The sequence below is a fragment of the Ursus arctos genome, unplaced genomic scaffold (assembly GCF_023065955.2).
Source record: "Ursus arctos isolate Adak ecotype North America unplaced genomic scaffold, UrsArc2.0 scaffold_5, whole genome shotgun sequence".
Lineage (NCBI taxonomy): Eukaryota > Metazoa > Chordata > Mammalia > Carnivora > Ursidae > Ursus > Ursus arctos.
Genome location: NW_026623067.1, coordinates 37,470,016 through 37,677,248, shown reverse-complemented (window position 1 = coordinate 37,677,248; position 207,233 = coordinate 37,470,016). Strand labels below are relative to the sequence as shown.

The 207,233-nt window shown below is 44.9% G+C and overlaps 3 protein-coding genes across 11 annotated transcripts; 1 reads left to right on the top strand and 2 right to left on the bottom strand.

The window, feature by feature from the left end:
* Nucleotides 1-17,837: 17,837 nt before the first annotated feature.
* On the top strand, nt 17,838-83,678 carry PFDN1 (prefoldin subunit 1). Of its 2 annotated transcripts, none has more exons than XM_026508129.4 (4): nt 17,838-17,977; nt 20,364-20,530; nt 50,346-50,430; nt 80,780-83,678. In XM_026508129.4, exons 1-4 carry the CDS (start codon nt 17,945-17,947, stop codon nt 80,861-80,863), a joined length of 369 nt encoding a protein of 122 aa, XP_026363914.1. In that variant the 5' UTR covers nt 17,838-17,944; the 3' UTR covers nt 80,864-83,678. The 2 variants fall into 2 exon arrangements, with proteins under 2 accessions (XP_026363914.1, XP_057163154.1); XM_057307171.1 differs by lacking the exon at nt 17,838-17,977 and adding an exon at nt 18,841-18,921.
* On the bottom strand, nt 78,580-205,079 carry PURA (purine rich element binding protein A). 8 transcript variants are annotated; one of them, XR_008957512.1, is made up of 6 exons: nt 204,631-205,073; nt 157,386-157,589; nt 142,338-145,317; nt 130,450-130,487; nt 125,241-125,462; nt 78,580-82,823 (listed from the first exon to the last, which is right to left on the bottom strand). XR_008957512.1 is itself a non-coding variant. In XM_026508124.4 (2 exons), exon 2 carries the CDS (start codon nt 198,788-198,790, stop codon nt 197,822-197,824), a length of 969 nt encoding a protein of 322 aa, XP_026363909.1. In that variant the 5' UTR covers nt 198,791-198,934; nt 204,631-205,071; the 3' UTR covers nt 193,531-197,821. The 8 variants fall into 8 exon arrangements, 3 of the variants coding, with proteins under 3 accessions (XP_026363909.1, XP_026363910.1, XP_044243389.1); XR_003318547.4 differs by lacking the exon at nt 78,580-82,823 and adding an exon at nt 100,634-101,652 and having other exon boundaries at nt 204,631-205,079; XR_008957515.1 differs by lacking the exons at nt 142,338-145,317; nt 157,386-157,589; nt 204,631-205,073 and adding an exon at nt 142,283-142,303.
* On the bottom strand, nt 184,123-184,554 carry IGIP (IgA inducing protein). Its single transcript, XM_048220738.2, has one exon. The coding sequence runs from the start codon at nt 184,453-184,455 to the stop codon at nt 184,294-184,296; it is 162 nt and encodes a 53-aa protein (XP_048076695.1). The 5' UTR covers nt 184,456-184,554; the 3' UTR covers nt 184,123-184,293.
* Nucleotides 205,080-207,233: the final 2,154 nt, after the last annotated feature.

The following is a 207,233-nucleotide window of genomic DNA, read 5'->3' as shown; positions in this document are numbered from 1 at the left end:
TATATGATTTATGTTTTCATTTAATATGTAGTTATTGTATGAGTCACTTTTTAAAAAAAGATTTATTTATTTTCAAGAGAGAGAAACAGAAACAGAGAGCATGAGAGGGAGTGGCAGAGGGAGAGGGAGAGAGAATCTCAAGAAGAGTCCTGGCAGAGCACGGAGCCTGGTGTGGGGCTCGATCTCATGACCCTGACACCGTGACCTGAGCTGAAACCAAGAGTCGATGGTTGACTGACTGTGCCACCCGGATGCCCCTGAATTACTTTTTACTTAAGTGAAGTTTAAAAATAATCATGTGAGGGGCGCCTGGGTGGCGCAGTCGTTAAGCGTCTGCCTTCAGCTCAGGGCGTGATCCCGGCGTTCTGGGATCGAGCCCCACATCAGGCTCCTCCGCTATGAGCCTGCTTCTTCCTCTCCCACTCCCCCTGCTTGTGTTCCCTCTCTCGCTGGCTGTCTCTGTCACATAAATGAATGGAATATTTAAAAAAAAAAACAAAAACTCTCCATTAAAAAAAAAAATCATGTGAATAAAACACTACTAAAAACTGCAATAACTGCCATGAAGGCAAAATGTAAGCTGCTCCGAGAGAGGATAACAGGGGGAACGACTTTAAATGGAGGAGTGGAGGGTGTGTTCGTGAAAAGGTGTTGAGGCTGACCCCCACGGGTCTCATTGAAGACTGGGCATAGTGCAGGTAAGAATGTTCTGGAGAACAGGCACATAGAAGACCTAGAAGGAAAAAAATGCATGGTGTGTTCTAGAAATAGAAGAGAAACTAGTGTGATGAAGCTGCTAAAAAAAAAAAAAAAGAAAGAAAGAAAAGAAAAAAGAGAAAAAGAAAAGAGAAAGGGAAAGATCTCTTTATGACCCCAGTGCTCAGTCTATGAAATGAATCCCACACCCATGTCAGACTGAAGATCCTAAGGCCTGGGAGGGTGTCTGGTTTGTTCACCCCTAGAACAGAACCTATCATCCTGTAGGCATTTAAATATTAGTTTCATGCATAAATGAACAAAATATGCATAGTATTTTGTTCGGAAACGATAAAAATGCCAAGAAATCGTGGATCTGCACTAATGCTCGACTGCCCTGAGCCCTGGGGAGTCACAGTATCTGACAGTCCCTGGAGGGTAGTCAGGGAGACAAACTATGAGCTAAGAGCTGGTTTCCCTGGGTGTGAGCTCTGGTCACAACGTGCTATCACAGAACCTTGGCCTTTTTTCTGAATTCCATTATCTCTACGGCTTCTTGAGTTCCAATTCTCCCTTCTTTCCAGGAATTCTAATTTTCCTCTGTCATAAACACCCGAGGCATTTACATCAGAACGGCTTTGAAGTGCTAAGTCCTGAGGTAATTTTTTCTTCTTAATTCCAGGAAAGCATTTCCATTAGTATTTTCTTCTATTTCTACAGCTGCTAAGCCTGTGAGCTTCCAAAAAGATGGAGATTCTTTGCGCCCCAGCACAGATCCACGAAGAGTCTGCCACTCCGGGAGGAGGGGGCCCAGGTATCAGTGCTTTTAAAGCTTCCTTGGGAATTCTGATGACAAACCACATTTGGAAAAATCACTTTAGTGTGGTGGTTCTTAACCTTTTCAGGGTGATTGGCCCCTTTGAGATGCTGAGGAGATTATGCTCATCCTGATCCAGAAAAAATACCTCACAGGCAACAACACAGGATGTGCGGTCAAGGATAGCCTAGACATCTTAGTGTATTTAGGGAGTATCCAAAATTCCCAGTGCATAGTCGGCATCCCAAAGAACACCAGGTTCATCCTGCTTCTTCAGAGCAGAGCCCTGGTGCTTTTCCTGTCTCATCTCTTTGTGCTCTGGGATTGGAGCCCTTTTCGAGATCTGAATGTTCAAGAGCATTTGAGGGTAAGGGGCTACAAAAAAGAGTTCCATATTCCCAAGACAAATGGAGCCTTCTATTTGAAACTCAGTTGTCTTGCTGGAATCCACCCAAGAAAGGCCACAGGGTAGAATGGAAGGAACTCTGGAAAGGACTCCAAGACTCCTGGGCTCTAGTCTGAGCTTGGACACCAATTTGTTATGTCCTTGCCAAGTCAATTCTCCTTGGTGAGACTCATTTTCCTCAACTGCAAAGTGAGGTGGTAGACTGGAAGAACTCAAGGATCCCTCCCAGCTCTCTGAGCCTAGGATTGTTTTCAGGAAATTTTATGCAGGATCTACTTCAGATGGCAGAGCACCATGGAGATATGTGAAAGTGGATGGATTAATAGGGTCCCTTGGAGAGTTTGCTTCCGAATTCTGTATGGCCTTCTGCCTTCAGATTCCAGTATTCCAGGGTAAATTCTTCTGCTAGTGACCTCTTAGGTATCCTACTAATCACTGTGGTTAGAAAGACAAAGAGCTATGAGGTCACAGAGGCTACTCACCCACAGCCAACCACACTTTCCCATCTTCTCAAACCCAGGCTGAGGCATTTGACCTTAGCTGAGGGGACAAAGGAAGTGGTAACTTCCACATCCCTATCCATGGCTACAGTTTGCTTTTAATGAAACAGAGAGATAATCTTATTGTCTCTGAGCAACACTTTTTTTTTTTTTTTGGTGGGCAGCAAAGTTTATTGAGCGATAGTATAAAGCTTTCGAAGAGGCAAGGGGACCTGAGAGGGTTGCCTATCTCCGAGTGAATTAAATCTTAGATTCAGTCCCCTAGGATGGTTCTCTCCACGTCGAGTGGATCCAAGACCTCCAGTGCAAAGCAGGACTGTCTCCTTGAGGTCCCTGACCATCACCATCCGGGGAAGAACAGGGATTCACGATCATGAAGCTTATGTATCCACTGAAGTGGAATTGACCCATTCATTAGGAGAGAGGATTAAAGTAGGACATCGGGTTTGGTTGTTTTTTTTCTCTTTGTGACATTCCACTACTTTTTCCTGTGATAGCTATACTTTACTCTTTTGTAAAGAAGATATTTTCCACTCACCTTCAGTCCCTGTGCTTTCTGGATGAGGGTATACCCCTAACCTTCCAGGAATGGCTATATGGCCTGTGCCTGGTCAAGCAGAGCATTCCATATCTTGGGCTTTTTGTGATTGTTTTAAAGACGGACAATTACCCAAGCTGGTCAGGGGAATCCAATCCTGGGACTCTTTCTGGAGCCGTGAAGGAAAAAGGCATTGACTCTACTGTGGAGGCTAACCTAAAAGTAAGCCTGGGGTTGCTTGTGGGTGCTTTGGGCTCCATGCTGGGTGTGGAGCCTACTTACAAACGTTCAGAGCCTCTAAGTATGGGTGCTCTGGGGTAAAGTGTTAGTCACCTCATCTTAGGTACAGCTCTGAGGGTGGAAAAACATTCCTCTGTCCTGGTACTTTTTGGTGCCTATTTATAAAAGGCATGAGGAGTTTTGTCCAGATTGCGACCCGACCCCATTGTATTCCTCTTCCTGTTCTAAAGGACCATGATCTTTTTCCGCTTGGGGTGAGCCAGGGTGTTGGAGCATGGATTCTCCATGAAATTTGATTTCCCTGATTTTATTCCTTTTCTATTCCTGGGCAGAGTCTCTTGACCTTGGCTTTCACCTCTGGCAGGCCCCACACCCTCACTTTCTCTGGTGAGCTGTGGGATAAACACCCCAGATTTTGTTATGCTCTGTTACCCAGCCTTGTCTCTTACACAGGTTTTAATCATCCAGTTGATTGAAAACATTCACTTTCTTTGGACTTTTCATAAAAACAGATTGAATCAGATGTGGCAAGGTGCCTGGGAAAAGCCACCACCGGTTCCTGCTTACGACGACAACGAGTCACTTCCTCTCCTTGCAGGTTCCAATGACTATTTCATTTGGTAGGCACAGCTAAGGCTCCCCTTCCTCTCCCAGAAAGGTCCCTGTTCCAAACCTTCCTTTGTCAGCGAGAAGAGCAACCTCAGAGTTTCTTGGCAAATGTGTCCCTTGGGAGGGATCACTCCCCGTCCTCGTCCTGAGGCCCTCACAGAACTACCATACAAGCCTTAAAAATGCCCCACCCAGTCCCACCCTACTCCTAGGCAGACCTGCGGAGCAGAATTCCTTTTTAAAGGGAACAGGCGAGACTTACCCATTCTTGAGGATGTCAGGAGGTAGCTCACTTGGGAGAGAGTCTTAAAAACCTTCAATTCTTTTTAATTCAATTTAATATTCTCAGAGGTTACCCACAGGTCAAAGAGTCTCCAGGGTCACAGAACTACTTTTCTAACCACCCTTAGGTTGGATGACTGAGACGTTGAAGTGAAGTGTTTGGAGACATCCAAGAAAGGAGAGGACACTGCCTCGCCATAAATCTCTCAAGGTTGGGCTACCAACTATCCTGGCCTGCCCAGGATTGAGGGGTTTCCTAGAACACAGGACTTTTGTGCAAAGACTGGTACAACCATCTTGGTTGGCCACCCTTATATAGAAATGTTATCAAAGAAGATGTTTCTCTAGTAATTTGATACAAAAACAGCGGCGATAAGGCAGAGTTGAGACAGAACTTGCTCAAGACAGGACAGAAATTTTGAAGAGCAGATGAACTTTGGGGCTCTCCTCTTCTTCCACTACCTTAGTTGTGGCCCCTTGACAGATGTGGATGGCTCCTTCAGTTCTGATCTAGTTTCTCATCTTCTGCCTTCTGGAAATCACTCCACATGAAGTAGTCATGGTAATCTTCTGGAGCGTAAATGTGGCCAGTCACTCCATTGAACTCAATGACCAGAGTTTAGATCCTAAGCTCTTGAGCTTGACTTGGAAGGCCCTCCGCCATTGGCCCTCATTGATCTCTCTGGCCCTTTCTTCATGGTTTTTTCTTCTTTTTTTTCTTTTTTTTAAGATTTTATTTATTTATTTGACAGAGAGAGAGGCAGCAAGAGAGGGAACACAAGCAGGGGGAGTGGGAGAGGGAGAAGCAGGCTTCCCACTGAGCAGGGAGCCCAATGAGGGGCCCGATCCCAGAACACTGGGATTATGACCTGAGCCAAAGGCAGACGCTTAATGACTGAGCCACTCAGGCGTCCCCTCCTTTCTTCATGGTTGACGGGCTACCGTAGTCCAGCTACACCAAACAACTCATATTTCCCTGATGACACCATCCTCTCACCTTGGCTTCTTTTTCTAAACTTCTAGAAATATTAGCAATATCCTTTCTCCCTTCTTTGCCAGGAACTCCTGTTTACGTATATGTCTATCTATATCTATATTTGACATTGTACCTTTCATCTCTGTGAATTATTTCTTTTATAACTGGAAGTTTGCACCTCTTCATCCCCTTCACCTAGTTGGCTCATCCCCCATTCTCCTCCTCAGCTTGGTAACCAACCAAGGCTCCAAACTGCAAGACTCCTGGGTTAGGAGGCCCTCCTCTGTGTTTTCCACTTCCTGGGGTCACTTCCTCTACATCAGAATTTTCATATTCCTTTGTAACTCTCTGTTCATCTGTGAACCCCACTGTACTATGAACTGCCCTTTATTTATCTGTGGTTTCGCAATACTCGACACATAATAATAGCCACTGTTAATTAGGTGCAACTACATACCAGAAGCCTTGCGTGCATTATCTCATTTAATTCACATGATAACTCATAAGTACCATTATCTCTATTTTATAGTTAAAGAGAAGGAAGCCCTGAGAAGTGAAGTAATTTTCCTTAGATCTTACAGCTAGTAAATGTTTTGCAATTGCTGAAAGTTCTGCTCCAACTGAATGAACCCTTGGCGTTCTATCTGTCTTACAAAGTTGCTAAGATCAAATGAAGTGATGAATAGGATATGGCTTTGTAAGCTGAAAAACTCTGATGTCAGAAACTGCTAACTCCCGCCCCCCATATTTGTCTTCTATTTTCCTTTCATAATAATAGATTCCCTGGTGTCTAACTAGACACATAGCTGCCCACAATAATAGCTATATTTCCTAGACCCTCCTACAGCCAGGAATGGCCATATGATTCTGTTCGGGCCAATGTGATACGAACAGAACCATACCTACCACTTCTAGGACATGGCTTTAAAGGGAATGCCCGAGGCTCCTCCTTCCTTTCCCCCTTCCTTCTGGCTAGGCCATGGACATGGTGGTGATGAGTCATCTTGGATCACATGGATAAGATAGAAGAAGCCTGGGAAGTCTGGCCTCGTGGAGTTCACGTACTTCCCCTACACTGCGTCTGTCTGGGCGATGGTGACAGACATGGATACGCTTCCATCTTGTTTCAGGCATTTTGGCCCTCTGTTATAAGACCTAAACCTATACTCGAACTAATATAGTCTATTCATAAGGGGGACGGATTATTCTTATTATTCCTACACAGATGCTTTGAAACTGCATGTAGGCTATATCATAAGAATTAATTTTCTCTTCTCAGTAAAAGACATTACCATTCAACTAGTTGCTCAGGGCGAAAACCTAGAAGGCTTTATTTTCCTTTTAAAAGCACTTTCTTGGGGTGCCTGGGTGGCTCAGTTGGTTAAGCGTCTGACTTGTAATTTCAGCTTAGGTCATAATCTCAGGGTCATGAGATCAAGCTTGGCATCGGGGCTCCTCACCCAGCATGGAGCCTGCTTGGGATTCTCTGTCTCCCTCTGTCCTGCCCGCAGTAAGGCTCTCTCTCTCTCTCTCTCAAATAAACAAATAAATCTTTAAAACAAAAGAAAACTTCTTTCTTGAGGTATGATTGATATGCAATAAACTGAATACGTTAAAGTGTAAAATTCGGTAAGTTTCCAGCCAGGAAACTATCTGCACAATCAAGATAATAATCATATCCATCACCACAGACGTTACCTAATGCTCCTTTGTAATTCCTTTCTTCTTCTTCCTCTTCCTCCTCCTCCTTCTTCTTTTTGTAATCTCTTTCTTCTAACTCCTCTCCAGTCCCCCTCTTCTTTCTGCCACTTCAGATCGGTTAACATTTTCTAGAATTCCATATACATGGAATTATATAGTATGTTATTCTTTTTTTGTCTGGCTTCTTCCACTCAGCATACTTATTTGGAGATTAGGAGTGATCTTTGGTTCCTCTTTTTCTTTCATGGCACCTTCCTGATCCCAATCCATTCCTTCATCAAGTTCAGTAACCTCTACCTGAGTCCATCTATTTCTACCCTCGTTTCTATCATCCTCATTCACACCACCATCATCGCTCTCATACCACTTTTATTGTCTACTAACTGGTCTCTTTGTTTCCACTCATTTCTTCCAATCCATTCTCCACCTAGCACCTACAACGATCTCTTTAAAATGGGATCATATCCATCTCTTCAGATCAGATCGATACCCTGTTTGAATTCATTCAGTGCCTTCCAATCACACTCAGAATAATATTCTAGGGGGCGCCTGGGTGGCTCAGTAGTTAAGCGTCTGCCTTTGGCTCAGGGCATGATCCCAGGGTCCTGGGATCCAGCCCCGCATCAGGCTCCCTGCTCTGCTGGGGGTCTGCTTCTTCCTCTCCCACTCCCCCTGCTTGTGTTCCCTCTCTTGCTGGCTGGCTGTCAAATAAATAAAATCTTTAAAAAAAAAAGAATAATATTCTAACCCTAACGGTAGCTTGCGAAGGCCTTTCATAGTCTGTGCAACACCCCCCACCCCTGCACGCTACCGCCAACAATTTGACGAGGGAGTTGGTCTCTTGTTATTGGCATATCCCAAAGGCCTAGGTCACGGTCTAAGAGATGTTCAATAAATATTTGTTGAATGAATAAATAAGTGTATTGAGTATGCGTAAGTAGAGTTGAGGGATAATCAATCAACTTTTTAAGTTCCACAAATGTGGACTGATTCAGTCTTGGAAGGAGTATATCTCTGTACTAGTGAAGACTTCAGCATGAAGTCTATTTGTTCTGTGAAAATAATAGAAGTGACCACATCATGGTTAGACACTGTGCCAAGTGTCTAAGGACGGTAAACCCTTCAGGACTTTCATAGTCTCTTCCCGCCATTTTAGAAGTTCCAGAGAGAGGGGCACCCGTGTGGCTCAGTGGGTTAAGCCAGTGTCTTCGGAATTGAGCCCCATCTCCAGTCCACCTCTAACCCCAACTGGAGCTCCCCGCTCAGCGTGGAGTCTGCTGCTCCCTCTCTCTCTGCCCCCCTCCCCCGCTCGTGCTCTATCGCTTTCTCTCAAATAAATAAAATCTTAAAAAAAAAAAAAGAAGTTGCAGAGAAAGAAAAAATATTTATTTTGAAGACCCAAATGAAAGGGAGAAACATACTATTGTGGCTTCCAATCCATAAACGTATATCACATTCTGTTAATTTTATGCCCAGGGCAAGTTTTATTTTTCTCCAGATTTGCTTTCCTCCTGTGGTATCAAGAATTAACATAAAAACTGGTCTGGAACCCATGAATCTCATAGGGCTTTGGTAGAAGCGAATGTGAGGCCAGGCTTAGGGCTGTTTCTACAGCCCACAACACGTTACACACTGAAGACAGGTTCTTCGTCAAAAACTAATGAGTCACAAGAGAAATCAACTATGACAAAAAATATCAGCAGATGCCCCCAATGAAAGAACTCACAAGCCACAAACCTCAGGTAATAATACATTGTAGAGAGATTTTTAAATAATTATATTCATTATGTTCTATTAGTCAAGAATACATCATTACTTATCATTATGAAAAAGAAAAGACTATGTGGATTTGAAAAAGGACCAAATTAAAAAAAAAAGATAAAGGAACGAATAATTTTTTTCCATTTTTTTTAATGTGGTGAAATACACATAGCATAAAATTCATCATCTTAACCATTTGTAAGTGTTACAGTTCAGCGGTATTAAATACATTTATAATGTTCTGCTACCATCACCAACATCCATCTGCGGAAGTCCTTTCATCTTGTAAAACTTAAATCTGTAGAATACCTCTTTTTTTTTTTTTTAAGATTTTTATTATTTATTTGACAGAGAGAGAGAGAGCCAGCAAGAGAGGGAACACGAGCAGGGGGAGCGGGAGAGGAAGAAGCAGGCTCATAGCGGAGGAGCCTAATGTGGGGCTCGATCCCATAACGCTGGGATCACGCCCTGAGCCGAAAGCAGACACTTAACGACTGAGCCACCCAGGCGCCCCCTGTAGAATACCTCTTAAACAATAACTTCCCTTCCTCCCCTTCTCCTCATCTCCTGGCAACCACTGTCTTACTCTGTATCTTTATGATTTTGACTGCTCTAGGCCCCCCATATAAGTGAAATCAGATCATATTTCTCTTCTTGTGACTGGCTTATTTCACTTAGCATTATGCCCTCAGAATTCATCCATGATGTAGCGTGTGATAGCATTTCATTCCTTTTAAAGGCTGAATACTATTCTATTGTACATATGTGCCACCTATTGTTCATCCGTTTATCTTTTGACAGACACTTGGGTTGCTTCCACATTTTGACTTTCGTGCATTTGCTGCTATAAACATAGGTGTACACGTATCTGCTTGAGCACTACCTTGGATTCTTCTGGGTATACACCTACAAGCAGGATTGCGAGGTCATATGGTAATTCTAGTTTTAATTTTTTGAGGAACTACTGTGCTGTTTTCCAGAGCAGCTGCACTGCTTTACATTCCCACCAGCAATGCACAGGGTTCCAATTTCTCCACATCCGGCCAATACTTGTTATTTTCTGTGTTGTTTTTGTTTTTGTTAATAGCCATCCTAATGGGTGTGAAATGGCATCTCACTGTTTTGATTTGCATTACCCTAATGATCAGTGATGCTGAGGATCCTTCCATGCATTCATCTTCCTTGGAGAAATGTCTTTTCAAATCTTTGCCCCTTTTTAATTGGGTTGTTTGCTTTTTCATTGTTTAATTGTAGGAGTTCTTTATATATTTTGGATACTAATTCCCTACTCTCTCTCTCTCTATATATATATATAATTTGCACATATTTTCTCCCATTCCATGGGTTGTCTTTTCTCTCTTGATAGTGTCTTTTCATGCTTAAAAGTTTTTAATTTTGATGAAGTCCAATTTATCTACCTTTTTCTTTGTTGTTGGTGCTTTTGGTGTCATTTCTATGAACTCATTATTAAATCCGATGTCAGGAAGGTTTTGCCAATGTTTTCTTCTAAGAATTTTATAGTTTAGCTCCTACATTAAGATCTTTTTTTTTTTAAAGATTTTATTTATTTATCAGAGAGAGAGAGTGAGCAAGAGAGAGAGCATGAGTGGGGGGAGGGGCAGAGGGAGAGGGAGAAGCAGCCTCCCCACTGAGCAGGGATCCTGATGCGGGGCTGAAACCCAGGACCCTGGGATCATGACCTGAGCCAAAGGCAGATGCTTAATGGACTGAGCCACCCAGGTGCCCCTCCAAATTTAGGTCTTTGATCCATTTTGAGTTAATTTTTGAACATGGTGCTTAGTAAGGGTTCAACTTCATCCTTCTGCATGTGGATATCAATTTTCCCCAGTATCTTTTATAGAAAGTTATGATTAAAAAAAGATATAAAATATAACAGCATATACATAAAAACATGGAGGAAGGAGAGGAAAAAAAGAGAATGAATGTATTTGGAGGCTTTCTTTCCTCTTCTAATTTTGGGAATAGTTTGAAGAGAATAGGTATTAACTTCTTTAACCTGTGAATTCATCTGGTCCTGGACTTTAATTTTTTGGTAGTTTTTTTCTTTTCTTTTTTTTTTTTTTTTAAGATTTTATTTATTTATTTATTTGACAGAGAGAGACAGCCAGTGAGAGAGGGAACACAAGCAGGGGGAGTGGGAGAGGAAGAAGCAGGCTCCTAGCAGAGGAGCCTGATGTGGGGCTCGATCCCAGAACAGTGGGATCACATCCTGAGCCGAAGGCAGACGCTTAATGACTGCGCCACCCAGGTGCCCCTGGTAGTTTTTTTCTTAGTGATTCAATTTTATTCCTAGTTATTTGTCTGTTCAGATTTTATATTTCTTTCTGATTCAGTTTTGGAAGACTCTATGTTTTTAGGAATTTATCCATTTCTTACAGATTTGTCCAATTTATTGGCATAAAAATTTTCATTGTACTTTCTTTTTTTGTTGTTTTTGTTTTTTAAATTCAAATTCAATTAATTAACATATAATGTATTATTAGTTTCAGAGGTAGAGTTTAGTGATTCATCAGTTTTATATAATATCCAGTGCTCATTACATAATGTGCCCTCTTTAATGTCCATCACCTAGTCACCCCATTTCCCATCCCCCCTCCCCTCCAGCAACCCTCAGTCTGCTGCCCATGATGAAGAGTCTCTTATGGTTTGCTTCCTCTCTGATTTTGTTTTGTTTTATTTTTCCCTCCCTTCCCCTATGCTCCTTTGTTTTGTTTCTTAAATTCCACATATGAGTGAAATCAGATGATAATTTTCATTCTCTAATTGACTTATTTTGCTTAGCATAACATCCCCTAGTTGCACCCACATAGTTGCAAATGGCAAGATTTCATCTATTTTTAATGGATGAGTAGTATTCCATTGGATATATATACCACATCTTATTTATCCATTCATCAGTCAATGGACATCTGGGCTCTTTCCATAGTTTGGCTATTGTGGACACTACTGCTATAAACATTGGGGTGTAGGTGCCCCTTTTGATCATTACATTTGTATCTTGGGGTAAATACCCAGTAGTGCAATTGCTGGGTTGTAGGGTAGTTCTATTTTCAACTTTTTTGGGGAACCTCCATACTGTTTTCCAGAGTGGCTGCACCAGCTTTCATTCCCACCATTGGTGTAAGAGGTTTCCCCTTTCTCTGCATCCTCGCCAACACCTGTTGTTTCCTGGCTTGTTTATTTTAGCCATTCTGACTGGTATGAGGTGAGATCTCATTGTGGCTTTGATTTGTATTTCCCTGATGCCAAGTGATGTGGAGCATTTTTTCATGTGTCTGTTGGCCGTTTGTATGTCTTCTTTGGAGAAATGTCTGTTCATGTCTTCTGCCCATTTCTTGATCGGATTATTCATTCTTTGGGTGTTGAGTTGGTAAGTTCTTTATAGATTCTGGATACCAGCCCTTTATCTGATAAGACATTTGCAAATATTTTCTCCCATTCTGTCAGTTGTCTTTTGGTTTTGTCGACTGTTTCCTTTGCTGTGCAAAAGCTTTTATCTTGATGAAGTCCCAAGAGTTCATTTTTGCCTTTGTTTCCCTTGCCTTTGGAGACATGCCTAGCAAGAAGTTGCTGTGGTCAAGGTCACAGAGGTTGCTGCCTGTATTCTCCTCTAGGATTTTGATGGATTCCTATCTAACATTTAGGTCTTTCATCCATTTTGAGACTATTTTTGTGTATGGTGTAAGGAAATGGTACAGTTTCACTCTTCTGTATGTGGCTGTTTTTCACTGTACTTTGTTATCCTTTGTATTTCTGTGGTGTCAGTTGTTACTTCTCTTTTGTTTCTACTTCTGTTTAAGTATTTGGGTCCTTTCCCTTTTTTTCCTTGATAAGTCTGGTAAGGGTTTACCAATTTTGTTTATCTTTCCAAAGAACCAGATCTTGATTTCATTAATTAGTTCTTGTTTTGTCTGTCATTTTTAAAAAAATTATTATTATTAGTAGTAGTAGTAGTAGTATTTTAAAGTAAACTCTAGCCTACTATGGGGCTTGAACTCATGACCCCAAGATCAAGGGCTGCATGCTGTTCCAACTGAGCCAGCCAGGTGCCCCTCTGTCATTTATTTCTGCTCTGACCTAATTATTTCCTTCTTCTGTTATTTCCTTCCATCTTGCGCTCTCTTTGTTTTTTTCTAGTTCCTTTAGGTATAAGGTTAGATTGTTTATTTGTTTTTTTCTTATTTCTTTAGGTAGGCTTGTATCATTATATATTTTCCCCAGTATCATTTGTTGAAAAGACTGACCTTTCCCCCATTGAATGGTCTTGGCACAAAACCTTTGGGACAAAAAAATCATTTGACTATATATTGAGGGTTTATTTCTGGGCTCTCTATTTTTTTCTAAGATTGATTGACTTATAAGAGAGAAAGAGAGAGAGAGAGAGTGAGCAAGAGCACAGGGCGAGAGGCTTTGGGAGAGGGGAGAGGGAATCCTAAGCAGACTCCGAGCTGTGTGTGGAGCCAGACTTGGGGCTCAATGGGGGGCTCAACCCCACAATCCTGAGATTACAACCATGAGATCCAGACCTGAGCTGAAACTGAGAGACCCCAAATTGACTGCACCACCGAGGCACCCTGCTGGGCTCTCTATCGTATTCTGTTTGTACATGTGTCTCTGTCTTTATGCCAGCATTACACTGTTTTGATTACTGCAGTTTTTTTTTTTAAGATTTTATTTATTTATTTGACAGAGACAGCCAGCGAGAGAGGGAACAAAGCAGGGGGAGTGGGAGACGAAGAAGCAAACTCCTAGCAGAGGAGCCTGATGTGGGGCTCGATCCCAGAACGCTGGGATCACGCCCTGAGCCAAAGGCAGACGCTTAACGACTGCGCCACCCAGGCACCCCTGATTACTGTAGTTTTGTAATAAGGTTTGAACTCAGGAAGTGTGAATCCTCAGTTTTGCTCTTCTTTTTCAAGATTGTTTTGGCTATTCGGGGTTCCTTGAGATTTCGTATGGACTTCAGGATAGATTTATCTATTTTTGCAAAAAAAAGTCATTGGGACTTTGATAGGGATGGCATTAAATCTGTAAATTACTTTGGGTAGGATTGACATTTTAACAATACTATGAAATCTTCTAGTCCGTGAACACAATGTCTTTCCATTTATTTGTGTCTTCTTTAATTTCCATCTGCAATATTTTGTAGTTTTCATTGTACAAATCTTACACTTCCTTTGTTATGTTATTTCTGAGTATTTTATTCTTTCTGATGCCATCATGAATGCAATTATTATTATTATTATTTTTTAATAAATTTGTATGCATAGAGATGATGTTTTTGACAGAGATAGAGACAGCCAGCGAGAGAGGGAACACAAGCAGGGGAGTGGGAGAGCAAGAAGCAGGCTCATAGCGGAGGAGCCTGATGTGGGGCTCGATCCCATAATGCCAGGATCATGCCCTGAGCCGAAGGCAGACGCTTTAACCGCTGTGCCACCCAGGCGCCCTATTTTCTTAATTTCCTTTTCAGATTGTTTATTGTTAGTGTATAGAAATGCAACTGATTTTTGCATGCCAACTTTGTATTCTTATACTTTGCTGCATACATTTATTAGCTCTAATAATTTTTGTGTGGAATCTTTAGGATTTTCTTATTATAAGGTTGTATTATTTGTGAACAGGGATAATTTTGCTACTTCCTTTCCAATTTGGATGCCTTTTATTTCTTTTCTTGCTTAACTGCATTGGCTAGGACATCCACTACTATGTTGAGTAGAAGTGGTGAAAGTGGGCACCGTTGCCTTTTTCCTTGTCTTACTGGAAGAGCTTTCAGTCTTTTACCAATGAGTATGATGCTCACTATGGGTTTTTTATATGTGGCTTTCATTATGTTAAAGTTGTTTAATTCTATTCCTAGTTAAGTGTTTTTATCATGAAAAGGTCAAATAGAATTTTAAGAATTAAGGGTTATAAGTATTCAAACAAAAATCCAAGGAATGGCTTAAATAGTAAGCTAGACATAGTTGAAAAGAGAGGTAGTAATTTAGTGGAGAAAATTGAATAAATCATTCAGGATTCAGAATGGGGAAATAGTAAGTATAAAGTAAGGCTAGGGAATATGGATGATTTAACATATTTCTAATAGGGGTTCTAGTTAAGAATAATGACAAAAAATAGTGGAAAGCCAATATTTCATGAGTTACTGGTTGAACATTTTTCAGTATTAGCATAAATCCTCAGATTAAAGAAGTGCACTATGTCCCAAACAGGAAAAATAAAGAAAACACACACCACACACACACACACACACACACACACGGGTAAAAGGGCAGAACCTAGAACAATGTGAATGTCTTAAAAGACACCAGAGAAAGGACGGGTTTCTAACAAAATCATGAAAAGCATCCTGACAGGACTTTTTATCAGTATATGAAAGCCAGAAGACTATGGAAAAATGTCAAACAATTGTCAATCTGTAATTCTACACACAGCTAATCTGTCATTTCAAATTAAGGGTGAAATTAAGACAATTTTACATATACAAAGTGTCTTACTTCCATAAAGCTGCCATAACAAAGTACTACAAACTGGGCAGCTTAGAACAACAGAAATTTATTTTCTCACAGGTTTAGAGACTAGAAGACCAAAATCAAGATGTTGACAATGTCATTGTCCCTCTAAAAGCTATAGAGGGTTTCTGGCCTTTTTCAGCTTCTGATAGCCAGAAGTATAACCACAATCTTCATATGGCGTTCTGCTGTCTCTTCATACAGTCCTTTTTCTGTGAATGTCTGTATCTGTGTCTAAATTTCCCCTTTTTATAAGGACACCAACCATATTGTGCTATGGTATAGATGTTTGTGTACCCCCAAAATTCATAAGCTGAAATCTTAACCCACAAAGGTGATGGCATTAGCAGGTGAGGCCTTTGGGAAGTGCTCAAGTCTTGAGATTGGAACTCTTACAAATGGGATTGATGTTCTTATAAAAGAGACCCCACAGAGATCTTTCACTCTTTCTGGTGAGAGCACAGCGAGAGGTCAGAAGTCTGCAACCCAGACTAAGGACACCCTGATCTTGAACTTCCAGTCTCCAGAACTATGAGAAATAAATGTTATTTATAAGCCGTCCAGTCTGTGGTATTCTGTTACAGCAGCCTGAAGGACTAAGACATAGGGCCACCCCAACAACCTTATTTTATTTTTGATTACCACTGTAAAGACTTGATTTCCAAATAGATGACATCTGGATGTACTTCAACTCATCTTCTTTTTTTTTGAGACACAATCAAACCCATCACACAAGACTAAGAGTTTACTCTCTAAGACTCTTCCTGAAAGAATCTACTAAACGATTTACTTCATCAAGAAGGAAATTAAACTCAGAAGGAAGGAGTGGTATGCAAAAAGGAACAAGGACCAGAAAAATTGAGAGAAGGTTCTTTTTTAAGGTCCCACTGCTCTTAAGTAGTGCAGGCAGTATTGGAACCCAGGTTGTCTGACACCCTAGCCTATGCTTCTAACTTTGATAGTACATATGCCTCTGTGAGGAGTGTTTTAAAATCTCATTAGGTAATATACAGAAAAGTGTCTGAAACGTTCTTTGAAATTTAATATTCAGTCATTATTTATTAATTATCTATAACAAAGTTCTAAGGAGGTCCCAGAGTAGAATTAGGCCTTTCTTTTCTTTACCAAATTAGAGAGAAATGACTAGTTTTCTTTGGAATAATTCATTTTTACTGAGTGTTTATTTTGTATTTCTTCCCTGTGAGGCACTGTGATCGGTGTTCTGGGTGTAAGTGGGAGAACCATTATTCCATAGTTCTTGATTTCAAGGAGCTTAGAGTTTACTAAGAATTTTTTTTGGGGGGGGAGGTAACGCCTGCGTGGCTCAGTTGGTTAAGCGTCTGCCTTCGGCTCAAGTCATGATCCCAGGGTCCTGGGACAGAGTCCCACATCAGACTCCTTTACTCAGCAAGGAGCCTGCTTCTCCCTCTGCTTGCCAATCCTCCTGCTTGTGGTCTCTCTCTCTGACAAATAAATAAAATCTTTAAAAAAAAAAGTTAAAAAAAGTTGTGTTTTTTTGGTTTGTTTTTGTTTTTGTTTTTTTTTAAGGTAGGAACTATCACGTACCTGAGAAAGGAACAGATGTAGTCTTGAAGAGAGTTCAGAGGAAATATTATTTTTGGTCTCTGTGATGAATGATACAAAAAAACAAAAAAGATAATGGGAGAGGTGGCCTGCTTCCTAGACCTTGAAAAACAAACATAATAATGCTAACTACAACAACTCAACTATAACTATTGAGTACCTACTGTGAGCGTTGTGCTACGCTTGGAGCTTTTCCTGGTCGTATTTATTCCCTAAAATAACCCTGTGAGGTCAATTTTGTTACTCTCAAATTAAATGAGGATGTAAACTCTATTATCACACAGCTACTGAAATGGAACCAGGCAGAGCCGGGCTCCAGGTAGAGCAAACTTTGAATCCAGATCTAGCTGGCTCCAAATTCCCTTTCCTTTCCCCACCCTTCCAAGTTTTTGGAGTGCGTAAAAGGTCCAGTTCTTCCGTTTCTAAAAGTCTAATTACTATTTATCTTCTGGTTGAAATGCCAGGTCTTTTACATAAAGCAGTTTCTGAAAATGTGGTCTGCAGGCGGATTTGCATCAGGTCATAAGGAGAGTTTGGGAAAACACAGACTTTCAGGCCCCAATTTTAGAGATTTTAAGTAATTAAGTTTGGGATGAAGACCAGAAACTCTGTATCATAATTATTTTTTTAGATATGTATTTGAGAGAGAAAGCATGAGCGCAGAGGGAGGGGTAGAGGGAGAGCCCAAAGCAGACTGCCTGCTGAGCGCGGAGCCCAACGCAGGGCTCAATCTCAAGACCCCCCCCCCCCCCCCCCCCCCCCCGAGATCACCACCCAAGCAGAAACCGAGAGTCGGGACCTTAAGCAACTGCGCCGCCCGGGCACCCCAGAGAATCTATATTCTTTTTGCAAATTTATTTGGCCTCTCTTGAGAACCACTGTGTCTAGAAGGTCTTCCAGGAGATTTCAGTAGAAATAAATTCTTTGGAAGAATACTTCTACTAAAACTGCGGAACTTCTCCTTACTGGCAGGCTAATTCTTCTACTTCCCCGACAGCACAGGGACTAGCTGAAGTAATGAACGCCTGAAGAGGTTTTAGCCTGATCGACACACAACTCCATTCACCAAGCACTAAGCTATTTGTCAAAGCGCTTAAAACCACACGGAGAATCTGCGTGCCAAGCCTAATAGATCACGTGGGGAAGACGTAATTTGTAGCCTTAGTATTTCTGGAAGCCCAGCTAGCCCGAGTCGTGCGCAGGCGCAGAAGAAAAGGGGCCGGTCGAACCGCCGAGGAGCGCCCCTCGTCCACCCTTTTTCTGGCTTTATCGTACTGCGCAGGCGCACCGAGTGAACCAAGATGGCGGCTCCCGTGGATCTGGAGTTGAAGAAGGTAAAAGAGGGTCCTGACCTGCCACAGGCTTCTCTTTGGGAAGCTGAGGGGACTGTGGATAAGAATATCGAATGAGGCTCGAGTCCTGAGGAAGGGAAGAGGCCCCAGGGAACTGGGGAGTGATTTCCCAGAGTCCTGAGGCGGGACCAGATCTCCTTAGGTTGGCGTGGGGGGCAAGCACCTCTTTCTGGGTAAGAGACGGTTGGGCTGGTCTGGTTAAGTCTGGCGGTCCGATAGCTGGCCTGTCCTCTCGTTCCGAGCTCCAGAGCCGTTTCTTGTGTGGAGGCTTCAGTGCGATAGTAAGGCCTGAAGTAAGCGTTCCAAATGGGAGAGCCTTCGGACCGCTTGCCTGAGCCGAGGCACCTGTAATTCTAAATCTTCATTTGCTTTAAAAATTCCCAAGTCCGCTCTGTGTTTTTAGGCCACTTACTCGATCCCGTACTTTGAAAGGTAGCAGTATCTACATACAGTTCAGAGTTAGTCTCATAGCAATGTTAATGTCAGGGCTTTAACTCCCAGCCCTACCCCCCCTTCCCCTTTTCTTGAAGGACTTGTCAAAAAAAGAAAAAGGTCCGTAAAATTTTCCAAATAAAATCGTATCAGAAAGAATTGAGCTTCTGTCTTCAAACAGTTGCTTATAAATGTGTTAGTCAAAAAATTTTCCGCATCTAACGGTTGTCAGGGAGAAGATCCTGGACTTCATCTACTTTAAACCTGTACTTTTTCCTAGGAAAGGAAACTGAGTTCCAGAAAAGATATAGTCAAAAGTTGGGACTAGAATCCACTATTCTCTACTCCACACCTTTTGATGATTAGTTTAGGTTCTTCAGAAGAGCAAATTTTACATCTTAATACTTCTTCAGGTCAACCTTTGCATATGAACTAGGACAGCTGAGATGCTCCTAATAAATGAAGCTGTTTGTTATTGCCCTGAGGATATATGTGTATGTAACTTGCTTTTTGTCTTTCTTCTTTTGAAACTTGTAAATTTGGTCTTTAACGTGTTGGTGTTCTCTAATGCTGTAATATCTCAGTTTGAACAATATACCAGCTTCCTTAGCAAAGTGTGTACAGAACAGTCAGGCAATTTTACATGCAAACCAAAATTCATTTTAAGAATTCTTAACGAATTCTAAAAATTTGCCTTTTTTTTTTTTCTGTTAAAAGTTCAAATGTAAGTCAGGGTTTAGTGAAAGAGCTAACAATAGAGTACAGCTGTGAATGAGCTCAGCTCTCAGTATTTGAATTAGTTACTAAGAAACCCCTGGACACAATGAATGCAAACTAAGAAAGTGGTGACTTAAATTGGGTAGTTTTGACAGCTAATTAAATTAACTAAAAAACTTGTTTAAATGTTTTATCTTCTAATATCTTTATAAGGTCTTTTTTGTTGTTGTTTTTGGAGACTAATAGGAAATTTCAGGCACCTTCCTTCCCAAATCAGTCTTTGAAAACCTACTAGTAGGGGGAACAAAGTTAGAAAAAATTTTAGTAGCCTTTGCTGTGTATTGCAGTCACAAATGTTACTATTCAGGCTAGATTTGACAGCATCTGAAAGTCATTCCAGGCACTTAAACAAGAGGATCCAAGAACTGTGTTTATCTTTGAGCTAAGTGTATATGAGGGTCAAATTTGGCGTGGTATGTAGATATGAAGATCATGATGCAACTCTTCTACCAATGCTTTGAATTTTTTTTGTTTTTTAATCTTTATCTCAAAAATATTTGTGTTCTGAATATTACTGTAGACGGTAGAATAGAAACATTCCTGAACTAGAGGTCGGAAGAAATGGATTTGAGTACCTGCCTTTCCACCTAATAGTTGTTCAACCCTGTGCAAACCAGTTATATCTCTTTGATAAATTTAGTTACTTTAACTTGTAAAGAGTGATGATGAAATTGCCATCCCTAACTCATAGGATTATTGAGAAGAGTAAATGAGATTATGTTCCTCAATGTTCTCATATTAATATTCCCTTGTTAGTATTTCAAACAAATGTGGGAAAGTGTTTTGAAACCTAGTCACGTAACACAAATGAAGTGAGTCCTTGTATTTGTGGTTCTTGTTTTGGATCTCTGGGTTTCATCCTCTGACTCTCGCATTTATTGTTTTTTATTACTCCTTGGATACCTGCTTTTTCATATGGTTATTTAATGTGCATTTGTTCTGCTTCAAGTAGACTGCATCTTCTGGGGACAGGATAAGTTCATTATTTAGTATGGTGGCTTAATTGTTTACAATTATATTGACTTTTACTGATGTTCGTGTTGGTAAATTTAACAGCTTTGTCTCTGGTTAGCATGCTTTATTTTAATGTGTTTGGATTTGACTTAAGTGTTTCCTGTAAAATGTTTCACCCACTGAATCAAGGACTTGTTTTTATTAGGCCTTCACAGAGCTTCAAGCCAAAGTTATTGACACTCAACAGAAGGTGAAGCTTGCAGACATACAGATTGAACAGCTAAACAGAACGAAAAAGCATGCACATCTTACAGATACAGAGATTATGACTTTGGTAGATGAGACTAACATGTATGAAGGTGTAGGAAGAATGTAAGTAAAATGTATCCTTAATGGGGTTATTGTGGGAGAGTTTTTTCTAGAATTTGTTCATTTTAAAACTTGGGTTAAAGTATCTTAGTAGTTTTGAGGATCATCTAGTTAAATACCTCCTTTTAAAAAATGCTAACTGAATCCCAGATAGATGTGTTTAATTTTAGACTTTGAAGTACATTTCTTATTTTCCTGTTCTTCTCTCTATGATCAGGTAGGTACTTAAGTGTATAACTTCAATGACAAAAATATGATTTGTCATGAAAAGATGTGTTTTTTTTTTTTTTAAAGATTTTTAAATTATTTGTCAGAGAGAGCGCACAAGCAGGGGGAGCAGCAGTCAGAGGGGCAGCCTCCCTGCTAAGCAAGGAGCCCAAAGTGGGACTCGATCCCAGGACCCTGGAATCACGACCTGAGCCAAAGGCAGACTCTTAACCGACTGAGCCACCCAGGTGTCTCTGAAAAGATGTTTATAGTAATTTTGCATGTGAAGATTTATTTAAGTAGTTGTAGTTTTAACTTCCGCTATCCTACCTGATTTATTAGGAGTCATTCAAATCCTAGATCTTTCAGATGTTTGACTAGTGTTGTAAAATAAAAATAGATTCATTTATCATTTAAATGATTTAAAAATAGATTCATTTATCATAAATCATTTAAATTTCTCATACATGAGAAATCAAGTAAACCAGTTTACCTTTTGTTTGTTCTAATTGTTAAACATTATTAACCACCTACACTGCACTTTTTTTCTTTTAAGAAATCTATTACCCTTGTGAAGGAGAATAGACCTGCTTCGCTTTCTCTAAGCAGCAAATAAGGAATGGAAAAGCCCTTAACTACAGGTCACATTCCATTACAATGAGCTAAAAGGAGAAAACCTTTTTTTTTTTTTTTTTTTTTTAAATTTCAGTGGAGGAGGTACAAGAGGAGGGTTTTTCTGGAATTTGGTCTTTGAATATTATTTAGTAAGTGGACTGTTACTTCAAGTTTGGAGGTCTTTTAGTTGAATGGAATTTGACCTCAGTCTTAGGATGACTTGTTTTGTGATTGATTTGAAGGAAGCATAACATGTGTAACATTTGGTAATGGCTTTGGAATGACATCATGAGAAGTGGGCCCTGCTCATGACTAGCTACTCCATTTCTTTCTGGAGAAGAGAGAGATTATGATAAACTTCATGTGATTTGCTTTCTCAGAATAAACAATATATCACAAATAAATTTTATCTCTGTAGTTCATGTTTTTCATTTTAGCTAGTTTTTAGAGGAAGAGAATCCCACTTTGAGGGTTTGCTTACTGGGACATGAAAGAATGGGAATGAGAACAAAGTAGAGCCCTTGCATATCTATCTATGTAGTGTGAGGTGCATTGTTGGCATTCACTCCAGGGTAATTTTATCCTTAATGTGAATATCCTGAGGTGTTAAAACAGTAATGCTAGCTTTCCTAGCGTGTTTGTTAACGTGTTGCACCTGGATTTCATGTCACAACATGAGCCTTTGCAACAGTTAAAGAATCTCTTTTTCCGAAAATAGAGAAACTCTTTTGACTATCTTTGACCTTTTGAGCTATAATGAAGTTTTTAGTTTTAATCAGAATAATTTAATTTAATTTAAACATTGTGCAGACATGCTAGGGTAGCTGCTTTTTTTTTTTGCATACTGCCCTAAGAGCTACAAGTAGGTTGTATTCCATGCAAAGAAGTCTAGAATTAAAAGGCTAGGATATGATTTAGTTAACGGTACAACAGTAGTAGTATTTCTGGAAGATTTATTTCATGTAAAAGAAATACATAGTCCTAAATGTTTGGATAAAGTGAAACCTACATAGTTTCAAACTTTGGTTTTCAATTTGACTTTTATGATTTCTGCATCCCACTGGGAGTACAAATTTGACCCTGCATTGTAGGGGCATGTAAGGTGAATAGTGTTTGTTGTTTGGCTAGAGTATTAGTGCCCTCAGGAAGAAAAGACTTGCTGAGTATTAGTCTGGTCATGAGGATGTTCTCCTTGATGCTAAACCTGAAATAACTATTTCTGAATTTATAGTCTTGAGTAATCTTGAGTATCATTGTGATTCACTTCTTTAATTGTAGTCTTTACCTTCATTTGTCTTTTCCTTTTTGGGTATTATTTGGGATTTCTAATTAGAATACTAATTTTTCTCAAGCTGTTGTTTTAAAACCATGAATTATGAAATCCAAAACACTCCGTTTTTGTTTTAGAATCTGCAGTAGATTTTTGCCGTCGCTGAAATTCAGGCCTCATCGTATTTTGCCTAGATTATCACAGTAGCATAATTGTTCTTTCTGCCTTTGTTCTGTCTGTCCAAATGTAGTCTTCATACTTCTGTTGGAATTGATCACGTCCATATTTTTCATAAAATTCTTTGATCTGTTGCCCACAGGATAAAATCTAAACTTATTAGCCTAGCATTCATGTTTGTTCATAATCGGTCTTTAATGTATCCCCCTAGCCTCAAGTCCTGCCATTTTCTATTCCCAGGCTCCGGATGGCACATAAATTTCACGTCATGGACTTCTTACATTGATTTTGGGTTATCTGTTGAGAAGGAGTTTGAGTTTCATGTTGGCTTTCATGATTAGTAGTGTCTGTCATGGGTGAAGGTAGAAGAGTAGTAAGTAGCACGTGTTCAAGAAATGGTTGTCCCCATTTTTGTCACAGGGCTTTGTCACTCACGTTTTTGTGCTTTCTTGCTTTTGTTTCTTCTGGCCTTGGCCTGAAGTATCCCCTTTCCCTTGTGAAATTCTTTTTTTTTTTTTTTTTTTTTTTTTTTTAAAGATTTTTTATTTATTTATGTGACAGAGAGACAGCCAGCGAGAGAGGGAACACAGCAGGCGAGTGAGAGAGGAAGAAGCAGGCTTCCAGCGGAGGAGCCTGATGTGGGACTCGATCCCGAAACGCCGGGATCACGCCCTGAGCTGAAGGCAGACGCTTTAACGACTGCGCTACCCAGGCGCCCCCCCTTGTGAAATTCTTATCCTTCAAGACATAGCTCATCTTCTCTGAAGATTTTTCTGTCCTCCCTGGCAGACTTACTCACACTTCCCTGGGTGATACCAGAGCTTTTGTTCCTGTAGCTAGTACAGCAGAGAGAGAGAGAGATGATTGATATCTAAGTGGGTAATTTTTCTCAACTAGATCGTCAGCTCTGTGAGACCATATACGTATTTATCTTTGTTTCCTCAGTTCTCAACATAATGTCTGGCACAAAATAGGTGTTAAATGTGTCTTGATTTGAAATGAGTATGATTCTTTCTCTTGCTTAAAATAACTGCATTTTCTTTTGTTTCTTTAGAAAAAATATGTTTATAAAGTTGGACAATTAAAAATTAGGCTTTCTTATTCTGTTTTAAAATATGATTCAACAAAGGTGAAATTGTAAAAGTAATAAATTTTAACTAAGGTCAGAGGAGTTATTTCTGACCAAAATTATGTCCTTTGATTGGACAGGATTAATTCTTTATTAAATCTACTGAGAAAGTTGACTAATTCTAAATGCCAACCAGTTGCAGAGATATTCATTGAGAACTGACAGTATAGAGGAACCTAAGCCTTTAGAATTTTGCTGAGGGCAGTATACTCCTTAAAGAATAAAGGCTATTCTATGCAGAATAATATAAAAGTATCTCTTTTACCTTCCTCATTTTCATATAGGATGAAAATCAGATTTTCCTTTATAGGGTATATATTTAGTTTAACCAAATCTTGCAAGCCTAGATGTCTTTCAGGTCACAAGTATGGAGAAATTTGGTAGTGTTAAATACCTCTTATGTGGCTAATTTTGGTTTTAAACAAGGAAGATCAGGCTACAGGGTGGGAGATGATGAATTGCTATATACTGTAAGCTCTGCATACTCATTGCTCAAAGCTATATTCCATCCAGTCTCTTGGCGTGTTGCCAGCACATTTTAGTTCTCTTACTTCATATTCTTTGGAGAGGCTGTTATGTAGCCTGATACTACTACCACCAATTTCTAGTTTGGCTACTTAAGCTGTTTGTGAGCTGACCTCACCATACTGCTTTGAGAACTATGATGAAAGTTACAACTGTGGAATGATCTGTCTGAATAGTTGCAAGTGTTTGTCTTTGCATCTTTCTAGCATGCAAGGAGGGAATAGACATAGTTCTCAAATACTACATGAATGTTTCTTGTATCTTTTTTTTCTTGAATAAGAACCAGTTTATAATGGTTTATGGGGGTTTTCTTCCCTTTGCACACTAGAAAATAAGAGTATTTCTTAGAAATAAGAATTACATTTGAAAGTGCATGTAAAGGACATTTAACCACGCTGGTATTTGAAAGGACCATCATCAGAATAAATGTCAGACTTAGTTTTATTAACAGTAGGTATGATCCTGACCCTGATGTGATGTCATGTTTATTATTCTATAATTTTAATGTCCCTTTAGTTGAGCATTGCATACACTTCTTTTCAAAAGACACAAATTAAGCTTTTAATTCTTTTAATATGGGAGGAACTTGAGTAGATTAGCCTTTGAGAAGAATGATTAGTGCCTTTTTAAAACTTGAACCTAACTAAAAATAACTTTGTACCATATTTAAACCAATTTAGAGGTATGCCACCATTCTGTGGGTATTTTTTACATTTAAGGAACTAAGAATGAACAATGGTATAAATCTACCAACTAGATAAGTGTCTAGCAATGTAGAAATTGCTGTTTGGGAGCGGTGTTGCTATTTCTACTTGTTGAAGTAATTTGATGGTTGATCTCTAATGGTTGAGAGATCCAGAAGTGTAAAACCTAAGATAAATGTGGCACAGGTAGAAAGTAAAAACAGTAGATGTATTCCTGATAGGTAACAAATTAACATCAACAAAAATGTAAACAGTTGAGCAACTTTACAACTATTTGGGATGTAGTAAACTAAATTCTTCCTGACAGCTTGTTTGAAGTGCCCTTTGTTTAAAATACGATGTTGGTTTTGTTGTGATTTTAATTGTTAGTTTGGATGTTGACCTGTAATCTGAATGGGACAGTAATAAAGCCAAGTTGAAATATTTGCTCTTTCTCTGTTTCGTTGTATTAAATATTAATAGAAAAGGGATATAGTCATGGTGCCTCAAGTTTTGCAACCATTTTACAATTTCATGTAGCTGTAGAGTTGGTATTCCATTCAATTTGAGATAATTTTAAAGCCGACAGAATAGTTGTACTAGCTTAGGAAATAAACCACAAGTCTTGGTGCAGTAAATACTGTTGATGTTATAGTAAAAACAGTTATGTATCGTTTTTACTGGAATCAAGTTTGGATATTTTATTTAGTGCTTGCTATAGGAGAAAAGAAGCGCACTTTTACTTTTGTTGTGAGAGCACACTGCAGATATAAATTTCTCCGCTCCTTGTATACTTTCTTTAAAGGTAGTAATCTGTATTTTAGAAGAAATGAAGCAAAGATAACTGAAGAGTTCTTCTTAGCTTTGAAAATTATTTTGTTTTTTAGATTTCATTTTAAAGGAAGAGGGGTTCTTGATGTTGAGCTGCTTTTACTAATAGAATGTGACCCACCCTTTTTGTGTTTTTATACAGAGCCATTTAAAGTCCTGGTTTTCATTGCTCAGAGTTCTAAGGGGAAAAAAAAACAACTTTTCTGTTGTGCAGGGAAAAATGACTTCAGTCTTGTTGATGCTGAGTATGTATATGACCCCAGATGGGCACACTCTCCTCTTTCACAGATGTGGTACTCTAGGGAGAGGAGATTTTTGAGTAATATTCTTAATTTCCTTAAGTTGTCAGTGATTTAAAAACTCAAGTGTTGATTATAACTGCTGTACGGCTGTGTAGAATGACATCACTGTTTTTGTGCCAGGGGAAGTTAACAAACATTTGCGTAGGAATTACATAGCTATGTTTCTTCTTCAGAAGAGTATTTTTAATAATTCTTTCCCTTCTTCCCCTCCCATGTCCTCCAGAATCCAGACTGTCTCACTGAAACACAGGAAGTTAGTTTCGAAAATTGTTGTGCTAATTAGGAGTTTATTGTAAAAAGGGAAAAGAAATCCGTTATACTTACCTTGGGATGTACAAACATGCTAAAGTAAAATATTTAATGTGTCCTTGTAGGGTTACTTATTTTAGGCTCAACTTGATTTAAAAATGTAGATGTAATTGATTCATTTGGTTACTTGGAGGACTTGGCTTTTGCATTTCCTGACATCAAAAGACCTGACATTTTTTTTTGTTTTTTTTTTTAACTGGCAAAGGATTAAACAAAACCTGCTTTTGTTGCATGAAAGTTGCAATTACTCAGCAACACAGGAGGATACTACAATGTATTCCATTTGGTGATAAGGATTGATCTAGTAAACTGAGGGAAGGGTGAAAAGTACTATTACCTTGTTGTTCCTATGTAAATAAAAATTAAGGTAGTAGTAACCTTGAACTATGTTACTTTGTTATTGGGGAATTGTTTGCTGCAACTGACTTCAGCTGAATTTCTCTGAAATGAAAAACAATCACTTTTAAGCTGTACCAAGAATTTTCTGATTTTAGCTGCCACTTATCTCATAATGGCAAATTTAGGAACAACTTGCTATCTAATCTGTTTGAGAGAGGACTGAAATGGTCATATCAAGGAACATAATCTGCTTAATGAAACATCCAAAAGGAGCTCAGAAAAAGTATTGACCTAGAAGGTGAAAGTCAGTCTATGTTACGTGAACACACACTTGATGGTGACTTCTTAGTATTCTTTCTTATTCCTTGTATCAGGAATTGCTGTGAGCTACAAATACCCTTTGCCCAGAAGGAATGATTAAGATTGCAGTTTGTTGCATGCACCATTAGTGCCTGTGGTTTTGTGAAGAATGTATGCTCAATTTATTTTTAGCATTTAAGTTTGAATAGACATGTCTGAGGGAATGTTCTCTTATTGTCCTGGCCAGGAACTCTCATTACCATCTCTTGTTTTGCGGAAGGTCAGCTACCTTGAAATGGGCCAGATTACTTGGAAGACACTGTTCCCTTGGCTTTGAAGAGTACTTGAAATGTTCTCATATCAAAATTTGCACAGCAGCAAGAGCCCGGTATTAAAAATGTATCTTTAAATAGATAAGAGCATGACTGCCCTAAACTGAGCCTTTTACATTGTTTGGCTCAGGGTAAAAAGATTTGAATCACAATATGCATCCTGTATGTGTGTGTGACTGAGTCTTTTGCATTTGTGCCAAAATATATTTATATTCCTCTGACTTTCTGCTTTTGTATCAGGAGTCTTCTGTTCTACTTGTGTCCTTCAGTACTCACTGGATAGTAATTTTTACTATCCAATGGTTATATTTCATTAGGTGTTAACGTTTTAACCTAGTAAAATAAAGATCACAACTTGGAAAAAGTTGTAGCAAATCTTGATGATTATATGTGGGTATGTTTGGGATTTGATGAAGCTAGAGTGAAAGTGGTAAACATCAGAGGTGATTATTTACCAGAATAGTTAGAATACCAAATAGTGACCAAAAATAAACACCATGTTTAAAATAGATTAACATACTACTGCTTCCATTTTAGGAGTAATAGTTTGATTTAAAAATACACAGTGATTTCTAATTAGTACAAATTGAACCTAGCAGTGTGTGAGTTACTCATGTAGAAGAAGGGATATTTACGGGGCCTGGGTTCCTGAAGGGACATTGGTCCTCTCATAATTCCAGTGAATTCTCAGTCCTCATCTAATTTGACGTATTGGTAGCGTTTATTCCAGCTGGTCTTGCTTCCCTTGTTGAAGCATTTTCTTCCTTTGTCTTCTAGGATATCACCTCTTGGTTTTCCTTTTATTTTACTGGCTGTTCCTTCTCATTCTCCTTTACTGTTTCTTTTTCTTGCATTTCCAAATTTTAGATTGTACTTGGGCTCAGCCTTTGGAATTTTTTTTCTTGTCTATACTCAGTCTCTTAGTGATCTCATCCAGGCTTATCTCTTTAAGTGCCTTTTTTATATATTGGCAACTCCCAGATTTTTATCTTTAGCTTAGACCCCTTCCTGAACTCCAAACTTGTATATCCACCTGCCCACTTGATATCTCTATTTGATGGTCTAATAGGCATCTCAAAATTAACTTGACCAAAATAAAATTCTCACTGTTGACAAGTAAACCAGTTCCTTCCTATGGTCTTCTTCATTTGAGTAGATGACTTTGTGGTCCTTCCACATCTTGTAGTCATCCTTGACTCCTCTCTTTCAATCTTATTCAGTCCATTAGCAAAGACTATCTTTAAATTTGGTCCAGAAGCTGAACATTTCTACTTACCACCACCCTGATCTCAGCTATCATTGTACTGTTGCAGCTGCTTCCTATCTGGCTCCCTGCTTCCATCCTTACCACTTGATAGTTTTTCTCAACTGAGTGCCCAGACTGATCCTTTCAAAACATGTCTGATCACTCTCGTCAAAACCTTCGGATGGTTATTACTGAAAAAAGACAAGGGCATTGCAGTTGCTGATCTCTTTGTCTGGAGCTGCCTTCTTCAAGATGTCTCCTGTACACCTTTCTTTTGCTTGAGGGCCTTTATTAAAAAGGCCTTAAGGCCTTTTATAACCATCCTATTTAAAATTGTGCACGTCAACTGCCACTTTCTTGCCTCTTGTACTGTCTTTTTTTGTCTTTATTTTTCTCCGTAGCGTTTATAACCATCTGGCATACTATAATACTAATTATCCATTTTTCTTAAGTAAACTTTATTGAGATATAACATATATAGTAACATACACTCATTTTTAAGAATACAGTGAGATGAATTTTGACAACTGTAACCATCACACCAGTCATGATAGAGAACATTTTCATCAAAAGTTCCTTCTTCTCCCAAGTCATTTCTTACCTCCCCCAAATTCTGCTCTAGGGAATTGATAATCTGACTTGTATCCCTGTAGATTAATTTTGCCTATTTTAGAACTTCATGTGGAGTGTGTGTGTGTGTGTGTGTGTGTGTCATTATATATATTGTATATATTTATAGGTATGTATGTATTATATATTGTATAATCATTATAGAATGTACTCCTTTGCGTGGTTTCTTTCATTAAGCACAATGCTTCTGCGATTTATCAGTGTTGTATATATCAGGCTTCCAATGCTGGGCTGCACCCCACTTCTTTACTCTTGCCTCTGCCCTCTTTGTGCTTCCCAGCTTTATCTTCCACATTGGCTGTAGGAGTTCCAAATATTTCATTCAGATATGACAACATCTAGAGTTAGAAAGTACCATGTTTTCTATGTCACATTTGTAGGAGCAAAGAAATTTCCCAGAAATCTTCAAGAGGGCCACCTCTCACATTTCATGACAAGAACTTTACCATGTGCTTGGGCTTAAATCTTGGGGGATGGGACTGCCATGATTGGGTAAGACCAATCAAGTTTCACCCCAGGTTTCACTTCCCTGAGTCACTTGGGGAAGTGGAGGATCCCAAACAAAATTTGGGCTCTGTCAACAAAGAAGAGGAATGGATATTGGGTAGCCAACCAGTAATGTTTACTAAAATCATCAGCAACAGTCTTTACAGTGACCAACAGTTGAGGGCTAGCTACATGAAAACTGTTGGTAATATATTTAGGATGAATTAGGGAGAGTTTCATCAGGGAATACAGAAGGAAGCTATTGAAGTAATTCAGGAGTGTAATAATAAGGGCGTAAGTTAAGGTGGCAGAAGTGGAATGGAGAGAAAAGGGTCAATATGAAAAAAAATGATGAGTCAGTGATAAATTGGGAATATAGAGGGTACAAGGAAAATATTGCAGGTTTGGGATTTAGGTGAGTGGGCAAGTGGTGGTATCATTGGTAGTTGAGATTGAAATGGGGAAACTTCTTGTAGGGAATGTTGGTATGGGTAGATAAAAGGACATGTTGAGCTTGAGATACGGAACATACAAATAGAAATGACAGATAATGACAGATAGTGCAGGTGATGGGGGTGATATTATTTTGTGGGCCATTAGCCAAGTTGATGCCTTGAAAATAAATGAGTTCTTGGAGGGACTTTGGGTAGAGATAGCTTAGTGGATAGCTTTCCATAATGCTTGAAATACTGGCCCTGGAAGAGAAAAGGAAGGGGGTGTGTGTGTTTAGAACTATAGTAGTGGATGAGGGGAACACAGTATAGCACTAAGTAGCAGCAGCATCCCTCAGAGTTAGATTTCAGCGCACTGTGTGCCTAACGTATGGCAGGTCTAGGTGCTGTATTTCTGGAATATAATCTGAAACTATGTTATTTTGTGCTCAAATAGTTCCACTTTGGCCATCTGTTCTTTCAGGTTGTCTCCAACTTGTTCCCAACCTTTTTTCGTTTTTTTTTTTTTTTTTTTTTTTTGAGGAAGAGAGAGAATGTACACACACACACACACACACACACACACACACACACACACACACACGCTTGGTGGGGGGAGGGGCAGAGGGAGAGGGAGAGAGAGAATCTTAAGCAGCCTCCACACCTGATGGGATCTCACGAGCCATGAGTTCATGACCTGAGCTGAAATCAAGGGTTAGAACGCTTAACCGACTGAGACACCCCAGGATTTAAGGATGAATCATACTCCGTTGTGTATATATACCACATTTTCTTTATCCACCCATTAATGGACACAGGTTGCTTCCATGTCCTGACTATTGTAAATAGTGCTACAGTGAGCATGGAGTTCACATCTTTTTCAAATTGATGTTTTCGTTGTCTTTGGACAAATACTGAGAAGTAGAATTGTTGGATCATATGGTAGTTCTATTTTTTATTTTTTGAGGAACCTCCATACTATTTCTTATAGTGTTTGCAACAATTTAGATTTCCACCTACAGTGCCCAAGGCTTCCCTTTTCTCCTTGTTCTTGCCAACAGTTGTTATTTCTTGTGTTTTGATAATAGCCATTCTCATAGATTTGTGGTGACATCTCATTGTGGTTTGATTTACATTTCCCTAATGATTAGTGAGGTTGAGTACCTTTTCATTGTACATGTTGGCCATCTCTCTGTCGTCTTTGGAAAAATGTATATTTAGATCCTCTGCCCATTGTTAAATGAGGGTTGTTTTCTTTTTTGTTATTATGTTGCGAAAGTTCTTTTTTATGTATTTTGGATATTAGCACCTTATCATATATATGATTTGCAAATATTTTCTCCCAATTCACAAGTTACCCTTTCATTTTATTTTCTTGGCTGTGTAGAAGCTTTTTGGTTTGATGTAGTTTCCCTTACTTATTTTTGCTTTTGTTGTCTAAGTTTTCTTCTGGGAGTTTTATGGTTTAGGTCTTATGTTCAAGCCTTTAATCCATTTTGAATTGATTTTTGTGCATACTGTAAGATAGTCTTACAGTTTCATTCTTTTCATATGGCTATCCAGTTTTCCCAACACCACTTATTGAAGAGACTGTCATTTCCTCATTATATATTCTTCCCCTTGTTGTAAATTAATTGATCATATATATGTAGGTTTATTTCTGAGCTTTCTCTTTTGTTTCATTGATCTATGTCTGCTTTTAGGCTAGTACTGTATTTGATTAATATAGCTTTGTAATATAGTTTAAAATCAGGAAGCATGACACCTCTAGCTTTGCTCTTTCACAAGATTGCTTTGGATATTTGGGGTCTTTGATGGTTCTGTACAACTTTTAGGATTGTTTGTTGCAGTTCTGTGAAAAGTGCTATCCTAATTTTGTTGGGGAATGCATTGTATCTGTAGATTGCTTTGAGTAGTATGGGCATTTTCACAATATTTGTTCTTCCAGTCCATGAGCATGGGATATATTTCCATTTGTGTTGTCTTCAGTTTCTTTGATCAGTGTTTTATAGTTTTCAGAGTACAGGTTTTTCATCTCCTTGGTTAAGTTTATTCAGTGGTATTTTATTATTTTCAGTGCAATTATTGGGATTGTGTTCTTAATTTTTCTTTCTGCTACTTCATTATTAGTGTATAGATATGCAACAGATTTTTCTATGTTGATTTTGTTTTTTTTGTGTTTTTTTGTGTTTTTTTTTTTTTTGTATGTTGATTTTGTGACCTGCGGCCTTACCGAAGTCATTTGTCAGTTCTAATAGTTTTTTGGAAGTCTTTAGGGTTTTCTGTATCTACTATTATGTCATCTGCAGTTAGTGAAAGTTTTACTACTTCCTTACCTATTTGGATACCTTTTATTTCTCTTTCTTGTCTGGTTGCTGTGGCTAGAACTTCTAGTACTCTGTTAAATAAAAGTGGTGAGAGTGGACATCCTTGTCTCGTTCCTGATCTTAGGGGAAAGCTCTCCATTTTTCACCATTGAGTATGATGTTAGCTGTGGGTGTTTCATATATGGCCTTTATTTTGTTGAGGTATGTTCCCTCTAAACCTACTTTGTTTCAAGGTTTGCATCATGAATGTTTTTTATACTTTGTCAGGTGCTTTTTCTACATCTATTGAATGATCGTGTGGTTCTTATCCTTTCTTTTATTGTTAATGTGATGTATCTCGATGATTGATTTGTGAATATTGAACCACCCTCGCATCCTGGGAATAAATCCCACTTGATTGTGGTGAATGGTTTTTTAAATGAATTGTTGGATTCGATTTGCTAATATTTTGTTGAGGATTTTTGCATTGATGTTCATGAGAGATAGTGGCCTGTAGTTCTGTTTTGTAGTTCCTTTATCTAGTTTTCATATCAGGGTAATGCTGGCCTCATAGAATGAATTTGGACGTTTTCCTTCCTTTTCTATTTTTTGGAATACAGAAAGATATTAATTCTTTAAATGTTTGGAAGAATTCACCTATGAAGTTGGTCATGGACTTTTATTTGTTGGGATTTTTTAATTTTTGATTCAGTTTCATTGCTGGTAATTGGTCTGTTCAAATTTTCTGTTTTTTCCTGATTCAGTTTTGGAAGGTTTTATGTTTCTGGGAATTTATCCTTTTCTTCTAGGTTGTCCAGTTTGTTGGCATATAATTTTTCATAATATTTTCTTATAATCCTTTGTTTTTTGGTAGAGTTGGTTGTTATTTCTTCTCTTTCATTTCTGACTTTGAGTCCTTCTCTCTCTCTTTCTCTTATTTATTTACTTTTTAAAATTGCGTCTCGCTAAAGGTTTATCGATTTTTTTTTTTTTTTTTTTTTTTTTTTGATCTTTTCAAAGAACCAGCTTCCGGGGCACCTGGCTGTCTCGGTCAGTAGAGCATGTGACTCTTGATCTTGGGGTTGTGAGTTTGCGAACCCCATGTTGGGTGTAGAAATTACTTAAAAATAATTTAAAAAATTTGGGCACTGGGTGGCTCAGTTGGGAACTAAGGCTTAAGTTTGAACCCATTCTTTGCTACCCCCCCCCATGTTTTAGGTATATGGTGTCATACTTCATGTCCTTTTATTTTGTGTTGTGAATCACTTGACTGATTTTTATAGTAAACCTAATTTTACTGCTTTTGTAATTCCTATTTTTCTTCTACTTACAGTCTTTCCTTTCTGTCGAAAGTTCCATTTAACATTTCCTGTCAGGCTCGTTTAGTGGTGATATTCCTTTCACTTTTGTGTGTCCAGGAAATTCTGGGAAATTCTTTATCTCTCTTTCCTGGATAGAGAAAAACCTGGTTATAGGTTTTTTTTTTTTTTTTTTTTTTCTAAGCATTTTGAATATATCATTCTACTTCCTTCTGGCCTGCCAAGTTTCTGCTGAAAAATCAGCTGATAGCCTTACGGGTTTTTCCTTGTTTGTAACTGATTTCTCTTGATGATTTCAAAATTTTGTCTTTATCACTACTTTTTTCCATTTTAATTACCTTTTGTCTTGGTGTGGACCTCCTTGGGTTGCTTTTGTTGGGGGCTCTCTGTGCCTTCTGGATCTGAATTTCTGTTTCCTTACAATTGATGGTGTCGCTGAGTTCCCAGAGTCTTTTCATTTATTATTTTTTTTCTTTCCTGTTCAGCTTGATTGCTTTCCATTACTCTGTCTTCCAGATCACTTACATTCCTCCTTCTGCTTCCTGTAGTCTACTGTTTATTCTGTCTGGTGTGTTTTTAATTTCAGTTATTGAGTTCTTCATCTCTGATTGGTTCATTTTACATTTTCTTTCTCTTTGTTGAGGGTCTCACCAAGGTTTTTCACTCTTTTCTCCAATCCAATGAGTGTCTTTCTAACCAGTACATTAAATTCTCTATCAGGCATATTACTTATCTCCATTTCATTTATCTCTCTTGCTGTGATAGTATCCTGTTCTTTCATTGGGGCATACTCCCTTGTTTCCTCACTTTGTCTAACTCTCTATGTCTGTTTCTGTGTGTTGTGAAGGTCAGCTATTTCTCCTGCTCTTGAAAGTAGTGGCCTGATGAAGAATAGGTCCTATAGTGCCCTGCAGTGCAGTGTTCCCTGTTCACCAGTCCTGGCCCTTCAAGGATGTCTCCTATGTATGTTGCTTGTGCCTTACTGCTGTGGCTGATCTCTGTTTGCCTGCAGTCTAGTTATCTTTAATGGTTCTCTTTGCCTGTTGTGGGCAAGGTTTGGTCCCTGTGTTGTTAATGGGCCAGTCTGAATCCACCTTGTGCTTGAGTTGAGTCAGACCAGATTTTTGCCATAGATGCAATAGCACTGAACTTCAGGGTGCTCTCCCTATGTTGTTCCTGAGAAACTTTTGTTGGAAAGGGCCTGCAGTCAGACCCAGTGTCTGCCCACAGTTGGGGCTGTAGTTGGAGTGGTGTGTGGGGTTATATTCTCTTCTCCCTGGGACAGGATTCACTTTGGAGTGGTGCTGGCCCCTCTTGGGACTGCTTGCAAACTACCAGGCTTATGACACCACTTTAGATGGGCTCCAAACAAGGGCATATGGGAGGGAGCACATTAGCAGCAGAACATGAGAATGGGGTGCATGGTGCCAGCATGGTCTGTGCTGCTCTGCTGCAGGAGGGGACTGCAGCCTCCTGAGAAAACTCTTGCTGAGGCCTGCCAGGTTGGAGGGGCAGAACTGCAGAGGTCTTTGTGGATGGGGATGCTGTTAGCAAGCAGGATGGAGAGTGTAGGTGCTGTGCTGGTTCCCACAGGTGTATCTAGGCTGTAGGGTGGGGAAGAGAAGTGGTACCTGCCAGCTCTTTAGTTCTTAGAGAAGTCTCCCAAAGATCCCAGCCCTTCCCGTACAGACTCTGCGATTAGTCAATAAATCTCCTTCTCATATACCCCAGGCATTTTTCAAACTGCTGCTTTTGTGCTGTATCTCAGCAGGAATGTTTCTTGTGCTCTCTCTCTCTTTTTAAGATTCATTTATTTATTTGAGAGAGAGAGAGAGTGCACACATGTGTGGGGGGAGAAACAGAGGGAGAGAATCTTCAAGCAGACTCCCCACTGACTGTGGAGCCTGATACAGGGTTTGATCCTGTGACCCAGGAGCTCATGACCCGAGCCAAAATCAAGAGTCTGTCGCTCAACTGACTGAGCCATCCAGGCGCCCCTGTTGTGCTGTCTCTCTAAGGGCAGGGACTCCACCCTTCCCACTCTCCTAAAGCAGAGCCTCCTGATTATTAAAATTCCAGGTGTTAAGCCCTACTGATCATTAGGCTCCTCTCGTTTTCCAAGCCAAATGTTATGGGGGATATGTCTTCCCCATGTGGGCCTCTCATGCCTGGGTTGGGGATCTGGTCATATCCCCTCTCTGCATCTGCCAGTCCCTCCCTTCCATGGACAGTTCTTGGGGTCCATTTGACTTTCCACCCTTCCTGTCGTCTTTGATGTGGCCCCTTCTCTACATTTGGATGTGGAGAGTCTGTTCTGCCAGTCTTCAGGTTATATTTTGGGTTATTTATGCTGATATGGGTGTTATCTAGTTGTTTGGTGGGATGAGGTGAGCTCCTATTCCACCATCTTCCCTGAAAGTCTCCCCAGTCCCCACTTTTAATATATGTTGAATTTGGTTTGCTAAGATTTTGTTGGGGATTTTTGCATCTGTGTTCATTAGGGATATTGGCCTGTAATTTTCTTTTCTTTGGGTGTCTTTATCTGGTTTTGGTATTAGGGTAATGCTGGCCCTCTAAAATGAATGTGAGAGTGTTCCCTCTTTTTTTTTTTTTTTTTTTTTTTTTAAGAGTTGAGTTGAGAAGCGTTGATATTCTTTGAATGTTTGGTAGAATTCATCAGTGAAGTCGTCTGGTTCTGGACTTGTTGGGAGATTTTTGATGAGTGTTTCAGTTTTCTTCTGTAGTAATTGGTCTGTTCAGATTTGTGTATATTTACGATTCAGTCTTGGTAGATTGTATGTTTCTAGGAATTTATCCATTTTCTCTAGGTTATCCAGTTTGCTGCCGTATAATTCTTGTCTTTTAGGATCTTCTGTATTTCTGTGGTATCATTTAAAAAATTTTTTATATATTTATTTTAGAGCGAGTGCATGGGGGGGGGTGGGGAGAGGCAGAGGGAGAGAGAGAAGCAGACTCTCCCCTGAGCAGAGAGCCCAGTGCAGTACTGGATCCCAGGACCCCGGGAGCCTCTGTGGTATCATTTGTAACATCTCTTCTTTCATTTCTGATGTTGAGTCATCTCTCTCTCTCTCTCTCTCTCTTTTTTTTGTCTTGGTGACTGTAGCTAAAGGATTGTCTATTTTGTTTATCTTTTCAAAGAACCAGCTCTTAATTTTATTGATCTTTTCTGTTGTCTTTTTACTCTCATGCTCTCTCCTCTAATCTTTGTTATTTCCTCCCTTCTACTAACTTTGGGCTTTGTTTTGTCTTTTTTTTTTTTTTTTAACCCTAGTTCCTTGAGGTGTAAAGTTAGGTTATTTGAGATTTTTCTTGTTTCTTCCTGTAAATTTTGGTATTTTGCTTTTCCAATTTCATTTATCTCAAAGTATTTTTTATTTCCCTTTTGATTTCTTCTTTGGTTGCTTAGTGACGTGTTGTTTAGTCTCTACATATTTGAGTTTTCCAGTTTTTTTACATGTAATTAATTTCTAGTTTCATGAAAAGATGCTTATATGATTTCAGTCCTCAAATTTAATAATATTTGTTTGTAGCCCAACATATGATCTGACTTGGACAATGTTTCCTGTGCACTTGAGAATAATGTGTATTCTGTTGATTTTGGATGGAATGTTCTGTAAATATCTGTTAAGTCTATTTGGTGTTATGTGTCATAAAGGCTGTTTCCTTAGTGATTTTCTATCCCTTGATGGAAGTGAGGGCATTAAAGTGCCCTACTATTATTGCATTGCTGTCTGTTTTTCCCTTTGGATTTGTTAAATTTGCTTTTTAATTATTTATTTTTTAAAGTTTTTTTTATTTTTTAAGTAATATCTATACCCAGTTTGGGGCTTGAACTCAAAACGCCAAGATCTAGAGTGGCATGCTCTTCTGACTGAGCCAGCCAGATGCCCTACCTTGCTTTTATTTAGGTGCTCCTACGATTGGCATGTAAATATTAACAAATGTTATATCGTCTTATTGGATTGACTTCTTTATCAGTATGTAGTGCCGTATTTTGTCCGTTATTATAGTCTTTGTTTTAAAGACTATTTTGTTTGATAAAGGTATAGCTGCTTCAGCTTTCTTGTTGTTTCTATTTGCATTGAATATCTTTCACTTTGTTTGCATATGTCTTCACATCTAAAGGGAGTATCTTGTAGGCAGCAGGTAGATGTGTCGTGTGTTATTTAATTCACTCTGTCTTTTAACTTGGGAATTTAGTCCACTAACATTTAAAGTAATTGTTGATAGATTCGTGCTTATTACCATTTTCTTAATTGTTTTCTGGATGTTTTTGTGGTTATTCTCAGTTCCTTGCTTCTTTTGCTCTTTTCCTTTGTGGTTTGATGAGTTTTTTAGTGGTGTGCTTATATTCCTTTCTCTTTAATTTTTTTGTATTTACTGTAGGTGTTTGATTTGAGGTTACTATGAGGCTTATATACAATGACATGTCTAAAATGATGTCTTTCAAGTTGATAACAGCTTAAGTTTGACCCCATTGTAAAGCTTAACATTATTACACCTGCCCCACCACATTTTATGTTTTTGACTTCACATTTTTACATCCTTTTTAAAAATAGGAATGGTTTTATTTGTGTTTGTTTATTTATTTTTAAATTGTAATTCTAGTATAGTTAACATACAGTGTTATATTAGTTTCATGTGTACAATATAGTGATTTAACAATTCCTTACATTATCACCCAGTGCTCATCATGACAAGTGTACTCCTTAATCCCCATCGTCTGTTTGACCCATCCTCCCTCCACACCTGCTCCACCCCGCCCCCTCTGCCCCCTCCCCCCGCCCCCAGCCATCACCTTGTTCTCTGTAGTTAATAGTCTGTTTCTTGGTTTGTCTCTCTTTTTTTCTTTGCTCATTTATTCTGTTTCTTAAATTTTGTGTATGAGTGAAATCATATGGTAACATTTTACATCTTTAAAAACATTATTTTATTTAAATTCAACTAATTAACATATAGTGTATTATTAGTTTCATAGGTAGAGTTCAGTGATTCATCATTTGTATATAATACCCTGTGTTCATTACATCACGTGTCTTCCTTAATGCCCATCACCCAGTTACCCAGTCCCCACCCCCCTCTCCTCCTCTCCAGCATCCCTCAATTTATTTCCTTAGTTAAGGGTCTCTTATGCTTTGTCTCCCTTTCTGATTTCGTCTTGTTTTATTTTTCCCTCCCTTTTCCTATGATCCTCTGTTTTGTTTCATAAATTCCACATGAGTGAAATCATATCATTGTCTTTCTCTGATTGACTTATTTTGCTTAGCATAATACCCTCTAGTTCCATCCACATCCATTTTACATCTTTTTTGTCTTGTGTATCCCTTAACTCATTATTTTGTTGTAATTATTTTCATTAGTTTTTTTAAAAGATTTTATTTATTTGAGAGATGATGAGAGAGCACAGTGGGGGTTGGGGCAGAGGGAGAGGGAGAAGCAGATTCCCTGTTGAGCATGGAGCCCAACACGGGGCTTGATCCCAGGACCCTGAAATCATGACCTGAGCTGAAGGCAGCCACTTAACCACCTGAGCCACCCAGGCACCCCTGTTTTTATTAGTTTTAACTTCCACAATTTGGTTCTTTTTGTTCAGTTATACTTGATATGTATCTGATTTTATTTCATAATTTTAAAAAATGGATGTTCTTTAGTCACTTTGAAACTCTTAAGTGTACTTATGTTAATGTCATTCTAAGATTAATCTATTTCCATTTTGTTGGAAATAAAATCATTTCCTGATTGTTTTTCTTTTTTCTTTTTTTTTAAAGATTTATTTATTTTGGGGGGGCACCATGAAGGGGCAGAGGGAGAGAGAAACTCAAGTAGACTCTGTGCTGAGTGCAGAGCCTGGTGCAGGGCTGGATCCCACAACTCTTGAGGTTATGATCTGAGCTGAAACCAAGAGTTGGATGCTTAATTGACTGAGCCATCCAGGTGCCCCAAATTTAACCTTTTTAGTTATAAAGTTCTTATCTTTTGACAAACATATATGGTTGTGTAATTAACACCACAGTCTGGTTTTGAAATATTTACATCTCCTCAGAACATTCCTTAGTCATTCTTCTCTCTTTACCCTTACTCCCTATTAACTATTGGTTTATTTTTTCCCCTTATTTTCCCTTTTTAGAATGTTATGTAAATGGAAGCATACTGTATATAACTCTTTGCGTCTGTTGCCTTTGACTTGGTGTAACTTTTGAGATTTCTTGATGTCGTTAGGTGTATCAGTAGTTCTTTTTATTGCTTAATAGCATTTCATTGTATAGCTGCACCACATTTCCTCCATTCACCAGTCGATGGACATTGAGTTTCTAGTTTTTGGCAATTATGAATACAGTAGACATAAATATTTTGTACTGTTTTGTTTTGTTTTTGCAGACATATGTTTTTATTTTTCTGGGTTATAAATTTAGGAATGGGATTGCGGGGTTCAGTGGTGGGTGATTGCTTAAGTTTATAAGAAACTGGCCAACTATTTTGCCAACCATCTACGTATGAGAGTTCCAGTTGGTTTGCATCTTCATTAATGCTTGGTATTGCCTTTTTTGTTGTTGTTGATTCTAGGCATTCCCGTAGATATGTAATGGTGTGTCCTTGTGGTTTAATTTTGCATTTCTTTAATAACTCGTGATGTTGAGTATTAGTTCTCATCTTCATGTCTTCTTTGATGAAGTGTGTAAGTCTTTTGGCTATTTTTTTTAAGATAAAATTCACATAACATAAAATTCACTTTTTTAAACATTTTAAAGTATACAAATCAGTGGTTTTTAGAATATTGATGAAATTGTGCAGTTACTGCCACTAATTCCAGAACGTATTTTTCACTATGAAAAGAACCCATGAACCCATAGTTGTTATTCCATCTTTCTCCCTTCTTTCTGTTGTAGGCAATCACTGATCATTCTGTCTGTATGAGTGTGCCTATTCTGGACATTTCACGTAAATGGAATCATACAATAATATAATATTGCGTTTGCCTTCTCAGCATTATGTTTTATTTATCTTCTTTTATTTTATTTTAAGTATTATTTATTTAAACTTGAACACCCAGTGTGGGGCTTGAACTCACATCCCTGAAATCAAGAGTCACATGCTCTTCTGACTGAGCCAGCCAGGTACCCCTCAGCATTATGTATTAAAGGTTAATCCATGTTGTAGCATGTATCAGTCAGTACTTTATTCCTTTGTATTGCTGAGTAATATTCTATTGTAGGAATATACCACATTGTATTTATCCATTCGTCAGTGGATGGACAGTTCAGTTGTTTCCAGTTTATGACTATCATGAATAATCTGCTTTGAATATTTGTGTGTGTGTGTGTGTGTGTGTGTGTTTATGTGTTCATTCTCTTGGCTATACTCCTAGAAGTTGAATAGCTGGGTCATAAGTAACTATGTTTAACATTTTGAGGAACTGCCAGAATGTTTTTCATAGCAGCTATGCTATTTTAGTATCCACTAGCAACATATGAGGGTTCCAGTTTCTCCATATTCCCTCCAGCATTTGTTATTACCTATCTTTTTCATTATTTACATCCTAGTGAGTGTGATCATGCTTTTACTTTTAAACTGTTTATGTCTTTTTATTTAAGGTATATTTGTTGGTGATTGCATAGTTGGGTCATGATATTTAATCCAGTCTGACAATTTGTACCTTCTAATTAGGGTGTTCGGATCATTTATTTTTCAAGTAATTGTTGTTGTGGTTGGATTGAAATCTACCACTCTGCTACTTGTTTTTTGTTTCGTTTGTTCTTTATTCCTTTTCCTTTTTTTTCTGCCTTCTTTTAGGTTTTATATATATATATATATGTATTTTTTCTTTTTCTAAGATTTATTTATCTCAGGGACAGAGGGAGCCTGTGTGGTGGGGAGGGGCAGAGGGAGAGGGAAAGAGAGAAACTTAGGCAAATTCTGCACTGAGCGCAAAGCCCAACACAGGGCTCAGTCTCACAACCCTGAGATCACAACCTCAGCTGAAACCAAGAGTTGGATGCTTAACTGCGCCAGGCACCCCTCTTTTAGATTATTTTTTTTATGGTCCTATTTTATCTTCACTTTTGGCTTATTAGTCTTCAGTTAAAATTAGTGATTTTCCTGTTTTTACAATATATGTTTTTGTTACATTCTACCTTTAAGTACTATTATTTGCTTCATCTTTAATATTATATTTCAAATTCCTTCACCCATTCCTTTTTTTCTTTTTACTGTTAAACCATTTACGTGTTATAGTTTGCTTAAGTAATTAATTAATTTAAAAAATATTTTATTTGGGGCGCCTGGGTGGCACAGCGGTTAAGCGTCTGCCTTCGGCTCAGGGCGTGATCCCGGCGTTACGGGATCGAGCCCCACATCAGGCTCCTCCGCTATGAGCCTGCTTCTTCCTCTCCCACTCCCCCTGCTTGTGTTCCCTCTCTCGCTGGCTATCTCTATCCTGTCGAATAAATAAATAAAATCTTAAAAAAAAAATTTTTATTTATTTATTGAAGAGAGAGAGAGCAAGAGTGTGCACAAGCAGGGGGAACAGCAGGCAGAGGGAGAAGCAGATTCCCCCCTGAGCAGGGAGCCCCATGTGGGACTCAATCCCAGACCCTGGGATGATGACCTGAGCCGAAGGCAGACTCTTAACTGACTGAGCCACCCAGGTGCCCCCATAGTTTGCTTTAGATCAGGAGTTGGCAAGCTTGTTTTGTAATGGGGCAGATAGTAAATATTTTTGACTTTGCTGGCCATGTGATCTCTATCATAATAGTCTCTCTTAACTCTGTCTTTGTTGTGAGAATAGCCGTAGACATTATATAAACAAATGAACGTGCCTGGATTGGACTGCTTGCCATAGTTTGCCAGTCTCTGCATTAGGCAGTCACCTGTCTTTTAAAATGACTAAAAATAGGGGTGCCTGGGTGGCTCAGTCGTTTGAGCGTCTAACTCTTGATTTGGGCTCAGGTCATGATTTCAGGGTCATGGAATCAAAGCCCACGTTGGGCTCATGCTCAGCGTGGAATCTGCTTGTCCCTCTCCCTCTGCTCCTCTCCCTGCTATTCTCTGTGTGTGTGTGTCTGTCTGTCTCTCTCTGTCTCTCCCCTCCTTTCTCTCTCTGAAGTAAATAAATAAATACAGTGTTTTTTTGAAAGTGACTACCAGTTAAAAAAAAGTCGCTTATATTCATCTTAATTTATACTGTCTCGAGTGTTTTTCATTTCTTTGTAAGTTGCCTTACAACATACTCCTGCTGAAGTTATACTCCTTTTGCTGAAGAACTAATTTTAACATTTTTATGGTCTATATTTGCCAAAATAGTCTCAGCTTTTGTTTGTTTGAATTTTTTTCTTCATTTTTAAAAGTATTTTTTAAAAATTTATTTATTTCAGAGAGAGAGAGTGTGCATGAGCAGGGGAAGGGGTAGAGGGTGATAAAGAGTCCTCAAGCAGACTTCCCACTGAATATGGAGACTGACTTAGGGTTTGATCCCAGGATCCTGGGATTATGACGCGAGCCAAAATCTAGAGTTGACGCTTAACCGACAGAGCCACCCAGGTGCCCCTTCTCCTTCATTTTGAAAGATATTTTCACTTTGTATGTACTCCTGGGCTAATAACTTTTTTCTTTCAGTATTTTGAAAATGTCATTCCATTGTCTTCTGCCATATATAGTTTGAGACAAGAAGTTTGCTGTGCCTCTTGCCTTTGTTTTTCTGAACGTAATCTGTCATTTCTCTGGGCCTGTAAGATTTTCTGTTTATCTTTGAGTTTCAGTAGTTTAATTATGTTACCTGTTACATCTTGTTTTTGTTTTTGTTTTGCTTGGCTTTCTCTGGGTATCTTGGAACTGTGATTTGGTGGGGTTTGTTTTTTTAATTTGTTTTAGGAAATTCTTGTTCATTATTTCTTCAAGTGTTTCTTCTGCTTCATTCTTTCCTTCTGGATCTCTAATTACACATATGTTAGACTGCTCAGTATTGTTTCTTAGGTCTTGAATGCTGTATCCTATTTTGTTATTGTTGTTTATTTTTTAATAGCTTTTTCTTTCTCTTAGTTTGATTAATTTTTATTAACCCATCATCAAGTTTACTTGAACTTTGCCACCCACCTAATTAGGAACACTGTAAATTAAAGTCTGTGCTGGAGATTTTCTAAACCATACAGTAGGTCGAATTTGGACCAGAACCCATGAGACGGTCAGTTATGGTTATACATTCTTTGATTCTTTTTTTAGTTAAAATACCTTTTTTTCTCGAATGTTTAGGAAATGTAGAATTACCTTTAGTGAGACTTTAACAACTCTTAGCACTGCTCACATAAGTTTTATAAGTTGTTAATTGTTTAATGTTCTGTCTCCTTCCTTTTAGAAATAGTTCATGATCTGCTTGATTTTGTCATTTGCTTTTTGATAGCTACTTAAAAAAACAAAAATAGGAGAGTTCTTATATTCCAGTAAGAACTGAGACCTGAAACTAATATAATGTTACATGTTGGTTATATATCAAAAAAAGACACCCAAGTGTTTTTTTTTTTTTTTCTGAGTAAAAATGAAATGTGTTTTTATATATATCATACTTAACTATTTTAAAAAATTTGAATTCATAGCTTACATTTTGAAAAGTTATTTACATCCTGAGAATAAAAATATGAAAATTACACTCTTCCTACATAACTGATGTATCTTTAGTCAAATAAAAAAAAAAAATCTGGGGCGCCTGGGTGGCACAGCAGTTAAGCGTCTGCCTTTGGCTCAGGGCGTGATCCCGGCGTTATGGGATCGAGCCCCACATCAGGCTCCTCTGCTATGAGCCTGCTTCTTCCTCTCCCACTCCCCCTGCTTGTGCTCCCTCTCTCGCTGGCTGTCTCTATCTCTGTCAAATAAATAAATAAAATCTTTAAAAAAAAATCCTTTTCACTGTATTTCATTTTTTTATTGTGTTGAATTTTTAAAATATTTTTTATTTTTTAATTGAAGTATAGTTGACAGTACAGTGTTAATTAGTTTCAGGTGTAAAAGTGATTCGAGAAGTCTATATGTTCTGCTCTGCTCATCAAGAGTGTAGCTAATGTCTGTCATCATACAATGCCTTTTCAGTACCACAGACTGTATTCCTTATGCTGTACCTTTTTCCCTGGTGACTTACTCATTCTATAACTGGAAGCAAGTATGTCCCACTCCTCTGCACCCATTTTGCCATCCCCCCACCCTCCTTCCTTTGGTTATACATGCTTAGGGGACATTTTTGTTTGTTCATTTTATTTACTTCCGTGGTGTAGACAGATTTCTTCTATTTTACCCTACTGAGAGACAAGTTTCTTTTTTCTTTTTTTTTTTTTTTTTTTTTCACTCTTCTTCACTCTTACTGAAGGTGGAACCCTTTGGGGACCTGGCTTTAACTGAGAATTTTCCTAATAGTATCTTCATTTTGGATGGTTTGTAGGTTTTATCTCCTGTTTCTTTATCAGTATGGATCCTCAAGGTCTCTGGGATTCAGCAGGAACTCTCAAGTTGAAAGCAGTTTTACTGTTTTCATACCTTTCAGAATTCCTGATCTCACTTCTTTTGGGCCTCTGGAATGTTTCATGTGTGTTTGCTCAGCAAAATGTTAGAAAAACAATTTTTTTTTTTTTTTTTGCTTTTTTAGTAGGAAGAATGTTCAGGGTATCTGTTCTCCATTATGCTGGTAACAAATGTCTCTGCTTGCTCAATATTCTACAATATGGATGTGCCATAATTTTATTTTTATTTATTTTTTAGAGATTTTATTTTTAACTAACCTCTACAACCAATGTGGGGCTCAAACTTAAAAGCCTGAGATCAAGAGTCACATGTTCCACCAACTGAGCCAGCCAGGCTCCCTGGATGTACCATAATTTTAAAATTCCTTCTTTACTAGGGGATTTTAGTTCTTCCTTGCTTGCTAAAATTATGACATAAATTTTTTTTTGCACATAGATCTTTGTGTGCATATGCTAGTAGTTTTCATCACCAGTGGGGTGAGGCAAAGAAGCAAGATAGACTCTTTCTTTTTGTTCTGTTTTAAGCAAGCTCCATGCTCAGCATGGAGCACAACATGGGGCTTGAACTCACGACCTGAGATCAAGACCTCAGTTTGAGATCAACAGTCATACGCTTAACCTAATGAGCCACCCAGGTGCCCCAAGATAGATTCATTCTTATTCATCCTTTTCTCTGCCACTTAATTTGTGAATGTTCTAAATCCCATATGTTTTCAGATGTCCTCTAAAAGTTTCCCACCCATACAGAATACATCATCATAAGCATATTGTTGTGTCTGAATAGTGTATGTCCAGGTGAGCATACCCAAAAGACAACATTGTCGCTCATCTTGGATTTTATTTTGGGCAGGTAAACAACACTCTTGATTCATGCTGAGTCATAAGAAAGTGGAAGTCATGTACCAACCTGCAGGACAGTTCAGAACATACCCTCTGATGTTTCTCAAGAAACAAACACAAAAGTCATCATAAAAATTACGTATTTCAAAAATAATGTATATTTCAGGTGGCATAATTATAAATTAATGAGGAAATTAAGTAGGCTACTTGAGCATGAAGGTTGGCCGTGCTGGGCCACCTAGCATTGGTTTCCAGTGTTGAGGCTCTTTACAAAGCAGTGACTCTAGTGTAGCATATATAATCCCGAATATTGTAAGCACATTCTTTGCATGTCATGTGTCATATAAAAATAACTTTCCTCTTCACGGTTTATGTTTCCTTTGTGGCACATTTTGACCTGCAGAACCCTTTATCTACCATTTGGCTTTCCATGAGCTATCAGGCAGGATCTCTGTGAGAGTCTCTACTTTGAGAAACTATGTGCCTAATATTTATTTATGATAAATGACTCATAATTACATTATTATGTGTTTTCAAAATAGCGTTTGATAATTCAGCACCTTTTAACAATAGATAAAATGTTCCTAAAGACTTTTTCCAGAAACTCAGATGTTTCTTGGGGCCCTTCCCAGTCTTCATTGGATTTGTGGTTGGCATTTTTTAAAAATAAAGGACTAAACCAAATTTTCCATAAGTTTTTTTGTTTGAATTTTACAATGTAACTACTCATTGAGGTAAACAGTTGTGTTTACTCAATGCTCATCCTTGTTTAAGACTTTTATGGCTGAGATATCCTTAGGCTTATAGTAAATTGGCTAGCTTCAGCGACATCTTTCTGGCCTTTGAAGTTGGCACAGTCCAGTATAGCTACCTAAGGGTGTGTGGCCATGGAAAAACATGTTTTTGTTGTTGAGTGTTCTTGCTTTCTAGTAATTTTATTTTCTGCTCAAGGGATTTAGTATCTGTTCAGATACTTTATTTTTAAAGGCCACATAAGTAATGACTTGATCTCTAATCTTAGCTTTGAAAATTTCCCAGACACTAATAAAGGTAATGTCTGATGACCTATTATTTGAGAATACTACTCACTGGCCAGCAATCAGTGCTATTTAAAAATGTATATTTTATTCTGAAAATTATTTTTATGGCTAAAAGGCTTTGTTAGTAAAATTGTGCATCTAATGACACAATTTGGTGACTTTTGGGCCTAGATTTATAATAACTTTTTACATGGTATCACTGAGACTTAGTACAGTTTAAAACACTTTACTCTTCAAATACTATACTAAATAGTTCTTTTTTTTTTTTTTTAAAGATTTTATTTATTTGAGAAAGAGAGAGAGAAAGCACAAGCAGGGGGAGAGGCAGAGGGAGAAGGAGAAGCAGACTCCCTACTTAGTGAGGAGCCCGACGTGGGGCTTGATCCCAGGCACTGGAGATCATGACCTGAGCCGAAGGCAGCTGCTTAACCAGCTGAGCCACCCATGCGCCCCTGTATTAAAGAGTTCTGAGAAAAATATTCAGTGTATCCTAGTCTTATCAGAAATAGCACCTGTCTCTTGGACTAATAAGAATATTTTAGTCACAAAAGGTTATATAGTAATCCTTATTTTGCATGAATGTGCACTATCTTGGCAGTGACTCTATGAGTAAAATTTTAACTAAGGATCAACTTACTGCTGAAGACCAGGATCATCAGTTAAATGATGTGGACTGTCCACATCAGGACATTAACAAGGTTAATTATTAGTGGAGTGAAAGAGAACTTTACCAGGTTGTATTATATATGGCAGGGTGGTGTATTCATAAAGAAGAGGAGCAGTTTTCTCACAGTTGACTGGACAAAGCTGGAGTTGCCATTTTTGGTCTGTTTTTACTTGTTTTATATTTATAATAACAGATCCTCTTGGTTAAAACCCAGCCTAGACACAGTGGTGGGTTTTTTTTGTTTGTTTGTTTTGTTTTGTGGTTAGTAGAGAAAACTGCATATTGCTACCTTAATATGTTTTCTTATTTGGCTTCTTGTTTAAAGGAGATACACAGGTCAGTAAAACACAGTAGAGAGCCCAGAAGTAAACCCATGCATATATAGTCAATTAATGTATGACAAAGAAGGCAAGAATATGCATGGGGAAACGGTATTCTCTTCAGTAAATGGTGTTCGGAAAACTGGACCACAATCTTACATCATATACAAAAATTAAAGTGCATTAAAAACTTCAGTGTAAGACTTAAAGCCAGTAAAACTAGAAGAAAATATAGGTAGTAAGCTCCTCATATTAGTGAGGTTTTTGTTTTGTTTTTATTGTTGTTGTTTGCATCTAACTTACAAAGTAGGGGTAATAAATACAAAAATAAATGGGACTACATCAAACTAAAAAGTTTCTGTACAGCAAAGGAAAGCATCAACATAATGAAAAGGTAAACTGAATAGGAGAAGATATTTGCAAATCATATGTCTGATAAAGGCTTACTATCTAAAATATACAAAGAACACCTACAACTCGATAACAACAACAACAACAAAAATCCAATTAAACAGTGGGCATAGGATATGAATAGACGTCTTCCCAAAGAATACATACAGATGGCCAACAGACATATGAGAAAACACACACACACACACACACACACACACACATACTGGAATAGTAATCAGCCATAAAAAAGAATGTTAATATTGGCATTTATGACAGCATGACTGTACCTAGAGAGTATTATGCTAAGCGAAATAAGTCAGGCAGAGAAGGACAAATACCAAGTGATTTCAATACCAGTGGGTTCTTAAAAAACAGAACAAAGAAAACAAAACCCAGACTCATAGATACAGAGTTTAGGGGTGGGGAGATGTTGGGGGACAAAATTGGTGAAGGTGATTAAGAGGTACAAATTTCCGGTTATAAAATAACGTAAGTCTTGGGGATATAATGTACAGCATGGGGAATACAGTCAGTAATATTATATTAACTTTATATGATTAGAGATGATAACTAGACTTACTGTGGTAATCAGTTTGTAGTATATACAAATATTGAATCACTGTTGTACATATGAAACTAATAAAATATTTTTTGTCAGTTATACTTCAATAAAAACAACAAAAAGAAATGAAGTTTAGTTCTTTGTTGCTAAACTTAAAGTTTTATGCAAAGAGAAGAAACCATCTGCCTAATTAATTGCAATTTTTAATGGAAATCTGTTACAGCTTAGTTGGACGCTTGATTCCATTAGAAGGGAAAGAATTCATTTCACTTTTTTAAGGCTACTAAATAGTTTATTCTTCCTTTCCCTACAGCAAGAATTATGAACATATGTTCACAAAATGGATTCAGTGCTAATTTTTAAAGCTTCCGCATATTTCCACTCTCATCAGTTGTAAATAATGTATCTGACTGTAAAATGGAAAAAGTTGAAAATTTCCCCTTGTGCATTTTGAGCTTTTCAGAGGTATTATAAACTCTGGAAATAATAATAAAAGATACTAGGCTTTATACAGTGCTTTTTGTGTGAGGAACTCCTATAAACACTAATGCATTGATCCTAACACAGTACTTGATTGTGACTTTAAAAGGTCATGAGTTAGTGCTGTTGCAAAAAAAAAGTTTAAAAAGATTGGAGGGGGAGCTCTAACTTATAAATATTGTTTAAAAAATATCTAGATAAAAGTTGATCTAGACAATTGAAAAATAAAAATTATGGGGGATTTTTATTATTTAACTTTTAGCCTGTGATAGATTTTTATCCCTTTTTTTCGTTTATTTATGAATCTTAAAGCCTGATTCCCTTCTTAGAGTTGTAAGCAGAATTTTCTTTTAAACTTTTAATCCTTCTCAGCCAAGGCTTAAACCTGTGGTGATTTCCTGAGTTTGTCGCATTAACATAGCAGTGCATTTTATTGGTCCTGAATTAGGAGATCATTGTCTTAATTTTCTTAGTTTAATATTTGTGGTATGTAGCTGTTGATTTTGATTATTATAGTGGTCATGTGGCTTAATCTTCAACTTTTTTGTGTTTTGTAGGTTTATTCTTCAGTCCAAGGAGGTAATTCACAATCAGCTGTTAGAGAAACAGAAAATAGCAGAAGAAAAAATTAAAGAATTGGAAGTAAGTTTCGATTGAATATTGACAGTAGTAAATTTTAAGAAAAAGGTAATTATCTCTGTGTGTCATGTTAAATGAAAACGTATGTCTGCCAAAGTCATGTCATGTTTTCATTTTATCGAATTGTGTTAGAGCAATAAATCAGTCATACTCATGGCAGTGTGTAAGACACTCCTCCCCCCCCCCAAAGGAAAGAAAAAAAGAAAGGAAGGAAGGAAGAAAAAAGAATAGTTTCTTGGAAATGTAGAGATTTTTGAAGACGATGGAGAGTATTTTCTCCATTGCCTTCAAATGAACATGTCTGTTTTTAAAAACAAAGCAGGGGCACCTGGGGCACCTGGGCAGCGCAGTAAGTTGGGTGTCCAACTCTTGGTTTTGGCTTGGGTCGTGGTCTCAGGGTTGTGAGATTGAGCCCTGCGTTGGGCTCCCTCCTCAGCATGGAGTCTGCTTCCGTTTCTGTCTCCTTCTGCCCCTCCCATTTGTTCTCTCTCTCTCTCTCAGTAAAATAGATAAATATTAAAAAAAAAAAAAAAAAAAAAAAAGCACAGTGTATATTTAAACACCACATATTGTGGTGGATTGGCATGAGAGTGGGTAATGATAATAGTATTTAAAGGATCTTGATATATGTCTCATATATTATAATTTGTTTGACGTAGATTAGGTATAGCCGAAGGATGGTGCTGCAGTGAGAAAACAATTTTTTCCTTTTTTTTTTTTTTTTTTTTTTTGCTAGGGAAAAAGGTGATGGGTAAGAGAAACATAGTAAATTTTTGGATAATTGGACTGTATTACATTTTCCATATACATTAAGACTTTTGATGAGATACTCTTCTTGGGCTTGAGTAGAACGTCCATCCTATGTATAGTAAAAACTGGCCTGGGCAAAAGACTGGTTGTTATTTCTTTGGGGCCAAGATTTCCTGAAATGGGGGTGGTTGCAATGACTTCATAGGTCACTTTATCTAATTTGTGTGAGTACTGTTTGAGGCAGTAGTTCAGAATCTGACTCAGCTCTCTACGGAATTGGTGAGACACCCCCTCAGTCCTCCCGGGGATTTCTTAGGGGCACCAACTTGGCATGGCCTGGGTATGTAGTGTCTTAGGTTACTTAGGTTTATTTTTGTTTGACTACTGACCATAATTCAGACAAACTTAATAATAGATTTGTACTTTACAAAGGTATATTGTAAAAACAAAGCAATTAAGCATGCAAACAAAAGAACAAAAAAGAAAAACTTACCTTTTAGTAACCAGGTTGTTATTATGTCCTATTTTATCATTTTTGTTAGCCCGACTATTCTGGATTGAATTTTATATCTTCTACTGTTCTCAAAGTAACTTAAAAAACTCCAAATAAAACTATTTCATGTGGATAACTAAAAACCTGTTTTTGCAGCTGTAGGTAAATACATCTAAAAATTACCCTGATGAATAAGTAACCAGATGTAAACCATTGTGTGTATGATTCTTTTTATGAAAACTCAAAAAATAAGAGCTCCCTATAAACATTCAAAATGATATGTCAGGGGCACCTGGGTGGCTCAGTCAGTTAAGCGTCTGCCTTTGGCTCAGGTCGTGATCCCGGGATGTTGGGATTGAGCCCTGCGTTGGGCTTCTTGCTCAGCAGGGAGCCTCCCTCTCCCTCTTCTGCTCCCCCTGCTTGGGCTTTCTCTCTCTCTGTGTCAAATAAATAAATAAAATCTTTAAAAACAAACGATATGTCAGTATATATAGTACATTAACACTGGTTACTCTAAGGAAATTAGGTGGGATATGGACATGAAATTATTTTTTTCTTATCTTTGCATTGGATAAATTATAGCAAGCTTGTGTTAATTTTTACAATTAAAAAGAATGTTACGGTAAAATCACCACAGATGGTGATTTTAGCATACTGTTCAATTTTGATGAGCATTTATTTATTTATTTTTTAAAGTAAGCTCCTGGGAGCCCAGCAGGGGGCTTGAACTCATGACCCTGAGATTAAGACCTGAGCTGAGATCAAGAGTTGGAGGCTTAACCAACTGAGCCACCCAGGCACCCCAGGAAATTTTTTTTCCCCAAGTTACCTTTTTTTTTTTTTTTTTTTTTTTTTTTTTGGAGTTTCTCAAATACTGGTAGAGTATCCTGGTATCTGCCAGATAATGGAAGTAGATTAGCTGGCTCGTTGATACCTGTTTGAAATGCTAATTACAGCTACAAAAAACTATCAGAGTTAAACTCCACCTTCTTTCCTAGAATATTTTATTGTGTCTTTTTTCTTCTTAATCTTTATTTTACATGTTTCTTTATATCACAAAAGCATTATTAAATGTACTGTAAAAGAAGAAAAACAGCCAATAAATACAGCATGATTAAATGAAGGTAATATTTTCCCCTCTTCCCTGCACATCTCCAGATATCACCTCTGCAGTTTGGTGTGGATCATTCCAAACTTTATTTTATAAACAGTCATACGCACATATACACTCTTTTTTTTAAGCAACTTTATTATTTATTTATTTATTTATTTATTTATTTATTTATTTATTTATTTGTCAGAGGGAGAGAGAGGCAGGCACATGGAGAAGAAGACTCCTTACTGAGCAAGGAGCCTGATGCGGGACTCCATCCCAGGACCCTGGGATCATGACCTGAGCTTAAGGCAGACCCTTAAGCAACTGAACCACCCGGCGTCCCTACACTTTTTTATTTATTTATTTATTTTAAAGATTTTATTTATTTATTCGACAGAGATAGAGACAGCCAGCGAGAGAGGGAACACAAGCAGGGGGAGTGGGAGAGGAAGAAGCAGGCTCATAGCGGAGGAGCCTGATGTGGGGCTCGATCCCATAACGCCAGGATCACGCCCTGAGCCGAAGGCAGATGCTTAACCGCTGTGCCACCCAGGCGCCCCTTTTTTTTTTTTTTTAAATAAAGAGGAATTATGCTGTATATACTGGTTTTCATCATTTGACAGTTAATCTTTCCACTTCTAGTTTATATTTTCCACTTTGTTTTTTTCCACCTCTCTTATCCTTGTAGGTTCCTTGTTATCCAGTATTTAATTATTGCATGATCCCTACCTCTGCATTTAGTACACTTTCCAATACTGCTCTAATTTGTATTTTTAATAGTACTTTCCACTATACACTCTCTTCTCTCCCCTCAAGCAGTCCTATACTTTCCACTGCCATACTTTCATAGTTTCATTGCTTCAGCCTGAAATGTATGCATGTACACACACCCACATGTACACTAATGCACACATACATTGTTAATTGTAGTGTTCAGATTCCTTGTGTTTCTTACTCATTTTTTTCCTGAGTATTCAATTAGTTATTGAGAGAGATATGCCAAATCTCCATGATGATACTTATCAGTTTCTCCTTCATCTTTCAGCTTAGTGGGCATTGGTGTTTAGAGATTATTCTCTCTGTATTTAAGTGCTCATTATTACTGTATACATAGTTCAGAGGATAGGTTTTCATTTTGCTTTATATGTTTGGGAATTTCTCAGGTCTTTCAAGATAGTATTCTGATTTCTGGCTTCTTTTGTTGCTGTTGAAGTCATTTGTCAGCTTAATTGTTCCTTTGTCTTTTTTCTCGGTTACTTTTATTTATTCATTGTTTTTAAAAAGATTTATTTATTTATTTGAGAGAGAGAGTGCACACAAGTGGGGGGGTGGGGTAGAGGAAGAGGACGAGAGAGAATCCTCAAGCAGACGCCGTGCCAAATGTGGAGCCTAACATGGGTCTGGATCCCAGGATCCTGGGACCATGACCTGAGCTGAAGGCAGACACTTAACTGACTGAGCCACGCAAGCACCCCCCCCCCCCCCCGGTTACTTTTAATATTCTCTTCATCTTTCATGGTTTGTGGTTTCTTTGGAATATGTTTTAGGTGTGGAGTTAGTCTTTTTATTTTTTTCTTAATCCTACTTGGTTTAAATTGAATTTCCTGAATCTGAGGATTAAGATCTTCCATCAGTTCTGGGAAGTTTTTGTTTTTGTTTTTTAAGATTTTATTTTATTTCTTAGAGTGAACAGGAGTTGGGGGAAGGAGCAGAGGGAGTGAGAGAAGCAGACTCCCTGCTGAGCAGGGAGCCCATTGTGGGGCTCTATCCCAGGATGTTGGGATCACGACCTGAGCTGAAGGCAGATGCTTAACCGATTGAGCCACCCAGGCGCCCCTGCATCTTAACTGGCTGTTTTTGTTTTTTTTCTTTTCTTTTCTTTTCTTTTCTTTTTTCTTTTCTTTTCTTTTCTTTTCTTTTCTTTTCTTTTCTTTCCTTTCCTTTCCTTTCCTTTCCTTTTTTTTTTTTTTTTTTTTTTAACATTTCTGGTTTTCCCCCATCAATCCTTTAAATGTATTTAAGCTAGAATGTCCTTTGTAGCATATTAGAAAATCTGGTCGTTTTACTCCTCGGTGTAAAATCCATCATTGTTCTTGGGTAAAGTTCAGACTTGTTAACATACATTCAAGGCTTTTTGTGAAAAGACTCCTGTCTGTTTCTCCATCTCTCTCATTTCCTTTGCCTTCTTTTACGCTGTATACTCCAGCCATTTAGAAATACTCTGTGTTTAGAACTTGCTGTGCTTTCTTTGTTTCTATTAGGTCTTTGGAAAAAATAGTTTCCTCCACTGGGGAACTTTCTCCTCCTGCAGTTATTACTGGCTGCATATATTAATACCCAAGATCTTAGTTTAGGGCTACTTCTAAGAAGCATTTTCTGATTCTTCAGTCTTAAATCAGGTCCTTTTTCCTTGTTCTCCCTAATGATTTTATTAGTTTCATTCCATAGTGTGGCAATTTGAACATATAAACTATCACCATTTGAGGTAATTACAGATTGGATTTCCTGGGGCACCTGGGTGGCTCATTTGGTTAAGCAGCTGCCTTGGGCTTAGGTTATGATCTCAAGGTTCCGGGGTGGAGCCCTGCATCAGGCACTCTGCTCAGCGGGGAGTCTGCTTCTCCCTCTGCCCCTCCCCACCGCTTGCACAGGCTTGCGTGCTTGCTCTTGCTCTCTCAAATAAATAAATGAAATCTTAAAAAAAAAAAAATGTTTCCTATTACTTGGGAAGCTTGATACAGATTCAGAGCTCTAAATAGTTCTTCCCAAGGAGGAGTTGTTGCTTCTCCTTTCAAATCTGCAGTGTTTTCTTCCGGGCCCTAGCATTTCCTGTTTTGTCTTAATCCTATTTACTTATCATTATCATTTAATTTTTACCCTAAGATACCTTAAGATATAGTTGGGGAGTCACCAGTTTATACGTAAGTCAGCAAAGGCCAGGCTCTTTCCGTTAAGCATGTTTTCATCTCTGAAGGAGTAAGATTATTTTGTGTCTGGGTCTGTAGTTTCAGTTTTTGATCAAAGCTGTTAACTTGGCCCACTTTGTATGCCTCCTCACTTCCTGCCAGCAGTCTATACAAATGACACTATGGATACACTTTTTTTTTTTTTTTTAAGATTTTATTTATTTATTTGACAGCGAGAGTGGCAGTGAGAGAGGGAATGCAAACAGGGAGAGTGGGATAGGAAGAAGCAGGCTTCCTGCTGAGCAGGGAGCCTGATGCGGGGCTCGATCCCAGGACCCTGGGATCATGACCTGAGCCGAAGGCAGATGCTTAACGGCTGAGCCACCCAGGCACCCCATGGATACACCTTTTTAATGACATGGGTACTTATTTGATTCAGGTTCTCTGAAATGAAAACCCATTTTCATTAGTATTTCCTAGACTCCCTTTTATCTATGTCTTTTCTTACTGTTTCTTTATGTTTGCCTTCTGCATATTCCCCTCCCCTTTGTTTATGAATGCAAAGCTTACCTGGAATTTGTTTAGCTCTTAATAAACTCTCTTATGCTGTCCCTATATTGTCATCCAATCTAGTGGCCTGACTTGCTGGACCTTTGCTTTTATGGAGCAGAGGTGGGGGTACTATAACCCTGCCTACATGTTCCCTTGATAGGGAGTTATATTACTTACTAGAAGGGTAAAGGCAAGTACTAGCTTATTGGAAAGATAGTCTTACTGTCTTTTTCTTTTTAGTCAGAATGGCTAAAATTAACAAGTCGGGAAATTACAGATGTTGGCAAGGATGTGGAGAAAGGGGAACCCTCCTACACACTGTTGGTGGGAATGCAAGCTGGTGCAGCCACTCCGGATAACAGTATGGAGGTTCCTCGAAAAGTTGAAAATAGAGCTACCCTACGACCCAGCAATTGCACTACTGGGTATTTACCCCAAAGATACAAACGTAGTGATACAAAGGGGCATGTACACCCCAATGTTTATAGCAGCAGTGTCCACAATACCCAAACTGTGGAAAGAGCCTAGATGTCCATCGACAGATGAATGGATAAAGAAGTACACACACACACACACACACACACACACACAGGAATATTATGCAGCCATCAAAAAATGAAATTTTGCCATTTGCAATAACGTGGATGAAACTAGAGGGTATTATGCTAAGCAAGATAAGTCAATCAGAGAAAGACAATTATCATATGATCTCACTGATATATGGAATTTGAGAAACAAGGCCAGAGGATCATAGGGAAGAGAGGAAAGAATGAAACAAGACGAAACCAGAGAGGGAGACAAACCATAAGAGACTCAGGAAACAAACTGTTTCTCAGGAAACAAACTGAAGGTTGCTGGAGTGGAGGGGGGTGGGAGGGGATGGGGTGGCTGGGTGATGGATAATGGGGAGGGTATGTGCCATGGTGAGCGCTGTGAATTGTGTAAGACTGATGAATCACAGACCTGTATCCCTGAAACAAATACTACATTATATGTTAATAAAAAATTAACAACAACAACAAAACTCTGTATTTACAAAACATTACCCAAATGTTGGGTTATTCTTTGGGCTGTCGTCATTTTACTGGGATTGATGAGAAAATATTTTCATAATAGACTCACAATATGATAGTGTTATTTAGATTTTTATCTTTCCTCTATAAAGATGATAGATCAGGAGGAACAATCACCATTTCATCCTCATGGTGATTAGTATAGACCAATGATGCTGATCCTGTTAAAGAAAAAAATATAAAATGGTGGCTTTAGTATGAAAGAGTAACCATGTTATTTATGTCTGTTTTTTAAAAATTCGGATAATTTTTTAAAGAAGATGGCTGAGTGTATATAATACATAATACAGTATATGTTGTTAGAAAAGTACAAAAGCTTAATTTCTTAAATGACATGAATATAACTGGGATTTGGAATGATGACTATGAGTCTTTTCTGTTGGTTTTTTTTAAGATTTAAAAATTATTTTTAAGTGTTTTTACACCCAGTGTGGGGCTCGAACTTACAACCCTAAGATCGAGAGTTGTACATTCCATCGACTGAGTCACCCAGGCACCTCTCATCTGTCTTTGTAAAAGTAATTTTCTTTTTGAAATGTATAGCATTGCTACAATGGGAAAATAGAAGTCTTTTTTTTTTTTTTGTGAAAATTCAGTTTTAGTTAAAGTTGGGTTGAAACATTGAGGCAATATATTCTAAAGAGTGACAAATACTTCTTATATTTTTGCTCACTTTTTTGAAGTAAGAAGAATATAATTTTATGGACTTTTTTTGCATTTAGAAAAACTTGATTCAGCTTCCAGCTGAGCTAGAGCTCCGTTTCTGACCTCTTGCCTTATGAATCTCAACTTTTTGGAATCCTTGAGATATCTGTAAGCTTTCAGTGATAGATTTGAGCACATTTTGACCACGATTCTCTTAAGTTCGCTCCTTCATTCCAGGTGAGGGGCAGTTATTGCTTGAGGCTCATCTGCATTTAGTCCAAAGTCCCCACTGTATTTTAGACACAAGCGTATACTGGTTGACTACTTCCTTTCCTTTATCTTTGACGTGGTCACCACGCCTTCCACTACCCTGCTAGCTTAGCAGTGACATGATAAAAATAAGAGTAAGGAAACCCAGGACATTCTGGCCTGCATAATGCCGCTTTTGACGCAAAATATTACAATCTCAGGGTTGTGAAATCGCTCTGCAGCCCAGTAAAAATCTAAGAAACTGTAAAAGTCCTGACTCTTGCACAAAAATGACAATTTTGGTCAGATAGTGGTTCCTGAAACAAGAAGGAAGAATAGTGGCAAGGGAACTGGTAGGAGGTGCCTGTGACATTCAGCAGTTGGCTGAGTTTTGAGACTCTGATGAGAAAATGTTTTGGAGGAGTTCCCATGATTGAGGAGGTTTTACTCTGCCTATTGAAGATCATTTTTTCCATAGCATGGGTGGTAACTCGGTAGGCACTTGGCTGGATGTCCACGTTTTGCTCTGAGTACTTAATTTTTGAGTTGGTACCATTGTGGACATGGTGGGAGCCCCTCTTTGGAGGTGATGTCAGGTGGACACTATTATATGATAGATAGTGATTCTGTTCTGTTTTAGTGGAGAGAGAAGGGCAGGTGAGAGCAGAGCCAGTGATGGGATTTTTTTTTTTAATATATTAAACAAGAATTATACTCAGTGCTGGCACAGCTCAAAATTTAGAATCCATCAAGAAATTAGTCATTTATTTTGTAGTGAAATGTAGCATTTACAAAAATAAACCTTAAAATACATATAGCTTAATAAAAATTGACATGCAGCAGAGGGGCTCCCACTCTTTTCCCCCCTAATGACAATGCCGTTCCTGCCCCGTCCCATAGCTACAACCCTAACTTTTGTGATAGGTATTCCTTTTTAAGTTTTCATTTAAATTCTAGTTAACATACAGTTTACTGGGGCACCTGGGTGGCTCAGTTGGTTAAGCGTCTGCCGTCAGCTCAGGTCATGATCGCAGGTCTGTGGGATCAAGCCCCATGGTGAGGCCCATGTTGGGCTACCTGCTCAGTGGGGAGTCTGCCTCTCCCTCTGCCCCTCCCCCTGCTCGGGCTTTCTCTCTCTCTCTCAAATGAATAAATGAAATCTTCAAAAAACCCCCACAAAACCAACCATACAGCGTACTGTTAGTTTCAGGTGTACCATATAGTGGTTCAGCCCTTCCGTACATCACGGGTGCTCATCACGAGTGCTCTCCTTAATCCCTATCACCCGTTTAACCCATCCCCTCACCCACCTCCCTTCTGGTAGCCATCAGGTTGTTCTTTATAGGTCAGAGTCTGTTTCTTGGTTTGCCTCTTTTTCTTTTTTTTCCTTTTGCCAATTTGTTTTTTTCTTAAATTCTACTTGTGAGTGAAATCATATGGTATTTGTCTTTTTTTGACTTATTTTGCTAGCATAATACATGGCAATATTTCATTCTTTTTTTATGGCTGAGTAATATATACCACATCTTTATCCATTTTTCAGTTGGTGAACATTTGGGTTGTTTCCATAATTTGGCTATTGTAGATAATGCTGCTATAAGCATTGGGGTGCATGTATCCCTTTGAATTAGTATTTTTTTTATTCTTTGGGTAAATACCTAGTTGAGCGATTGCTGAATTGTAGAGTAGTTCTGTTTTTAACTTTTTGAGGAACTTCCATACTGTTTTCCAGAGTAACTGTACCAGTTTGCATTCCCACTAACATTGCATGAGGGTTCGTTCTTCTTTCATCCTTGCCGAACCCTCTTTTTTCTTGTGTTGATTTTAGTCATTCTGACAGGTGTGAGGTGATCTCATTGTAGTTTTGATTTGCATTTCCCTGATGATAAGTGATATTGAGCCTTTTTTAATATGTCCTGTAGGTCTTCTTTGGAAATATGTCTGTTTATGTCTTGTGCCTATTTTTTAATTGGATTATTCATTTTTGGGGTGTTGAGTTTTACAGGTTTTTCATATATTTTATTTTAGAGAGGGAGAGTACATTCAGCGCAGGGGGTGGGGCAGAAGGAGAGAGAAGGAGAATCCCAAGCAGACCCCCTGCTGAGCACAAAGCCCAGTGCTGGACTCAGTCTCACGACCCCGAGATCATGACCTGAGCTGAAATCAAGAGTCAGATGCTTAACCGGCTGAGCCACCCAGGTGCCCTGGCTGCCTTTTACTTTTGTTGATGGTTTCCTTCTCTGTGCAGACGCTTTTTATTTTGATGTAGTCCCAACAGTTTATTTTTGCTTTTGTTTCCCTTGCCTCAGGAGACATACTCTAGAAAGAAGTTGCTATGGCTGATGTCAAACAAGTTACTGCCTTTGTTCTGTTGTAGGATTTTTATGGTTTCGGGTCTCACCTTTTGGTGTTTAATCCATTTTGAATTTATTTTTGCGTATGTGTAAGAAAGTGGTCTAGTTTCATTCCTTTGCTTGTAGTTGTTCAGTTTTCCCAATGCCATTTGTTGAAGAGATGGTCTTTTCCCATTACATATTCTTTCCTGCTTTGTTGAAGATTAATTGACCATATAATTGTGGGTTCATTTCTGGGTTTTCTCTTCTGTTGCATTGATCTGTGTGTCTATTTTTTGTGCCAGTGCCATCCTGTCTCGAGGACTACGGCTTTGTAATATAACTTGAAGTCTGGAATTGTGATGCAGCCAGCTTTGCTTTTCTTTTTCAAGATTGCTTTGGCTATTTGGGGTCTTTTGTGGTTCCATACAAATTTTAGGATTGTTTGTTCGAGCTCTGTGAAAAATGTTGTTAGTATTTTGATAGGGATTGCATAAATGTGTAGATTGCTTTGGGTAGTATGGACATTTTAACAATATTTGTTCTTGCAATCCATGAGCATGGAATGTCTTTCTGTTTCTTTGCGTCATCTTTAATTTCTTTCATTAGTGTTAGGTTTTCAGAGTCCAGGTCTTGTACCTCTTTGATTAGGTTTATTCCTAGGTATCTTACTGGTTTTGGTGCAACTGTTCTTTCTTCCTTTTTTAAAAAAATTTTACCACCTATAAATACCTCCCCAAACAGTGTAATTTACTCTTGTTTGTTTTTGCACTTTATATGAACAAAGTCACTGTGTGTGTATATATATATATTTGGTCTTCTTTTGCTCAACATGGTGTTTGTGAGGTATACCTGTGTTACTCGAGATTATGATTTGTTCATTTTCATTGCTATATGGTATTCCATTATGCAGAGTTAACCACAGTTTATCTTTGTAGACAGACCATTTTTATTCTTAACAAGTCAAGATGTTGTAATAGAGAGTATAGTTTATCTTTTAGTCTTTTGCTGAAGGGAGCTATTTTTCAGACCTCTGCTGCTCTGCCCCAAAAGAGTTGAGTACTAAAGTATAAAATGTCTATACTCTAAAAATTAGGTTGATGGTGTCCCACCTTCAGCTAGGTCACTAGACCCTCTGAGTGGCTTTTTTTTAATTTAAAAAAAAAATAACTGCAAATTAGTAAATTCATCTCTTTTCTGTGTTTTGACTTGGAGAGTCGTGAGTCATCTTTCCCTTGCTGTCCCATACTTTGGGATTTCAGATATGAATACTTATCTCTTTATAGAGTTCATTTGCATTCTCAACATTTGTAAAAATGGATGTTTGTTTTAAAATAGTTTTTAGTTATTTAAGACTTAAATCTAAAAGAGCCTGATGGTTGGAAGCCCTAGAGTTTCTAGTGAACTATATATATTCCCTATGTCCTGGTGTCTCCTAAGGCTTAATGTAGCTGCATAATCTTCCTCTTCGGCTTTTAGAGAAGAATAGGCATGAGTCTGAAAAAGCCCAATATGCTCTTTTTCTGGTTGAGTATTCTTTATTGGTTATTATCAATATTTTCAATGCCTTGGTCAGTGTATATGTGTTACGATCCAAGTGCTAATATTTACCCAAATATAAACTGTGATATATTTCACTTCCTTATTGGAAATACTTCAGCTCAGGGATGCCTGGCTGGCTTGGTCAGTATAACACGTGACTCTTTATTTAGGGGTTGTCAGTTTGAGCCCCGCATTGGGGGTAGAGTTTATTTAAAAAATAATATTTCAGCTATGGTGAGAACTTAAATCTGACCTTTTCAAATAGATTTGCCCTGTTAACTAGACAGTCTCCCTTTTTGTAAAATATATATTACAAATATTTTACACATACACCCCTCTGATTTCATCTATATACTGATGTATGTGTCTTCATTTGATGATTAAGGTAAAAGGAGGATTTGCATTCCAGTTAGACTTGAGTTTAGCTTTCTGCAACTTTAGTCTATTAATCCTTTCTTCTAGAATGCATTCATAGAGTGCCTTGATTTCTTCCTTGGAATATTTGCCCATACCGACACCAGACTATCACATTCAGAGCTTCAGAGGGTTGTTGACTGACCTCAAGTTTTCACTGCTTTGTGTTTTATATGATCTAACTTTTCTCTGTGCCTAACCGTGAATATTTGTCTTTAGCCTCCTCCCTCCCATGCCTGAGAATTCCTGCAGTCACTTTCAGCCTGTCTAGGGAATGATTTCTTTCAACGACGTAGACTTTGAAGTTTCTTTCATGTTATTGCCTGCCTCCCTGCTCTTGTATCTAGATAGTAAGGGGAAGTTAATCATTATATCTTCTTTACCTTAGATTCTGACTCTGGTCACTCCTTACAGCACAGGTCTTCCCTAACCTGAAGTAATAGATACTGGCCAGAGGAAGTGAGTTGTTCGATACTCAGTGTGGACAGGCCACACCTGTATTAATGAGCACACTCTGCATGTTTGCTCAAGAGAACAAGATCCATACTGATATTTGAACCATAAATAGAAATCTCCAAGTCTCCTGGATTTACAACAGAGCATTCATTCCTAATTTAAATACCTTCTGCTGAGTTAGGAGTTCTGAATTCTAGCTCTTGCTGTACTCTGAGCTTCAGTGTCTTCATCTGTAAGATGAGAGGTTGGAGTAGAAGGCATCTACGGGCACTTCTGTTAAATTTATCATTATAGCCTTGGTATTCTGAATTGACCCTTGAGGAGCAAAAATGCCCCCTTACAAAAAAAGATGGAAGGAGGCAAAACAAAACAAAAACCAGTTTCCTTTCATGTCCAGATTTAATTTAAAAAGCTAATTGGAATGCTTTTCTTTGAAGGTAAAATGAAAGTAGTTGTCTGCCCGCAGCTTTGCCATTTAAAATGTAATAAAAGGTAGCAACACCTTTTTTGATATCTTTGTAGTAGTTGCTTAAATTACTGAAATCACAGATGTGCGTGCGATGGCTTAAGGTAGTATATTAGGCGTCAGCTGTTTTACAGATACTGTTGGATGGAGCTGTATTATTAATCCCACATAAATGAAAATAACATACCAAGGAAGATGTCATTTTACTCATTTGTAGTGCGTTATCCTATACTGTCTTATAAAATCCTTCATGTTGATCAGGAAGGAATGATTTAAATGTGCCTTTCCTGCCCCTTGCTATATATTTACCAGTGGTGGAGTGTAGGAAAACTAGGCCGTATTTTCAGTTGTATTCTGGTATTCTGCAGTTTGTGATGATCCACCAAGGGATTACTGATCATACTTAGAGTAGGGGCAAGAAATGTTGTTCAGAAAGTGTTCCTGGGGGCGCCTGGGTGGCGCAGTCGTTAAGCGTCTGTCTTCGGCTCAGGGCGTGATCCGGGCGTTCCGGGATCGAGTCCCACATCAGGCTCCTCCGCTGGGAGCCTGCTTCTTCCTCTCCCACTCCCCCTGCTGTGTTCCCTCTCTCGCTGGCTGTCTCTCTCTGTTAAATAAATAAATAAAATCTTAAAAAAAAAAAAAAGAAAGAAAGTGTTCATAAAGTATAAACTCCTGAATGTACATGGACATTTTATCTTACTAAACAATAATGAATATATTTTTATGAATTTTAATCTGCTGGTGCAGATAGTTCTACTTTACCATTTTTATTTTTTCATTTTTCAGAGAGTTTTTAGTATATTATTTTGTTTATAAATAAAGTGTCTGTGGGTGGTGCTGTCTTCCTAATTTTAATTAATTAGAGGAGTTTCTCCTACCTCACTTGCAAATCTTTCACCTGTCACCAGCATAATAAAAATATTTGAATTCCATCACTATTCATGAAGCCATTCTTTTGGGTACATAATTAGCTTGTGAGGGAATTCTTCCAAAATGGACACGGTTGCATTTTACTCCTAACTGTTGTGTAAAACAACTTAGTTCATTTTATTCTGCTTTTGTTTTTAAGAAAACACATGTGAGGGTGGAACAGTCCTCCAGATCAGGAAGCATTATCGGTTTCCACTGATGTTTTATACGTACTCTGTTTTTATGTGAGACTCTAAAAGCTCAAACTCTGCATGATGCTATAAAGACATGGAAAATGACTCTTTCTTAGGGTTGGAGGAAGTGACGACTAGTGTTTTTTTGCTGGTAGTATCTGATAATCCCCCCTCCCTTTAGCTATTCTAGGCATGTTTAGTTGTCAGGCGTTGTCAGACTAAATTGCTAAAAATAATAAATAAGGGGGAGGCTGTTCTAAGGCCAGCCCTTGCCACTGTCTGTAATCTGTTTAATTTAGTTCCTAGGGAGAAAGGGCAAAAGGAACATGGTGCCATTCTCATTGAATGGTTTTTTTGTTTAAAGTGCTGACAAGAACATTGTTTGAGCTCTCCTTTTTCCCAAGCCCCAATGGGCTCACGCACCCACGTCCACTTGCAGCGTAGAGCCAGCGCTGGGGGACTCCGAGAGCAGGCTCCAATCAGTAGTTATGCTAGAGGTTAACCAGGTGATTGTGGTCTTTTGCTAGTCTTTTAATGTGGCTTTTGACAGTGGAAATATGCAGTTAGTGTGTGAGAGAGGGTGGGAGGGAGAGAATGATTATTACAGATGGGGGAGTCAGTGTGAGAAAAAAGAAATCTGTTCAGTCCTTTTCCCTAACTCATTGTTCAGAGAGTCATGTTGCTTGATGAAATTTACCACACGTTTGACGCCGGTATACCTGTGCGATTGTAACCCCCAGTGCCAGCGTGAAACTCTGCTTGGATTTGGTTCTTGACCTCTCTTTGCCTTCGGTTTTTGCTAATAATAGAACTATGTAACTTTATATAAAGTAGACCTAGCAATCTAGTACTTGTTTGTAAAGCTGTCGATCAGGAAGGAATGATTTAAATGCCTTTCCTGCCCCTTGCTGTATATTTTCCAGTGGTGGAGTGTAGGAAAACTAGGCCGTGTTTTCAGTTGTATTCTGCAGTTTGTGTTGATCCACCGAAGGGATGATTGATTTTTATATTCTTAGGTTGCTTACTGATTTTTGTATCTGAAGTTGTATCCGAAATCCCTTCCTTTTGTACAGTTTTTTATTTTTTGGGGGGGTGGGGAGGAGGTGGTCTGAATCTGACCACTGTAAGCACCAAAGAAAGAAATGGATTGGTTTTATTAGAAATTCTCCGGGGAGAAATGTCTTGGGGAAGCCTATATTAACGTAGAGCCTGGTGTTTACCTAAAGCTTTGGGATCTCAGCACTTGGACACTGCAAGCTTTGGGAATGCTTACTTTTGGACATTTCTTAAGTCACCAACCTGTCCTACTCTCTAATTTAATGAAATCATGATTTTCACTGAACTAAAGGTTCTCAAATACATAATTTAGAACACAGTCTTCAGGATTGTCCGTGCTCTCTGTATATGATAAAGTCTTGTGATTCATGTGGAATGACATATCTGGCAGTGATTTAAATCTTCAAAAGTAGCTCAGAACAGATGTAATTTGTGGTTGAGTTTAATCAGCTCCAGAAATTTGTAAAGAAAAACTTCACTTTTTGTTCAGAACCTGGGCTTTCTTTGGAGTTCAAATTCAAAGCCTTCATTAATGCGTACTCTCTGCTTTCTTCAGATAAGTGGTGAAGAAAAATAAAAGAAAAAGAAGGAGCTTCTGATTGTATAGTTGAAGCCTTAAATTGGATCAGGTTTCAAACTAAACTATAAAATATTGATTGCCATAAACTTTTAAACTTAGATGCTTTTAATAGTAGAGGCTGAAGTTTTTCACTTAAAACTGATTCCTTTGGGAGGACTAAACAGTTCCCAGATTTATGACATAAGGTTTTGGCCAATAATAGTTGTCAGATATGCCAGAAGTATATGCATATTTTTAAACAGGCATTATTAAATGTTTGCTGAGTGTCTGAATTACACATAGTACTTTGGGATATGCCTGTGGAGGCTTTTTCTTCTTACTTTCATACATTAAGGAACATACAGTCTGTTATATTTGCTATATGCCTGGCACGGGTGTTATGCAATGAAGACAGAATTAACAAAGGCCCTCATGGGCATGGAGCTTATATTCTAGTGAATGGGAGTGAGCAAGAGATAATAAACAATATAATTTATAAATACCAAAAGAAAAATAACTTGGAGTACGCAGAAAGAGAATGATGGGAGTGTATAAGCTGTTTTATATAGTGTCGACAGGGAAGCTTTTTCTTATAAGGTGATATTTGAGCAGTAGCCTGAAGGGAGTGATGGAGCAAGCCTCATGTACATCTGGGAGAAGACGACTTCAAGCAGAGGGACGAGCAAATATAAAAACCTGGAGGTTGAGAGCATAATTGACCAGCTGGGAGAATAGCAAGGAGGCCAGTTCAGCTAGAGCTGAGTGAGGTAGAGAATACTAGGAGAAGAAATCAGGGAAGGGTCCAGGAGTAGATTATATAGGGCTTGCAGGCCATATTAAGGATTTTGGACTATGCTCTGGAAATCGGAATTTGGGGATGGTTTTGAACAGATGAATGACATGATCTGATTCATAATTTAATGGGACCAGACTGGGTACTGTATTGAAAATAGATTAGGGGTGGCTGGGTGGCTCAGTCAGTTAAATGTCCGACTGTTGATTTCAGCTCAGGTCATGATCTCAGGGTCCTGGGATTGAGACCTGTGTTGGGCTCCGTTCTCTGTGTGGGAGCCTAATTGAGATTCTCTCTCTCCCTCTGCCCCCCCCATAAGCAAATCTTTTTTTAAAAAAAGGTAAGATGTTAGGGGACAAGGGTGTAAGCATGGAGATCTGTTAGGAGGCTGTTGCATTATCCAAGTGAGCGATTGATGGTGGCTTGGACCGGGGCAGTGTCAGTGGAGGTGGTCAGACTCTGACAGTTGGGTGTAGGGATGAAAGAGAGGACTCAAAGTTTTGGCCCCTTCTTCCTCCCATGTGTGTCATTTATTCTCCTCTTGGAGAGATCTGGAACGGGTTCATGGGAGAGGGGTCATTTCACCTGGACCTTGAAGGTCAGTTAGAATTTTGCTTGCTTAGGGTGGGGGCAGAGGAGAGAACATTTCAGATCAAAGAAATAGTGGAGACAAATGTCTGGAAGTAAAGTGGTAAAGGAGGTTGGGGTGAGAAATGAGGCTAGAGAAGTCTACGAGAAAAGAGTTAAGGCTAAAATGAATGAAACCCACGTTGTCTCTACTCACTTTGTGTAAGTACTACTTGTTCTGGGCAAGTAGTTATTCCCAGTGCCAGGGCCATTCATTTAGTGTGGCTTCCACACAGCATCCATGTGTGCTGGGCTCCAGAGATTCCACACGTGTATGGGAACACATGTGCCATTGGTTATTCATTGGTCAGTTTTTCCTAGTTGATCTTCAAGTTTCAAAAGTAATTTTAAAAGCAGATTGAAAGTTTGGTTTGTGATACCCAAGTAGAGATATTGAATAGACAGTTGGATATATGAATCTGGCACTCCAGGCTAGTGAAATACAATTGAGAATTATCTATAAATTGTCAGTTTATAGGTGTCATTTAAAGTTACAGAATTGGATTAGGTCAACTGAGGAGAAAAGGTAGCTAAAGAAAGCATGAGATTCACGGACTAAGCCCAGCGGCACTGCCGCAGGATGTAAAGTCTTTCCAGAGGTGTGGCCGGTGTGTAGTGTGCGTCCAGAGAGCTAAGTGAATGCCCATACGGTCGAGCCTGTGCTGAGGAAGGGCCACTCCCTCCATGGTGAGGAGGCCGTTCATGCCCTTGGTTTTATGGTGGCAGCCGGAGCTGTCAGCTCAATTAGACTTGGGTTGCAGATGCTTTCTGGCCTTCTCTTACCAGTACTGACCCTGGAGCTAGGCGAGCCTGGTCTGCCCAGGGAAGCAGGTTTGTTCCCTCAGGGAGGGGTTGCCCGAGGTAGAGGCTGACATCGGGTTAGGCTCAGAGGTGAGCCTCTGTCCGTGGGACTCTACTGCAGGGAGTGGTTGAACACAGTTCATTTAGAGCACGGGAGATAAGCAGCCCTTGAGTGGTATCTTGAGTCCTAGTTGAGGGACGTGGGTACTTACACGGCCGCAAGCAAACATGCCTACGAGTTTTGAAGGTTAAAAGTTTCCTAAAGGGATTTTATAATAACTGCTTTCCCTAACACTCTCACATATGCACACACCTAAATATGTGCACTTCCCTACCCTCTCAGTATATATACTAAGAAAAGCTTTAGAATGTTTTTTTAGTTCCTCTTGAAGATTTTTTAGCAAGTAGTAGGTAATGCTTTTCTTTGCTCAGGTATGTGTAGCATAATGCCTTGGCATAATAATTAAGAATATGAACTCTGGGATCAGATGAATATGAATTAGAACTCCAGCCCTGCCACTTACTACACTTTGGGTAAATTACTTAGTGTCTATAAGCCTAAATCCGCTCTTCTGTAAAATGGCAACAACAGCAGTGTTGATGGAGAGGGCCAATAAATAATCCCTTTATTATCTGCCTAAGTATGGAACCAACTGAAAGGCAGATTGAGATAAAAATTTTTATATATTTTCCCTCTATTAGTGAAAGATAAGGTTGAAGAATGTGGCTTCAGTGTGCCGTGATAACGGCGGTTTCTGAAACTGATCCAAAATTAGACACACTGATGAGACAGATTTACCCAGCAAATCTCTGCGGATGTAGGACAACCACAGGCGTCTCTCTGCAGAGGCATGCTGATACTGCCCAGCAGATGAAGAAAATGTGTACCTTGTGCAAGCGGGCAGATCCTGGCAGAGCAGAAGGAGCTGAGCACCATTGCTTTTTCCCAAACACGCCAGTCAAAAAACCACTAGTCTTCCTGAGAGTAGATAGAGGTCAGCGCTATAGCTGATGAATACCGGAAGTGAGGAGGATAAGCATTTATCCCTTTAAAAATACTGCTTTTTTTTTTTTTTAAATTTTTGTAACCTCTGTGCCCAGTGTGGGGCTTGAACTCACAACCCTGAGATCAAGAGTCTCATGTTCTACCAACAGAGCCAGCCAGGCACCCCCCCCCCATACCTACCTTTTAACATAATGTATGTAAATCACTTGACATTGTGCCTGTAAATACTCAGTAAACATAAGATTTGTTGTTTGCATCTGGTGGCTGCTCCGGAGCTGCTTACTGATTGAGTGTATCGCCACCAAATGTTTATAAGATAAAGGTTGTTTTTTTTTTTTAATTTCGAAAAAAATTGAAGATACACAAATATACAAGGCTAACTTAAACACCTGTGTACTCACTACCCAGAATTAACAAATGTTAGCATTTTGTAGTATTTACTTTTTCGTTATTTTATAAGAATAAAATAGTACTAATGAAATTGAAATCTCCTTTGTAACTTCCCTTCCAAGCCCACCTCAGTTTTATGCCCACTCACCAGAGGCAACTAGTAGGAGGTTTTTGGTGTGTATCCTCCATTCCATGTTTTATGGCATCTTATATTTAACAAATGACATCTTATTGTCTGTGTCTTTCAGTCACCCTCCGCCCTTTTTTTTGAGCTCTACCCAGACTAATGTATGTAGTTCACTCATTTAAACTGCTCTAGGGTATTCCATAAGAACATGTTGTATTTTATGCAAAGAATCCATTGTCTGTACTTCAGTATATACCATGTGAGTGTGGCCAAAGGGCCCAGTGACTTCTTCCATGCGTAGCATAAATACAGCCATTGGTAGGGCTGGTTGATGGGCTCACGAATGCAAGTGCCAGCAGGTTAGTGGTGTCTGCTGCTCTTATTCTTAACAGCCATGGATTCTGTGATGAAGCCATGTCATAAATTTCATGGCCTCTGCCCGTGTTTTAAAAATGGAGATCGAGTATCCTTCTTAGAGCCAGAAGCAAAATCAGGGAAAGAGAGGAGGCTGAGGGGGAACCCAGGTTTCTAGATTCCAACCACAATATTCACTTTTACTCTGAAAGAAATGGGGGTTCCTGTACTATGGTTGGATATTCCTAGTAGCTGGGCCTTCTAAAAAGTTAGTGGTCCTTTTCCTATGAAATGGTAAACCCCCTAAATGCCAGTTCTTTGAGTAAAAAGATTGTAAGTGGTTTCTAAGTGACCTTGCATCTGGAAATTGAAGAAAGGGCAAAATGAAAACCACCCCTTGAATCATGTTTGCAAAGAGAAGCGTGCCAAGTGCTCTTTTATTATTCCAGTGTCATTATAAATTTAATTGGTGTTATGTCAGCTACTTAGAGCTAATAGCATATTAAACTCCATTCTGTTTGTACCAGTTCCATGGTAACTTGGGTGTGTGTAGAGTTGGGACAAGTGGCAGCTGTGACGTCTGGTCTGTAGAGTAATTTCATCATGGTATGAGCTTCTGGATCACCCCGGATGCAGAAGTGTCACTGGGTGATGTGAGCTGACCGCCCGGTGCCCTTCAGAACACCGTGAGCCATGTGAGCAACGACCCTGGGTTGCTTGTCTGACCTGGAGGGTTAGCTTCGAGTTCGAGAACAGTAGTAATGCCCTGGTGATACTGAGAGGTGTAACTATTATTCCTTTTGTCTTTCTTAATGAAAAGAAAGCCAGTTTTTTGGGAAAGCTTTATAAATAACTCTGATACTGGAGTATATTTGTAGTTCTCCCGTCCTGCCCTCTGCTGACCTAGACAAATCAGCAGAGGAGGTGCCTGTGAGTCATGAATCTGTGCTTGTGGTGGCTTTGAGCTCTGGCTTGTTTTCACTGTCTCCCGTTCCTTTTACGGGTTTCCGGTTGCCGTATCTCTATTTTTTTAGTTGTATAAATATGTTCCTCGATTGGAAAGTAGTAATGTGATCACATAGAAATTTCCTTACCCTTGTGTATTCATTGGCTCTCCCAGAGTACCTGATTGACTCATTAATCTAAATGTTTAGTGCTTACACTGATAACATTAAAGTTAGTTTTCAGAAATTAATACGTCAGTTTATTTTACCTTGGCCAGTTTGTGTGTAATTTTCTGAGTTTTCGGGTGGAGCAAAGGCTGATTTGCTCTGAAAGTAATTCCTTAGGAGCTTGCCTTGCCATGCCTTTTTAAAAAATTTACTTAGTTATTTTGGAGAGAGAGGGAGAGAGAGAGCATGAGCAGGAGGGGCAGAGGGAGGGGGAGAGAGAATCTCAAGCAGACTCTGCTGAGTGCGGTGCCCAACATGGGGCTCGACTCGGGGCTGGATCTCACGACCTGAGCTGAAACTAAAACTCGGATGCTTAACTGACTGAGCCACCCACCATGCCTGTTTTTAAACACAGGGCTTTCATGTCCGGTCTTTTCTCCTTGTGGTACAGCATTCTGAGTTTCTGTAACAGAAAATTCGCAGTGTTGTGCAGCCATCCCCACTGTCTGATTCTAGAACATTTTCGTCCCTCCCGCCCCCCCCCCCCCCACAAAGAAACCCTTATCCATTGAGTAGTCCCTGGCCATTTCCCCTCTCTCCCAGCACCCGGCTGTCGTTAATCTGTTGTCTGTCTGTATAGATTTGCCTGTTCTGATGTTCATAAAAATGGATCATACAGCATTTGGATTTAGTATCTGGCTTCTCTCACTTAGCTCATGTTCTCAGGGTTCATCCATGTTGCAGCATGCATCAGAACTTCGGTGCTTTTTATGGCTGAACGGTATTCCCTAGTATGGGTATATCACATTCTGTCAGTTGATGGGCATTTGGGTTGTTTCCAGTTTTTGGCTATTTTCAGTGATGCTGCAGTGAACATTCAGAAGTTTTTGTCTGGGCACCTGTTTTGATTTCTCTTGAGTATATACATAGGAGTGGAATTGCTGGGTCATGTGGCAGTTTTATCTTTTAACTTCTTAAGTAACTGCCGAACTGTTGTCCACCGCAGCTGCACCATTGTACATTCCCACCAGCAGTATATGAGAGTTCTGATATCTCCACATCTTTGCCATCACCTATTTTCTGGTTTTGATTATAGTCATCCTGGTGGGTAGAAAGTAGTATCTCATTGTGCTTTAAAAAAAAAATTGGGTATTTTTTGAGAGAGCGCTTGCATGCAGACAGGGGTGGGGTGCGGTGAGGGGGAGCAGAGCGGAAGGGGGCGGCTAAAGAATTTCAAGCGGACTCTGGCACTCAGCCTGAGTGCCGAGCTCTTGGGGGGAAAGATCTCAAGACCCAGGATCATGCCCCGAGCCGAAACCGAGATGGTATCTTAACCAGCCGAGCCACCCAGGCACCCCTCATTGTGGTTTTTATTTGCATTTCCCTAAGGACTAATGAAGTTGAACGTCTTTTCTTGTGCTTATTGGACATTCATGTATCTTTTTTGGAGAAAGGCCTGTTCAGATTCTTTGCCCATCTTTTAATCATATTGTTCATCTTTTTGTTGAGTTGTAAGAAAATTGAAATTCTTGCTTTGCTTGGAGCAGAGAGTAGTTACTGAAGTGACTTCAGATGCTTGTCTCATGTAGCTCCCTGCTAGTCTTGTCCTTACAGTTGAGTCAGGCGCACCTCTACTTCCAAGAATGCGAGGTGTTGCCCTTACTTCCTCTCTGAGAAGGCACACCCTTTTCCACCTACCCCTTTATCAGGCCTACAGGGCAAACTCCAGAGTACACACTAATGGCTGGATTCTTAGCTCTTGTAAGACTAGACCAAACTAAAGACACACTGAAATAGTAAAACTTTATTTGCTCACTTGGAAGACTTGTAGTGAGAGTAGTAGTTGGCCAAAAGAGTCACAGAGTTACAAGAAGATTGTAACAGATTCCTCTGCTCTATAAAAAATAAGCACAGGGGCGCCTGGGCGGCTCAGTCGGTTAAGCATCTGCCTTCGGCTCAGGTCATGCCTGGGATTGAGTCCCATGTTGGGCTCCCTGCTCAGTGGGGAGTCTGCTTCTCTCTCTCCCTCTCTCTCTCTGTGTGCTCTCTTTCTCTCTCTAGCTCTCACTCTCTTTCAATTGAATAAATAAAAATCTTAAAAAAAAACAAAACAAAACCAAAACAAAAACCTGTCATTGAGATGAAGTTGAAGTGCTGGAGCTGAGTTATCAGATAAAGCAACCTGGAAAAATACCGAGTAGTGATGGAACCTGAAATTTCGGAGGTGGCGCAGTTGGTGGTGTCGACATGGGTATGGCTGTTGGGTGGGTAGGGCTGAGGTGGGGTGAAATAAAAATTGTGAGGGGAGGGGACGTCATGGTACTGGAAGGATCACTGACATTCTTGTTGGAGCCACGCTGAGTGGTGCAGAGGCGGTGGAGAGGAAGACAGTGAGCCAGCAGTGACTGAGGGACAGTACTCAGGATGTTGTAGATTGTGGCAACAACAGCAGGGGGGAGGCTGGGAAGGGTGATGCCACAAACTTCAAGGACCAGAGTTTTGGAGGGAAGGAGAGAAAATGGTTTGGCACTGGGCTGAATGAATGAATGGAAGAAGGATGGATGGATGGAAATTTGGGCTTTTATGAGGCCATTTCCATTGAAAGTTAAAAATCTCTGGAATCTCTGCACCTGTCAGTTTACACAGTCTATGGCAGCTTTGACGCTATGATGGCAGGTTGAGTAGTTGTGACAGAGACATCCCCACAAAGCCTAAGATACTGACTGGCTCTTTATAGAAAAAAAATCCAGTTTGCCAACTCTTATTTTTGAACAGTGGTTCTCAAAGTGTGCCTCAGAGTCACCTGGAGGGCTGTGCAAACACAGATTGCTAAGCCCTGTCCCTAGAATTTCTGATTCAGTGGGTTTGGGTTGAGGCCTGAGAGTATGCTTTTCTCACAAGTTCCTAGGAGTTGCTGATGCTGGAAAAATTTCAGGGGCCACATTTTAAGAGCCATTGCTTTAGATATTTAAGGCAGTGGTCAGGTTCCTTCTCGCTTAATTTTTTCTGAGCCACATAGCTCTGCCTCCGTCAGCTGCATATCACTTGACTTGATTTACTGACATGCTTCATCCCTTTTAAGCCTGGTGCCCCAAAATGTGATGATGCTTTGGATGTAGCCTCCTCAGCGCCATGTACCTTGGAACAGTTGGCCCTTCTGCTGGCTCTGCGCTTATCTGGGAGTTTTCTTTCTACTTTCGCTCCTGGGTTGTCTGATGGGCTGGGCTTTCTCTGGGACTTAAAGGAGGCTCATGTGTTAGGGAGGGCACCACTGGTATTGATCACTCAAACCCTAGGGGGACCAAGGGGAGGAAGTAAGAATCCTTCTCTCCACACCCCCTCCACCAGTGTGTTTTCTGCCGTAAGGCGTTGAGTCGTGTCGAGGTTTGTCTCGGGCGCACTGAGCATGCAGTCACAGGTGGGATTTGGGAGTCTGACCCCACACAGTAGCAGTGTCAGAATCTCTCTGCAGGTAAGAGAACACCTGGGAGAAAAACAAGGTCAGTGTCCAGCCAAACCACATCTTTTGGCAGAGGAACTTTTGAAAGCAGTTTCTGAAAGTTGCAGAGACAGTAACTCCTTAGAGTTCTCTTAGATTCTCCTGTTCCATGCCTAAAACTGCGTTTTCATTCTTTGAGCTTGTCTCCCAGCTTTGTTCCCTTATTGCCTAGTTATATCCTTTCTTTTTTTTTTTCTAAAGATTTTATTTATTTGACAGAGCCCAAGCAGGGGGAGCAGTCGAGGGAGAGGGAGAAGCAGGCTTCCCGCTGAGCAGAACCCTGGGATCACGACCCGAGCTAAAAGGCAGACACTTAGCCACCGGAGCCACCCGGTGCCCCGCCTAGTTGTGTCCTTACGGTGAGGTGGGCGCACCCTGACGTTTCCCAAGTAGACGCGTCTGTGGGCCAGTCAGTCCCTTAGCTTTCCGTTCCGGTGGGCGTGGCCCGTCTTTCCCGCCCTGCTGAGTGCTCGCCCGTTCACTTGCACTTTCAGAGCCCGGCACTGCTTCTGCTTGCTGCACTTCTGCCGTCTCGGTCTCATTTCCCTTCCTCACTTCTCTCATTAGGACTCCTCATTGCCTTTCTTACTTTCTCTTCCCCCTTTTTCTCTGTGCCTTCATCACATTTACCCCCCCGTCTGCCAAGATACGCCTTCTCAGCCTTCGGTGAATTCTTGGCCTCTTGCTAAACTTCCCCAGTGTGGGCAGCTGGCACCCTCTGGCCATTTTAGAGTTCTGCAAACTGAGAGAGCATGGGAATCAGGGAGGCTCTGGGTTTTTAATTTGGGAGCTGTAGGAGCGACAGTGAGAGGTGGCCTCGGCTTCACGTGTTTTGATTAAGAGTAGAGCTTGCAGCTGGCAGCGGTCCACAGAAGTTGGCAGCCGTGGATTCAGCATAAGGGAGAAGTGTGTGGCCAAGATAGGTCAAAGTCAGGATCTGAAACATGGGACTCAGAGCAGAGGGTCTCTGAGCACCGAGCTCACAGAACATCAGGGGTGGAAGGGAGTCAAGATGCGCATTTCTGCTGCCCCTGTAGCCTGGGTTGGAGGCATGGGACAAGCCAGAAGTTCTGCTTTTATCCACCGTGTCTCCCCCATCCCTTCCCCCAGCTCTGTTTCACCTGTCTTGTTTGTTTTGTCTTTGAGACAGGAGTTCATTTGAAGAAAAACTTCTGTGTCCTAAAGAATAATAATGGGGGAGTGAGGATACTGATATTGTCCAAATCCTCATTTTACAAATGGGGAAATAGAGGATGAGAGAGGAAAGCTACTTTCTATACCCTAAGAAATGGCACACAGGAAAAATATTAGAGAAAAGAGGGAAACAAAGTCCCTAAGGAAAAAAGTCTATAGAGATAGCATCACAAGATGAATTACCTCAGCGGTCTATTTGAGAGATTATGTCATGTCAGAAAAGTTCTAGAGACTGGAGCCTCTTTCCTTCATGGGAGGTCATAAAGGGAACACGGGCCCCTCAGCCTGACTCCCAGAAAGAAGAACCTCAGGCTGGTGAGCAGTAACTGCAACAATGTCATTTCCCTGGCCAGGCCGAGCCCCACAGGAAACCTCAGAATTTCACTCCAGAACAAGGCCCACAGGAATGTCGCTGCACCCAGACCTCTGTGGTTTGAGTCCACTGGAGAATTTCCTAGGGGAAAGCTTCTGAGGGAGATTGTTCAGCAAGACAGAAAAATGCTGCAGTGAGGCCAATTCCTGGGACTGTTGCTGGAAAGGTGTGGGTTTGAAAGGCCCCCTGGAGTTTACAGAGCAGTCATAATCCCCTTGTAGCTCACAGCAGCCCTGGCCAACCTCCGAGCACTTTCTCAAGGATTTCCAACTCCAGGACATGGGAAATTGGGATAGTTTGTTTTACAGTTTTACAAGTTGATCTAATAAAGGGCTTGACCCTTAGGGCCTGTTCTGTTTGTGGAAGCAAGCCTCTGATTTTCCCAGGAACATCAGTGAGGGTTGAGTTTTAGACCTATGTTTACCTAGGGGCAGAGGTTAGGAGGCATTGTTCCAAACTGAAAATCATCTTGAAGGAGATGGTCATTTTCTGCCTTTGCTTGCTCTGTTGGTGTTCCTCATTCATTCATGTTGTGAGGAGAACTAAAAAGTGTGTATACAAGTACATCAGTAAGTCCTCATTTCCTGTCATAAATGCACTTTTATTCAACAGGTATTGAGTTCCTCTCATGTACCAGCCACTTTTCTAGACACTGGGATATCAGTGAACAGAACAAAGTCTTGCCCTTGTGGGTTTTTCTTTCTTGTAAGGGAAGAGGGACCGATCCTACCGCTTCCAGTGCTGGTCGGTGCTGTGCAGGCACGTCGGGGTGAGAGCAGGGAGCACGGAGCTGCCATATATTCAAGGCTTTTCCCGATGAGGTGGCGTTTGAGAAAGGCCTGAAGGAGGTAGGCGAGCTAGTACTGTGGGTATGTGGGGAAGAGAGTTCCTAAGAGAGAGAGCCAAAGGGCAACAGCCAGGCAGGAGCATGGCTGGCGGGTCGGAGGGGCAGCGCGGAGTCGGAGGTGCTGGCCAGTGTGGCTGGAGCTCAGTGGGTGAGAGGGAGCTGAGGTCGGAGTCCACTGAGAACAAGACTAAACATGGCTTTGCAAAAGGCTTTCATTTTGAAACTGGAAGCCACTGGAGGGTTTTAAGTGTGCAGAGAGGACTCTGAGCACTGTGTGGAGAAGAAACTAATGGGGTCAAAGCGCAGAAGAAAGGAGACCACTTAGGAGGCTATACGTTAAGGTCAGATTCTGGACACATTCTGAGGTAGCGCTCATAAGATTTGTTGGTTGACTGGACATCAGATGTGAAAGAAGAAAGATTCAAAGATGACGCCAAAGGTTTTGAGCATTTCCAAGAATGGAGTTGTCATTTACGGAAATGGGGAAGACGGGTCCATGGACTTTCTGATTTGACTAGTAGTATTAGGAAGAAAGTGTGGAGATTCAAGAAAGAAAAAATTTGACTTAATCATTGCTTCCTTAATTTTCTGCATCCTTTCTGACAGGCTTGTTTGTATTTGGATCACTTGTACCACAATTTTCTTGGAGGAAGTACAGGTCCCAGTGTCCTAACTTATAGGGATCCTTAGCCAGACCTCCATGATTCAGTGTGGTCAGAAGCTGTGGGTACAGAAGAACTTTGGGGTAGATTCTGTCTCTGGGACATCCCTCATTTCATAGTTTCCTAGGGCTGCTTAACAAATTACTACAAACTGGTTGGTTTAAAACAACAGAAAATTATTCTCTCACAAGTTTTCGAAGCCAGAAGTCCAAAATCAAGGTGTCATGGGGCCATACTTCCTCTAAGCCTCTGGGGGAAAATCCTTCAGTTTCCTCTTCCTGGCTTCTGCTGGTTGCTGACCGGTCTTGGCCTTCCTTCGCTCATAGCTGCAGCCTTCCCTTTCTGCCTCCCGTCAGGGGATGGCATTCTGTCTCTGTGTCCCTTTTGCCTTCATGTGGCCTTATTAGGACACTAATCATTAGATTTAGGGCCCACCCTAAGTCAGATGACCTCATTTTAACCTGGTTACCTCTGCAAAGACCCTGTTTCCAAATAAGGCCACATTCACAGGTAATGGGGGGTTAGGACCTCAGCATTATTTTTTTGTGAGACAATTCAACGCATATCACATACTGTGATTCAGGTTTTTGATTATGAAGGTCTTTTTGGCTTAGGTGTATTTGAGGATAAGACAGGAACTATTGAAAAAGTTAGAAATCAGGATGACCCATCTGTTAGGATGAAACGAAAATTTTAATGGCAATAAGTTTACTTTATAATTAAAGATAGGTTTATTTTGCATTTTTTTTTCAAACTTGAAGACTTTAGGTTATACAGTGGTAAAAAACATGAAAAAAAATCATAAAACTGAAACCGGAAGATAGACGAGACATAGAATGATGAATTTTAAAATAAGTATTATAACCTGAATTTGGTTATCCAGAGGCCTGTGCAGTAGGTAGAAAAGCTCCAGCTTATGTTCCGAGTTTACGGTTTCGACAACTGGGGCAGCAAGTTGGCAGAGATGGAATGCAAAGGACCCGGGTCCCTGAGCACCAGCTGACTCCGGGGAGCACAGCCCCGCTTGCCCCACTGGCCTTTTCCTCCCATTCGCGTGGGGCTGGGAAGGTGCCCAGATGGGACACGCACTTGCTGTGTAGCTGCTGCTCCCCTTCTGTGCAACACCCAGTGCACGTACATTCTTCAGCGGTGTGTCAGCAGTTATTAGTGTTCCCCTCTTGAAGTCACCACATGTAAAGTCTAGGGGTTGTTTATCAAAGGAAGTTTAAGTTCCCATTCTGATATCACAGTGATAGGACTGTATCAGGGTTAGCAACGTAATAAATTCCTTAGCAACAGTATACATTTGTAGCCACTGTGAATTTTTATGGAACTCCTGTTGTTTACAGGTTGGACAGGAATTGTGTGCAGGTTGGACAGATGGGAGAGGAGTAAAGAGATATGGCTCTTTCTAGCCTTCAGGAAATTCGAAGTTAGGACACGACCAAAGGAATCAGGGTTCACACAGGAACTGATAAAGATGCTACGGCATTGGAGCCAATGGGAAAACGCCTCTAAATGTATCATTTAATAAATACCTGGGAGCGCCTGCGTGGCTCAATGGGTTAAAGCGTCTGCCTTCAGCTCAGGTCATGATCTCTGGCTCTCTTCTCCCCCCGGCTCGTTCTGTGCCAAATAAAATCTTGGGGGAAAAACCACAAAACATCTGGACAGAGAATGGGAGAAGTTAGCCACAGGGATCTGCAGAACAGCAGAGACTTTAATGAAGGTCCAAGCAGCAGAGGACGTCATTTCGATTTTCCTGCCTCAGGTTTGGCTGGGCATCAGTTCCCAAGGAAAGCCTGCCAGGCCAGACTGCTCACCTGTTCTCTGGCCCAGTACTGCCCTGTTTTTTTCCAGGTCATCTGGGCACTTCGGTGGTCACAGTGAATGCACAGCTGCTGGGGTGAAAGGTGTCGGGGGAACGAGAAGGGCACTGGCTGCACCTGAGCTGCGTGGCTCAGGGCTTTGCGTTACTGTCTGGCTCCAGTGTGGCCCGGTCACGTGGAGCCTTAGGGGACTATTTTGAGTATTCCTCAAAATGGGAGCCTCATCGCATGTCTCTTAAGTGGGAATGCAGCCACAACTATGTCCTCAGGGCAGGGACCAGTGGTGAAGCCACCATACTTTTTGGGTGACCGCAGGGCCCATAATGTACAGACATCATTTCCTTTGACTAATCTTTTGTAATCCTGGCCCAGATGTGGCTCCTGAAAGTAGTTAAAGCTCTTTGTCTAAGTTGAGATTTTTAATTTAGGACCCAGATGGGGTAGGAGGTAAACTTCCAAAAGGTCTGTTTTACTCAGTGTGTCACTGTCCTGGATTCCTGGCAGGCAGCGGTTTCATTAGAAAAGCAGATTTCATCCTGACTCATCTGCCTCAGTGAGACGTGTGATACAACTTCTTAGCACTCATACAGCCTGTCCTCTCACTGGACAGAGCAGAACCCTCTGGTACCCTGTCCATTCTGCAGCAGTGGCGGCTACAGGCGCCTGGCCCAGGCCATGGAAAACCTTGAGAGACAGTCTGTTATGGGGCCAGAGCTTTGTCCTGGAATTTCCTGGCCTTTGTCTGGTATAACTTCATGTACTGAGACGCCTGTTTTGAGTCCACTTCCTCCTGGGGGGAGAGCATAGCTGCCTTCCACAGAGCACTTCTGCTTCCTGTACCGAGTAACCTCTTCCTTCCCCCTCAGGCCTGTGGATGGGATGAGGGAAGCACTCTGGGCAGGTATGTGTGTACCTGGCCCCCAGTAGACAGTATGCTACTGGAAGTCCCTGGTCACGGAGGAGAAGCCATTACCATTGGCCATAAAAGCTGCATCTGCCAGCCTGGCCTGTACCTCCTAACTCTGGTTTCTTTCTTATACTGCAGCAGAAAAAATCCTACCTGGAACGGAGTGTGAAGGAAGCTGAGGACAACATCCGGGAGATGCTGATGGCACGAAGGGCACAGTAGGAAGTCTCAAGCAGAAGCTTCCTGCTCCCTCCCATTCCTTCCGAGGGCAGAGGGGTCCATGTGGGGAAACATCCTCTCTTCTGCCCTGATGGACTTTTTATTTGGATGATCTGGTAACCCTACGTTTTCTACTTCATCCTGTTCCCCTTTCAAATCCCAACTCTGTATTTTTTATCCTGGCTCTGCCCCCCGCCCAGACCACTCTTCTCGCCTGGGGGTGAGTCACCAACTCCCAAGAGAGGGAAGATGGGAGCCAGGACAGATAGGGGAGCTCTGCCCAATCCTATTACTAGTTACGCTGCTCAGACCAATAAAAGGCATCTGTTTCCCCAGCCACTCTACTGAGTCTGCCTTTCTCAAGCTGAAGGGTGAGAACCAAGGGCCAGGGAAGCAGAAGCTTTCAACCTCCACTCCTCCCTGTCTCCTTCCAGAGCTTTGGCTCTGTTCCTTCTTTTCTGGAGCCTTTCCTGCTTCTTTTTACCCTTTCTGTTCCTTTTAGTAAATCCCTCACCTTCTGAGTCTCCATGCAGATAAGGAAGGAAGGAGACCAGGGCATAGCTGAATTTAAGTAACTCTGGTGGCGATGTTCCTGGAGAAAATGCAGTCATAAACCAGCAGCACCTCCATGGCTGTCTAACCCTTTGGCCAGTGTCATAGAGGTGGAAATTACAATCGTAAGGCCTCCTGGGGGCTTAGGGGTGGTGGGTGTGCTGGAGCTGGTTTGTGAGAGCCAGTCAGTAAACCAAGTGTTAGAATTTTGTTTCAAGCCAGTTGTGAAACACAGCCCTTATTAAAAATTAAGTTAGGTAAATATACAATTAAATTATATTCAGAACTTACTCCCTACTAAATCTGGCCATTATCTATGTTTTTGATGTTAACAGTCCATTGTATCTGGATGATGGAAACACTACACCACGCTTTTCTTCCCAACTCTTCGTTCAGGACATCATGTTGGTAGCTTGAGATCAGCTATGTTGGGACCATTTACTCCACAGAATCAGGTGATTGATGATGGATAAAATAAGAATTTGTTTTAAAGAGAATTGGTAGTTAATATTTGAGTACACCGCTGTTTCACAGTGAAAGTGGGCAGGCTCTCAGGGCTGGTCGAGCCAGCTAGCTGAAGGACAATCTGGCTCTGTTATGGCGGCACAGCGCCACCCCGCGGCCAAAGCTGAGATGGGTGGCCGGCCTGCCTGTCTGGCTCGTATTGCGACAGCTCTTCTCTCCTGTGTGGAGGGAGGCGGGGAGGGTGGGCAGCAGAAAAGAAAGAAGGCCTAGGCTCTGGGTAAAAGCATCTCCAGCAACTTGGTGAGCCTGTCTCTGAGAGGGACGAGGGAGAAAATGCTAGCCTGGCGAGGGCCCTGTGAACCTGCCTTCCTCATAGGACCATAGACTCCTTTCTCGTCATAGTGGACAGTGGCAGAGAAACCCAGGGCTTATATTCTGTCTGGAATAATTCAGACAGTTGAGGTTTAGACAAATTTATTGAAACATACAGGGTGTTAGCAGAGAAATCACTCAGTGGTATTGCATCATGTCACTATCTTGAATGTATAATTTTAAAATTATAAATATATATTTTATAACTAAGCCTTTGGCCAAAAAAATAAAAGTCATTTAGCACATTTGTGAAAGGCCAATAAGAAATGATTTTAAACATTAAAAAGATAAAGTCACTGAATTAAACAGCAGCACAACCCCTGCTAATCTAGAATCCCACTGTGTCGAAGGTAGAAGTGTCTGTGCAGAGCTAGTCATTTTCATTTATTTCAGCAATCAGAAGAGATGGGGCAGGCACACCTGTTGAAGGTGGTGGCAGAGCTGGCAGGACAGGAAGGCTGGGCCGGTCAAGTGAGCATGTCCCAGAGACAGCAGCAACAGAGCGCAGTCCAGCAGGCTGTGAGGCAGGTGGAGGGGCCCAGGTCATCCCTTCTTTGGTCTTCCACCACATACACTGGAGGGAAAAGAGAGAGGGTGAGAATGAACTGGCACAAAACCCAGGCCCTACAGAGCCAGTGCCTCCCGGACCAGGCGTGGGCTACAGCAGCCAAAAGCCACGGGGCAGACTGGGTGCCGCCTTTCACTTACACTGTGGCAGATGATTGGAGGAAGGGTAGCTCAGCTCCTTTCTCTCCTCCTCCTAAGGACTTTCATCCCTGCAGGGACAGGTACTAGGGAACCAACAAAATGGCCTCACATAACGCAGCCACAGAGAAAGTGATGGACATTCTGGTCTGCCCAGAGTTGCTTTAGAAACCAGGCAGCACCGTGTCCCATACCTTACTGTATTTCCTCAGCTACAGTTATGCCATCTCCCAAAAAAGCCACCTGAAAAGGCACTGCAGGCCCTAAGAGAATAACCAAGAACCCTGGTTTTCCAAACCTGGGCAGCGCACACTATCACAGTGCGGCCCCGCCTCTTACCTTTCACACACCGGTGGGGGGGGGGGGAAGCAGGGCTGATGACCTGGTCAAGTGAGAGGGAGGGCTGTAGCCTGGCACCCTGGCTTTTTCTCACAGTGGAGGTGGAAATCTAGGCCCTGTCAGGGCTAAGTGCTCTATTAAGAAATTTGAGTGCTACACAAATCCACAGGTCAAGAAGGACCCCAGCCTCCCTCTGCTAGTCTGCTGACCTGCGGCCGACGTCAGCCTTCCTTCCGGTAAGCAGGCTAATGGTCAGCCTCAGTCTCAGAGGATCTGTGGCCCCTTTAAAGAAAACCTGAAAACCACCACCACTAAACTCATTTATAAACAGTAAGGATTTTAAACTTTTTCAAAGTTAATGAATATATGAATCTTATAAATGAAATTGGTCCTTTGGCAGTCTTCTTTCAGTTCTATTTTTGTGTATCTATTTTTATACCTCCTCTCTTGGCAACTCCTCTGAAGCCTGGCATAGTAGCTAGAATACTCTGGGTTAGTAGTGAGCTTGTCCAAGTTGTCCCATTGTGTCAGCCGCCCTCCACAGACCTCCCCTCCCTTCTCTCGTGGCACAGCTTTCAACTCGGCCTGCTTTCATTTGGCCCCACTCAGCAACACCAGCAAACTTGTTTTAAGGTCTAGGAGACAAGACCCAGCCCCAAGGAAGCCTAGTGAAAGAGAAGACGTTTATTCTGAGGCCTGATAAGGTACGTTCCCTGGTGTAGTCGTAACAGCAGTACCTAAACACGGATGCTACCGTCATTCCCATTTCACAGGTAAGAGATGCAAGGCTTTGAGAGATTAAGTCTCTTGTTCAGGCATACGTAACCAGCCAGAGGCAGGCTCAGGGTATGAACCCAGGCCTTTGGCAAGCCAGACTTGCTCAGGCCCATCTGGGATAGAAAAGGGATCAGGAAGAGCACAGGACTGAATGCGCTCGAGGACCATTGTCTCTCCCCACCCGCTAAAGGCATGCACCGTCCAAAGCCCTGGGGCCACCGCAGCAGGAAAGCCCTACGCAAGGGCTTTCACCTGCTCTCTCTGCCCAGACGACCTACCCAAGTGGCCAGCCTCCCCCCATCCTGCAGTGGGCAGCTTCAGACAGGGAAATGAAGAACGGAACGCACACTCCCCCAGAGTAATCCCTTACTGTAGTCCCCTTACCAGAGGACGGGCCCTCTCCCCTGCCAGCTTTGTAGAAACCACCTGCCTTATCTAGGCCTGACACCCCCCCTGGGTGCTGTGTGCGAGGCCCTGCAGCCTCTACCGTACGCTGAGATCACAAATGTGCCGCGACCTATGCCAGGAGCCTTCTGTACACAGTGCCGCTCCGTCTTCCCCACCCTGTGCGGCAGGCACCCTCCCTCACTGCGGCTGCTCCCTGTGCTTCCCTCCCATTTTACCACAGAACCTTGGGCAACTTCAGCAGGGAAACAAAAATGTCCCAGTCTTGCTTCCTCTAACACCTTTCTCCTTCAGTTTAGTCAGGTTTGTCCTTGCTAAGGCTTATTTCACATGACAGTTGGCTCTGAAACCGGGGCAGTGGGGACTTGGAGCTCATTGCTCCCAGACAGTGCTTACGGGGCGGGGGTTAGAAAGTCCATCTGGCTACAGGACAGGAGACTTCAAAGCAAAGGGCTGCGTCAGCCTCATTGGGGGGGGGGGGGGACGGTGTCCATTCTCTGCATACCTTAGAAACCCTGTCACTTCTTTCTTGGAGTACCAAATCTTCCAAAGCCCTCTTGACTTTTTCCATTAGGTGACAAAAGAATCTCCACCCCCAAACTACTGAAGAAGTAGGGGGTGGAAGGGTGTGTGGGGGGTAGGTCTGGAGGTAGGAGCGATTTGTGTTTTCCTTGCTCTTCTGTCACCCAAAGCAGGGGTGACTAGCCCAGGAGAAAGCTCTTGAGGAAGGCCTTGTAGTTCCTCACAGCACCCACCATGGGGTTCTGGAATGGCATACAACTTACCTTCCTAGATGCCCAGCCTCGGGGTAGGCTCTGAGGTCCCGCGCCTCCGGAGGGTGGCTGCTGCACCGAGCAATACGGCCTAGTCTTCCCCAGGATACGCTCCACTGGAGGGCCCTCACTCCTCACCTACTCTCCCACCCCCCGGGTCAGTCTGTCTGAGAGCTCCTACACCGCCCTGGGTACTTGACCCAGGGGACTCGTGTGCACTGAGGCGTCCAGTACTGCTTTCCCGGCAGGAGCTACGGCAGAGGGGACCCCGGCATGGGTGTTCATACCCAGGCCTTCCTAGCAAGTGGCCTCCACTGGCAAGCAGGCCATAAAAAGGGGGCCAGCACCATGGTTATGCAAGATGGTAAATATTCTAGACGAACAGTATAGGTAGAAACTATCTCTGCAACTCTTCCAGGAGCCTAAAAATTATTTCAAAATAAAAGACTTTAAAAGGGGCACGGAGAGGGGCACCTGAGTGGCTCAGTCGTTAAGCATCTGCCTTCAGCTCAGGGCGTGATCCTGGCATTCTGGGATCGAGTCCCACGTCAGGATCCTCCACTGGGAGCCTGCTTCTTCCTCTCCCCCCTCCCCCGCTTGTGTTCCCTCCCTCTCTCGCTGGCTGGCTATCTCTGTCAAGTAAATAAAATCTTTAAAAAGGGGGGGGCATGGAGGGGGTCAGAGGAGCAGCAGGCAGGGGTGGGAGACAGCACTGCCCCTCCAGGTAGGTCAGCAGTGAGCCGAGGTGGGGAGGCAGGTTCTGGTACCTACAGACGCTGCTCAGATTGAGCCCCTACTTAGAGATCAAACGCCCTGCTGCGGCCAGCCGGGGCTCCAGCTCCTGGTGGACACAGGCAGGGCCTTAGGGATGGGCTCATATCCACCTCAGCCAAAAGGTCCGCCCTCCCCATTCGTGTCTGGTGTCTCAGTGCCCATACCACCAAACTCAAACCTCTGCCCTACTCCGCGTGAGAAGGGACTCTGTTCCCAGAAAACTACAGCAGAGTGGGGGACCAGCTCCCAGGGTCCCCTCACCAGCGTGGGTCTCGCTTGTTCCCAGATAGCCCTTTGACAATGACCCTCAGTGAGGGGCAGGAACTCAGCTTTGCCACATGAATTCAAGTGCAAAAGTGTGTGTGTGTGGTGGCAGAGAAGGGGGGGGGGGGGGAGATGTGCACCCATGTGACCCAAAGACCTAGACTAGGTCAGAAAGGCTTAGGTTAGTCTTGGGTGCTGGGCAGCTTTAAGGAGCTGAGCAGCTCCTGGGAGAGGTTCCCACCAACCTTTCTTGCCTCTGTGCTGGAAGCAGAGACAACAGATGTTAGATAATGTGGGGCACGCGGCCCTCTGTGCCCCACTACCTGCCCACCAAGCCCTGGGGTCTTCTCCACAGTCATCAGCCCACTGCAACCCAGACCGCCAGACTCCCCACCCAGCAGTCCCAAGTTCTGGGACTCCCATGTTGTACAAGCCCAACAGTGCTGTTACAGGCGCTCAGAGACCCGCTTCTGGGCAGCAGTGGGCATGCAGGGCGCCGGGCAGCAGAAAGGCCAGGTCAGAGGTGACCTGAAGAAATGGGAGCAGAGGCCTTCTCTGCTGAAGGCTCCAGCAGCTCAGTCAGCCCTGCCCTGGAATCTGAAGCCTTTACAGGAACAGCTCAGACATTTTAAATGATTCATCAAGTGCTCTGAAGTGGTGATACAGCCTTATTATTAAGACCTTCCTATTTGTGTACCTGTACCCAGTCCCAACCCAGGAGAGCTAATAAGGAGAAGAAAACAAAAAGACTGGGGCCTCCCAGAGAGTTCTGATGTCTGGGACTTTTATGCTCCATTAACTAGAAGGCTGCCCCTTGGCCTCTCACGGCCCACACCTCTGACGGGCACCCAGGACTGCTGCTCCACGGCTGGGACCACCACGGTCAAAGGAGCTCCCAGGAAGTACCCTTGGCAGAGGAGCTGATGGCTTTGCCAGGGGCAGGAGCCTTGTAGTCTTCGCCCAGTCTTGAGACTCTACACCGAAAGAAGCAAGCCAGTCTTCCAGGAGGTACCAGAGGATGCCGGAACAGCCCTCCTACTGCTCAGACCAAGAGGTAGGGAGGGGCAAGTCTTTAAGCATTTTTAGCAATAAGCAAAATCTCAAGACAGCCATAGCGACGGGTCCAGTTCCTCCCGTGCAAGTGGCAGAGAGGAGTGCACACAGCTTGCTGAGGCCTCACCGCAGCTTTCCGGGGCTGTGCGTGTGCAGTGGCCTCACTCATTACTCGCACAAGGGGGCTACACTGGTGAGAAGAGATGTTCTAAAGGCAGTACCACCACTGTGCCACGTGCTCTCGGAGCCCATGAGTACCAGGTACGTATGCTGAGGGGGACAGTGATGGCTGAAGGGTGGCCGGAAATGGTAGAGGCAAACAAGGGGGTGTAGCGTCACTGGAGTGTGACGGTTGAAAGCAGGACAGGATGGGAAGCCTTCTACTTTCCTATTCCTCCACACGCAGGTGGGATCTGGGGCTGGCAGCGCTGGCACGGTCCGGCCCGGGCGCTCCAACAGCAGCTGCCTTTGCTGGGCTAAGCGCAACACCTTGCTCAGCCTCCTGGCCCCCGCTGCCTACTCCGCTCCGCATGCCTCCTGCTCCCGCAGCTTTACCTCTGGCCACACTGTCTGTACAACGGACTCAGATGAGGCCATGTCTCCCAAGTCCCTGTCCCTCTCTCTTGCTTCATTATTCCAAGATACCCACTCCAGGGTCTGGGAGCTAGCCAGCCAGTTCACCCCCAACACCTGGAGCTACTGAGTGCCACCCAAGTGATCACGAAGCCGCCATCGTTCTTTGGGTATTGGGTGCCAGGTATAACGTGGTTTGGTCTGGAAGTGAGAACGTGCTGACCTGCGTGTGGGCGGGTGCTCTGAGACCTCCGCGAGCGCAGTGACCACCATTCTGTGGAGGCGGCAGCTGCTAGACAAAACCACACCGGAGCCTTTGCAGAGAGATGACAAGGGTCTAAGAAGCCCCAGGCCCCCAGCCCGCCTGTGGCTCAGTCGTAAGGCCAGTTTACATGCTAGCCCTGCCCACTGCAATCAGTCCTATAAACTGTAGTCCAGATAACAAGATCTTTTTTCATAAACAACAAAAACAAGTACATTTGGACATGTGCCAGTCTGACAAGTAGAATGGCATTGCCACCGCCTCCTGTGGCCCCGTCCTTGGGCTAGATCTGCCAGGGCAAGTGGGACGGGAGAACCTCCCGGATGCCAGAATTGCACGTGAAAGTGCCCTGGGGATGAGGCTGACCAGTTATTTCATGGCAAAAAAATTGGAGTTCAAAGAAGGGAAGTAACTTGGCTGAGGTCACATAGTGAATTTAAGGCAAGTCCTGGCTTGTCCCCCAGCTTTCCTACCGCCTCTGCCTATCAGTTAGGCTCACTTCAAATCAGACAGTAGCCTGGCTGCAAGGGACCTGAAATGTGGCTGTGTATGGAGGGGTGAAAGCCTCCCTTCTCTCTAGGCCCTGTTCTCCCTTGAGATCAAAGGTCTGTGCTAGAGAGCAAGATCTAGTCCTTGTCCTGTTTTCGAGTGTGTCCCTAAGACAGTCAAGAGTTCACTACTTCAGAATGACCTGGTCCAGCAGCTGACCAACTGGGAGACACAGTGAATTTCAGGGTCCTTCGTGACATTCACTTGGCAGTCCTCACGCAGGTGGGTGGGTGTGCTGGCCTGGAATAAGGCACCTCCTGGGGGTGGAAGTAGGGGGGGTGACCTTGTCCTCTCAAGACAGTGGCTATGTACATGGGCTCCAGAGGGCCAGTGTCCCAAGTTCCAATCCTGATGCTGCCACTGGCTGGCTTTGTGACCCTGGACAAGTCTGAGCTTCCCTGTGTCCCAGTCTTCTCATTGCAAAATGGAGGTGGGGGTGGGGGAGTAGTATCTAAGAGCCTAGATTTTCTGACAAAACCATAAAGTGTTTGGCCCAGGCCCTTGCATAAAGCGAAGCAGGGAAGAGGACTTATGTAGGAGCCACAATGTGATGACGTCCTACAGAAGAAATCACCAGAAATCTGTTACCTTATTCTGGGTCTGTGTGCATGGAGGGGGCTCCTTCACTCAATCCACATTCAGACTGGTATTTGTGTGTGTGGCCCCAAATTGTCACAGGATGACAAAAGCTGGGACACTGGCAGTCCATGCAAAGCAAAAGCTGCTCCAAGAAGAGGAGAGGAGGGACAAGCCAGAGAAGAAGCAAAGGGCTGTGTATATGCACTGGGGGCCAGGGAGGCAGCTTTAGCTGTTAAGACCCCTCAGAGACTAGAGAGAGGATGAATTGTTTAGAAACAGCTCATTTCCTTAGATAAAGAGAAGAAGAAAACCCTCATAGATGCACACGTGAGCACTTGCCTAGATAGGATGAGTCTGTGGCTGTCACAAAGACAATGCAGACACAAAAGTCCCACAGAACATGGTATGAAATATGAAAGGATGGTCAAGGAGGAAGGAATGTACACATTTCAAAGATTAAGGACTGAAGAATAAGGGGTTTCTCCTTATGCCTTAAAAAAAAAAAAGGCCAATCAAACGTGATGAGCCCACAACTGAACGTCAAAAACTCCAGCAGGACTGGTAGCCGCGTGCACTGAATCTCAGGAAAGGGACTGAATTCTCTAGGGACAAGTGTGTCTTTACAGAGGCAGCTCCCTCCAGTCCTGTTCTTCAGTCTAGAAAAAGTACAGAAGTGCAGTAAGAGAGCTGACAGCATTTTCTGTCCAGGGTCGTAGAATATTCAAGTGAAAAGACCATCTTCCTCCTCCCACCTCCCAGACGGAGCTGCAGAAGCTAACAAGGTTGCCAAGGAGGCTGCACAGGGCAGGGGTGTGGTAGAGAGGGCGGAAGTCCCTGTCCTGTTCCTCAGTGCGGTGCTGGGGGCGGAGAGCGGCGGTGCAGGTGGCTGAGAGCCAGAAGTGCTCGGTACTTTGCAGTAAAGACCATGCTATGTAGGCAGGAGAGTGGAACCCACGACGCTTAAGTAACAGAAAATAAAAGTCGTCTCCCCCACACACCATTACCAACAAAAGAAAGGCCGAAACCAGGGCCCATATCCCTGCTACCAACACAGAAGTCAGGCAGACCCGAGCTGAGATGCTGGCTGTGTTCTTCCACAGCTGGATGATGTAACATGGGAAAACAGGATAAGGACAAAGCTGAGTAAGATTAGGACAGGTCAAAAAAGATCTCAGTTTACTAACAGGTAGGTTTCATCATGGGGTTTCCTAAATAACGCGATCATACAGTAATTTCGAACATCTTTCATATGTGACCGACATCCTATAGTTTATGGTCAAAGAAATCGAGAAGGGAGGTGCCAGCTGTTGCAGCGCGGCATCTGTGTCCCTGTCCGCCACTCCAGCAGCCCCGACCTCGGGCCCAGGAGCCCGCGCACCCACGGAATGCCCCACACGATGGGATGACTGCCGGCGCACGTGGGGCGGGGGCTCAGCCAGCGGAGTTTATGAAACTGAAGAGGTACAGATGTTTTTGTGTCTGAGGAGATAATCAAGAGCTGCTCATGCTGGTGAGAGGAATATTAGCCACCAAAAGGGAATCTCAAATGTTTACTAAGGTGGCAGTCCCAGTTCTGTTGCACAGACTTAGACTGTGAGGGGAAAAGACATCTTACAATAACCTGTGTTTCTCATTTAGCCTGGGGAGTAAAAAGCAATCTTTGTTTCATTCTGAAGACAGTCATGAGCCTGGGGAGGGACTGAACATCACCAATACGAAGGAGTTAACAGGACAAGAACACAAGCAACAGCCGATTCCTTGGCACCCCACTATTTCACTAGAAGTCTGTACCACTGTCTCAGACCAGAAAAACTACAGGTGTGAACTGAGATGATGTCACTGTAAGGGTCCAAGGGGGGAGAGAGTGGTCAACAAGTAAGAGAAGCTTCCATGATGACACTACAGCAAAGGGGAGGAGGCAATTCATTTTATCATGATAGATCAGGAGTATATTTCTAATGGAGAAAGAAATATAAGGCTGCTATGTCAAGAAGAAGAAATCAAGGAAGATGCAGAGAAACAATCTGGCCATGCCCAGTATACAACAGTTCTATGACCCTGAGCGGGGAGAATCTAATGGCTGGCTAAGGGCGCACGATCTTGCTTATGACCTGCTCAGAACTGAGAGACCGTGACCAAAGTTGTGAATGATGGTGACAGACCTGCCTGACAAGCCCTTCAACATTCTGGTTGTCTTTTCCCAGTCATTTCTACCTGATTTGATATATAATCACACCTCCTTTACTGCTAGACTTCAAAAGACACCACTATAATCAATCATAACCTAGGGCTTTAACTCTAGAATCATCACAATACAGCCAATGAAGGAACAGGCTGCCTCGTGTCATATGCACATAAGGGGGAGCAAGCAGGGGCGCCTGGGTGGTGCAGCTGGCTGAGCGTCTGACTCCTGGTTTCAGCTCAGGCTGCGATCTAGGGGTCATGAGATGGAGCCCTGTGTTGGGCTCCTTGCCCCGCGGCGAGTCTGCTTGAGATTCTCTCCCTCAAGCCCCCTCCCCAGGGTTGTTCACTCACTCTCTCTCAAATAAATACATCTTAAAAAAATAATTTAAAAAACCAGTGAGCAAGCAATCCCATTTAAATACTCATCAGGCCTATAACGATCTACAGATTTAATGCAATTCTAGTTAAAATTCCACCAGTGTTTTTTATAAACTCGTTCTAAAATTTATGGAAAAGCAAATGCACTAGAATAAAACAATTCTGAGAAAGAAAGCTGGAAGAGTTAACGCTATCTTACGATTTAACATAAAGCCACAGTACTCAAGACAGGTACGGTATTCGCAAAGGGACTGACACAGATCAAAGGAACAGGAGAGAGAACAGTAATAGTGACGGAAACATGGCCAATTTATGTTTGACAGATATGCAAAAGCAACCGAATGGAGTAAGGACAGTCTTTTCAAATGTTAAAAAAAAACTGCCATGCAAAAATTGAAAAACAATTATTTTAGACTTTGCATTTTATGTAAAAATTAATATAATTAATGGATGAGAGATCTAAATGTAAAACATAAAACCAAAAACTAGAAGAAAACAGAAGAGAATCTTCATAACCAGGGGGTAGGCAAACTTAGACCTGTTGCCAAAAGCATGCTCTAGAGAAGAAGAAAAATGAGAAATTGGACTTCGTCAAAATTAAGACCTTTTCTCTTGGAAGACACCGTTAAGGGGATGAAAAGGAAAGCCACAGACTGGGAGAAAACATTTGCAAATAATATGTAACAGAGGACTTGTATTTAGTATAAAGACTCTTGAAAAAGACTCCACAGTAACAAAACAACTCAGTTTAGTCATGGCCAAAGTACTCCCAACAGATAACTCACCAGAGAGGATACAAGGAGGGCAAATCAGTACACGACAACACCATTAGCCATTTAAAAAATGCAAATTAAAACCACAATGAGATATCACTATACACCTATCAGAATGGCTAAAATAAAAAATTCCATATCCAGTACTGGCTAAGATACAGAGCCACTGGAACCGTCGTTCATTGCTGACGGGAAGGCAAAAGGTATAACCTCTCTGAAAACTCGTAGCAGTCTGAAGTTAAACATACACTTAATCATATGATCCAGAAATTCCACTCCTGCGTATCCACCTTAGAGAAATGAAAACCTTCTGTTCACGCAAAAACTGTAGCAGTTTAAAGTTAAACATACACTTAATCATACAATCCAGAAATTTCATTTCTGGGTATTCACCTTAGACAAATGAAACCTTATGTTCACACAAAAACCTGTACATAAATTTGTGACTACCAGAAAGTGGAAATAACCCAAATGTCCTTCAACTGGTGAATGAATAAATGCACTGGCCCCGCCACACGGCAGCGCGCTGCTGAGCACCGAGAAGTACCCCCGCCCCGGTCCTCACAGAACAGCAGCAGGCGCGCAGATGGTCTGCAAGGCAGTACCGCAGGCATCCCAGCGCAAAACCCATCCAAAGCAAATCTCCCTTTGCCAAATGTACTGGAAAACCCAGAAAGACCGAAGGCTTTCTGACGTACTCCTCAGGTCCCTGGGCTTCCATAAAAAGGCAGGGGACCCCCTTTTTGCCTCAACAGCAATTCTACAGATTCTATTTTCCATACTAGAGTTACCTTTAAAGTTTCCTTTGATAAGATGTACACTAGAAAAATATGAAAATGCTGAGAAAAGTGTGATAGTATAATCTGAAGGGTCTAAACTGTTGCTGTGGCTCAGAAGGGCCTCCCTGGAGCACGGATGGTCACATGCTTGGGTATCTATGTGCTGGAGCCTCCAAAAGACACCCCAGAGGATACAATGTGCCTGAGGAGCAACGTCTCCTCTGTTTGGGCTCAAAGCTGAGAGACAGCAGCCTGACTTCCTTCCTTGGTGCCTGGCCTTTCTGGAACTTGATGTTTGATTGCATGCAGTTTTACTGCCTCCAGTGTGGCAGGGGTTCCAAGCCTTCATGCCGCAGCTGGTTCTTTGCACCTCTGAGCTCATGTCTTTCACACCCGCACAAATGTCTGACTTCCACCAGTCCCGAGGAGCCCCGTTTTCTGGTCCTAGCAGTCTTGTCTCTCCCTCTGTGGGTGTCCTTCACAGAATAGGAACTGGAGAGAAACCCACCCTCAGTGACAATAGCATGACAAGTCCAAAGGACATTTTCGAATTCTTACCTCACTTGACCTCGCAGCAACACTGGATGCTACTGATCACTCCCTTTCTCTAAATACAAATTCTACTTTCAGGACACCCCATTTCTCCTGGTTTTCCATATCTGACTCCTTTACAGGTTTTATCATCGATAATCCAACTTAGTTTTCCTTAAAGCTCAGTCCTCCACTGCCACCTCTTCTTTTCCCTACCCAACTTAATCTCATTCACCCCCACATTTCCGGTTACCAGGAATATGCCAGTGCCTTTCCATAGCTCTATCTCCAGTCCGAACTCTCCTCCAAGCTCCAGGTATATATACAAGGGCTTACCTGACATGTCCACTTGAATGTCTCATTGTCATCCTGACACCTCAGTCTAACCCAATATGGTTTTTTTTTCTTCCTCCCAACCATAGTTCCCAACCTCCACAAACATAGCAGGCATCCAGTTCCAGTTGGAAGCCCAGGAATCCTCCCTGAGCGTGCCTTTCTCCTTCAATCCCCATATTCAGCCCATCACCAAGTACTCTTGATTTTACGTCCAAATATCTCAAATGCATTCATGTCTCTCCACCATCATGTGAACTTGTGCCCCCTCCAAATCATTCTCTACATAGAAGCCAAGGGGATCTCTTAAAAATGCCAATTTGGTCATGTCATGCCTTTGCTTAAAATCCTTCAGTGGCTTCCCGCTGCTCAATCAAAAACCAGAATCTTTAACTGGGAATATGAGCTCCTTATCTTGCTCCTGTTTCTCATCTGTTCCCAACATCCCACGGCTCTCGCCATGCTAGTTTCCTCTTCTAGTTTCTCAAATGAGGCATGTTCTCTTCTGCCACTGTGCCTCGGCAGCTGCTCCTCCTACAATGGTTTTGCCTATTAACATCTACTCCTCTTTCAGATCTCTCCCAGTCGATTCAAGACGGCCCCCTTTTATATGTTTTCATATATATCTTCCTTTCATAGGAAAGAAGAACGTTAATTATTACCTGTGAGATTATTTAATGTCTGGTTCCTTCCCTAGAGTGCAAAGAAGCTCCATGAAGGCAGGGAGGGGGTCTATTCTGTGTGGTCCATTACCTAACACACTGGAAATGGCTCAGCATTTACTCAATGAACGTTGGTCCTTGTAGACCAACAGTGGTTCCCCAGGAGTATGCATGGTGTAGACGGATTAACTCCACCCACAGTTTAAAAGTGCCCTGAAGTGGGGGCGCCTGGCTGGCTCCTAAGTAGAGCATGTGAGTCTTGATCTCAGAGTCGTGGGTCTGAGTACCACACTGGGCATAGAGATTACTTAAGAAGTAAATAAAATAAAATAAAATAAAATAAAATAAAATAAAATAAAATAAAATAAAGGAAATGCTGTGATAAAACTTGTTTAGAATCCTCTAACCTGTGACCCCACTAAAGTGAAGAAATTATTTTCACCAAAAATGTATTTTTAAAAAAGAATCCATTCTGGGGCACCTGGGTGGCTCAGTTGGTTGGGCGTCTGCCTGTGGCTCAGGTCATGATCCCGGGGTCCTGGGATGGAGTCCTTCATCGGGCTCCCTGCTCACTGGGGAGTCTGCTTCTCTCTCTCCACCCCCCCATCCCCTGCTTGTGCTTTCTCTCAATAGCTCGCTCTCTCAAATGAATGGATGAAATCTTTATAAAAAAAAAAAAAAGATTCATTCTGGGGCATGTGGGTGGCTCAGTCAGCTAAGAGCTGCCTTCGGCTCAAGTCATGATCCCAGGGTCCTAGGATTGAGACCTGCCTCAGGCTTCTTGCTCAGCGGGGAGCTGCTTCTCCCTCTCCTTCTGCCTGCCATTCCCCCTGCTTGTGCTCTTTTTTCTCTGTCAAATAAAAAAATAAATTTTTAAAAAATTAAAAATTAAAAAAATTACAAAGAATCCATTCACAATAGCATTAAAACTAATGGACCTCAGGGTCATCTGGATGGCTCAGTCGGTTAAGCATCTGACTCCTGATTTCCACTCAGGTCTTGATCTCAGAGTCTTGAGATCCAGCCCTGCACTGGGCTCCCTGCTCAGCACAGAGTCTGCTTCCCCCTTTCCCTCTGCCCCCCACCCCCTGCTCATGCTCTCTCTCTCAAATAAATAAAATTTTTTAAAAAATTAAAATTTAAAAAAAAATGAAAGCAAAACATATGCAAAAGCTATGTGATGAAAACTGTATGATTTAACTTAAGGACATAAAGATGACCAAAATAGATACCACGTTTCTGATAGGAAGACAGTACTATAAATATGTCAACTCTTCCCTCAGTTATTTTGTGAATTATATACTATTCCAGTTAAAGCCAAACATGGTACTTTTCTATAGAAAACGACACATTCATCCTAAAATCCAGATTAAAGAGTAAAAGGCCAAGAACAGACAAGTTCTGAAGAGGAAAAGGGTACACACGTACATACGTACGTATATATGTGCTAGGGGTAGGGAAGATACTTATCACACCAGACTGGGGAACTTAGTATATGACAAATCCCATTTCAAATCAATCGGGAAAGGATGACCTAATGTTGACGGAAATTAAAACAAACAAACAGAACTCTAATCTATAACAATATCACAACTAAAATTAGGTCAACTAAAGGCTATGTGAAAAAAATTACAAGAAAACAGGCTTATGTTTATGATACTGGAATAAAAAAGGATTTTTCAAAGACCAAAACACACAAAGCGTAAGGGAAAGACTGATAAACATGATATTTAAAAACGTTCCTATTACGGGTGCCTGGGTGGCACAGTCAGGCATCTGACTCTTGGTTTCAGCTCAGGTCATGATCTCAGGGTCATGGGATCGAGTCCTACGATGGGCTCCCTTCTCAGCGTGGCATCTGCTTGGGTTTCTCCCTCTGCTCCCCCACCCCCCACATGTGCTGTCTCTCTCCCTCTCTCAATATAATAAATCTGAAAAAAACTTTCATATTAGAATATCTTCTGTCTCAATCTTTTTATAGTGTATTTTCTAAGTGACAAATATTAGTGTGTGGAATATTTAGAGATTCCCTATGAATCAGTAAGACAAACAAAAATCACAAGGTTTTTAAAAGCAAATCACCAAAAATTTATATTTTTATGTTAAGATCACGAGTAATCAGGGAAGGTAAATTAAAATAGTGAAATACTGAGTAAAATACCTAGGCATAAACCTAACCAAGGAGATTAAAGACCCATACTCTGAAAGCTATAGAACACTGATGAAAGAAACTGAAGACAGCACAAATACAAAGATATTCCATGGGGGCGCCTGGGCGGCTCGGTCGGTTAAGCATATGGCTCTAGATTTTGGTTCAGGTCATGATGTCACGATCATGAGATCAAGCCCCATGCAGGTCCACGCCCAGTGTGGAGTCTGCTTAAGACTCTCTCTCTAACCCCCGTCATGCTCACTCTCTCTGAAGTAAATAAATAAAATCTTAAAAGATATTCCATGCTCACGGGTTAGAAAAATTCATATTGTTAAAATGTCCAAATAAATGTCCACACTATCTAGAAGCACCTGGCTGGCTCTGTAGGTGGAAAGTGTGACTCTTGATCTCAGGCTTCCGTGTTGGGTGTAGAGATTACTTAAAAATAAAACCTTAAAAAAAATGCCACACTATCCAAAGGAATCTACAGATCCAATCCTGTCCCTATCAAAATACCAACATTTTCCACAGAACTAGAATAAAGCTAAAATTTGTATGGAACCAGAGAAGAATTTGAATAGCCAAAGCAGTCTTAAGAAAGAGGAACAAAGCTGGACGTATAATCCTAGATTTCAACATCTGCGGCACAGAGCTGCAGTAATGTGACAGTACGGTACTAGCTCAAAACCAGACACAAAGGTCAATGGAACGGAGTAGAGCGCTCAGATATAAACCCACACATCCATGGTCAATTAATTTACAACAAAGGAGACAAGAATAGAATGAAAAAAAGACAGTCTCTTCAATAAACAGTGCCAAGAAAACTGGACAGCTGCATGCAGAAGAATGAAACCAACCACTTCCTTACACCACACACAAAAATAAACTCCAGTGGATTAAAGACCCAAATATGAGACCTGAAACCGTAACCATAAAACTCCTACAAGAAAACACAGCAGTCATCTCCAACACTGGCCTTAGCAACATTTTTCAGAACAGGCCCCCTGAGGCTAGGGAAACAAAGGCAAAATTAAATTATTGGGACCACACCAAAATAAAAAAACCTTTGCATAGCAAAGGAAACCACAAAATGATAAGGCAACCTACCGAACGGGAGAAGATGTTCACAAACGATACATCTCATAAGGGGTTAATATCCAAAACATGTAAAGAACTTATACAACTCAACACCAAAGTACAATCTGACTTAAAAATAGGCAGAGGACCTGAAGAAACATTTTTCCAAAGATGACATACACATGGCCAACAGACACATGAAAGGATGCTCAGCATCACTCATCACCAGGGAAATGCAAGTCAAACCACTATGACATAGCACCTTACACCTGTCAGAATGGCTAGAATCAAAAATACAGAAATAACAAACGTTGGCGAGGCTGTGGAAATAATGGAATCCTCATGTCTTGTTGGTGGGAATGTAAACTGATGCAGCCACTGTGAAAAACAGTACAGAGGTTCCTCAAAAAATTTAAAAAAAGAATTACCGTATGATCCAGTAATTCTACCCCTGGATTTACCTAAGAAAACAAAAACACGAATTTGATAAGATATATGTACTCCTATGTTTATTGCAACATAATTTATAATAAGAGCCAAGATGTGGAAGCAACCCAGGTGTTCACCAAAAGATCAAAGGATAAAGATGATACACATATATACAATGGAATATTATTCAACCATTAAAAAGGATGAGATCTTGTCAAATCCAACAACATCTAGAGGGTATAATGCTAAGTGAAATAAGTCAGAGACAGACAAATACCATATGACCTCACTTACATGTGGAATCTAAAAGACAAAACAGAAACAAATCCATAAATAACAGGAAATAAACTGACTACTCCCGGGGGAAGGGGGGGTGAGGGATGAGCAAAATGGGTGAAGGGGAGTGGGAGATACAGGCTTCTAGTTTTGTCATGGGGATAAAAGGCACAGCACAGAGAATATGGTCAATGGTGGTGTAATAGTGTTGTATGGTCACAGACGGTAGCTACACTCGTGAGCACAGCATAATGTACATACACTTGTAAAATCACCACGGAACACATGAAACTAATTTAACATTGTGTGTTAACGATACTTCAATTTTTAAAAAACTGTACAGTACTGGCACATAAACAGACACCCAGATCAAGGGGACAGAATAGAGAACCCAGAAATAAATCCACACTTATATGGTCAATTACCTTACAACCAAGGAGGCAAGAATATACAATAGAGAAAAGACATTCTCTTCAATAAACGGTGCTGGGAAAGCTGGACAGCTACATGCAAAAGAATGAAACTGATCACTGCTTACACTATACAGAAAAATAAACTCAAAATGGATTAAAGACCTAAATGTGAGACCTAAGGCCATGAAACTCCTACAAGAAAACACAGGCAGTAATTTTTGACATCAGCCTTGACAACATTTTACTGGAATGTCTCCTGAGGCTAGAGAAACAAATGCAAAATTAAACTACTAGGATCACACTAAAATAAAATACTTTTGCACAGTGAAGGAAATCATCAACAAGGTGACAAAGCGACCTACCGAATGGGAGAAGGTATTAGCAAATGACATATCCCAAAAGGGGTTAACACCAAAAATATATAAAGAACCCATACAACTTAACACCCAAAACAAAAATAATTCGATTAAAGATGAGCAGAGGACCTGAATACACATTTTTCTTTTGTCTTTATTGTTTTTGAGAGAGAGAGAGAGCACGAGCCAAGCATGCATGCCAAGCAGGAGGGAAGGGCCCGCGGGAGGGAGCAAGCAAAAACCACTGGATGCGGAGCTCAATGTGGGGTTCAATCTCACGACCCAAGATCATAACCTGAAATGAAATCAAGAGTTGGATGCTTATGGGGCGTCTGGATGGCTCAGTCAGTTAAGCTCAGGTCATGACCCCAGGGTCCTGGCACTGAGCCCACATGGGAGGAGGGAGCCTGCTCCTCCCTCTCCCTCTGCCCCCCCCCCCCCGGCTTGTCCTCTCTCTAGTGTTCTCTCTCATGAATAAAATCTTAAAAAAAAAAAAAAGTTGGATGCTTAACCAACTGAGTCACCCACGCGCCCTCTGAATAGACATCTTTCCAAAGATGTACAGATGGGGGCGCCTGGGTGGCTCAGTCAGTTAAGCGTCTGCCTTCAGCTCAGGTCATGATCGCAACATCCTGGATTGAGCCCCGCGGTGGGCTCCCCGCTTAGCCGGGAGTCGGCTTCTCCCTCTGTGGCTCCAACCTGCTTGTGCTTTTTTTTTTTTTTTAATTTTATTTATTTATTTGACAGAGAGAGAGACAGCCAGCGAGAGAGGGAACACAAGCAGGGGGAGTGGGAGAGGGAGAAGCAGGCTCCCAGTGGAGCAGGGAGCCCGATGCAGGGCTCGATCCCAGGACCCTGGGATCACGCCCTGAGACGAAGGCAGATGCTTAACGACTGAGCCACCCAGGTGCCCCCCTGCTTGTGCTCTCTTGCTCACTCGCTCAAATAAATAAAATCTTAAAAAAAAAAAAAAAAAAAAGATGTACAGATGGCCAAGGAACACATAAAAAGATGCTCAACATCACTAATTATCAGGGAACTACTAACGAAAACCACAATATCATCTTACACCTGTCAGAATGGCTAGTATCCCAAAAGACAAGAAATAGTAAGTGTTGGCAAGGATGTGGAGAACACAGAACCCTGTGTGCTGCTGGTGGGAATGCGAACCGGTGCAGCCACTCTGGAAAACAGAATGGAGGTCCTCAAAAAACTAACAGTAATTCTACCACTGGGTGTTTACCCAAAGAAAACAAGAACAGTAATTTGTGTTTACTGCAGCCTTATTTACACTAGCCAAGACATGGGAGCAACCCAAGTGTCCCTCCACAGGTAAACGGCTAGAGATGTGGCACATGTAAGAACCAACCCCAGACACACACACACACACACACACACACACACACACACACACACACACACTGGATCGTTATTCAGCCATAAAACAGAAAGAGTGAGGTCTGGTCAATTGTGAGAACACGGATTATGCTAAGTGAAATTTAAAAACCGTCTTAAATAGAGAACTGCCGGTGGCCAGAGGGGAAGCGGGTGGGGGGATGGGTGAAAGAGATAAAAGGGTTAAGAGGTACAATTCCAGTTGTAAGTGGCAGAGATGAGAAGTACAGCATAGGGAATACAGTCAATAATATCGTAATAATGCTGTATGGTGACAGATGGTGACTGTCCTTGTGGTGAGAAATGTGTCATGAACAGAACTGCTGAGTCAATACGCTAAAGAGATAGTGAGATACCACTTCACACCTATCCTAGGTGCTAAAATGTAAACATCTGTAAATGAAGTATTTTTCAAACGAAGGAGAAAAGGAATGGTACGGCACTAATTGTTTATTGCAGTGACAGAAGGCAGCGGGCCTGGAGGGAGCGCTTGGGGGCCGGCCGCTCAGTCCAAGGTGTCCAGGAGGCAGCAGCAGCAGAGGGCGGCCCAGCACGCGGCCAGGGCTGCCTGACACCCGGTGTCCGGCTTCTGCTCCCGTTCCACCACGTACACTGGGGGCAGGGCGGGGGAGAGAGAGACCCGGTCAGAGGGGACTACGCGCAGCAGCGTCCCATGCAGGTGGCACGTAGCACCGGCCACGGAGACTCCAGAGGGCGGGCTCCGTGAGGGGGGAGCCACACGTGTCTGGTTCACGGCCCGTCTCTGCTCCGCTGTCTGGCACATGTCAGGAACGCAGGAAACGTTTCTCAGATGTACGAGTGCAGGGGACATCTGCTCAGCAGCTGTCAGAAAACGGTTTCCTGCCACCTCCCCTTCCCCAAGCTACAATGAAACCCAACCAGCACCCGAGCTGACGCTTGTCCCAAGTGATACCGTCTGTAGTGAGCCCCGCCCTGCAGCCCGGCACGGCGGGCACCCGGACAGTTTTGCACATTCTCACACCTAATCCTCGCAACTGCTCAGGGCCGCCCTCGTCACTTGTAGCTCTCAGACACTACCAGCAAGGGCGAACCGGCAGAACCCCTTCGAAACAGAGCGGGGAGGGCGTGGTGCATACAGTTTTTGACCCACAAACTCCCCATCTCGGACTGTTGCTGCTGAAGTAATGGTCTCGCTGTTGGGGTTCGTGTGACTGCTATGGTATCAAGACAACCCCAGCCGACCACGTCCGTGTCCAGTGCAGACTGACGAGCTACACCAACGCGTACCGTGCGACAGCAAACCCAACAGCCATTGCAAAGAACTAGGTGGTTCTTCCATGTTGCCAACAAATTAAGCAAGGTACATAAGCACGCTTTGATCTGCACGAAGAAACTACACACATACACACCAGCAAGTTTCCGAAAGAATACGAGAAACTTAAAGGTCAAGGTACGGCAAGGGGTGGAGGATCTTACTTTGCACTTTACATTTTCCTCAATCCAGGCTTGCTGATTCCAAAGCCACACTCACGGCTGTTCTGGACTCACTGGCGGGAGGGCCTGTCCAGTTTCAGCACACCTCGGATCCCTTCCAGCCTCTGCCACAACTGCCAGCTCCCGGGTCTTTGCAGGCGGCTGTCACTGACCGACCCGGGCTCCCTGGTGGTGCCGGCGTCAGTCCTGGACGGCCTTCCCCGTGTCACTTGGACCCCGGCCCAGCTCCACCTAATCTGCGCTCCCGGTTACTCTTGCTCCTCCCACGGCCTGACCTGGCCCCTGGGACTCCAAGTCCCACCTACCAGATATGCAGTTCCGACTCCTCTCGGGCCTTGCCGGCTCTGTCAGGTCTAAGCAAACCTGGTGAGCAGCGGACTCACATCACGGCTCCCCGCTCCCTCTGAGGCGCTCGGACACCAGGGAGTACTCCTGAACTGGTATAATTCTGAGGCTGAGCCCCACGCCTGGTCCCCCGCTGCCCACTGCCAGGGTGCCTCCCCCTCTAGCAACACCAGCAGGTGGCATTTCAGAAATAACCGAACCAACCCCAGCCTCTTCCATTGTTCCCCTTCAAGTCTGGGTTTAGGTTTGGGCAGATGTCAGAAGCCCACCTGAGCCCAGGCCTAAAGAAAGAGGACACCGAGCGAGAAGGAACAGTCAGTCCCTGCCTGTGCGCACCCGGGAGGACTCCACAGCCTTCCAGGGGCCATCTTCGGGTCCCGTGAGCACCCCTGTGGCTCTGCTCTTTGCTCACCCCTGAAAGCGAACATCATGCCCTTTCTCCTCTCGCTTCCTCAGCAGAAGCCCTCCATTCACAACCCCCTGCCAGCCTGTTACCTCAGCAGTGGCGTCAGGAACTGCAGTGCCGGCCCACTGGACCCTGACAGCAGTGCCCCCCGCACCCCTTGGCCCTCTCGAGACGGGCAACAAGGTCACTGGGCTCGCCTCTCCATCTTGCAAACATCCCCCCCACACTTCTGCTCTGCCTTTCGGGACATGGGATGGATGCCACCGCAGCCAAGGCCCCTGCCCAGTGCTCCGGACTCCCTCATCATTCCCGTCTTCGCCTCTGGACTGAGGCCTGTACAGCCCTGTGCGTGCACAGGTGAAAAACCACCGTGCTCCCATTTTACCGAGGAGGCGCCTGCTCGAGAGAAGTCTACAGGGTCTGTCCAAAGTCAGTGAGAAGGCAGCATTCACACGTCTGTCTCCTGACTCCTCCCGTAGCGCACCCCCACTGCTCCGCACTTCAGGGCCCATCACGTCGCTCCTGGGGCGCTGGGGTAGCTCCGTCAGCGAAGCGCCCAGCTCCCGATTTTGGCTCAGGTCACGATCTCAGGGTTGTGAGACGGAGCCCTGCACTGGGTTCCACGCTGGGCACGGAGCCTGCTTAAGATTCTCTCTTCCTCTCCCTCTGCCCCTCCCCTGCCTCTCTAACAAAACAAAGCATCCAGGCGGCTCCTTCCTCCAGCACTTTCCCTGTGGCCACCGCACTGGTCGGGCAGCGCGCCTGCGTCCCAGGGGTCTGGATTGGCCCGTGGGCGGCAGCTCTGCTGCCCGAGCCCCCGAGGGCCTCTGGGACCTCACTGCCAAACATCTTGGCTTTTCCAAGACCCGGATCAGACCTGTCCGCCCCCACAGGGAGGGCTGCTCCTCAGACAGGCCCGGCGGTGACTCAGTCGGCCTCCTACATCCCAGTCCCTCTCAGGAGACCTTGGGGTGCTGCATGGGAGGCGGGCCAGGGCTTCCTGTTCGTGAGTCAGGGAGCCCGATTCCAGGCACGTGCACAGCAAAGGCCAGCGCCTGAATAACTGATAATCCAAAGAAAGTGTTCATTCTCTGGGAATTTCCTCTGGGTTTCAAACCCCAAGGTGTGCATCTGGTGGGTACAGAACTCCGGTCTCTGGAAAGCTGGGTGAGGAGGTTTGCTGGGAGGAGGCAGGCACCCACTTCGGGTTTGCTGTGAGGAGGCAGGTGCCCACTTCGGGCTGCATTCACAGGGTAGAGGGACAACGGCCCTGAGGCCCCTGCAACGCTCCCCGCTGAGGGGGTGGGCAGAACACCGGCCCGCGGGCAGACTGCCCGGTGCGGGCGTCCCGGGCCGGAGGGCAGCGGGCTCCGCAGCTCCACCGCACGGGACACAGCCCGCAGGGGGCGCCAGCTGCGTCCTTGACAGAGCTCTGTCCCTGCGCCAGGCCGCCTCCTCTCCGGGGGCCCAGCTCTCCCAGCAGCTCTTCCCAGGAACCTGAGGTTCAGCAGCAAGAGTGAGAGACAGAGGGAGTGTGAGTGAGTGTGTGTGTGTGTGTGCGTGTGTGTGAATGTGTGTGTATGAGGCACTGGGGTTCTCATCAGATTCTGGAGATGGGAAGTTCAGAGAGAAGCAGAGAATACACCCTCCCTACCTGACGCTGTTGCTCCAATCCAGGTCACAATTCCCTAAGACACTGTGGCCCAATTTAGTGGGAGGTACCACAATTAGGATTTAAGAACAGAGATTTTAATAAGACATTATCAAATTGGATTTAAATATAGGCTCATCTACGCACTGGCCACATAACCTTGGGCAGGTGACAACCTCTCTTAGCCTCAGTTTCCACTGCGGTAATATAGGAGGAACACTGGTAGCCTACACCCCACAGGCTGCTGGGAAAATTAGGAGATCAGGCTCGTAAAATGCTTATTAGCTCAGCGCCTAGTGAACCATAAAGCTTTCCATCAATGCTCCCTGATGTTATCACTATTCTTCACATGACCATGACCCTGCAGGCAGACCCCTCCCCTGACTGAGCGGGCCTCTCGCGGGCAGCTCCACACAGGTAGAGAGAAGGGGGCTCTCACCCAGACTCTGGACAGAAGCCTCAGAAAGAACAAGAGACTGGGGGCAGAGTCACACGCTGCTCTGGGAGCAAAGGGTCCTAAGGTGAGCTGGCTCTTCGCTGTCTGGAGGACAGAATGGGTCCAGCCCAAGGGAGGGGTATGGCCCAAATCCACTCTGAGGGCAGGGGTGAATGAAGAGAGCCAGGCCCCATTTCCAGCAGACCCATGCTGGAGGGGGAGCTGCAGGCAGCTCAAGGCCCTGCCCTCACCCCAGCCCATGCATACACAGTCCCTGCCACTTCTCCTCTGGCCTCAACTGACCACATGACATCAGAGCCCAGAATCAGGGTCAGGGGGACATAGTCACATCTTTGGGAGGTAGGACTCGGAGAAACTCAGGCAGGGCCCAGGACAGAGCAGCCTCCAGGGGCAGGGAGCTGGTATGCCAAGTCTGGGATGAAAGGAGGAGCTGGCTAGCATGGGGACTAACAGGACAGCAGCACAGGGGCTGTAATCCAGGGGCCAGAGACACCTTTATCCTGGCTGTCAGGCCCATGCCTAGTGATCCCATCAACTGAAGGCCCAGGCGCCCTGGGCTCCGTGGCCACCCATCCCAGCAGGAACCCCCACTATGGGTTTCTCAGGCACCTGCCACTCGTCAGCCTTCCTGTATAGCCGGCCTCTAGGATCTGTGTGTGCACTCCTTGAACCACCTCTCTTCCTTCTCTCCCTGCCCCAGGGCAGTAGAGTGTCCCCTCTCCTTCACGTCAGCTCCAGGAATAGCTGCCTGATTCATCAGCCAGGCCCCTCCCCGCGCTTCAGGCCAGAGTTCTAGCTTGAGGTTGGGTTACTGTGTGGACGGCTCTTCCACCACCCCACCCCTGTCTTTCTGACCCTGAGAAGCATCTGATCTGCTCTCTGGCAAACTTGTCCTTTCATCCTCCAGTGTCTAAAACAAACCCAAATAAGGCGACCATCAGGGGACTAAACAGCCACAGTCCTTGAAAGTACTGATTCCAACCCTAACCCTAACTGATGCCCTACCCAGACTCATGTACACTCCCTCCCTCCTTCTTGGTTTGGGCCCCAGGGTGGCTTGGCCCAACTCAGCCGTTCCCTCTGCCTCTCGGAACCTCAGTGTCCTCACCTGCAAAAAAGCAGGGTTCATAGTGGTATCTGTAATATGGCTCCAGAGAGATGAAAACGCACTGGCAACAAGATATGGTTCGATCCTCTCCCCTCCTGGCCCTGCAGCCACGAGCCGCAACGGGGGAGAAGCTAATAGCCCTCAGAAGAGCGGGAGGGGGGCAGAGAATGTCCTCCTCTGCATCGCCAAGGTGCACGGTCCCCACTACATGGGGTTCCGAGTATCTCCTCTGAGCCACGTTGTTCCTGACCTGACCCAGCCCAGCAAGGATCTATCATTACAGTCACCCGAAAACAGCCTTAGAAATATCAAGCAGTACTTGAGAAGGCAGTACTGAGACAGAGACGGGCCCCAGGCGAGTGTTTGGATGAAAAGGGAAGGCTCCCCAACAGTCCGTGTTGACGAGTGCCCCAGAACAGCTTGGGGGTAGAACAGGAGACTCTCCCACAGTATGCCAGCCATCTTTCCATTCTCCCTTATGTCAATGGAAAAGAACAAGGACATAGGATCGTCTCAGAAATGGCTGCTTTATCATCAGGGTTTCTCAACACCCTACCTAGACCAGAAGTTCCTCAAGTGCAGGGAACAGGCCTTCCCTATGACCCCCGCCCCGCCCCACTGGGCCTACATAGGAATGCGGCACATACAGTTTCCATTAACACACAGCACCCAGAACCTTCCAGCCACTGACAGGAGGCTTGAGTGGGCAGAGGCAGGGTCCTGGCCCCATTTACAAGGGCTGCACGGCCCACGCTCTCATCAGGTCATGGGCTCAGAGTCCACTGGGGCGCTGGGAATTCACAGTGTCCTCAACTATGCAGAGGAGCTGTAAATTGGCTCATCTGTGGATTTGCGGGAATTTTAATAAGAAATTAATTAAGAGAATAACCACAGAGCCATCAAGAAGTGAATTTCACACCCAGCCGTCTCTACTTCCTAACTGAACTGGTCTGGCAAACACAGAGGGACACTGGCCTAAGGAAGTCGCATCCAGAGGTACCGAGCCCCACGACAGGACAGCTGAATCCAGCAAGAGCCTATCACCCTCCGGGTGTGTGCACCTCCCCAGCAGCCAAGAGCCCCCGGACAAGGTCTAAACGGGTGCAGGGAAACCAGTCCTTGTGGCAACGCCAAATGCCAAGGTATTATTTCAGAAAAATATTGCACTTTTGGAGGAAAAAACTTACATATAATTCTAATAATGCTAAATGTGGCACAAGAACTGGATGAAATGAAAATAAATGACAAGAACCAGCAGACGTGGGGGAGAATACCGTGCCTCACAAAGCTGCCACGGCGGGGGGGGGGGGGGGGGGGTTGGGGGGGAGACAGGAGGCCTCAATAGCCTCAGCTGCCTGTGGGCTCAGGGTTTTAGGCCCCAAGATGGAGCCAGATCCGGGGACAAGGTCAAAAGACCAGCGCAACTTGGGTGAGGAGGGGCAAACTCAGAAAGAGACCGCACCCCAGGAGCAAGCCAGCTAGAGTAAGGTGCGCTGCCCAGCACCAGTGCCCACCAGCAAGTGACAAGGTGCCTCCGCGAGCACAAAGTGGCCAAGTGTAGTCGAGGACAGGTAATCCGCAAAGCTGGAACTGTAACGCTGCAAAAGCCCATCAGATATGAAAATGAAGCGTGATGTAACAAGTGACCAGCGGTGCTTAAGTCAGAGTCTAAAATTAGACGGTGAGCAAGGCTCACTTTCGGTCCGCAAGCCTCGCCCTCAGGGGGGGAAGGGCAATTTATCAGAAACTGACCTTCAAAGACATCTTGCTCCTTGTGCTTTGAAACTCTCACCCGTCAGAACTGACGGCACGAACCTCAACGGGTATTTGTGCGTCGACGTTTATAGCGGCATATTCACGACAGCCAGAAAGTGGAAGCACCCCCAGCGTCCCTCGATGGAGGAATGGATAAACAACACCTGGCGCGCCTGGGTGGCTCAGTCGGTTAAGCGTCCGACTCTTGGCTTCAGCTCCGATCACGATCTCAGGGTCGTGGGATGGAGCCCTACGTCCCTGTGGCAGGCTCCTCTTCCTCTGCCCCTCCCCCCTTCCTCAAGGAGGGGATGGCAGGGAAGGTGGTTAAGGCGCGATCTGTTATTTCATACCCTGCTGAGCAGACGGAAAGATGCTTGGAACCAGAGAATCGCAGAAACAAAGCAAGGAGAGAGAGATCAGAAACCACAAACTCCCAATGTCCCTGGCTCTTGAATAGAAGACAATGCTGTCATGATTTTGGAAGCTAAATAGAAATCAGCAAAATTATTATTTTCCTGGTTTTCAGGCACTGGGTTACAGTAAAGAATGGAGAGGGACACTCTGAGGGGAACTGGCTCTTTGGAACCTGCCCGGAAGGGCAGAGATCGCCAAGGAGGTAGCTGTTGGGTTCTACCAGCGCGAGGAACAGAACAAGGACATAGGATCGTCTCAGAAATGGCTGCTTTATCATCAGGGTTTCTCAACACCCTACCTAGTCCAGGCAGAGACAGGCACAGGCCGTTCTGTTATCGGCAATGCGGTCTGACTCACGCTGACTGCCGGCCTCCGGAGTCTCATTCAAACAGGACTTGCTCCATTCTGGAACAAGGTAAACACTGCCATATCGTTTTTACTGAACACAAAGTGTGTTTTTATCTTAGGCATACAGACCATAACTGGCTTCTACGTGGACGAGATTCCCGTGTTACTGATTAACAGTCCCAGCAGATCCGTTTCTGCAAAGCACCCCAGTTGTTTCCTCCTTCCACGAGGCTTAATTGTGCAGAAGTAAAAGAGCTGTGTTTTCACCTGACTGCACCTCAGGTGAGAGCCCTGGTGAGGACAAGGTGAGTTCTGAGGTCAGGGATGGAACGGATGACCGTCCTCAGTGAAGGTGGGGAGGTGATTCAAGGCAGACTTCGCTCTAATGGCTGTCCACCCTCCCTAGCTCGCTGCCCACCGTTTCAGAGCAACCACGGTCATGCCTGCAGATCTGGAAAGAAGTGTGTCACTCAGTCATCCACAACAATCCCTGCTGTTCTGTAACCCTGCCACACGCCAACACCGATGCAAAAGCCAACAATAAAGGGTCCTCACCCACTGACATGTGACATCTGGTGAATATAAGGCCAGAGACTCCCCCAGCGGAAAAAGGGAGACGGAGGGGTGGCCTGACCCGTAGGGCTGTGACTACAACGCCGCTGGCCTGGAGACAGGGCTGGAGTTCAGGGAAACAGCTTCCTTCTGTGGTCAACTGGTGAGTTCTAGCTAGCTTGTTACCGAAGCCCGATCAAAAAAAGTCTCTAACACGACCAAACACCTTGCCATTGCTGGAAAATTTCCACTGCCATTTTCGGAAAAGACAGGCTCATCCTTGCTACGAAAACCCTAAAGTGGGAAACTAAGTGGGCTTAGCCTTGGAGATGGAGTGACCACGTGGGGGGGCCTCCAATGCGTCAGGAATGACCAAAGGCACCTGACTGCTCCCCATCCGCTGAAAAGTCGTGAGCTGCCCGAAGTGGTGTGTTTATTGACAGCACCACCGGGAGCATCTCAGCAAACGCTAAGCCCAGCACACTCAACCCTCCTGCAGCTCTGCCATCACCACTGACAGCAGCACCCCTTCCCCAGGTCACAGCACAAGCAGCACTGAGAGATCGCTCCTGGGCCTAGGAGCTCGCCAAGGAATGCTGGAAAGAGGAGAGGGGGCCCTAGAGGTGGATATCCTGGGGTCCACTCTGGTGCCACTGAGAGGGTGTGACCACCTCTCCCAGGCTCAGGTTCCTCACCTACAAAATGGGGACACTAATAGCACCTATGCCCTCACTTAACGAGTTAATCCACAAATGCCAAGGTCTAGTACACAGCAGGTGCTCAGTTTGTTAGCTGCTGTTACTCCTCCCAAGACAAGAGGTCAGAAGGTGGGAAGGCAGGGCTCCCTAACTCTGGAGGACCTGGGAGCAACACAGGCCTAATACAAAGCCGGTAGGGAGATTCTACAGGCAGTTTTTCCTTTATACAGGAGTCTTTCGGAAGAAGAAACAAGGGACACAGAAATGGGGTAAAAGCAGCATCTATTTCTCCTTGGCACTACCCACGCAGGCTGCAGGTGTGGACTTAGCTGGCTATTCTCTGAAGCAACAGCAAAGTGTTGCCAAGAAAAATACGAAGACCCTAGGAGTTTTAAGCTCTTAAGGAAGGAGTCAATCCCTCAGCTCAAACCCTTCAAGAGAACTCGCTTAGCCTTAACTTTCTTGCAATGGCTGACAACAGCCCTTGGTACGGGAACCAGGCACTTTATCCCTGAGGGGATCAAGCTGACCAGGAGGAGACCTTTGGCGTCAAGCGAGGAAAGGGAGCTCAGCGTCCAGAGGCTGGCAAACAACAGGAGAGCAGCCCCCACGGAAGACGCTTTCCCCGGATAGGCCTCTCGGGAGCCTCTCTTTCAGACCTACAGGCACAGGGCATCGTGCCCACAGCCTTGCGGAGTTCGTGGTTACCTGCTGCTGCCCAAGGGAAATCGGACAGGTTTTTGGGGGGGTGAGGGTGGGGGAGGGGCAGGTATTGATCTTTCATAAAACTACCCATGATACACACCCCACCCAAAAGCAAAAATCCATTTTTACCCGTTAGGAACAACTCAAATACAATCTTGCACTCTCTCTAAAATCCGTCAGGCTACAAATATCCCAGGCTACCAAAGGGAGGCATCTCAAAGGTAAATGGAAAAGCTCAGAGGGAACCAAAACACCACAAAAAATAAAGTCTAATGGCAATTTCTCCCTAAGGAAAGTGAAATATTTCCCAGGCTACCCCCAATTTATGGCCTCTAATCAGGTGTGTTCCTGGGAGAAGGGTCAGATGCTTGGGACTGTGCACCACACACGCATCCCAGGGCATCCCTAGAAGGACAGCGTGTGCTCCCACGTGCACGCCGGGCCGGGGTACAGTGGGAGAGGGCTCTGTCTTCTTCAGCTTCAGAAAGCCTTTACATTCCAAGGGCATCTCTAGAAAGGGGGCCACCTTCCGATCAGGACCTCAGCCTGGACATACAAGTCACCTTTGATCAAATGAGGAAAAGACATGGAGCCCGGCAGCAGGAAGAGGCGGGGAGCAGGACTGGTCTCTCACAGGCAGAAGAGCTCTGGCCTTCCTCCCACAAGCTGGGGAGGCTTCCCGGGAGAGCCGACAAGAAAGTCACTGTTTGCTGGAGGAGGGGAGCCCGGCAAGCCCGGGACAGAAGACCAGGGCAGGCTACAGATACTGCGAGGGTCCATTCGCTAGTGTGTCTCCGTGGGTCCGTCAGCCCCTGGCAAACTGCGAGCTCAGCTCACGGGGCAGGGGCAGGGTCCTCTTCACTCCCGGACTCCACAAGGGCCGCCTCCAGATACAGGGTCACCAGGTCCCGGGGTGATGCTTGCTATGGTCCATTTAAGGAAGATGCAATTTTAACCTCTCTGGGACTCCGTGTCCTCACCTGAACACTGCAGACAATAAAATAACCCACCTCTTGGGATCGTTAGGAAGATTATATGACGAACTCCTTGAAAACCAGTTAGCACAGTGCCGGGCACAAAACAGACAACAGTAGCTATTATCACTGCTGCTGTTCTATGAACTAAATAAAAGGCAAAAAGGAAAAGCAACCTATATGCTAGAGTTTTACCCTGTAAAACTTCGATCTTTCAAAACAATACTTTGCGCAGGCTGGGGGGGGAGGCACTCCTGCATGAAGTCAGCAGTGAGGGACTGTCGTCTACAATGGAGCCCTCAGGGGCCTGGGTGGCTCAGTCGGTTGAGCGTCGGCCTCTGGATTTCAGCTCTGGTCGAGATCTCAGAGTCCTGGGATCGAGCCCTGCCATCAGGCTCTGCTCTGCGCTCAGCGTGGAGTCTGCTTATCCCTCTCCCTCTGCTCTTCCCCCTGCTTGTTCTCTCTCAAATAAAATAAAATAAAATAAAATAAAATAAAATTCTTTTAAAATGGAGCCCTCGGTGACAAATGATCACCGCTCCCACTGAACACTTGCACAGCCTATCGGGCGGACATGCAGCTGAGGACAGACAGGACTTGAGGAACTGAAAATGGAGAAAAACAAAACCAGATACCCAACAACACTTTTATGGTCCAGGTAGCTGCCAATACATTCCCTGAACAGAGACTAACACACTAGTTGAATTTCAACAAGGGCTGCATCATAAAAAACTAAACACTGGGCAAAAGATTCATACCAAAATGTTAACTACTATCCCTGGAGAGCAAAATACCAGTATTACTCACTTTCTATAAGGAAGAGCTAGCTCTATAATTTAAAAAGTTATTTTAAAACCAAGGCCATGTTTCTCTGTGAAGAACCAGGGTGTAACCCAGAAGCAACAGCCTGGGGTGTGGCAGAGACGCCCTAAGTCGGGGTGTGGGCAAAGCCGCTCTCCTGGCCCCCGGGCCTGCTACGGCCCCAGTGCAGCAGCTGCTGGGAGAAGCCCTCAACCAATGACGTGGACACCAATCCTCACTGTCTTCACTAGGAGCATTTTAGTTTTAATCATCCTGTGTCGTGTCCTGCTTTTTAGGACAACTCTGGGGAACCACAATATAAGCAGAATATCGATTCTTCCCCCCGCGGCTAACCACACAGCGACCACTGCAAAGCAGCGCCAGGTCCCTACAGGCACCGAGCCACACCGGTGGGGGTACGGCCAGAGCCGTGCGGCCGGCCCCTCCAGCACTGCGAATGCCTAGTTACCACCTGGAAGGGTTTGTTCTCGGGAAAGATCCCTGTCACTCTAGGTGACCCCACTCTCCCAGGGAGGTCCCAACACCACGGTCGTGGCTCCAATCCTAGAGACTGACCTACGCTGTCCCACCTGCACCTTCCAAATTCCCTAGATGCCTTTTCCCCAAAGTAGTTTTCCCTCCTATGCCCACCAAACCAATTTCGTCATTGTTTATATCAACATAACTTTAAAAAGCTTCTGAAAGAGGTGAAGTGAATGTACAGGTCATGTTTCAGGACTAGGTAAAAGCAGTCTTCAGGCAGAAAACCCAGGCCACACCAGGATGGAAGGGGCTAAGAACAACGAAGCAAACTGGTCTGGGAGCCGCTGAGACTCTCACCACCTTCTGTTCCCCTGGCCAGCCAGGTCCCGGTCAGCGGACACCGAGCACACCCCACAGCAGCTCGCTCAACTACATCCGCAAAGAGCAGCTGCCTTCTTGTGTTCCGTTACCCCTGAGAGCTGGGGAGGCCAAGGCTGTCAAAAAGGCAAAACAGAGTGTTTTTGCATAAAATATTTGACCAAACCAGAAAGCATCTCAATATCCAAGAAAATGGAAAAATCCGAGGCCATCTTTAGGAGCCTGTGGTCCCCCCAGTGTCTCTGTGAGCAGAATGTGTGCACGAGGCCCAGGGCCATGGCACCTACAGCAGTCGCTAGAGGGACTGCATCGAAGCGCTGGGCGCTGCTCGGCAGATCTGTCACGTTAAAGACCGAAGTCGCAAGTGTTGAAACAAGAGTCAAAGCTGGTACCAAGAGCCCGGTACATTCACTCAAGGCCAAGCTCATCTGCTTTCGTGAACAGAAGAGAGTTGCAGCTGAGTGCCCCCAGAAAGAACATGTCCTACCCACGGAGCCCACCTCCTTTACCCCTGCTAACCATTAATGCTATGGCTAACTGACATACTTTAAGGATGTTTCCTAATGGAATGCAAAAGAGCATGAAAGTTAGGAATATAGTTTGAAATCGACAGACCTGGGTTCAATTTATGGCTCAGTGAGTTACTTTCTGACTTTAGGCAAGTTACTTCCTCTCCCCGAATCTCAGTCTCCTCATCTCTAAAATGGGAAAGCACCAGGACTGCTGTATGGTTTCAATTAGATGATGGAGACAAAGCATCTGAAGAACAAAACCTAATTAGAAACGGTCACATTTATTTAGTGTCTGACAGAAGGGAAAAAGGAAGATGACGGTAGAAAAGTTTTTTACTCATTCACGGGAGGTCACGTGACACAGGGAAGCACGTCCAGCTCTGGGTCAGCTGCCCGGGAGACCAGGGGCAAGACATCCTAACTTCTCCAAAACCCTGGTTCCACATCTGTAAATGCAGGAACATACCACGTAGCCCGAAGGACTACTGCAAGAACCGAAGCCACGTCCCGCAAGCTCTCAGCCCCCCAGTAAATGGTAGGCGCTGAGGGGCGTGGGCTTTGGGGTTGGACTGGTTTGAATCCCAGCACTGCCCACCCCTAGCCGGGTGACCAGAATAAGTCAGCCTTTTCCATGCCTCAGAGTCTTCATCTGTATGATGGGGGTAATAAAAGACCTACCTGCGAGGGTCGTTCCCAGGACGAAATGAGTTAATATATAAAAGTGCCTGACACATAGTAACCACTTAGGTATTAGCTCTATTATTCAGCTGGTCTTTACTATTTAATAATGAACACTTAATATTAAATTATTTTAAAACTTGGACCACGGGACTCAAACTCTTCTTGTTCTCCTGTTTCTTTTCTCAGATTTTATTTGTAAGTAATCTTGACACTCAAAGTGGGGTTTGAACTCAACAACACCAAGATCAGGAGTCGAATGCTCCCTGACTGAGCCAGCCAGGCACGCTTCTGCTGGTTTTAATAGAGGGACTGGTATCAAACACCCAGATGCTCCAGTCCCAGACTGAGAAGAAGCTCAGAAACAGACTGTCCAGTCAGAAGTCGAGAGGGAGTTCTATACACTTCCAAGTTCCCAGAGCCTTCTTCCCGAGCAGGCCACCAGGCAAAGCCACGTATTTTTCAGCTGCTGATGAAACGGAGTAGGAAGGCCTTTGCCACCACGAGGCAACTTAAATTTTTCCTTATGCAAACTCCAACCCAGTGGCTCTCAAAGGAAGGTGATTTGCGCCCTGAGGAAATCGGCTACTGTCTGGAAACGTTCTGGTTGCCGTAACTGAGCAGCTACGACGGGCATTTAGTGGATAAAGGTGAGGGATGCTGCTAAGCTTCGTACAAGGCAGGAGACAGCCCCACCGACCCCTGACGAAAAAATCATCCAGGGGGGCGCCTGGCTGGCTCGGTGCATGGAGCATAGGACTCTTGATCTCAGGATTCTGAGATTACCTAAAAAATAAAATCTTTAAGGGGCACCTGGGTGGCTCAATCAGTGAAGCATCCGACTCTTGATTCCAGCTCAGCTCATGATCTCAGGGTTGTGAGATGGAGCCCTGCGTCGGGCTCCGCACCGGGTGTGGAGCCTGCTTAAGATTCTCTCTCTGCCTCTGTCCCTCCCCATCCTCTTTCTCGGTCTCTCTCTCCCTCTCTAAAAAATAAAAATAAAATCTTTTAAAAAAAACTTATCCAGCCCCCATGTCAACTGTGAAGTTGAGAAACTGTGCCCTATATATAGGAAAGTTGCCTCTTGACAAAGTAAGGAGAGGGGACAGAATACAGCATGACTCCGCGCTACGATGGCAGCCAGGCACAAATGACACGCGCACATTAGCAAGAACTGCCTAGGAAATAAAAATGCGAAAATGATTTCACATGATGCTCTATCTGGACTATGTGCGGTATTAAGAAAAAAAAATTCTGCATGAGCTGTTACTATGTTTAGGGGCCAGAGAAGAAGTGAGGGCGAGCACTAGGTAGAGGCAAGAATGACTCAAATCCCCATCTCTCAGTTCTGATCATTCGCACAGCTGACGGCCAGCCAGTGCCCTGACGGAGCTCCAACCCTGCGACACAATGACTGCTCTGCTCTGAACCCGGGCACATAAATGAAGACCGTGAGGGAGGGAAAAGTAGTGCAGTCTTTTCTGCAAATTCAAGCCCAGAGCGGAACAGCTTAAAAAGCTTATTCTTAAAATAAGCTTAAAAAGCTTATCCTCATCTTTAATGAGTCAACAAGAAGTTACTAGGGAATCAAAGGCTCAAATTAGACGAAGTCTCTGCTATGATGGGAGACCTTAATTCTGTAACTAGATCCAAGATCACGAAATTACAACTCAATGGCGGATAGAGAGCTGACCCAGACTAGGGGTGGAAGGTAGCACTCAGCACCACCGAACTGACACATGAGCAAGATGGGAAGGATTTAATGGGTTACCTGAGCTGAGAGAGGTGAGGAGACTTCTCACAACCACTCAGAGGAAATACCATTTACAAAAGCCATGTGGGAGGAGAGGCCTGGGGAGGCTGAGGAACCGAACCAGAATCTGGACCATGAAGGGCCTCAAGGGCTTTTGGAATACTGGCCTTTACTCTAAGAATACTAGAAAACGATTAAGGAGGATAAAAGAAATGTATAAACCTTTGACTTGTATAGTTCCTACTGTGGCATATCCAAAGGTTTGGGGAGGAAACTGCTGCGACCAAAACGTCTTTATCCTCAGTTCAATCAAAACCTCTGGCCTATCATGGAGAAACCCAGGCCAGTAACCAAGCGTCCGAACTAAATGGAAGCCAACAGAACACTGCAAAGAGAAGGAACGGCCTCTCCTCCAAAGCAAGGACCAGCAAGTTTGAAGCCCAATGGACCATAACGGCCTATGTCCTCTCTGGGGTAGACGAAAAAAAGAGCCTGCAAGATGGCTGAGAGAAACAGCTGTCAGAGCCCTTGTACAGAGCCACAAATCCCAGGAGGACCCATAAGCAGCCCATCTTCCCCTCGTTGAGGGGCCCCGTTGAGGCTGCATCACAACACAACCAACTCTCCCATCTCCAGTGGTGTGCTTTCCTCTGCAAGGGTCCTGAGGATTCATCCAGACCTTGTGGAAGTCCTACTAATTACCAGCTACAGTGCTGGGTTGGGGACCGGACTGCCTCCATCTCCTATCCCTTCCTTATTCAGGTCCCTCCTCCTCCCTCTCTAGAGCCTCCATCCTCTGGCCACTGGGTCTGGCTCCTCAGACCAAAGCATATATAGGACTAAACCCATTTACGGGGTCAGAAACCACACAAGCTTCTCAATTCTGACAGGCCTGGCTGAAGTCTTAACGAGGCTGGCTCAGTTCCATGTTGAAACCTAAGGGCATTCCAAGGAATTCCACGTAAAGGCCATTTGGGTATCAGAAGATTCAAATAAATGACCCAGGACATGGGCTGAGAGATGCAAAAGGAAGGACAAAGGTTAAATAGACTGAACAAAGAGAAACTGAGGATAAAATATAAAGGAATATTTTTGCAAGACCACTGAAGATGTAGGAGACCAGGATAAACTAAGAGGCCAAGAAGGAAGAACCAAAGAGGCACAAGGTATGCCAAGGGTGGACCTCAGCCAGATTCGAAGGCAGCAAGGGAGCAGAGCCCACGGACAGCGGCCTGCATCCTGGGGGGGAGCCCAGGAAGCGGTGTCGGCGCAGGACAGGCTCTCAGGCCAGAGCCAGGAGCAGAGGGCCTGCTCCAGCACTCACTAGCGCGGACCTGGGCAAACCCTCTCCTTTCACAGGACCCGCCGCACAGAGCTGTCGGGCCAATTAAATGGAGAATCAGTGTTTAGCACCAGGCCAGGCACACGGCAGCAACTCAAGGAACTAGCAGCAGCGCCTTAGGGCCACTCCCAGGATTCAGCGTAGAGGAGGAGCAGGAACCAGAGGTAAGGCCTGAAGGAGAAGGACTCCCGAGACACCTGCGTAGGGAGAGAACTGGGCAGCGAACCTAACATACACAGGGCCCTACCATCGAGGAGCTTCTATCCCGGCGGGAGGAGAAAGGCAGCCAAGCAACACAAGAGAGTATGACGTGGGGAGGGAGATGAGAAGAGCAGGACAGAGAGGGCCCAGGAGGGGTGCCACATTTAGGCGGAGGGCGAGGGGAAGCAGCTGGAAGGCCTCTCTGACTAGGTGACTGCTGAGTACGAGCCAAAAGAAGCCACAAGGTGTGTAGATTTCTGAGAAAACACGAAGGCCCTGGCTGGCAGCCTGGGGGGTGGGGGGCACAGCGTGCCGGACGCCGCTGGCTCTGAGCAGGCCTTGCTGGCCCCTGGAAGGACTCTGGCTTTTACCCTGAGGGACATGGGAAGCTCTTAGGGGGTCTGGGCAGAAAACAGATGGCAGGAGGAGGGAGACCAAGTCTGTGGCCGTGACTGCAGAAGACGCCTTCAGAGCTGTCCCAGTTGCCTCAGGCCCGTGGGCAGCGGGGGAATGACACTCAGCAACTGGCTGCCCCACCCGGCCCCTGAGAGCTTCCTGTCCTCACCGCCCTATGCACCCCCAAGCAAAAATTCAGAAAATTCATGTGGGCCAAAGGAGAGTACTAACTTCCTCAAGCCAATGTGCCATAAACTGTACAAGGAATATTGCTTTATTCTTCCTCATACTCCTGTAATCCCCATTTTACAGAAAAGGAACCGGAAGCCCAGGGAACCAGAAACTCCACCTGGATTCCTAAGCAGTGCGGTGTTCGGTGGCACCATGCAGCGTCCTTGCTGGGACATTCTGTCATCTGATACCTGGCAAAGAAGGTTCTGACTGGACTTTATCTCTGCTGGAAAGGCTTCCCAGGGCAATGAAAGGGCCTGATCGGAGTTTCTGATGAAAAAAAGCATGAAAGGCTCAAACAAGCCAAGCTGTAACTCCACACCCCCAGCCAATCAGCCAGAGATGCCAGACCGTTAAATTCCTTCCCCTTCCATCCTCATGACGACTGATGAGAGCAGTGTCACACACCAAGAAGAGCGTCCAGAAAGAGAAATATGCCATTCTATCGCCACCCTGCCCCCAACTGCTGACCTTGGACTAAAGGAGAGGCCACTCTGAGCTTCGGGGGTTGGTTGGCCAATGACCCAGTAGGGCACTCCTGGAACAGGCACTCCCCTTTTGCATCTTCAAATTACAAAGAACCATAATAAGGTCACTTTGAGTTCCCGACTGACAGGCCTAGAAACCCGGTTCAAAGGCCAATTGGGCTTTTGAACTCCATGGGGACATCCCAAGGACTATGCTGAAATAGAATTTTTTCCATTTTTTAAAAAAAGATTTTACTTATTTGAGAAAGAGCAAAAGAGAGCATGAGTGAAGGGGAGGGGCGGAGGGAGATGCAGACTCTGGGCTGAGCAGGGAGCCCACTTGGAACTCGATCCCAGGACCCGGAGATCATGACCTGAGCTGAAGACAGAAGCCTAACCGACTGAGCCACCCAGGCGCCCCAAATTTATTTCATTTTAAATCAATACCTTGCCAGATACCACAGTCCGAACCCAGAAGAACATGTACAAAGCCCTGGTATCTGGACTCCCAGGAGGTAAACAGCATGGGAAGGGGCTCCAAGGTAAAGGGACCTGGAAAACTCGCATGAATTCACAACCACCTTTCAAAATGGTGCTGCTGCCACTCATCCAACACACATTTACTGAGCACATGCGACGTGGCAGGACTGCCTTAGGTGAGACAGGGATGAAGGAGAGAAAGACAGCCACTGTGAGGTTTCCGAGGCGAGGCAGGCAGGCAAGGGTCAGGGAGGTCAGGTAACCGGCCCAGGTCCTGGTGTTGGTCAGGGGGTTTGTAGATTCATCATACTTCCCCTCGCCTCTGCTACTAGGAAGCTGATAACCCTGCTCTGAGCTACCAGGTTTTTGTGTTTGTTTTGTGGGGGCTGGAGGTGGTGGCGGCAGCAGGGAGACGGGAATGGGCTGCAAAGAAGGTATTCTCCTGAGGCAGTGTTCGAGAACTGCCGTGGAATCTGATGGACCACAGCACTAGGACTGAATAAGGAAAAGCATTTAGCTTGGAATCAGGACTTACATCCCAAACTCGCTGGCCCTGGGCAAGTCACTAAACCTCTCTGGGCTTCGGTTTGAATCTCTCTAAAAAGAGGGGGTTAGCCCAGCAAGGAATGGCAAATGGCTTCATCTCATCCACCAGTTCAAGCCTATTCCCAGTGGCTGCCCAGGGTGCCGGGGTAAGGAGGATACTGAGGCCACATTCAGGCTAAGCGGAAAGGGCCAGTGACTGAGGTCGGCCAGGAGCTTGGCAGGTGACTAACCTGGGTGATCCTCTGAGGACTTCCGCTGCTGCGGGGGCTGGGAGGTAGCTGAGGGGGTGTCATTTTAATCTTGGTGACAGAATTTTTTAAAACGCTCTTTCACTACTTTCTAACCAACTCACAGAACCCTCCTTCAATAGACAGATTTCCTGATATAAGACTAGAGATACTGCTGTGTTTTTCACTTTAAACCATTCCATTACTAAGGCACAGTCATGAGAACCTAGAAACGGCTGTGGTAGTGAGAATGCCTCACTGAACAGGAGTCCACCTATCGCCACGGGGACTTGGTGTAATGCTTGCAAAGATCGCCCAACACAGACGCCAGGCTGCAATGGGGCTCCTCCACTCCCCTCGAGTCCCGGCTACACAGACCCGTGGCTGTGTGCACCAATGCAGTGTGCAGTGCTATTCCGAGCCTTCCGGACCTGGGTGGGGAAAAGGCCTGGCAGATCATTGCAGGGTAGTGATGTGAGGCTTGGGGCAATCTGGGTGAGAGGTACAGAGAATCATCTGTACTATTTCTGCAAGGCTGTTCTAAGTCTGCAATGGCGTCAAAATTAGAAGTTAGTTTCTTTTTCCTTTCTTTCTTTTAAAGGCAGGCAGGCCAACAAACAAACAAACAAACAAACAAACAAACAAAGGGCCTGGCAGCTTCCACCTTTGCACACGGACACTGAAGGGTGAAGGAGCCCAGCTACCCGAGGCTGCTGTGCTGGGAGGATGCCCAGCCACACCCCACTGAGAGGCCATGTGGAGGAAAAGGGGGGAAGGAAAGACATCAGGTGTGGGGTTTTGTGGGTCTTTAGGATTTGAAAGAACAATTACTCATTATGATGAACGGGAAGTACAAGATTTCGCTGAAACAAACAGCTGACAGAATATGGCTGAACTTCAATTAAACCTTAAAGGGAAACGAGAGGGGGAAACAAAGCCAGTAAGAGTGGAGAAGCCCAAGATGGGTCTGGAACACACATAACGACAGTAGCACCTAGTGATGAGCTCTGGGTCTTGTAAGTGACGAATCACTGAATTTTACTCCAGAAACCAATATTGCACTGTATGTTAACTAACTAAAATTTAAATTAGAAAAAAATAAAGATGGTAGCATCTAAGTGTGGGTATCTTCTGACCCTCCGGCCCCCAGTCAGACTGCCCCTGGGCTCCCATCCCCCTCTCCCTTCTGAAGGTTCTGCTAAACCGCACAGCTTCTCCATACCGCACACGCAAGCCAGCCCGACAGTACCCTTTCAGACATGCTATCAACATAAAGCCTGGAGGATAGTTTGTCAGGCTCATTCAAGGTTAGAACGTACACACAGTCAACCCAGCACCCCAGTTATCATCTAACTTCCAGCCCCGGAGATGGCATGGGGAGCACAGATGGAACTTTCAAGCCAAGCCCTGCCCCATTACAGAATCTCTAACTTGGGATGGTTGGTTACGAAGCAGTATGTCGACCCCTCCACCTGTGGCAAAATGCCTTCGATTCTGGTTTGGCAAGATCCGACTACCTGAATGGGTTTTCTGGACCTAATTCCTCGGGCTGAGGTGGGTTTCAGGTTCTTGGCTAAATGCTTTTGTTTCCTGAGTTCCTTTTCATATAGCATCCCTAGTTATTTCATTAGGATTTATCTTCCCACGTATCTAAAACTATTAGAGGTATTTTCTCCTATTTTCTCCCCTTTTCGAACAGGGTTTTTGGTCCTTGCATTGCCTCTGTCCCCTCAGAGTCCCTTTTTTGTCCGTTCTGGTCACCATCCATCATTGTGGAGCCTTTACTCAGGTCTCTGGTGACCCTCTGCTGCTGGTTAACACTTCCGGCTGAGAGACTATCACTTCCGGGCTGTCTTGACTCCCCACCAGTGGCGAGCGCCTACACTAGCAGACCAGACACAACACAAAAAGGAACTGAACTCCGAGAGGGGAGGTGCTGGGAAAGAAGCCTGTTGGGGGTGCGGCTGAAGCACGGGGGACTGGTCACGTCTACCAGAGGGGTGGGACGCACAGGGAAAGCTTCACAGAGCGACATTTTGTGTCACCTCCGAGGCGTGTGGGTTGGGGCAGAGTGGGAATGAGGGGTGGAGATGGCAGGGAAGCGGCCCTGCCTACGTCGAGATGCCGACGACAGCCCGGACTTGAAGCGGATGTGACGACTGACGAGACAGCGGTGGTCTGGGAAGGGGGTGGACAGATCTTGTCCACGGGGAGGGCTGGGGATGCCGTGAACTGTTGGGAGCAGAGTGCAGTGGGGTGAAGTGTCTGCCAAGACGGTCACTGACAACTCCTCCGGCTTCCCGTTCCCATGTTGTTCCTCTGGAGACGGAGCTAATTTTACATAAATGTTGGTAATAGCCATTACTTACTAGTCGTAATAGCCAAGCAAAGTGTCTGTCAACTAATGAATGGATAAAGAAAACGTGGTGTAGCCATAAAATGGAATAGTATTTGGGGACACAAAGGAATGAAGGACGGACAGATGCTTATGCACGGATGAACCTTGAACACATTACACTAAGTGGAAGAAGCCGGTCATAAAAGCCCACACTTCACGGCGGTAGCATCTAGTGACGAGTGCTGCTTGTTGTAGGATTCCACTTATAAGAAATGTCCACAACAGGCAAATCGACGGAGATAACAGACTAATGGAGGGGGAGGGTTAAGGAAATGGGAGCTATTGGTAATGGAGCTGGGTTTCTCTGGGGGTGATGAAATGTTCTGGAATTACAGTGGTGATGCTCATACGACTCCAACTACAGTAAAAACCACTGGATCGTACGCTTGAAATGGGTTAAGTGTATGGTACGTGAATGATCTCTCAATGAAGTTGTTACTAAAAAAGGTGGGGGGTGTTGATGACATCTAGTTCCCCTCTCATTGAATCCAGCCGCGTTCATGACTTGCTTTGAACGAGAGAATATGGGTTAGTGATGCTGGGCCAGTTCCGGGCCTACCCACGAAAAGGCTGGCCAGCTTCCACTTTCACCCTCCTGGAAGTGAGCTGCCATGTAAATAAGCCAGGCTAGATGACAGACAACAGGTAGAGAGAGGCCGCATGGAGGTAAACCAGGACCCCACTCACGTGAATGAGGACGTCCTGAGACACTGCAGCCCCAGCCAAGCTGACAGCTGAACTAAGTGACCCCAGGAGAGATGACATAAAACCAACTTTCAGAATCATGAGACTAAATCACTGTTGCTTTAAGCCACGGGGTTTCGGGGTGCTATGTTATACGATGGGTAACTGACACACAACCTCCCCAAGCCCTGGGTTCCAACTCTGTAATGGGGGATTAAAGCTACAGGGCTCTTGGCGAGGTTACACGAGGCCAACAGCAGGCACCAGGCTCAGGAAATACTCATTGTTACAGTTATTATTAGTACATATCATCCCAGGAGCCCCGACACACTGCAAGCGTACCCTTGGGAAGCCCCATGTGCACAAGCACCTGCTACCTCCATCACGTAGTTCCCAAAACACCGGTTTCCAGAGAAAAACAAAGGTATTTTTTACTACAATTTCTGTAGTACAAAAAAATGAACTTTGAACCACAAAGAGACTAAGGTTCTGCTTAGATTAGCCAAGTACCCCAGGTACCTATCCATTCCACACACCCTTATTAAGTCCTTACTGATTACCAGACGCAGACTACCAGCAGCTCAGAAGACCTTCCCTCCCTTGAAACAGCGACAGTTACCACGTAGGTGTCCGTTAACAGAAGGGACTAGACACTTGCACTTCACTGGAGATGCACCTGCAATCGTAGATAAAAATCTACAACCATCCCCCTGGAGAAAAAGGCTCTAGGTACAGATTCCGAGGCCAAACCATCAGGATTCCAATCTGGAATCTGCCCTTTTAGCGGGGTGACCTGACCCACGTCATTACTCCACTCTGTGACTTTATGACTTCACCGTAAAGTGGGAATAACCTCACGGGACTGTTGCAAGGACCCAATGTTACTGTAAAGAAAGCTTTCAGGAGACCCCGGGGCACAGAGCGAGCACTCCGTAATCATTAGCTATTCTAACAACCTGAAGACACTAGAACACAGCAAGCATTCTGCAAACCAGAAAGTCACAGAACAGTCCTAACAGTCGCCCAGACACCAAGCACAGCTCTTCTCAAGACGTTTCCATTCTAATCCTTCACAGACTGATCCTTTTTGTAAAACGCACCATTGCCTGCCTGAATGTCACCGCCATGTCCAATTGCTCTTAAAGTTCTTCACTGTTTAGTCTCACTCTCTGTACTTCTCACAGCCGTCTGCAGACTGGCACTTGTCCGCACAGCCAACTTCGAGCAGCACTGTCCTGGCGCACGAGGACGACTCATAGGCCTGCTGAACACTCAGCGAGCAGGTGTGAGAGAATCACGAAAACACAGCAGTAAAGAAAATCAACCCAACAGCTGGAGCAAGAGGATGACTTGCGGGTCAACAAACCGAGAGAGCAAATAATCTCGACAGGCCAAATCTAAAAAACAAAACTGGCTGCCAGAGCAAGACCCCCCTGGGACTTTCCCCCAGCAGTACTCCAGAAGGCACCCCCAGAAACACGTCGCCCTGGAAGTCATCAGCGCCAGAGGGATCAGAGACAAAGCAGGCAGAACTGACTCAGGCCTCCCGAGAAAAAAAGTACTTCTCAGGAGTCAGAAACCATCCGAAGCAGTCACCAAGCTTTGGGAAAGTCAACCACGACACACAAACGCCCGAGTTCCTTCTCTGCGGAAGAAAACATGCAAACATTTGCTCTGCTGACGTGGGGCTGTGCCCAGGCACACCCACATCTACACAGGCCCCGTCCCCAGTACCTGTGGTTTTAGGAGGCTCCTGAGGTCCGCCCTGCCAGCCGTACTGTGGATATCCTTGGTAGGGGTACCCCTGAGGAGGTGGGTAGGGGCCCCCCATAGGTCCTGGAGGGTAGCCCTCTGGTCCCATCGGTTGCGGTGGATAAGGTGGGTACGGGGCCGTCGGACCAGGGCCCGGATACGGTGGAGGGTTCCCTGGGTTCATCAGGGACCTGCAGAATGTACCTAAGAGACAAATAATGAAAATTACTTTCATCTAATCTGTGGAAATCATTAGGAAAAAAATTTCAACTCAAGAGATCATTTACAAAACACCTTAAAGGTTACAAACCTCTTGTAAACCTTTGGTTCTGCCCACTGTTTCCTTCTCACCATTCCCACAACTGACAGATATCCTCTGTACCTGTTTACTCGCCTTCTCCTGCCTGCCTTCCTCACTAGACTATAGGCTGTGGCAGCAGGGATCAAATCACCTGTGGATCATCACCATGACCCTGGAGCTTATTAGCATTATGCCTGGTACGAGAACAGCATTTTTTAAAAAAATTCTCTGAAATGTCCACAAATGTGAGTGCACAGCTCTAGGAAGAAGGCAGCAAGTGTAACAGCACTAATTGTAAGTCCCATCACTGGGGGCTAACCCGGCAAGAGAAATCCTCCAAAAAACAGGCCTGGGCCACACTGGAATCTTCTAACAAACAGCACTACTGCCGTGACTGACCAGAGACCCGCGGCTCTCAGCAGCTGAGCTGTGTGCTTAGTCCTCACTGGACAGAGGGCAGAGCTCTCTATGCAGGACACTGAGCATGTCCTCAGATCATCCGGGTTCTCACGACTCCGGAGGGCTCACCAGGAGCCCTCACAATTGTGTTTAATGGTGCCTGTTCTTGGTGGTTTGCTTGTCAGGGAGACCACTGCTTCCCAGCCCCCAAAGACGTGTTAACCATTCTCTTGATTGGCCTTGAAGTCGCAGGGCCAGCATCTCCTCTCCATCGTCTCTGCAAGCCCTGCGGTGCCGGGCAGTACAATGACCTGATTAAGAGCATTACTGGGGAATGCGAAGTACATACCCCGGATGAATGCTGCGTTGTACTGTAACCCGTCTGCGGTACTGATGTTTAACTCTTTACCTACTCAGGGGTCTTTTATCCCCAACTAAACAGTAGGTTAAGAGAAGGCAGACTCTCATAGTCAAAATTTAGTAATTTCACTATTCCTTCTTATCACAGTAATCAATAAATTTGTAAGTGACTCTATAGGAATCCGAAGAATAAAATACCCATAAAGTAAGGTTCCTTGGAAAATCCAGATTAAAATACAGTGGACTTTGCAGGTTGCCTGCACAACAACCATATCCCCCTTCATAACAGCGGTCAGATTTCCGGTCAGGTATCCATCCACTCTTCCCTCCATAACAGCTCCAGGATGAGCCCGGGTGACCTCAGCCAACCCAGGTCACTCTCTCCCCCTTTTCATCAGGACTGGTACAAGGAATCCAGCACTAAGTCAATCACAAGTGGCAGTCCTTGGCCAATGGGACTGGTTCTGAAGTGGTTTGGTAATTAAAAGCTTGGGGTTCTTCTCACACACTCCCGCCCTTCCTCTCCCCGTAACCTGAGCGCACACAGTCTAGCAAGGACACGGCCTAGAGAACTGCTGACAGCCAATCTGCAGCCCTGAGGAAGCCCGCCCGAAGATGAAGAGGCGCTTCAGAAAAGCAGAGAAGAAAAAAAGAAAAGCGCTTCCAGAAGACTTCGTAACGGTTCATAAATCAGGCAGAAACCTAGCCTAACCTAAACCATCTCTACAGAATTTCCAGTTCTAGGAACCAGTAGTAAGCAAGCTAATGAACCCGAGTGACATTCAGGCAAGCACATAGTCACACGGTGCTGACCGTGCCGGCGCTGCGCTAGGTAATGGGGTACAGAGATAGGTATGGCTCAAACCCATCCCCTGGACACCTGGTTAAAAAGGCAAACATAGCGTAGGGATTTTTAGAAAAGGTGGTAAACAGACAGGTGGGCAGGAATAGGGGCTTAAACCAGTAGGAGGAGGTGAGAGTGTCGCGTGAAGGAGGTGATTAGAAACTGAAGCTTTATAATATGGAATCAGAATGGCTTGAAGGTCTCCATCTTGATCACATCTGCATTCTGTCCCTCATTTTAGAGACTTATTTTTCCAGAGGCCTAACAGGGATTCTGGAAAGAGAAAAAAAAAAAAAACACAAAACAAAAAAACACACAAAACAAAAACAAACCCTCGAGTTCTTTCCCTTCTCTGCTCTTGGCCCGCATGGCATCGCAGTCTGACCTGGGAATGGCCTTGCTCCTTATCCTAACGCAAAGGCTCATGGTGACTAACACTGCAATATTCACCGAATCTGGGGACACGTATGTAACCCCAAACCACTTCTGCATTTCCTGTCTTCTACCAAGAAGGCTGTGGAAAACCTGGTTTAAAACAGAAATCAATCTCATCGGCCCTTCCTGTCCCCCAAATGGCCGCTCCATTATTTACTTGTTAAGTCGCAGAAGCAGAACACGGCCGTCATAACTAGCTTTCCAGTAATTCAGTGCAGCGGGTGGGGGCTCCTCTGAACTGAACTAATCCCATCAAAACTCTATTGTATCTTGATTGCTCCAACAAAACCTTGCAGTAATGGTCAGTCTCACTCTAGCAAGGTCTGGACCAAACTCTGCAGACACTGCCCTTGAGAAGGGAAAAAGAACAAAGTGCAAAGAACGATATCACAGCCTCAGTCCTCAACGTTTCATGTCTTTCCTGGATCCATCTACTTGCATCTATTCCCCATTATCCTGTGCTGGTCTCTCTCTCTGAAACCCTCGAAACTCCTCCAAAAGGATGTGTCCTCTCTCCTTCTCCCTCAATACGCTTCCCACTCAATTTTGGTATGTACCTTTCTCCCTCTACCTGAGGACTCACTTAATGTCTAGGGGGGGAAAATCCCATGTGCTGCTCACAGAGGCGCTTATAAAGAACATAAACCATGCAGGGCTCCAGCTGCCACGCCTCCCGCCCTCTTGGGTCCGTTTGTTCCCAAGACACCCAGTCACCTTAAAGGGATAAAAATCTGGACCTATCTTCATTTTCCTCTAAGTAGTAAAAAAAACAAATAAAAATTAAAAAATCTCGGTAAGAGAAGAGGGAGAATCACAGAAACAGCATCTGTGCTGAGATCAAAGATCCTGAAGCTGGCATTTGCAAAGCACAACTTCCCCTAGTGGGAATCAGTCGGGAGTCCCAAGTTGGTATACAAGCCAACCGAAGTAAAAAAAAAGATTACCTCACACTGACACAGTCTAGTACAAACCACTCAGTGTAATCAAAACACAAATGCGCTTTAAATTCAAGGTATAACATCTTCCCTTATCAATTTGGTCAGGTGAGATGCAAGCCCTCCTACTACCCGAGTGTGTTACACCGAGGGCCAAATGTAAACTGGAGGTCGTACTATTGAAGACAAATCAGAGCTGCAGACGGGAAAGCTCAAATCAAGCAGCAGCCAAGATCCACTAACAGACCGCACTGAACACGGCTATCCGGCGTCCCCATCAAGACATGCTCCAAAGCACAGCATCAGCGGTCACTCAGTCATACCGTGAGAAGAGCAGGGACTGCGCTTTCAGGAAGCAGTCCTGCAAGATAAGACCACTAGAAAGGACCTCAAAAAGTAGAGACATAGGAAAGAACAATTTTTTTTTCAAAGCTGTCCTTATTTTTTTTAATTACAAGATACACGGTAGCCTGGCATTGACCCTGAAGGGAGAACAGTGAAGAATTTTCCTCTGGAAAAACTAAAAAGTCCCCGTGGAAGAAGTATTACTGATACCGGTATTTGAGGAGACTCCCAAGAAATGACTCACCCAGTCCCCCCGCAGCAAAGCCCAGGCACACGGAACTCTCACTCTGTATTGCAGAATACACAAACGAATGGACAGAAATTATCAGACATTTGAGGAAAGTCTCAAAATAAAGAGCAAAACAGAACACTTTGAAGCATGATGTAGTATTAAGTATAAAAAAATTTTAGCGGCACCTGGGTGGCTCAGTCTGTTAAGTGTCCAATTCCTGATCTCAGCTCAGGTCTCAATCCCACAGTCCTAAGTTCCAACCCCCGTGACAGGCTCCACGTTGCGCATGGAAAAAAATTTTTTAAGCTATATATTCAGCGTGTTCCCATTTTCTTCTTCTTTTTTGGCGGGGGGGATTTTATTTATTTTTTTGTGAGAGAGAGAACGTGTGCCTGAGCGATGGGGGGGAGAGGGGGTTGGGCGGAGGCACAGGGGCTCAATCTCAGGACCCTGAGATCATGACCTGAGCCACTCGACCTACTGAGCCACCCAGGAGCCCCAATCCCATTTTCTTTAAACTAAATATTCATAACTAGATTAATGTACAGAACGAAGAGGCCTACGACAGACACAGACAGTAGTCACTTAATTGTACAGAAAGGCACCACTACAATTCTGAAAGTAAAAATTAGTCCTTCCAAAAGACAGTGCTGGATATTCTTGCAAAAGGGGGGGGAAATGAACCTTGACCCCTAACCTTATAAATAAAAAATAATTCACACTACATCATGGGCCCATATATAAACACTACAACGATCAAGCCTTCACAAGTATATAATATATTCATTTCTTTGGCACTATTTACCTTAGGACCCAGCAACTCTGCTCTCAGATGTATAGTGAAGTGAAACGAGCACAGTAAGAACATTCAAAGCCGTTTTATTTATTATAGCCCCAAAGTGGAAACAGTCCAAAATGTTCGTCAACAGAACAGACAGCTTACGGGATATACAAGAGAAAACTGTCCGTCAATAAATTAAAAAAAAAAAAAACAATTACTCCATGCAACAGCATGGATGACTCTCGCAGATGATGAGTAAAAGGAGCAGATTCAACAGACTCCACACTGTATGATTCCATTTATACGACGTTTAAGAACAGCCAAAAGGAATCTACAGATACTGACTGCAAGAGGCACAAAAGGAGCCTTCTGGAATGATGGAAATGTCTGCATCTTAGGCTGAGTCATGTTTACATGACTACTACAGACTCACTGAGTTGTACATTAAGATTTCACACTTGAAGTTGTACAGTAACTGCAGACGGAATTTGGCTAGGAGGAAAAAAACACTGATAGTGTTTTTCCCTGGGTGCTGCAATTATGGGCAATTGTTACTTACTTAGACTCTTCTGTATTTGAGAGTTTCAAGAAGGGAACCTATAGAGTAAAAAAAAAAAAAAAAAGAAAGAAAAGGTTCTCTTAGTGCTTTCAGATATTTTCATGCTACTCACTTTTTTCTAAACCACTAGCATGCCTCTGCAGACCTCCTATCTACCCACTTGCAGCACCCCGATGTCCCTTCCCACTACTCATCGAACCTTTGTTGGTAACGTATTTATATCTGCTCTTCCCTTTTTACAGTAATTTCTGTAATTATGATTCTTTTTTCACAAGATACTTCAGCTACTTAAGTTCTTGAAATGTTTTCTTTCTGCTTCAAACTAAGATGTCACTTGACTGAGTACCAGACATGTGGTTACAAAAAAAAAAAAAAAATTCTGATGATTGCATGGAGGCTTCCCCCACCCTGAAACTGTTCTTATCGTCAAAGCCACAAGTCATGCTTATCCTTCTATCCTTACATATACTCCTTCAGAATTTATAAAATTATCTTTAAAGTTTAAAAGAATAAGAGCAGATCTTACTCTAACAACCTTCTTCTGTGTCTTTTTTTTTTTTAAACTCCCTCATTAGCTGGCCTTTTAACAGGATCCTTGCAGAAAGATTTAGATTCTAAGTTCCTCAATTTTTCTTGATTCTCATACCCGTAATTTTGGGTATGGTTTGTTGAGCTAAAAAAAGCTCTAGAATTACTGGGTTTGTGCTGTTCTGTCCTCTCAGGTTTACGGTTTTCATTAAATTTTAGCACTGACATGTTGGTTTATCCCGTTCACACAGTCATTTGTTCATTCCATAAATACTTCTAGAAGCACCCACTATGACCCAGCACCAGGGGTTCTAGGCACTATGGAGCTAAAGGTAAGCAGGAGACAGCTTCTCCTGGGACTAGTGAGAGAGGCAGATGTTAACACCAGCAATTATGAAATCAGGCTGAGAGAGGAAGCACTTAGTACAGCGGAGCTCAAACTAGAGACAAAAGATCAGGAAAGTCAGAGCTTCTGGGAGGAAGTGACTATTACACTGAGAGTTAAGCATAAACAGAAGTCCAACCACTCAACCTTCACCCTCTGGTCAGAGACAAAAACCTGTGAGAAAAACCTGAGTGCACTGGAGGAGTTGAATGGGTTCATTATGGCCTAAGGAGACAGGATGAGGCCAGGCCAACGGTCAGCTCACAAAAGACCTTACTAAGAACAGACTTTCAGGATCACTGCAGCTTCTTTTTTTTTTTTTTTTTTTTGGTTTTTTTTGGTTTAAAGATTTTTATTTATTTGTCAGAGACACAGAGAGAGAGAGAGAGATCGTGAGCAGGGGGGAGGGGCAGGGAGAGAAGCAGTCTCCCTGCCTAGCAAGGAGCCCAACACAGGACTTGATCCCAGGACCCTGGGATCATGACCTGAGCCAGTGGCTTAACCGACTGAGCCACCCAGGCGCCCCTGCAGCTTCCCTTTCTTTCTTTCCTTTTCTTTCTTCAAGAATTTATTTATTTGACAGAGAGAGACAGCCAGCGAGAGAGGGAACACAAGCAAGGGGAGTGGGAGAGGAAGAAGCAGGCTTCCCACTGAGCAGGGAGCCCCATGCGGGGCTTGATCCCAGCACCCTGGGATCACGCCCTGAGCCGAAGGCAGACGCTTAACAACTGAGCCACCCAGGCGCCCCTGCAGGTTCCCTTTCTATACTTATTACCTCTTGTAAAAGGATTCACGTAACTTATGTTTGCTTCTCTGATGCTACTGGCAAACCTCATCATTTGTTTATTCAACCGTAAACGATATTCAACAATATGAAGGACAAGGCAGCCTGGGATATGAGAGAACAAACCCTAGCTGGCTTGCTCTGGCCCTTCAGTACTGCCAGTCATAAAAATAAAACAGTCGTTTCCACTTGTCTGTTACTGCATCAGATGGAAAATGCGGGAAGTTCTCCAAATTTCTAGGGTGTAGCGAGGATAGTTTGGTTATTCAGTCTATACAAAATTCACTTTGGACAGCCACCGTGATGAGTTCCGCAATTTTACTGGAAAACGTACAAGAAGCCTGCCTGAATGACACCATTCGGAGGGGAAGTTGGGCCACACACAAGTGCAACGAGCCGAGTGGAGAAGCAGCGGCCCCAGCCACAAGAATGAGCATTCTAGAACCATGGGCCTGCTCCTAGGAAGAACTCCCTACTACTGACATGGACGTGACACAGAAGCCCTGGGGAGGAGCAACCACGGGGATTCACCTTTTCAACTCGGTAGGAGTTGACGTGCCCAACAACAGAGCAACAGCAGGAGACCTCTGAGAGTTCACTGTTACCACAACATGGGCAAGATCTTTGATTTTGTAACTTGCTCACCATTTGCTGTGTTACCATTTCCTAAGTTGCTTTTCTTTGGGGGGGCAGGTTGGAAGGATATAACCTGCAATGTTACTTCAGCATTGTCGAAATACCGATTCTGGTTGTCAACCTCCCAAATATTATCAGCCATCCCCTACCTCATTCAGGATCTTCTGCTTGCCAGAGTTCTACAAGGCACTGAACTGTCCTCACAAAATCCATGAGCGAATAATAGAGCATGTCTTTTATATCAACATGCCGGCTGGTGGCCTCTTTGTGGAGGACACAATGACAGAGCTCAGAAATGGCACCTTTCACTGAACAAGGGCATCAAAACGCACATGAAAGGGAAAAAAATATAATAGTGGATCATCCATCTCCGGAGGCCCTGTCCTAGAGTAATGAAGACCTTCATTTTTGACATACAAACTACAAAGGAGCCTAAAATCCTACAGTCTTTATTCATATGCTTTGCTAATGCTATTCCCGTAACTGCTTTAAGCCACCATCCCCAACGTTAAGCTAACACAAAGACAGAAGCGCACTCAACTTGTCCTGACACAGTAGACAAGGAGTAGTAAAGTCTGAAAAGTCATCTCCACATTAATTATCCACAGTAGTTTAACATTAGTTGAAGATATGACTACAGTTGGGGCACCTGGTGGCTCAGTCAGTTAAGCGTCCAACTCTTGGCTTCATCTCAGGTCACGATCTCAGGATCGTGAGACTGAGACCCAAGCAGGGCTCCACACTCAGCAAGCAGTCGGCTTCAGATTCTCTCTCCCGCTCCCTCTGCTCCTCCCCTCCCCTTCTCTGTCTCAGATAAATAAAATCTTAAAAAAAAAAAAAAAAAAAAAAAAAAGAAAAGAAAAGAAAAGATGACTACAGCCAATCAATCTTGCCTCCCTCCAACATTAAACTCAGTGTGCAGGTTGTAGCATTCTTCCAGCCTTGGAGACTTTGAGGGGATCCAGAGAAGCTGCCTTCAAGAGAGGGTAACATAACCGCTAAAATTGTTGTATAAAGCTGTCCGTAGAGAACCTCTGGCGGGATCCAAACCTGTTGCTCTATAAAATCTGTATCTACAACATTATTAAATGGTCCTTAAAAAAATAATTGCTACATCAAAAGATCTACCAACAATTAAAATAGCCCCCCTAAGCTGCCCAGCCATAGGTATCCCATTCCTCCCTAATGTTTGGAGGAAACTTTATTTTTTTATTATTTATTATTTTTTTTGAAAGAGAGAGTGTGCAAGCACGAGCAGGGGGATGAGCAGGAGAAGCAGGCTCCCCGCGGAGCAGGGAGCCCGACGCAGGGCTAGGATCATGACCTGAGCCGAAGGCAGACGCTTAATCGACTGAGCCACCCAGGTGCCCCCGAAACATCCTTTCTTTTTACTTAGGGACCATCCTGTTTTCTTACGTACTCGTCAATAAAAGCATGTTTTTAAGTGAAACCTTAAATAAATAAAAACACCCTCTTCTTCGAACCAGCAATTTCACCTTTAGGACTTTATGTTACAGATAAACACTAGTTCTGGTGTGCAAAAAAAAAAAAAAAAAAAAGATGTGTCTATATATATTACACACATATATATATATGCACACACACAATTTTAAACCTTCTCCACAGATACTACAGCATTTGTTCATTATAGCCATATAACACATCACACACAGGCGCACATACACACAATGTCTAAAATCCTAAAGGGCCACCAATATGGGAATGGTTAAATAAATATATCATGAAACTTACAAATCGTGGCGTTACTATTTGGCCCTTAAAAATGAGGCAGAATTACGTGTGCTGATATGAAAAGATGTCAACATCCTGAAAAAAGCAAACTGCAGCACAAAACATTCTATTACCCCATTTGGGTTTAAAAATAAAGTTCTATTTCTAAACCTGAATACATTACAGTTATATTAATGATTATAATTATTCATTTAACTGTACTTTCTTTTTATATATACATTTCCACACATATTTAATAATGAAAGTTAAAACCCCTACTGATCATCTTTGGGTAGTCTGCCGCATGGCTTTTAGGAGAAAATAATCCATTTCATAACCCACTAAGTAGAAAGCCAGGCTTCCAACAACCAGTTAACTACCACTGAGAAAACATTCTGTTCTAGTCACCACCTGGAAAACCCCAGCTCCAGACCAGGATCAACAGTTGCAAACTGTCTCATGGGTTCCAGGACCACTTCACCAAGGGCCCCATTTCCAGCCTTTATTAGTCTTGTATGGTCCTCTGCAGAAACCACAGGCCTGCCTGGATGTAGGACTCATTTCTGCCTTCAGCTTCTGGAAGGACTCCCCAATGGTGGACCTCAGCTTGTCTGACAGCTCCCTACAATGCCAGCAAATCCTGACCACAACTCCCCTCCCCACACCACTGGGACCCCTAGTTGGGGGAAAGACACCTCCAGCCTCACCCAACCACTCGGCTCAGGGACGCTGGTCAGTAAACCAGCCACGATGTTATCTGCGAGCCAGTGGGGAAGTGAAGGTTGGCTCCTCCTCAGAAAAAAAGGTTGGGGACCTCTGAATTACATCTAGTCACCGGGACATATGGGACAGCATTGTAACTCTGGGACTTCAAACAGCCAGCCCTCAAAGTGACAATGGAGAGAAAATGAGGCCCAGCAAGAGGGAGCAGGGAAAGAGAAAGCAGCAGTGAACAGAAGGGACAGAAAAAGGGAAGAAGGCTATTAACACAGAAAGTGAGTTGGGGACATGAAAGGATAGGTTAGAGCACAGAGAGGAGGAGAAGGACCCAACTCTGCCCCCTGCCAAGTTGAGAGGACACACTAGAAAGGGACAGGTCCACCCCTCCCAACAAGCCTGACAAGGCCACTTCCCAGGCCAGGTCCCCCACCGGCACAGCCCCTGAAAGACCCGCTCCCCTGCCCCCTCCCAGAGCATTAGATTAGGCTTTGTGGGAAATGTGAAATCCTGATGGCTTAGGAAGAGGCCCCTACAGCTTAATGTGCCGGCAATTTAACTAAGCACTCCTGGTTCCTGCCGGCTACCAGGCCAGCCAGGGCTTTGCTCCGCCATTAGCGCGCTCTCCTGCCCCTGGGAGAAAGGCAGCAGCCCAGTCAGCACTGCGGGGCGCCTCTTAATGGGCGAGAGGGAACCTCACTTCACACCTGCAAGAGCCACTCCTGCCTACCCTGTGCCCGTGTGGGCCACACCCTGAGACACCACAACAGCCCCAGGCAGCGAGGTCTCCCCTCCTTTCTTCATCTTCATTGGACTTTGAGAGCAAAGGGCAGTAAGGCCAACTGAAGTTCGAAAAAACAAACGCTAGGTAACTCCAGATTTCGCTCAGTACCTCCACAAAGAGCTACTATAAATGAGGAAGACGGGCTCAAAGTAGTAGAGGGCACTGATGAGTTTTAAAAAACAAAAACAAAGCTGCCTCCGCCCGGAAATAAACCCACGCTTAGATGGTCAATTAATCTACGACAAAGGAGGCGAGAATATACAATGGGGACAAGACAGTGTCTTCAACAAATGGCGCTGGGAAAACTGGACAGCTACATGCAGAATGAAACTGGACCACTCTCTTAGCATACACAAAAATACTCAAAATGTGAGACCTAAAACCATAAAACTCCTGAAACAAAACAAATGTAGCAATTTCTTTGACACTCTAGATACGACTCCTCAGGCAAGCCAAACAAAAGCAAAATTAAAGTATTGGGATTACACCAAAATAAGGAGCTTTGGCAGGTAGAAGAAACCATCAATAAAAACTACTGAAAAGGAAAAGGTATTTGCAAATGATTGATCCGTTAAAAAGTTAATATTCAAAATACATAAAGATCTAAAAAAAAAAAAATTCACACACACACACACACATATGATCTTATACAACTCAACACCAGAAAAACAAATCTAATTAAAAAAATGAGCAGAGGGCCCAAAGAGACATTTTTCCACAGAAGACATACAGACAACCAACAGACACTTCAAGAGATGCTCAATGTCACTCATTATCAGGAAAATGCAAATCAAAACCACAATGACATAGCACCTTACACCTATCAGAATGGCTAGAGTCAAGGACAACAAATAACAAAAAGACAAGAAATAAAAAGTGTTGGTAAGGATGTGGAAAGGAGCCCTCGTGCGCGTTGTTAGCGGGAATGCAAACTGGTGCACCACTCTGAAAAACAGCATGGAGTTTCCTCACAAAGTTAAAAATAGAATTACCATATGATCCAGTAATTTCACCATTGGGTATTTACCCAACGCAAACAAAAAAAACTAATTAAAAAAGATATATGCATCCTATGTTTATTGCAGCATTATTTACAACAGGCAAGATATGGATAGAGCCCCTGGTTGGCTCAGTCAGTGGAACGTGTGACTCTTGATCTTGGGGTTTTGAGTTGACACATGCTTCCCACATGACCCTGCCCAAGGTCCCGATACTAAAAGCTGACTTGTAAAGCACTGTGTACAGCATTAAAAATTTAATGTGTCAGGGGTGCCTGGGTGGTTCAGTTGGTTAAGCGTCTGACTCTTGATTTCATCTCAGGTCTTGATCTCAGGGTTTTGAGTTCAAGCCCTGCATTGGGCTCCATGCTGGGTATGGAGCCTACTTAAATTAAAAAAAAAAAAAAAATTAATGTGGCATAAGTCTAGCACCTCTTCCCCGGTCGTCGTCTTCCCAAATAACTTTGCAGTTAATTGTTTCCCATCCCTATCTTTCTTTGAGCAATGAGACCATGTGGTCTGACAGTTTTCAGTAATGATGTATCTTCTGGACCAACTCTCTGGGGACGACTAATGATTCTTCAGCATAAATCAGAGAACTAATGATAGGCCTTATGAATACAGCAGTACTCCCCAGTGAGTGAATTCAGGTAGCTCAAACTCTCCTCCCACCATGACTACCAACACTGCCTTAAACCATTTAATTAAGCCTTCGCAAAAATATCAATCATCCCTTGTTTTTGGCAAAGTCATACCACAGGCTTACTGTCCACAGAGACTGGATTCAGACCATTTGTCTCCCCTGCTTTATTTATTTTTTTTTAATGATTTTTTATTATATTATGTTAGTCACCATACAGTACATCCCCGGTTTCCGATGTAAGGCTCGATGATTCGTTAGTTGTGTATAACACCCAGTGCACCATGCAATACGTGCCCTCCTTACTACCCATCACCGGTCTATCCCATTCCCCCACCCCCCTCCCCTCTGAGGTCCTCAGTTTGTTTCTCATAGTCCATAGTCTCTCATGTTTAATTCCCCCTTCTGATTACCCCCCCCCTTTCTTTATCCCTTTCTTCCCCTACCGATCATCCTAGTTCTTATGTTCCATAGATGAGAGAAATCATATGATCCCCTGCTTTAAAGATGAGGGCCCATCCAGTTTCCTAACTCGGGTTCTGAGGCCTATATAAATACTAATATTCCACCTATGTTTCCTAAAAACTACACAAGAAATCATTCCAAGTTCATTTCCTTTCGAAGAGTCCTTTGTAAATAGTGCACAAAGTGGTGTGAACCTTTTTCGCTGGAGGGTCAACTCATGCCCAATCCCTTCGCTTCTATACTGCTGTTTAATTGCTGACTCCCACTTTATAGCCAAGCCAATTAGTAGCCTTGGCCAAGCGCTGGGAGCTTGGAGGCCTGTAACTCAGAGCTGCCCGAGAAAAAAAAGCCTCTTCCATCAGAACTCCCCCCCTGTGAAAATCATGCCTAGCCAACCAATGACAGAAGCCTAGGAGGTGGATGTTGTTTGTAGTTCTGTAGAGCTCCTGGGCACGTCAGTAAGCTTGTGAGCATCTGAGCAGCAGTACCGGAGGACTGACTTAGGATACAGGAATTTTAAAAGATGACTATTTCATTCCTCATTTCATTTAGGAAGCATTACTATGCACTTTTTACCTCTGATGAGCATAATAACTAACTCCTTTCGAGCTGAAAGGATATTGGGTAGAAAGCTCCAGAAAGCTTCACACCCAGCTGTTACTGGCTTACTCTAGGCACTCTAAGAGAACGAGAAAAGAGTGGGGAACCAGCTGAACTGACTTCCTTATGAAACACAAACATGCACTTACCCTCAGGCCTCCAGATCTTGATTATAGGCTTATCAATAACCAAGCCCAAATAGCCCAGAAAAAAATCAACAGAACACCTCAGAGTCTGAATGAAGCTTTCACAAAAATTTAGAATGTCCATCTCTTTTTTACTTCACTACATCTCAAAATACACCATTTATCCAAGAATTAAAAAGATTCAGCTTTGGAGGAGCTCAAATTTCATTTAAGCCTCTCATTAATTCTCCTCGGTACCCCTGGGAACCTCTGGGAACGGAGTCCTGACCATTATCCCCTTTCAAGGTCGAGGAATGTTTCTCTCCTGAGAAAGGACAGCCCTGCCCAGTGCCCTGGGTGACCAAGGCCAAGGCTGAGAATTCTCCCTGGCTCAGTCTCTGGCCTGTACCCCAGCCTTGCCTCTCACCTTGGCTCAGAGCCCCTTAAGGGAGAGCATTCCTGTTCCTCATCACAAGAAGAGCCAGCCCCGGTGTGTATCATACTTATGTTTAGGGAAACACACGAAAATATTTTTCCTGACAAGTCATATTCTCTACCAACGGGAAAACTTGTGTGGGTGGCACGGGTGAATGAAAGTGGAAAATTTCCCAAAACTCTTGGCCTACTTAATGGCCCTGACAGCACATAGTTACGGTGTTGGGGGGTGGGGGGACGCTGCTTCTTTCCAAAGGAAGCATAATTAGTTGGCTGGTTCAAATATTTCCAAGGAGATTTAGAAAATGGTTAACAATTCTTCTTAGATGTGGCCAAGAAATCTAACCTCCGGAGATTCTAAATATTACAGAACTCCTGCAAAGACCCTTAAAAATCAGTATCACAACAAGCCCTGCCACTTGTTACCAGGAAAAACTCTTCAGTGAGCAGTAAGGTGTGGTAAACACCCATTGCTCAGGTGACGAGAATGGCCTCACTGATCCGAAGGGAGGTTCATTTTCCTCAAGTGCCAACCCCCCCCCATGTGCCCTCCCTTGAGTGCTGTGCTGGTTTGCGCAGCACAAACCAGCTGCAGCCTCCTTCCCGAGTTCTCTGCAGTTCCCTGAACTACCTTTTACTGTACAGGATCCCTAGAGGTCCAATTCTATTTTCTGCAGCAAACATAAAACAAACTGCTGGGAAGGTTCAGCCATTTCACATCCTCCCAGAAAACATCAATTGCTAAGGTTCAGTATAAAACGGACAGCAGTGGGGCGACTGGGTGGCTCAGTCCTTGAGCGTCTGCTTTCAGCTCAGGTCATGATCCCAGGATCCTGGGACTGAGCCCCTCGTTGGGGGTCCCTGCTCCTTCCTCTCCCACTCCCCCTGCTTGTGTTCCCTCTCTCTCGCTGTCAAAATCTTTAAAAAGAATAAAATGGACAGCAGTGCCTTTTTTTTTTTAAGGTCACAGAATAAGCAAATTTCAGAGCTGGGAAAAAAACCATAAATCAGCAAATCATTACTCTCCAATAATCAAAATTTCTTGTTTCTTGGGAGGCCCGGGTCGCTCAGTCGGTTAAGCGCCTGACTCCCGATTTCCTCAGGTCATGATTTCAGGGTCAGGGTCGCAGGAACAAGCCCCGCGCGGAGCTCCGCCTGGAGCCTGCTTGAGATTCTGTCTCTCCCTCTCTCTCTGCCCTTCCCCCCCCCCCCGCATGCCGGCATTCTCTCTAAAGAACAAAAAAGGGGGGCGCCTGGGTGGCTCAGTCGGTTAAGCGTGTACCTTCCGCTCAGGTCATGCCAGGGTCCAGGGACTGATTCCTGCATCCGGTTCCCTGCTCAGTGGGGAGCCTGCTTCTCCCTCTCCCTCTCCCTCCCGTTCCCCGCTTCTGCGTGGTCCGCATGCGCGCGCGCTCTCCCTATCCCTTTCTCTGGCAAATAAATTTTTTTAAAAAACTTGTTTCTCAGGAAAGTAAGACAATGACCAATTAACACTTAAACAGCCTTAAGCTGAGAAGCCCAAAAGCGGAAGGGAGAATGTGTGAAAGGGGACCTTTTAGTTCTGCAATTAACAAAAGCCTGAGACTCCTTTCAGTTTCCCCAATGTTCCATATTCATGTTTTGGGCATTTATTATCCTTTATTAACTTCCCCCCATTAACTGTCCTACTAATCACTTGGCATTTGGATTTCACTCTGGGGATACGGAGTGTTTTTAAGACACTCTGAAACCTCTGAAGGCCGAGTGCTGTGAAGAATACAACCCTAGTGTTTAATGAGGGGGGGCAAGCTCACAGATAGACATTAAATTCGGTCAAAAGAGACAACAAGAGGAGCACAAGGCTGGCTCCGTCAGTAGAGGTGCGACTCGATCTGGGAGTTGTAAGTTCGAGCCCCTCTTTGGTATAGAGATTATTTGGGAAAAAAAAAAAAGTCTTAAAAAAAAGAGGCAATAAGAAAAAGAGCTGCAGCTGGGTGCTTCCTTCCGACAGGATTTTTTAATCTAATAATGGCTGGAATACAGGCACCTGGCTGCAGGCGTCCTCGTTATATTTCATAAGCAGGGGTCGCAGAATCCCATCAGACTACAATTCTAAGCGTTGTCACCTCTTTCCCAGGCTGTCGCAACAGCCTCCTCAGTGTTTCCCCAAGCCAGATTCCCCCTACCCCAATCCAGCCCACGATTCAACGGCTCCCCACAGCACACAAACGCTCGGCCGGGCACTCAAGAGTTTTTCCTAACCAGCCCTAACCTAATTCTCCGAACTTTTTTCTCCGCAAAACAGCCCTAGCACTTGGTCCAGTCAGTCACCCAACAGTCTTTTTTCCTTTACCTCCAGCGCAAGGCTCGCGGTCTCCCTCCGCGGAGGTCCTCTCTCCCTCCCTCTACTCTTCCAACCCCCAACCGCTGCGGGCAGATTAGTCCCCACCCCTCAGGACTCCACTCAGATTTCACCTACACCAACAGGTCCACTGAGATCCCAATCACCCCCCCCCCCCCGCCTCAAGAATGAGGACTCCTTCACCCCCCCAACACCTTCTCTGAACACCCGGGCCTCTGCTCCCAGCCGCGGGGCTCCCGAGCGGCCTCCCGGCCCCCGGCAGCGCCTCAGAAATCGCAACCCAAGGCGGAGAGCTGCAGAAGCCTCCCGCACAAGTCCCCCGGGACGGGGTGTGGCGAGCCCGGGTCGGAGCACGCCGAATCCCGGCATGGCGAGGCCCGCTGAAACGCGAAGCCCCTTTAGACCACGGCCCAGAGGCCGGCCGGGCGGGCGGCGCAGGATCTCCACCCTCCCAGCCTCTAACAGCGGAGCGGCGACCCAGAACCGGACGAACAGCCGCGGGGCTCCCGAGTGGGCTTTGGGCCGGCTCCCGGCCCCTCCCCGGGGGCTGCGCACACCCCAGCCTAACTCGGTCCATCCCGTCCCGGTGCCTGCCGCTCCAGGGGTGCTCTTTGGGGAGCTCGCGGACGCGCCAAACCTCCGAAGGGCCCTGCCCGCACCTTACCCGCTCCCCGCTCCCCGCTTCCAGCTTGGCTGGGCCTGCGTCCGCCCCGACTCACCTCTCCTCTTCGAACCCGCAGGGCACTGGTTTAGTAGAGACCTGCTCCGACCAGATGAGACCGCACCAGATGCACCGCACCTGCCACTGAGCGAGAGAGGAGCCGCGGCGCGCGTGACGTCACGACTGCCCCGAGCGCCGCGAGCTCCGAGTCACCTGATCACCCTGGCAACGCGCGCGGGGCGGGGCGAGGCGGGGGGCGGCGTCACAGCACGATCCCCACCCCCCCAGCCGCCAGGCCTCTGGGCGCCTGCGGGAGCGCTCCGGGTGGGTCGGCTCGGTGGGAACTGGAGGCGGGGTCCTGGCTTCCCTGCTGCCGCCTCTGAGCTGGGGTGGACCTGAGACTCCCGACAGGCGTTCGTTTCAGGTTGGATCAGTTTGCCAAGACTCCAGGTGATTGCCCCTCGCCGCTAATGCAGGTACCTGGAAGGGAGGCCCTGTGTCCCCGATGTATCCCGCTCAGTCAGGGTTCATTGTAGGCCTCTCCTGCTGGTGTCTTCTTGGTCTAGACCCACATAGTTCAGGGGTTTAGTTCCCGAGCTGTACCTGAGAGGAGTGGGGCTGTGGCTAACTGGATTGCTCTCTGGCAACTTTCCGTCATAAACGTCACAGCAAGTAGTGCAGCCTTTGCTAGAGAATGTAATAAGATCTCATTCATTCAGGCCCAGGCCCAGACTTCCTGTCCTAAAGGACTTCTGTTCCAACAGAGAGAGAAATGACCAAAACACTCCCGGAGCAAAGTCCAGGAAAAACCTGCGAGTCCTGCTTGCAAAGACTTTTTTGTTACTCATTTTAGAAATAGATTTTTCTCTAATGTCCTCCCCTCATCTTCTATAGCCATATTGCCTACACCTCTGTGACCGGTGTAGATCCTCAGCTTCAAAGTGAGAATTGAACATCCCGTGGAGGTCCCAGTTTGACAACCACTTTTTATCTCATCCTTGGCTTCTTGCTGATTGAATTTCATTTAAGTTTTACTCTCTTATTCCCTGCGCGGCTATGGAGGTTTCATACATATTGTCCTTCCCTCTCAAACTATGGGATTTTAGACCTGTCAAAAGGAAAAACCATAGGCCCCAAACAGTGTCGCTTTGGCCAAGTCCCAAACTGAGGCTTAATAACAGAAGCTAATTGCAGTGTCAACCTTTGCCAGAAATAAGGTCAGGAATTTCCTGATAAGCACCAATGAGGCAATCTGTCACGTGGTGCTCTCTAGCCCTCAAAGGAAGGTGGAGTAATCTGCATCATAGGAAGCCCTCTACTCTACCCCTAAGGGAAAATCCTTTCTTTTCTTTTGTTAATAACTTTCTCGCTCCAACCTACCTTCTATTAAAAAAAAAAAAAAAAACCTATTTTGTACAACTCCCCTCTACTAGGTAGATGGGATGCTGCCTGATTTAGGAATCATTTATTAAAGCCAATTAGACCTTTAAATTTCCTCGGTTGAATTTTTTTATTTAACAGATAAAAAAGTTATTTTATAATCAGTTTCTAGTGAGCGCCTTTTGCCGTTGCCCAGCTGATTGGCAATGCGCAGCTGACTGAGACATGTTCTTTGACGATCAAGAGCCGATGGGTAGTGTGTCTCATATCAAAGTACCACCTGTACTGTTTACTATTTACTTAATAGTTTCAAGTGATACTTTTTTACTTTTATACATTTATTTTTAAAAGAAACGCATATAAATGGGGAAAAAGACAGTTGTGAGGGTCATTTGTGTGGCTCAGTCAGTTGAGCAGCTGCCTTCCGATCAGGTCATGACCCCAAGGTCCTGGGATGGAGCTTCGAGTGAGGCTTCCTGCTCAGTGGGGAGTCGGCTTCTCCCTCTCACTCTGCCCCCCCTCCCCCCCCCCCCCCCGCTTCTGCTCTCTTGTTTGTGTGCGCTCTCTCAAATAAATAAATAATAGAAAAAAGACAGTTGTGAAAGGTAGAGAAGAAGAATCATGGCTTCAGACAGAGCTATACTAAGAGGTTGAAAACATGAGCCCGAGGTCCGAAGGGGCAGAGATTAGTGTGCAGGAAGATGCTGGGAGCAGGGCAGGGGCAGCGAGACCTGGGGTGTATGGCAGACCTCCCTGGAGGTCAGGGAGGGTGGAGGTCAGGAAGGGTGGGGGGAGAAATGAGCCTGAATGAGGTTTGACGGATGTGGTGGAAGGGAAACTTTGCTGGGAGCCAAGACAGAGAAGGGATTGGAGAGAAAGGAGAAGCAGCAGTGGTTTGGGGATCGGTTGCCGAAAGGGAGGGCAAGATAAAGAGAGATTTAGGAAAAGGAGCTGCGGGGTTATGGTGTCCTTCTAAGGTTTGCAGGGCAATACAGCATTGCCTATTGACCTCCGAGGAATAAAGGTCACTCACACACACCCCAAAACCATATTCGGACCATCAGGGGCAAGACCCACCCTTTACAAACACTGATGCAGGAGGAAGACCAGAGACCGTATGACCATAAGTACACTCTGACAGGAAGACTTTTTGGCAGGAAAATTTTCCAGGTCCTTGCGGGCAAGCACATGCCTCTGAGGTTCTAATGAGGGCAGGGCAAGATGAGGAAGGGGGGCTAAGGCAGGAATAACTGCTTTGAAAGGGAGGAAAGCTGCTCGTGCTAGTGGGACCAATGGGAGCTGTGCTGGGGAAGAGATGATGAGAAATGTTTGCGGTAAGGTCCCTGGCCGCTCCCCTTTTACTGAGTTAGTTGGGATTGAGAGGGCATAAGTATCAAAAGAAAAACAGAACATTTCCCACCCCCAAATCCACGTCCACGTCTATGTCCACAGTTAAGAAGTGCTCTCATGTGAGTACAAACCCAGAGAATGTTGCCAGCAGCAGCCGAGAACCCGAGAGACCAGGCCAGGTTGTACATCCCACACGGTTCTTTTCTAGAATTTGACCTTAAGTCCCAGGACTCAGCAGCGGGCCAGTGGTCGAAGTTGCTGGAGTTTCACCAAGTTTCTTCACAACAGCAGTGAGTTTCCTTCCAATCCTGGAAATGAAGAAAAACGTCTGTGTAAAAGGCCCCAACAAAGCATATTTTCTGTGAAAGTTCATGAGCCACAGAAGCCGCAATGGATTTTGCACATATGTGAATTCAGGAGAACCGTCTAAGGACGGCAGAGGCAGCAGGATGCCGTGGTTGGGGAGCCTGTGCTGAGATTTATCCATTTTACGAACGTGGCCAAGTTACCCACTTTCTCTGAGCCTCAATCTTATCTGTAAAATGGGGATAATAACACCTACCTCATAAACTTTATATGAAGTCTTGATGTAAGGAAGAATCCAGATTCATGATTTTTCGCAAGGCCGTTTTATCTTTTTTTTTTTTTTTTTGAAGTAGGCTCTACGCCCGCCCGCCGTGGGGCTGAAACTCACAAACCTGAGATCAGGCGTCACGTGCTGTAGCCGCTGAGCCAGCCAAGCGCCCCTTCACAAGGCCCTTTTAAAAACCATCGTATTTTCACTGGATTCCGTTGGTTCACTCAACAATTCGATGAAAGAATGTTTCTTGGATGGCTAATGTGCGCTCAAACCTGTGTTGGCTACGAAAAGAGAGATGCTTCCTTAACTCCTTCTCCAGGCATCTGCCTCCTGGTGGGAAAGCCAGGGAGCGTGAGACCTGGGAAGGCCCCTGTGGGACTGAATGCTGACCATGTTGTCATGCCCTTCTGTGTCCCCAGCATTCATGAAAGGGAGGCCATGCCAGCTGCCCTGGCTAAGGTGGGAGGCATGAAAGAAAGGGTGTGGGGTGGAGCCTCGAAAGGCACGACTTGGAGAAGTGGGAGAAAAGAGAGCATTCTTGGTATGTATGTGCTGACTGAGTGAATGAAGAAATGACTAAACAAATAGCGAAGACAACAAAATCAGAGACAGTTTGGCATAACCGTAAGACCTGCCTAAGTGGACTGCGGAAATTGTAGAGTTGTGAGGAACAAGGTAAGAGACAGAGCAGGTTGTGGAAGAGTGCTGGAGATGATAGCAGAATCTTCTGGTAGGAATATGGGGTCTGGAGCTGGAGTGACAGGGTTGCATTCGGACACCAGCACTTATTGGCCATGTGACTTGAGCAAGTTACATGACCTCCTGTGCCTTGGTTTCCTCTTCTGGAAAAAAAAGGGGGGGTAGCATTAGTATCAACTTTATAGCAGCATTTTGAGGATTAACTGAGATAATGCGTGTGAAACCTAAGCATAGTGCCAGCACCCCGTAAATGCTCCAAACTGTGAGCTTTTTTAGTCCTGGCATTTGTTTTATTAAAGGCTAAGAAGAGTATAGATTCAATATGAAACCTATAGGGAACCAGTGAAGCTCCTGGGAATGGGAAATGGGAATGGGAGGCAGTCTTTTGTAAAGAATCATTGGGCAGCAGAGTTCAGGCTGGTCACAAGGGAAAGGGGGGGGGGGTCACGGCAAAGGTGCAGCCCCAAAGGGTCAAGAAGGACTGACGAAGGACTGGAGGAAAGAAGCCTTCCTCAAAAAGAGAAAGTTGGAGACTGGCGCACAGGAAGTGCTCAGTAACTGTATTAAGTGGACTCCTCTAGATGCCGCACGAGTTGAACATCTTTCTGGAGCTCCCTGGCTCTGTGGCCAGCACTAGCGGAATTCCTCTAGGTTAAGTCCAAAGAGTTTTTATTTATTTGTTTGTTTGTTTGTTTATTTTTAAGATTCTATTTATTTATTTGACAGAGAGAGAGAGAGAGAGCACAAGCAGGGGAGGCAGCAGGCAGAGGGAGAGGGAGAGGCAGGCTCCCTATTGAGTAAGGGGCTCGATCTCAGGACCTCAGGATCATGACCTGAGCCGAAGGCAGACGCTTAACCGACTGAGCCACCAGGTGCCCCAAATCCAGAGAGTTTTAAAGCACTGGAGAAGTCCACTAAGACCTGGCCTCTGGCTTATTTCAGTGTCTTCTACTTATGGAGGCAGACAAATGAACACACATGAAAGCAAAGCCAATGAACGTGGCCACACGAGCACCAGCTCCAGAAGACAGTGACCGGGTTCTTACTTTGTGTCAGGGTATTAAAGAAATGAGACAAACAATTATGCAGCTTCTTCTCTTTCTCACTGTTCTACAAGAGTCTAATTGAATTTGAGGTCCAGGTCAAGGAAAAAGAGGCAAACTCATCAGTTTGCTTCTGGCCATTGTTCATGGTTTTGGTTTTTATCTGAGCAATGGGTCTCCCAGTTTTGTGCCTCTTTTTCTGATCTACATTTTCAAATTCTAATTTGCTAGTCAGGAACATTCCATTGCAATTGACTAAAATGCTAGTCAAACTGGTTTAAGAAAGGAGAGAGATTTTATTTACTGGCTCCTGAAACCAAAAATTCAAACGTGAGTTTCAGGCATGGCTGGATCCAGGCACTCAAACACTGTCACCAGGAATCTCCTCTCTTGCTTTCTCTGGCTCAGCTCTCTTTTCTCTGCATTCTCCAGTAGTGCCTCTGGCAGTGTCAGAATTACATTCTCACAGCAAAAAGTCCCAGCAAACAAAAGGCATTCTCTTTCCCAACAGTCTTAAAAAGAGTTCCAGGTTGGAGTCTTAGCGTTTGCATTCCTGGTTAGAGTCTTTGGGTTACTTGCTTTTTTTCTGTATGTGTGGCTGGAGCCAGGAAATGTGATGCCTTGGCTCCTCCCTGCTCTCCTGTGGAGCTGGGGGTGAGGTTAGGCACCACCAAATCCTACGGCTGGAAGTATGCAAGGAATGGCTTCCCTAGGAAAACTGAAGTTCAGTTACCAGAACTAGGAGGCAGATGCCAAGCAAACAGAAAACACAGCTGACCCCTACAGGCCACCTAGCCCCAAACCACCAGCCTTTGGCACAAGTAATACAACAGTCCAATAAGCTAACACTGAATCAAGCTGGGAGTCAGCCTATCTTCTCCTGTATTTCCAGGAAAGTTGCATCCTACGGGGAGCAAATTTCAGCACTCAGAGGTTGAGCCTTGTTGAGATCGTGGCATAAAACCTGCCATTGGTTTTACCTAAATACGCTCTCCTCTCTGGAAGTATTACTTCTGAGGAAAGTGCTTCAGGGAGCACTTAATGTTTTAAATGTTTGTACAGCACTGTGAGTTCTCAAGAAGCATCACATAAATGCGTGCGTTTTTAATTATGACTTTTTGAAGCCCCGATTCTTCAAGTGGCCTGGTATTTGGATAATGATCTTAGGATCCCAGTCCTGGAGGAAAACACATTTTTCTCTTAGGCGATGACTCAGTGGAGTACGGCCATGAAATTCCCATCAACAACTCTGAAAAATTGCCCTGAAATACTCAACCGTTATGTCCATTTGCATTATTATTTATAAAATGGACCGATAATAATAATTTAGCACATGACGTATGAAGCCTAAGAACTCAGGGCAACATTAAACCCACATATTCACTCAATACGTTTGCTATGTGCCTACCATGTGCCAGGGACCACCCTAAACTCTGGGGATGTGGGAATAAACAAAACAGATTTAGAAAATCCTTGCTTATGTGAAGCTTACATTTGCAATAGTGGGTCCATTTGTATACACCTTCCAGCTGCCTGTGTTATTGACAGGAAATATACACCAATAAACAAACCTGCCAAAGTCTTCGCTGAGTGCTTCCTCTAGCCTAGACTTTTCTGCCAGTGCTCTGCACACATTACTGCCTTACTCTCCTCTTCATAGGGATTAAAAGCAGGCTTCAGAGAGATGCAGACACCTGCTCAAGGGGCCATGGAAAGTAAGTGGTAGAGTCAAGACTGAAATTCCTATCTCCATGTCTGCCTTTTAATTACTACTTGCTCTTAGGATGTGGATGGGGGGTCATGGAGAGGGGTGGGGACTTTGGCAAACCAGAGACCAAACTCTGTGCAGAGGGAGCCACTATTATTCACGTGTCGCAGGGAAATGTGGCCCACTATAGCTAGGTTCTCTGAGTTTTCAAGAGGAGCCCGCAAAGAGGATTTTGATGTGAAAGCTGATTTTTAAAACGCTGTGAAAGCCAAAAATAATCTGTCCAGGCATAATTCAAGCCCTGGGTCTGCCCCTCTATTAGAGGTCACAGTGTGTCCAGGAGGGTCCCTGGGGAGGTAAGATTCTGGATAGAAACTCTGAAACTAAATGTGGGTAGAAAGCTGCAAAACCAGCTGTGGTTCTTGCACAAAGTATTTCTCAGGTTGATTTCCTAAGGCTAAGGTAGAAAAACGGGGCTTGTTTACTAAAAAAAGCCAAGTCCTTAATGAAAGGTAAGAGTGAGGAAGCAGCTGGAACATTCCAACCCCCCAGTGTGGAGGAGGCTGACATAGAACCATCCTATGGTGGGTTGACAGGCCACGCTTACGTGAAAGGGAAAATTTAACTTTAGGGCGGATTTCGTGTTACATCTGAGGTCCTAATAATGATCATTATGCTGTCAGCACACAAGACGTGGTTCAAAATAATTCTCCTCCTAAAAGTCACATTCTACTTGCTTCCTGGCCCTTCCTCGCCTCCTCCACCCAGTGGCCTCCCACGCTCAGCAAGCCTTTCCTCTTCCCCACCCCATTTGCTAAAGGGTGACAGGCACGGGACATACAGAGGTCTCCTCCCTGGGGTGGTCTGGAGCCGGAACAGAGTTGGCCGCACCTCCTCCTGTCCTGGCTTTTCGGGGAAGGGAGGGAGCCCAGAAGAGCTTGGATGTTTAAAAAACATTTGCACCGTCAATAGAATGAAACTCTAAAAGACAATAGTTTTACTTGAGAAGTGTGAAGGAATTCCCATCCTCCAGATCTTAAGATCAGAAAACCTCTGTTTACTACAAGGATTGTTTCAGAGAGGGAGTGAAATCTGGCACATGTAAAATCCCATTCCTGTCCGCTCTCAAGATAGTAGCTTTGCAGCCATATGCCATGAGGATTTCATCACAGCCAAACAGGACTGCGCTGCGCTGGGGACAGATTGGCCGCCGCTGCCGCCTCAACCACCTCCTTCTGTTGCAGGAGGCAGGTGACAGTGCCGTGCGATCCACCAACCAGGCAAGTGCTCCTGGCGGGGACCTGACAACTCAGTTTGCACCATGAGGCCCTGGGAGCCTCTTCTTTGGAAAACACAGGAAGGACCTAGATTCATTCCTTCTTCCTGTCTTTCTCCCTCTCTTTCTTTTCTTTCTTTCCTCCTTTCTTTTCTTTTCTTTTCTTTTCTTTACTTTTCTTTTCTTTTCTTTCTTTCTCTTTCTTTCTTTCTCTTTCTTTCTTTCTTTCTTTCTTTCTTTCTTTCTTTCTTTCTTTCTTATTATGAGAGTGAGCGAGAGCACGAGAAGGGGGGAGGGGTAGAGGGAGAAGCAGACTCCCCGCCAAGCAGGGAGTCTGACGCAGGGCTTGGGCTGCATCCAGGACCCCAGGACCATGACCATAAGCATGAACCACCCAGGTGCCCCAGGACATACATACTTAACAGGACGAGACAAAGAAAACTTGTACTGTGCCCCGGCTCCCTAGCTTGGAGGATCATTTAAGATTAAGAGATAAAGTGACTTCTCCCACTTGTGGAGGCAGAGCAATGCTATGACTAGAAAGGTCCAGAGGCCCGTGTTCCAGCCCAGGTTCCCCTGCATCCCGGCTTTGGGACCCAGAACAATTTCCTAAACTTCTGGAGGCCTCAGTCTCCTCATCTGTAAAATGGAAATAATAATAGGACCGGGGCTGCAAAGCTGTAGTGAAGGTTGGTTGGTGCACAGAGTAGGAGCTGCTCTCTCTTTGAAGAACTCACGCCGAATTCACCACGGCCTCTGTGAACCCCCACCGTGTCCCCCATCTACAGCCGAGGACAGAGTGAATATGCAGACATGTGCTTCCATCTTGGCCCCGCCACTAGTCTCTGGGGCTCCCTGGACACGTAAGCAGGAGTCACACGGGATGCCCAGGGCCCCTCTCTTGCAATTCTTTAGCTGCCGCAGCAGAGACACAAGCTACCTTTGCTCTCACTCCATCCAGAGCCTTATTCTAGACGCCCCCTTCGCCCGAATTGCCGGTCTGCTTTGGCCACCTTCCCGATGACAGTGCAGCCGCGCGGCCTCCAGCTCCAGGCCCCTGGAGCGGCCAGACTGGCAGGACCGTAGGTGTGGCGTCTACCAGCGTCGGAGCGGGACTGGCCCTCGGCACTTTGTACACACGCCATCTCTCAGGCCCCATTCTAGACCCATTGCTTCTGACTCACTGGGACCAGGGCCTAGGGATCCTCAAGGAACAAGCCCTGGGAGGGAGCAGGTGCACATTAAAGTCAGCATCGATGGTCCCTTGGTGCCTCAAACTGCCTATCTTTTCCCCAACCTGTTTCTCCTCCTCTGTCCTACTTAACTCATCATCCCCCAGGGCAGCGAGGCCTCCAAGCCAGAAACCAGGTAGTCCCCCAGCTTCAGGACAGGCCCAATCACCTCTTAACAGAGTGTGGCCCTTCTCCCTGCCCCGCCTACCCCTATTCAGGCCTTCCCTGTGGTCTCACTGCAGAACCAGTGGTCTTGCTCTCCACCTGCCCATTCTGGAGATCTTGATCTGAAATGTTAACTTAGGGTTGCCTGCGGGGCTCAATTGGTGAAGCCTCTGCCTTTGTCTCAGGTCATGATCCCAGGGTCCTGGGATTGAGCCCTGCATCGGGGTCCTTGCTCAGCAAGGAGCCCGCTTCTCCTTCTCCCTCTGCCTGCCGCTCCCCCTGCTTGTGCTCTCTCTCTGACAAATAATAAAATCTTAAAAAAAATAAAAAGAAAAAGAAATGTAAACTTGGCCCTAATAGTCCCTTACTTAAAAATCTTTAGGGTTTTTCCATCTCTGCAGGATTCAAAAGCCTGTCCCTACAGCCTCAGATCTCCCGCCACTTGCACACCTACAGGGAAAACTCCAACTAGACTGACATTATGCTCAGGTCTTCGAATGTTCCATGGGGCTGCATGTCTCTGGGCTTCTATAGACACGGTACTCTCCACGGGGATATCCTCTCTCCTCTGCTACTCTTGCTTAAATCTCGACTGAAATGTCACCTCCTCTAGGAAGCCTTCCCAGTAGCGCTGAGTAATCCCTCCTTTATCTCTGTACAGTCCCCAGATATGTCACCCATGACCCTATTTTGCCTTTATTTACTTATGTGTTTCTGCCCTCATCGACCCACACAGGGATATGCATTTTATTCATTTCAAATTCCAAACCTTTATCAGGGCTGATAAGGTCCTCCATGAACCGGCTCCTGCCGCCTCTCCACCCCGGCTCCTGCCACACTCTGCCCCACCCACTTCACCCGGTCGCACTGGCCTTTGGACTGTTGCGAGAGCACCAAAATCCTCCCTGCTTCTGCGTCTTACTTCCTGCAGTGACCTCCCCCAGATCTTTCCATGGCTGGCTCCGTCTTGACATTCAGATCTCTGCTCCAGTGTCCCCTCCTCAAGAGTCCTTCCTTGCCCAAGCAATCAGAAGTAGTCTCCCTTCTCCACTTTTCTCTCTTATAAAACCTTATTTTCTTCACCTTGGAGCACTTACCACAAGCTCTAGCTACTTCTCATTCAAAACCAGCCTTATTGAGGTATAATTTGCATAAATCAAAGGTATACAGTTAGAGGAGTTTTGACAAATACCCATCTATCCGCTACTCCACTCAAGATAAAGAGTATTTCTGAAACGCACTCAACTTTCCTGATCCCTCTTTCCAGTCAATATCCCCCATCCCCATGCCATCCCGGGGCACCAGGCCCCAGCCAACAGCTGCTCTACTTCCTGTTCCCATGGGCTCCTTTCGCTTGTTGTAGAACTTTATTTAAACGTCATCAGATGGTATGTATTCTTCTATCTGGCTTCTTCCACTCAGCCTAATGTTTTGGAGGTTTATTCGTGTTGTAGCGCTTATCGGGATTTGTTTCTTTATTACTGAGCGCCAAGTGATTGTCTGAATATTCCACAATGTATCTGTTTGCCTGTTGATGGACACCTGGGCTATTTCCAGTTTGGGGCTATTATAAATAAAGCTGCTTTGACAATTCATGTACAAGTCTTGTGTGTGGATCCATTTTTATTTCCTTTAGGTAAATAACTATAATGGAGATCTCTGGGCAGATGGTAAGTGTATTGTGAGATACTGCCAACCTTTTTTCCAAAGTGCTTTTCCATTTCACACTCCTACCAGAGAATTCCAGTTGGTCCACGTCCTTGTCAACACTTATTACCAGTCTTTTCAACTTTAGCCGTTCCAGTGGGTGTATGGTGTCCTCCTGTGGTTTTAATTTACATTTCCCTAATGGCTAGTAGGATTGAACAACTTTCTATGTGCTTATGAATATTTGTGTATCTTCTTTTAAACTATTTGCTAAAATCTTTTGCCATATTTTAATTTGGTTGTTTCCCTTCTTCTTATTAAGGCATATATTTCTCTGTATGTTGTGGATGCAAATTATTGTCAAAAATATGTATTGATGGGGCGCCTGGGTGTTTCAGTCATTAAGTGTCTGCCTTCGGCTCAGGGCGTGATCCCAGAGTCCTGGGATCGAGCCCCGCATTGGGCTCCCTGCTCCGCTGGGAGCCTGCTTCTTCCTCTCCCACTCCCCCTGCTTGTGTTCCCTCTCTCGCTGGCTGTCTCTCTCTCTGTCAAATAAATAAATAAAATCTTTTAAAAAATACATGTATTGCAAAAGTTTCTTCTATACTGTGACTTGTCTTTTCATATTCTTAATGCTGTCCCCGCCCGTTTTTAGGATTAGTTCTACCTGTGATCTAAGAAAACTCTGCCTATCCCAAGGTCATGGAGATTTTCTCCTATGCTTTACTTCTAGAAGTTTTAGTTTTTCTTTATTAAATACTTAGTTCTTTGATCTAGTTCAAGCGTGTTGTGAGGGAGGGACTGAGATCCACTCTTTTCCTTTTGGATATTCAGTTACTCCAGCTTCATTTGTTGAAAAATCTATCCCTTCAACTGTAATTGTTTAAATTCTGGTTCCTTTTTTTAATGCTTATTGTCTCTTCCACTAGACTATAAGCTTCATATATTTGTTCTAATTTAATCTGAGCTCTTTTCCATCCCTGCTACCTCCTTGCAGGGAGAGAAAGAAAGAGCTGACTTGCAAGTCATTTCTAGACCTGATTCTAGGGGACACGTAGGGGAGTGGGGAGAGTGGATGGGAGGGAAAGAAAGCCAGGACATGGTACGCTATGGAGCTGGTCACCGCTGCGGGGAACTGGGGCTCCATCCTGCACCTCAGAACCTCCTCCCAGTGTCAGAGAAGGGGAGTAAGTATCTGCCACCACCAGCTGCATTGGTCAATGGTTGCCCCACCAGGATTAACCACAGACCTGCTGGCCAAGGCCCTCGAGTGCGGAGGGAAGCCCTGGGCAGAAGGCAAGAGCCGTGGGGAGCAGCTAAGCCAAGGAGTTTCCACCTGCTCCAAGCCGGTTGCTAGGATGTCAGAGGAGTAAAACATGGCTCAGAAGGATGGGAAGAGGGTCACGCGTTTCTGATACACATTCACTCAACAAGTATTAGTATATTGAGTGTCTCCTCTGTGCCAAGCATTGTGCTGAGCAGTGGAGATAGTCAGCCAGAAGCCAAGCCCTGCCCTGACGATGGAGACAGACAGCAACCAGTTCAGTGACTGATACATATTATACCAAGAAGAGGTCAGTGCCATGAAGAAAAATAGAACAGGGTAAGAGAGTTGTGAAGCTAAGTGCAGGAATGGGGCTTATTTTGACCCTCAAGTTCCCCTGAGAAGCTGATGTTAGGGGGCGCCTGGGTGGCTCAGCCGTTAAGCATCTGCCTTAAGCAGATGTGGCTTAGGTCATGATCCCAGGGTCCTGGGATCGAGCCTCGCTTCGAGCCCCACATCAGGCTCCCTGCTCGGGAAGCCTGCTTCTCCCTCTCACACTCCCCCTGCTTGTGTTCCCTCTCTTGCTGCCTCTCTCTGTCAAATACATAAATAAAATCTTCAGAAAAAAAATTAAAAAAAAAAAAAAGCTGATGTTAGAGAGAATGAGCCATGTGGGTACGTGAGGCAAGAACATTCCAGGTAAAAGGAACCACAAGTGAAAAGCCTTGAGGGAAAGAGGATAGGAGGTCACCGGGGCTGGAGCAGAGCAAGAGGCAGAGCCTCTAAGAGGTTGGGGAAGGCCTCAGAAATGAGTTTGAATTATATTCTGACTGTGATGGGAAGCCACCGGAGGGCTTTAAGAAGAAGAGTTATAACTTGGTCTTATTTTTGATTTAAAAGTTACACAAGATACCGTTACACATATATTAGAATGGCTGGAAATTTTTTTTTAAGGGATAATAGCCAGGACCGGCAGGTCGCAGAGCAGTGGCAACGCTCACATGTGGGTCTGGGAATGCAAGGCGGGGCGGCCAGCGTGCAGAAGAATTCGGCAGATTCACAGGAAGATAAACTTACGCTTCACTGTGCAACCCAGCGATCCCACTCCTAGGTATTTACCCAAGTGAAGTGAATCGTATGTTCACATCCAAACCTGTACACCGATGTTTGCAACTTTATGTATCATCGCCAGAAACTGGAAATAATTCACATGTCCTTCAGCTGGTGGACGGCTAGCCTGTGGTCCGTCTATGTAAGGACACCCCTCAGCCACTAGAGGAGAGGGACTATTGAGAATACACGTGACAACCTAGACGGACCTCAACGGCATTAGGCTTAGTGAACAAAATCCCATTTCCAAAGGTTGCATACCGTGTGATTTCATCTATCTAACATTCTCAAAATGATAAGACTGTAGAGTTGGAGAACAGGTTAGGAGTCACCAGGAGACAGGGAGGCATGAAGCCAGAGTGGGTGTCCGTACAAAGACACAGCACTAGAGTCCTTCCACGATGAGGTCACAGTTACTTCCGTGGCTGTGCTGGTAGATACACAGCTCCATGCACGGGATTTAAGTGCACAGAACTATACACACAGCCACGCACGCAAGCGAGTGCAGGTTACGAAGTGGTGAGTACCGCGTAAGGTCTGCAGCGTAATTAACAGTCCTGTACCAAGGTCAGCGTCCTGGTTTGGATATTTTCCTACAGCTCCACGTAAGATGTCACCATTGCAGGGAGCTGGTTAAATGGTACACGGGACTCTTATTTTTTGCATCTTCCTGTGAGTCTATAATTATTTCAAACCAAAAATTTGTTTTTCAAACAAAACTCTTGACAGGTGGGTAAAAAGTTACAAAAGACTTGTTTTGAAATAGGGGACATTTGCAAATGGATGGGTAGCAGAGGACACTTGAGAATTGTTGTCAGCTTTCTCTGGGTGACATGCTTCTCAGTCGTCCTCATTCCTAGGTAACACATGGGGAGTTTTAGAGGGGAACTGTCAGCGTCTACCACGTACTTTCAAACAGTGCAGCAAATATATGCCTATGCACAGACATCATTTTAAAATACAGCAACATGGAAACAGTTATTGAATCTAGGTGGTAGGTTTATAAGTGTTCACTGTATTATTCTTTTAACTTAATATTTGAAAAGTTTTGTAATGAAAAATTGAAAGAAAAAAGGCATGAACTGCTGATAGGTAGAACAATCTGGATGGATCTCAAAACATCGTGGTAAGTAGAGAAGCCAGATTCAAAAGGCTACATACTGAAAGATTCTGTTTTGAAAAAGTCAAAACTATAAGGACAGCCCTGGGATCAGTGACTGGGGATGGGGGGAGGGGCGGGTCAGTCAAGAACAAGAGAAAATTCAGGAGGTAATGAACATACTCTATTACTTTGATTGCGTTGTTGGTTACACGACTGTGTTTGTCAAAACTCATAGAACTTTACACTAAAAAAAGGTGATTTTAACGTGTGTAAATTATACCTGAAAAAAAAATAGCAGACGAAATTATCATGTGCTGAACCATTAAAAAGCAAGCTGCATGAGGGCAAGAGCCTCTCTGTCCTAGACTTGTTCGTTGTGCTTATAACGCAGTTGGCATCTAATAAGCACTGAATAAATATTAGCTAGTATGTGCAGTATGTTTTTTCCCCCAGTGAAGCCCCCGCGTCACAGGGACCGCGTGCAGTGCGGTGTGGAACAGCCTCGGCCAGAGCACCTGCCTGATGGCTGATGTGGCCTCGTCTCACTCACCCGGGGTTTGACATTTCCCTGTTGCATCACCAGGAACAGCGAGGTCCTCCACTCTGCCTGGAGGGAGCTCTGTGGGCCATCTCAGGGACCAGCAACAGCTCCAGAAGTGACAAGTGGCTGCTCCGACAGAAGGGGAGATAAAGGAATTTCCCTTTCTCTTGAGACTTGTCAATCAAAACCAAACTTCCTTCTCCGGACTAGCCCCTTTTAAAAAGAAAGAAGAAATTATCAATTCCCTTTGCAAGCCTAACATGCTAAATAAACACGACACATTGTTTCTCAGCATAATAATAACTAGCATTTAGCTTTCTCAGCGCCAGGGTCCTCTACGGGTGCTGCGTTATTCCCACAGTGGTTGAACGTGGTGGCTACTGTTAGGAACCCATCCTACAGATGAGACAGCTGAGGTTCAGACAAGGGAAGGGACTTGCCCTTGGCCACATCCCGGGGTGCTCAGCCAGCTGACCCTGCACTTACCTGCTCTCCCATGTGGCTTTCACAGAGCGCCCGCCCTCTTGAGCCACCCACCCTACTGCTGCCCAGGGGACCCCTTTTATATAGAGTCACTGTGGGTTCAGCAGCGCCATGTGGGCCGTGGAAGTCTCTTCCTCTGGCCCAGAATGGGAGGTTCTCCCTTTTGTGGGGTGAGTGCTTGCCTCTAGGTCAAATATGGAAGGCGAGGGGAGGAGTGGGGGTAAAGGAAGTGAAGGACAGGGAAGAACATGCAGAAAACACCAGATGCTCTTTCTAGCTTTAAAAAAACACAGGCATTAGGGAACACAGATTTTTATCACAGTTTGTCAGAAGGGAGAAGGAGGGGAGAGCAGGCTGTGGAGTAAGAAAGGGTTTCTATCCAGACCTCAGGATTGGGTCCGAGGCCCAACGATACTGACAAGAAAGATGGTAATGATGACCACAGTCACGGACACGGGGCCAGGTGCTGAGCGGAACACTCCCCATGGACGACCTCAGGTGGCTTTTCCATTATTTTCATTCCCGTTTTCAGATTAGAAAAGGGAGGTCCAGAGTCCATACACGAACTCATACAACATATTTTCATATCGTACAGATTCATACCCATTGAACCAGGTCAGGAGGGACACCCATGAGACTAACAATAGTAGTTACCAGAGAAGGGCGGTGGGTGTGACAAAGGGGAGAGCTTTAGCTTTTTATCCTATTGTGTAATATTTTTTACAATGGGAATGGTACCCGTGGGTGTGTTCTTAAACAACAGGGGAAAAAAAAAAAAAAAGGTGGGAGGTTGTAAAGTCTGTGTCCAAGGATCCCATAACCAACTTGGAGCAGGGTCTCTCAGACTGCAGCTTTCAGTCCTTAACCCCCCACCCCCCACCCCGTGCCACGCCTTTCCACGAGAGAGCCGGCGGTTCTGGCCCCGACACTCCTGACGGTGCAGAGGGAGGAGGAAAGGACTTCTGAGAGGTGTCTACTTTCCCTGGGCGTCCTGGGGGACTGAGCCAGTCTCGACCTCCGGGGAGCCGGTCTCTCGGGTTCCAGCCCCGGGGCCCGCCCACTATCGCGGAGTGGACTCCCGGCCAATCAGACCCGGGTGATGCCACGCTGGAGATGAGAGTGGCAGGAAATCAAGGTCAAGGCCCCGGACACAATGGGGCCATTGTAGGCCTCCAGTCAGTTGACTTTCAAGCAGCAGTTCCCCATCCACCCTCGCTCCTTCTCCTCAGCCCCGCCCCTTGACAGGAAGTCACCTAAACCCACTGCCTCTTTTTCGGCCTCCGCCCGAAGGAAGCCACATTCCGAATCCTACCCCAGACGGGGGAGCTTGGCCGCCCCCTGCATGGTCCGTTACGTCCACCAGGTGGCGACAGAGCACCACACTTCCGAGGGCGGGGAAGCAAGGCCCGGGACGAGCCGCTCTATCACCGATCAGGGCGTGGGGGACCCTGCCCTTCCGTTTTATCCACACAACTAAGTGAGGTTATACTTTCCCTTTACCTTTTACTCTGAGGTCACCAAGATCTGGAAACTCAGGGGCTTTTCTCTCAGCAAATGGCCAAATGGCCGTGAGCTGCAGCACTTTTCCTTAATGGCTGGGAAAACTGAGGGAAACCTCTTTACTACGCAAATCACAGCAGGTGAAACTGACCACCTCTATGGCCTGGATTAGTCAGGTGGTTGGTTGACTGATTATGCGAGGGTGTAAATGTTATCTCTGAAAGGCCTCCCCGCTGTCTCAATGCTGTCCTCCTAAGTTGTTCTCTCTCAAAACCAGCTGTAGTTTTCCTTCTGGGCCTGTATCACAATTTGTAATTGGATGCATATTTGTCTAATTCTTTTCCACTAGAATATATGCTCCGTGAGAGCAGGGTCTGGGTCTGTTTTTGTTCACCGGTGTATCCTTGGCGCCTAGTACAGGATCTGGCACGTAGCAGGTGCTGAGGAAATCAAGGAGTGCCCTATGAACCCCCGGGGGGTGGGTTTCAGGTTCCTGACAGTCCTGTGTGCGGGAATATAGTGCCTGAGCCCCCTGAGCAGGTGGACCTGGCCCAGACTATCAGAGTGGAGAGGCATGCCCTGGCTCCAGCCTTGGGGTTAAGACTTCTAATTCCGGGATCTGGCTTCACACCTCGACCCCTCACATGCTGGGCCATTTTGCACGTGTCACTTAACCTCTCTGAATTTGTTTCCTCACCTGTAAAATTAAGATGAAAATGGCCCCCGTCTCTGGAGGTCTTTTGGGGGATTCGGGAGGGATAATCAGGGTGGGTGCTGGGCCCAGGGCCCAGGACACAATAAGCACTGGGTGAGTATTAGGCAATATTATTATTGCTGCGGCTGTTGTTGTTGGGGAAGGAAGCCTCACGGAGGCCAAAGCCCGAGTGCTCAAGGCAGGTGTCGGCCGAGGCTGGCCATCTTGGGCCGAGAGGGCCTTTCCACTGGGACCTCCCCTTGGCAGTTCTGGTTTGGTTTCTTCTGTGAACAGGCACAGGAAGCTGAGGCTGGTGGGGGCCTGTCCCTGTCTTTGTCGGCAGGTCTTACCCTCTGATGGGGCAGAGCAGGAAGCAGTGGGGAGGCAGGGCGAGAAGCCCCGGGGCCGGTGGGTGTGGAGACCACCTCCAGAACCCTGGCATGCCGTCCTGCCAGCCGGAGCCACACATCTCTGCTCAACTCTGCCCCCAGGATTTTGTGGTGCCCCCTCCCTCACCCACTTTGGCCTGTTGGGCTGGGCCCCTTCCCTCCTCTCTTTTTCCTGGTCGAGTGCCGTAATCTCAACTAACAAAAGTGACCATGGCTACTCTGACGTGGGTGTGACGCTGATGCTGGCCAGGCTGGGCCCAGTCAGTGAGCCAAGCGGAGCTTGGGCCCCGTCCCACGTGCCAGGCTGCACTGACTGCCACTTGCTCCCCTCCCCGTGAAATACCCAAGCAGCCCTCACTTTGGAGACACGTGCCAAGTGTGTTATAAGCACAATGAACAAGGCTTAGACAGATAAGATCTTGGCGTCCTGTGTGTTTTAAACAACTGTGGGGTTGGGGGCATTGAGGGTGGAGGAGTGGTAGAAACTTCTTGAGCCATCCTGCTCCCTCCCCAGCTCTGGAAGGGTGGGCCAGGACCTGGGCAGAACTGGGTTCAAGATACACAGAGATTAAAAAAAAAAAAAAAAGATAAGCAGAGGTCAGATGGGCCACAGACGATGCCGCCCTGTAAGGCCTCGGGTTTGGGAGTGAGCTGGCGGGGTGGGGCAGGAGCAATGTTGGCCCAGCTTCACCCACCCTCTCTAGGCGTTGGAGTCAGTCAGACCAAGTGTGAGTCCTGACACTGTCACTTAGAAACTGTGTGGCTTTGGGAGGTCCCTGAACGCCTCTGAGCCTCAGTTGCCTCATCTGTAAAATGGGGTTCATTAAACACTCACGAGGTTTGTGAGGATTTAAAAAGATGATGAATTGGAAATGATCTGATCTTTTTTGCTGTGGCTACTGCCACTGTCACTGAGGAAGGCTTGGAGATAAGGCCACACAGAGTTGGGCAGTTTGGCCAGCCTCCAGATGCGGGTCAGCCAGGGCAGCTAGGGGAGGTTTCCTCCCTGCCCAGTCTGCTGCTAATGACACCAGGTCCTTGGGTCTGATACAGGAAGCCCAGAGGTCCTGCCGAGGGGAGTCACCCACCCCCAGCTCACCCCAGCATTCCCCCCTACTTACCTGGCCAGCCTGGGAGGTGGGGTGGGGACCCCTTCTCCTGAGGCGGCCTAATCTCTCTTTCTTCCCTCTCACTGATTCTCTGTCTTTACCTTTTGCCAGTGCCACAGACCAGCTTCTGGGTGCCAGGGATCGAGAGGGGAGAAGGGGGGAGCTGGGGGAGGGGATAGAGGAGGTTCTCCAATCTATAAAAAGGGAAGGGGCCATCTCCGTCTTTTTAATCTCAGGTAGAAATTGGTGACATTAGGTAGTGTATTTAAGATACCTGTCCTCACACCCTGCCACCTGCTTATGAAAAGTGCTGCCTCAATAGCCTGCTACTGTTAATAAAAGAATGGAAGCTTTCACACACACACACAAAAAATACAAATTGTGAATTGAAAACAGAGTCTGCAGTCCAGTTGGCCAACCAACACCCCTTTTCCAGGGCTTCATATCCTTGTCTCTGCCCTCCCTTCCATGCCCACCTGAGAGCAGGCCAGAGCTGGACTCATGGAGGGCAGCAATGCTGGCTTGCACTCAGGTGCTCACGTTGGGGCTGAAGTCCTGCCCTTTAGCCTTTTCTAGAAATACCAGCCTGAGCAGCGGCCTCTTGAGAACCTGATTACTCCCAAGTCCTGTTCCTCAGGCAGGATCTTTCCGCTCCTCCTCCAGGTGCGGCCTCTGACTCCATTCCCACTCCTCTCCTCTCCATCCCAGCCCAGCTCCCCCAGAATCTGGTGAGGGAAAACTTTGGGCCTCCAGAGACTTCTGAGGAATCTCAGAGGACCTGGGATCCCCCACTCCAGCCTGGCTGGGTGAGGAGCAGGCAAGCTCCGGGGGACAGGGGTGGAGGGAAGTTGGCCCCAGTGTGTGGAGCCTCTGGAACTTGCCGATCTGCGCTTCGATTACGCTGGAATGTTCCCGGTCCAGTTCACAGCGATGTCCGTGGGGAGATTGTGGGAGGGTGTCTGGCTGTCCCCGGTTCCTCAGGCTTGGGAACCCATAAGCCCTGCCTTTAAGGTCTGTGATTTCTGGCCTGCCCACCCACAGCCCTCTCCTCTTGCCTCTGCCCACCTCAACCCCATTTCTCAGCAGCCTCAAAGGACTTAAGCATCCCTGGTCCTTGCTGGTATGCTCTCTGCCCACCCCCACTGCTTATCAATTTGTCTCACTAAGTTAATTCCTACTCTTTCTTTAGGACTCTCCGGGACGCCCTGCTGACTCCTCCCTGCCCCAAGCGGGGCTGGCTGGCTGTCCATGTCATCTAGCATGCCTGCTATCCCCGGAGTAGGTGCTTTGTGAAGTGTCTGTTCCCTCTCACCACTGCCACCTGCCTGAGGACGAGGCTGGTGCCGCTGCTGGGCTCTGGCACCCACACAGGACCTGCCTGTGGAAGGCGCCCCACTCGACTCAGTCCGTGAGCGGTGATCAACCTCATTCGTGGCTTCAGGAGCTCAGAGTTTATTGTGCATGTGGGGGTGAGGGCGGGCTGACTCTGGCCTCTTCCCAAAGTCCTGGATTTGAGCTCCCCTTTCTCTTTCCCTCAACCCCAACACCCCCCTCTGTCCTCCCGCCATCAAGACCTAATAAGGGCTGGGGAGGTGGTGCAGTAGAGGAACTGACCATAGGGCCGAAAGCCCGCTGAAGGGGTCTGCCGTAGCTTTCCTCTTCTGTGAAATGGATCATTCCAGCACCTTCTCTGGGTCACTCTAAGGACTGAATGTAATAATCCCCAGAAGGATCCCTTTCTCTCCCCTGATGACTCTGGACCAGGGGTGACTCTCTTTCCCAAAGGTTTGTGATCTCCTCTGGTGAGGGGAGGGCACCCTATGTGCGGCGGTTCTGCACCCCTCATCCCTAGCCTGCCCCCTCCGTAGGGCCACACCTTCCCCCAGGGCAGAAGCCAGGGCAGCTCTGGGACACGGGGCAGGGTGTCCAGGGAGGCTCCTGGACACAAGGGACAAACAAGTGGCTTTAGTGGCAGGTTCTCTGCCCACTTTTATTTGACTTTGGGCCCAGAAGTCACCTCTGACCTTATGGGTAAGTCCTCAGTCTCATAACTGACTGCCAGGTGCCAGGGTCTGAGAAATCACTGCCTAGGCCAAGGTGGGGGGCAGAGTAGGTTAGCCCAAGCAGCAGGGGAGCTCAGCCATCAGAAACACGGGCGAGCTGCCACCTCCCTCCCTGCCATGATGTCTGGAGGCCTCATTGCCCACCATCGGGCCACCGTCCCCAAGACCAGAAGACACAGACAATCTGTGTGGAGGCCGGCATGGCCGCCTCTCCACTGCCCCTCCCTCCCCCAGCTCAGGGCCCTGGGAGATGGTAGGTAGGAGGGATGGAAGGTATGAACCCTGGAGAAAACAGGCATGTGTTTTAATCCTAATTAGCCGTGTGTGACCTTGGGCTAGTGACTTCATTTCTCCAAGCCTCAGTTTCCTGAGCTATGAAATGGGGATAATGATAGCACATGTCTCTTAGAAAGTTATAAGGATTGAATAGGAACATTCACATAATTCCTGGAGCTCGGAGTGCACGTGTTAAGGGAATAATAAATGACAGTATTCCTCTCATTACTATGTGTGTCCCTAGCATCTACCCAGGATACTTTAACGCTGTCCGACCTAACAGAGCCCGAATTTGTTGAAGATTTATAATCCCTTAAAGAGGGGCTCAATTACCTGAAGTGAGAGGAGAGGGCCCACCAGGCTCTAAGGTAGGGGGTGCTCTCCTTTTCTGCCCCACCCCTTGCCTGGAGCCCAGGTGGTCCTGCTGTTGTCTTTACCTCTTCCACGTTCAAAAGCTCACGGAGGCCTTGTTACATCTTCTGCACGTGGGAAACTCACACAGGTGGGCAGCCCTGCCGCCCACGATCCAGCGGCCCCGGTCTGCAGGCCACTGCAGCGGCTGGAGAGTGGGCTGGGATGCAGGCCTGGCCAGACAAGTGGTAACAGGGATCACACCTTTGCTCAGGGCCATGCTTCTGGCTTTGCAATGGGGATTCTCCAGCTTTTCTCGCCATAGAGATGACAAGTGGACAATGACGCCAGCAGCAGAAGGGGCCCCTTTCCCTGTGCTGGGGGCCTCAAGGGCCCCCAAATCCACCTACAAAGCTTTGTAGCCACCGTGATTGTGGCAGGAGGGGGAGGCGGAGAGACCCGCTTCCCTAACGGTCGGAGCCACGAAGGGAAGCAGGGGCATCAAGCACCCCCGTAAGTTCCAGGCTTTGGCCTCACCGGGAGGAGTAGCACAAGGGGTTACACCTGCCCCCGCGACACACACATCGGTCTCATCCACATCCGTAAAGACAAAAAGAAGCAAAATGCAGGAGACACAACTGCCTGAGGGTCTACGCCTCATCTCCTGGAGGCTGCCGCTGGCTAACCTGCAGCTGTGGCATATGGGCACCTGGCTGTCAGCTGGGGGACCCTGGCGTTCCCAGGCAGGCCGCCCTGAGGAGACCAAGGAGGAGGAGAGAGCAGCTATGCCCAACGACAGAGGTCAGCTGGTGGCCCTGGCCACATGGCTGCCCTTTAAGGCTGAGGCCTGAGTCAAGCCTCCCACAGTGGACAGCAACCCCCAGCCGCCAGACATGGGAGGCACTGGGCTCCGCACCGCCATTCAGAGGGGGCAGAGAGACCCGCAGCCTTCTCTGCGCCAGTTTGCAGGTGGGATGAGCCTCAGAGGGGCTGCCTCTGGCCTCTTTGCCATGATACTGGTGTTCCCGGGGGACCCCCTGGCTCTCTGGGCAGTGCGGTCCTTACCTGGAGGTCGGTAGCCTGTCCCACCCCGACGCAGGCCAGAATGGGAAGTGGAAGAGGAGCCAAAGCCAGGTGGATCCAGGTGTCTGGAATGGCTGTTTTGTTGGCTGAGTTCCGGCCCAGGGTCTTTGCTGCTCCTCTCCTGAGGGATGAGGGTCGGGGATTTAGCCTGGCCAGGCCTTGTATAACGAGATGGCCAGAGACCCAGTGGAGTGGCAGGGAGCATGAATGTGACTGTGCCAAACCTCACCGCTCCTCTCCTAGGGGTTCTTTTATTAAATGCCCTGATCCCAGCTCCGCAGATGGAGCTCAAGAGGCTGGGACACAGCCGCCCCACACCCTGAAGCCCCACCCATCTGCTGGCCTGGAAACTTGAGTCAGTGGCTATGTGGGGCACCACGTGGCCAAAGAGAGGTGCCTGGCATCCTCAGAGATGGAGCCACGTGCAAGGGCTGCCAGGTTCCCTGGGCGTGGGGGTGAGGGTCAGGGTATAGGGAGGAACATTCTGGAAGCTTTGGGGTTCTGTTTCGGGAGAAAGGCAAGCACCATACCCGATTCTGCCAGGTATATGTCCCCGTCTGGCACCTCCCACTGCCCCTCCCACTCAGAATTTCTCTCTACCCTCTTCACCTGTGCTTAAGGGAGCCTGTGATTCTCTAGTGTAGCTCGTAATTCTCTACTTGACTGTCCGTCTCCCCTATGGACCATGATAGTGGTACTATCAGGATGGTTGGGGCTAGCTTTTCACTTCACTGCTCCCTAGCACAGGCACCGGGCCTGCCGCATAGTTGGTGTTTATGTTTTTTAAAAATTTTATTTATTTATTTGACAGAGAGAGCATAAACAAGCAGGCGGAGCGGCAGGCAGAGGGAGAGGGAGAAGCAGGCTCCCTGCTGAGCAAGGAGCCCAGTGCGGGGCTCGATTCCAGGACCCTGGGATCATGACCTGAGCCAAAGGCAGACGCTTAACCGACTGAGCCACCCAGGTGCCCCACATAGTTGGTGTTTAATACACCTTTGGTAAATGAATGACTTAAAGAATAAATTCCTCCATCAGACACCATGAGCTCTCCAAGGGCAGGGACCACTTCTTGTGTATTTTGTATCCCTGACTGCAGTGCCTGGCAAAGTCGGTACCCACTGAATTGTGTGGCACGGAAGACTCACTGGGAGTGAAAGTGAGGCAGGAGGAGCCTTTGCAGGTGTGCTAGTGAGACTCATGTCTTTATCCCTTCTTATCTGGGAGGCAGGGAGGACATGGCCTTCTCCTCTAGGTAACTCTCCAGTCACAAAGGGCTCCCCAGCAGGGCTGAGAAGGGGGTGGTAGTGCTGACTGGAGAAGCAGAAGGGAGATGAGCCTTGGGTGGGCTGAACTGGGGGCGCTCTTGCAGGAAGGTTGCTGCATTCGGGTAAATGGGAGCCACATCTGAACGGCACTCGCTTCTGGGAAAGCTCAAGAAGAGCTGGGGTAGCAGCACAGTAGGGGTCTGGGCCAGGACCTGAGGCCATTGTCAAGCCTAGGTTGACAAACTGCACTACCCCAAGAGCCTCCTGAGGTTGGGGACTTGGGGCCAGGGCTCCCACAAGTGCCACTCTTCAGACCTAACGGTCTTCTGCTCACATGAGATCTGGACTTCAGGCCATTCCTTGCCTTCACAGAGCCAGGAAGTCTCAGACACACATGGGACAGGGGGCAGGGGTGGGATCTCGCACTGGACCGGCAGCAGACGCCTGGCACTATGAGCAGAGTGGGAGCACTGTGTCCTGGGAGGTGAGGCTCCCCCGGGGCTGCAGAGTCACCCATGCTCTCTGATTTCTGAGCCCACGTTTGGTGTCCAGAGAAACTGAGGAGGAGGGAGAGTCTCCTGGGACCCAGATCCTGGATGCTGAACAGATTTGGAGTTTGCAGCCCAACCCACATCTCAGAGCTTAAAAGGGACTTGGGCCATTTAGTGACTGCCCCTCCTAGCTGACAGACCAGTCTTATTTTGTCTGCTGGTGGGCAGAGGAATGCACTCATTTCAGAACCTCTCCCCAGAGGTTTGTCTGAGTATCTACTGAGCAACACGAGTCAGAATAAAGACTGACACGCGTCAGCCCTGGCACTCCTGCTGTGGAAATCGGGGCTAAATGGTCAGATCTGAAACCAGAGCTTATGCGCAGACTGAGACATCATTTAACCGTTAATTCCTGCGTTGAGGGTTGCAGCAACCCCCAAATCAAGCCAAACTGAACCAAAATGGGAGTGACTGAGTAGCAGGCAAGTGGTGAGGTACTATTTCAGGGACACCTGGGTGGCTCAGTCCTTAAGCTACGGACTCTTCCCCACGGTCTCGGTGCTGGGTGTGGAATCTGCTTAAGATTCTCTCTCTCCCTCTTCCCCTTCCCCCTCCTAAATAAATAAATAAATAGGAGGTACTGTTTCAAAGACTCCCTTGGAAATGAAATGTGAACTTGACTTTCTTTTATTCAGTGACAAAAGTATTTACCCCAAATGGTTGCAGGCTAGTGAGTGGACACCGAGAGGCTCACACACGCGCCGGCACGCACACATTATCAACTCTGGCAGGCCTGACATGTTTTGATCAAGGCTGATTTGGGTCCCAAAGAATGGACTCCTTTTCTATCCAAACAGCATCTCATCAAGAGGAAAGATCCAGGGGCGCCTGGCTGTCTCAATCGGTGGAGCATACAACTTTTGATCTGGGGTTGTGTGGTCGGTCCCCAAACTGGGTGTAGAGATTACTTAAAAATAAAATCTTTAGGGGGAAAAAAAAGACTAAAGATCCCCAGCAGTGCTAAGGCCCCAGGTGGGCTGGGGGCGGGGACAGGTCTCCTTCCTGAGCCATGGGGGTCTCAGGCTGCAGCCCACTGACTTACCAAAATACGGTCTTCACCACTAGCTGACCCAGAGGGGAGCCGACGTATGCCACTAAACCCACTTTTTTGTTTTGTTTTCCTAAAGGCAAATGCCGCTTTGGTAGGTGACCGCGGCCGGGCTGGCGTCTACCTTGGAGGTCGGCCCCTGGGAGCAGGTTGAGGCCCGCTCCAACAGGTGCAGGTGCGCAGCGCGCGCGCCGGCCGGCGTCGCGCGGGGTCTCTCCCGAGGCAGCCAGCCGGGCGGCCGGAGCCCCAGGGCGCAGAGACCCGCCTGCGCAGCGGCCGCCTCGGAGGGGTGGGGAGAAGGCGGGGAGCCGAGCTGCGTCCTCCCTCGCCCCCTCCTTAAATGCCAGCGTCCTCCATTTGCTGCGCCCAGGGTGCGGCCTACTCAATCACCCGCCCCGCAACCGGGCGGCCGCGAGAGCAGAGTCGGGGCTGCCGAGAGGGCGGCGGAGCGGCGGGAAGGGAGCGCGGGGTGTCTGCCCGGCAAAGCCCGGTGGCGCGCCGAGCCGGGCGCTCTGGCTGCCCCGCCACCAGTAAGGGCGCCCGGCCGCTGCGCCCCGCCCAGCCCTGGGGCACCCCGAGCGGCCGAAGCGGCCTGAGGACGGGGCTGGAAGTAGCGGCCGGGCCAGGCTGTGGGAGCAGAGACGGTCCTGGCGGGCGCGCCTGCCCCGGCCCGGCCTCCCGGAGCGCAGCGCCCGCGCGCCCGGCGTCCCAAGAGCCGGCGGGCACCCTATTCGCCCCCTGGCGGCGCCGGGGACTCGCAGGGCGCCGCCGCTGCCACCGCCGCAGGATGAGCTGTCCACAGCAGCACTGGGCGCCGCCCGAGGTCCCGCACGAATCTGTCCCGGGGCCGCGGACCCGGAGGTAGGCCGCGCTTGGAGGAATGGAGGAACGAGGGAACGCGGCATCTAGGATGTTTGGGGGGGGGGTTCCCCCTGGATCCACGTCCTCCATATCCTGCGTGGGCTTCTCCACCAGCATGAAACCGGACACCCAGGGACCTCATCCCCTGCTGGCCCTCCCTCCCCTCACCCAGTCTCTCTGGAAATAAAAGCCACCCTCTCGTTCTTAATCATTCTGGGAAAGGTCCCCGCATCTCCCCTCCCTCTGCAGTGACCTGACCATGGTAACCTTGCAGACTTAGCCACACCAGGACCTGCCACACCCAGCCCTTGCCGCAGGTGGAGAGCTCTAAGTGCTAGGAGGTTATCAGAAAGATCAGCATTCTACATGGCCCTCGGTGTCCCTTGGGAGCCTAGCACTGCCCTAGGTTTTGTGGGAGATCAAAGTCCTTGCCCTCTAGGTACTTCCACTCTCAGAAGACAAAGACACTCAGGAGACTATTGGCACAGCAAGTGGCCTGGCAGCAGGAGCTCAGGGGAGGGCATGGTGGGGATGGGCCGAGCGTGAACACTGGAGCCATTAGAATTTGCTGAATGGACAGGGTTTGGAAGGAGAGAGAGGGAGGGAGAGAGAGGACAGACCGTCCTGGTCCAATCTGGAGTGGAGGGCTGGTGTGGGAGAGTTGGGGTGGCCAATCCCAGACGCCCTGTAAAGGTTAGCTTCTGCAGTGGGAAAGACAGGGAGAAGGAAGAGCTGGAAGCTGGACGCCCCTCTGGGAAGCAGCAGCGAAGTCTTGCTCTGACGTGCTGGCTGAGGAAGGGCGCACTTGCAGTTCTGAGGGGCATGTGTGCAGGTAGGAAAGCAAGGCAGTTGGGCCATACACTAGCCCCCTCTCCCCCCCAAAAAAGCTTGGGTTAGATGCAGAGGTTTTGTCGGGAAGGAGGAAGCCCAGGTTACGGAAGGGGGAGAGACAGCTGCGGCTAGGTCCGAAGGCGAAAAGAGGAAAAAGAGTGAGGGGAAGCAGGACAGCCAAGTAGCGCTGGGAGAAGCAGCCGGCTGCCTCCTGGGGAGGAGGAAGCCCCAGGGCTGTAGCCCATCTGAGGGGCCAGCAGGGGGCGCAGGGGCCCTGAACCTCACACCCACTGGAGCCGGCTGTAGTTGACCCTCGGGCTGCTGTGTGCGGTGTCTCCCCTTTTTCCCATTCCACTTTCTTACTGAACTCATCTTAGGTAATTGGAAAGACCCCTTCCGCCCAGTCTGGTTTTGTACAGAAGATGTGGCAAACGCAGAATGAAATTTGCAGGCCTCGCTGTGCCCTCCTGCCCAATTCTGCCCAGGTCTTAGGGCTACTGTTATCTTGCCTCATTTTTGACGTAGAAAAGCCATCTTTCTGGCAGCTGGAGACAGATGGACCATTGGGTCCCCTCTCAGTAGCATGACTTCCCACTTGGCCTTGGCTTCCAGAAAGGCCTGTCCATGCCTGGGGTCTTGGCTGTTTCACGGTGACCTCTCAACTTAGCTCTGGGACAGGCTCTCAGGGGGCCAGGGGGTCAAGCCTGGCAGATAGAGACCGAAGAGCCCAGACACTCGGGCACTGGCTACGCTGGGACTTCCATGGGGAAGACTGAGGCTGCTCAGGTGATGAGCCGGCAGAGTCAGGCGCTGCCTGTTCAGAGCCAGTGAGCACAAAGAGGGCTCTGGGGAGTGGGACTTCCCTGCAGTCCCGCAGTCGGCCGGCCGGCTGTGTGATGCTCCTCAGACGTGGCGGCCCAGGAGGGGGGAGGCGGGAGCGGGCGGGCACCGGCACCAGATCCGGCCCCAGGAATGGCCTGGTCAGGGCCCTCCACAGGAGCGGGCCCGAGGAAGCACCGTTTGGAAGAACGGCCAGGGTCAAAAGTCTTCTAAGAGTGGGGTAGGGTTCTGGAGTGTGCAGAACTGGGCTGAGGAGAGGAAGGGTCCCAGCCTAGCGGGGACCACACAGGTGCTCGGGCAGGGTTTCCTTCCCTTTGCGGTCAAGTCACAGCTGAAGGAGAGCTTCCATTTACTCATGCTCTGCTTCAGTTCCTTCAGGGTCCGCCACCCTCCACGTCCTCCCTCTTCTACCAGGAGCCTGATGGCAACGGGGAGAAGCATGCCTTATTTCTTCACGAATGATGCCTACAGGAGTGCGTCTGAGGCCGTGCATGCCCCGTAGCGTCTGCTGCCATTACCCCCACCTCCGCCGGAATAGGTCCCATAGGGGAACAAGGTCTCTCAGCCACCATGCCCTGCCACTCCTTTTTAACATTTACAGACACAGCTATCCATTTCTAAGTCCGTACTACGTGCCACGCACTGTGGTAGGCACATTGGGTGCATGACCTCATTTGTTCTTCTTAGTAGCTCAGAGGCTCATCGTCCCTACTCTTTGGTTCCAGTTCCCAAATCCGGCCAGGCACAAGGGGTTGAAGTCTGTTCCCTAAGCTGATAGAGAGGACACAGTCCAGTCTTGGCGTCACTCACTGTGTGGTGGCTCAGTAAATATTAATTAACTCTGAGGACAAGCTGCACTTTGACTCATCTCTGGCTAATTAAATAAACCTGCCATGTAAATCAGCTGTGGGGACAAAGCGATATTAGGCTGTGCTGAAAAGAAATTGGGCTGAGGGACAGTTGGCCTTCAAGCAGAAATCTACCTTGGCCTGCTCTGGCTCCCTCTGTGTTCTTTGAAGCCAGGGCCAGAGTGGTGGGAATGAGGAGTAACCTACTTCTCAGAGAAAGCCTCACCCCCGACGTCCTGGAGAACAGCGAGGAGGGAGGCAGGGTTTATGTGCCCACTGTGTCCTGCAGGCCCACGATGATGTGAGTATTCTCTCAGGAGCCGAGACACAGCTGTCCGGCCTTCCCTGCTCTCCCCCGCTCCATCCCCATCCCTGAGGCATCACGTCCCAGGGGTCCTGTGGGAGACCTGGCGCCCAGAAAGCACAGGCTGTGAAAGCCCCTTCCAATAGCACCTGGCAGTTTGCGACTCTGGTGGGGCTGGCAGTCACCTCCCTGGGCTCTGCTTCCTTCTGCTCCTTCCTGCAGATAATGAGCCATGGCAATGTCCCAGATTCTCTGGAGGCCCCGCTCCCACTCTGACCAACCTAGGGCAGGCCACTTAGCCTCACCCGGCCTGGGCTCTACTTTGTCGAATAGGGAAATGGCACTGTCAGCCTCACAGGACGGGCTGTGCACAACGTTAAGGGCTCAGTAAGTGGCAGCTATTTGATGCTGCTGCTGATGATGTTGTGTCTGGTTCGTAACAGCCAACTGTATCCCCCAGTACTGCTGGGCTGTCTTGAGATATAGTCAGGGTAGCTACTGTGTTTGAGCCTTAAGCTGTCACTTTGAAGGTGGCTGTTCTTTACATGGAAAAAGAGAGAACAGCATCTCAAAATAATGTCATGATGTGAACACGTAAGGATAAAATGACATAGGTAGGGGCGAGGGCAAGGGCGCAGGGAGTGTGTGAGTTGCCGAGAAAGGATGGAACAGTGTGCCCCTTCCCCTCCCCTCCAAGTCCCTCCCTGCAGCCACGTGGGAGCCCTCACCCCTCAGGGCTTGTGTCCTTCCTCCTCCCCTGGGCTTGCGTCCTGTTCCCAGCGCTAGCATTGCTCAGAAGTTAAAGGCCAACCTTGGGGGCCTGTGGTTCATTCAAGCCGATCCCCACATTGTCCTCTACTAGGGGGAGCCACACCTGTCACCGTGGTGGGCCACAGGAGTTCTACAGGGTCCCCTAGAGCTGCCAAGCAGGTACAAGACAAACATCTACACGTAGCTCATTGGAACAGATCAAATGTGGTTCTCAAAAGCTCAGACTTGCAAGCTTTGGAGAAGGCCCAGGTTTGGCTCCTTTTAACTCCAAACAAATTCTTGTGGGATGTTGCAATTACTTGTGACAATCCGTCTCCCTGCCTGGGACTTTGATTTCAGATTTAGACATGTAAAACTGGGTGGCTGGCTGGGCCTTGAGCAACTTGGGGGGTAGGGTGGGGGATGGCCAGGGAAAAATCTTTGCAGCATACTGTGTTTGAATGAAAGATCTCAAGGAATCAGACACTGTAGCTCTGTTTGTGTTACCAGAACTTTTTCAGCCACTGTGGCAGATTTCCTGTCCCTGAAATTGGTTCACTATGCTGGAGTGGCTCATTCTGTCCTTTGAAATACAAATGTCTAGGAATCATTTTCTGTAATAGTCTTATGTTAGAGTAACTTTCCAATCACTGTAACAAATTCTGCAGTCCTTACCCTGAAATCTTATCCCCCGGATAAGCAGCAGATGAAGATCGGTCAAGGCCACAAGGGATATTTTCATGGTAACTTGTGCTGACCTGACCCCAGAGGAGCCTGGAAGCAGGAGGAGGTGATGCAGAGAGAGCCAAGCGGACGTAGAAACAAGAGAAGAGCATGGCTGGGCAAAGTGTGTCTGGATGTCGGGGCTCTGTGGCCTTTCTGGGTACTTGGTACATATGCAAATGCTTTGGGCAAACCGCCTGTGTCTTTGTGTTGCTATTGTACCTGGCCTTAAAGCAAGTTTTAAGCCCTGGACCCCATGTTGGGCCGCTCTTTCCCTACTTCCCAGCCACCCCCCTGGTCTGAGAGCCCACACAACCTTAGTTCTGGCTCCTTTGGCTTTCATAGTGGCAACAAAACTGCTGGATACTGCTGTCCCTGAAAGGGTTTTGGGCAGAAGGACCTTCTTTGTTTCACCCCTAGGCCTTTGACAGTCAGCCTGACCTAGCAGCTTGCCTCCTGAGGCTGGTGCACGGGACAGAAATCCGGGATCAAAAATGGCTAGGAATTTCTAGATGCTCTATGGAGCCCAGGCTGATGTGCAAAGTCCCAGGTGCCTGCTGGCAGATCTGGGGTCATAAACTCTTGCCTTTAGTGTGGGTATCTGGCACAGAATCACTAACACTTCTGTTTCCTCAAATACCCTGTGAGCTCTCCTCTCCTTCCATCCATCTCGTCAGGACAAAGCTTAGAAATTACACGCAACAGTATGAAAAGAGAGGTCAGAATGAGGGGCTGTGTTTCAGGCCCACCAGATTCCCAGGGAATTCCGACCAAAGGAAACACCCAGCTGTCCTCCTCTGGGTTAGAAGCACTGCAATTCCTGAGGGAGCAAGATGAGAAGGGAGGTGCTGGGAATGGGATGTAAAGGCAGGGAATAAGGGAGACAGGACAATCCCCCTGGAGTTCTTTTGAGTCTTAGAAAGAAAAAGCTTGGAATGCCTGAGCAAAAGCAAATGCTCCCTGCTTCACTCATATCTGAGGGGGAAGAGGGAGTGAGTAAGCTAGGATCATGGGGGCATGGCAATAAAAGGACCTGGCGGCTCAGGGCGCTGGCCAAGGGGTGCTGAGGGGACCGTAGGAGTCAGCACAAAAGAGAATGTCTCCCCCAGAGGCCTTTGAGAACATAGCTGAGCCATTCTGTTTCTGGATGAGAAGACTCAATGTTATAAAGATATCGACTCTCTCCAACTTAATTTATATAATAAAATAAAATCCCAACCAAATTCCTAATAAGACTTGTTAAGTGAAACTTGATACACCGATTACAAAGTACGTCTAGAAGGATAAAATATGTACAAATAATAAAACAATTTTGGAGGAAAATACACTGTATCAAAACATACTCTGCTGGCTTATTGAATTTAAAGAAAAAAAAAAGAAAAAAAACTCGTATCCTAAAAGTGCAACTGGAATGGTGTGCCGCTGGTCCAAGGAATATGGAAAAAGTTCAGTGCAGTGGAATAGAGAATCCAGGAACAGTCACATGTATTTATGGGAATTTTGAATGTGATAAGAGTAGTATTTCAAGTCACTGGGGAGAGGATGGCCTATATAATTCCGGGCGGCATGTGACCCTCCAGAAAAAAAAAAAAATAGATTCCTAATTCACACCATATATGAAAACAAATTCCAGATGAATTAAAGAACTAACATAGAAACACAACTATAAGAGAAATACAAGAAACTATGGGAGAATATGTTTATTATCTAAGGATAGGGAAACCTTATTTAAAGACCAGAAAATACCAAGGCATAAAGGAGAGGACTGATACATTTGATCATAATAAAAAGCCTCTGTATGACCCAAGGAAGCATTCAGGTTAGAAAGACAGTCAGCTGGACAGTGGGGTGGCTTGTTCTGCCCAGTGGACTGTGAGATCAGATGGCCTTTGAGGCCTGTCTTTTCCCTCCCAATTCCTTCTCCAAAATCCAGGTTTCGGAGGAGGCAAATCGCACCAGAGGACGGCTACTCCCTACTGTTCATTGTCCCCGGGGCCCTATAATCAAGATATAATTCAAGAATTCAAGTCATAGTTACTAAGAGCCAGCTTAACCTGAGTGTGTTAAGGGAAGCAGGGTACAGGAGAGGAGGTGGTAAAGCCAGACAGAAGGCCCGGGGTGAGGAATGGGAACAAGACTGTCTCTCTGGTCTCAGTCCTTGGGCTCAACTTTCGCAAAGTGGGTGTGGCTGAGCTCCTCCTAAGACCCAGAGCCTTTTTGGAAGAGCATGCTGAGAAACTGTCACCTCCTGTGGGTTTTAATCACCTCCATGAGATCCCTCAGCTCTGTGGGGATCAGGGCAGTCCTGGGATGACGGCCCCTGCCTAGACCCCCTCTAGCAGTGACGCTGGATACGTCTATGTCCTTGGAGGAGTTGGGCGGCCTTGCACGGTGATGGCTCCAAGTCAGAGGCCTGTGTCCTGGAGACGTGACTATTTCATGTTCGGAGAACAAGGCTTCCAAGCAAAGTGAAACTCTAGTCCCATGGAATCTTCTTCAGCCAATTCACCCTATGGGGATCAGGCTCTACTCTTGGGGGAGCCCAGGGAACCACTGTGCCCTGCTGCTCTCAGTCTACACTGCCCACGTACGGCCTGACTCTGAGCTCAGAGCATGTCTGCCTGATTCAGGTACGAGGATGGCCAAGTCTTAGGATACCTCTGCCGCATTCTGGTGCCATCCAGCAAGCTGGGCTGAGCACACAGATCTGAGGTTTGAGAGGAAGGGGGAAAGTCTCAGCAGGGAGGCAGATGCCATTTTCTAACATGAACAAGAAACTCGAACAAAGAATGACAGGTATTGAGAAAAGCAGAAGAAAGTATCAGGACTGCTTAGAATGGGGGCACAGGCTCAATGACAGAATCATATTCCAAAAAGCATTAATCTCACAGGCCCCAAGTAGGCAGGCGAGGAGTAAGTACGCACAGCCGGAACTATGACCGAGGCGCCCGACCCCTAAAGAAAGGGTGCCCCACAGGTCAGAAGAATCCACTGGTCTCCAGGAAGTTAAAAAGTAGACCACGGGCTTTAGAGTTAATGCCTTCAAAAGGGAACGAAACAACTTCATATCAGTGCACAATCTGTCGCTGAGTAGTGACCACGTATCAAACTGTCAAATGACGGCAACATACTGAGATTCCCGCATCGCCTACCACTACGACCACCAAAACACACCTGGAGAAGCGCCCGACCCTGCCTCCCACTTCTGAGATGACGCCAGATCCGACCTCCATGTGGCATAAAATACAGCAGTGTCGAGTGCCTTATAATACTATAACCACATCTCAGATACTCAGCTAGCTCGAAACCCCCAACTTCCCAAACGGGTATGGTAGGCTCCAACCAGCCAACACAGAGCTACGGACGGCAGCTCTCTTTCCTCAAAGCCTCAGCAATGCTTCCGGGCCCGGCTCACTGACAGTCCTGTCAATCAGCCAGGCTGAAGCTTCTTAGAGACCCTCAGAGGAGGGTTCTCTTTCTATTCTCAGATTAGGACCAGCGATTCTGAACCTATTTGGGCCATGAATTCCCTTAAGAGTTTTGAAGAAAACTATGGATCTTCTTCTTAGAAAAATGTACATTGCACACACAGGTATAAGTTTGTATAAAATTTCAGGAGCTTTACAGACCCCCCAAAAACACCAGCTTAAGAATTTCTGCCAAAGGCAAATCACTCCTTTTCTTACGCAAGAGCTGTTTCCCAGGGCTGATTAACTGCTATCTTAGATGTCCAACAGGTGAATTAATATTCAGCACTGACCTCTAGTCATCCCACGCCCTTGGCAGATGGCAGAGTCTCTGCTGTTGTCTGTGACCAGAAGGAAGCAGAGTCCCTAGACAGAGACCACATTCTGTTTTTCAAAAAAGCACTCTTCTCTACCACGGCCAGAAAACCTCAGACACCCCACGTCTAGAAGAGAGACACTAAATAACAGACCAAAATAAATCTGGTCCAGTATCCAGCTAGGTCCGTGAAGACACAGCTATAGACTGATCCTCCTTGGACCGGGAGGAGAAAGGTATGAAGATAGGCAGGTACCCAGGCTGAAATGGGAAGGGGTCAGGATGGGTTTGCCTTCCCTTCAGCTAAATGCAGACTAGCTCTTCATTCTAGAGGCATCTGCTCTTTTCATGGCTCCTCTACCTGGAACGCGGAGGCTGCTGGAAGCAGTGCTCCTATTGACTACTCAAGTTCCACATCTCTCTCCCTTTTTCCAGTAACAACCACAACAGCGCCATGACAACAAGGCTAATGATAATGATAGCACTTACCGGCCATTAGTCTGTGCCAAGAACTGTGCTATAAGCTCTTGACATAAATTACTTCATTTAGTCTTCCCAACAATCAAATGAGGTATGCCCTCTTACCCCATTTACAGATGAGGAAATTGAGACTAAGAGAAATTAAGTAGCATTCCTTAAGGCACAGAGCTAGGGAGTGATGGGACAGAGACTGGATTTGCACCTAGGCCTGATTTCAAACCTCATACCCTCTTTCTTTTTTTAAAAGTAGGCTTCATGCCCAGTGTGTAGCCCAGCATGGGCCCAAACTCACAACTCTGAGATCAAGACCTGAGCTGAGATCAAGAGTCGGACACTTAACTAATCGAGCCACCCAGGCGCCCCTCAGACCTAATACTTTTAATCCCCACCTCCACGCTCCTGCCCAAAAGATTGGGACTCAGACAAAGGCCTTAGAAATCCTCCAGAGTGCCACTCTGGTCCCAGGTCCTTGCTTTCCCCTCCCTATCCTCTGCCCACAATGCAGCAGCCTGGTTCCCATCAGGGACTCACTTCATGGAGAAGTGGTTGGAAACCCTCAAACTCTATCTCCTATCTCCGTCTGACTTACCTATGACTGTATGACTCCATAGCCTGGAGCTGAAATTTATTTTAAACTCAGCTGAGCTCGGGAGCCTCATTTCCTCCTCAGGTTTAGAATCAAGGAAGAAGGCTCTTTTCTGCTTCTTCCCTGTAGAGTTGTTGTTGCGGTGTGTGTGTGTGTGTGTGTGGTTGTCACCACTCCCATCTTAAAGACTCGGGGGAGGGCCAAGTAACAGAGAGTAGAAGAGCCAGGATTCAGTGAAATGTCACCAATGATGATGGTGCTCTATGGAGGCCATACTTTTCTACATCTCTCCTACCCCTCAGCATTTAGAAACAGGGCACATCACCTCTCAGATAGCTAGTCTCCTCCCTTCCCTCAATTAGTGGGTTCCAGGGAGAGTAAGTGCCGAGTTCATCAAGTGAAAAGTCCAGATGAATGTGGCCAAGGGGGCCCCCAAGTGCATGCTGAATGGCTAGAGGCCCAACTAATGATGCTTTGGGGAGCTTTTGGGGGCAGAGTGGGCATTAAGGTCTCTGTTGAGTCCAGGGTTCCTGTCCTTTCCCCAGAGCTTTGGCTAAGGATGAAATAGCTGGGGAGAGCAGATGCTGAGCCCCGCACAGAGGCGGGAGGTGCAGGATGCTAAGGAGGGTTGGCAGCAGGCTGAGAAAATCATCTCCAATGCAGGGCCCCTGTCCTATGCCACCTGTGCGCCAGCGGTGAGGTAACACAGAATGACAATACTTGCGTTCAAAGTGGATGAGGAAGTCAGCCCCAGAGGCAGAGCTGACTTTCCGAAATGGCCTACTCACTGGGGTCCAGTCATTTAGCTAAGAGATGTTTACTGAGTATCTGCTGTGTGCCAGCCTCATTCTGACACTGGGGATGCCTTAGCGAGTCCTGCCCTCATGGCGTTAGCCCATCAACAGAAAAACATAGAGAAGTCAATCTTGGACAGGGAGAGGTGCTAGGAAGAAAACTTAACCAAAGCAGTGAGGGAGAGTCCACTTCAGTTTGGGTTGTCAGAGGAGGCCCCCTCGAAGCAAGAACATAAGCTGAGGCCTGAATATGAGAAGGGCCAGCTGTGCGGGGGTGTGGAGGGAAGTACGTTCTGGGCAGAGGGAAGAGCAAAGCCAAAGACCCTTAGGTGGCAATGGGCTCCATGCGTTCAAGGTACAGGAAGATGACCACATGGCTTAGAGAAGTGAACAAGGAGGTAAAAGGAAGAGACAAAGCTGGAGAGTTAGGCAGGGGCCGGCTCATAAGAACCTCGAAAACATATTTACAAGCAGGCTGCTGTGTGGAGAACGGATGGCAGGGGAGAGAATGGCTGTAAGGAGACCAGCGAGGAGACAGGTGAGAAAATGGGTGGCCACATAATCTGTCATCCAAACGAGGACACTTGTGCAGGTGAACGGGGTGCTACAAACAACCAGGGACAACAGGCAGAGCCAGGACTCGCCATTGCCAGAACTCCACCTGCCGTCAGCCAGCTCCAGCCAGGACTGGCACAGGAAGCTCAGCAGTTTTTATCGCTCCTGCTCTGACACAGCGCTCCCAGCTCTAGGAGAAAGAATCACTTTTCTATTTGGCCCCAGGCTCCTGGCCTGGTGCCCCACGCCTGAGCACTTGGTTTCTGTCTAGAGGCCATGGGTTACAGTTGCGGCACATCCACGGAGCATGCCCTTTTCCCCGTGTGCTCTGGTGCGCTCTGCGCGACGACCAACAGTACACAGATGAAAGAACAACTAGGGGAGAAGGCCGCCCCGGGGGGCTCAGTCGGTCATGCGTCAGACTTGATCTCAGCTCAGGTCTTGGGTCGTGAGTGAGGAAAGTGATGGCTCCACGCTGGGCATGGAGCCTACTTAAAAAAAAGAAAGAAAGAAAAAGAAAAAAAAAATAGGGGAGATGTGGCCGTCCCTTCTGGAGGTGGTGTCCAAAGGGTGAAAGCCAGAGAGAGCTGGACAAGCTCTAAGTGGCACAACAGGGACTCGTAACTTGGCCTTCAGGAGGATCAGTGAAGCAGGTGAGATGGCCACAAGCTCTCTCTGGATTCTCAAATCTAAGACTCGGAAAGACACAGAGAACCTTGCTTTAGAGAGCAGTGGCTCTCACACTTCCATGTGCCCTACGGTCAGCTGGTGGGCTCCTTGTAACAAGGGTCGCCGGGCTCCTGAAGAGCAAAGCCAAGCTTCTGATTCAGTTCATTCCGGAGTTAGGCCCAAGAATTTGCATTTCTAACAATTTCTAAGGGAATGCTCATGCTCTTGGTCCGGGGGCCACACTTTAAGAATCACTGCTACAGAGGATACAGAACACATGAGGGGTTCCAATTTCAATTGTGAACGTCTCTTTTCAGACAAGAGTTCTAACAGAGGCCACAGCCATCTAAACCACCCCAAGTCCCCAGGAATTTCATATTTTATTTTTGGAAGAGGCCCCTGGAGAGTGACAGACTCTGGACCTCCCCTTGGAGGTCAGGAAGCATCTGGAAAATAGCATTTTAGAGGATGCAGGAAAGTGCCTTCAGAAACATAAAAGCCTAAGCATAACTCTGAGCTAGAAACTACAGGACTAGCCCTGGCTGATCCAATTACTGGGCCAATTACTGGTGAATAGTGAGGTTTTGGGAATCTGGGCAGACCTGGATCCTTTCCTAAAGGCTGCCTCCTGATCCTTTTCGAGCCTGTATCTGAAGCCAGATGGGCCCAGATAGGAGGTCAGCTGTGAGCGGGACAGGGTATCTGCTGGGGACTATAATCCGGCAAACAGAAAGAAATCAACAACTCCACCAGACAGAATTCAGGGGCTTCATTCACAGGGCTCTTTGATCAAGTCATTGTGGTGAGAGTGGGAAGAGGCAGGAATAGTATTTAGGGCTGTACTTACTTTCAAAATCAGCAGTGGAGAGAGAGGCCTGGAAAGGCTATTGCCGGCTTTCGTCGGCCCTGCTCTGAGTAAGTCATTCCCCCATGAAAGGGGAGAGGGAAATGAAAATGTGGATTCATTCATGAATCAACCTTCAGAACAGGAAGTGTGGCTTTTGAGCTATACAGGGAACATAAGCCTTGCCATCCAGCTAAGTACATCCCGAGGTGAGGTGACATCAAAGTCAGGGGGACTCTACCAGTTAGAACCTCACCGGGAAGACAGTGCACTAGAGTGACTGAGACCAAGGGTGTGCTCTGGCGTCAGCCTGCCAGCACACCTGACTGTGTGGCCCTGGGCACGTTACTTAATCGCTCTGTGCCTCAGTTTCCCTCTTCTGTAAAATGGGGGTAAATAATAGCCTATCTCATAGGGTTGTAGTAAGAATTAAATAAAATAATCTAGATAAAACACTTAGCTTGGTACCTTGCATATTTTAAGGATTCAATGTTAGTTAAAATAAAAAGTAGTGGGCTTGTAAAAATTTAAGATGGTAGCAGTATAGACCCACCCTTAGTGTCACTGCCAGAGACAGAAAAACTGGAGGCAGGTTAGACCTGCTACGGATCTTCCCAGGAGGATGACAAAGAAACTCCTGCTCCTTGGGGGAAGGTCTAAGCTGTGAGCTGGGTATGCAAGGAGAATTAGGATCCTTAGGATGGGGGGGGAGGGAGTTAAGTGGGTAACCCTGTGGGCTGTAAGGTGGGGATATCCTGCTTTTAAACATTGCAACATTCACTGACTCTGTTTTGTGACATTTCCTCACTGCCAACTTAAGTGTCAAATGGCCCAATTTGAACAAATCAAAATAAATAAAAATCATTGTTGATGAGAATGGGGACAACCTTACTGAAAAGTAGACTCCCCATTTTCAGGAAAGAAAGTGGCTCCTCCCCCCCAAGTTCCAGAAGCGTGGGGGATGGTGCTGAGTGAAAGGAGTGGTGAGGTGTGCCTGCCCTGAGGTTAGCCAGCAGTCAGCCACAGCAAAAGACGGCTCTTCTTCCCTCTGGTGCTGAATGAGCAGACCCTCTTCCAGACCCTGTACTCTCAATCAAAAAGTCCTGTCTGCTTAGAAAGAGACTGTTACTGGAACTAGGAACAAAGAGATTTCTAAAAACCATGCAAAAGAGCCAAACTAAATGACATACCACATGGTTAAATAAAAGGTAACATCAATTAGAGGTGGCGGTGGGAAGAGTTTGCCAATTATATCACTTTAGAAAACAAAGAGCTAAATAAAAATGACAAATAGTTCTGTTGAACATGCTGGGCCCCTTTCTTGAGGGTCTCCCTCCCATGGCACGATACGCCTTGTCCTGTAGTTCAGACTGATCCCAAGTCTGCATCCCCTGCAGCCCTGCAGAACTTCACTACTTGCTCTTCAAAATGACCATCCATAGGGCATATTTTATCATAGTCCCATCTGGCGTCTTTAAAAGAGTAAGGTCACAGACAGTGAGGAAGGGGCTTCTGACTTTTCCTTCCCTTATACTCACCACAAATCATGGCTACAGTTTCCACCTCAAGCTCCTATAACTAGAGAGCCCAACTCTTCGAAAGGGATCCAAAGGTTAGACTGATTTCACCTTGAGCCCAGTAGGGAATCTGGTCTCCTTTTCAGGAAGTACCCACCTGTTCTGTGCGTGCCTCCCAAGTCAGAGGCCTGGCAGAACTCGGGGGAAAGTTTCTTTGCAGCCCACCTACCTCCTCCAAACAGTGACACCCTCAGCTTTAAGTTTTCATACGCAAAATTCCTGCGTTATTTTTACTGGCTGTCAGATGTAGAAGCTAGTCTAACAGCTAGTCTGCTGTTCTCTACAAAGGAGGGCCACTTGAGCAAGAAAAAACCAGTAACAACAATAGCACAACTTTCTTGGGATTCACCCAGGAAAGCCTGGAACTGTAATAATATGATCTTCAGATATTTTTATGGCCATATAACAGCTTTTAGAATATAACCACTGTCACATACATTTAAATAACAATGAAAAATTTTCTATGGTGTGACTTTTGCAGGGACCTTGTCCCTGCAACTACTTGTTCCAAGCCTCCTTCTATCCAGGCTGAAGGTAAGTGAAAGCATCAGCAAAGATAAAATGAGGAGAATGCAGAAATTAAACTTCCAACTCTACTTCTAAAGTTTGGGGAAAATGTCATACACCTAAGGCCTCCACTGGTTTTTGAATTAGAGGACAAAATTGGGATTTTTTTGGTCTAATAATCTAATCTTCTATAAGAAGACCCATTAAAATTATTCTGAAGAATCACACCTGAGCCACATTTTCATTGGTAACTTCATTCTCTACCACTCTGCTCACTAGAAAAGCAGTTCTGAAAGCATCTTTAAGCACAACCTCTATTTTCTTCAGAAGATTCTTGTCATGTTTTGTCATGCACTCTTTGGTAAGTCTTCCACTACCCTAAACCAAATTTAAAAAAGACGAAAACAAAAAAAACCTTCCATGGTTTCGAAAGGGGCATGATTTATGGGAAAAGTTTTCTTTTTCTTCAATTGTGATGGGCTAGGTTAACCATCATACCATCAGAGAATTTAAAAAACTGACTCAGGGGCGCCTGGGTGGCTCAGTTCATTAAGCATCTGCCTTCGGCTCAGGTCATGATCCCAGGGTCCTGGGATCGAGCCCCATGTCACAGGCTCCCTGCTCAGCAGGGGAGTCTGCTACTCCCTCTCCCTCTGCCCTGCTCCTGTGCTCACTCTCTCTCCCACTCTCTCAAATAAATAAATAAAATCTTAAAAAAAAAAAAAACCTGACTCAAAAAGACAGGCAAGTCATTCACATAAAATCTTTAGAAATAAATAAGTGTGTTTTAAAATAAAATAGAAAATAGAGTTTTCCAGTGTGAGAGAGCACACTTAAAACTTGCAGCCAATTAATGATCAGGCAAGTATACCTGTTACTGAGTCCTAAAAATGGTTTCCATCTATCAAAAAAACCAAAAAACCAAAAACAAGAGCAACCAGATCCCCCCCAAAGACACTGAAACAAAAGACTGATCTGTTTATATAGTCACATGAAAAATAAACATCTTTATTTTTTTGCCTACTTTATTTCATTTTTTTCAAATAAAATTTAAATCTGTACAAAGTATACTGTTACAGTATATATTTTGTAAGAATCAATGCCTAAAAGAATCACAATACTTCAATAAGCAGTACAGCAGACCTCGCTAGTTTCAGCTTTGATATTGAACAAACTCAAGCCGGCTGATGCACAACACATTTGCTTGGTTTCCACATGGTGAGTTCCCAGCACTGAGATGGGAGAACATGACAGCAAGTATGGTTATATTACAGCCCGACACACTGCGCTTCTTCATGTGATAATAACTGCACATATTTAATACAGAATGCTCAAATTTACTTTTTAAATTGCATTTGCTTACTTCTTAGTTGGCGAAATTCAGCATTCTTAATGGGGTCCCCAAACAGTGCAAATTAATGATATTCTACTGTATAATTGGCACATCTCCAATAAGGATTAACTTGTAAACTCAAAGAATTTCACAACTTTGTCCTAAATTTTAACTAATATACATCTGGTCCATTTAACCAAAGTCAGTTTGGAAAGATATTAAAGAACAATTCTATTTTTGAAAGGATACTGTTTTGACCATTCTTTAGAGAAGTAAATTTTTAAATTGTCATTAAAATGTTTTACTATAAAAATTTTACAAACTTGATTAGAAATTTCAAGATTATGATTCACAGCAGACAAATACAAACTTTATATTCCAACAATACCTACTCTTAGACTTTCAAACAGAGCACAACCATGTCAGCTGTGTTAACTAAAATTCTGAACAGTGTACTAAATTTATAAGTGGTGCTGGGTCTAGCAAGTGTAAATACACAGTATATTTTAATGAAAAGAATTGTCTTCTTTATACTTTATTTGTTTTCCCATAAGGAAACATTAATGTTTACATTCTTTAATAAAGTTAATCTTACATCAGAATATAACTTAATACTGTCAGCAACAGGGACCACACACAGTAAATAAGAAGCACATTTAAAATAAGTCTGAATTCACATAGATTAACATTTGTTGGTTAATAAAATATCGACAGTATTACAATCTTACAATATTTACAGTAAGAAAAATCTAGAGTAATATATACCTTTCACAGCAGGATTCTTTTTTTTTTTTAAATTATTTCTTCCAGTTTGGGATTGTGTATACATGAAAAGCTCAAATAAAGCAACTCTGCAATATAATCTTAAAATAATGGCTACTGGGGGGAAATTCTATCACAACCATTGAAAATAATGGTGACTTTTCACGGAGTCTGTGGCATCTGAGAACCCAGTTAATTAACCAAAGTCTTGCCCCAACCAGCCTCAGTTACCCAGATTAAAGCTGCAGAACTCCGGCCTTCCCTGACAGCTGAAAACCCAACAGATTTTCTCAACATGCTATAAGAAAAGAGGGAAATAGGTTTCAATTCATACCTCATGGCTGGAAGCCTCCGGCCAGTGCATATTCCCCAACTTATGCTAAAAGGGCCCATTTCACCTCCAAAGCATCACAAGAGTTTCCCTCTAACAACAGGGCACTTTGATATAGGAGCTCACTCGTTCCTCAACTCTTGTGCATTAAGATAAGGCATGAACGTGGCCCATATAATACACACCAGCATCCTACTTGGGACCAGGGCAAAGAAACAGACTAATGCAGTTTGCACTGAGGTCAACAGGGAAAATGGGAAGCGATGCACATTTCCAATTAGAATGGTAAGAAGAAGACCCACATCCCTAAACTGGAATTTGGCCAGGGCCTCAGAGTTAGCACCCCCTCTCTGAGTACCACAAGCGATTAGGATGTGTGCTCTGGGCCTCCTCCAAGAGAGAGCATCTACAGTAAGTAACACCATGTGGGACATTAGTTCAGTGATGACTCCCAAGAAAACAGATACAATTCTTGAATCTGGGGCTGTCCACAGCCTGAGGTCACTCATCTGAGCTGTGACCTGTCCCAACCCTGCTTACTTTAAGAGATCTGATGGGCACAGAGCACTCAGGGGTATGGCTGCTGGCTACTTTGGACTCTAGATCTCACAGGTAATCAACAGGTATCTGGGATTGAATTAGCAAACTGTACCATAGCTCCTTAAACAGACACTGTCAGGTTTGAAATCATGTCAAGCATGAATCTTCACTGTCAGGTCAGAAATCAAAGTGGGTATCTTCCCACATCAGCCAAGATTATTTTGTCAAAACCTTAGAGGAGTTGGACAGTTTTTCATGTTCCAAGTGATTAGTTTACTTATTTCAGTCAAGCTGGATTGACAAACCAGACTGATCTATTTAGTTAGTTTTGTTTTTTTGATTCCTATGTATGTGTTAACCCAAAGCTGTTATATTTGGGCTAAATACACTGACAGAGAAAATTCAAACAACAAAAGTTTTCAGCAAACTTCTGTGGTGTTTTCTTTTTGGAAGTCAATGCAAGATCTAAAGGTATTTCTACCCAACAAAGTCTGTTTAAGTGTTTAATGTTATTTCCTTTTTGGTCCTATACAGAATGCTATGACTTCTATATAGGTCTGAATGCTGCTCCATGTAGATTCCTTCTGTATATCTAAAAATATATACTTTTCAGTAGTTCAATACATGGTTAATCTTCCCACAGTGGAAGATTTTTGTAATCACAAGTTGCAAAGTAGAAAAAAAATCTCCTTTCTAAGAAAGGAAATATACTTTCCTATTGTACACTTTTGAAGAAGCCCAAAGGCATGCACCAAAAATCATTATGAAAACTAATACATGCACTACTAAAATGGTGTAGAGTTAGGACTTAAAGTGCTGTTTCTCAATTTTTAAATTTGGAGAAGACATTTTGTCAGTTGTTGACTCAAAGATCTCCCCCCACCCCACCCACCCCACTCCATGGCATCAAGAGAGAAAAGTAAAAAGTATGCATAAATCTTTAAACTATTCTTTACATAGGGGAAAGGACAGATACAACAACTATCCTATTTATAAACTGGATTCCCAGTTTTAAATAAAACCAATATTTACTGGTAAAAATTGTCAAAGCTAATACATCCAAACAAATGTTGCTAGTAAATAATGTTCTACATAGAGAATAATTTACTTTGGTTTTATGTACCTTCTCACAAATAATACTGGTGTCCCATACGTCACCAAACTGATGTGTTCCAGCAAAGTTGTAAGGCAAATCTTTTTTTTTTTTCCCCAGTGACATCTTTTTTCCTAATAGACAAAACTAAAATCTTTTGGTGAGGAAGGGGTTAAGATAAATGGCTAACCCCTTGGCATCCTGAGCATTGTGGTTTATCAAACTCTACCCTGCTAGAAGCTGTCAGGCACCCTGACCCCTGCCTTGAACCAGGAATGGCTCCCATGTCTAGAGATGCCCTGACTCCTTATAAATAGCTCTCAGAACATTGCTTCTTTTTTCCTTCTGTCTGGATGTCTAACAAAGCTGGTTGCAATGTCACATTTTGCTAGTAGGGGCCACCATCTAACAATAATTCCAATCTGAAATGTTTTAAGCCAATAGTTAGTTCTTAATTTTATCAATTAATTGCATTAGAATTTTCTCTATAGAGTTTACTTAGAGCAGAGATCCTTAACTTGGGTTTCAGAAGATGTGTGATGCCCCTGAGGTTGCATGTAAAATTATCTGTGTATGTGCATTTTTTTTTCCCTGGGGAGAGGGTCCATCACTTTCATCAGATTATCAAAGGTTTCTGTGATCGCAAAAAGGGGTTACAGGGACTCAGAGGGATACCCGTAATTCATTTTATACTAGGGTTGGGAAATGGGTGCAGAAAACTAAAAATGGCCTCAAAAAAAGGGGGCCAATTTGCTGATCTTTTCCCTTTATTCAAATTTGGGAAATAAGTGCTTCAACCTAGGAAAAATAATTAAGCTGATTAAACTCCATTAAAAAATAATCAAAGCCACTTTCTAAAATATTTTCATTTTCCATATATGGTAAGTTTAGTCTCCAAGAAAAGGTCTGGAGACTGAATTTTGCTCTTTTCCCTAAGGAAATTCATAAACACAATGCTGATCATCATTCACATTTACAGATCTGACAACCTAAAACTTAAGACAACTCTAACACTATAGCCTTTAGTTTACGATTTTGAGTAAAGGATTATCTAGAGTCAAATACACATTTGCCAACCTTCATTCCCCCAAATTGGTCCATAGTTAGACAACTATCGGGCACAATTCCACTAGATAAACCTAAAATTTGAACAATGGAAGTTTAACTTTCTATCCCAATTGAAAACAAAACTACAAGGTTCTACAATAAAGGCCAGCCACAAACGTTCACACAATGTCATAGAGGACTTACACATTTCAATACATCACTGAATTATCAACAGAGTTTGCAAAACATGAGATCCAGAATGACTACCATGCTGAGAAGAGCATGTCAAGAATTAAAACACCACCCTGTGCCCCCCCCCCCATCGAGAAATACACTCAGGCATTCCAAAAATAAACCAGATCTAAAGAGAGGCCTCTCACTTGTTAGTTTTAAGTATGAAGCGCCCAAAAGGATACAGGGAAGGAAATATAAAATGAAATAATTAAATAACTTACAAAAATTAATTTTAGCCAAAACATATTTCTGTTCTATTGACAAAACTATCAACCTTTTTTTTTTTTTTTTGCAATTTTGAACACTGTGTTGCACAATCTCACTAAGACAAAAAATGTGTTCACAGGTACACATTTTGTTCTCCTATTCTTCCTAGAGCACAACTTGAGGTTATAAGAATGCTTCTAGTTAAAATAAAGTCTCTTATCCCTTGCCACCCTCCCCCCCTCAAAAAGTGAGTGAACCTTGAATTCCAAAAAGGAATATTCATTTAATGTAATTATTTCAATACCAGTTATATCACATAGACCATGATGAAACTCTATGAGCATTATGGAAAACTACATAAAAGAGGGAGCTGCCACTTGCCACCCACTTCACTTCCAGCTTTTTAAGCCAATACCCAGCTAGACTCAGATCTCATTGACTTCAGTGAAAATAAATCAACACTCCGAAAACAGGCCATTTCAGGCAGGAAACTGGATCTCAAAGACATCGTTTCATATACATACATATATATATATTTTTTTTTTCTATCCTAAGCTTTCACTTTGTCTATTCAAATAGTTTAATAAAGCTCACATTTACAAAGGATTATATTGGCAAATAAAGGCCCATATTAAAAATTTTTATCAAAACAAATTTTTGTTCTACATACCTAACACTAAGAAATATTTTCTTGGACTTATAAAGCATATTTAATTGCATATAAGTTTTGCTTTGGGTGGGATATTGAAAACAATTCTGTAAGAAATTAGAAAAGACTAGAAACAAAAGTGAAAGTGACTAGTCTTAACTTTCAAAAAATCAAGTGCAAAGATAAATAGTGCAAATAATGAAAACTAGAAATTTTATAGGCAACTTTACATCTTTCCTGCTTTTGCACTTTTACATATTGATAACTTTATAAACCCTAACAACTGTATGCAGCATGGAAATGGGCTATCATTTATCTCCATTGACTAGACTCAAGGAATCCTTTCAAAGGCAGTCATTTAAATCACTGGTTCTTGACTAGGTTTGGGAATTCACTTTTTAAAAAACAATTCTCAAGGGAGGGGCTATTTAAGAAGGCTCTGCACGGACTTAAACAAGTTATAGAATGTAATTGTATCATAATTTAAAATCGGTAGGATGGGAAAAACATACTAAGTGGTAACTCTAAAAAATAAATTATAATAAAAATAATTCTATTGTTAATGAACTTGATATTTGTTTTTAAAAAAAGTTACGTTCCAGATACAAAATCAGAACCTCTTTTTTTAGCTAAGAAATTTTATCACTAGCGTATACAGATTTGGGTAAAATGAAATAAATACTGTCAGAATCACTGAGAATAAGTCCATATTAAACTAAAAAGGAGTCCAAATAAACTTGAATTATGTAATTTAATAAAAATATTACAGCAATTCTTTATCTTAAATAATTAAAAATGTTCCTGGGACACTGGGAACAGAAATCTAGACACTATCAGTTCACCCTACAAAGAACATAAGAACTTCCAAGATATACTAAATTACATTACTATCTGCCACCACTGGACACTTGGGAATTCTACAACTTTAAAGTAACAAAGTGGGACAACAAAAAGAAATTTGAGTTTGGGGGGGTATGTTGTCTAATTTCAGAAATATAGTATTATTGAGGGTCTCATAAGGTCCACAATCTTAAATGATGGGACTGCAAATGTAAAAGAAATGAAAAGATACCTAAAATTGCAGTTTAGTGTTTCTACTTGGTTTACTCTCCTCTTGTAAGAAATTAATGTGGACCAAAGGCTCAAGGTTCTGTAAAATCAAGGCATGATATGGATCTTTATGAACTGTAAAATCAAATGATTTGATCAAAGGACCATTTTGAAAAGTAAAGCTAAACTACACTGTAACATGAGCCCAGGAAAAGAATCTGTACCATAAATGTTTCTGATAGTTTAAAAATGATAAGTGAAAAAGTTTGAAATTTTCTTATCTTCTTTCCCTCACAATAGTAAGTCCCCAGTACCAACAGGCTTTGACCAGAAAAGCTGTCATTCCACAACTGTGCTACTTAATTTGTCCAGAAAAGCAAACATCCTACACCTGAAAGCAGATTTGTATAATGCATCATCATCATCATCATCATCATCATCATCATCATCATCATCATATCTAGCTACAGACCAACAGCTTTCTCGTAACCAACAAGGGACCCATTTTCTCCGACTTTATTGAAACTTCATTAGTGAAGATCAACTTCATTGTCCTTAGCAAACAATGCTCATTTAAGACTCCACCTTAGTATCTTTTCCTACCTCCAATAAAAACTTCTCCCACTTTACCTCCAAACCATTCCCTTATATAACTCTCACACTCCCATTCATGAAGACATTAAACGGTTCTTCCCTTTCTGCTCTCAAATTTCCAAACCAGTAAATCTCAGCCCCCAGTAACTTACCTAAAATACACATACCTCTTACTCTCTTCAATACACAAATTTCTTAATGATTTCAATGCCCTTCAGATTGCCAGTTTAAGACTATGCCTCAGAAAAACTGCCCAATTATCTCATTATACAGAAATCTTTCTGGGATCAGTTAGCTATGGTCTAAGGCAGAAGCCAACAATTTCTTTACTTCCCTCTTAAAGGGGTAAGTTCGAGTGTCACTGGCAGGCCTATGGTAAGGAGAAGAATAAAGGACAGTGAAATGAGGAAAAAGGAAGATGGGAAAAAAAAAAAAAACCAAACGTATATGGTAGGGAGGTAGGTCAAATGCCACCAACAACTACCTACACTGGAAATTGCCAATACACTCCAGCTGAACGGGAGCTTGATCCAATCCCAACATGTGTCTAATAATTCATTAGCTGATGCCCACCACTGGTTGAGCTAGTCAAGGTGAATACATAAGTCACCTGTCCCCTAAGTTTGCTACTTCACAATAAGGACATCTTAAGTCCTCCGAGGATCCTTCTGTTTTAATCCAGTTTAGACTAAAACACATGTTAAGAAGAGTACTTCCATGATTCTCAAAATTCCAGAATATAAAGGTTTGGTCCTTGAACTTGGAGGCCTCTTGAATTATTAAAAGTGTACCCTAAATCAAGAAAATTAAACTTTTAGCTTAATTTTTTCCCATGAAATGCTATAAAATTTTAATTAATAAGCAAACTGCTAATAGTCATTAAAACAAAGTATGCTTTCATGAAAATTCAAAAAATCTTGCAATTCCAAAATGAGTAAAATATTTCTGGTCCTTAAAAATTAACTTTATTTTACATAGAGGATCACCACCATGTTTCTACCTATCAAACAAGACAATTTTCCACAAAAGCAAAGCACATCAGGGGGAAAAAAAAGAAAAGAAAAAGAAAACAAATACCAAACATAATATGGGGACAAAATAAAAATACATGAGTAACTATGAAAAAATTTTTTTAAGAAAAATATTTCTAACGGATGACCTTTGCCGTTACTCAGCTTTCCTAAAGACATGAATTGACTAGACCATTCAACATCAAAACTTGGTAGTCAGTTTAGGAGCTGTAAGATGACAAATTGTTAGCTTGAAACCAATCATATCTTTCTCTTTTCACTTGGTTGTTTTTGGATTATGAAATTCTACCTGACATGACAATGCTAGTTTAGATCATCTTCACTTAACCCATAACAATGAAATTTGTTTGAAAAGAGTCTGTCAAATGGCCTAGGCCTTAAATTTAGGTTTTTAGGATCAAATAACTCCCCAACTATTAAAATCAGGTTTTCTTAAAAATATATTGCAAATTCTCTATGGTAATTAATGCAGTTGGGTGAAAAGAGTAATTTTAATAGCAGTGATCATTTTAGCTTTATAGTATACTCCATTACAAATGGTCTAAATTCAGTTAATTTGCAATTAAAGAACCCAGAAATATAATTTATGATTTAGAAATGGATAAACTTTAACAGAAAACTTTACACAGATAAATTCAGTGAATTTGCTCACTTAAGCAATTCCAATAAATTCTTTCCTATTCATTCCACTCTCATGAAAAAGTATGTATCTCTCCAAATTACTAAGATATTCAAATTTAAGGATATTCAACTATAAATGTTATACTCAGAGTCATCACCAATTGTTCCAAACCTAAGTTGCTAAGACTCCCTTTTTTTTAGCATCCTTTTACATAGAAAGCAGGATCTCATTCTGATATTGAAAAAACTCAGAAAAGGGAAAAAAGTCATTAGATTTGGTATCTCATTTTCTTAATGGGGAAAAATATTAAAAGTATGTTCACATGTAAAATAAAGTGAATTGTGGAGCTATGAAAACAACTACAGTAACAATTTCAGAAATCTCCATTCTAAAATCATCTGGAAATGTGTGCGTGTGTGCGTGCGTGCATGCGTGTGTGTGAAATATGAAAAAATGAGTGGGAATATTGAAGAAGAGAGGGTGAACCATGTGTGGGAGACAGAAGTAATAATCATGCCCATGGTGCGTTCACCAGGGCTGGCATATAACCCAAAATATCATAAAAGAAAAATATGTTTGGAAAGTTTCAATAGTGCCAAATGCAAAATGTTAAAGCACAGAAACAATGAATGAGATAACCCCCACAAACATCAAGTTCCATACGAAAACAGGAAGAAAAAAATTGACATGTGCATCTTTTTTAATATACCAAATCTTAATTGACTTAAAGATTATATAAAGTGCTTGGGCCATGGTTACCCACCCAGATGCTCATTATCAACGGACTTATCTCTTCCCCTCCCTTCCACCCAAATTTAGTACAGTGTTCCTGCAGAAAAAGTACAGCATTCCTATATTAATAAGAATAAGAAATGAAAACAGTGAGTACAACTGATATAGATCCATTGACTTTTATTACAAATGTACTTGATCACTTGGCTTCAAAAAGTTTAAAATCAATACCCTATTTTCTGTATGCCAGTACAAAGCAAACTGTTTTACAAATTAAATACCTAAAAATTTGACAAAAATATTAAAATTTGATGAAAAACAATTATAAAAATCCTTAATCTCTCTCTCTTCAAAAAAGGAGGCAGTCTTCCCAGTCCTATTATACAATATTAATAATATTCACCATTTTTAGAATAGGTAGCTAAATTATATTTTTCTGTTAGCATACAAAACTCTTAGACTAATAGATTTCATTTGTATATGCTCCAGTTAAGTTTGTGAATGCCATCTGATTGCAATATAATCAACTATCTTTAATTGAGTCCTAATTTACACTTATTTAATAATTTGCATAGTTTAAAAGGGATAAAGGTTATTCTACAACTAATTATCATAGGCTATTACAGTGCTATTTTTCAAGGCAATAAGTATTTGCTCCCAAATGAAATTAACTGTCTTTAGGCAGGGGTTAAAATTACTAGCAGCTTTCTCCATTACCTGAAAAATCAAACTGGAATAGTTATCCATCTCTAGATGTGAAGACCTAAAAACATATCGATATATTTTCCACTTTGAGTCAAATTTCAACCCCTGCATGGGACTAGAAAGTGAGACTTTCAAGGTTTTTATTTCCCTGTTGGTTTTGGTTTCTACTCTCCATGGCTTTTAGGAAGCTGGGAAAGTTTGTCTTTCCTGACTCACATTGTCTCTCCTTTCCATTTGGCAAATATTCATCTACCTTCAATCTGTATCTAGTAGAGGAAAAGCCGACATGGCTTTTCTTATGAACTTCCTTTGTTGTCAAAGGCATGTATAATGATTTCTACAGTTCTGGTTAGTTAACTTTAGCTCCCTCTGTGGCTGGATGACTGCTGCTTCTAACATCAGCATGATAAATAGGAGGCACAAATAAAAAGTAGCTTAAAAAAAGATTTGGTGATTTAAAAGAAAAAAAAAACGAACAACACCAAACACACACACATATATGGGCATTTCAAATCTGGTGGCTGATCTCTGGATTAAATTACTTGACAGTGTCTCTCATTTTAAAGAACGTCAATATTGCAATGCATTTCAAGTTTTCTTCTATACTTAGGCAAATAACATAGTTTAACCAAGCTCTTGGACCTTAATCGTAAGACAAAGCAGATCATTAAAAATAAGGCATACTTGTCAGGAATTAAGTTTTGTTTGCTTGTTTTTGGCACATTTGATCATACTGTCTTCTATGAATAACACATATGGTCAAATATACCATTTCCTTTTTCATTTCAGCACAAACAGGGCTTACCAACCAGTAAAATAAAAACAAGGAAAAACTCCAACATAAAACACTGAGATATAGAACCTTGGTAAAGTACCGAGCACCTGGGAGGAAGGGTGGGGAAAGGATGAAACAGTAGAGGGAAGGGAAGGAAGGTTGGGAGGGTGCTTGGGGAGGTAAAGTGAGATGCAAAAAAGAGCATCTTTACAGTCACTTAGTCTTTTCTAAGATCACCTCTTAAGTCTTAAAAGATTTGCACGTGGATTTCTTTTTAAACCCACTGACCATAAATCAGACACTGGTTTCAAAATCTTAGTAAGATTGTGTTTAACTGTTATAGTGTAAAGACAATTGCACAATATATGTGCTTATTGATCCGGTAGGATTCCAAGCAGAATCTGAAGTCTGTAGGTAAGAAAGGCTTCACTTTAGGTAACTCTGACCCTAAAGAAAACCTCATGAAAGAACTCGCATCTCAAAGAAAGGACACTTTGCCTAAGTTTGCTGTGTTTTTGTTGACTTGCACTACTTATTGCTGGCTACTATGAAACACTGATCTAGGAGTACTCCAACAACCTGTAGTACAAGGCTTAACTTTAAGAAGCTATAGTAAACAAGAGACAAAATCAAAGCAATTCTCTTTCCTAACTAGTAACAGCACAGAGAATGCAGTCTTTTCCATATCACAGTAAAAGTACAGTGAACAAAACAGCTCAACAAACCTTAAGACAAAAAAGTGCAGGTTATTAATGTTTACATGCAGTTGATAAGCATTCCAAATGTCACATTATGCACTGTAAAAGCTCAACTTTACTATATGGAAATAAGAAAAATGCACCTTGGGGGAAGGGGAAAAGCAATTTAATCATTTCCAGTGATTTTTGTAAGTAAAGAAATTCCTAACTATTGTACGGTCACCTCATATTTAACATTGTATGAATATTAAAAGCAAACAATTTAATGGGAAAATGCACAGTACAATGGAAATAGCTTGTTATTCAACACATACAGTAGATCTCAAAAACAAAGACAACACACTCAACCAGGGAGCTTAAAATACCAAATCAAAACCCAAAGAACCAGCAGAAAAAAAAAAAAAAAACCTTCAAAAAGACAACTGTTTCACCTTCCTAGGCCAATGCTTTACAATGTGAGAAGCACTGATACCTTCCAGCTCCTACAGGTGGTGTCTTCTACATACAGCAGTAAGCTCTATATGGCTGGATTTGCCAAGAAACAATTCCATCCCCAGAACTCTCTATATCAGACAAGATCCTTTTTTTTTAAACCAAAATACTTTCTACAGAATTCCAAACCAAAATGTACTGTTTAAGGCATCTTTTTTTTATAACATTTTCTCTTCACTCAAAGATGATAGTCATGCAGCAGTTTAATGATAAAAATATATTAATATTTTACTATACAGCAGCAAGAAGTTAGTTGTCAATTAAAAGCACACGAACATCTTTAAATGAAAACCTGTAAAAGACTATCGTTACAAACAATTTCAGTTTGGAGGACACCAGCTTGGTAAAGTGCTCTCCTAAGCTTTGCATTTTCATACCCTACACCTTGAATATATGAGTTATAGAACATACTTTTGAGAGAAGGCTTGTACACTTGGGGAACACAAATACATTAGCATATAATGTAGCCAGTAATAACTAGCACCACAGCTACATGGAAATCCTTTACACATACCAACTTGGCTTTCACTTTTAAAATGAAACTCAGAATCCATGGCTCAGTAGGATAACTATAATTGTGTTGCTCTGCTTTTTAACAGGTCTACATAAGTTAATAGCACTGGCAAAAATCAAAGAATAGCTTCAGACCTCTTACTAGTTTAGGAGACAGTGCTAGTGACCACAAATAGACTCGCTACCTGATGTCCAAGTACAGGTTCACTGGAAATTGCTGCACGTTAGTTAAGTTTTTAAAATCTTTCTACACATAATAAAAAAAATATATTATGAACGATACATCTCATATACACAATAATGACAAAACACCTACTCAGTCAAAGCAAACAGATGCAGAAAAATATTATGGGAGATTTCCTTTTTCTTTCTTTCTCTTTTTCCTTTTACTATTTGGATAACTTTGGTTCCAACCGTAAAAATCACAACTTAGCAAATTTCATTTAAATGCCTTTTTTAATAATTTCTTCATGTTCACAGAAGTTTCACTGACCATTTTTATATGTTTAAGGTCCAGATGCAATGCATATTGTATAAAAGAGAGCACTTATTGTTTACCTTGCATGAATTAAACCTACGTACCTTTAACTCTACAAACTTCTGCATAACATTTAGACAAAGCTCAGACACACAGCATGCCTAGCCCTCATATATATACACATCTCTAATCACAGGTATATAGGGTGTCAAATATACTATAATAACCTCCATGTAAGGTTTGAAATTTGGTAACAAAATGAGAAAAACTAAAAATATTATTTTACGTGTTCTAAAATATCTCTTTTTTGTGCTAAAGTCAAATGTTAGCTCAACATGAAAAGGACTTTTATATAATTCAGCAATATTATAATCTTGACCATTTTGCAAACACTTTTAATAATAATAGCTTAAACGTGTACAAAAGTTCTTGGTTAATTAGGGAAATAAACACTCAGTTCTTTATATTTTTTAATCAAGTAGGAAACACAGTTCATATAATGTTATTACTTTTTGTATTTTTTTTGTTTTTTGTTTTTAGCAGCTGCTTACTGTTTTATATGGTGGATAAAGTGGACAACATCCAGCGATGGGTGGCAAGTCAAGAAGAGAAACTGTCAGTTGGTGGAGGTTCTGTGGGTGGTGCTCCCTTGGAGTTAACAGTTATTTCTTTTTTTTTTTTTTTTTTACTTTTTTACTTTTTATTCTCTCTCTTTCTTTACAGTATATTTTCTGTGTGTGTGGCTGTGTGTGTGTGTGTATGCATGTGTGTGTGGGTTTTTTCCATTCAGTTTGATCAATCTTCTTCCCCTTCTTCCTCACCCTGCAGCAACAGGGTGGCAGCGGCGGTCTCCTCCTGCTGCTGCTGCTGCTGCTGGTGGAGCTGCTCACAGGCAGCTCGCTTCTCCCTCTGCTTCTCTTGAATCTTCTTCATCTCCTCCGAGTACTTGCAGAAGGTGTGTCCAAACTTGGCCCACACCTTGTAGGGCACGGTGATGGAGTTGCGGTAGGTGGGCTTCACCTCGCTCACTCGCATAAACACGCCGTACTTGTTGGAGCCCACATCAAAGAAGAAGCGCTTGTTGTCCACAGTCAAGGAGGTGCCCTCGGGCAGCTCGGCCGGCTCCTCCTCCACTCCGTAGTCATCGATGAGCTTGGCCAGAGCGTCGCGGAACTCGATGAGCCCCTGTGCGGGCAGCGCAATGGTCTGGCCCTGCGTGGAGCCCAGGCCGGGCCCCCGGTTGACCGTCTGGCGGATGCGCAGGAAGCGGCCGCGCTGGTTCTCCTTGAGATCCATGTAGTACTTGCGGTTCTCGCGCACCAGGAACTCGCTCTTGAGCGCCCGGCGCGGCTCGTCCTGCGCCTGGGCCAGGTCGGGCGGCTGGCTGGGGCCCAGCTGCGCGTAGTGCTCGATGAAGTCGCCCAGGTAGTCGCGGAACTCCACGGCCACTGACATGGAGAGAGTGAGGCGGCTCTTGTTGCCGCCCGCGCCCACCTCAGCGATCTTCAGGAAGCGGCCCTTGGCGTTCTGCTTCACGTCCAGGTAGAAGCGCTTGTTCTGGATGTCCACCCGCTTGGAGGCCAGCTCCTGCGTCTCGTGCTGCAGCCCCCCCGGGGCCCCGCCGCCGCCGCCGCCACTGCCGCCGCCGCCCCCGCCGCCACCACCGCCCCCGCCGGAGCCTGAGCCCGAGCCTGGGTGCCCCAGGGAGCCGCCCGAGCCCAGCGCCGCACCACCCTGCTCGCTGCCGCTGTCTCGGTCCGCCATGATGCTGCGCTCCGCCGCCGCGCCGCCGCCGCCGCCTGCCGCTCCGCCCGCCGCCTCAGTCGCCTCAGCCGCCGCTGCTTTCCCTCCCCGGCTCCGCCTGCTGCCGCCGCAACCCCCACAGCCAGTCAGCCACTCTCGCGAGATCTGCGGGAGAGACGAGACCCGGTAACAGGGCACTGACTCCCCAGTACAGTAGCAGGGCGCCCTACTGTACGCGCCCACCCGCCCGCCGGCACGTGACATGCGCCCCCTCCCTGATGCCAGCCCCCTGCCCGCCCGCCCGCCAGGCGGCGCCCACCCGCCGGCCCTCACCCCACACCCCTGGCTGGGGGGGGAGGGAGGTTGTGGGACGCGCCGCGTCGCAGCTGCTGCCGCCACCACCACAGTGGCTGTCGCTGTTGGCCAGACCCTGAGCGGCTTCGGCCCAGGGAGTTGGGGGACCAGGGGTGAGAAGGGGACTGCCATACTAAGCACAGGGAGGAGGCCTGAGCTCTGCTTTCCAGTGACCCCAAAGAGAGGATGTAGGGAGAAGGGCCTGTGAAGCGCAACTGAGCCCGCTGCAGACAGGGGACACCGAGTCACGGCCACCCCCTTCCCTGTGGGCCCTAGCCAGACCCAAACCCATACCCAGACAGGCCCACCCACTGCCCGGCTGGGCTGTCTCCTACCGCAGAGACCTGGCCTCAGAGGCGGGCTAGGAACAGGAGAGGTGGTGCGGCGGTAACCCTTAGCTGCAGAAGGGGCTGCCTAGGATGAGGACGGGGCGCCGGCAGCAGTGGCGCGGAGCAGTAGACACCTAGCCCGTCCCTCCCCTCGCTCCCGCCGCTCCCCCTCCCCGCGCACGGCAGCGGCTCTGGCCTCAGATGATCCCGCTCCCCCCCTCCCCCCAACCGCAGCCCCGCACAGTCGGGCGGGCGGGCGGGCGGGCGGGCGGGCGCACTCACCGGCGGGGGGGGAGCCGAGCAGAGGACGGCAGCCGCACCAGGGCCGGGGTGCCCGCAGTGCCTGTTCCCGTTGGCTCTGCCCTTCCCCCCAAGCAACAATCAAAAGGAAACCCCACACTCACCCAAAAACCATCAACCAGCCTCCTTTGGGACCACAACTGCCCGCCTGCCTCCCCCTCCTCCTTCCGAGATTTGGGGAAGGGGGGCACCCTGCTCAAGGCTGAGCCCAACCTCGGTTGCCGGCCAGCTCTGCGGATGAACCAGGCCCTGCTGAGCCTTCAGCCCCCAACCCACTCTTCTTCCCCTCTGGAAGGACCCAGAATGGAGGAGAAAACCAAGCAAGATTTAGGAAATTCACGAGCTAAAAATGCCAGGAATTTCCTGGGAAACGCAGTTCCTTACGGGTTTCATTAACGCAGGTTCATTCGCTCCTTTTACCCCTCCTCCCAGAAACTCTTAAGTATCAAGGAGAGCCCCCACCTCTCAAAAAGTAAAATATTAAGTGATTAATGGTTTTTAGGTGACAGCTACGTTACCAGCCACGAATTAACCAATGAATCTTTGGACAGTGACAGCTAAAGGGGGTGTCTGGTCTCGGAAAGGGGCTCGGAAATTAGTGAATGCTATCCTCCTAGATCTAAGGCATAATCTGGGGCCTGTTTTCTTTCTCCTAGATATACAGCAAATGCTCATACTCCCTCCCTGCAGTCTGTAGTTCTAACAGTTGAGGGAGAGCTAAGGCCTATCTCCAGGGGAACCCCTGCCAATCCCCGTACATTCTCCCTATTACCTTCTGCACCGGGCTCAGGGGATACAGACCTCACAGCTTTACTCCTGGCTTTCTCAAGCATCGATTGCTGCCTCCATCCTTAGAAGAGTGTGTCTGTCCCATCTGTGAGCTCCATTCCCACTGAACATCCCTCAACCCCCAAAGTTAAGGAATCTTGCCTCCCTCATTCAGCCCCAGAGACGGCTGAATACATAGTTGTGCAAGCTTCCTGGAAAAGAAAGGGGTAGATCAAGTAATGATCAAGAAACACAGACCAGTCTAGGACATAAGCCTTGTCAATGCCTGAGCCCTCAAAGTCCCCTAATATATCCTTTCATCACCTAGGCAAACCTGCCTGCTAAGTATTCACAGCTTCCTTTTTCTCTTAGCAAGGTCTCCGTTCTACCCAGCATTAGCTCCTTTGGCTCTGGGTTGATGTTTGCTACTTCCCGCTAAAGAGCAAGAAACAGGGAAAAGCACGATGGCTACCAAAGAGCAAACTGGAGTAGTCCTGTGGGAACCAGCTCCAGAACCACCCACCTGTCCAGTGGTCCCTGAAATGGTTCCCTGAAGGGGAGGCCCATTCTGAGAGACAAAAATCCAGACTTTGGGCCCCATAAAGAACTTCTCCTTAGTTGGGGGGGGGCATCCTCCAGTATCGTGAAGTAACCCTGTTGGTGCTGATTTTTCTATACTCCCTCCCTGTCCCCAAGTCCGCAGGGAAGGGGAGAGAAGAACTTTGGCGAACTTCCGACTGCGCAAAATTTCAAGTGAGAAAAAGCAGTGGCTCCTGCAGGCTCACACAGTAGCGATCAGGACCCTGGATAGACCCTGGCCCCAAACTGGGGCGGAAAGGCTGAGTGGCAGGGTCTCCACACAGAGCAGGGCGGGGTATTACGCTCCCAGCTGTAAAATGAGGCTAAGATCTGTTTAAGATCTAGAAGAGCCGCTGCTCTTCTTCTGGGGTTTACCTTGCGCAGAACCAAGCCCTTGCCCCTTCCAGAGAGCTCATAGCAGCAAGAAGCCCAATGGGATTGCGATGAAGGGGCACGCGCCTGCCAGTCCCTGCCATTCTTCCACACTAATGACTGCTTCCTCCAGGAGAGAAAACTAGGGTTTAAAACTGCCCATCTTCTTGGACCAACTTTAGAGTCTAAATTTCTTGCCCTCTGTCCCAAACATTTACATCCAGGGGTTCTGAAGCGGTTTGAGTTTGGGAACACCCCGATTTTCTGAGAAAGTGTCACCAGAAACTGAGTTCTTAGTTCCCCAGCGGAGAGGCAACTGATGAAGTTTCTAGACAAAACACAAGTTAAATATCATCTGCATGCTTACACTGGGAATTTTAAGCCCAAATCAGCAAACGATTGAGACCTGGATCTCTCCACATAAATATGCACTTACTTATGTTATACTATTTGTTATATATGTATACAATTTCTGTCATTATATACCAGTTTCTTCCCTATTTTACAAATGTATCTAAAAGATAAACAAGGTTAACAATGGCTTTTCCAAAATAATTCAATGATAAATTGGATAGTTAGTACATTTTCACTACTCAAAAAGTTAATTTCAGGATAAGCCTGTATGTGGGGCTTTGGTCAGACTAGGGAGGGCATGGTGGTGAAAGGCGGCTTTCCTTAGGCTACAGAATACAGTAGCCTTAAAAGGCAGTCTGGGAAGAATGAATATTGACTCAGAGTAAAGTCTTAAAAAGTTTAGAACCTTAAAAAGAATTTCAAAGTTAGATTTGCATCCTAACATTGAAACTCCATTAGAAAATTTGTAGATTTGAAAAGACTTCCAGGCATTTGCTAATTACCTAAATAATATACTTAGTAAATGAAAAGTCAGTTCTAGTGTCTAGCTTTTTGAATTTGTTATTTTGAAACAAACAGTTGTAAAATTAAACTGATGATTTCAATACAATGTAGGGAATGCAAAGGGGAAACGAAATATATTAATATGCAGCAAAATATAGGTGTTAACTAAAAATCATCAAAAAATATTCCCTTTCTACTCAAAGTTTGCTTACTTTAAAAAATCTGGTAAATATCTTTAGATTTCTTGTGCTCTTTTATTAATACTACACACACATTTTGAAGAGAACAGAGATTGCTTTATTTTTAATCCCACTATCTCTATGTCGTTAACAAACTCTTACCAACAAAAAATTGTTCACAAGTGAAACAAACATTAGGCAGAACAAGAAGGAAAAAAACCTTTCTTCCTCAGCCTGAAACTACAGGGGATTCTAAAATAATCTAATTCAGCTTTAGTCTTTAAAAGTAAAAATTAATACACACATGTTTTTAAAATAAACTTGGAGGGAGGGAATCTACCTCTGGGTAATGAACCCTTTTGATTATGGAGTTCCCAACAGAAACAATATGCTGATTAATATCACAGATTTCCAAAATAAAAAAGCAAGAACATTAGAAATTGTGTTTTCAAGCGCTACTTAGGTTAAATGCCTGTCTTAAACTAGACAATTATCTTCAATACCCAAATCATTAAAACTAACTGGAATGTTGCATTGCAAGTGTTCGGAGTAGAGGAATTACCCATTTCTTCTCAGGGCTATCTACCAGGAAAATGAAGCGTAAAGTAAAACGTTTAACAACAACAAAGACTAATAGTAATAGTATTTCATCAATCATTTTTTTAAAAAGCATATCGTCCTTCTATAGTTCATCTAATCTTTAAAATTATGCCTCTCCAATGCTATTTTAATGTTTAAAGATATGAATTAAACATTCAAAATCTGAAGAGAACAATCCATGTGATAGAATCCTCGCACTTCACAAAATGTTTTCATTTTAACCATTTGCAAAAGAGTTAAATAAACGTAGCACACATTCTAAATTCGATAAAAGATTCCGAGAACCCGACATTTTATGTACCCAAAAGGCCCAAACAGAACCGATGCAAATGTCAATAGCTCACTCTCTTCCGGCTGATACTTAAAAGGTTTTACTAGTACCCAAAGGAATGAAATCAGCAACGCTCCACACTCTAGTCAACACTCCAATTTTCAAAGCCGCAATTCGCAAACGTCAATTTGGGCTGGAAGCAGTGGGGGTCTTGAAGTAATAAAAAAAATTCCTTTTCTCCCCTGACAGTCTACCAAAGGATGTCAAACCAAATTCCGTCTACTGTAAAGCACTGGGACCTCCCTTCCAAGGACACGGGACACAAGCATAGACACCGCTGCCAAAAAGCTCTCCAAAAGCACCTGGCCCGACAGAACGAATTAGAACCCTTAAGAGGGTCCCTCACAGACAGCAGAAATGAAGGTGGCATTAATTCAGAGGTAGACAGCAACGAGCCAAAGAAAGTTGCCCTAGCCGGACTTGGGCCTTTCTCTACACAAGTTCAGAATCAAGGCAGATATATTTGTGGGGGTCTCTTCTACAGACATCTCAGCCGCCTCCGGAGCCCACTGTCGCTCAAAGACAAGACCCTCCAGCTTCGCATCCGTTCCTTTTGCCCCCGAACAAAGGCAGAGGAGACTGCTGAGCTGACCTAGCTCCGTGGGGCAGCAAAAATGCCTTGTTCGGGCCACCCATCCTTGGGCCTGCCTTCATCTGCGATGTCAGCACCAATGTATTATTTTTTATTTTTACAACGCATCCTGGGCGGGTGTATGCATTGCGGGGGTGGGGGTTGAACAGAGAAGAGGAGGGGTTGGTAGTGAAGCCTAGAACCCTCCTTCCTCTCTCCTCCTGCCAGGGTTGCTGTGCAGGGAGTGTCGGCCTCTTTGGCGCACTGTCCCAGGGCCGGGGCGAAGGTGGCCAGGGGAAATGGGGCTTAGGGATCGCTAAGCAAACGGCACCATTGGTGGTCTACAAGCATCTGCGGAGGTAGGATTGCCTTTTTTTTTTTTTTTTTTAAGGGGCGTGTGATTTTGTTCTTTTTTTGGAGGTGGGAGTTCGTTCGTTCGTGCGCTACGGGGGTGGGGGGGGGATGTTGCTGCACTGCCAGAGTCCCCGAAGGGAGGGTGCGAGGATGTCTACAATGGTACAATAATCATTCCTGGGGCATAAGAGGGCAATTAGAGGGGACGGGGTGGGCGGCACCTCGAGTTGTGGCAGTGGCAGCAGAGAAGGTCGCGAGGGGCTTACCCGGGCGGGCGGGCGCTGTCCTGCCGCAGGTGAGGGAGGGCGCGGGCTGGAGGGAGGGAGGGCGCGCGCTAGGCAGGCGCTAGGCTGGCGCGAGGAAAGGGGGAGGGGAGGAGGGGGAGGAGGGCGCGCGCGCGCGCACACCTGTCCTGGACAGCGGCGCGAGCCGAGCGGCGCCTCACTCGGGCTCTGCCGGCTGAGGAGGAAGGAGGGCGGGCTGGCAGGCGGGGGCGGGACGCCGAGGGGAGGAGGAGGAGGCGGCTCGGATGGCTGGCTCGGCTCTCGCTCGTTCTCCCTCCCGCGGGCAAGTCCGGCTCACACCCTGCTTCTCCCGCTCACTCACAGCCCCCTTGGCTCTCCCTCCTCCTCCTCCTTCCCCTGCGGGATCCGCTCGCCGCCGCCGCAGACGGCAAGTCGTGGCAGCCAGACGTCGGCGCGTAACCCGGCGCTCCGTGCGTGACTCCGAGCGACGTCAGCGCGCGCTCCGCGTTACCCACCATCTCTCCCCCATCCTCCCACCGTGGCTCGCGCCCTCCGCCCTCGCGTCCCTCCGTTTCAGTTGCCGCGGCGGCGGGCGCGGAGCGCGCTCCCTCCGCCCCCCTCTTGCGCGTGCGCGCGCCTTCTCCGCCGTTGGCGCGTCAACAGCCCACGGCCCAGGCCTTGAGGCGCGTCTGAGGAGGGGGCTGCCTGTGGCCTCTTTGCCCGCACTTCCTCCACTCACCGCCCGTGGCGCCCCTAGGAGGACTTACCCTCGTTGGGCTTTGAAGGCTGGAGCTAGGCTCAGGCGGGGCTAGAGTCCCGTAGGGCCTGCATCAGCTCCAACTTAGGGCCCTAAGCGTCGTTACCGGTGCAGCTACCACCCTGTCACCCTCTCTCCCCCCGCCCTCGTTCCGCCCTCAAGTCTCAGGAGGCGATAGGGCTTTCATCTCCCGGGAGGGTCTCACCTTGGCCTTCAGACGCCCGCCGAGAGGGCTAGAAGGGCAAAATTAGCATAAAGAAGAAAGAGGCGAGACCGCGTTCAGGCTTTAGCCCCAGGAATCCTTGACAGGAAGCGTGGGGCTGCTGCCCAGCCTCCCACGCAGTGTAGGTGAAACTGGGCCCCTTTGAGGGACTGTGACTAAGGACAAAACCCTGATAAATATTATTTATGCGTCCTTGGGCTGAGAGGGAGAAAGTTAAGAGACGAGTTCATTTTCATAAATTGCTACGCAAGGACGAAATGCAGAACTATAAAATAGCCTTTTAAGAATTTTCTTGAAATCCAAGTTTGACAAGATTTTTGGTGCATGGTAACTTTTTTCCTCGCTTTGTATGCTGTCACATCTCCACCCTGTAACATTGCGTACCTAGAAGATGGATCCATTAAAAATTATCAGCTGCAAATAAATAGAAAGCTGCCTTGCCATCTTTATCATTATTTAAATAGGTCTCAGAGAAGTCAATCTGTAGCTTAGGAAAATTTAGTCACTGTCCTAACTTATTTAACTGAGTATATTTTAATTTGAAGTTACCTTGCAATGCACAGTAAAATACCCTTTTAATAGGCTACATTAGACTTTTAAACTCATTTATTATAGGACCAGACCTTTTTTTTTTTTTTTAGGAAGCTTATCTAATTAAGCCTCTGAGGCAAGTAGGAGGGAGATGAAATTAACCCCATTTTATAGATGAGAAAATCAAGTTACAAAAATGTAAGTCAGTTGTTCAGAGTTGCAAGGAGTCTGTCACCGATAGAGGGAAACACCTTTGGTCTATTATTGCTTGCTTTATCCACTAAGCCAGAAATCCCTCAATTGTTTACTTCCGCTATCTTTGGATGCCCCTCCCCCATGTATTATAGGCAGTGCCTAATGTCTGAGAGAAACAAATTTGGAAGGTATTCCTGGAGACCCCAAATCACAGAGGACTAAAGGGTTTGAGGTTGGAATTTTCTGCCATAGAAAACTACAGCTGAGCAATCAGTTATTGTGAAACAGTTCAGATTCCATACTAACAGCAAAATGTTTATTAATCCTTAGAGGTAAGAAAATTTTTGAGACAGGTTTAAGAATGATGGGTCATTTCTTTTGAATTGCTTCTTTATTCACCTCATCTTTAGGTGGCAGCACTACTATATAAGTATCTTAAAAAGTACAGTCTTCTGCAACTTGATATCCTAAAGAGTGTTTTGCCCTAAATGCATCCATCTCTATTGTGGAGATTAGAAATATGAAATCATCCCTGAGAATTAGAATATTTGGGTTCTAGAGGAAGAAAAACAGAAAGGCTTTCAAAAGAGAAGTTAATACATGGAGTTACTGAGAAAATATTTGAAAGTTTTTAAAAAGCTTTTTCTTTTTTTAGCTGTATGAGGAACAAGAAGCATCTTTACTCTAAACCTGATCTTGTATTGAACCAGCACAAAATAACCTTCCAAAACAAACCACACTTTTTCAATACTGCATATTAAGAATTTACAAGTTTAAACTTGCTAGTTGTATAGTTGCCAGTATTCTAACTACAATTTTATTTTATTTTATTTATTTTTAAAATAAGTTCTACGCCCAACATGGGACTTGAACTCATGATCCCAAAATTTAGAGTTGCATGCTCTACCGACTGAGCCA

What these genes read in the sequence shown, in the direction of transcription:
- IGIP (XM_048220738.2), bottom strand. Translation starts at nt 184,455, where the DNA reads ATGTGCAGTTATTATCACATGAAGAAGCGCAGTGTGTCGGGCTGTAAT.
- PFDN1 (XM_057307171.1), top strand. Translation starts at nt 18,874, where the DNA reads ATGCTCCTAATAAATGAAGCTGTTTGTTATTGCCCTGAGGATATATGT. An exon ending in ATTGCCCTGAGGATATATGT is followed by an intron (nt 18,922 to 20,363) that starts GTATGTAACTTG and finishes TGTTTTTATTAG; the next exon opens with GCCTTCACAGAGCTTCAAGC. An exon ending in AAAAAATTAAAGAATTGGAA is followed by an intron (nt 50,431 to 80,779) that starts GTAAGTTTCGAT and finishes CTTATACTGCAG; the next exon opens with CAGAAAAAATCCTACCTGGA.
- PURA (XM_026508124.4), bottom strand. Translation starts at nt 198,790, where the DNA reads ATGGCGGACCGAGACAGCGGCAGCGAGCAGGGTGGTGCGGCGCTGGGC.